This window comes from Myxocyprinus asiaticus, chromosome 27, assembly GCF_019703515.2.
Source record: "Myxocyprinus asiaticus isolate MX2 ecotype Aquarium Trade chromosome 27, UBuf_Myxa_2, whole genome shotgun sequence".
NCBI classification, from domain to species: Eukaryota; Metazoa; Chordata; class Actinopteri; order Cypriniformes; family Catostomidae; genus Myxocyprinus; species Myxocyprinus asiaticus.
This window is the reverse complement of record NC_059370.1, coordinates 4479791-4768148: the sequence shown is the minus strand read 5'-3', so window position 1 is coordinate 4768148 and position 288358 is coordinate 4479791. Positions and strand designations below refer to the sequence as shown.

Sequence of the window (288358 nt, the reverse complement as noted above, 5' to 3'; positions counted from 1 at the left end):
ATGTGGAGAAGTCTCATGGTAGATCCTACCCGATGGGGGAGGAGTTACTACAAACATGGAGACTGTGGCAGAGGGGGCTCTGCCCAAGGATGATGCAGTTTGCCAACAGGGAAATGAATTATCGGAAAATATACAACGCATGTGGTTACTTTACAGGGAACCACCACATGCAGAGCACCTACCCCAGAACAGGGCTCTTAGTTAGCATGTGTACTGGGCCGGCAGAGAGTTTCTCTGAAAACTCGACTGCCACAGGGCTTGGAGGAAGTCAACCAGGAAACATAGTTTGTGAACACTACTGGGAATTAATGGCACATCTTCAGCTCAGAAGAGGTGAAAGGCGTTATGTGCCAGCGATACACCCGGCCGGCTATCCCGGGCTTATCCGTTTGTAGTGCGTGCCACTACCCGGGACAAAACCGGTTCCACCCGGTGGTTGTAGAACCTCGGAAAGGTGTTGGGTGTTGCCCAGCCCGCTGCTCTGCAAATGTCTGTTAGAGAGGCACCCCTGGCCAGGGCCCAGGAGGCCGCTACACCCCTGGTAGAATGGGCTCATAGCCCTACCGAGGTGGCACGTCCTGGGCATGATACGCCATAGCTATGGCGTCAATGAGCCAGTGGGAGATCCTCTGCTTGGAGACAGCACTTCCTTACCGCTGTGCACCAAAGCAGACAAAAAGCTGCTCAGAGATCCTAAAGCTCTACGTGCGATCCAAATAGATGCGTAAAGCGCGCACCGGACACAGCAACGACAGGGCTGGGTCTGCCTCCTCCTGGTTCACCACCTAGTCCCTAAAAGGGGTCGTGGAAACCTTGGGCACATAGTCCGGTCGGAGTCTCAAGATCACGTGAGAGTAGCCCGGACCGAACTCCAGGCACGTTTCGCTGACAGAGAACGCTTGCAGGTCTCCTACTCTCTTGATGGAAGGGAGCGCAGTCAGGAGGGCAGTCTTCAAGGAGAGTGCCTTAAGCTCAGCTGACTGCAAAGGCTCAAAGGGGGCTCTCTGTAGACCCTGAAGATCTACAGAGATGTCCCATGCAGGAACGAGGATCGGTCTGGAGGGGTTCAGCCTCCTGGTGCCTCTCAGGAACCTGATGATCAGGTCGTGCTTCCCTAAGGACTTACCGTCCACTGTGTCGTGGTGTACTGCTATAGCAGCAACGTACACCTTCAAGGTGGAAGGGGACATCCGCCCTTCCAACCTCTCCTGCAGGAAGGAAAGCACCGATCCGACTGCGCATCTCTGGGGGTCTTCCCGTCGAAAGCGAACAGATGAAGCTTAAAGGCATACAGGCGCCTCGTAGAGGGGGCCCTAGCCTGAGTGATCATGTCTACCACCACGGGTGGTAGACCGCTTAGGTCTTCCACGTCCCGTCCAGGAGCCAGACATGGAGATTCCAGAGGTCTGGTCGCGGGTGCCAGATGGTGCCCCGTCCCTGAGAAAGAAGGTCCTTCCTCAGGTGAATTCGCTGGGGGGGGGGGCTGTCGCGAGGAGCGTGAGGTCCAAGAACCACGTCTGGGTGGGCCAGTAGAGTGCAACCAGGATGACCTACTCCTTGTCCTCCCTGACCTTGCACAGAGTCTGTGCAAGTACGCTCACTGGGGGAAACGCATATTTGCGCAGGCCAGGGGGCCAGCTGTGTGCCAGCATGTCTATGCTGAGAGGTGCCTCAGTCAGGGCATACCAGAGCGGGCAATGGGAGGATTCTTGGGAGGCGAACAGGTCTACCTGTGCCTGTCCGAATCGACTACAGATCAGCTGGACCACCTGAGGGGGGAGCCACTCTCCCCTGAGGGTAACCTGCCATGACAGCGCATCCGCTGCAGTATTGAGGTCACTTGGGATGTGAGTGGCTCCAGAGGAGGAGACGGTGGGCGAGTTGTGACATACAACGAGAGCACAACCGCCCTGGCGGTTGACATATGCTACCGTTGCCGTGTTGTCTGTCCGAACTAACACGTGCTTGCCCTGGATCAATGGCCAGAACCTCCGCAGGGCGAGCAGAATTGCCAGCAACTCAAGGCAGTTGATGTGCCCACGCAGCCGTGGGCCCGTCCATAAGCCGGCAACTGCGTGCCCATTGCAAACAGCACCCCAGCCCGTTTTGGAGGCGTCTGTCATGACCACGACGCACCTGGAGACCTGCTCTAGGGGAACTCCTGCCCGTAGAAATGAGAGGTCGGTCCAAGGGCTGAAGAGATGGTGACAGACCAGCGTGATGACCACGCAATGTGTCCCGCGGTGCCATGCCCATCTTGGTACTCGAGTCTGAAGCCAGTGCTGAAATGGTCTCATATGCATCAACCCGAGCGGGGTGGCCACCGCTGAGGATGCCATATGCCCCAGGAGACTCTGAAAGAGTTTCAGTGGAACTGCTGTTTTCTGTTTGAATGACTTCAAACAGGTCAGCACCAACTGTGCATGCTCGTTCATGAGGCGTGCTGTCAATGAGACTGAGTCCAACTCCAAACCGAGAAAAGAGATGCTCTGAACCGGGAGGAACTTGCTCTTTTCCCAGTTGACCCGAAGCCCTAATCGGTGAGGTGCGAGAGCACCAAGTCCCTGTGTGCACACAACATGTCCCGAGAGTGAGCTAGTATTAACCAATCGTCGAGATAGTTGAGAATGCAAATGCCCACCTCCCTTAATGGGGCAAGAGCTGCCTCTGCAACCTTCATGAGGACGCGAGGGGACAAGGACAGGCCGAAAGGGAGGACCTTGTACTGATACGCCTGACCCTCGAATGCAAACCGGAGGAAGGGTCTGTGTTGAGGTAGAATCGAGACGTGAAAGTACGCGTCCTTCAGGTCAACCGCCGTGAACCAATCTTGATGCCGGACGCTCGCCAGAATGCTTTTTTGCATCAGCATCTTGAATGGGACTCTGTGTAAAGTTCAGTACTCGCAGGTCCAAGATTGGCCGTAACCCACCGCCTTTTCTCGGTACGATGAAGTAGGGGCTGTAAAACCCCTTATTCATCTCGGCCGGAGGGACAGGTTCTATCGCACACTTCTGTAGGAAGGTGGCAATCTCCGCGGGCAAGGTAGCAGCATTTTTGTCCTTCACCAAGGTGAGTAGATACCGCTGAACCTGGGCGGATGCCTGGTGAACTGAATCGCGTAGCCGAGTCGGACGGTACGGACCAGCCATTGCGACGGATTGTAAAGCGCAAGCCATGCATCCAAGTTCCGTGCAAGGGGGACCAAAGGGACAACCTTGTCAGATGTACCGGCAGGTGGGGCCTCGCGGCGGGGCGGAGCTCGATGTGCCACACCATGTCATGGCCGTGCTGAGTCTAGGGATATTGAAGCACTTACCTGGCTCCTTGTGACCACCCCCAGAACAGCCTGGGATAGGGGAGGAAGACCCGTGGAGACCGTCACATCGGGGGTGGATGTGTGCCACAGCTGGGCACGCAGGGGCGGGGAGACCACCACTGGAGCGCCAATCCAGCAAGGGAAAAAAGGTGGACGGTGGTCATGATATTGACCATGCACACCGGGTATGTGACCAAGGGAAGGAGGAAACCGCTCTTTTGCTGAACTCTTGGGTACCGCAGCCACTTGGGCATGCAGTGAAATCAAATGAAAAGGCAACAAAATATTCTCCACCCGGTCCTCCACCGGGGGATGGAGTGGTCTTACTACCAGCTCCAGTGCAGTGGGTTTTGTCGACCCTGGGTCACCCATCTCAGGGGCGTTTTGACGACCTTCGTGGGTTCTTGGCAGCCGGCCGTGAGACGGGTCGGCCTCACCCATCTCGACCAGGTTGAGCCAAAGTTGGTGCTCCTGGACCACTAATGTGGACATCATCCACCCGAGAGACCGCGCCATGACCTTCGTCGCTCAGAGAGCGAGGTCGGTCGCCGAATGCAGTTCCTGCATCAGATCTGGGGCAGAACTACCCTCGTACAGTTCTTTTAGTGCCTTGGCTTGGTGGACCTGCAGGAGAGCCATGGCGTGCAGGGCAGAGGTGGCTTGTCCAGCAGCACTGCAGGCTTTGGCCGTCAGGGACGACGTGAACCCACAGGGCTTGGATGGGAGCTTTGGGCGTCCACGCCAGGTGGCGGTGCACCGCGAGCGCCTTATCCATCGGGGGAATTGCCGTATAGCCCCTGGCCGCCCCGCCATCGAGGGTAGTGAGGGCGGGGGAACTGAGAAATCGGGCAGTAAAAGGTGCCTCCCACAATTTTGTCAGCTCCTCGTGCACTTCCGGGTAGAAAGGCACTGGAGCGGGCGTGGCTTCTTTGTGCCGCGCTGCGAGCCCAGGAACCAATCATCGAGCCGAGTGGGTTCAGGGCAGAGCGGAGGGTTCCACTCTAGCCCGACGCTCGCGGCCGCCTGGGAAAGCATGTCCATCATCTCCGCATCAGCCTGTGACTGGGCAATCGTCCCCAAAGGGGGGAGCCCAGCTGAGGCTTCTGCGTCCGTCTGGACAAGTCCGCTCTCCTCGAGAGCTCATCAGCTTTGCGGGCTCCGAACAAGAGGTCGAACTCACCGTGAGATGAGCCGGCGGACTCATCCGGAAGTGTGCTGGGGAATGGGAGGTCTGCAGGGGGATACTCGGCGGAGGTGGTCTCATTGGGGTCCCCAAATCGCCCCCAGTGCTAGCCGCGCTGGCCTCAAACCCGTAGGTAGAAGGACCAAGGTGGGGAGCCGCTGGGGTGGCTTGCTTTCTTACAAAAGCAAGCCGTGACCGCAATGTTGCCACAGTCATGTTCTCACAGTGAGAACATGAACCATCCACGAACGCTGCCTCCATGTGGGTCGCGCCCAGACACGAAAGACAGTGATCGTGACCGTCTGAATTTAAGAGGTAACGACCGTAACCAGGAATAACACACAAATGGAAAGGCATCTTTAAAAAGACGCGTCTTTAAAAAGACGTTCCCTGTGTGCCGCTCTTTTAGAGAAATATATTCTTTCAGGAAAATATACTCTCTTTTTTCTGCCGAAGCACCCAGGGTCATTCTCTGCAGTGCACCAGTGCAGAGGAGGGAGAAGCCGCTGAAATGCACCGTCAGATCCAGCAGAGGTGAATGAACAGTCAGCTCAGTAGACATCGACCATTCGGCTCCGAAGAGAAAATCTGTGGTTGCACGCCAGCTCCTTTTATACCCGTATGTCCGGGGGAGTGGCATGCAAATACCACTCGCCAATTTTCATTGGCCTTTTATCAAAGACCAGAGGTGTCTCGGGCTCCCAAGAGTGACCCCTAGTGTCACTACATCGACACAACGTCAAGTGACAGATAGGGAACATGTTTTTTTCAACTTTTGAGGGAACACGGTCCTAATATCAACATATGTGGTCATCATGTTTATCAGCACGCTGAAACGCGAAAAATGAACGGATTTTGTAAAGCTTCATATCAAATGAAACTAGAGACACTGCTCTTTACAACCAAACAGGTTTCATTCAAAAAACTAAGAGGTTTCTTACCAGAGGCATTTTTGTTGGTTCTGTGCCAGTAGCAGCGCTTCCTGTATATAAACGTCATGCTGTTGTGCCACGTGAAGTGGTGCGCCAGAAGTATAACCCTTAAATAACAGTGTAGAGTCTTGAGAACAGTATTCAGCAGGATTTAATACATTTAAATTATGCGTTGCATATAGCAAAGCCAAAATACAACGTCCACACATGTGGATGCAGGGTCACACAAGGTTAAGATATTTACTGAAAATTTTGCCCACAGCAGCTATCAAATCATCTATCATTTGTGGTTGTGTACTGTATATGCAAACTTGCTGAGAAAAGATATCACAACGTGGGTTCATTTATGACTAATACGTCATTTACAGATGCATTATAAATCACTGATATGTGGTTATAACAATGCAAATAAAAATGGAAACTTTCATGCATTATAAGAAATTACCATGAAGTCACACCGCAGGCAACTGCACTTCTGGGTTATCTTGCCCAGCAGCTTCCAGTGGTGGATATGGACAGTGCTGTAGTTTGACTCTTTTAAGCATTTTACAGTACAATGTAATAATGTTTGATTAACATTATTATAATGGATATCTTTGGTTAACAATGACAAAATATATATAAGTTCTGAACTATCAAACAAAAGCTGTCATAACTTGATTCAGTATGCCTGTTGTCATAAGACTCTGGCAAAAAAGTGTTCATACCAGGTGCAGAATTTAATATATCATTAAAATATACTTCTACAAATAAACAGGCTATAGCTACACAGGAATTAATGAAGACACAAGACAGCTGGAGAACAATCACAAAGGTAAACATGAAAAGAGACAAAACAAGAACCAGGAGACCAGGGTGAATCCGGCGGCGACCAGGAGACCAAGGCGTATCCAGGGAGCGACCAGGAGACCAGGGCATATCCGGCGAGTGACCAGGAGACCAGGACGGATCCAGCGGGCGTTCAGGAGACCAGGGAAGATCTGGTGGGCAACCAGGAGACCAGGGAAGATCTGGCGGTGACCAGGAAACCAGAGTGAATCCGGTGGGTGATCGAGAGACCAGGGTGAATCTGGTGGCTGACCAGGAGAACATGAGGGATTCAAAAGACGTTTAGACCAAGGCAGCGAGGTCAAGGCAAAGGGGAATCTGGTGAGGGCAATAGCAAGCCAGGAGACCCGGGTGAGGACAATGGCAAGGCAGGAGACTCAGACAAGGTCAAGATAGGGGACTCGGGTGAGGTCAAGGCACTGGGGAACTCAGTAGCAGGGAGTGGAGGGGTCTCCGCCATGGGGAAATCTGAGACCACCGGTGCAGGGAATGAAGGGACATCCGCTGCTGGGACCTCCGGGACCACCGGTGCAGGTTACAAGCTGACCTCCGTCACAGAGACCTCCGGGTCCATAGGCAGCAGAGGGGCCTCCGTCATGAGGATTTCTGGGACCACCTGAGCAGGGAGTAGAAGGCCTCCATTATGAGGATTTCTGGGACCACTGGAGCAGAGAGCAGATGGCCTCCATCGTGAGGACTTCCAGGACTACCGGAGCAGGGAGTGCAGGGGTTTCCATCGCTGAGACCTCCGGGACCACTAGAGCAAAGAGAGGAGGGGTCTCAGCAAAATGGAGTGTAGGACCCAGGTGCAGAGTTTAATAAATAAAAAAAACATACAAATACAAAATAAGGTACATGAAACAAAGACAAAATCACCAAAAGAAATCAGTACAATAAACAATGCTATACAAAGACAGGGAGAACACAAGGGCTTTAAATACACAGGAACTAATGAAGGATCAAGACATAGCTGGAGAAAAATCAGGAAGGGAAACAGGAAAAAACCAAGAACTTCAAACTAAAGGCCCCTGTACGCTTCCTATGAAACTGAAGAACGAACAGCTGTGGCGTCAATTAGAACAAAATCTGGCCAAAACAAAGGTGTTTTTAGTTTGTTCATAACAGCTTGGCTGGCCGAACTTTCAAGAAAACTTCTTATCAGCTGTTAAACACCGTTCTGCCATTGGTCCACATCATCGGTATGTGTGATCTGAAGCTCCAGCTACTTTGAGGCTGACAGCTAATTCTCGTTACATTGTTCAGTCATTTAAGATAAGTAAACATGAGCACACCAGCATTCAGAGTTATAAGCGAGCTGGTGCAGATTTACCTACATCTGTACTATCATTTGTGTAGAGACATTTTCCAAGAACATGTCATGCAATTATATTTTTTATTTTTTTTATTTTTTATAGTCTACAAAAAGAATCAAATTTACTCAAGTACTCTTCAGTGCCCATTCACTCTTTTAATTTGTATGACCAATTGTTTTGAATTTTGGTCTTAGTCTATTAGGGGAAGTAGATAGGAGCTGTAATTTTTTGCCTTTTTTACATAGAAAAGAGCTGCCCAGCCTGCCCAGGTGCACTCCAAAGATGGCCACCAAGTTGACTGGCTTGCCCTGAAAGGGACTTTGTCAAAACTAGATCTATTTTGACCTTATTATACATTTTAGTGAGAACAGTGCCTTAGAGTAAATATAACCAAAAAAAAAAAAAAACCTTTTCATTAACAATTCATAACCATGCAAGCCAACTGAAACTGTACTGGAACCTGAACATACAGGTGCATCTCAATAAATTAGAATGTCGTGGAAAAGTTAATTTGTTTCAGTAATTCAACTCAAATTGTGAAACTCGTGTATTAAATAAATTCAATGCACACAGACTGAAGTAGTTTAAGTCTTTGGTTCTTTTAATTGTGATGATTTTGGCTCACATTTAACAAAAACCCACCAATTCACTAACTCAAAAAATTAGAATATGGTGACATGCCAATCAGCTAATCAACTCAAAACACCTGCAAAGGTTTCCTGAGCCTTCAAAATGGTCTCTCAGTTTGGTTCACTAGGCTACACAATCATGGGGAAGACTGCTGATTTGACAGTTGTCCAGAAGACAATCATTGACACCCTTCACAAGGAGGGTAACCACAAACATTAATTGCCAAAGAAGCTGGCTGTTCACAGAGTGCTGTATCCAAGCATGTAACAGAAAGTTGAGTGGAAGGAAAAAGTGTGGAAGAAAAAGATGCACAACCAACCGAGAGAACCGCAGCCTTATGATTGTCAAGCAAAATCGATTCAAGAATTTGGGTGAACTTCACAAGGAATGGACTGAGGCTGGGGTCAAGGCATCAAGAGCCACCACACACAGACGTGTCAAGGAATTTGGCTACAGTTGTCATATTCCTCTTGTTAAGCCACTCCTGAACCACAGACAACGTCAGAGGCGTCTTACCTGGGCTAAGGAGAAGAAGAACTGGACTGTTGCCCAGTGGTCCAAAGTCCTCTTTTCAGATGAGAGCAAGTTTTGTATTTCATTTGGAAACCAAGGTCCTAGAGTCTGGAGGAAGGGTGGAGAAGCTCATAGCCCAAGTTGCTTGAAGTCCAGTGTTAAGTTTCCACAGTCTGTGATGATTTGGGGTGCAATGTCATCTGCTGGTGTTGGTCCATTGTGTTTTTTGAAAACCAAAGTCACTGCACCCATTTACCAAGAAATTTTGGAGCACTTCATGCTTCCTTCTGCTGACCAGCTTTTTAAAGATGCTGATTTCATTATCCAGCAAGATTTGGCACCTGCCCACACTGCCAAAAGCACCAAAAGTTGGTTAAATGACCAAGGTGTAGGTGTGCTTGACTGGCCAGTAAACTCACCAGACCTGAACCCCATAGAGAATCTATGGGGTATTGTCAAGAGGAAAATGAGAAACAAGAGACCAAAAAATGCAGATGAGCTGAAGGCCACTGTCAAAGAAACCTGGGCTTCCATACCACCTCAGCAGTGCCACAAACTGATCACCTCCATGCCATGCCGAATTGAGGCAGTAATTAAAGTAAAAGGAGCCCCTACCAAGTATTGAGTACATATACAGTAAATGAACATGCTTTCCAGAAGGCCAACAATTCACTAAAAATGTTTTTTTTTTTGGTCTTATGATGTATTCTAATTTATAGTGAATTTATAGTGAATATAGAGATAGTGAATTGGTGGGTTTTTGTTAAATGTGAGCCAAAATCATCACAATTAAAAGAACCAAAGACTTGAACTACTTCAGTCTGTGTGCATTGAATTTATTTAATACACAAGTTTCACAATTTGAGTTGAATTACTGAAATAAATGAACTTTTCCACGACATTCTAATTTATTGAGATGCACCTGTACTTGTTTTCAGATTGGACTATTTTCAAACTCTTTCATGCAGTGCTATGAGAAAGTGAGGAGCAACACTCACAAATAACCACAAACTCCTCCTCACCACTCCATGGAACAAGCACAGCGGCAGCCCAGCGAATACCCTGCATGGACCCAGCGAGAGGCGAGCTAAACAGATTGTTGTCTGTGTGCATCAGCTGGTGCCTGCAAATGGGAGAGTCATTTCCACCAATATGATAGATGCTTGATGCTTAAGATGTCAGCAGCTAACAGATCCACCCATCTGAGTTTAAGCGCTGCTTGAATGTCTTTTCTAGTCGCTATCTGCTGTGCTGTGCCTTTTCTGGCAAATGTACTGTGCCTAAAATAAATGATTGTTTTAAAATAAAAATATATACATATATTTATTTATTTTATTTTTTTATTTTTTGGGGGAGGGGGTTCAAGATTGGCTTGATTTTTCATCAAATCTCATTGTAGATTGAGAAAATTTACACTGCAATGGTTTTTCTATTGCTTGTTTAAAAAAACACATTAAAGTCCCATTTAACCAGTCATTGTAGTTAAACTAACAGCTTGACTGATGATCGCCATGTCTACCCCACTGCCATTTTAATTTGTTGGAAATGGAAAGCTAAGTGAAATGGAAAGTCTGCTGTTTCCCCTGCTAGTCGCTGCTCTATCAAGCATGATAATGAAAATAAAGCAAATTAATGTGTGGCAGTTTATTTGGCTTTAACGACATGAGAATGAGAATATGATAAGAATTCCACAGGAACAATTAATTGAGCTTTTTCAGTGGTTTTGGCTAGGCTGATTAACTCAAGTATCTGTTTAATTGCCAAGGCAACCTGCAATCTATTTTTAGAGCTTGGGAGATCTGATCAAAGAAGGGGAAACACATTTCAACTAAGAGCAACATCTTTAGCAAGGATTTGAGATGTAAAGGTCAACGGTTCACGTCATTGTGTCTAGTTATAAATTATATGGCCGTATAGAAATTAGGTTTAATGTGCTATCTGATAATGAGGCAAATTAGCGTACCAGTTTAAATGAGGATTTATCTATGGCAGAATGTTCTGGTTACTTTGCTAGATGAAGGCTTTCTGTGGAAATGTGCTCAGCAGTTTTAAAACAAGAGTTCACCCACATGAAAATTCTGTCTTTATTCAATCACCATCATGTTGTACCAACCCGTTTTCTTTAGTTAAACACAAAGCAGAATTTCAGATAGTCTGTTTTCAATACCAAATGTTCAAGGGGGTTCAAGCTATAATATGGATTCAGAAGGCTAAGTATATAGCGCACAAGTTGTGTAGACTATTTTGATGGTGCTTCTTTGTCCATTTTCGAGTTTGGCAGTATAAAACTTAATCTACCTAATAGTGATGGGAAGTCCGAATTATTTAAGTAGTTCAGTGTGTTCAGTTCAGTGTGCTGTTGACTCGAGAACTGTCGCATCCGTATCGTTCAGTCCATTTTGCAAATTAGCCAGAGCTTGCCAAAAGCATTGCAAGCTTAAATTGATCGTAGAGACCATTTACATCCTGGTGATCAGGATCGACATGAATCGGAGGACTCTCGTTTCAGCCTGAAGGGGTTTATTTTGCAATAACAACAGGCTGACTGCACATATTTCGCTTATTACACAGCTACTAACTGTATAAATAAAAACATGGATATTTTATATTGATTTGCGTTAAAATTATTTAATTATGTGAGAAGAAAGTAATTGCTGAACAGCTGAAATCTGTTCTGTAGGTGTTTATTTTGTAATTAATGAACTGACTGCTTATTATGCATCTTATTACAAGACTACTTACCAAATAAATAAATAAATGCACATAAAACATTGATTTGAGTAGTAATTATTTTATTAGCTTACTTGTAGGGATCACACAGTGATACAAGAAGCAGGAACGATGGCTCTCAATACCCGGATGAGTGGTCTGATACGTGGATGTGCGGTTGTTACTGAGAGATATCACACTGATAGATGGTGCCACTGAGCAATCAGAATTGAGTATTCCAGAGAGCTGTGTAATAAGTATGTGTATCTATGGTTGAAACTACAAGAGGTTAAGTAAATGAGGATAAACTGTTCAATTTTGGGTAAACTATTCATATAAAAGGCCTGATTTTTAAATGCTTGTCAGCCACTCAAAACATAAATATTTATAGTAATTACGGAGTTACCATGTCTGTGCATCCAGCATCCTAGCTTCACAACTCATCAAATCAGGCATTATGAAAAACCTGTAAAATAAGTAAATTTGAGAAAACAGTCCACACCTCATTAACATGTACACACACACATACACAAACATCAATCTACGCAATGCTGTTTCACAGCTTCTCTTTATCATTCTTGTTTTAGCTCACATCATTTCTTTCTCCTTACCGACATTTTTAAAACAGACTTGCAAATGCAGAGATAAGTATTAAGTATCTAAAGAAAAATGATGCATCATTTGCATGCAAATTGTGATCGTGATTTCGGGTTGGGGCGTACGTCATGAGAAACAAAACTCATCCTGTTTCTTGTTTATTATTTGCTCAGCCATGAAAACTGGAGGAGAACAGAACAGCATCTTGGAAGCAGGAACACACTAACAAATCACACACATGCTGCTGCAGTTGCATTTTCACAGGGTGTGTTTGCATAGCTCCATTCAAACCGACAGCCGTTTGAAAGCTTTACATTTTGTGTTACATTTTTATCAGCATCGTTGAAGAAATGCGGTGAGATGGATGCAACTCCAGTATTGTTAAACTTTGCTTTTCATAGATGCATACGCTCGTATGAGGTGATATTTTAGCTCTGAAAGATTCTGATTTTGGTAAGCATTGCAGGTGCACATCCCTGTTGTGGGAATACACAATGATGGCATCTGTTGGGGCTGTTTGTTTTTGAATTTAACATTAACATTCACAAACACACAACACTGCTTTTTTAAAGAAAAGTTTGAAGTTTTGTGGCTTTTAGTCCGTGTATATAAGTTTTGAGGTAATCTATATGCTAGCATACTCCTAACCTTTAATAGATATACACAGTGATGTGTGTAATCTGATTACAAATAATTAGTTAATCTAATTACGTTAAAGTAAAAGTAGTGTAACACATTACATTTTAAATACTTCTAATCAAGTTACAGTTACTGACTTTTGACTAAGTGAACTACTTTAATGTTAACGTACTTAACATTACTTGAGTTACACATATTCCTAAAATTATATTAGTAGTCATATGGAGGGGGGGAGGGGGGTGCGTTATGTCCAAATGATTGATGAGGGGGCATGTCCAGAAGTCATTGACAGATGTTTATGTTTAATAATCATATCAAGACATGTCTGGCTGGATGTTTGTTTGATGGTTGAATGATGGTTGAATCCACAGCCTGCTACACACCGGGCAGAGATGTGCTGCTACCACCTCTTTAAGGGGGGCTAGTTGTGCATAGCCGTTTTCTTCCCCATGATCCACATTGGAGAGGATGTAATCGCTGAGCGGGCGAGCTGAATAGGGCATGCACCAGGATTTGACAGTTCGTTATGAACTTCAGGTAAGAACGGGACAGATCTATGAGACGAGGTCGCTTGACGGCGTCCGGACTGCAGGAACCATTCATCAAGGTGAGATTGCATAGGTTCCTCTGGTGGAGACCACTCGATATCAAACTCTTCAACCGCCTTGAAAAGACGCAAAGCATATCTTTGTCAGTGACATTTACATGCTCCTTGCCCACGCTGGGGGCTGCCCGTAACTCTCTCTCTGTTGCACTGCCGTCTCCGGTCGCATTTATCTCTCTCGGGCTTCGTCAGCCTAATTAGGGGCCTGGTGTGCGGAATAACAACCCGGCCTCACCCTCCGCCCTGCCACACACACACACACACACACACACACACACACACACACACATATATATATATATATATATATATATAAATACACACACATATATTTAAGCAATAGCACACGTGCAAGAGTGTGATATGGCCCTACATCAGCACTGCTGTGATTCCACCACAGGCACAAGGCCGCATGCCGAATGCCATAGGTAATCACAGCAGTGCTGATGAAGGGCCATATAGCATGATTGCAAGTGTGATATTGCTTATATACAACAGTTCAGTGAACAAGTACATTATAAAAAAATACTACGTGAGTACTGTCACAAAAAAACGCATTTGTGCATGGAACTACTTTCTTATGCCACGGATCAGAATCTGCCGTTGCTGGTTCAAACCAAATGATGCGTCCAAGCCTTCGTTAGTAATTAAAGAATTTCACTTTAGAACTAAAATCATGGCTTGGGCTGTTTCTAACAAGTTATTGGAGAAACAAGGATGTGTGTGTGTGAGAATGAGAGAGAGAGAGAGAGAGAGAGAGAGAGAGAGATGGAGTGTGTGTGATCACCTGTTGATGATGCTGTAGTCTGTTAGTCAGCTTTCTGAAGAAAATGTCATTTTTGTGAAATTCATCCTATTTTCTCAGTGGAAAAATAGCCGTTCTAGTGGGGAATTCCTCCTTAAATTTATGGTCACAAGAGTCTTTCACTATAGAAACCACAATCTCCTCCGCCATTTTCTCCTCTCCAAAGTGGAAAGTCCGGTAAGAGGTAAGCGCCTTGAGTTTATGTAATTAATCAGTCTGTTGTGTCTCTCAGCTGTGATGAGCCTTAATGCTGAAGTTGTTAGTTTAAAATAATTTAAAGCTATTTCCTAGATTTAGTAGTGTAGTAGTAACACAAGCGATTACGGAGCACTGTTGAATATAAACACTGAATGATGCGGACTCACTTCACGTCACCAACTGGCTCATATTACACACAAAAATGGTCTTTTGCCTCCACTTGCTGGCTAAAATATGTAATGTCACAACACTAAATGCTGATGGTATGAGACCATCAGTACTCATGGAACATCTCTCATCCAATCAGATTCGAGGACCGGAACTAACTGATATATATATATATATATATATATATATATATATACACATACACACAATAAACAATTGCTTTATAAGGATACACAACACCTGCCGAAGCGCTGCGGGGAATCAGGATGCTGAAGCGGCCCGTTCACCAGCGAAGCGTCAAGCAGCGAGGTGGAGTAATGTTCACCGGAACACTGCAGGGGAGCGGAGAGTCTTCTCGTTGCCGTGAAGATTCCACCCGCTGACTCGTGTAGTCGCCGGGTGAAGCAGTAGTGGGCTTCTAGACGTAGGGAGAAAATTCTGAGGAATGGTGTTTGTGCACCTGCTTTTATAGTGGGCAGCTTCGCGCCTAAAAGGGCGGGGCTCAAACACCATAGCCAATATTAGAATATTGGCATTATTGTAGAGAGGTTTCAACTAGGTCGTGTGGAAGGTCACTCCCTATATGTGTTAGCACACAATGTCAAGTGTACTGAGTCCTAAGGGAACTAAATTTTTGCTCCCTCAAAGGGCACTGCTGCGGGGGGGATGCCACTCAAAAACTCATTCCAAACGAAAGTGAGAAAATGAATGGGCCCTTCCACAAAACGAAGGGCATAGGGATGTGCCTGAAGCCGAATACCTTGTTCGGAAATAATGACTTCAAAATGAATAACGGATTCATCTGAAAAATATAAAAAATATTCATAGTCAAGTCATTTTTTTTTTGTATAGTGCCTTTCACAACACACATCGTTTCAAAGCGGCTTTACAGAAAATCAAGCATTAACAGAAAATTTACTGTAATATCTATAAAGTCTTGAAGTCATCATTGTGTAGTTTGATAAAATACGATTGTGAATTGTGTTTAAAAATAAGTAATTAAATAATAATTGTATTTAGAAACCCAGTGAGCAAGCCGAAGGCGACTGTGGCAAGGAACACAAAACTCCATATGATGTTGGTTAATGGAAAAAAATAACCTTGGGAGAAACCAGGCTCACTGTGGGGCCAGTTTCCCTCTGGCTAACATCATGAATATAATGCCAATATTACTTAATTATGTTTAGTGCAAGTCATGGTTTAAAATTATGAAACTAAGTAAGTGTTAAGGGTCAGTGTTTAAACAAAGATTTTGTAAGAACTGTAAGATTAATGACTAATGTCTTTGAAGTTCATCCTGGATTAACTGCAGAAGTTCACATAGATGCATTGTCCTTGTTAGTTGGCTGATGAAGTGTTTTGTTGGCAATTTATTGATAGTCATTGTATTCCATTTCAAGAGTGTAGTCGATCATTAGACCGAGGTGATGCAGGCAGAGATCAGTGAGGTGCATCGCAGTTCAATCGGCCGGTAATTTCGGTGAAGACATTGTCTTGGCAAAGAAACTGCTTAACATTACAGGAGAGATGAAGATTGCCAAAAAAGACTGTTGGTAGTGGTGTAAGGAAATGTTTTTTATATATATAAATTTAGTCTATCAAATTTTCTGAGTACAAAATGTTAAATTATGAGGATTTTTTAAACATGTTTTGAATGTAAAAAAAACAAATATTCAAGATGTCACAGCCATCTTCACAGCCATAAAAATGTATGGCTGCAACAGTAATATAGGCTGTGTAATGGAAAAAACACGGGCTCCAGTCGGACTCGGGCTGAGAATTCTGATAAGCTGTCAGACAAGGGCCGGGCTAGGGGCTGAGTGTCTCGGGCCAGGGCAGGGCTAGGTCCTAGATTTGAGGCCCGTACAGGGCTTTACGTAGGTTGTTGCATCAAGAGTGAGTGATTCCCACCAGAATCTGTTTTGAAGGAGACAGATGGTATCCTGCATACCTAGGTGACCAGAGCACAACGATGTGTGAACCCATTTGAGCACTTGTGGTCACATGTTAGCAGGAACATAGGTCTTATCGGTTGGACATTCAGCAGGCGGTGGAACTTGGATATTAGCCTGGATCAAGTATCCATAATTTCCCAATGCACAGGAGCTAATCACCAGGGAAGATGGTATTATAGTTTTGTTGTTGATGGTATCTTGCGATTTGTCATGTATTCAAGATAATGCATTGGCTTTAGTGTTCTTAGAGCCTGGTTAAAAGGTGATAGTGAAGTCGAATCGGGTAAAGAACAATTCCCACCTGGCCTGACAGGGATTTAAACGCTTGGCTGCTCGAATGTACAGGTGCATCTCAATAAATTAGAATGTCGTGGAAAAGTTCATTTATTTCAGTAATTCAACTCAAATTGTGAAACTCGTGTATTAAATAAATTCAATGCACACAGACTGAAGTAGTTTAAGTCTTTGGTTCTTTTAATTGTGATGATTTTGGCTCACATTTAACAAAAACCCACCAATTCACTATCTCAAAAAATTAGAATATGGTGACATGCCAATCAGCTAATCAACTCAAAAAACCTGCAAAGGTTTCCTGAGCCTTCAAAATGGTCTCTCAGTTTGGTTCACTAGGCTACACAATCATGGGGAAGACTGCTGATCTGACAGTTGTCCAGAAGACAATCATTGACACCCTTCACAAGGAGGGTAAGCCACAAACATTCATTGCCAAAGAAGCTGGCTGTTCACAGAGTGCTGTATCCAAGCATGTTAACAGAAAGTTGAGTGGAAGGAAAAAGTGTGGAAGAAAAAGATGCACAACCAACCGAGAGAACCGCAGACTTATGATTGTCAAGCAAAATCGATTCAAGAATTTGGGTGAACTTCACAAGGAATGGACTGAGACTGGGGTCAAGGCATCAAGAGCCACCACACACAGACATGTCAAGGAATTTGGCTACAGTTGTCATATTCCTCTTGTTAAGCCACTCCTGAACCACAGACAATGTCAGAGGCGTCTTACCTGGGCTAAGGAGAAGAAGAACTGGACTGTTGCCCAGTGGTCCAAAGTCCTCTTTTCAGATGAGAGCAAGTTTTGTATTTCATTTGGAAACCAAGGTCCTAGAGTCTGGAGGAAGGGTGGAGAAGCTCATAGCCCAAGTTGCTTGAAGTCCAGTGTTAAGTTTCCACAGTCTGTGATGATTTGGGGTGCAATGTCATCTGCTGGTGTTGGTCCACTGCACCCGTTTACCAAGAAATTTTGGAGCACTTCATGCTTCCTTCTGCTGACCAGCTTTTTAAAGATGCTGATTTCATTTTCCAGCAGGATTTGGCACCTGCCCACACTGCCAAAAGCACCAAAAGTTGGTTAAATGACCATGGTGTTGGTGTGCTTGACTGGCCAGCAAACTCACCAGACCTGAACCCCATAGAGAATCTATGGGGTATTGTCAAGAGGAAAATGAGAAACAAGAGACCAAAAAATGCAGATGAGCTGAAGGCCACTGTCAAAGAAACCTGGGCTTCCATACCACCTCAGCAGTGCCACAAACTGATCACCTCCATGCCACGCCGAATTGAGGCAGTAATTAAAGCAAAAGGAGCCCCTACCAAGTATTGAGTACATATACAGTAAATGAACATACTTTCCAGAAGGCCAACAATTCACTAAAAATGTTTTTTTTATTGGTCTTATGATGTATTCTAATTTTTTGAGATAGTGAATTGGTGGGTTTTTGTTAAATGTGAGCCAAAATCATCACAATTAAAAGAACCAAAGACTTAAACTACTTCAGTCTGTGTGCACTGAATTTATTTAATACACGAGTTTCACAATTTGAGTTGAGTTACTGAAATAAATGAACTTTTCCACGACATTCTAATTTATTGAGATGCACCTGTACTCAAGGTTATGATGATCCGTGATGACTTCAAATGCATGCCTATCTCCTTCCAACCAATGCCACCACTCCTCAAGTGCAGCCTTCATGGCTAATAGTTCCCAGTTGCCAGCATCATATTTCCGTTCTGCAGAGGAGAGTTTACGGGAAACAATGCACAGGGAAATAGTTTAGCTGGGTTACCATGTCATTGGGAGAGGACTGCACCAATACCGGTGTCGGATGCATCCACTTCTAGGAAGAAGGGTAACGTAGGGTCTGGGTGACAAAGTTTGGGAGCACTTGTGAAGCGTCTCTTGAGTTCCTCGAAGGCAGCAGAGGCAGCTGGGTGCCACTGTAGATGTTTAGTGGCTCCCCAGAAAAAGGAAATAAGTGGTGCAGCTACTGAACTGAAGCTTCTGATGAAGTGTCTATAAAAATTGGTGAATCCAAGAAATCGTTGGAATTCTTTCACAGTTCTTGGTTGGGGCCAATCCAGGACATCTTTTACCTTGGAAGTATCCATAGCTACTCCATCTGGTCCAATTATGTACCCAATGTGTCAGAGTTTTTTGCTTTAATGTTATATTTTGGCCACTAGAGGCCCTCATTGTGTTTCATTTCAGTTTCCCGCCATTTTATCATGTGTTATTGTTTTCACATGTGCCTCGTTCTGGGCTGTGTATTTAAGTTGATCACTTCCTTTTGTTTCTTTGCTTGGTTATTGATGTTCCTAGCCAGTTGCTGCCATAAGTCTGCTCTAGTTCTAAGTACTAAACTTTGAATGCCTTTTGGATTGTTTTTTCCCTGTGTTTATTTTCGCTGTTTTTTGGTGTCTTTTTCCTGAGTTCTTTGGAGATTATTTCTTCCCCTCCTTTTGGATCCTTTTTGGACGAAAGATTTTTCTGTTTTGTGGTTGTCAGTAAGAGATTGCTTTTTGTACCCTTTTTGCTATTTTTGTTAATAAACTCTTCTGAGTTCTTTTAAGAACACATCTGACTATTGGGTTCATCTCTTTTCTGTGGCTCAGTGGTGGAAATTAAGACTCTTGCGCCAGAGACCCAAGTTTGAACCCTGGCTCTGACACAATGAATGAGATGGCTTCTCTGTTGAACATTTCTTATCTTTGGCATTTAGTTAGTGCTGGATGAGACATTGAAGGACTTGGCATCCCTGTTGAATGTGTCCTTGAGGTGTGGAGGAGTATATCAGGATACCATCAATATATACAATAACCCCTTTGTTAAGCATATCACTGAATATTTCATTGACAAAAGGACTGGAACATAGAAGTACAGTTGGAAAGGCCAATGGGCATGATCAAGTATTCATAGTGCCCTGCACAGGTGGAAAAGGCCATCTTCCACTTGTCCCCCTCGCGGACACGGATCAAATTGTAAGAGTTGCATAAATCCAGCTTGGTAAAAATCTTGGCAGATCGGAATTGTTCCAGAGCAGCAGGCACAAGGTGTAATGGATAACAAAATTTCACAGTGATGTCATTGAGACCTCAGTAGTCTATGCATGGGCAAAGGCCTCCATCTTTCTTTTTGAAAAAAGCCAGTTGTAGTCAGCACTTCTTCCAACATATTCCTCCATCACTTTGGTTTCTGGCTCAGATAACGCATAGATGCGTCCTCGGGATGGAGATGTGCCAGGCAGCATATTCCACAGGTGAGACTGGTACTTTTTTGACCAGAGCAGAAGAAACGTTGGTTCTACAAAGTTTTAATGGAGCAACAGGAGTCAGACAGGAACCGAAACAACTAGGACACCAGCTTACAATTTGACCATCTGTCCAGGAGACAATGGGGTTATGCTTATCAAGCCAAGGCAAACCAAGGATAATGGGATTTTTGGGGGATTGGATGACTAAGAGCTGGATGTCCTCTCTACGTAACAGGCCAACTTGCAATTGTATAGTTTGAGAAACTTGACGTATGGAGCCCATGCCCAGCGGACGACCATTTAAGGCTGTGACATGTAGAGAAGTACAGTGAATAACAGGTAAATTATATTTCTCCACCAAATTTGGGTCAATTAAATTGCCAGCTGCCCCAGATTCATGTAATACTTGAAGTTCTGTTTCCACGTTATCATGCGATATCATAATGGGTAATAGCATCTGACTAGTAGTAAGGAGTTGAGAAGAGTTCAAACTCTCCAGAGGCTTGTTTGAGGTTGTTGGTCGAACTGGGTAAGTTGCTAGGCTGTGACCAGACCCTCCACAGTAGAGACATAATTGAAACTGGAAACGGGCTTTCTCCTCAGGGGAAATTTTGGTGCGACCAATTTGCATGGGCTCAGAGGTGTTGTCATGTACTGGAGGCAAAACTGCAGATACTTTTCTGGTAGGTCGGCAAGAATGTATCAAGTTGTCCAATCGAATGGTTAATTTAATGTACTGGTCAAGAGTGAGACCTTCATCATGGCAGGCTAGTTCTGGTTGAAGCACAACATTAAGCCTCTTATGAAACAGCAATTGTAATGTATCATCCAGCCATCCAATTTGTGCTGCTCAGGTATGAAAGTCCAGAGCATAATCTGCTGCAGCATGGTTACCTTGATTGAGCATCAATAAGGTTTCACCAGGTAACTGGCCGCCTGCCGGGTGTTCAAACACCTCCCTAATCGTGCTTGAAACTGTTCAAACGAATGTTAAATATTGTCCTCGCCTTCCCAGATCACGGTAGCCCAGTGAAGTGCACGCTCAGTGAGGAGGGAGGTGACAAAAGCGACTTTACCTTCTTCAGATGGATATAGATGCGGTTGTTGCACAATAAATAATCTGCATTGCATGAGAAATCCTCGGCATTTATCAGTGGAACCATCATACTTCTCAGGAAATGGTAACCAAGAACTCACCCCGAAAGTGATGGTTGACGCAGAACAAGGATGCTTCGGTGAGCGCAGATGGTGTAGTTGTTTGTGTGGGCCATAAAGATTGTACCAATTCCTCAGAGAGGTAAGTTTGCAAAGCTGTTCATGATGTCGGGTTAAGGTGGCAGCTTGTGATGTGAACATGGTTTGAAGGTGATAAAGTTCTGCTGGATCCATAGTAGGCGAAGTCATCTGTGACACAGAGGCTTGGAGGCTTTGTTTAGAATCCATGTGTGGTTTTATTGTAGTAAATTAAGTAAAAGCATAAAGCATGTATTGTTCAGGCATTGTCTTGATATAAATCTATGAACCAGAAACAGGCAAGGGACTTACACAGGCAAACAGTCCACAGGTATATCCACAAACAATGAGACAGGCAGAGGTCAAACACAATAAGGCAGTCCAGGCAATAATCCATAAACATTAAGACAGGCAGAGGTAAAACACAGTCAAGCAGTCCAGGCAATAATCCAGAAATGGGTAAGAGGCAAGAGTCAGGCACTGAGGAGGCAGTAATACAGATAACGCTCAGTAGTGTTTGCAGGGCGAAACAAGACTTCACACTGAGCATACTACACAGTGTTTATATAGCCCAATGCTTAATGAGCTAACAAGAAGCAGGTGAGTGAACAGTCTATACTCGGGTGAGGAGGACCTCTGGTGGCGCTCGAGGGAACCAGTTTGGCTGGCAGGTGTAACTAAAACATGTTTTATTAAATAATGGTGCATTTTCTTTTAACATTAATTTATACTTGGCATAATTAAAAGTATTTACTTCTAATTAAACATTTTGTTTAAACCTTACTATTGTAGAAGAGTGTTTGATATAGGATGTTGTGTTTAGTAGCCTATAGAGGTCTGCAACCCGACCCGGGCCCGACAGGCACCAAGAACTTGATGGGTTTTTAGCATCATTTTAAAAGTAATATATGATTACCATTTTGTTTAATTATCAGCAACATTGTGCATTTTATAAATCATTTAAAATTAAAAAGATAATAAATTTCTTTGAAATAGCTATCTGTATCTGAATTGTTAAATGTTTTAAATGGTGTACATGTTAGGATTTAGAATAAAAGAATAACTGTGAAATATTAAATTTCTTAACATACTAATAATTACAAATCATTAATCATAATGAGGAGTTTACACTTTAAACCGTTTGTAAATTCACAAGATTTAAACATGTTAGTTTGATATTGTTCAATGTAGGTTTGTTTTAACATTCATTTTGTTCTTAACACAATTAAAGTGTTTAAATCTTACTTTTGTAACACCCTTCTTGATTCTGTATGATAGAGGTAAAATGATAATAAAATGTGTGTTTAGCACATAACGTCAAGAAATAGTGTAATCTTAAATTATTTCACATTAGGTCAAAGATGTGTAGGCTGGTCAACCTTAAAGTTTTATGACTAGAAGGTTCTGCTGAGGTTATGTGTGAAGTGGGATGAGGATGTCATGTGAAGTGCTGACTCAAGTTAGAGTTATTAGACCTTTATTGCAAAAATCGTATTTAACGTCGGTACATCGGACCAGTAAAAAATAACATTTATTTCGAACACCTCACGCTACCTGACCAAAACAGGCTCACACAATGATACAGCCATGTCCGAAATGATTAGTGTCACTGTCTCTTGAGGAAGAGTCGTCATCAGAAGAATCTTCTGTACTAACCCCCGAAGTGCCTATGGAGACATAGCTGTCTGACTTCTTGTTCATAAAATCACCGACCACTCTGAATCAGACATTTGGGGTCATGCCATTTCATCCGATAATGTACAGAGGGGTGTCTCTGGCAGGCGTTGCAGTCTTGCAGACATGTTTGGAAAAGAAATACCAATCTCCTTCTGTGAAAAACAATGGCGGATTGTCGAACGAATCATCATCAACTTCTCTAGTGTGGATCTTGACGGTACGTGCTGTTTTATTAAACTCAAACCCGCCAACACTCTCATAGGCTATGGGAAACTCACGCTTCACCATGTTCGGCGTTAACTCTGGCACACTAGATCCATTCTTGCGCTTTGGGGCTAACGCCAACTTTTCAATTAATTCAATTCGCACACTCAATGGAGAAGCCATTTCAGCAACATTTGGAATATTTTCTGAATGTGGAGAGTTATTCAGATTCAGGAAGACACATGCCTTTTAAACCGCACGCTCGACAAAACTTTTATCACTTAAAACATATGTCAAACCAAAGGTCAAGCCACGGGCAGTTAAAACACACTTCCTGTAACCACAAAAAAGACTTCCTGTCAACACATCTAGACATCCTGGCAACCAAAGGGCAAACTACGGTCAGAGACATCTGGTTATTGTTATCAGACATAAACATCTGTCAGAACATTAGGTTTATCGTTATCTCTCAAACAGACTTCCTGTCAAAACATCCAGTCATTCAACCATCAAACACACATCCGGTCAGACACTTCTGGTTATTGTTATCAAACATAAACATTTGTCAACTACTTCCGGACACGCCCCCTCATAAATCATTTTGACATATGGTGTATTATATAGACTACTAATATTATTTATATAGAATACATTTAAACATTGAAATATATTCATATGTAAGTCTGTTTGTGTTTCTGTGACAGTGGAAGGGTGTGCAGCCCATAATGTGTCATTGTAAGGGAGAAACGCTTAATGTTTTAATAAAATATGTTTTAGAAAGTAACTTCAAAGTAACTTTTCAATGAAGTAATCATTGAAGTAATCTGACAACAATTTTAGAGAGGTATTTGTCATTTGTTGTGGTTTAGTGTTTTTGAGTAACTTGCCAAACACTGGATATACGCATATCAAATGTACATTCTTTCTCTTCTGGAAAAACAAACCAAAATTATTGATGGCTCATCTTGAACTACACAGATTTTTGTCCAATCAAATGCTCTCTAGAAGGAGAATGTCCCTCCTCCCAACACCAATTGCAACCGACTAGCATGTAGTAAATGGTTTATTTCTGTGACAGTTTTTTTTTTTTTTTATTTAATTTTAATTAAAAATATTTTACTCCTAAAGAAATGAATCATAATTTTGAAACATATGTATAAAATCATGAGCACACACATGAGATGAGGACTCTAGTCATATCAGTAACCTTATAAAAGCTGTTTTATTCTACATGGGGCAGGGGCCCCTAACAGGGGACTGCCATGTTGGGATCACATGACCAGCTGAATACTACTCGCTTAATCTCAGTAACCATCTTGTTATTGGACACTTTCACTCTTGGATTAAATTAATAATGACTGATTGTGAATAGTGAATTTCTACAATGGCATCTGTGACTGAAAACTATTGATTTTGAATGATGCTGCATCCACACCACTATGTGTCACTGTAAGTCCAAGATGACACAAACAAAAAGTTACTGAGTGCACCTTTAATATGTTAAAATCATTAATCATTTAGTTTCACTTGACCATTTCACTTCATTGCAAACTTCAGAAAAACTTTGTACGGCTGTAAAACAAAATTTCTTGGTCCACATCATCAGTGGGTGTGTCCCGGTGCTCCACCTGCTCCGCCTACAATTTTTTCATTGATTTCTTCACTTAGTCGAGCTCAACATGTACACTGGAGTTGCCACCTTTATACAACTATCTTTACAGAAGTATTGATGCTGTTCTAAAAACAAGTATAAAAATCAATTTTCATCCTCTTTCGTGGATTATTTTAACAAAATTCATCATAAAATAAAATGCGGAGTGACTATTTGCACCCCGGTGTAAATAGCATATGTCACACAGTGCAGCTATTTACACCCCAATAGTCTAGTGAAACCACAGAAATATACAACAAACCAGACAAAAGGTGTTGTTGCAGTGGTGTGGGGTGAAAAGATGATGTGTGAATGTGTGGTGTTGTCCTAGTGACCCTGGTTCAAGCCTGCCTTTTGTCCCACTCTTTTTCCCATTCGATTTCCTCTTTACAATCTATATATTTTCTTTAATTCTTCTTCAAATAATAGATAAAATTGAATATAGATGTGGATTTCATCGCAGTGATTTCGCAGAGAAGAGTTTGATCGATCTTTGGTCTGTCAATCGCATTTGTTCCCATGGCTCAGCTTCACTTGTGTGTAGATTGCATTACTGTATTACTATAGTAATATTGTAGTACATTTTTGGCATAAACCATAGTTTTCATGCAATTAACCATTGTGTTATACAACAGTAATATGGTGTTAATAAAGTAACCATGGTTAATTTTGTGGTTTCTGTAAATTTACAAAATGTTAAATGATTATTTTTTATTGTCAAGGTGATTAATGAGCATCATAATCTGAATTAAACATGCATTGTGACAACATTTATCATAGCATAATATGCTCTGTTACACATTTTTGTAAACAGTAGGCAGAGCACAATATAAAGTGCTGTGCAACACTCCATAAGTGGTGAGCGAGTATATCTTTCTGAAGGAAACCCTTGTCTACACAGCACACTTAATTATTTTATTTCAAGGGAGCAAGGAAAACCCTCTTTTCCATGATGTTTCCCTTTATGATATGTTTGTGGTCAAAGGTGCAAATTGAAGTTCAGTTCTTTTCCAGACTAATAAATAATGCAGTTCTTACAACTGTCCAGTAATCCTTTTAGACAATTGCTGAAACTTAAACCTCTCCAGTGTGTAGATGACCTCTCGGTGTTCATATGTCTAGTGTAACATAAAGAATTGTGACAGATGTGGAGAGGCTGAAAATTGGATTGAAGCTGTCAAGGACTGATGGATCTAAAAGTGTTGCCAAATTTAAATCAATATAATTTAGTCTGCTGTCCAGAAAGCATCCTTGACACACTGTTTACCTTCCAGGTGAGGTGATATAAGTCAGAACTGTTTCTGAGAGTTTCTTCAGAGAACACCTATCTGGGGAGGATGAAGATATGCTGTCCACAACAGGCTGGCTGAAGATTACATCTGCCAATGGTTTAGACATTAACCAAGGTTATCTTGAGTTGGAGGTTGAAACTATGGGTATTACCCTACCAGAATGTGGTTTTCTAGTTGTCAGAGTCTCACAAAACTCTTCTGCTGTACCAGCCCTCAATGGCATGAATATCATTAGCAGATGTAGACAACTGGTTCAAGCAGAGTTTGATACTACCCTAGGTTAGGGTGACCATACATCCTCTTTTTCCCAGACATGTCCTCTTTTTCAGACCTTAAAAAAGTGTCCGGCTGGGATTTCTAAATTTGCAAAAATGTCTGGGATTCGGCTTTAATTGCATTATGATGTGCATCTGGTCTAATACTTCACTGTGCATATTTGCATTGCTTTAACCCCTCTTTGTAAGTCCCAACTTCTCGCACACAATTGGTCGATTATAAGAGGCTTGCAGCAACTATTGGCCAAATTCCTGCCTGTCAATCTCTCTGCGAATGCGTGAAGCGCTGTTGTGTTCGGCATCAAACAGTTGCTTGATAGTAGCAGCAAATGACAGCTGAGTGGAAACAATGCCCAAATGAAAGTGCAAATTTACAGAAGATTTGCACAAAAAATTCCAGATGTAAATCTGGCACTTATGTGTCAGTTGCTAATAAAGGTGCAAGTGATTTAGAAGCACACATTAGCTCTGTGAAGCATAAAGTGTCAGCAAAAGGTGAAAGTTCATAAGGTAAATTAACAGACTACTTTTTGCGACCAGGTAAAATTGTTATCACATTGCTTCATTTTCCATGGCCATTCAAAATAATAGTAATAGTAAATGAAGGTACACTCATGGCATCAAATATTTTATTTTAGTACATGGACATTCAAAAGAATGTTTATGTTTTTATTTATTTATATATATTTATGTTATGCTAATAGAGTGTCTTTTTCACTGTATTAAAGTTTACATTCATAGTAACACTGTTTTGAACCCTGTTCAAAAATCTGAATTTGAATCTGTTTATGAGCAGGTTGAGGTTGTGCATTTTGTTCCTGATTTTGTTGTGTTAGAAGAGGTCACTTATCCTAGTCTGCAAGAGACAGAGAATGTGAACCCTGAAAACCCTGTGTCAGCCACTGAAGCCCTGATAGATAAAGCTGTACTGATTTCAGAGAACATTGAACAACAAGGTTCGGTACCAGAGAGAGTTGACTCTAGCAATGACACAGCTCCTAGAGTGTCTGGTCCAGAGAGGGTTGAGCCTGACATTGACACAGCTCCTAGAGTATCTGAGCCAGAGATGAAAAAGCCTGTGCCAGCACCAAGAAGAACTGAAAGAGCCAATGCTGGCAGACACTCAAACTCATTTAATGAGCCAAAATCAGCATGCAATGCTGTTTTACTCATTCCTGAAAACTTCTCACAGGTGTAAACAAGCATGGGTAGTGTGTTCTTTAGAGAAGCTGTTATTGAAGTGAAAAATATGTATTAAGTCATCAGAGACAATGACATTTAGCAGAGGAGAATATAGCCAGGTGGGGAGTTTTCATGTGATTTAGCTCTGGTCATGGATAGGACATGGACCCTTTGGGAACAAGAGTTCCCTATCTGTCACTCACTCGACATTTTTGTCGATGTAGTGACACTAGGGGTCACTCTTGGGAGCCCGAGACACCTCTGGTCTTTGATAAAAGGCCAATGAATATTGGCGAGTGGTATTTGCATGCCATTCCCCCGGACATACGGGTATAAAAGGAGCTGGTATGCAACCACTCATTCAGATTTTCTCTTCGGAGCCAAACGGTCATGCTCACTGAGCTGAATTCCCACGACTGTTCATTCATCTCTGCTGGACCTGAAGGCGCATTTCAGCGGCTTCTCCCTCCTCTGCACTGGTGCACTGCAGAGAATGCCCCTGGGCACTTCGGCAGAAATAAGAGTATATTTCTCTAAAAGAGTGTATTTCTCTAAAAGAGCGGCAAACACGGAACGTCTTTTTAAAGATGCCTTTCCTTTGTGTGTTATTCCTAGTTGCGCTCGTTATCTCTCACCTTCTGATGGTCACAATCACTGTCTTTCGTGTCTGGGCACTGCTCACATGGAGACAGCGTTCGTGGATGGTCATGTACTCATTGTGAGGACATGTCCATGGCAACTATTAGGTCGTGGCTCGCCTTCGTAAGAAAGCAAGCCACCCCAGAGGCTCCCTGCCTCTGTCCTTTTACCCATGGGTATGAGCCAGCGTGGCTAGCACTGGGGGCAATTTGGGGACCCCAATGGGACTGTCTCTGCTGAGTATCCCCCCACGGACCTCCCATTCCCCAGCATGCTCGTCTGCCCCGATCGGGCTTCCAGATGAGTCCACCGGCTCGTCTCATGGCGAGTTCGACCTCTTTTACAGACCCTACTTCATCGTACCGAAAAAGGCGGTGGGTTGCGGCCAATCTTGGACCTGCGAGTACTGAACCGGACTTTACACAGACTCCCGTTCAAGATGCTGACACAAAAATGCATTCTGGCGAGCGTACGGCATCAAGATTGGTTTGCGGCTGTAGACCTGAAGGACGCGTACTTCCACGTCTCGATTCTACCTCGACACAGACCCTTCCTGCGGTTTGCATTCGTGGGTCATGCATATCAGTACAAGGTCCTCCCTTTCGGCCTGTCCTTGTCTACTCACGTCTTCATGAAAGTCGCAGAGGCAGCCCTTGCCCCGTTAAAGGAAGTGGGCATTCGCGTTCTCAACTATCTCGATGATTGGCTAATCCTAGCTCACTCTCGGGACATGTTGTGTGCACGCAGGGATTTTGGTGCTCTCACACCTCAGCCGACTAGGGCTTCGGGTCAACTGGGAAAAGAGCAAGCTCCTCCCAGTTCAGAGCATCTCTTTCCTCGATTTGGAGTTGGACTTACTCTCTTTGACAGTGCGCCTCATGAACGAGCGCGCACAGTCGGTGCTGGCCTGTTTGAAGGCATTCAAACAGAAAACAGCGGTTCCACTGGAACTCTTTCAGAGGCTCCTGGGGCATATGGCATCCTCAGTGGTGGCCACCCCACTCGGGTTGATGCATATGAGACCGCTTTAGCACTGGCTTCAGACTCGAGTCCCAAGATGGGCATGGCACAGCGGGACACATCGCGTGGTCATCACGCCGGTCTGTCACCATCTTTTCAGCCCTCGGACCGATCTCTCTTTTCTACGGGCAGGTGTTCCCCTAGAACTGGTCTCCAGGCACGTCGTGGTCACAACGGATGCCTCCAAAATGGGCTGGGGCGCTGTTTGCAATGGGCACGCAGCCACCGGCTTGTGGATGGGACCGCGAGTTGTTGGCAATTCTGCTTGCCCTGCAGAGGTTTCGGCCATTGATCCAGGGCAAGCACGTGTTAGTTTGGACAGACAACATGGCAATGGTAGCATATGTCAACCGCCAAGGCGGTCTGCGCTCTCGTTGTATGTCACAACTCGCCCACCGTCTCAGCAGCACTTCAAGTCACTGTGAGTCACTCACATCCCGGGCAACCTCAACACTACAGCGGACGCGCTGTGACGGCAGGTTACCTTCAGGGGAGAGTGGAGACTCCACCCTCAGGTGGTCCAGCTGATTTGGAGTCGATTCGGACAGGCACAGGTGCACCTATTCGCCTCCCAAGAATCCTCCCACTGCCCGATCTGGTACGCCCTGACCGAGGCCCCCCTCAGCATAGACGCACTGGCACATAGCTGGCCCCCTGGCCTGCGCAAATATGCATTTCCCCCAATGAGCCTACTTGCACAGACCCTGTGCAAGGTCAGGGATGACGAGGAGCGGGTCGTCCTGGTAGCACCCTACTGGCCCACCCAGACGTGGTTCTCGGACCTCACGCTCATCATGATAGCCCACTACCACTAGTGATTGTGTCTACCACCCGCGGTGGTAGACACAATCACTCAGGCTAGGCGCCTGTATGCCTTTAAGTGGTGTCTGTTCGCTAAGTGGTGTTCTTCCCAACGGGAAGACCCCCAGAGATGCGCAGTCAGATCAGTGCTTTCCTTCCTGCAGGAGAGGTTGGAAGGGTGGCTGTCCCCTTCCACCTTGAAGGTGTACGTTGCTGCCATAGCAGCATAGTAAGTCCTTAGGGAAGCACAACCTGATCATCAGGGTCCTGAGAGGTGCCAGGAGGCTGAATCCCTCCAGACTGCGCCTCATTCCCTCATGGAACCTCTCTGTAGTTCTTCAGGGTCTACAGAGAGCCCCCTTTGAGCCTTTGAAGTCAGCCGAGTTTAAGGCACTCTCTTTGAAGACTGCGCTCACTTCCATCAAGAGGGTAGGAGACCTGCAAGCGTTCTCTGTCAGCGAAACGTGCCTGGTGTTCAGTCCAGGCTACTCTCACGTGATCCTGAGACCCCGACCGGGCTATGTGCCCAAGGTTCCCACGACCCCTTTTAGGGACCAGATGGTGAACCTGCGAGTGCTGCCCCAGAAGGAGGCAGACCCAGCCCTATCGTTGCTGTGTCCGGTGCGCGCTTTACGCATCTATTTGGATTGCACACAGAGCTTTAGAATCTCTGAGCAGCTCTTTTTCTGCTTTGGTGCACAGCAGAAAGGAAGCGCTGTCTCCAAGCAGAGGACTGCCCACTGGCTCATCGACACCATAGCTATGGCATATCACGCCTGGGACATGCCGCCCCCGGTAGGGCTATGAGCCCATTCTACCAGGGGTATAGCGGCCTCCTGGGCCCTGGCCAGGGGTGCCTCCCTAACAGACATTTGCAGAGCAGTAGGCTGGGCAACACCCAATACCTTTGCAAGGTTCTACAACCTCCGGGTGGAACCGGGTTCATCCCAGGTAGTGGCACGCAATACAAGCGGATAAGCCCGGGATAGCCGGCCGGGTGTATCACTTGTACATAGCACCTTCCACCTCTTTTTGAGCTGAAGACATGTGCCATTAATTCCCAGTAGTATTCACAAACTTTGTTCCCTGGTTGACTTCCTCCAACCCCTGTGGCAGTCGAGTTTTCAGAGAGACTCGCTGCCGGCCCAGTACACATGCTAACTAAGAGTCCTGTTCTGGGGTAGGTGCTCCGCATGTGGCGGTTCCCTGTAAGGCTAACCCCATGCGATGTATATCTTCCGCTAATGCGTTTCCCTGTTGGCAAACTGCGTCTTCCTTGGGCAGAGCCCCTCTGCCCCAGTCTCCATGTTTGTAGTAACTCCTCCCCCGTTGGGCAGGATCTACCTTGAAGACTCTCCACATGGTCAGCAAGACCATGTGACGTATTTTTCCACTTAAATATCCCCCCCCCTCTTTGGGCAAGATGTGGTCTCCGCAGTATCTTCCCCTTGGGAAGGACACCCCCCGACTAGACCTGGCCGCCCAGTCGGATAATCCCCCTTCTTTTTTAGGGAGTGGAAAAAAAGAAGGGGAAAAGAGGTCACAACTGGGTTAGCATGTCTCTATCTTTTGGGTAGTCGACTTGTCCCCAAAGGGCCGTTCGACACTCATAACTATGTTGGGGGAGGATACGTGTCGACCTGGTGTGCTGGCTACGAGGCACACAATGGTCTGCCCGCCACACACCGCCAGTTCACGTAACACAGTTCAGCCAGTTGTGGCGTTTCGTATAGGGACCCCTAGTGTCACTATATCGACACAACGTCGAGTGAGTGACAGATAGGGAATGTCATGGTTACTTGTGTAACCTCAATTCCCTGATGGAGGGAATGAGACTTTGTGTCCCTTCTGCCACAACGCTGAACTACCCGCTCAAATGGCCGGACCTTGTCTCGGCTCCTCAGCATAAAACCTGAATGAGTGGTTGCATACCAGCTCCTTTTATACCCGTATGTCTGGGGGAGTGGCATGCAAATACCACTCGCCAATTTTCATTGGCCTTTTATCAAAGACCAGAGGTGTCTCGGGCTCCCAAGAGTGACCCCTAGTGTCACTACATCGACACAACGTCTCGTTCCCTCCATCAGGGAACAGAGGTTACACTAGTAACCATGACGTTTTGCGGCGCCTGCTTTTACACACAAGAAAGTGCCGGAGACGTAGGAGGATGTGTGGTGCAGGAGAGCTCCTGGTTTAGTTCATCATTTGAGAATTCTTTGGGTAAATATCAAATTTTACACAGAATGCTTATAGATTGCATTAAATATGTGTTCACTAGAGTCATAAGTTAAAATTGAGTGTTTGTTATGGATAATATTTGAAGGATGCATATGGATTACATGTGTGGAGTTTGACCACGTTTTGGCATACATGTGAGAACTGGGTATGTACTTTAGTATTACTCATATATTATTTAATGATTTACAGCCCAGAGTGTTTTCCAGTTTAGTGAATAAGTGTAATACATGTCAATATGTGAAAACATGCGTAATGAGAATTCTAGTGTTTAAAACTGTCATACATGATTTAAATCCTGGTTAAAAATGCGTGAAATGCTTTGAATGATTTAAGCATGTGTTAAATGCATAAAATGCTTTGAGTGATTTAAGCATGTATTAATGTGATGTATGTTGAGGCATGTGGGTAGGCTGTTTGTGTTTTCATTTAACATTAGTCTCTACCGTATTTCATTGTACCTTATTCACATTTATGCATTTGGCAGACGCTTTTATCCAAAGCGACTTACAGTGCACTTATTACAAGGACAATCCCCCCGGAGCAACCTGGAGTTAAGTGCCTTGCTCAAGGACACAATGGTGGTGGCTGTGGGGATCGAACCAGCAACCTTCTGATTACCAGTTATGTGCTTTAGCCCACTAAGCCATATTTCATTTCCGTATGTTTTGTATTTCATTATCGTGTTTCCTTTTGTATTTAATTTTTTGTATTTTCTTTATTCCTTTTCTTTTTCTTTTTATATAATATGGCCCCATCGACCAGTTTATTATAATTTTTTTTTTTTCTTTTTAATAAACAGCCGTCAGAATAAAACCCCAAAAGATATTTCAACCCACCGGCTGCATACAAAAGTAATCAAAAATGTTGTCGATATTAAATATTGAAATTTGTGGAAGGTGCTCACAGTTATTTTTTCCTCATTAAAAGAAATGAATAGTACTTTTGAAAATTGTGTATACTCAGAAGAGATGAAGGGCCCTATTTTAACAGTGCTTGTGTTAAGCACAGCAATATGCTTTAATTCATGAGCGCAAAGTCAATGGGCATGGCCAGGAAGTTTTGGTATTTTCATTCAAGCATGCGGCTAGTCTAGGTGCAAGTGGGTTTGGTGAGATTTTGCACACAAAGTGCTATTGGGGTGGATCATGTGCAATTTAATTATGAGGCTCTTCGTCAGTTATTCCACCATCTGCGTCCTATTATGCAGTCCATTCCCTCAAGCACCAGCAATATAAACAAAGACAGCACATTCATAAGAAGTTGGTAATGTAAATGGACTGTTTGCAATGAATTAGATAAATATAAATATTTATATGACAAAGACACGCTCCTTTTATACGCATGGAAAATGTGGTTCTCATCAGGATTTGGATGAATGGTCCATTCAATTATAGAGAATTTAAGTATTATTAATCATTTTCAGCAACTAACACACAAATCATGGCTAGTATTAACAGTGATTGTATCGACATGCCCTTCACTTCTACCGGTAGATTTTGATTTTGAAAAAATAAATTAATTTATTGAAACATGAAAAAAATCTAAATTCAAATTACACTTCAAACGAAATGAAAATATAAGCAAAATAACAAAGTGGTTAAAAAATAATAATACCAAATACAAACATTTTATCCTCTCCAACTTCTCTCACCGGCACCTTTTGCAGTGACTTAAAAATCACTCTAAGACAGCAGGTGGAAAAATACCATTATAAATGATATCATAAATACAATTGCAAATTAAAACCTAATAATAATAATATGTCATAAATTGTTGTTTCATAAAACGGCTACAACAGTGATTGTCAGGGACATTATTTGATGTTCCACTATATTTTCAGAGTTTGGACATGACCTTTATTACCACCTGCTGGTGGAATCTCCAAACTGCAAATACAGGAACTGAATTTGAACTGCACTGAAAACAGACCTGCTTTTTTCTTAGCACAGTGACTTATTTCTCAGGAAAATAGCAAACTGCATTTTGCGGCACTACATTAACACACAATACACCCATGGTTTGCGTGCATACAGACACAGATAGCGCAAACAGTTCCACCCACGTCAACTTGCATTTTGTGCTGGCATGAAAATTGCGCTTAGAATTAGCACTCTCATGAAAATTGGATCATAAGACATAGCGCATGGTCATTGCACGCTGCACTGCACTTTGCACACTGATGAAAATAGAGCCCGAAGACTCCATATTAGTATTCCAATAAAAGCTGTTTTATTTTACATGGAGCTGCCAGTTATCGTATACTTTTGTTCACAAAAAACAAACAAACAAACAGCCAATGAAAAGCAAATAATAAGGTAACATTAATTAAACATTAATTTTGCTAAGCTTCTCAGATATGTTAGTCGCCATCAACTTGTTAATGACGTCAAATGAACATCATCAACAAGAAGTCGGGGTTGATCCACCCCAAATTTACAAGTCGAATGTCCAACTTCAAGCACCGTTCCAGTGGTTATTTATAAGTAGGAGGTGGAAGATTCTGAGTTTTGAGTTGTCTGGAACACACCATTTTGCCAAGCGCAAAATGTACATAGTTCAGCTTTAAAATTACCTTGAGTTGCAAAGACCCAACAGTATGAAAAATTATAAACATGACATAGGCTAGTTTTAACAATACACAGCATACACACACTTCTGGGATGGCATGAGGGGAGTAAATGATGAAAGAATTTTCATTTTTGGGTGAAATGTCCCTTTAAGCTCACATATTTTGTGCACATAATGAGGAGAGAAGAAACCATGGTTTCTTTAGAAAAGAAAAAAAAACACGCTTAGGATGATGGAAGGTAAACGGAGAAAAGGAAAGGCCAAGATCAAGGGGTTTGGATGCTGTTAAGAATGATATGAACAGGAATTTCCAATACCTAAAGAATGTGTCAATGACCAAGACAGTTGTAGGAACTTTGTCCATCAGTGTCGGGCACAACTGAATAGACAAAACAAGAACAAAGATTTCGCTGTTGACTGAAATGTGACTTTATCTGTAATCAACATTTCTTTTGCTTCATTAAATGCATCTTGGCTAATTTTTTTCACTGAGCTTGTTGCAGTACATTTTAGGATTATACATGTGTAGCCGGTGGGTTGTAAAGAAACAACACAGGACACAAAAATATATTTTTGGGGTTTTATTCTGACGGCTGTTGAAAAAAGAGAAAAAAGCAGTGGTCCATTAAAAAAAAAAAAAAAGGAAACGGAAATTAAATACAAAAATGAAATATGGTTAAACGAAATATGGTAGAGGCTAATGTCAAAAGAAAATACAAACAGGGGATTAGCCTACCCATATTCTTCAGCATACATCACCTTAATACATACTTATATCATTCACAGCATTCTATGCATTTAACGCATGCTTAAATCACTCAAAGCATTCCATGCATTCAGCACATGCTTAAAATGCTTAAACACTCACAGTATTTCACTTATCCTTAACCAGGCTTTAAGGACACGCACAACAGCCTAAAACAACAAAATTGTCCCCACACATGTTTTCACATATAACACGTATTACACTTATTCACTAAACTGGAAAACACTCTGGGCTATAAATCATTAAATATGATACGAGTTATACTAAATTTACATACCCAGTCCTTGCATGTGAACGTGGTCAAACTCCACACATGAAATCCATATGCATCCTATAGCCTAGGGGTACTCAATTGGCAGAAGAAAAATTAAATCCGGACTGAGCTCTGAAGCTTTGTGCTAGTTATCTGACACCTGGCTAAGTGATTATGTAAGCATACGTGTATTTGCCCGCGGAGTGGGAATAAATAGCGTTCAGCGCTAGAGAGAAATATTCCTCTCTAGAGCAGGAATAAAGCATGTTCAGCGCTACTCACTTTATTCCCACTCCGCGTGCGTTAACGTGCCGCCTTAAGACTATAAAGTTTTTTCCATCTAAATTTAGCTTCATTAATCAGCATGTTACGAGCCTTTCATAATAAACAGATTTTTGTTCTAATTTTGTGAAAATTAAGCTAAAAATTAAAATGTCATCATGGCAAGGAAAGCCTGTTTATCCTTAAATTAATCAAACAGATATTTAATGCTTCACTGTTATGTAAACTGTTTATTTGTTGTTAGTAGATTCTTACTTTAAGGAAAATATAAAAATGGTCCATTCAGGCTTTTACATTTCTATACATTTTCTCTCAGGGGACACCCCTGAACCCACAGTATGTCCCATACATACACTACCGGTCAAAAGTTTTGAAACACTTGCCTGAAATGTTTCTCATGATCTTAAAAATCTTTTGATCTGAAGGCATATGCTTAAATGTTTGTAATTAGTTTTGTAGACAAAAATATAATTGTGCCAACATATTAATTTATTTCATTATAAAACTACAATTTAATTTAAAAAAAAAAGTTTTTGAAATTGATGACTTGGACTAAATAACAAAGAAAAGCAGCCAATAAGTGCCCAACATAGATGGGAACTCCTTCTATACTGTTTAAAAAGTATCCCAGGGTGATACCTCAAGAAGTTGGTTGAGAAAATGTCAAGAGTACATGTCTGCAAATTCTAGACAAAGGGTGACTACTTTGAAGATGCTAAAATATAACACAGTTTTGATTTATTTTGGATTTTGTTTAGTCACAACATAATTCCCATAGTTCCATTTATGTTATTCCATAGTTTTGATGGCTTTACTATTATTCTAAATGTAAATATATATATATATATATATATATATATATATATATATATATATATATATATATATATATATATATATAGAAGTGTTTCAAGAAGTGTTTCAAAACTTTTGACCAGTTGTGTATGTATAGATACTAAATGTAAAAATATTTCAACAAAACTGGACTGCTGTCACTCAGCTTCAAAACAAACTGTTGATCTTATCTTTTAATATCCACATCCAAGTGCCCTCGACTGATGAAGTCTTGATGAAATATTTTAATCTTTTGGTAGAAAAGATCTCTCAGACCCCACTAGCTGTTTCTGGGCCCCCAAAGTCCTCATTAGAATTTTTTTTTTTCTTCTTCTTCTTTTTTTACAAAGTACTATTGCTGTCAACATGGCAAGTTATAAAAACTATTTAAAAAAGATACATAATTTCCTAGCCATATAACTACTGACACTATGTAAGCTACATACTATCCGGACCTTTGCTGGGAAGGAAATGTAGAGACCGGACCTCTTGGAAATTTAATTGAGTACCCCTGCTATAGCCCATAACAAACACTCAATTTTAACATATGGCTCTTCTGAACACATATTTAATGCAATTTATTAGTATTTTGTGTTGAATTTTATATTTACCCAAAGAACTATCAACTGATGAACAAAACCGGGAGCTGTCTTGCACAATGTATGTTCTCACATTTCTAACACGTGAGAGTGCCAGAAAGCAGGTGTCGCAAAATTCTGGTGTCACAAAACTCCGGTCTTAAAGGGGCCACGTCCAATTTATGACTAGAGTGAAATTACAAGAAATTTCTCCACTTGGTTACACATGCAATGCTTTTTGGAACAGCCTTCACATGGGGAGTGGATCTTTGATGCCTTAACCCTTCAATGCATACCTCAGGTGTTTAGTGACCGGGGTAGGGGACCTCTTTCCACACCCTTTACCGCATCCATTTTTGAAGTTATGTCCCGATCTTTGTAGTATCCTCAACAAAAATGCAAAAAAATAAATAAAATAAAATAAAATGTAAAATGCCAAAATATAAAAAACAATTACATAAAAATTACTAATAATAGTTTCTGTAATTGCTTAACTACATAAAGTGTATGGGATTGTGATCCAAGATATGCATTAGTGTCAAATGTCGATTTTCTGTGCAACAATGGTGAATAATCAATGTCTCATATGTGTGTACACATACATATTATATGTGCTTTTTCTTTCTCAAGGTGGCGCTGTTGTTTCAGTGATTGATTGATTGATTTATATTTGACATTTTCTATTTGACAAAGAAGAAACGTGAAACTATTACTGAAATTCTGTAAGTTGTGCATCTATTTAGACTCAATAAGTGCCTGAGAAAATATGAAATATGTGTAGCTTATGTGTTATGAGTAGCTCAGTATGTGTTTGACAGCCAGTCTCATAAAATTTCATAGTGGAACTAATCAGTCCGTTCTAACATTTGTCACATGATCTCTTTGATATATGAAAAATTAAACATCAAAATATAACGGAATATACTGGATTCTATTATTTTCTGATTCTTTTGAGAATACTTTGAAATTTTTACTCTATCTGGGAATTTTGTAGATCCATTTGCCATAGATATATGTGCCGGGTCACTAAAGGCCCAAGGTTGTTTGGCGCAACACCCAAACATTGGTACAATGTGCCTCTGTAGACAGCTCACTAGGTTTTGGAAGAGAGATTGTGTGTGCTTTGCTTTGATTGAAACTCATGCTTAAAGAAACACCCCACAACAGATTGAGGTTGGAATTGCTTGTAAGATTCTTTGGTTGTTATATTGTTTCTATTACCATAATAGCTGAAAAATAGCTTTTTGCCTGGTGTCTATGTAAAATTTCCTTTTAATGATCCCACCATTGCCAAACAGCATCAGAAACTACATTAGTATACAATATTTTCAGGCCTTCAGTCAGTGCTGGAGGATTAGTTGCCTCTTAGAGTGCTGATCCATTCATTCACAGCACAAAAAACAAGTAGAACCACCGAGACTGTGACAGTACCCCGAGGGGTTGCCATGACTTTGATGGAATTCTTCGATGAGGGCCGGCCCAGTATATCCTGTGCTGGAACACAACATCTCTCCTCTGGACTGTAACCCTCCCAGTCTACCAAATATTAGAATATCCTTACATCGAGAATACATTTGAACATAAACATGGGAACCCCCTCAATGAGGTGTGGAGGAGGCGGAGTGGGGGTCTTGGGTGGAGAATGAACGACCAGTTTAATTTTAGAAACATGGAACACAGGGTGAATCTTATAAAGCAAGGGGGTAACTTAAGGCGGACTGTCACCGGACTGAGCACTTTAGAGATGGAGAACGTGCTGATAAACTTGGGCCCCAGTTTACGTGAGGGTAATCTGAGTGGGATATCTTGGGAAGATAGATAGACCCTCTGACCGCATACATAAACTGGGGGCCTAGACCGGTGTTAATCTGCCAATTTCGTGACCCAAGTGTCAGTCCGGATGAGGGCTTCTCTGGCTGCATTCTAGGTGTGTCGGTTTTGAATGAAAACGTGGTCAGAGGGGACGGTCATATCCGGCACTTGGGAGGGGAACAGAGGGGGCTGGTAGCCCAGGCAACACTGGAAGGGTGACAAGCCTGTAGACGACGTGGGCAAAAAATTATGAGCGTACTCGACAAAGGCTAAATTAGAATTCCAATTGGACGAGTCTCGTGATGCAACACAGCGCAGAGCCCTCTCAAGATCTTGATAAGCTCGCTCAGCCCGTCCATTAGTCTGAGGACGGAAACCCACGGACAGGCTTACCATTGCCCCCAGCTGTTGACAGAACTCTGTCCAAAACTTTTACACGAATTGGGGCCCCCTGTTGGAGACCACATCCACCGGGAGGCCATGGATGTGGAAGATGTGGTCAACGACAACAACTGCTGTCCCTCGCTGACGGCAATTTGGGAGGCCCACTGGACAGGCCAAAATGAACCGACAGACATCCTGCGCTAGCGACGGCCACCAGAACCACTGTTTGATCATTGCTTGAGTATGATCCACTTCAGGGTGACAGACGAGTCTGGAGGAATGCCCCCACTAGAGGACGTGAGTAAGGCACCTTGTTGGGCGAGTGCAGAGTGATAACCTGCATCCTCTGCTAGGTCCATAGTTGGCCAGATTGTTATGTAACAGTCTGTTAGGAAGGATCCAGAAGCAGAAGGTGACTGTCCAGAGCGTCTTTATTAGAGTCCCAAAAACATAGTCAAAAACCAAAGATGACTCAAAGGAGTAAACTAGCTCCGGGAGACAGTAGTGAACAAAACAGGTTGGCAAGAGGCACCCAAGGTGGTGAGGGAGTAAGGGCCAGCAGCAGGGCAGATACAGAAAAAAAAATAGTTGTAGCATTGTAATCTAATAAAGATTTGCAAGGTATGGTTTTTTTGTTTTTTCATTGTATTTAATGTCTTACCAGACTGATCTCACAGTGAAATAGGAAACAGTAAGTTGACTTTTCTTTAGCTAAAATTGGTCTGTGTTTACCGTAATGCGAAACACTGCCCCCAGTGGCCTAAGTGGTAAGTGTTGTTTTGCCATATGGGCAAGTGTGAGCTCCATTTTCCGGATGTAATTTCCAAGGAGTGGCACCAAAAGCGAGTTGTGAAGCGAGTTGTTTTCAGCTGTACCCTAGGATTGGCCACATTATGCTGATTCACTGACAAGCGGCATCACCAATCAGATATTTTTGCATTGGCTCCAGCGTGTTTACCTTCCACTGTGATGCAACCAGAAACATGTTGCGTCAGCCACCTGGGAGACCTGGACTGGGGTATCATGTTGAAACCAGGAAGTAATCGCGTTTGCACAATTAGTGACGAGCGTTCAGATTTTGCATTTTTCCCTCTAACTTTACATTTTCACTCCACTGATGGTTAAATTTAGGTTTGGGGTTTGCGTTGGGTGGTTCAATTTATAAAATATGCATTGCTCCTCTCTATATGCATTGCTCCTCACTGTATTAAAGCCTGTACAGCTGAAAACAACTCGCTTCGCAACTCGCTTTTGGTGCCCTTCTGTGGACATTTCACCTGCAAAATGGATCTGACATGTGCCCATAAACCCAACAACACTTACCGCTTTGGCCATTGGGTGCAGTGATTCACATTTTGGTAAGCACAGACCGATTTTAGCTAAAGAAAAGTTAACCAACTGTTTCCGATTTCACTGTAAAATCAGTCTGGCTGTTCCAGGTATGCTGTAGCACTGCTTAAGCGAGCTGTGTGAAAAAGGTTTAAGTTTGGCTTAAGTTTAAAAGGCTTAAGTTTTATAGTCAGTGTTAAAGACAAGTTTAACTTCAGGTTCGGGTATGTAATTAAAGAAAAAGGACGCCTGAGAACAGGCGATTAGCGTCTGGTCACACCAAACGTATATTTACATGTATCTGCGCTGTTTTTCATTTGTTTTTCTATATAAACACACACCAGACGGAAGTCTGTGAACGTTGCACTGCGTCTCGTGCAAGACCGCTACATTTTTTAGACACTTTGTCAAGTTCAAAAGAACTTACATTTTAAAAAACGCATCTCAGTTTCATTTGTTGCAATGCATCTAGCTTTTTTAGCGCATGTGTCACAAAGATTCAAAGTTCTGAAGAACTTAAGGTTGCAAAGAGGACTTAATGTGACTGTTATACCACTACACTTGATTCCAGATAGTTTTTCACCCAGCAAATTTCAGTGCTTGATAAACAGTAAGCTAATGGTTTTTTATCTTCTGCTCTGGTGTGCTGGGGGGCTGCCATGCTTTGTTCAAACTGTGTATGTTTAATGTTACTCTATACTGTTACAAATGTTGCGTAGGATTCAAATTGACAGTATCAGCTGGGTCGGGTCACACAGTCTCAGGTATGGGCGCGGGCTCGGGCTTCAACTTAATGAATCTGTAGACCTCCAGTCAGAGTTCTTAGGCTGTACAGAACATGTCATCACCGAGATCTGATCCGAAGGACTCGTAAACACATCACCCAAAGATGTGACACGAGATCCGACACTCTCCACATCTCCATTCCCTCCATCGCTGACAGAAAATCTACTTCAGTGTCACACACACACACACACACACACACACACACACACACACCTATCTAACACTCTATCTTCTTCTCTCTCCCTCCCGTGTCTCTGTTCCTCTCATTTGGCAGATAAATGATTCTATCCATCTATCTTCCACAGCGCCGATGTGACATAATTCTGTGTCATGTCATGTACAGCTCTCACCACAATTATGTTTCTTTTGTATATGATTGTGTATGTTTGATGTATTTGAATGTGTGTTGGTGCTGTACTTGTCTTGAGAGCGCACTAATAAATACTTACTACAAATCTTTGTCCTGCAGAGGTGCCCATAGTCTCCCGTATCGCAACCCGTGACAAACCTCACAATCTGAAATAAAGTCTTGGTGTATCATCAGATACGGTTATTGTAATTACTCTTCAGGCAGAGCCTTGACTGTTTTGAGAAAACCATGTGTCTGTGATTTTTGTTAGGAGTGGTTCACCCAGTACTGAAATTACTTTTTCATTTAAAAACCTCATGCTGCTAATTATTTTATTTTTTCCATGGAACACAAAACTAGATTTTTTAATGAATTGTTACACAACTTCTGGCATACAATGTCAGTTCATAAGGCTGTCAACCTCCAAAAAGGACAAAAAAGCACCATGAAAGTATCATAAAAGTGGTCCATAAGACTTGTGCGCTTGTGTGCTTCATTCTATGTCTTCTGAAGCAATAGTTTTATGTGAGGAACAGACTGAAATGTAAGTTATCCACTGCCAAAGCTTTTGCCTAGCCTGTGTCCATCAGTGTTGAGGAAGCTACTTGAAACTGTAGCTTTCTAAGCTACAAGCTACAGTACTCATTACTTAATGTAGTTAAACGACAGTCAAGCTACTCTTTTAAAAGCTACACTACAAGTGCATTGAACTACGTTACTACCTACTACTAAGGCTATTTAAAGAAATGTATATATTTTTTAAATATTTAAGAATTAGATGATGTTATTTTAATAGGGTGACAATATTAAATTGAACATATAAACGTATACTAAATATGATCTAATAATATGAGAAAACACCCTATTTTATATACATAAAAGCTACTGGAAAAGCTACATTATTGTGAAAATAGCTGAGCAACTGTCACGCTACTGAAAAAAGGTAGTTAAGTTAGTAATGCTGCTACATTTATATACTTTAGTTACTTTTTAGTTTTAGTTACTCCCCAAGACTGGCGTACTGTCGATGTTCATATTCAAAAATGGTGTGTCATCGTCTCTGATGCAAAACTGGTATTGGTTCTCACATGTTTAGTAACTGAATAGGACGTAATCAGGGGTTCAATTGAGCCGGTACGGTCCAGAATGGCGTTCCGGCACCTTTGATTCCCAAAAAAAAAAAAAAAGCCTTGTTTGTCAATCCATTCAATTATTGTATTCTCCAACACGATTTTTGTTCGATCCATTTGACACATTCCATCTCTGTTAAGTGAATGTACGTTTTTAAAAAAATATTTTAAGTTCATTATGCTCTTTCTAGTGAGTTGCGGATGCTTGTATAGGTAGCATATTAAAGAGCAGCACGATACAATGTGCCCCTGCATATAGACATGCGTTCCACTTCTTTATCATGTTGTGGTCCAATCTCTGTTTCAAAGAAATTGCGTAGTATGAAAACAACTGCTCACCCGTTTCTTAGATCCGCTGATATGCAGTAGCGATTTTGCTTAGTTTTGTTAAGCTGTAAAAGGGGTTTTTAAACCAGAATCACTCGCATTAAAGCGACATAAACATAGATCAATATATCATAAACATGAGATCAAAAGACCATTCAACCAACACACTGTAAAAGGTTTCACTGTTATTTGTATATGTATGTGTGTACACCATTTTTGTTGATTCAGCATTTATTTTTATTTTGTGCATTTAAATATTTTTATTTTTTTTTTAAATTATAGCAAATATACAGTGGGATTCACTAGTGAAAATGCTTCTTCACGCCACAGTAAAGAATTTTAAACTCTTTTCTAATTTAATGCAAATGTTTTCATTACAAATTATTTTATCAGAATAATAATTGAAGTAAAAGGTAGTTTTTTCCCCCGTTAAGAACAATGTGCATTTACTTTAAAATTATAACAATTACATTTAAGTATAGTATGTTCTATAAGAAGACCCCCAACCTAGAGCAAGAAGAAGGTAACTTGTCCCAGCTGTCATTTGATTTAAAAAAAAAAAAAAATTATAAAATACATTTAATATCATTCTTAATCATGTTTTTTTATTTTTTTATTTATTTATTTATTTTTTTTGTCATCTAATGTCAAACTAAACCAAATTTTCCATGTAATTATGTATTTTCACAATTAAGTTGAATAACGACATACACAAATAATGACTGGCAAAACATTATCCCAGTAAAACAGAATGCCAGTAAAATTGATTCATCTGAAAGAAAAAAAAAAACTTTACACATAAAAAACATTACATAGCCTACCATACAGGCCTAATGATAAATCCATATTTAGACACCCATTTATTTTATTATATCCAAATTTAGGGTTTCCCCACTGAATTTAACCCCTGGATGTAATTTTTACATTCTGGATGCGAATGTGGGCTAAATACAGGCTTTGGGGATGGCAAAATTATACAATGACAGATTTCTTGTGGCTTCAGAACACTTGGAATCTAGTGCAAGAGATGTATGGACTACTTTCATGATATTCCTATGGTCCTTTTTGAACTTGACAGCTGTAGTCACTATGAATTATCATTGTACAACAAGATCATGATTCTACCAGCATATGAATTTGGAACAACATGACGGTGAGTAAATAATGACAGAATTTTCAGTTTTGGATAAACTATTCCTTTCAGTAGTGCCTTGAAGGACACAATGACATGTCACCCAAAGATGTGATATCAGATTGGATGTTATCATACCATTCCATAAAGTAATAGTTTTATAAAGTAATAATTTTATAAAGATTGCACAAAGAGCAATTTAGAGGCATTTAAATATTTTCGATCTGATAATAACTTGAATAGCACATATTGACTGTATAAAAATGTATGGTATTTAAAGATTTTGTTAATTTCCCAGGCCTGGAAATGAACATAAAATGTCTTTTATAATGTCGCACAATCAGTGAAGAGCAAGATTCGGAGGTTGAATTTTGCATTCCCCTCTAACATTAAATTTTTACGCCACTGATGGTTAAGTTTAGGTTTGGGGTTTGGGGTACAGTTTATTAAATATGCATTCCTCTTCACTGTATTACAGTTTGTATAGCTTAAATCTATTTGCTTCACAACTCGCTTTTGGCACCCCTCCATGGACATTTCACCCTGAAAATGGAGCTCACACATGCCCATATACCCAACAACACTTACCGCTTATACGACTGGGGGCAGTGTTGGCAATTTCGGGACCGATTTCAGCTAAAGAAAAGTCAACCTTCTGTTGCCGATTTCCAATTTGTGAGATCAGTCTGGACTGAATTTTTTCAATCAGTTCTTTCTAGATTTTATCTTTCTTTAAAATAAATATTGTTAGTGCACTGTAAATATCTTGCAATTTTATTTTTTCCCCTCATATTTTTGTCAACAGTATGTTTTCATTAAAGCCTTTTTATTTCCATCTTAATGTGTTGTTTTCACCTTGACTTCAAAATATTCAATCCATCAGTCAACAGGTTTTAAAATAAGTTCTCACAAACCTGAAATCACCCAAGACATCTCCATTGCAACACGTACAGTCTGAAATAAAATTTTCACCTTCAAACTTCCATAGCTGAGGGCTCTGTGGGACTAATATATTCTCAACAGAACCCTCAGCTCTGCATTTCCACAACACGCCTCAGGTGCACCTACAGCATAATCACGAAGAAATTTCACAATTATAAAAGCTTGATATGCATATATAAGACTGTTACCCTGCTATGATAAAGTATCTCATGAGGAGAACTCATGAGGAGAGAGGTCATTAATGTCACAAGAAGATTTATTGAGCGATTGCCATCGTTAGTCATTTTAGGTTAAGGAACTATTTTACACAGTTTTTTCAGGTTCTGACTAACTTTAGACGAGTCTTTTGATTCAAAGTCGGCTGATTCCCTATGGAGCGGTGGTGAACTTTTGTAAAGAGAAGAAGTGTTACTGACTGAAATCTTTATGGGGACTGTTAAGAATATCTAATGAGAAACAGAGGATGTTCTTCTTAAGATAAAATTGTAACATTTAATTTGTCATCTCCACATTTTATGATCGACATGCTTTTCTCTTGTGGTTTATGTACACCTCAGTCTATAATTTTAGTTGTACGTTTTAGACAAAATTAAAATGTGAACAAAAACTTTTAAGCTTTATTAGTAACAAGAATCCAGCATTTGTATTATTGTAGGGGTGATGTGTAGTGGTTAAGGCAGGAATTTATTTATTGAAACAGGAAGTTGAGGCAGGAGATTTTTTTAATGGCCTTTAGTTCATGTCACACCTGATTTGCTACTTGTTGTCAGAAGCAGGTGATATTAAGAAATAGTTTTTTTATGCGTACAGTATATGCTCCAAACAAGGTGAGTCATCATTACTGGCGCTTGATTTAGCAAGGTGTCAATATTATAGTTTCTCTGACCTTCATTTAGGAATTCTGTAAAATACTTAAACCAATTCTTCAAAGTTCGGCACCTAACTCATCCCGCACCCTTTGTCATGCACCCATAAATGAAGTGTCAAATCAACCAACTTGTTAAGGAGAATGTGTGAAAGATACAGTATGTGTGACGACGGGGTCAAAGCATCTCTGAAACGGCAAGGCTTGTGGGGTGCTCCCTGTCGGCAGTGGTGAGTACCTACCGACAGTAGTCTGAGGAGGGACAAACTGCAAACCAGCGAAGGGTGTTGGGTGCTCAAGGCTCATCTGTTCAGAACAGAAGGTCTACTGTGTCACAAGTCACAGAAAATTTTAATGATGGTTACTGCAGGAATGTGTCACAACATAGTGCATCGCACCCTGCTCTGTATGGGGCTGTGTAGCCACAGACTGGTCGAGTGCCCATGATAACCCCTGTCCACCGTCGAAAGTGCCTACAATGGGCACCCGAGCATCGGAACTGGACCTTGGAGCAGTGGAAGAAGGTCGCCTGGTCCGATAAGTCCCGTTTTCTTTTACATCATGTGGATGGCCATGTACGTGTTCTCCATTTACCTGGGGAAGTGATGGCGCCAGGATGCACTGTGGGAAGACGACAAGCCGGTGGCGGGAGTGTGATGCTCTAGGCAATGTTCTGCTGGGAAACCCTGGGTCTGGCCATTCATGTGGATGTTAATTTGACACATGCCACCTACCTAAACATTGTTGCAGATCAGGTACACCCCTTCATGGCAATGGTATTCCCTGATAGCAGTGGCCTCTTTAAGCAAGATAATGCTTCCTGCCACACTGCAAACATTGTTCTGGAATGGTTTGAGGAACATAATGAAGAGTTCAAGGTTTTGCCCTAGCCTCCAAATTCCCCAGATCTCAGTCCGATTGAGCATCTGTGGGATGTGCTGGACCAACAAGTCCACTTCACAACTTACAGGACTTTAAGGATCTGCTGCTAATGTCTTGGTGCCAGATACCACAGGACACCACCAGGGGTATTGTAGAGTCCATGCCACGGTGGCATATTACAGCAGCATATTAGGCAGGTGGTCATAATGTTTTGGATTCGCCTGGTGGGCATTCGTATGATTTTTGCCCAGCCGACAAAAAAACTGAGAATAAAATCACATAGACTTAACATGGACAGGAAATCAGAGGGATCATATCTCCCAATCAGAATGTCATAGAGACACGGGGGTGGGCTCTTTTGACTCAAGCTAGAAAGCCGTCTTTAACTATCAACTTGTAAACTGCCTAGCCACACCTTAGCAACCATCCAGAGCATCCTAGCAACTAAAGTCCATAGACTTCCATTGCAAATAGCTGTGAGGGATATGTTCGGATGAGAATGTCATAAAGACATGGGGGTTGGCTTGTGTTAATTGAGCAATCAAGTGGCCATTAAGAATTCCCCTGGAAACTGTCTAGCCACACCCTAGCAACCATTCATAATACCCTAGCAACCAAATAGAAACACCCATATATCTGCACCAGGAAATTGTGGAGACATGGGGGTCAGTTCTGTTGACACGGGCTGGCAAACAAACTCTAGGTATCACCCTGGATATAGCCTAACAACCAGCCAGATTACCTTAGTAACCACATAGCAACACCTATATCTCTGCATTAGAACATTCTAGAAAAATGGGGGTGGGCTCTTTTGATTTGGGGCAGTCTTTTGAGGCCTTTTGTGTCCCACAAAACTCACATCTTTTTTTTTTTTTTTTTTTTTAAGAAAATTTATTACATTTTCTAGTTGTTATATGTTATTTTGTGGATGTTTAGGAGTACACTAGCATTTAGATGGCTTCAAAGATAATAGACATGTTTTAAAAACTCAAACTTTTATTTCACTGGGTCTTTGTCCAGGAGGTCTCTACCTATTGTAAGTGCTCTTCTGTGGTATAAAAACACCTCATCACATCACCACTGGGGTCAAGGTTCAGTCTGCATGACTGTTTGTTTGTATGGTTCTCTGAGGTGTATCCTGAGTATTATACTTGGAATATGATTGTTTCCATAAAGATACTAAAATGTCTCTTAATGATCCAGATAATGTTTTTGTCTGTATGTGCTGCAACTGAGACAAAATTCACCCTCTGAGAAACACCCATAATTCTGTAGAACAATCTTTTTTGTTATTATCATCACGCTGATCTCGAGGACATGAACTGTGTCTAGTTTATTTGCTTCTTTTATGATAGTGACCAAGGATGATAGAAAATGCTGTTTTCAGAGACATTAGAACTAATAGTAGTTTAAGGTTTATCTATTCAAGACAAGCTCAGCAGGGGCGTGTCCAGATGGTTGGCCTGGGGTGTCCCTGGTGACCCCTAGAATTTGATTGACACCTATATCTCTGCATTAGATTACGCCTCAAATTCTAAACCATGATTGGTAACTTTTTTTAAGTTGGAGGCAGGCCTTCAGTAAAACTAGGTAGAACCTTGTTTTTTAAATAGGAATGGGAAGCATTGTCATGAAATGACAGTTAATCGGGTGGACTCAGGGAAAACACTGCATACAGTCATCTAAAATTAAATATGGCATGAACACACACCATTGATTGCTGCATGCCACATCCATGAGACGTCAACACACTGAAGGGACCATTTCACTATAAACAACCGTTTAACTGACTGTAAACACCGTAGAACATGACAACAAGCACATCGATCATGGACAACACTCTTTTTTATCCCTTTTCTGCCCTGTTAACCACACAGAAACTGTAATCTGAAATATTTCCTTAAAAAACAACACAAGCAAATTTTAAAAGCTGATATATCACGATGAATACAGCAACATTAGGTTGAAAGTTCTTCAGATGAAATCAGTCTGTGCTTACAGTAATTTGAATCACTGCCCCCAGTGGCCATAGCTGGAAGTGTTTTTGAATGTATGGGCATGGGCACGGATGAGCTCCAGTATCCAAATGAAATGTCCACAGGGTGGCTCCAAAAGTGAGTTGTTTTTGATTGTAAATTATGTAATATATGCAGCATAAACTGCTGTAATGTCTTTCATATATCATCATCTTCTGGCCAAGAACTGTTCATTCAGATATGAAATGACCAATCACACTTCACTTTCTTAAATTATGTTTTAAGGTGTGTGTAACATCAGTGTGCATCAAAAGTAGTTTAAATATGTATTTATTTATTTTAATTAAATAATCAAAGTATCTTTGGCAGTCCCAATACATTGCTATACTGAGTAAACAAAACTGAAATCCATGCACATTCTTTAGGTGTAAGCCTATGATAAGATTAAGAAATATCCTCAATTTGATCTTTTTTTGTTGTTGTTGTTGTTTCAAAATAAAGCAACTGCCTACTTGATAGTATAACATCATGTCACAGTAGCTTCATCTCTCCAAAAGTCCACAAAACTGCACAGAACTCGATGTTACATGATGTAAAGAGACAGTAACCATATTAGCAGTTACCATAACATTTATGCAATTTTAAGAGACACTACATACATAAAAATAAATAAAAAATAAAAAAACATTCTATTTGGAGTCTTCTGTGTTTTGCAGTGTTAACATTTAATAACAATGAATCAATTATTTAACTAAATAATATTTGACTATTGTAACAAATCAGGTTCTTAATGTGGAAAGGAGGAAGCGGGGACCGGGTGAACAATCCACGTAAATTAATCCAGACATTTAATGAACACTTTTCAGTGTGTAACAAAAGCTTATTTTTCAGCAGACATGTTTAACATAAAGACACACACACAGAGACAGCTTTGTGCATCTCTCTCTCTCTCTCTCTCTCTCTCTCTCTCTCTCTCTCTCTCTCTCTCTCTCTCTCTCTCTCTCTCTCTCTCTCTCTCTCTCTCTCTCTCTCTCTCTCTCTCTCTCTCTGGCGTCCCCGGCACCTCCTTATTTCTCTCTCCCGCTGACTGGGGCAACTCAGTGCCAGGTGTGCACCCTCAGGGCCCGGCCACGCCCTCCTCCTTTGTCACATACCCCCAACTTCCTGGAGGGGAGGAGTTGCCCCTTCAGCCGTTCTGCCACCGGCTGGTCTTCCCCGCCTCCTGGGAACCTGCGTAGGAGGAGGGGAGGGAGAGGGCAGAGAGAAAGAGAGGGGGAGAGCCCGAGAGAGAGAGAGAGAGAGAGAAAAGAAAAACACTCCGGTTCGCTGGTCCCTGAACATGCTGTCACATGGTCCTCAGCCAGCTGCACTGCCTCCTGGAGGATGGCAGCGGGCTCCTCCGTCTCCAGGAGGATGGCAGTTGCAGTGACAGTGCATCCTTCCTCCTTCCTGTGTTTCGGCACCAATGTAACAAATCAGATTCTTAATGTGGAAAGGAGGAAGCGGGACCAGGTGAACAATCCACATCAGACATTTAATGAACACTTTTCAGTGTATAACAAAAGCTTGCTTTTCAGCAGACACATTCAACATAATGACACACACACACAGAGAAAGCTTTGTGTCTCTCTCTCTCTCTCTCTCTCTCTCTCTCTCTCTCTCTCTCTCTCTCTCTCTCTCTCTCTCTGGCATCCCCGGCTCCTCCTTATTTCTCTCTCCCACTGATTGGGCCAACTCAGTGCCAGGCACGCACCCTCACGGCCTGGCCACACCCTCCTCCTCATCACAACTATTAAGATTCCTGAAAATGTACATATCTTATTCTTATCATTGGTATTATTATTATTTTTATTTATTATTATTATTATTATTATTATCAGGGACATTGAGTTATGCGTCACACATTATGTGCTTCCTTGAAAGAGTCACAACTCAACAGCTCAGGTATCATTATCAATTCTGATATGTCCAACTCCATTTGAAGGCTGCGCTATCATCTTTCATCAGCCCAGCTGCACTTGTCTGCTCTGCTGAGCCAAAACCATTTCCTCTTTTGTTTCCTGCTCTCTTATTATGTTCATCGTGCATCCTGTGAAAGGTGTGTTATCATGTACGTGAAACAGAGCAGTACCACAAACCTCACTCCACACTCATGTAGGGCTTTATCAGTGTTACTATCAGAAATAATTAATAATTATTTCTGTAGTTATTAATTCATATTTAAATTAATCAATTGAATCTAATTCATTAAAACCTCATATGGGGCTCCAGTAAATGTAGTGTGCTACGTTTAGGAGCAAGTTTGGTTATTAGCAATAATTAATAATTATCAAAGATAATTATTAATTATTAAAATTAACACTAGCTTATTGATCATTCAAATTCAACAATCATCAAAGATAATTATCAATTATCAAAAATCAATAGAATATTAATAAGGATTAACATTGACGGGGCACCACCCTGGAATCAGGGACTAATAACCAGACAGTATAACAGTCTCAATATTAGATTGTTTTCTTAGGAAAATCGACATCCGAAGAATATCGATTTTAGGGAAAAAAAACAAACAATGAATGAAGGTTTGAATCCGAGCACTGATCTCCCGTCAGCATGACACAGGCGTATGCAAAACAAACCAAAACACTTCTCTTTGTAATATAAACAAAGTTTATTTATGCAGTAATATCAATTAATAATTAATAGAATGCAGTCAATAAACTTCAGACTTACAACTACAAACTAAACAGTGATATGATTAGATATGGAAATAAAAATAATCCTATAACACATAAGGTGTGTGTGTGTGTGTGTGTGTGTGTGTGTGTGGTTAGTACGAGAGAGAGAGAGAGAATTAAGTGACAGCCCAAAAGCCGATTTCGCAATAGTGGGAGAGAAAGCAGCTGTTAGTTTATCACTCAGAGACGCAGTGGACGGCTCATAAAAGTCCCGCGTTATTTGACTCTTTAATGGATGAACTCAGTTGCTGTCTCACCCGTGATGGTGAAATTGCACAACAATCCAATTTGGTTGGACCACAATACAGCAAAACAAATTTGTGATAATTAATACCCTGAGTATTAATAATGAGCGGACATGGCGGTCCGTAAACTGTACAAGCAAAAAACTTGAAACACAAGAATAACACACTATAATATTCTATCTCTGCCCAGACGTAAACCTCTTACTTGAATCACATGAGGACACAGGTAGAATGTGTTTTCCTCCGTCCTTTAACTCTGACCCGGTTCCTTGTGCCACGAGGTTGCACATGAGAGCAGCGATGAACTGCGTCCACACACTGCAAGCAAAGTTTCTGGAAGCAAATCCTGGAAGCATTTCAGAGGTATTTCAACTCCTGATGATGTCATGTTTGAGGGATGTTCTGTTGTGTGCCTCATCCAATAGGAGTTGAGAGTTCGATCCTTTAGTGAGCAAGGCTTCATGGGATTTGTAGTCTGTTTTGGACTCCCTTTGTTTGATTTTGGCGTGATTTTTATCAGTATAATTTATGACTTGGAATGTGGGGGCTTGAGTTAGGTTTTTACGACTGTGTTAGGCATGCCTTTGTCTTCTATCTGAATACATGAGGCCCAACACTCATTGTGTGTCACCAGGTGAGGTAGGCGTTTAGCCCGGGAGGACAGTCATCACTGAGCGTGCTCTGCATCGGTTTGATGGTACAGTGTACAGATGTTGTTGAGATGTTGTTTGGAGGTTGATCAGTCAGTTGCAGCATTGGTCAGAGAGGCAGCTGTCAGGTGTGTCCTGAGGCCTGCAGGGGATTTCGAGATCCATGTGTCCTTTCTAGTTCCTGGTCCACAACACTGAGCTCACAGACATTTATAAGGGATTACCCTCAAAATTCACACACACACACACACACACACACACACACACACACACACGTTGGTATTTGTAGTTTATGAGGACTCTCCATAGACATAATGATTTTTATACTGTACAAACTATAGATTCTATCCCCTAACCCTAACCCTACCCCTAAACCTAACCCTCACAAAAAACTTTCTGCATTTTTACATTTTCAATAAAACATCATTTAGTATGATTTTTAAATGATTTGAATTATGGGGACACTAGAAATGTCCTCATAAACCAAAAATTTTAGCATAATACCCTTGTAATTACCAGTTTGTAACCTAAAAAAATGTCCTTGTAAACCACATAAACCTGCCCACACACACACACACACACACACACACACACACACACACACACACACACATGTTGGTGCAGCTATCATTATGGGGACTCTCCATAGACATTTATACTGTACAAACTATAGATTCTATCCCCTAACCCTACCCCTGTTTACCACATCATCCACAGTTTTAGCAATAAATGCGTTGAGTTATTAATAATAAAAATTGTAGATCATGTCTAATGCTAAAATGAGAACTTTCCTGACCCATGATTTAAAAAAATTATATTAAAAAAATATATATTTTATATAGGCAAAAATTAGGGTTGTCGATTTAACACGTTAATTCAGTGTGATTAATTTTATAAAAAATAACGCGTTAAAAATGTATGCAATTAATCATGTCCCCGGACCATAATATATATATATATATATATATATATATATATATATATATATATATATATATATATATTAATAGTAAACAGTAAAGTAAATATTTAGAGATAACTTTATAATTATTTCATCGATACATATTGAATTATTGTTATTTGAGGGGCTTTCTCTGCAGATATTTATATATGCGATTAATTGCGATTAATTTGATTAATTAATTGGGAAACCATGTAATTAATTCCATTTAAAAAAAAATAATCGATTGACAGCCCTATAAAAATATATTTTATTTGTATTATTTATTTATTTATTTTTGGATTATTTATCTTTTTTATCTTTATCATTAGAGTCATTTGTTTAAGAATCAGGCTTCTTGTGGTGAACTAAACCTTTAAATATATCCATGATTCAGTATTTCATCGTATGTATTTTTCAGCATATTCAGTTTTATTTTACGAGTAATAGGCACAGTACAAAGAAACCACAGAAATACCTCAGAGGGTCTGTTTCTGTTTCTCTCTGTCTGTCAGATGTCTCCTGACCCATTTTCTTTTATTTGAAAGCTGACCCAGATAGATCCTCATGCTCATAAATGTTCATGTAGTATTATAAAAGTACATTGTTGGTGAAATGATAAACTGACTCATTTAGAGATCATACCCCATTCCACAATAATCCTTTAAAGTGCAGCGGACCTTTTCAAAGCATGACAGAATTTTAAAAAAAACTGCTTTGCTAATACACATTCAGAACTTCAGTAATTACAATCAATGAAAAGGAACAGAATAAGACAGTGTCAGTTTGTCATAAGTCCTCACAGGCCTACGATCCCCAGACATGTCAGGCAGATAACGCATTGTGTTGGTAATAGTCTTATTATGCACTGAGTGGAAGTCGGAATGACGCTGTTAGTACTTTCTTTACTCTCGGAAACTGAGAACGAATGCTGTGGGGGAAAATAGTCTCTGTAAATAGTTTCCTTGGTAACGGTAGAAAAGAGGAATTTTCTAGTTTGAGCAGCTAAGCTTCCCATGACAGGAGCAAAGTGAAGAATGAAAACAACATGAGAGGGTCATCTCTTCTAAGACCACTATCTTCTGAATGCCACTTTTCTCCTTCACAGGTGATATCGTCATCAGAGGTGCCAAGGTTGATATTTTGGTGGCTAATATTAGTGGTAGTGTCTAGGCAATGGCTGGTATTTTAAAAGCAAATTAGCCGTGGACAAAATTGAAACTACTTTAATTGCTGTTGCTAGGAAACCTAGCATGCAAACTCTTATTCAAGTGGCACAGTCATGCCTTATTTTTGGTTGTGCACAGGCATCACTTTCAACATTTGGTTTGAACAGGAACGTGTGACGCTGGAGAGTCAGAGTGAAAATGCTGGCACACATCAGAGTGATTAGGACTGACTGTTTTTTTTTAACGCTTGAGCCCTCTTTAAAATAATCTGCTTTTAAGTGGCCCAAAAACTCATTCCTGTCATGCAGAACATTTTGAACAATGTAAATTAGGAAAGATTTCTGTAAAAGGGTATACACAGGGGTGGATCATTCAATGGGTTTTATGGGCGTGTGCCCAGGGGACCAGGCCACTAGAGGGTTAGAAGAACTTTCAACCTACTGTTGCTGAATTCATCATGATATATCAGGTTTTAAAATATGCTTGTGTTGTTTTTTAAGGAAATATTTTTATAAAAGTGTATACCAGACAGAAATATGATCTTGTTAGTTAAGGAACTTTATTAATTGTACTGTGACTATTTACAAAATATCAAGAAAATGAAGATCATGCCTGACAGGATGAAACCTAAAATAGAAATTAAGAGCTAAAGTTAGCCATTGCTCAGTGATGGATTAAGAGTTTGCATACACAACGGTGTCACACTGAAGTTAATCTAGATATTTTTTTTAACTATGTAATACAATTTGCATAATATAATATCAATTTCTGTCATTTTATCAAACAAGAATGTTGAGAATGTTGAATGCTGCCTCCACATGCTATCGTATTACCGTAAATATGAGTTTCCTACTTGGAAGTTACACATGAATGGTCCCTGAAGTCATAATTATGACTGTGAAACTTTTTGATATAACTAATTTTGATACCAGTGATGCCAAGTTGGGAAAAGACATAACATACAGTTGAAGTCAGAAGTTTACATACATTTGGTTTACATACAAACTCATTTTTTAACCACTCTACAGATTTCATATTAGCAAACTATAGTTTTGGCAAGTTGTTTAGGACACCTACTTTGGGCATGGCATGAGTAATTTTTCCAACAATTGTTTACAGACAGATTGTTTCACTTTTTGTTGACTATATAATAATTCCATTGGGTCAGAAGTTTACTGTACATACACTAAGTTCACTTCAAATATGCTAATTGGAGACAATTGAAGGTGTACCTGTGGATGTATTTTAAGGCCTACCTTCAAACTCAATGCCTCTTTGCTTGACATCATGGGAAAATCAAAAGAAATCAGCCAAGACCTCAGAAAACAATTGTGGACCTCCACAAGTCTGGTTCATCCTTGGGAGCAATTTCCAAATGCCTGAAGGTACCACGTTCATCTGTACAAACAATAGTACGCAAGTATAAACACCATGGGACCACGCAGCCATCATACCGCTCAGGAAGGAGACGCATTCTGTCTCCTAGAGATGAACGTAGTTTGGTGCAAAAAGTGTAACTCAATACTAGATCAACAGCAAAGGACATTGTGAAGATGCTGGAGGAAACAGGTAGATAAGTATCTATATCCACAGTAAAACAAGTCCTATATCGACATAACCTGAAAGGCTGCTCAGCAAGGAAGAAGCCACTGCTCCAAAACCACCATAAAAAAGCCAGACTACAGTTTTCAAGTGCACATGGGGACAGAGATCGTACTTTTTGGAGAAATTTCCTCTGGTCTGATGAAACAAAAATGTAACTGTTTAACTGGCCATAATGACCATCGTTATTTTTGAAGGAAAATGGGTGATGCTTGCAAGCCGAAAAATACCATCCCAACCGTGAAGCATGGGGGTGGCAGCATCATGTTGTAGGGGTGCTTTGCTGCAGGAGGGACTGGTGCACTTCACAAAATAGATGGCATCATGAGGAAGGAAATTTATGTGGATATATTGAAGCAACATCTCAAGACATCAGCCAGGAAGTTGAAGCTCGGTCGCAATTGTGTCTTCCAAATGGACAATGACCCCAAGCATACCTCCAAAGTCATGGCAAAATGGCTTAAGGACAACAAAGTCAAGGTATTGGAGTGGCCATCACAAAGCCTTGACCTCAGTCCGATAGAAAATTTGTGGGCAGAACTGAAAAAGCGTGTGCGAGCAAGGAGGCCTACAAATCTGATTCAGTTACACCAGATCTGTCTGGACGAATGGGCCAAAATTCCAGCAACTTATTGTGAGAAGCTTGTGGAAGGCTACCCAAAATGTTTGACCCAAGTTAAACAATTTAAAGGCAATGCTCCCAAATACTAACAAAGTGTATGTAAACTTCTGACCCACTGGGAATGTGATGAAAGTAATAAAAGCTGAAATAAATGTTTCTCTCTACAATTATCCTGACATTTCTCATTCTTAAAATAAAGTAGTGATCCTAACTGACCGAAGACAGGGAATGTGTTCTATGATGAAATGTCAGGAATTGTGAAAAACTGAGTTGAAATGTATTTGGCTAAGGTGTATGTAAACTTCTGACTTCAGCTGTAGTTTGTATATCAATAACCATTTTATCTGTATTGTAAAAAATTGTACACATAGGAAATAGCATGTATTTGACCAAAGTTATCATCAGCAAGCTAACATATGTTACGATTATGTTGTCAAAATAAGAGTTTCCCAAGAAATATGCAAGAATGTATCAGGCATCCTTCATTAATTTCCTATCCTTTATCCTACATCCAGTGATGCTTAGCAAGAAATGTGGGCGTTACTTCTGTTGTCAAATAAACACAGCTGTTGTTGCGGCATACATCCATTCTTTCTTTTGTTGCGGTGTTGGGATTTTGAGGAGAGGGTGTCTGATTGCGTGCGGACATACATCAATCACTATATCAGTATGTTACTGAACGATAATAAACTGCAAAAAAGTCATAAAGCAGGGCCGGCCCATGTCATAGGCGACATAGGCGGTTGCCTAGGGTGCAAAATGACAGACAGGCGCTGCACCAGAAGTTTTTTTTTTTTTTTTTTTTTCTGGAAGTGTTCCCTCTCTTGACGACTGTGCACCCCTTAAAATAAACTTAAGCTTCTATAATGTTGTTTTAATTTCAGTTATATTGCTGCTTGCTTTCACTTCACCAAAAAACTCCTAAGTGTCTTCTTTTAAAAGAGACCATGATTAGGACTGTAGTCTAAAGCATTCATGCTAAGCACCCTCAAACGAACCTTAGAGCACCCTCAACTGCAGACCAGGGCAAACTACTGCCAACGGGTTGATTTATCATGATAGATCTTTCATTTGTCTGGCTTTGGGTCCTATCCCGCATCCGCAAGCTTTTAATATGCTCAGATGCCAAACAAACCATTGAGGAGACTCACATCATGACCCATGAGTGTGTAAACAGATTGATAATGTTTTGAGAATAAAACTTTGTCCACTTTGCGGCAAACATTAAAATAAGCTTTTAGAATCTATAATTTCTGAATATTTCATTTTACTATTAAACCAGACTCCTGATGTAGTGTGTTAAATTGAATACTAAATACCACAGCATTGAAGTATGGTAAAATAAACAATTAATAATTTTATTCAGACTTTATTCAGTTTGACTAACACATGATAGAAAAGTAGCAGCAAAACTTCGAGCAATCGCAGAATGGTCCCATCAGTTTGTATACACCTGAGTGCACTACTACTTCTTGGCTTAAAAGATACAACAATGTAGAACTTTTTATCTTCTCTCTTCCAGGATCTACTTAATGGCTGATGTGGCCCCTGTACCAAAATAATTGCACACCCCTGAACTGCACCACCCTCAATTTAATATGTAAGACTAATACTGTAAATTGACAAGCAGATTTCCTTGAATCCCAGCAAACACACAAAAATCCCTGCATTTTGTGAACACACAAAATGCTGCATCATTGTACGTCCTAATCTGCAGGTGCAGCATTTTGCTGTCATTTTCAGTGACAGATCATGTGAAAAAAAAAAATGAAGCAATAAATGTTTGTACATGAAAAACTGTTCTTTAAATTGTTTTAGTAGCATTTAAACATGGTTTAATCTATTTTAAAATGTGTAATTACGATACATCTCCACTTTATATAGAGCACCCCCACTATTTTCAGAAGCACCCTTAGTGATTTTGATCTGGGGGTCGCCAATCAAAAATCTTGTCTAGTGTGCCAACAGTGCCTGGGCCAACCCTGTCATAAAGACAAAGAAAGCACAAACAAAACTGGCGCGCTGTTTCTCCCAGATGCAGTTGAGATTTAATCTAAGCACAAACACAACTTTTCGAGCAAAATTATCAAAGTTTTAGTGGAGTACCTCTGTTACTTCAGCTTCAGATGTGTGTGCTTGTCATCTTGTCATCCTGCGTGTTCAAATCAGACAGACACACTGAGTAAGTGCCGTGAAATCCTCACCCTTGGGTATGTAATCGCGTATTTAAGTTTTCCGATCTGACGTTTTTTTTTTTTTAAATCTGCGCGTAAGTTTAAACTTTTGTTCGGCAGTTTATTGTTCAGAGGTGGTGCATTGCTGCTGTCCGGGATGCATCAGGACAGTGTTTTAAACCTCAAATGCCATGTGGTTTTTGACTACCTCTGTATGTGTTTTTTGTGATCCAATTACAAGACATTTTGCACCCCGTTTACAACTATATTTAGCGCTGACCATTTGCGATCAGATCTTCCAAAACGTGTCATAATACCAGTTGTGAACAGGGTCTAAAATGACTACAGCCAGAGCTAGGGAATGCTATAGAATAACTTCCGGCGGAAGTCCCACCCACATTCGTTTCCCCAGTAAGACCCCCAGGGAAAAGGTGGATTCTCTCTGACAATAAAACACTTGAACGTGACATACTCGTAATTACTGCTGCATTCACATGCTGTTGGAATCATCGCAGATACGATTTTCCAGTTCGGAAGATGCAAATGAACAACCCATCCAATCATAATTATGACTGGGAAACTCTGAAGTAATTTTGATTCCAGAGTTTCACTCCGACAACAAAGCACTTGAACATCATACACTCGTCATTATGACTCGAGAAGTGGGGAGTAGGATAATCCCGATAGCATGTGAAGGCAGCATCATTTTAATACCCGAGTTTCCAAGTTGGGTGGAGACATAAACTGGAGAGTACAGTTATTGTAGTAAATTATTCAGAATCAGAACCAGAAAGAGCTTTATTGCCAGGTGTGCTTACACATACAAGGAATTTGTCTTGGTGACAGGAGCTTCCAGTGCACAACAATACAATACAGCAACAAGCCAGAGATAATAAAAAAAATATTTAAAAAAATGGAATAAAATAAAAATTTAATGAAAATAAAGTATATATAGAATACACAATAAGACAATATATATATATATATATATACACACACACACACACTCACATACACATATATATACAGGTGCATCTCAATAAATTAGAATGTCGTGGAAAAGTTCATTTATTTCAGTAATTCAACTCAAATTGTGAAACTCGTGTATTAAATAAATTCAATGCACACAGACTGAAGTAGTTTAAGTCTTTGGTTCTTTTAATTGTGATGATTTTGGCTCACATTTAACAAAAACCCACCAATTCACTATCTCAAAAAATTAGAATACATCATAAGACCAATAAAAAATACATTTTTAGTGAATTGTTGGCCTTCTGGAAAGTATGTTCATTTACTGTATATGTACTCAATACTTGGTAGGGGCTCCTTTTGCTTTAATTACTGCCTCAATTCGGCGTGGCATGGAGGTGATCAGTTTGTGGCACTGCTGAGGTGGTATGGAAGCCCAGGTTTCTTTGACAGCTCATCTGCATTTTTTGGTCTCTCGTTTCTCATTTTCCTCTTGACAATACCCCATAGCTTCTCTATGGGGTTCAGGTCTGGTGATTTCGCTGGCCAGTCAAGCACACCAACACCATGGTCATTTAACCAACTTTTGGTGCTTTTGGCAGTGTGGGCAGGTGCCAAATCCTGCTGGAAAATGAAATCAGCATCTTTAAAAAGCTGGTCAGCAGAAGGAAGCATGAAGTGCTCCAAAATTTCTTGGTAAACGGGTGCAGTGACTTTGGTTTTCAAAAAACACAATGGACCAACACCAGCAGATGACATTGCACCCCAAATCATCACAGACTGTGGAAACTTAACACTGGACTTCAAGCAACTTGGGCTATGAGCTTCTCCACCCTTCCTCCAGACTCTAGGACCTTGGTTTCCAAATGAAATACAAAACTTGCTCTCATCTGAAAAGAGGACTTTGGAACACTGGGCAACAGTCCAGTTCTTCTTCTCCTTAGCCCAGGTAAGACGCCTCTGACGTTGTCTGTGGTTCAGGAGTGGCTTAACAAGAGGAATACGACAACTGTAGCCAAATTCCTTGACACGTCTGTGTGTGGTGGCTCTTGATGCCTTGACCCCAGCCTCAGTCCATTCCTTGTGAAGTTCACCCAAATTCTTGAATCGATTTTGCTTGACAATCCTCATAAGGCTGCGGTTCTCTCGGTTGGTTGTGCATCATTTTCTTCCACACTTTTTCCTTCCACTCAACTTTCTGTTAACATGCTTGGATACAGCACTCTGTGAACATCCAGCTTCTTTGGCGATGAAAGTTTGTGGCTTACCCTCCTTGTGAAGGGTGTCAATGATTGTCTTCTGGACAACTGTCAGATCAGCAGTCTTCCCCATGATTGTGTAGCCTAGTGAACCAAACTGAGAGACCATTTTGAAGGCTCAGGAAACCTTTGCAGGTGTTTTGAGTTGATTAGCTGATTGGCATGTCACCATATTCTAATTTTTTGAGTTAGTGAATTGGTGGGTTTTTGTTAAATGTGAGCCAAAATCATCACAATTAAAAGAACCAAAGACTTAAACTACTTCAGTCTGTGTGCATTGAATTTATTTAATACACGAGTTTCACAATTTGAGTTGAATTACTGAAATAAATGAACTTTTCCACAACATTCTAATTTATTGAGATGCACCTGTACATACACACATACACATACATAGTGCAAATACAAATCTGTTATATACAGTGCAAGGGAATGTAATGGCAGAAGAGGTAGGATGTGCTGGATAAATATAAAAAGACTAAACTGTAAATTGCATATAATTATTGCTCAATGGGGCAGTTTTAACTGTTCGTGAGATGTATAGCCTGAGGGAAAAACTGTTCCTGTGCCTGACGGTTCTGGTGCTCAAAGCTCTGAAGTGTCAGCCAGAAGGCAACAGTTCAAAAAGTTAGTGGGCAGGGTAAGTGGGGTCCAGAGTGATTTTTCCAGCCCTTTTCCTCACTCTGGATGTGTACAGTTCTTAAAGGGAGGGCAGGGGGCAACCAATAATCCTCTCAGTAGTCCAAACTGTCCTTTGTAGTCTTCTGATATCCGATTTCATAGCTGAACCAAACCAGACAGTTATTGAAGTGCAGAGGACAGACTCAATGACTGCTGAGTAGAACTGTATCAGCAGCGCCTATGGCAGGTTGAACTTCCTCAACTGGCAAAGGAAGTACAACCTCTGCTGGGCCTTTTTCACAATGGAGTCAATGTGGGTCTCCCACTTCAGGTCCTGTGAGATGGTAGTGCCCAGGATCCTGAATGACTCCACTGCTGCCACAGTGCTGTTTAGAATGGTGAGGGGGTCAGTGTTGGGGTGTTTCTCCTAAAGTCCACAATCATCTCCACCATTTTGAACGTGTTCAGCTCCAGGTTGTTTTGACTGCACCAGACAGCCAGCTGTTCAAACTCCCTTCTGTATGCAGACTCATTGTCATCTTGGATGAGGCTGATGACAGTAGTGTTGTCTGCAAACTTCAGGAGCTTGACAGAGGGGTCCTTGGCGGTGAGGTCATTTGTGTACAGGGAGAAGACTAGTGGGGAGAGCACACATCCCTGGGGGGCACCCGTGCTGATTGTACAGGTGCTGGAAGTGAATTTTCCTTGTCTCACTTGCTGCAGCCTGTCTGTTAGAAAGCTGGTAATCCACTGACAGATAGACAACACTAGTCTCTCAAATGATTTCATGACCACAGACGTCAAGTTGATGGGTCTGTAGTCATTAAGTCCTGTGATTTTTGGTTTCTTTGGGACAGGAATGATGATTGAGCATTTGAAGCAGCATGGGACTTCACACTGCTCCAGTGATCTATTGAAGATCTGTGTGAAGATGGGGGCCAGCTGGTCAGCACAGGATCTGAGACAAGCGTGTGAAACACCATCTGGGTCCTGTGCTTTCCTTGTCTTTTGTTTTCGAAAGACATGGCACACCTCTTCTTCACAGATCTTAATGGTGCATTCCATTTACCTCGGAAGTCGGATGTCGGAGCTGGGAATGACGTCACACCCGAGTTGACCACGTTCCAGAACACAGTGTGGCTCAGTGGTTAAAGGCTCTGGGTTACTGACCAGCAGGTCAGGGGTTCAAGCCCCCAACATGCCACTGTTGGGCCCTTGAGCGAGGCCCTTGATCCTATCTGCTCCAGGGGTGCCGTATCATGGCTGACCCTGCACTCTGACCCCAGCTTAGCTGGGATATGTGAAAACAAAGAAATTTCACTGTATATATGAAAATGTATAATGTGTGACAGTAATAAATCCTTTCTTCTTCTACAAGTCGGAAAACCAAGATGGATGGCAAACCTTAGTTGTGCTTGCTCTTTCGGAATACAATCAACTACTGAACAAATATGAAGTCCACCTAAAAAACATAATGGAAGAAGAAAGGAGACGCAGAAAGTAGGTTGTATTTAGGTGTGTTTCATGGTATGTAAAACACCTTGACTGCATTTTAATCGGTCATTTTGTAACCAGTACACAAAGGGCGAGGGCTCATTCTAATATATATATATATACATATATATATATATATACATATATACATATATACATATATACATATATATATATATATACATATATATATACACACACATATATATATATATATATATATATATATAGTATTCCAATATCATTTTAGTCTACTACATGAGATATGTATAATGTATGTTGTATTAAATATGCTTAAGATTTCAAATAAGATAAGAAAACTTCACTCATCTTGAACGAACTTTGTGTAGCCAGAGCCCTTCAAATTAGAAGTAAAAACAATATAGTGATGAGACTGTAATATTTAAATGTCAGATATTCTTTACTTAAATACAGTTTTTCTCTGACTTAGGATACTGATATCCTCTGTGCTGCGGTCAACACAGCGACTCATCCTGAAGACTGGAACAGAGTGGGAGGTCATGCTGAATATGGATGACTACATTTTTGCAAGCCATTTCATGGTCACCAAGCCACAGTTTGAATATCTCCTGATGAAATTGCAGGAAAATGGTATATTAAAATAACATAGTCAAGGTCTACCACCAGTCCCTGTGACAAAGAAGGTGCTGATGTTTCTGTGGTGCATGGCCAACCAAAACATCTTTAGGGAGATATCAGACAAGTTTGATGTGTCACAGTCATCAGCACACAGGATCATTCTAGTAGTTCTCAACATCATTTGTACAATGGGAACAACTTTCATCTCCTGGCCAAATACCTGTGTGAAAGCAGCATCTGCTGCTGCTTTCCACCGTCTCTGTGGCCTCAGTGGTGTCATCAGTGCAATTGATGGGTGCCACATCAGGGTTCAGAGGCCACACATAAGAGGAGGAGACTACATGAATAGAAAATCATTCTACTCTATCCTCCTTCAGGGTATTGTAGATGAGACGGGGTGATTCATTGACATTTTTGCTGGACCACAAGGCAGGGTTCATGATGCCAGAATGCTGAGGGCCTCCAACCTTTACACAACATGGCAGGAGAAGATGGGTGAGTACAGCTTGCTGGAAGACAGTGCATACACTGGCCAGGCCTTCCCATTTGTCATCACTCCAATGCGTGACAATGGGGCTCTTACTGAAGCAGACCAGCAGCAGAACTCCAAGATCAGCTGAGAGAGGGTGGTTGTTGAGCAAGCCTTCTGAAAGATGAAGTGCACGTGGAGATGTCTTCGAGATCTGCAGAACACTCGAATTGATGCTATGGTGATGATAACAATGGCAGCCTGTTTTTTACACAATATGTGCACTAGTGCTTCAGAGATATGTCAAGAACACCCACATGGCTGCCCAAGGCAGGGAGATGAAATTGAGTAGGTTATCCTAATTGAGTAGTTAAATTCTTAGAGTTTTCACAGAATGCCATGCTATTAAATGCTTAAATGATCAGTGATGAAAGGATTGATTCACAATTGTTTTTAATCAAAATTATATATAGTGGATTTATTCAGGTTACGTTGTAAATATTAAATGTAGATTTCAAACTGTCTAGTATTTGAATGTTGTTTTTATATTGTTTTATATTTTCACTCTTTGAACAAAATTAGTTGCTGACATCTGCACTTTAAAATGCAAATAGCCTTCAGCAAAATTAATTAATTGCAGCCTTGCCTCCTGGTCTTATTTTCCGCAAACTGGTCTAATGGTCTTTATTGTACGAACATTACAGGGAAAATCCAAACAATCATTTGCTGTTTCGTATAGGGACCCCTAGTGTCACTACATTGACACAACGTTGCGTGAGTGACAGATAGGAAACGTCCAGATTTTTACAAAGAATCTGACACAAAGTAAAAATATGACTTTTTTATTTGTGTGCAAAATGTATAAAAACCTTTAAGTACTTTTTGCAAAAACAGTGCAAAACTGTTCTTTAAATCAAATCAAATCACTTTTATTGTCACACAACCATATACACAAGTGCAATAGTGTGTGAAATCATCCTGGTTACTTGCGTAACCTCCATTCCCTGATGGAGGGAACGAGACATTGTGTCGATGTTGTGACACTAGGGGTCACTCTTGGGAGCCTGAAACACCTCTGGTCTTTGAAAAAAGGCCAATGAAAATTGTCGAGTGGTATTTGCATACCACTCCCACGAACATACGGGTATAAAAGGAGCTGGTATGCAACCACTCATTCAGGTTTTGTGCTGAGGAGTCGAGACAAGGTCCCGGCCATTTCAGCAGGTAGTCCAGCGTTATGGCAGGAGAGACACAATGTCTCGTTCCCTCCATCAGGAAAGGAGGTTATGCAAGTAACCAGGACGTTCCCTATCTGTCACTCACTCAACGTTGTGTCAATATAGTGACACTAGGGGTTCCTATACGAAACGCCACAACTAGCTGAACTTTGTTACGTGAACTGGTAGTGTGTGACGGGCAGACCACTGTGTGCCTCATAGCCAGCGCACCAGGCCGACACGTAACCTCCCCCAACGCTGTTATGATTGTCGAACGGCCCTTCGGGAACAAGTCCACTGCCCAAAAGATAGAGACAGGCTAGCCCAGTTTTTTTCTCTCCCCAAAAAAAAAACAGTGAAATTTGTTAACCAACTGGGGCCACCAGGTCTACATCGGGGGGGTGTCAGTCCCAAGGGGAAGACACCGTGGAGACCACACCCCGCCCGGGGGGGGGGGGGTATTTTGAGTGGAAATATGTCACATGGCCTTGCCGAGCTTTGTCGGAAGTATGTCATGTGGAGAAGTCCCATGGTAGGTCCTACCCTAAGGGGGAGGAGTTTCTACAAACATGGTGACTAGGGGAGAGGGGCCTCTGCCCAAGGAAGATGCAGTTTACCAACAAGGAAATGAATTAGCAGAAGATATACATTGCATGGGGTTACCTATGGGGAACCAACACATGCAGAGCACCTACCCTAATACAGGGCTTAGTTAGCACATGTACTGAGCCGGCAGCGAGTTTCTCTGCAAACTCGTCTGCCACAGGGCTCGGAAGAAGTCATCCAGGGAACACAGTTTGTGAACACTACTGGGAGTCAACAGCGCACGTCTTCAGCTCAGGGGAGGTGAAAGGCGCTATGCGCAAGCAATACACCCGGCCAGCTGTCCTGGACTTACCTGCTTGTGCCTGCCGCTACACGGGATGAAACCAGTTCCATCCGGAGATTGTAGAACCAGCAAAGCTGTTGGGTGTTGCCCAGACTGCTGCTCTGCAAATGTCTGTTAGAGAGGCGCCACTGGTCAAGGTGCAGGACGCCGCCACACTCCTGGTAGAATGGGCTCGTAGCCCTGCCGGGGCCGGCATGTCCTGAGCGTGATATACCATTGCTATGGCATCAATGACCTAGTGGGTGATTCTCTGCTTGGAGACAACGCTTCCTTTCCGCTGTCAACCAAAGCAGACAAAGAGCTGCTCAGAGACTCTAAAGCGTGCTATCCAAATAGATGCGTAAAGTGCGCACCGGACACAGCAACATCAGGGCTGTGTCTGCCTCCTCCTGGGGCAGCGCTTGCAGGTTCACCACCTGATCCCTAAAAGGGGTCGTGGGAACCTTGGGCACATAGCCAGGTCAGGGACCGAACTCCAGGCACATTTCGCTGACAGAGAACGCTTGCAGGTCTCCTGCCCTCTTGATGGAAGTGAGCACAGTCAGAAGGGCAGTCTTTAAAGAGAATGCCTTAAGCTCAGCTGACTGCAGGGGCTCAAAGGGGGCTCCCCGTAGACCCTGAAGAACTACAGAGAAGTCCCATGAGGGAATGAGGCATGGTCTGAAGGGATTCAACCTCCTGACGCCTCTCAGGAACCTGATGATCAGGTCATGCTTCCCTAAGGACTTATCGTCCACTGTGTCTTGGTGTGCCACTATAGTGGCTACATACACCTTCAAGGTGGAGGGGGACAGCCACCCTTCCAACCTCTCCTGCAGGAAGGAAAGCACCGATCTGACTGCACATCTCTGGGGGTCTTCATGTCAGGAAGAACACCACTTAGTGAACAGATGCCACATCAAGGCATACAGGCACCTCGTAAAGGGGGCCCTAGCCTGAGTGATCATGTCTACCACCGCAGGTGGTAAGCCACTTAAGTCTTCCACATCCCGTCCAGGGGCCAGACATGGAGATTCCAGAGGTCTGGTCATGGGTGCCAGATGGTGTCCCATCCCTGAGAAAGAAGGTCATTCCTCAGGGGAATTCACCAGGGGGAGGGCTGTCGCGAGGAGCGTGAGGTCCGAGAACCATGTCTGGGTGGGCCAGTAGGTTCCTTCCAGGACGACCTGCTCCTCATCCTCCCTGACCTTGCACAGGGTCTGTGCAAGTAGGCTCATTGGGGGAAATGCATATTTGCGTTGTCCAGGGGGCCAGCTGTGTGCCAGCACATCTATACTGAGAGGTGCCTCAGTCAGGGCATACCAGAGCGAGCAGTGTGAGGATTCTCGGGAAGCTAACAGGTCTACCTGTGCCTGCCCGAATCGACTCCAAATCAGCTGGAGTCTCCACTCTCTCCAGAGGGTAACCTGTCATGACAGCGCGTCCGCTGCAGTGTTGAGGTCGCCCGGGATGTGAGTGGCTTGCAGCGACTTGAGGTGCTGCTGACTCCAAAGGAGGAGACAGCAGGTGAGTTGTGACATACAATGGGAGCGTAAACCGCCTTGACGGTTGATTTATGCCACCATTGCCGTGTTGTCTGTCTGAACTAACACATGCTTGCCCTGGATCAACGGCTGAAATCTCCACAGGGCGAGCAGAATTTCCAACAACTCGAGGCAGTTGATGTGCCAACGGACCCATCCAGGATACAGTACCCCACTCCATTTTGGAGGTATCTGTCGTAACCACGATGCGCCTGGAGACCTGCTCTAGGGGAACGCCTGCCCAAAGAAATATGAGGTTGGTCCAAGGGCTGAAGAGGCGGTGACAGACCGGCGCGATGGCCACGCGATGTGTCCCGTGGCGCCATGCCCATCTCGGGACTCGAGTCTGGAGCCAGTGCTGAAGCGGTCTCATATGCATCAACCCGAGCGGAGTGGCCACCGCTGAGGATGCCATATGCCCCAGGAGCCTCTGAAACAGTTTCAGTGGAACCGCTGTCTTCTGTCTGAACGCCTTCAAACAGGTCAGCACCGTCTGTGCGCGCTCGTTTGTGAGGTGTGCCATCATCGAGACTGAGTCTAACTCCAAGCTGAGAAAAGAGATGCTCTGAACCGGGAGGAGCTTGCTCTTTCCCCAGTTGACCTGAAGCCCTAGTTGGCTGAGGTGCGAGAGCACCAGGTCCCTGTGCACACACAACACATCCCGAGAGTGAGCTAGGATTAGCCAGTCATCGAGATAGTTGAGGATGCGAATGCCCACTTCCCTTAACAGGGCAAGGGCTGCCTCTGCGACCTTTGTGAAGATGCAAGGGGACAAGGACAGGCCGAAAGGGAGGACCTTGTACTGATACGCCCGACCCTCGAATGCAAACCACAGGAAGGGTCTGTGTCGAGGTAGATTCGAGACATGGAAGTACGCATCCTTCAGGTCTACCGCCGTGAACAAATCTTGATGCCGGATGCTCGCTAGAATGCGTTTTTGCATTAGCATCTTGAACGGCAATCTGTGTAAAGCCTGGTTCAGTACTCGCAGGTCCAAGATTGGCCGCAACCCACCGCCTTTCTTCGGTACAATGAGAAGGGGCTGTAAAACCCCTTCTTCATCTCGGCCGGAGGGACAGGCTCTATCGAACCCTTCCATAGGAGGGTAGCGATTTCCACGTGCAAGGTAGGCGTTCTCGCCCTTCACCGAGGTGAAGTGGACGCCGCTGAACCTGGGCGGACGCCTGGCGAACTGAATCACGTAGCCGAGTCGGACGGTCCGGACCAGCCATCGCGACGGGTTGGAAAGCGCAAGCCACGCGTCCAAGCTCTGGGAGAGGGGGACCAAGGGGACAATCTCATCAGACATACCGGCGGGTGGGGCCTCGCGGCGGAGCCTGAGGTGCCACGTCGTGCCGTGGCCGTGCTGAGTTCAGGGACATTGAAGCACTTACCTGGCTCCTTGTGACCACCCCTGGAACAGCCTGGGACGGGGGAGGAAGAGACTTGGATTTGTGCCACAGCTGGGCACGCAGAGGTGGGGAGACTGCCGCTGGAGCGCCAAACCTGCCGAAATGGAATGGTGGATGGTGGTCGTGATGACGGCCGTGCGCACCGGGTATGTGACCCAGGGAACAAGGAAACTGCTCTTTTGCTGAACTCTTGGGTACTGCAGCCACTTGGGCATGAAAAGGTAACAAAAGATTCTCCTCCCGGCCCTCCACCGGGGGATGGAGTGGTCTGCTTACCAGCTCCAGAGCAGCGGGTTTCCTCGTCCCTGGGTCGCCCATCTCAGGGGTGCTTCAATGCCTTTCTCGGATTCTTGGCGGCCGGCCGTGGGACGGGTGGCGTCTGCTTCCTGCGGTGGGCTCCACGCCGGGGAAGGATGTGCCGGATAGCTTCCGTCTGCTGCTTTACCGCCGAGAACTGCTGGGCAAAGTCCTCAACGGTGTCGCCGAACAGGCCAACCTGGGAAATGGGGGCCCCAAGGAACCGTGCCTTGTCGGCCTCTCCCATCTCGACCAGGTTGAGCCAGAGGTGGTGCTCCTGGACCACCAAGGTGGACATCGCCCACCCGAGAGACTGCGCCGTGACCTTTGTCACTCGGAGGGTGAGGTCGGTCGCCAAGCGCAGCTCCTGCATCAATCCCAGGGTGGAACTACCCTCGTGCAGTTCCTTTAGCGCCTTGGTTTGGTGGACTTGCAGGAGAGCCATGGCATGCAGGGCAGAGGCGGCTTGTCCAGCGGCACCATAGGCCTTGGCCATCAGGGACAACATAAACCTACAGGCCTTGGACGGGAGCTTTGGTGGTGGCACTGCGGGCATAGGTGCACTGCGAGCGCCTTATCCACCGGGGGGATCGCCGAATAGCCCATGGCCGCCCACCATCGAGGTTAGTGAGGGCGGGGGAGCTGAAAGTTCGGGACTGGACAGTAAAAGGTTCCTCCCACACCCTTGTCAGCTCCTCATGCACTTCCGGGAAGAAAGGAACTGGGGCGGGGTGTGGCTGTGAGCGGTGCCGCAAGCCCAGGAACCAATCATCGAGCCGTGAAGGATCAGGGGAAAGCGGAGGGTTCCACTCTAGCCTGACACTCGCGGCTGCCTGGGAAAGCATATCCATCATCTCCGCATCAGCCTGTGACTGGCGACCGTACCGGGGGGGAGCCCAGCTGAGGCTTCCGCGTCCGACTGGATGAGCCCGCTCTCCAATGCTGCGCTCGAGAGCTCATCACCTTTGCGGGTTCCGAACAAGAGGTCGAACTCACCGTGAGACGAGCCGGCGGACTCATCCGGAAGCCAGATCGGGACAGACGAACGTGCTGGGGAATGGGAGGTCCGTGGGGGGATACCCGGCGGAGGTGGTCCTATTGGGGTCCCCAAATCGCCTCATACCCGTAGGCAGAAGGACCGGGGCGGGGAGCCACTGGGGTGGCTTGCTTTCTTACGAAGGCAAGCTGCGACCGCAGCGTTGCTATGGACATGTTCTCGCAATGAGTACATGACCCATCCACAAATGCTGTCTCCGTGTGGGCAGCACCCAGACATGAAAGACAGCGATCGTGACCGTCAGAAGGCGAGAGATAACAACCACAACCAGGAATAACACACAAACGGAAGGGCATCTTTAAAAAGACATTCCGTGTGTGCCGCACTTTTAGAGAAATATACTCTTTTTTAGAATATACACTTTTATTTCTGCCGAAGCGCCCAGGGGAGTTCTCTGCAGTGCACCAGTGCAGAGGGGGGAGAAGCCGCTGAAATGCACCATCAGATCCAGCAGAGGTGAATGAACAGCCGTGAGAATTCAGCTCAGTGAGCATCGACCGTTCGGCTTCGAAGAGAAAATCTGAATGAGTGGTTGCATACCAGCTCCTTTTATACCTGTATGTTCAGGGGAGTGGTATGCAAATACCACTCGGCAATTTTCATTGGCCTTTTTCAAAGACCAGAGGTGTTTCGGACTCCCAAGAGTGATCCCTAGTGTCACTACATCGACACAACATCGAGTGAGTGACAGATAGGGAATATTGGGTGCAGTTTCGAGCAACATAGCAGTCATGACAGTGATGAGACATATACCAATCTACAATAAACATCAAATTTACACAACACAATTTAAAATCTAATATACATATAATTACACACAACACAATATACAAATAATAACATACAATGTACATTATACAATACACACAATATAGAATACACATTATACAATAAAAAAATAGTATATATAGTATATATAAAATGTACAGTCGGTTGTATTGTACTGTATTGACATTCAGGCTGTCGGTTGATAGTCAGTTGCCAGTGTGTTGTTAAAAGAATATAATTTATGACAGTCTAGTGTGAGATAATAAGATTAATAAAGTGCAGTGCTGATGTATATTGATCGTGAGAGATCAAGAGTTCAAAAGTCTGATTGCTTGAGGGAAGAAGCTGTCATGAATTTGGCTGGTGCGGGTCCTGATGCTGCAATACCGCCTGCCTGATGGTAGCAGTGAGAGCAGCCCATGGCTCAGGTGGCTGGAGCCTCTGATGAACCTCCGAGCTTTTTTCACACACCGCCTGGTGTATATGTCCTGGAGGGAGGGAAGCTCACCTCCGATAATGGGTCTGGCATTTCGCACCACCCTTTGCTTTGTGGTTGTGAGCAGTGTTATTGCCGTACCAGTCAGAGTTGCAGCCAGTCAGGATGCTCTCTACAGTGCTGGTGTAGAACCGTGTAAGGATGTGGCGGTTCATTCCAAACTTCCTCAGCCATCTCAGGAAGAAGAGGCGCTGATGAGCCTTCTTCACAAAGGCCTCAGTGTGGATGGACCTTGTGAGTTCCTCAGTGATGTGGACACTCAGGAACTTGAAGCTGCTGACTCTCTCCACTGGTGCTCCATTGATAGTGATGGGGCTGTGTTCTCTTTCTCTTCTCCTGAAGTCCACCACAAGCTCCTTTGTCTTACTGGCATTGAGGGAGAGGTTGTGCTCCTGACACCAGTGTGTCAGAGTGTACACCTCCTCTCTGTAGGCTGTTTCATCACTGTCAGTGATCAGACCTACCACCGTCGTATCATCAGCAAACTTAATGATGGCATTGGAGCTATGTGTTGCCACACAGTCATGTGTGTACAGGGAATACAGGAGTGGGCTAAGAACACAGCCCTGTGGGGCTCCAGTGTTGAGGGTCAGTGATGAGGAGATGTTACTGCCCATTCTAACCACCTGGCATCTGCTTGACGGGAAGTCCATGATCCAGCTGCACAGCGAGCTGTTTAAGCCCAGAGCCCGGAGTTTCTCATCAAGCTTGGAGGGCACTATGGTGTTGAATGCTGAGCTGTAGTCTACAAATAGCATTCTCACATAAGTGTTCCTTTTTTCCAGGTGGGAAAGAGCAGTGTGTATTGTAGATGCAATGGCATCATCAGTGGAGCGGTTGTTGCAGTATGAAAACTGCAAAGGGTCCAGTGATGGAGGCAGCACAGAGCAGATGTAATCTCTGATTAGTCTCTCAAAGCATTTGCTGATGATGGGGGTCAGAGCAACAGGGCGCCAGTCATTTAAGCAAGTGATTTTGGATTGCTTTGGTACAGGCACAATGGTGGACATTCTAAAGCATGTGGAGACTACAGACAAAGAGAGGGAAAGGTTGAAAATGTCCATAAAAACACCAGCCAGTTTGCGCACGCTCTGATGACACAGCCCGGAATGCCGTCTGGACCAGCGGCTTTATGGATATTCACCCGTCAGAAGGATCGGGTTACATCTGCTACAGAGACGGAGAGTGAACTAACCTCTGTAGGTTCGGCCGCGAGAGCTCTCTCTGCGAGGGCAGTGTTATTTCCCTCAAACTGTGCATAAAAAGTATTTAGCTTATCTGGGAGAGAGGCAGCGGTGTTCACGGCGGAGTTTTTATTCCCTTTAAAGTCCGTGATGATATTAATTCCCTGCCACATGCTTCTAGAGTTGGTGGTGTTAAACTGTCCTTCAATCTTGTTCCTGTACTGGCGTTTTGCTGCTCTGATAGTTTTTTGGAGGGCATAACTGGCTTGTTTATGCTCCTCCACATTCCCGGAATTAAAAGCGGAGGTCCACGCATTAAGTGCCGCGCGAACATCGCTATTAATCCAAGGTTTCTGGTTCGGGTAGATCCGTATTGTTTTGGATGGAACAACATCCTCTAAGCACTTTCTGATTAAACACGTTATGCTATCAGCGTACACCTTGATGTCGTCATCAGTGGCGGACCGGTACATCTCCCAGTCCACGTGATCAAAACAGTGTTGTAGTATAGAGTCTGATTGGTCCGACCAACACTGGATCGTTCTGAGGGTGGGTGCTTCCTGTTTCAGTTTCTGCCCGTAAGCAAAATGGTGTGCGGGGGAGGGATTTGCCAAATGGTGTGCGGGGGAGGGATTTGTAGCCATCCCGGAAGGGAGAGTAGCAATGGTCCAAAACCCGGTCCCCTCGTGTGTTAAAACTGATGTGATGGTGGTATTTTGGTGCAATTTATTTAAAATTGACTTTGTTAAAGTCCCCGGTCACAATGAACACGGCCTCAGGGTGCGCGGTTTCCTGCTTGCTTATAATCCCATACAGTTCCTTGAGTGCCCGGTCTGTGTTGGCTTGTGGAGGGATGTACACAGCTGTGATAATGACCGCTGTGAACACGGGTTCAATGGCTGAGTCTGGATTCTCCGCAGACATCCGAGTTTCTGTAAGGCAGATAATGCAGCAGTCCCTCATCTCTCATTGGAAAGAGATTCGCGCTTTCAGCTCGCAGAGCTTGTTGTCCAGAGACTGAACATTTTCCAGTAGAATTCTGGGTAGCGGGGGTCAGTTTGCACGACGTCTTACTCTGATGAGAACGCCGGCTCTGTTTCCCCTTTTCCTTCTGCGTTTTTGCGGCCGGGCAGCCCAGACAAAGGGCTCCGCTGGTGTGTTTGAAAACAGCGGGTCGGCATCGAGGAATTTGAAGTCCGGTTTACGGTGTGTAATTGCAGAACCAATGTCCAAAAGTGTTTGTCTGTCATAGACAATAAGACAGACAAAATCCAAGACAAAAAACATAAGAATTGTAAACAAAACAAACAAAAAACTACAATGTTGTTTCAGAGCTCGCAACGCAGCAGCCATACTCGGCGCCATCTTGAGTCCAATATGACACATAAACAAAAACTATCTTCCAAATGGCACAGTTCAACTTGTGCAACAACATCAAAATATAGTGATACAAATAACACACATTACAGTTTGTCTTAAGATCTTCAAATAAGTTAGATACACAAAACATTTTTAACTTTCCTATTGCACATTACCAACTTCAAATAACAAACGATTACAGTTTGTCCAGCAACTTTGTCATCAGAGCCTCAAAACCCTGCTGAGCAGACTTTAGTTGTGCTAGAATCTCCTCATGACACTGTTGACTGGCTTCTTCCGAGTCCTGCAAAAATTGCATCAATTCACAGTCCACACTTTGACACTTATGAGGAGGTGTTGGTGTGGAAGTTGGTGGTATTGTTTGGCACAATGCAGTGACACTACTGCAATGCCCTAATGCTTCAGGTCTGCGCACCTCTAGACCCACTAATGTGCCAACAACAGGGAAGACCACATCATGCTGCCCTCCCAGAAGGTCATCCATTTCTGAATAAAACTGGAAGCGGATGGTCCCCTTCCATGTAGTTTTATTGTTATCTTTTATTTTTTTGTAGGCATCTACAAGTGTATTCCACTTCCTGGCCACCTTGTCAGGGCAGAAAGACTGCATGAAATGGCTGGCCAACTTATCTGCAGCATCTCTCCATAGATGTTTTTATTGCACTTTGACTTATGCCTTGCATTCAGCTCTTTCAGAGTTTTGGGGAGTCTTTCACATGCACTCTCGATGTTCTGCCGCATAAGGTTGATCAAACAAAGTTTGGTCTTTGCTGAAGGTCTCATTTGCTGGCATTGGTACAGGTGAGGGTGATGTGCTGGATGCAGCATCACTGTTCTCCTGGCAGCTTTCTAAAACACACATAAAAGCAACAGGTTAGCATGCAAAACACTATTAACATTATTACTATTTTTTATTATTATTTGTATTATTGTTATCTAACCTGTTATGGTGTGCAAGTCTTCAGCTTCAACCACGTTTATCATGATGTCAGGTCCTCATTCAAGTAGTATATGGTGGCGTCTGCTGCCTCCTGGTACAAGGGACCAGGGAATGGAGTGCTCCTCTGGGAATCCATGAACATGTTCATGTTGCTGTCCAAATATACTAGAAAAAAGCGTACATTGTTAACATCACAGCCGTAGTGCTTTGGGTTAGCTAATTCACTAGTTCATTTACAACATATATTTGTTCTTTTAAATGAATAAACATGAACAAACACCTCTCCATGTTCAAAAAGTCAATCACAGATAAATTGCGCACAATTTCAAAACCTTTTCCGAGTGGTGGAAGTATTTAGATCCTTTACTTAAGTGAAAGTCACAATACCACACTGTAACAATGTTCTGTTACAAGAAAAAGTCCTAGTACACACAAATATTAGCATCAGAATTTACATAAAGTACCTAAAGTAAATGTATTAATTATGCAAAATGCTTGGTAGCTAATAGCACAGTTTATTTGTTGATCTTTATTTTATATTAATAATCCAAATCTGTAAAATAACTAGTAACTAAATAAATATAATGTAGTACAAATTACAATATTTGCCTCTGAAATAGAGTGGAGTAGAAGCAGAACTTCTTAGAACTACTTACATTCCACTACTGTATTTTTCACATGAGACTTTTAAGTAATGATCAAACCACAACCACAAAGGGTTTGGTAATCATTACCAATGCTTTATGGCAAATCTAACCAAAAAAATTTTCCGCTTTAGCTGATCTAATGAGTTAAAAAAAAAGTTTACTTTCCAAAAACGGGGTGGGGGAAGTAGTCATTGTTAGCAATACCAGTCAATAAAAACACATAAAAAAGTGGTATTTTACACAGATAATGCCAAAGTATCATGTCCACAGATAGAGGTTGGCTAGTAGTGTGTGCACCACTTAGTTTATTGAGACACAGACAAACAGAAGTGCTAATAAACAATATATTACTACTGTTTCACTTACTGTTGATGCACTGAGCAGCCATTTTGGAATCTGAAGTCGGGGTTTTTGCTGTTCCTCCGAGTTTCCAAGTCAGAACTCTGACTTGAGGGGGCGTTCCAGTTAAAAGTTCCTACTGAGAACTCGGAATTTCCGATATAGATCACATTCAAGTCATCAGCCAGTTGTTGGTTCTCTACAGTGCTGGGGGAAGGACTCTTGAAGTTAGTAATATCTTTCAGGCCGCTCCACACTGATGCAGGGTCATTACCTGAAAACTTGTTTTTCAGCTTCTCAGAGTATCTTCTATTAGCCATTCTGATTCCATTATTAAGTGTGTTCCTGTCCTGATTGGGACTACCCATGAGGCATTAGGGATCACCCATAAGAAAAATAAAAAATAGACTTCGGGGATAATAGTGACAAATAAAATTTTATTTACGCAGTTAGAATACGGTACATTTTGTGAATTAATTATTTACAATAATTGTCTTTGAAATGTATTTTCAGGCTATTTGTCATGTCTCTTTAAAAATGTAAATGCCCCTACACCAAAAGACTGTTAAGCGCACGTCATCATCACAGCGTGCTCGGCTAACCTGATCAATTTAGTACAGTTCACACTAACAGGGTATCCGCAGGTCATTAAAAATTATTAAAAGGAATTAAATCAATTTGGTGAAAATTCAGGACACTAAAAAGTATAAAAAAGTTTTAAATTACATTTCCCGAGGTATAATAATTTTTTTGTTGGTTTGAACATTTCAACTCTTGGGTCGTAAGGTTGAATGAAAACCTTCCACGCCTCGCAGATTGCAGAGAATAGAGTGGACGCGTGATTTTTACTTGGTGTGTGTATGTTCAGTGTACATACATATGCGCTGATCCTGTGAGTGCTCCGGGCTCGAGATATTCCCCATTCATTTTCTCCATTGTCATTTCAACGTAAACAGACTGGGCAATTACACGAGAGAAGATGCATTTCAGTAAGTTCTACCATATCTTCCAACATACCCTCAGATGTTCATTCATCCTTTTTTTCCCCATGCTATAAATTGGAGAAAGAGAGAGCGTTGTGCCTTGCTCTGTTTGAATGGCCCAGCTACTGCAATCTGTCATATGCACCATTAAAGAGTATAAATACAACATTTATTGTATGAATTTTGAGATAAAAGTGGCATCATTTGAAAGCTGAGACTAAAAACAAACTACATCTGACTGAAATGATGGAACATGTCACAATTTGTGCATATGTAGCTGTAACTGGTGCTGTCCTGTGCTTTCAAAATAAAAGTCTCACATTGAACGAACTAATTTTAAAGGGGCATTCAGTAGTTCCCTAGCTAGTGTTAGCATTGCTCTTCTTTGTGTAATTTAAGTAAATAATTAAGTATGTTCCATTGTGTTCTGTCTCCATGACAAATTCCTTGTGTGAGTGTGTTTAGGCATACTTGGCAATAAAGCTCATTCTGATTCATTTTGCTCTTCGCATCACCAAACAACAATGTTCTAAGCATAGCCAAGCATATCTATCTACACAGGTGGCAGCCAATTAGCGCTATAAGGATTTTCTTCTTCGATGTTTAGTGAAACACCGCTGGTCATGTGATTTCAACATGGCGAAACACATTGAAGGGGGTGACCCACACCATGTAGAATAAAACACTTTTTATAGGAAACTATTATGAGTACAGTTTTCATCTCATGTGAGTGTACACCATTCGGATCAAACTTCACAAAAACACAATTAATTTGTTAATGTTTAAAACTTTTTAAATTGGCTCCAAACTACTGAATCCACCTTTAAAATGAATATGAACATGAATTACAACAACACAGATTATTTTAGGATATCCTACAATATAGTGACATTAACTTTTATATTCATTTGCTTTACAAAAAAATACAAATAATTTAAGATGAATTTTAATATCTGCTACATAGCTAATTGTAAAACTGTACATATCAAACACAGTCTATATGCAATTGGGAACAAAAGACAACTATGTTTGTGATATCTGGATAATATATATTTGATATCTGTTGGAAGTGCTTTCCACCACTGAGGAACAGAGTATGTGAATGATTGAAAAGTTTTTGAAAAGGGTATTAAAAAGTGTTACATTTGAAATGCTGATTTCTGCAGATACCCTGACTTAAAGAAATAGTTCATCTAAAAATTTAAATTCTCTCATCATTTACTTACCCTTATGCCATCCCAGATGTGTATGACTTTCTTTCATTTGCTGAACTCAAATTAAAATTTTTAGATGAATTTCTCAGCTGTTTTAGTCCATACAATGCAAGTGAATGGGTGCCAAAATTTTGCAGCTCCAAAAATCACTTAAATCGACATAAAAGTAATCCATAAGACTCCAGATATTAAATCCATGTCTTCAGAAGCGATATGACAGGTGTGGGTGTGAAACAGTTCAATATTGAAAGGTGCACTCTGTAATTTTTTTCCCCATTAAAAAAGTTTTACTCCTAAAGAAATTAAATGTAATTTTGAAACATGTTTATAAAATCATGAGCCCTTACATGAGATGAGGACTCTAGTCATATCAGTAACCTTATAAAAGCTGTTTTATTCTACATGGGGCAGAGGCGCCCTCACGGGGGCTGCCATTTAGAATCACATGACCAGCTGATACTACTCGCTTAATCTCAGTAACCGTTTTGTTATTGAACACTTTCACTCTTGGATTAAATTAATCATGGTTGATTGTGAATAGTGAATTTCTACAATGGTATCTGTTACTAAAAACTACTGATTTTGAATGATGCTGCATCCACACCACTAGGTGTCAGTGTAAGTCCAAGATGACATGAGCAAAATGTTACTGCTACTGGGCAGGGAGAAAAATTTCTAGCAAAAAAAAAAAAGGACTTAAATATTGATCTGTTTCTCACCCACACCTATCATATCACTTCTGAAGACAGGAATAAAATCACTGGGAGGTATGTATTACTTTTATTATGCTTTTATGTGCTTTATTGAGTGAAAAAATTTGGCACCCATTCGCTTGTATTGTATGGACCTACAGAGCTGAAATATTCTTCTAAAAATCATAATTTGTGTTCTGCAGAAGAAAGAAAGTCATACACATCTGGGATGGCATAGGGGTGAGTAAATGATGAGAGAATTTAAATTTTTGGGTGAATCATTCCTTTAACATATATAGTGTACAGATCAATCCACAGAGCTCAGCTTCTCAGTTAGACAGTTTAGTCTCAGTCCTTGTTAGTTTTTCATTAGTTCTAGCTGTCGCCATCTCTCTTGGCTGCACCAGGCTGTCTCAGACAAGGGCATTAGAGAGCGCTACGTCTGCCATGCCTTTGTTCTTGGCATCTGGCGCAGTGGCATATGGACTTGTATCAGGGGGCTTTGGCAGGACAGATGCCCCCAGCTCCTGAGCACGCACAAGATACTCTATGCCCAAAGGATCTGGCTCTGAAATATAAAAGCTGGGCAATGGTTATATTTTGTGCGCTTTAATGAGGTCTTCAAGCTGGAAATGTTTAAACAATTCACAGATCAAGATATAGGCCACGTTTACCCTAATTAATTTAGGTTTGAAAACTCGTTTTCAGATTCCTAACATCTCTGTTTTCCAAAGTATGCAGTTATATAGAGTCTTTTCAAAGCACTTCACTTTCAGTGGAGGAAAATGCCTTTCTAGTGTGGATAAGAGGTGCACACAGAAAAATTATGCAATTTTCAAATAAAAAAAGCATATTAGTGTGGATGTGGTCATAGAAGCATTTCAGTGTCTTAATGTCATGTCCTTATGTCACATTTAAAAATAGTCCGTATTTAACTTTTATATACACTCAAGAAACCTAGTGCACAAAACTCACCACAATGATGTGGTGTGTGTTGTGGTTGTTGCCAGGGTGTTACTATGCAGTTACTAAGGTTTTCTGTGTGGTTTTTAGTGTGATGCTATGAGGTTGCTAGGGGGAACTGAATGGTTGCTAGGACATTGCAAAGTGAACTGAGTTGTTCGTTTTCTGGTTTCAAGTGGGTTCTGTGTAGTTTCTTGTTTGCTGTCAAAAAAAGAGTCAGATTAGCCACGTTTTCTCAAAAATCGTAGTACAAACAGTATAGGACGAGTAATATGTTAAAGTTAAAACTTAAAGTTTAAGAATCTCAAAACAGTGACATGTACCATTAACAATTTATTTTTAGGTATACATTGTTTTTAGCCTTGTGTTATGCTACAATGACTTAACTAAACAAATTAATGGCACTTTTATCAGTGAGGTTGTTAGGCCTGTTAATGTATCCAGATATGGACCTTATTCATAATGGAGCCATTTAATGACAACGAGGCTGTGAGGGATAGACTTACACTTTCATCAATGGACTGTACTGTTGTTGGATTGTTCCACTTATGAAACATTTCAGAAGAACAAAAACATCTTTCCAAAGCATTTCAGTAGACATAACACTGAAGAAATCATGAGTTGTGGACAATTAGATGTGATCTATGAGCTTTATACAGCTTTATATGGTGCATGCCACTGGAGAGACTCTAAGTGTATCCCTCACAGGCCCGTTTTAATTCACGTCAAAAATCAAATATGGGCACCCATTCACTTGCATTATAAGGACCTACAGAGCTTCAACATTTTTCTAAAAATCTTAATTTGTGTTCTGCTGAAGAAAGACAGTCATACACATCTGGGATGGCATCGGGGTAACTGAATAGTGAGAGAATTTTCATTTTTGGGTGAACTATTCCTTCAGAATAGATTACGGGTGGTTAGTGAACAAACTCAAACTAGCAAAACATTAATAATAGCAATGTTAAGATGAAATATGCAAGTGCATGTTATGGCTTCTTAAGTAGGCATCATAAATGGGTATCACCATATATAAACTTAATGTAAAGTGCATGTAAACCAGGTCAAGTGGTCTAAGATGTTAAAAAAAGAAAGAATAAAAAACAAGGGCACACTGCCCCAAAGATCTATGCACATTGTACAGTCACAGCAGGGGCATTTGTAGGCTATAGGCATTTGCAGCACTAAAGCATTAACTGTAATGATGGTACAATACGGTAAAACCTTAGTATTTTCATAATATATCATGGTATTTATATTTTAGGCATCTCAAAGGAACATGTCCAATAAACATGGTATTGGCTTGGTAATGTTTGGTACTATTAAGTGCTTTCATGTAATGTTAGTATTTTGATACACTTTTAGTTTGAAAATGTCTTTACCTGCAGAAGACAATTGTTCAAAGGCTGCACACACACTCGCACATGACCTTCTTCATCAATGGCAAATGACTGAATGTAGCTTCAGGTTGTGTTTCAGTAAATTGTAAGTAAATATCCACTTCATTTAGCGTTGTTTTTGTTCTCTGTCTTCTAAAGCATCCCTTTACTATTTTACTGCGTGACAAAGTGCTTCAAACAATTCAGCCTGCATGTTAGACAAATTCACTGAGAGGAACCGACTCAAAAGAATGATTTCACTCATTGAGCATCGTTTCGATTCAAAAGCCCCACACTTGTGAGACTATGGCCATGTTAACAATGGCATACTTTCCATACTTCTCTCACTGTTTTTGCCAAATACAGATATGACAGAAACAGTAAGAATAGTATGGGAGAAAGGCATTTAGTACACGGTCTATATGTTCCATGGAGGATGCCACAATACGAAGCGATGCCGCCCTAGGCGGTCGCCTATGTTGCCTAATGGTTTGACAGGCCCTGGTTATTACTTTAATATTATTTGCTCAAATGGACTCACAGAGTTATGGATCATGACACAGATAACCAAACTCTGAAGCATGTACTTTCTTAATATTAAGTGCACGCTTGTTTCCTCAGTCTTGCGTGCTTCGTGTAACCTGAGATGGCCTGTATAACACACTGGGTGTAATTAAAAATCCTGTAATCGAGGCATTTAATTTTCATTAGAAGCTCAATGCATTTTTACACCCTTACCTGCCATTATTACGCATAAAAAAAGTAATTTCTTTGGCTGTGCAAGCTTATGTTTTGGGTGACAATTGCACACGATTTCAAATAATCCTAACCTTGGTGTGCGCTAATATCAAAATGAAATGGTAGATATTTAAAAGTTCAGCTTGGCATTTCAGTTGTTGTTTGGTATTTCTTAAGCTCTTAAAATCTGTGTGCTTCTATACACCTGAAAAACACTCAATGCTCAATATCCGCTTGAATTGTTTTCTCCATGTGTAAGTATTCTTGTTCAATGGTCTGGAGAAATAAAAGAGCACTAGTTTGTTAAGTTGTGGTTATAAAAAGCTTATCATCCTGACAAGCCTGGATGTTTCCATGCCAACAACAGAGCTAAAGTGCTAGCATCTCAATTCAGGAAGACATCAGATTTGAGAGGAACGTGACTGGTTCACTCTATATCACCTTAAAGGTGTAGTTTACACAAAAATAGAAATTCTGTCATTTTATACTTGCTCTTCTCCTGTCGTTCCAAACCTGCATTACTTTCTTTCAGCTTCAGAACACAAAAGGAGATGTTAGGCAGAAGCCTACTGCTTTCTTTTACTGTTCCAAATTAAAATAGTTAAGATCCAAAACCTCTAAAACCAAACAATTGCATTGTTTAATGAGACAGATGGCTGTAAACCCAGAAAGATTTGTAGATTCCTTACAGGCTCCACAGCAGATTTGAGTGCAACCTGTGCAGGGTGCCTCTGAATCCCGAACAGCTGTTAAAATCATGGATGAGGGAATCCTGCCAGTCTCTCTTTACAACTGTCATGTAGAGCCAGACAAGATGGCGGAAGGAATCCCATCAGCAAAAACACAAAATGAAAAGAGACAGGGACACACACACACTCAATAAGTCAAGCTTTCACAGGTCTGACAGCTATTGGGGAATTCTAATAAACAAAACAGATTAACACACACACACACACACACACACACACACACCAGGAATAAACTATTGGAAGTCATCACCACATTTTTAAAGCAGAGAAATATGAAGCTGGAGGTGTGAGTATGAAAGCTTATTAGTCAAAATAAACATAGATACTAACTGCTGTTTGAAGCACTCAAGCCGAGGCTGATTAACTTCCGATACACAGACATGCAGAAAGCTCATAAACTATATAAATATTCCCCCGTGTGAGTGTGTGTTCACAGAAAAAAAAGGGGGGGGGGGGGGGGATCACAAACGAGATCTCCTTAACATCTCATTTGTTTCTCCTTCACAGCAATGAGATTCAGTAAAAAAAAAATAATGATCTATTTCAAACAGGTTTCTCAAACACAAAAGTCAGAGATTTGAACTCAAACACTTCTCATCAAATTCTTCTAAAACCAAATTATCTGAGCTGTCCATCAATTTTATAGCTCTATACTCTTACTGTTTGTCAACAATTTACACATACAACAATTTATTTGTCTATTTTGTATTTCTGTTAATGAGTTTTAACATCTACTGGGCTATGAAAGAGCAGTCTCATCTGGATATGTGTAAATAAGAAAAAGATATACTGTGTAAGTGTATTTTCTCTTCGTGCATTTTGCATTTGGGTTCAACAAACATAGACCCAACACAACCCGAGGCATATTCATGCATGCAAGCATTCATATGTTCACACAAAACACCCAAATACACACTCACAAACATGCACACACAATTTACTAACGGATGAGATTGCGTTAGCCCTTCCTGCACCTGCCAAGATGGGTTAGATTAGTTCATGGTCCGGTTGGCAGGAATCAAATTGAAGCCACATGCACCTTCGAAAGAGCAGAGCAGGTGATCAGGACATTTAGTCTGCCTGTGGCCTTTTAGAACACCAGATAATGTGAAGCTGTTGTGGTCATTACACATTACCAGAGAACAACCTATAACCGTGTATAATAAATCCAGATTTGACTCACAAAAACCCTGACCTTATGGGTTATTTCATGGTTAATAAAATGCAATACTGCAAAATGTGAGTCATACATCAGATGGGGGGTAAAATTATTAGTTTAGACAGATGGATAGAATGGATGGATGGATGAATAATTGGATGGATGGATGGATGGATGGATGGATGAATGAATAATTGGATGGATGGATGGATGGATGGATGATGGCTAGATGGATGGATGATTTTCACTGTAAATCATATTGTATAAATTCTACTTTCAGTAACATCCACTACTGTCCAAATTTCTGACTTTATTTCTTGCAACTGGTACTATTTCTTTAAATTACAATATAAACTCAAAATTCTGAGTTTATATCTTACAATTGCATCTTTATATTATGCAGAGTGACTTTCTGTCACGCAGTTGCACCTTTATACCAGGTAATTGCAACTTTGAATTACACAATTGTGACTTTAAGTCATGCAATTGCAAATTATCACACACACTACTGGTCAAAAGTTTTGAAACACTTACACATTCTTTATTATAATTTTTTTCATTTTTTAGAATAATAGTATTGTCATCAAAACTATGGAATAACATAAATGGAACTATGGGAATTATGTTGTGACTGAACAAAATCCAAAATAAATCAAAACTGTGTTATATTTTATCATCTTCAAAGTAGACACCCTTTGTCTAGAATTTGCAGACATGTACTCTTGACATTTTCTCAACCAACTTCTTGAGGTATCACCCTGGGCGCTTATTGGCTGCTTTTTATTATTATTTGGTCCAAGTCATCCATTTCAAAAACTTTTTTTATTTTTTTTTATTAAATTTTAGATTTATAATGAAATAAATTAATATGTTGGCACAATTATATTTTTGTCTACAAAACTAATTTCAAACATTTAAGCATACGCCTTCAGATCAAAAGATTTTTAAGATCATGAGAAACATTTCAGTCAAGTGTTTCAAAACTTTTGACCGGTAGTGTAATTGTGGCTTAATATCAAGCAATTGCACCTTTTTATCTCACAATTGCAAGTTATTTACTCGTTATTAAGTCATGATTGTGACTTATTTCTCACATTACTCTCATATTGAATTATTCTCTATTATTATTCTCTATTATTCTATTTCCTTTAATTATGATAAACTCACAATTGTTAGTTTATATATCACACAGTTGTGACTTCATATAACGTAATTGCTACTGTTTCTTGTAATTGCAATATAAAATCACTATTGTGAATTTATATCTCACAAATGCGACTTCAAACAGTTGTGACTTTCTGTCATGCAGCTGTGACTTATCACATAATTGTGACCTTATATAAAGCAGTTGCGACTTTATGTCTCACAATTGCAAGTAATAAACTCACAATTATGAGAAATAACTCACAATTGTGATTATTTCCCACAGTTGTGACTATTTCTCGTAATAGTTACATGAACTCGCAATTGTGTCACATAATAGCGACTTTATATCACACAACTGTGACTTAAATGCAATTGTGACTCAAAATTATGTTATTGTGACTTTATTTTTCACAACTCTGACTTTATATATAGCAATTGCAAGTTATAAACTCACAATTACCAGAAGCAATGTCACAATTTTGAAATATATACTCACCATTGCGACTTTATTTCTTGCAATTGTGACTATGTCTTTTAATTATGATATAATCTCACAATTGTTAGTTTATATCTCACAATTTAGACTATATCACACAATTGAAATTTTTTATCACGCAGTTGGGACTTTATATCACATAATTGTGACTAAATATCACACAATTGCAACTTTATTTCTTGCAATTGTGGCTATTTGTTGTAATTATGGTGTAAACTCGCAATTGTGAATTTGTATCTCACAATTGTGACTATCTATCATGCAATTGCAACTTCATATCAAGCAATTTCAAATATTTCTTGTAATTACGAAATAAACTCACAATTGTGAGTATATATCTTAAAATTGCAACTTTATATTATGCAACTGCAAATTTATATCACACAAGTTATAAACTCACAATTACGAGAAATAAAATCACAATTCTGGCAAAAGGTCCATTTTTAATCTAATATGAGGTTTCCTGGAATATGGTAAGATAACTTACAGTTAACCAAATGAGCTTTTTACATACATTTTTCCATTAAAATTACTAAAATTCTGTGACACAACAGGAAATCCACGTGTGCTAGTAGTCCAGAAATGCTGCCCGAGGCTGTGGAGTGTTGTAATGATGTCAGTGTACCGGTATTTAATCAGGGAGCTAAAACAAAATGTACTAAAGTAATCAAAGAGCACAGGCAATGTTTGTGCAACATCAGCTGATTATATCAAGATATGAAAATTCCCTTTAAAGGAGCAAGAGAGAGAGAGAGAGTGCAAGTGTCTATGCAAGTTATGTTATGAGTGTATGAAGCACAGCATGTGCAACGTTTATTCTTTATGCATCCATGTGTATGTGTTCTTTCATGCATGCATGCTTTTATGTTTGTATTTGTGTGTATGCATGACAGTGTAAGTGCTTTCCAAAGAAGTGGCCAAGGCGAACTACCACTTTGCATCCCATTACTCACGCTTTGAAATGCCGCTCAGGTAATTGGGAGTAAAAGCGCAGAAAAAGAAAAAGAAAAGGCTTTTTAAGACAACAAGCACCTTTTTAATTTGACTGATTTGATTGCAAATTCAGTATGACAAATCCCCTCTCTGCCTGCTTGTTTTGTAATTGCCCCTGGGAACTACACCAGACCAGAGGGAGGAGAGGCAACAAAAATGAACCAACCTTTAGCTTTACTTTCTCAAATCAATGAAGCAAAGATGGATATTGGCAGGAAACACTGTGCTGTATCATGCTGGGACATAAGTAGATCCCATCTATTCAAGTTAAGTCGAAAAAGAAAACTTGACTAACGGTTTTAGATAATTAGTTGGTTGGCAAAGGTTGTCCAAGAGAGCTGCTTGTTTAGCATTGCAAGTGAATTTACGGTAACAATTACACTCTTGGCAGATCCATTTATTCACCAAAGCAATTTACAAGATGTACATCTACTAGCCATGTTAAAATCTTGTTAATAAAAGATAACAAAACTACAAAATGGTACTAATATGTTAAAGAATAATATGAATGAATGGGTTAATAAAAGTGCATAGGATGGAAAGATGCAAGTAGTTAATTAACAAGGTGAAAAGCTTATTTCTATTTAAACAAATAACAAATATTACTTGTTAGACATTTGATACACAGGTTATGCATTCTACGGAACATTAGATATTCATAAACTGATAGTGTACACTAATGCCAAGGTCTCTGGAGAGAAGTTTGGATAGTGATATATTTACGATCTGCTTGACCGATGTATAAGTTCGATCATGGCGACGTCATCCACTGGTGGTTCAGGGTCACGTTACAGTGGGAAGGAGCTGGATTCCGTTTCAACAGCCTTGGACGTGAAGGAGCTGAGGAATGCTGATCTTCGAGAGGGTTTTTGCAATCTGGAAAATGCAGATATACAGCCCTTATGTCGGTGCAAGTTTCTTTATCTGGAATATGCAGATGCACGAAACTTGAAGAGAAGTTTGCTCGCCAGAACTAAACCTTGTCGCTGTAGTTATCTCTCTGGTATAACAATTCCGAACTTGCCGTTGCTTTTGTCTCTTGTAGTGAGACTTGGAACTTGGTCAATCTTCTACTATCTCTCTTTGAAGGAGACAAAGAACGATGGATGATCTGTTATTCTCTTTCTCTCTCTGTGAAGCGGAGACTCTGCACATTGGATGGTCATTCTGGCCGGAAACCCAGAATTTTGGTGTTACTGTTATTGCCTCCTGGAGTGGAGACATAACGAAGGTGGTTTGTTTTCTGTTACATCTCCTACCATGCAGGCAGCAGATTCAGAACATTGAAGTGGTCTGTTACAGTCTCCTTTAGAGACACAGGGTGTGGCTGTTTTAATTATACTTTTATACCTTTTTCATGAGGAGGAGATTCCAATTTGGTGCTTACTGTTTTATGATTGGCTGCTGACATCAGAGGGGGGCACACAGTGTGGCCCACCCTCCCTTCTCTGATCCTTCTCTGTGCATAATTTAAAGTACACAGTTTGACCAGTGCCCTTAATGTCTATGCATTATTTCTTTTACAAACCACTTTCAAAATATTATTGCCATTGTTCTGAATGCAAAGTGTCTAAATATGGTACTGAAAGATTAAATATTACCTATGTATTCATTCATACCTTAATAGTTCAAATTGTGTGATCTATTGTGTTAATCAAACAACTGCATTTTACATAAACAGTACTGTGAATTCACATGGAGTGGATGTGTTGCAGTTGATGTCCGCTTTAGGGAATATATATGCATGAATTTGTCTTCCCTTGTGGCTTCTTTGTTTCAGCTTTTGCCACATGGTAAGTTCTAATGGTGCAGACAAGTTTGTCCACTGGAATGTTCTAAGCCTCACCTGCTTATTAAAACACCAAAAAACGACACAATACTTTTAACAATGACGTTCATTTCCAGTACATCCTGGTCTGTTGTGTGGATCATCATTATCTGAGTACTGATTCTGAATCCAAAGTCATTTTAGGGGGTCTCATCAAACATTTCAAAAGTCTCTTCTGCTGTATAAATGCCAGCATATTAACCATCATGAGTCAAAACCGTGATTCATCATTATTTTATTTATTAATTTCATAAATCAGTTACTCTAACATATCTAATAGTAACCAGAGCATGTGAGCGGAGCATTGAGTGGAGTGGTGATAATTCCATCTGAGCAAAGAGCAACTTTTTGAGGATTCCACTCCGCTCACTCAGGCCGTTCAGCGTCGCTTGCTCAATCCAGAAAGCGTTTCGTGATATGCTGGTTTGGGAACCTGCGAAATAAGCAATAGGCCTGAGGGAGTTCAAACATTGTATTAGTGAAGTTGCAAACCTTATAGCCTACATAAATGCAAATTATAAATCAAAGTTAAAAACTAGGAAATCGAAAGGGAGTGTGGAGAGACTGTGAGAGTTAGCAAATATTCCTTTTGGAATGCGTCACATTGCCAGAAAGCAAGAGGATGTGCTACGCGAACATGGTAGTGCAGCAAAAGGTGAGCTTGTAGGCTATACTACTATTCGATAATAAATTAATAGATAAGTAGATAGTAAGGTACCTCATTGTTTTGCAATCGTGTCAGTGCAGCTGCCAGCTAGATGCAAGCCCAGTTCTGCGTAGAGAATTTCATAGCAGAATTATCTCACTTAATCGACCACACGTTGCTTTCAATTCTGCTCCAGGATAAAGTGCGCATAACTGCTGGTCAGTTTCATAAAGACAAATCCACACCTTAACGATAAGTGAAATGTAAAAAATTGACTCTAGATTAGTGGTTGCAGATAACATCTTCTGACATCACTTGCTTTAAATTATTGTACATTAGAAAAAAAAGGTTATTAAACGAAGGTAGTGTAATTCGTGAATTAAATATTTTTTTTGTTTGTTTGTTTGTTTTGGGATCATTAAACATGATTCCATCGAATATATATATTGGACAAAATCTCACTTTATGCAGGATGAATATTTTTTATTTGTTAAATCCATGGTTAAACTTTGCTGTAAAGAGCGCATGCACAAGACATGATCGTTTGATGCATATAAAGTCCAGATTCACTTTATAATACTTAAAAAATATCAAGGAAAAACAAAGGGGGCACATGGTATCTACTAATATAATAATTATTATATAAATAACCACAGTCCTTTAGATTGCATATGATTCGTACATATAAAATTGTAAGGAATAATAATAAAGCAACACTGAAAAAGAGAAAAACATTCACTGCTTTTTTCTAACTTAATACGCCCTTTAAAACTGAACACAAAATTAGGATAATAAATTGCTCATTTTAATTTACAGACCTAAAGTCTGATAGCATTATATCAGAAACCTATTGATGTATTAAATCTACAGTATAATCATTCCGTGGAGACAACTGAAGAACAATTATGAATTTCACTTTTAACTGTAATTTTTTCCTGGTACCAGTTTTCATTATTGCCATAAATGACTCGAACAAACTTTAAAGTTGAAAAGATTGTGTTTTTCTGGGTCGGTTGTAGCACTCGGGTCCAGTTTAAACTGAAAAGCTCAAATTTGCACGTAAGAGTTTCCGCGCCAACACACATATGTTTTATCACCTGTAGAGGCATGTTTGATGACTTGTTTAAAGTAAAAAAGGTAATTAGAACTGAAAACAAATGTTATGGCATTATTTGAAGATGTTGATGACATATGTGCTAACAGAGAAATATTTGACTGATTACAAATGATGAGGAAGTTCTGGTTGACCCGATTATCTAACAGCCGTTGTAAACCAGTCCAAAATAAACAGCGTGATTTTATATACAAAAACAAAACAATATAATCACATCATTTCAGATGTGTACATTACTAATCAATTGATAATTTAATAAATGTCAGCCTATAGTCTATATTTCACCCAGAGGGGCACCTCAGCCCATGTGGGCAAAGGGGCAAAGTACCCCCCTGTGTACATGCCTGGGAACAAGTATACTACAGAGACATTTTATGTCGGAGTGGGATTTGAGCAAAAAAATTTTACCGGTGAGCGTGAGCGGTACTTGAGCGGAGCATTCGCTTGGGCCGTGAGCAGTTGAGCGGAGCGCATGTGCATGGAACGGGTTATTGAGCGGAGTGTCACACCGCTCTGCTTCGCTCACATGCTCTGATAGTAACACAGTAGAACAACACTCAGAAAGCTAGCTCACCTGCTAAAATGTGCTAGCTACCTAAGTAATAGTAAAGCAAAGCCCACACTGCACAGCATGCATTTGGCACCCTGCGACTCATATTCTTGTTTTCTGTCGTGCTGGTGTTCACACAACACTACTGATGATAGACTGAGTGTATCAACTACAGGACCATTTGTCCCCGACTGAGGCCCTGGGTCCACCTGGTATTAAGATGCATTTTGGGTGAACTGATCACAAGTGTACAAGCGAGATACTGCAAAAAATTAAAAGAAGAGAAAGAAAGTTTTTTTAAAAAACAGCACACAGTTTCTCTTAATCGTTAGCAAACATGATATTTAAAGCTGAAGTTTTTTAGTGCAGTAACTGTAACTGCTTCTGATGAGTGTGCTTCTCATGTCTGTGTCCCTTAAAGGGGCTGGCTTACCCCTGTCTCTATGGCCTGTTGATGAGTTGTATACATTCACTAACATTTTGATTATTATTATTATTTAAAAGGTAATTGTTGTCTTCTTAACCATGTGCATTTATTCAGGTTATGTTACAATCATGAATGTTGCAGGTCATTTGTGTATTTGACATCTGAGGGGTGACTGAGGATCTTATTTATGTAAGGAATGCAGTAACAGTGCTTGCTCATTTAGCCCGGCTCCCAGAGGTTTAATATTCAAGTGAGTTGTAATTAATTCATTGGTCATTGGTCAAAGTAAGTTTAGTTTTATTGTGTTTAAATTTTAGGTCAAGAATGAACCTTCTACCTAGAAATATTCTGAGCCTGCAGGCCCTAAAACTGTGCATGTGCGAGCTGTGGTTTATATCTATGTTTTGTTCTAGCAGAGAAGGAAAACATTCAGCCTGGGTCTTGATGACACTCAGCATTATGAAGATATCGTCTCTCCTTTAAGATGCAGTCTTTTCTTTCTCTTAAGATGCAGTTTTTTCTTTCTCTTTATATCTCTCCATCTCTTTATAGTCTTTATCTAATTGATTACAGGAATTGTTGGAGTGACTGGTGCCAGGTGATTGGATCTTGGTCCATCACTCTCTGGCATCAATGGAGTCCTGTTGGATTTACGATTACCTTTGACCCTTATCTGCTGACCCACTGAGACTTAGTGGTTCAGAATAATCAATATTATGTCATAGAAATAACATATTTTGCATAGATTAACAGTTCACCATGTCCAGATAGTTTCCTAGAGTTATCTGTACCGTTCCCCTATCAGAACCCTGTACTTGTAAGAGATGGTGGCAATTCATTTGCATATGCCTATAATTACTGTTGTTTCAGTAATGTAAGTTAGTTCAAGATTAGATCAACTTATTTTCTGTTTCTGTCTCTGCCAATAGAAATGTGGAGAACTTTATCTTCAGGAAACGCTCTCTCAACCGACTGAAACTCAGCTTTGACTCCTAGTCATCATTGTTCATACTGGTCTCTCTACTGGGTCTAGCTGTATTCCCCTACACCCTGTTGATATCATACACATGAAAGTTCTCTGACATTTATTTCCCTTTTAATCTGCATGTAACTGGCAAAGTTTTTTTTTTTTTTTTTTTGGCTGCGTTTCGGTGCTGTGGCACTTTGAGCCCAGTGTCTGAGTGTGTTTGAATTGGAAAAATCTCAACATTTTGGACCCAGTTTTCTTTAGCATCCTCCCATTTCAAACGGATCAGCCAAAACACATATTTTACAATAAAGAAATGAATTCACAAATGCACAGTTTATTCGTGATAACATGTCAACAAACATGAAAGGGTGGTTTGCACCTGTTTGTGTGCTTATTGGCAAATTAAATAAAGAAAACAGCTGAAAATAAGAAAAAAGAGTGGGTAGGCAGATGTGGGTGATGTTTTATTTTATTTTCTAATTATTTTTGTCTCCTGCTACCTAATGCCTTGCCCTCATTTTTCAACAAAAATAAAAGAATGGCTTGCACCTGTTTTTATGCTTATTTGCATTCATTTGCAAAGGAAAAAAAATATATAAAAAAGAGATGAAAGACAGCAGGTAGGGAGATATGGGTGATGTTTTATTTTATTTTCTAATTATTTTATGTCTCCTGCTTCCCAATACCTTGCTCTCCTCTTGCACTCTATCTCTATTTCATTAGCTGTGGCTAACTGTCGGTCTCTCGTTTGTCAGGACAGTGCACACATTTGATGACAAGATATCTAGATATCTAGCTGGTTTGAAATCTGTGGTAGCATCTGCAACTATTCTAGGCGTGGACAGCACACAATACACAAACATTCGTCGTGAGATCTGAGACTTCTCAATGCAGAACAGTCGCCGACTCAAAACATCAAAGGAGACCAGCTTGAGTCGTGTAGTGTACAGTAGGCTTTAGGGATAATCCACAACTATGTGTGCATTAAACGTTTTAAATGCACGACTTGGAGGCGAAGAATCACCTGACGTGAAGCATGTGGATTATCTCAATTATACCATGGTCACTTGCCAGCATTGATTAGTTAAAGCTGTTATTGATTTTTGAAATCGCAAATGGCCTTGCATGGTAATTAAACAAAAAAGACAGTCAGCATTCAGTGCTTCAGCCTACAGATGCGTGTTCAAGCGGCACCCTCTGATGGGTTTCTGAGCAGCACAGCAATATTAGATGATGTTTATCATATTACAAGTCAAATCATCTTGCCTTGAAAGACACCTTTGATAGGTCCCGGTTTCCTTCTCTCCCCATCCGTGCAAAACGTAGCTGAATGTTAAGACATACTTTCCTTACAAGCCTGATGGGTGTAAGAGGAAAGTGAAGGTGCATTCCTAATTATCTCTAAGTCTGACTTAGTGGTACAGGGCTGATGAACACTGGTGTCTTTTTCCATTTTAATTTTTTTTTTAATTTTGTTTTTTACTGTAACATTTCGCTTCCGGATGTAGTTTAAACAGAGGCATAAAACATGCAATGTCTCATTAGGGATGACAGCAGAGTAGGCGCATTAATAAAAAACAGTGATTAACAGTGACTGGAACTACCATTAAACAGATTTAATGCACACATTCCAGCCAATCTGATTTGAGTATTCAGATTGGCTGGTATAAGAAATGGTATAAGCTCTAATATTCATAATCTGTCATATACTGTAGTTTTAAAAGTAAAACAAACAAAAAAATTGTATTTTGAGACAAAACTTACCAACTTGCTAAAATGTGCTAGCTACTGTACCTAAGTATTAGCACTAGTAGTTGCTAGCTAGTGTAATGTATTGGCGTCTTTGTGTGGACTTTTATTTTGAAGTTAGTTTTGGGTTCTGGTTTTCTCTGTTCTCTGTGTTCCCCATGATTGCTCCCAGGTGTGTCTTGTTTACCTAGTTAGGACTATGTGTATTATGCCCCCATGTTCTCCTTGTTGGTTCTTGTCCATTCTTGGTTGTAATGTTTGTTTTCCTGTCTTCTGTTGGTTCCTGTGTTTCTAGTGTTTGTTTTGAGTTCTTTTTGTTAAAAGCCTGCATTTGGATCTGCTCATTCTCATCTGCTCATTTCTCAAATGATTACAGAAGAACCGACTCCTAATATGGATCTGGCAGCTTTTGAACTTCTGTCTCTTTGGCAGGGCATGGACTCAATTGAAGGATATACTGAAATTGTTTGTGCATTGGCGAGCTGTGTTAACTGGGGTGACGTTGAGCTGAAAGACATATACAGGTTTGGGCTCAATGAACCTGTAATGTCCTGTTTGCCTGGAAAATGTGTGCTCTCTTTGGTGGACTATATTGATTATGCATTGAGGCTCATATTTTCCTCTTACAAAGAGGGGCATGGCATTCCCCCCCACTGCTACACCCAGCACTCTCTCACCAGAGGAGGATAAGGATGAAGAAGCCCCCTTCTCCGGTGGTCCCAAAGATCTCCACGACAGACACCCCTCCGGTCCCTTCTTCTGTGGTCATGGAGATCTTGACAATGGAGGACCCTCTGTTCCCTTCTTTGGTGGTCCCATCTTCATTGGTTCTGGTGGTCTCAGCCTCAGTGGGTCCAGCTTCGGTGGTTCTGGTGATCCCAGCCTTGGCGAATCCAGCTTCAGCGGTCTCAACCTTGGTGGTCCCCGCTTCGGTGGTCCAGGTGACCTCGCCCTCTAAGTCTCCGCCCTCTGAGTTTCCGCCTCCTGTGGCCTCGGCCTCTGGGTCTCTGCCTTCAGCAACCTCGCCCTCTGAGTCCCCAGCTGCTTTGACCACTAAGCCCTCTGCATCCCCAGCTGCCTTGGACACTGAGCCCTCTGTGTCCTCAACAGCTTGAGAACCTCTGAGTCCCCGAGCGCCCTGACCTCTGTGTCCCCGAGCGCCCTGACCTCTGAGACAGTTCACAGAACTATTGCTATGACAACTAAAAACTATTTCAAGACAAACAAATATTAAATTGACAGTCTCAAATCAGATTTTTGAGTAAACCATTGAATATCAAGGAATAAAATATTCTTGTCAACAAAATTGATTTTGAGTCATAGGACTCAAATAGGAAATGCCTAGGATCATTTTGATCTCCTTTACGAAGAGTTGGGGTAGTGATAAAACATTAAAAAATTCTGAACCAATGATCAATAAATATAAATATGAAATTGTTGAGGCTTACATGGAATATCAAGGAATTTAATGTTTTTATTGATAAAATATTTAAAAAATAAACTATCGGGTCAATTCGACCCCTTTTATACAGATAGATTTTTTGCAAAATAATGAGATACAGTATTTGCAAAAATCTCAATTGTTTGGGAGTGTAGTGAGAGTGACTAGAATGTGTCATTCACAGTGCATCATGGGAGTGGGCGGTCACTGTAGAGCTCTTTTGGTGTGCCTTTTTGGCCGCGATTCTCTGATTTGTGGATCTTTCTCTTTAGGATCACGCATAGTGTAGTTCTTCACCTAAAATTGTTCTATTGAACACGATTTTAAAAGAAAACATGAAATTATCTGGATTGATGGCTTCAACAGCAGCATACAGTATATTGTACCATCGATTAACAATTTTGGAGCTCACTGTAGGTCTGTCTTTACAGGTTTATAAGTTAAAAAAAATCAGCATCCCTATGGAGAAATGAATGTGAGTTTTACTTCCAGAACCAGAATTTTGCACTCTAAAGCAACATGACATTTACAGTTTAGGTGAATGGGTCCAGAACTGAGTACCTATTAGCTGTGTACAACATGCAGGCCACATACTTCTGTGCGCCAGCTGAGCAACTGCCATTGATATAAATGGAGATACTAACAGATAGCTCTTTACAGGCATTATACTGTAGAACACCTTGCAAATTTAGAGTCAGAACTATCCGTATTATAACAAACTATTTTTAAGCATATCAAAAAGGTTTAAAGATCACTGATGCATGTAATATATACTCCACTGATTAAATTCAACAATTGGACACAGGGGTAAAGCTTTCACACCTTTGCCTCTGGAGATGCCAACTTTTTCTTTTTCACATCCACCCACCCTTTCCTTTTAGTCATACCCCAGGCTCGGAGCTAAGGCAGTGGAAAGTATTGTCAGGATCTTTTGCTTCGCAATTATTTTCCACCGCCACAACCCAACTTTTCCCCTTTGCACCTTTATGCGGCACGGTCAGAAAGCACCGAATAGAAATGTGAAGCTGGTCTGTATTTGAGGTCTTCAAAAATTAAGTGAAACTGAAACAAGGAGCTGATTTCAAATGACGCTACTTGGAATCCAGCGAAAAAACAATACCAGCAAAAGGACTTGAAATAATGCAGCATTTGAACTACATGTAATTTGAGCATAGATGCTTTGAACCTCTGTGTAAGCCAAATTGCTCTCCCCTGTGAAATTGACTTTGGACAAGGCTTTCTTTTGTGGTTTATATGTTTCATTGACATTATGATCCAGAACCAGACATAAAAAATTATAAAATATCCATTTCACATGGGCTATCCTCCACATCTGATTATGTGTATTTCCCCAACTAGCATGCAAAATGCTATACATAATATGAGTAAGATGTTTGAATAATAATGAATACTCAATAGTTATTCATGATACAGTTGATGGGCAATACTGCATCTGCTGAGATTCTGTAGTGTGCAATCAGTGCATACTTTGCTATTCCTTAAGGCCACGTAGGCTGAGCAGACATCAGATTCAAAATGTTGAATTAAAAAAAAAAAAAAAAAAAAATCACCTTGTGGTTAAGAGTTAATTATTTTCATGGTTGTTGTATGTCATAGATCAAAGAACAAGCATCAAAGGAAAGCGGCAACATGGTGGATGTAGTATGTCCGGATGGGAATGTATATCGTATACTACACACCTGCATAACTAAATAGCATCCTTTACCAACACTTAAGATGTAGATTCTTTAACAGATTTAGTATGTGCTCTGAAAGTACAGGAATTCAGATGCTTTTTTCCTTTTTCTAACTATAGTAGTTATATATTTCTACATGTTTATCATGTGCAGCTCTGATTTGCACACTGATCATTATGCCATCTCTGATTTGTTCCCTGAGCTCCAATAATCAGATAACTAGAGCAGGGAATGTCCATAATCCCCAGCCTAACAATTTACATTAGTTTTCCCTTTGTTAAGGGTTTATAAAAGGGTTAATTAATGACTATTATTTTTTTTTATTACAAATCATTGATATGCCATTATAACAACATGAAAAAAGGGGGCGACTTTCATGCAATACTTTCCAAATAGTGAGAATTTTAACTCACATGTTATAAATACTTAATAAATACACTTATTCATACTTTATTACTATGTATTAACATTAATGTAACATTACTGTAAAATGTTTCCATATATTTTCTTCCTAGTATGCAAAATTAGGATTAGTGTGTTGCAAATTATACTAAGAATTTAACTCACATGTTATAAATACTTAATAAATACACTTATTCATACTTTATTACTATGTATTAACATTAATGTAACATTACTGTAAAATGTTTCCGTATATTTTCTTCCTAGTACACAAAAGTGTGTCGCAAATCATACTAAGAAAACAATATGCCAATGTTGCCCGCATGGTGTGCCATTTCTGGTGGGTTTTCTAAGTATAAATCCATTCAGTCTTTTCTACCTAAAATTGCTCACATCCACTTATGCTATGAAAGAGGTTGTGTTCGTGATCTGTCTTTATCAACTGTTTTAGTTGTAGAAACAGAGCGAAGAAAGTGAACCCAAACCCATCCCAGTTGTTTTTAAAAGTATGAAGTTGAGTGATGATGAATTATAAGGTAGTAAATTTAAAATTTAACTAAAAACTACTATAAAGATGCGACAAAGGGGCTTGTGGCAGTATCAAGACACAATTTTAAGATGTACAGTAGTTGTGTGTGGCAAAACTAGCATATTTTCCATATTACATGCAAAAAATATGTCTTTCCCCATCACCAGTGAGCTAGATATTTTACCATGTGTTAAAGTAATCCTGGGTCGTTGTTTTTTTTTTTACATTGTTCATACTTTAACCCATAGTGTGGTAAGGTTTCAAGATTTCACACTGTCAATTTGTAAACCCTGGGTTATTGTTCTTATTTACGTACAATATATAAAAGGTTAATATGATTGATTGATTGGACAAGTACAGCACACAGTGAGCATGCAAACTGTTTTTAACAATTGCTTGCCCATTTGGGTCAATGTCACCACGAAAATTCGTTCTTAGTGTGTAGTAGAAGTATGCTAATTGGAATGCAACCAAAGACAACACCAAATAAAGCGTTTTCTGTGACTGTACAAAAATGTCCAAGGTGGGATTTTAGCCCAGTTACATGCCAAAGCAATTTAATGTTTTGTTATTATTCTGTAAAACCAATGACACACATCAAAATCTTGCTGAAAGTCTATTCTAAAGCAAGGTATTCTAAAGGATTTTTCTGCATTAATTCACTTATTTGAAAAGTGGAATAATTCACACAAGACATCAAACCCATATGACTTTCTTTCTTCTGTGGAACACAAAAAGAGAAATTACGAAGACTGAGCTGGTCGCTTCTGTCCATGCAATTGATTCTGTTATACAATTGATCTGTAATTGCACATAAACTTTAAGTAGATTTGGCAACCAAGTACGCACAGATATCAACACTCAGCAAACAAAACTCAACAATGGTGACAATTAATAAACACTGCAGATTAAAAATTTGATAATTGTGATTCTACAACACATCACTGCTACATTTCTGTAATTTCCTGGACCTGTTCAATATGAAGTCACTGTATTCAGTATGGATGTGCAGGAAAGCCATTATCTGTATCTGTCTCTATATTCAGATAGAACTGTGTGTGGGCGGGGCTTAAAACGGAAGTGTGTCAAAACCTAAATGAAACACCAATTTTTAAATATTACTCTTACATTTATAGTTTCTGACCTATAAAATATGCCTTGTATATGCCTTTTCATAATAATAGCCTAATAATAATAATACTAATAATGCTCCAATACCACTCCATCAAGAGCATAGGCTAACATGTAAAAAGAAAGATAGATTTAGTCAAATAGGCCTATATTAAGACTCACAAATACAAAAGAATTACAGATGTTGAGAATGAACACCAGTGGGGGAGGTAGCTTACAGTAATTATGAGCTACCACAAGCAAATATTCATTGTGGAAATAAAAAGACTTGTGGCCCGAAAAATGACAAACTTCTCCATTCACATAGGGGAAAACAAAAAAAGGTGTGTTATAGTACATCTTTCACCTCTTTATCAGCCACTCAAATTTAGAAAATTCATATAGGCTGATAAAATATTACGCTTTATTCGCTATGGATAATGCACAAACACGACATAGATTTCTATCATTGTATCCAACTGTATCTGCTGATTGGGATTAAAATGCCCCATAAATACTTGCCAAAATAAATTGTTCAAACTTTTTTTTATATATAAAATTGGAGTGGTGTGAATCTTAACTAAAGAAGTTTACAGACATTTAAAGTACATTTATTAAAAGTAAAATAGTAATTAAAATAACGTTGTAAAGATAATGCATGATAAATGTAAAGAAAAAAAAAACAAGAAAATGCAATCATTTATTTAATTTCATTTTGTAGCCTAAGCTCTGTATTTATTTAATTCAGAGAATAATGCTTTCATATTGCTGACGTGTTACACTTTTCTCCAAGTATTTTCTGCTTATTTATTTATTAAAACTTTTTATATATAATGAAAAGAAGAAAAACACTAAAAGAGCTTGAGTAGAGTGATAACTAGGCCCACATGTTGCTATGGTGATGCAGACGTGGAGCAGGTTTCTTTCCAAGTGAACTGGGGTGCGAGAGAGGAGCGGACTATCTCATCTGGCTGTCCTAATAGCAGTCACACTATACAGCTGCGATGCTACATTTTTGACACTGCCAGAACTTCGTCGGAAGCTAAAGATCATCGCAAAGGCTATTAATTGGCCGTCGGTGAACATGTCACACTGAACGTTGCAAGATGGCCAATTTTGCCCTGCGACGACAGAAAACCTTTAGGATTCCCGAAATTTGTCTCAGATGGCAGAATCATGGCAGAAATCGTACAGTGTGCACCGCGCTTCAGTCAACCTCTAAATAAGGAGTGGTGGTGGTGTAGTGGACTAAAGCACTGAACTGGTAAGCAGAAGGTTGCTGGTTCAATCCCCACAGCCACCACCATTGTGTCCTTGAGCAAGGCACTTAACTCCAGGGGGATTGTCCCTGTAATAAGGGCACTGTAATTTGCTTTGGATAAAAGCGTCAGCCAAATGTAAATTGAACTCATTTTCTCCCTGCAGCACATTTTAAAGAATAATGTTCTTAAAACACAATTGCATCAGCTGGGAGAAAATTGGTTAACTTTACATAAGTCAAAGTTCACATTCAAAGGGAACACTAAACACCATAATGGTGACTTCAAATGAAACACAATTATCACACAATGCAGTGCGATATTGTAATTTCTTTTTCACAGTAATTTGTTGTGTTATAACAGAAAAGGGCATAGCCTGCATTGATTTTACAGTCAAATTCTGAAAGCAGTGTTTTATTGTAAGAAACTACTGTTAAATCTTGTAAAATCCTGGCAATTTATTACAGTGAAAATGGAACCTTATTGTAAACTGTTACTAATGTTTTTTGTGTTTCCACTCATCGAATTAAAATTATGTCTATTTCCTCCTTGTTCATTTTTGTTGTCCCTCCACGTGTCAAAGAAACAGACAAACACATGAGCATAATTCATACTGTGTATATTCTATATGAATATTATTTTAGAAATATGTCTAACCCATGTAACTTAATTTAAAATCAGTAACAGTAATCTGATTACAATAATTTAAATTGTAATATGGTACACTTCTGTTTTGATTTAAAAAGTAAATACAGTAGATTACTGTAACTAATAACAGTACTTTGTAATCATATTACACCCAACACCATTAACATTTCACTACAGGTGAAGATGATCAATGCACAACTTAAATTTGTATGGCCACATGACACTTTAATGACGCTTTTGCATCCTTTTTGAAGCTTGAAAGATCAAGTCCCCATTCTCTGTAATTGCATGGAAAAGAGCATTCAGTTCAGTCTTCATAATTTCTCCTTTTGTGTTTCACAGGAGAAACAACGTTTGGAAAGACTTTTTTATTTTCTATTTTGGGGTGAACTATTCTTTTTACCCCAAGGTTGACTTGGCTGATATTCTGGAAACCTCCTTTCTCACTGTACATAAATATTATAACCTAATGGTGTACTTTGATGTCGTAGTATATTATTGTATCTAAATTGTGTGAGGTGCCTGTCATTTAACATGTAGATGAGAGACCCTGTTGTTTGATGTTCGGATCAAATGTTATGTGATATTGAAATGATTGTGCTCTCCGTGGACCAGCCTCAGCAGAACAAACTGATTTCTCTGGGAAATGAGCGAGCGCTGGGCTTAACGTGGGTGGTGTGATCACACTGAGGAGATTGCGTGGGTCCAGGTCTTATTCCCGGATCTGATCAAAACGGCAGTGGAACATGATTTTAATGAGTGATACTTTACACAAAACAACTCTCATTACATTCCTGTGCGTGCCGACTGCCATTATAGAGGGGCAGATTATCACATGGTATCAACGTGGTGTGCGACATGATTATACTCCCTTAATATAGGGCTGGAACCTACAGCAAACACCCATCAGGCAGTGTGAGAGTTAAATGGGGAAGAGGAAACATCTCTGTTTAGAAAAAGAACTTGCGGTAATGATGGTGACCAAACCTGTCCTGTTGTTCCGTCCAGTGTGTAAATTATACAGTGACTTTAGGTCAGACACGGGGCAAGCTGTCACACATGGAAGTTGTCACAATATCTCAGTAACTGTAAGGTTTTTTATATCAACAGTTTAATTACACAAATGTGTGTTTACTCTAGCAATGGATGTTGATTTCAAGCATCTGTTTCTAAATCGTCTTAAATTGGAATGTTTTTAGTGAACAAGTCATTTACAAATGCATTATAAATCATTGATATGTGGTTATAACAACATGAATAAAAAGGGTGACTTTCTTGCAATACCTGGCAAAGAGTGAGACATTTTACCTCACATGTTATAAATGCTTAATAACACTAATTCAACATTAGTAACCTATGAAAATGTACCTTAATGTAAAGTGGACACTTGTGAAGCATTTATTAAGGAGTTTCCAGCATTAGAAACCTACAGTGTGTACATAAAGTTCAGTATGGTTTAACGGTCATCAGGCTTTATTTTATGAGATATGCTGTGAATGAGCATGAAGATCTGAAAAGTGTTTTTGCAGATGACTTTAGGTAATGAGGACTAGGTATGTTGGGACAGCACTTGGAGTAGCACCATTCTTTTGACATCAACGTGACAAAGAAAGTGTCTACACAAGTGAGTCAAGACATTACAGGAATACATTTAAACACAAAGCAGAGTGTAGGAAAGTCACATGATCCCTCCTTTTAATCTCACTATAATAGTCTATTTTTGCTGCATTTTGAAATATGTTATGAATTAGGGTGTTTATGGTTTTTATGAATATAAGTATAATTAAGTGCATTTATTAAGCATTTATAAAATTGTACGGCCCATTTTACGGCCCACTATTTGGCAGGTAATGCACAAAGGTCACCCTTTCTGTACATGTGGTTATAACTGCATATAAATTATGTATAATACATTTGTAAATTACTTATTAGTCATTACTAAACCCCTTTATAAACCCTTAACAACATGAATGTAAAGTGTTTGCAAGACATTACAGTAATTAATAAACACAAAGCACACTGTAGCTAAATGACAGAATCCCTCCTTTTAACCTCAACATAATAGTCTTGTTTGTGACGTAAATTATGAATTAGGACATTTATGGTTTGATTAATATACGTATTAATAAGTGTATTTATTAGGCATTTATAACATATAAGGTAAAATGGCTCACTATTTGGCAGACATTGCATGAATGTTGCCCTTTCTATTCATTTTGTTATAACTGTGTATCAGTGATGATGTGTTTGTCATTAATGAACCCCATTATAAACAATTAACAAAGGGATCATTCATGTAAAGTGTTACCAGCTACAGTGCACTAGCATTCATTAAGGCAAGGGTCAACTATATACTGTGCAAAAGTCTTAGGCACATAAGATGTTTCACAAAAGCATTTGTCTTAAGATGGTTATTTATATCTTCAGCTTTAGTGTGTCAATAGGAAATATAAATGTTAGACTCCCAAACATTACTTTTGCAAATAGAAAAGATTAGAATAGAAGAACAGGGAGCCCTGCAACAGATGTCATGGCCCTCACAGAGACCCCCCCCCCCCCCCCCCCGCCCCACACACATACTGAACATCGTGTCAGTCTGAGATTACATAAAGAGACAGAAGCAATTGAGACAGTCTAAACAGACAGAATAACTGTGGTGAGTTCTCCAAGAAGCTTGGAACATCCTATCTGCCAACAACCAAGAAAAACTGTGTCCAGGTGTACCTAGGAGAATTGGTGCTGTTTTAAAGGCAAAGGTGGTCACACCAAATATTAATTTAGCTTTTTTATGTTTACTGGACTTTGTATGACATTAACTGATCAATGAAAACTATTTATGGCATTATTTTTGAAGACATCCTCACTATGCAACATTTTTCACAAGTGCCTAAAACTTTTGCACAGTACTGTAGATTTTAACTGTTTAAGTGGTCAAGGCCAGGAAAAGAGTATTTTTTCTTAAATGTGAAGTCAGGGCAAGTTGGCATATCAGTTTTAAATGATGTAAAATTTATTTATTACAAAATTTGTTGGGCTAAAAAAATATATATATTTTTTTTTTTATATTTTTTGTTACCTTTTACATGTTTCATGTTTTTTTAATTGTTTTGTTTCCCAATTGTTTTAGTGTTTAAAGCCTGCACTAGGTTGTATAAAGGCAGGTTCAGTTGTGACAACTTACCCCAGAGTGTGACCACATACCTTCCTTTTGGAGCATGTTGCCTCTGCAATAACAGTGGAAATCCGATTTTATGTAGCCTAGACTTTATGTGTCCATAAAGAAAATTAATTTAAAAAATGAACCTACCAAGCATCCATGATCTGCTTGTGAGTGTTTATTTGACACCAGGTAAAACTACTCATCCTAAGTAATCTACTGTTATGCTGTGGTTATTGAAACATTGTTTGAAAATGCTGTTGAAATGTAATATGTGGAATTAAAAATGAACTATTAAACCCAAACTTTTCTTTTGCATTTTTCAAATGAATTAGCAGGGCCAGACCTCATAATTCACACCCTGGTTCCCTTTATTGAGTTTGCTTCCTGCTTTGCCTGTTCCCCTCTGTTCCTTTGCATCTGAATATGAAGGCACTAAAGGTCATACTTGATTAATAAATTGCTCAGATATCATGGAAATAAAAAGCATCTAATGCATGTTTTGTTTTACTGTATAGTTTCCAGCAGTTTGATGAATCTGCTGAAGTTCAGTGCTGAAAGGTTTTATGCCTCATTTTATGAACGGTTCACCCAAAAATGTAAATTTGTTTTCTTTCACACCCCTCATGCTGTTCCAAACCTGTATAAAGTTCTTGCTTCTTTATGATTTACGATTTACAGAAATGTAAGTTGTTATTCACTTATAATCTTCCCCTATGCCAAAATAGACCACAAAAACGGTGTGTTGACTCCATTTGTCATCACTGGTTCTTGCGAGTCTTCTGACCAAACATCACTGATGTCAATGGTGCCATATGAAATTTGAAAGCTACAGAAGAGGGGAAGATTTTCAGTAAATAATGACTTAATTAATTTGTTCCTCACACAAAGCTATCATATTGCTTCAGAAGACTTATGGGCATATAGTGGACAAATCATATGGACTATTTTTATAGTGCTTTTATGTTATGTAAAGACCCAGTCCCAATTCAATTTCATAATGAAAGAGCAGCCAATGTTTTTAGAGTATACGTATCTCCAGTGTAGATCAATTGATTGCATCTCAAACTTTCGCTCACACACAAACACAGCCATCCACAATGTATTCACAATTAACAGCCAAACACGCTTAATGAATCATTATAAATTCAGATATACATAGCCTACTTAAAACACTCCATAATTAATGCATTCACACATCATGCGCACATCCATAAACACTCCAAACTGCAATTTTATATAACTGTGCTGCTCACAGCTGCAAACACTTTTCATTGCTAATATTAGTGCTCTTCTATAAATATCTTTATAAAGACATTTGATGTACCAGAAGCACTGAGCTACGTGTTGTATCCTCAGCACAAACACAAAGCCGCAGCGAGGCTTGACAAGGATAAATATCAACCAGTGGCCATCAGATATCAAAACCAGCAAGGCATTTCTCAATAGATTTCTTATTGAAGCAATATTCAGAGGGACCTGCTCACTATGAGTGGGCTGTTATGTTGCCATGGTAATGATTTTCTTCCCACTTATTGACTGCTTAGTCAATTGTGTTTAGGGTGACACCATGTGGGACACAAGAGACACTACACATAATTAACAGCGGTAGAATAGAATAGAATAGAATAGAATAGAATAGAATATTCCATTCTACTGTGGCCAAAAATCATTTGTTGCTTTTTCTTCCTCTGGATGTTTTTGAATTGTGTTAAGGCATAGTAAAGGTGTATACAAAATGTACCAAAAATAAATATTAACTAATGCTCTGTAAAATGTAGAAAAAGAACTTAGAACGTGATTGAACGCCACCCTTTTAAATATAACAAATAATACATTTCCCATTATTTTCCATTACACCAAGCTGTCACTGAGCTTTAGCCGCTACACTGTGTATAAAAAAAAAAAAAAAACATTTTGCTTCTACTCATATTTAGAGCCTTTTTTGTCATGGCCTCTTTTGAGTTTAACTAGCAAATCTGATTGAATGTAGTTGTGAAAACTTCAGTTTAATTAGCTGAGCATAATACGTTTGGTTAGCTGAACTATAATTGGATGTAGATGTAATACTTCCACTTTAGTTTACAGAACTTTAAGGCCTTGCACTGTAAAGTTAGTGTACAGTGAACCTACTGGTAATTTTTAATAAGCAAACCTTGCAAATTTTGTACAGTAGTATTGGTCTCTTCTAGAGAGACACAGGCGTCACACATATTAGTTGGTTTAGGAGGAACACACAAACCTCACTAATAGTGATACTCAACAAACATCATAAAGTAAAATAACTACTAATCAACAGTGATGACAAAAACAACCACAGCAACACAAATAAAGTCTGCAAATTGCAAAGAAAAAATAAGCTTACAACACTAACCTCAAGATTTATTCATGTTGCAATGCATTCTGGGAGCTACAGCAAGTCTTTGTTTGTTCAGACAACTTTGTTAAGCGAGTTGAGATGACAAATGCACTTGCTGATTCAACTTACAGTGAGCACAAGTTGATAGAATCACAACTTTATATGTTAAGTTCACTGGACAATTTAGTTGTGTCAACTCAAAAAAGCATCTTGATACAACTAGATGTAAAAAAAAAAAAAAGAAAGTAAAATAAAATAGACTTTACCATTTTGGCATCAGGCAAATGCTGAATCTAGGCTGGCCAAGGAAACAAAACAAAAAAACACCAAACCTTGTACATACGCACATAAAAAAAAAAAAAAACATATCATAGATGTTAATAGAGGTCAGAGGATGACATTTCAGTTGGTCATCTGTGAGAATTGTAAACTGTACAATATAAAATGTTCATTCATTAAGTTTATGAACACAGTTTTATTTTTAAAAACATTAGTAATGTTTATCAAGAAGAGTAAAAGTGAAAAATGATTGGAGAGAAAACACCCACAGATATGAGCTCTTCTTTAAAAGATATTTCAACATTATTACTAACATTGAAAGATTTTTAGTAACTTTTTTTTTATTTTGATATCAGTTCACATATTAATTCATCAACTGCTGAATGTTGTATTTCTGCACAGTGGCCTTTTAATCCACACAATGTATACTGTAAGTTGTCTAATATTAATTGCAAAAATTGCAAAAATATTTTGAGAAAAGGTCTAACATCATTTGTTTGATATTTTATTTAAAGCACAAAAACAGTAATGAAATACTTTCATTCAGTGACTAGGTAGTGAAATTGTCTGTTAAAAAATAAAAAATAAAAAATAAAAAAATAACTGTAAGTAAACTAAGAGACATTTTACAAGTTGCATAAAACATGCATAAACAATATTATTTGGATGTAACTAATGAGAATTTGCGTTTATGACTATAATAATTTACCATTGATTTTATCAAACTTAACTTCTATGAGTGGAACATTGTGAGACAAATAACAAATTACATTGCATAATATTAATCGTAGAATATATTTTAAGTAAGATTTTAAGGTGTACTTCTCTGACTTTACTGGGGAAGAAGCCATGCCTTTTTCTAATTAACATTTTCTTTTAACGTATTCTAAAAGCCTGCTCTATTAACTACATTACCCACAACCCCAAGTGTGACGCGTGATGATGACGTTTCAGCAGACATGGCAGCCCAGTGTGGCTGTCACACTGGAGTACACAATGCTGCTACATAGTTAGAAATGTGCTTAAATTAGTCTTATGATCTTAAGGTCTTTATTTTAAGGAAAATATACTCGGCATGCAATCAAAAGTGATACAATTGATTGTTTTTGCGGAATAACATGTAAGTAAACTGCTAGAGATGATGCATTTGTCTCTATGTAGAAGCAAAGGGCTCTTCCTGCCCTTTATCAAACACTGTCCTGATATGAAAGTATTCCGCATTAAACGGGTATCCGAAGGAAACATGATCACCTGCACTATGATCAGACACAGGTGGATGAAAAACGCCTGTTTAAGCGTCAGTCCTGTCAGAGAGTTCAGCTCAAATGCAACTGAGAAGGTAACAAACAAACAAACAAAGATGTGATTTTACAGTGCGTGTGACTAACGGAATGTGTTGGCTTGAATTGCTTGTTGTGCTCTCAGTAGACTTGCTATAAATGAAATCACGTGTATCGTTACTACTATATCTGAAAAAGGTGGTTGGAGTGTACTGGTTGAGGTTGTTCTATATCTTCTGTAATATTTTTTAGGAGAGTATAGACATGTCAAAGTTTCCAGTGGAGAGAATTCGGAACTTCAGCATTATTGCTCATGTCGATCACGGCAAGAGCACTTTAGCAGACAGACTACTGGAGATCACAGGTGAGAAAACTCCCATTTCTGTTGATGCTCATATCATTTCCTATGAACTAAATGAGTCTGGATGATCTATTAGCTATTCATTATGTTAATAAAACATCTGTATTTCTACTGTATATTTGGGTAGCTGATGCTAAAGACTGTAGCCTGTAGCCTCCTCGTTAGCATGCCCGCCTTTCATGCCGGCGACCCCGGTTCAAAACTCTGGTCTCCAGTGGTGCCGTGACCCAGATGGGAGTGTGGTTTAGGGGGTGAGTGTTACGATAGCCAGCTGTGCAATGTGTAAACCTCACTCCCCTGTCTGTCCTCAAGAGGCACACTAGCGACTGATGCTAGAGGATGCGCCCGCCTCCCATGCCGGAGACGCCAGTTCGAATCCCGCTTGGAGCGGGTCGAGCAGGACCGGTTACAGACGCATAACATGTGCTACTGTTTAAATGTTTTGAAACACTATGAAATGTTTATGCTTGTGAAAGAAAATTATACTTCTATTAGAGCTGTCAAATTTTAGTACATTTCTATCTTTACACTGTGGAATACTTTGTTTGGAAAATGCCAACAAAAAAAAAAACATTGTTACGTATTGTTTAATTTTGTTTTGTAAGATGGAAGTATTTGCATTTTTACTAGAAAATAAGTTTATAGAGAGTCAAATGTAAACACTTTCAAAATCTGCGATTAAAGGGATAGTTCACCCAAAAATGAAACTTCTCTCATCATTTACTTACCCTCATGCCATCCCAGATGTGTTTGACTTTCTTTGTTCTGCAGAACACAAATTAAGATATTTAGAAGAATATTTCAGCTCTGTTGGTCAATACAATGCAAGTGAATGGTGACCAAAACTTTGAAGCTCCAAAAAGCACATAAACGCAGCATAAAATGAATCCATAATTCTCCAGTGGTTAAATCAGTATCTTCAGAAGCGATATGATGGGTGTGGGTGAGAACCAGATCAATATTTAAGTCCTTTTTTAAGCCAACAAACAAAAGAAAAAGAACTGGAACCTCTCGTGAACACACATAGAAAGGCTGGTCAAAGTGGACCTGTGATTTATAGTAAAAAAAAAAAAAAAGACTTAAATATTGATCTGTTTCTCACCCACATCTATCATATCACTTCTGAAGACATTGATTTAACCACTGATGTCATATAAATTACTTTTATGCTGCCTTTATATGCTTTTAGGAGCTTTTACGTTTTGGTCACAATTCACTTGCATTGTATGGACCTACAAAACTGGAATATTCTTCTAAAAATATTCATTTGTGTTCAGCAGATCTGGGATGGCATGAGGGTGAGTAAATGAGAGAATTTTCATTTTTGTGTGAACTCACTTTAACTATGAAAAGTCACACGATTAATCATGATTAAATATTTTAATTGACTGACAACACAACATTTTATTAATGGATGATGTTTGTTTTTTCAGATTAAAATTTTTTATTGGTTGATTCTCAAACACAATACAGAATAAATCAAAATATACATGCACAGTCAGTCAATATCCCCCTTTAATTCCCATTAATTCCCTGTCCCCCTCCCAGTCCCCAAACCCACCCCAACCCCCAACAAACATTCCCGTGGTCCAAGCTTGAGTATACACATATAAACACAAAGAAAAAGTTTCTCTCCACATGGTCCTTACCGAGAGCCTTCCAGAGGGTCAAGTATTTGTCCCATTTCTTACCATATGCATCTAATCTGCCAAGCTGTTTGTATGACATCTTTTCAAATGCCGCCACCCTGCCCAATTCAGTGAACCATTCTTGAAATGAGGGAGCACCAATTGACTTCCATCCTCTAAGAATTATCTGTCTGCCAATCATTACACTAGTTTGGACCCAGCTTTTTGTATGTTTGTCACCTACTTTAATAACCGCCCCATTACCCAATATACATGGTCTGGGGCAGAATGAAATTTGAGTATCTAAAACCTAATAGCTAAAATTCTGGATTTAACTAGAATTCTTGAATCTTAGCGCAGATCCACAGAGCACGGGCTATGTCTCCATCCTCCAACTGACATCGCCAGCAGGTAGATGTGTCTTTTAAACAAGCCTAAACAATCTAGAGGGAGTCCAATAGAAACTGTGCAAAATCTTAAATGGAATAAGGCATACCCTTGCATCCCTAGGCATATTTTTAACATTTTAAAAAATTCTTCCCACTCCCCATCCTCCAATACCAAGTACAAATCTTGGTGAAGGACCCATCACCAAGACTCTGAATCAATAAGGAATAATACACTGATGCCTTATGCCCCATTCTAATGCAGCTTTAGGGGGTTGTGTACTACCACCAGAAACAGTACAAAGTAAATGGCACAACTGTAAATACCTGAAAAATTGAGACCTTGAAATCCCAAATTGCTGTGTTATATTTTCAAATGATCTCAAAGCTCCGTTTTCATAAACGTCACCAAGTGTAGCAACACCCCTCTCCATCCATTCTTTCCAGCAAAGGGGGACTTGTTTATACATAATTTGGGGTTCAGCCATATGCTTGAGGAAACTTTTAGGTAAGTATCAGGATTGAACATATAGGAAACCTTTGTCCATACTGAATGTAAATGTGAAATAATGGGATGCATTTTTACTTCTCTAGGCAATTTAATAGAAAGACTTTGCAATGGTGAAATTGGGGCAAGGACCGCTTGTTCAATATTGTACCAGGGAGGGGCTCTTTCAGGTGGATGAGTCCAATGGGCCATGTGTCTAAGATTAAAAGCATAGTAATAAAACAAAATTTTGGGGAGGCCTAAACCTCCTATGTCAATTCGTCTATGTAATGTACTGAAATGTAACTGAGGTCATTTACCATTCCAAATAAAAGACTTAAATACTCTATCAAATTGTTTAAAATAAGAAAGAGGGACTTCTAGAAGGAGAGACTGTAGTAGATAATTGTATTTGGGGAACCAATTCATTTTTATAACACTGACTTTCCCTGCCATAGACAAATGTAGTGAAGCCCACCTATCAACATCACATGAGATCTTTTCATTAATGGGTCAAAATTAACTAACTAAATCTCTCAAATTTGCTGGAAATAAAATGCGTGAGTACCCAATGCCTTGCTTGGGCTATCGAAAAGCGCCAGGTTGGAAAGCAATATACTGTCAGAACAAGAGCTTCCGATTTAGACCAATTCACCCTGTATCCTGAAAATTTGGAGAGAATTAATAATTCTATGGAGGCTAAGCATAGATATTTTAGGGCCGGAGACAAATAATAACATATCATCTGCAAAGAGTAAAAGTTTATGCACCACACCTCCTGCTACAAAACAAGGAAGATCATCCTCTTTTCTTATTGCGTCTGCTAATGGTCCAGGCAAGACAGAACAGCAAAAGGGAGAGAGGACAGCCTTGCTGGGTTCCCCTACCAAGACAAAAATAATCTGAAATGAATCCACTAGTTCGCACTGCCACTGATGGATGTTTATAGAGTAACTTAATCCACCCAATAAAAGTGTACCCAAACTCGTACATTTCCAAAATCTTAAAAAGATAGTCCCATTCCACCCTATCAAACGCCTTCTTGGCGACAAGTGAGATGGCAGTAATCTGGGTCTTATCATTCGCTACTGACCACATAATATTTATAAAACGTCTAATATTATCAGAAGAACTACGACCACAAATAAACCCCAATTGATCTATATGTATGAGATGTAATTACTCTGCTTAATCGATTAGCCAGAATTTTAGACAATATTTTTACGTCTAACTGGATCAGGGAAATTGGAAGATAACTTCTACATTCATTTGGGTCTATCTTTTTTTAGAATGAGACTGATCATGGCCTTCGTCATGGTTGCCGGTAGTTCACCTTTCTTTTATGACTCTGTGTAAATTTCTAACATAAGTGGAGCCAGTTCTGTGACTTAAGATAAAAAAAATTCTGCGGCAAAACCATCTGGCTCCGTTGCCTTACCTGTTGGCAAGGCTTTAATTACCTCAACAAACTCCTCCAAAGTAATATCTGTGTCAAGAAAGTCTTTTTAATCATTCGTCAATTTAAGAAGTTCTAATGGCTCTATGAAGTTGCTAAAATCCTTATCGGTAGACGTGGACGTGGAGCTATAAATATCGAAATAGAATTCTTTAAATGCTTTATTAATATCTGTGGCAGAGGAAAATATATCGACTCCAGAAGACTTCACTGAAGAAATGGTGTAAAAAAAACTCTCTCTGTTTTATGTATCTGGTAAGAGGTTTCCCTGCCTTGTCTCCCAACTCAAAGTATGTCTGTCTTGCCCTGAATAAGCAAAACTCTACCTTCTGTGACAAAATAGAATTGTGCCTATATTTTAGCTGAGTCAACTCTCTAAGACCATTGGATGACATTCGGTGCTTCAGCTCTGTTTCAGCACTTTTAATACTCTTTTCCAATTCCATGAATTCCTGTGCTTTGATCTTTTTAATGAATGAGGCATATTGTATGATCCGCCCCCTAAGTGCCTTAAGTGACTCCCATGCCATGCCCACAGAGGACCAATTGATTTCTACATAAACTTTAACTTCTGTCTTTAACATTTGTTGAAATGCTGGGTCCTGTTGAAGGGATGTATTAAAGTACCATCTACAGTACTGTGCAAAAGTTTTAGGCACTTGTGAAAAACTTTCAAAGTGAGGATTTCTTAAAAAAAAAATAATGACATAAATAGTTTTCATTAATCAGTTAACATCATACAAAGTCCAGTAAACAGAAAAAGAGCTAAATCAATATTTGGTGTGAACACTTTTTCCTTCAAAACAGCACCAATTCTCCTACTTACACCTGGACACAGTTTTTCTTGGTTGTTGGCAGATAGGATGTTCCAAGCTTCTTGGAGTATTCGCCACAGTTCTTTTATTTATTTAGGCTGTCTCAATTACTTCTGTTTCTTCATGTAATCCCAGACTGACTCGATGTTCAGTGGGGGGCTCTGTGAGGGCCATGCCATCTGTTGCAGGGTTCCCTGTTCTTCTGTTCTATTCTATTTGCAATAGAAATGTTTGGGAGTATAAAATGTATATTTCCTATTGACACTAAAGTAGCAGATATAAATAACCATCTTAAGACAAAGGTTTTTGTGAAACATCTTTTGTGCCTAAGACTTTTTCACAGTACTGTATATGATTTTCTTTTCTCTATATGCTGCAACATCTCTAAACACACCAAAGCATGATCTGAAACTAAAATTGAGCAATCAGTATCAAATGGAATAAGTGACTTAAATATTTAAAAAAAACTATTCTAGAGTAAATCTTATGAACTGATGAAAAAAAGTGTAGTCCCTCCCAGATGGTTTCAGGAGTCTCCAAATGTCTGTAAGACCAAGAATTTTACACATCCTCTGTAGTGTCTACGTTGCCCTAAAGGGTCTACACACTTTTGCATCACTATGATCAAGGACCGGATCCATTAAAAGATTGAAGTCTCCATCCAAAACCATATCATGGAGGATCCCAGCTGCTCGTAGCTTTCCCTCAAGATCTATAAAAAAGTTCTGATCATCAGCGTTGGGTGCATAAACATTAGCCAAAATAAGATTTTGCCCTTGTATTTTAGCCAAATTAATAACGACTCTTCCTAAATTATCTTTGATCTGTTTAAAACAATGAAATTGTGAATGCTTACTTATCAATGTGATGACTCCCCTTCTCTTAATTGAACCACAACTACAAAACACACATCCACCCCTGCCAAGTTTCTCAGCTTCCTGTGCATTTCTTGAAGGAACATTATATCACATTTATTTACACTTAATAAAAGATACAACCTTCCTTCTTTTTATAGGGTGCCCCAGCCCATTAACATTCTACATGGAGAGAAAAATTGTACCTCTATTAAAGTGTGACATATTGACATGCAAAAAAAAAAAAAACTGTGTGCCCAAGGCTAAATTATATAGACCACTATTCAACACTGATGTGACCATAAAATTCGTAATAACCCACAGAACAGAAAAAACCCCACACACAACAGTCCCAACTGGCGTGCATCCCCCGGAAATCCGATGGTCCATGCACACTCACGAGATTTTCCGTAACACTATTGCTACCAGATTGCTCAAGTCCGTGTTTGTTTTTTTTTTTTTTCATGTAAACCGTGCCATTAAATTGCACAGAAATGTATTCAATAAAATAGGCCCCAGTAAATAATAACATCGAACCCACAAAATGAACAAATTAACTCAACATTAAGTCAATAAAGGGAGAAAGAGAGAGGAAAAAAAAGAGCGAGAGTCAGTGGGCAGCCAACAGAATGACAAACCCTCTCAGACTGCATCAGCAAAATGTACGATGTGTAGACTATATTATTGATGAAGTGCAGGCAAAGTTACCCACTAACGCCATTGATTTAATGAAAGCCATAGCTTCTCGTGGGCATGTAAAAGTGATGCGTCCATCCTTGGCATCAATTCTCAGCTTAGCAGGGCAAAGCAATGCGAAGCTCACCTTCTGTTCATGCAGAAATTTCTTACACTCTTTTAATCTATCCCGCTTCACTTGCGCAACTTTGGCAAAGTCCATAAAAACCATAATGTTGCAGTCCTCCCAGCACAACTTGTCTTTATTCCTCGCCGCTCATAGAACAAGTCTCTGTCTGCTGATCGCAAGAATCAGGGTCTGTCACCCGTTTTGGGAAGCTGACCGAGAGCTCTGTCTCGAGCTGGCGGCCCGCTGTGTCAATCAAATTCAGAATAAGCCCATCCAAATATTTAACCATATTTTGACCTTCCCTCTGGGATTCCAATGAAACAAACATTATTACGTCTGCTCTGAGTTTCCTTATCTATTTTTTCCCCATACCTGGTCCATATCAGCCTTGGTGGCAGGCGGGTTAGCCTGTAGCTCTTTCCCAGCCGACTCCAGAAACTCGACTCGCTTTTCAACATCGTCTAATCTTGTAATCAGGGTGGGAAGTTTCGCTTCCATAGATGTAGTCGCTCGACATTTGTGCGAGGCCCTCCATGTTGGTCGAGATTTTCCTTAGTGCTGCATAAATGTTCGCAATATCTTGACCTGCGTCATGAGGCTCACTGTCATTATCAGCTGGATCTCTGCCACCTTGGTCCTGTGAGGCATCAGACGTGTGTGAACGTATGTGCTTTTTAATGTCCCTACAGGCCGTCGATTTCAAATTTGTCTACATCCTACACTCCCAGCACAGTTTAACATTTAAACTATTTCAGTTCTCACCTGTTAATATTAATTAAAAGGATAATTATAGCAAAGTGAAGCGGAGCTCGCCTCTAAGCAGCCAACACTCACATAGAATTAGTGAAGACATTTATACTGTTACATATGACTATTTCTGTTTAAATAAATAATGTATTCTTCAGACTTTCAGCCATGACACCTCAGGCATTGTGAGATATTTAAGTGAATTTTCATCCTGTATTTTGTGTAGCACGTTCCCAAAGTTGTCATTGGCTTGTAAGGCGCTTTTCCATCAACAGTCCAACACCTCAAACTTTGACTCATCCATCCATAATGCTCATTTCTAATCATTTACCACTTAATCCTTTAAGTTCTTTTTATTTACCAGTGTCAGATGTGTGGTAATGCAAGAGTACCTATTACTTCAAGTTAAAAAAGACACTGTATTGCGATGTTCACACTTCATTAAGTAGCAGAAATATTTTCAACTGTTTTAACAAAAATAAATGTTTCTTGAGTACCAAATTAGCACATGAGAATGATTTCTTAAGGATTACATGACACATTATTTTCTTAGTAAACTGGAGGAATGACTGCTAAAATTGGGAAAAATTCAACTTTAAAATACTGTAAATACAAATATTAAACAGTTATTTCAAACAGTAATAATACATTGTAGCATTACTAATGTTTAAGGTAATGTTTCTGATCAATTTAATTCATCCAAGGTGAAGAGAAGCAGCAATTTCTTTCAAGAACAAAAATGTCTTGGTGTTTTCAAACTTCTTAACGGTAGAACAAGGTTCTTTTTAAGGACACATCCACACTGTTCCATTTTTGTTTAAAAACACATTGATTTGGGGGCCTGGGTAGCTCAGTGAGTAAAGTCGCTGACTACCACCCCTGGAGTCACGAGTTCAAATCCCAGGGCTTGCTGAGTGACTCCAGCCAGGTCTCCTAAGCAACCAAATTGGCCCGGTTGCTCGTGGTCAACCTCCTCGTGGTCGCTATAATGTGGTTCACTCTCGGTGGGGCGCGTGGTGAGTTGTGCGTGGATGCCGCGGTGGATGGCATGAAGCCTCCACACGCACTATGTCTCCACGGTAACGTGCTCAACAAGCCACATGATAAGATGCGCGGATTGACATCTCAGATGCGGAGGCAACTGAAATTCGTCCTCCGCCACCCAGATTGAGGTGAGTCACTACGCCACCACGAGGATTTAGAGTGCATTGGGGATTGGGCATTGCAAATTGGGGAGGAAAAAATTAATTTAAAACATTGCTTTTGTTATCTACACTGGGATGTTATTTTCCTCCACCGAAAACAAAGACTTTAGAAAACGCTCTCCATAAACACATACTTTGGAAAACGACGACGTTAGGAAAAGTAAAAAATGGAGGTTTCAACCTTAGATTAGTGTGCATTTGTGTGGACGTGGCGTAAACCGAGAATATATACAGTATGTATTTTAGGTGCTGTGTTTCATTTTAAATGGTCTTGTGGTGTGACAAATACATTTTATGAAGTTAAAATTTTCCATAGAGCCTCTCAGTTAATATTATCATATAAACGGCATGAATAATTACAAAATCATTAACAAAATGCTGTTTGAAATCATTTTTGATTGCATGTCACAATGCAGGACATGTCAACTTCCCATGTGTTTATTTGTTGTTTAGGTGCCATTGCGAAGTCAGTGAATAACAAGCAGGTGTTGGATAAACTGCAGGTGGAGAGAGAGAGAGGAATCACTGTGAAAGCACAGACTGCCTCGCTCTTCTATCAGTATGAGGGCCAGACGTACCTGCTCAATCTCATCGACACACCTGTCAGTACAATGAGTTAAACATCCTGAGAGAGAACTGAACTCAGAGGAATTAATCAGGTCTATTGTTTTCACTGATGTATCATTACAAATTACATAATGAAAATATTTTATTTTAGGGTCACGTTGACTTCAGCTATGAGGTATCACGGTCCATTTCTGCTTGCCAAGGAGTTCTGCTGATTGTCGATGCAAATCAGGTGAAACCCCCTTTTTTTTTTAAAGATTGGCAAAAGATTAGATTGACTGATGTACTTTGACAAACCCTCTTGTAAAGGTTCTTCACGCTTCAGTATTTGAATTTGCTTCAGTTTCTGTACATTAATAGACATAATCATCAATTACCTACTGTAAAAATATACTGCCAATATTGAAAGCAGTCTTTCTTAAATAACTTTTTAAACTGATCGTATTATATATTTTATTTTATATATTATTTTTATATATATATATATATATATATATATATGTATATGTATTGTTTTGTATTTCTCTATTTTAAAGGGGATTCAAGCGCAAACAGTCGCCAATTTCTATCTGGCATTTGAGGCTCAACTAACAATCATCCCTGTTATAAACAAGGTAGACAATTTCTAATCTTTCCTCTAAACTCTGAAATGTAGGTGGTGCTCTAACGCATCTCAGCCCTCACAGATATTCAGTCTAAATTTCAGTCTAATTTTCAGTTTATGCACCACCTCCATTGTTTCATCGAATATCTTGGCCTCTGAGTGGACTAGAAGCTCATTCTAGATGTCATTAGAAAGCTGAGATCCTTCCCTTTGCGATATATAACACTTTATCATCAATAGTTGATAACATATTTTTCTGATGATTTGTTCAGCATGCTTTTCCTGCTGGACTGCATATTTTGTTCTGGACATCTAAGATATAATATTGAATTATTCTCACAAGCAAGCTCACAGACAAGTGAAAATGGCACATTTTGTAGAAAACTGCCTAAGGAATGGGCAGACATATTGTGTGTAGCTATTTGGGGCTTACAGCAGCAGTGATCAGTGCATAAAAGAGCCGTTTGTATTTGATGACTCACAGAAATCATATTGCACTTTGTGATTCTTGTAAAAATCTTTCGAACTGTTGTATTAGGGCAACAAAATAAACTATAGTCGCATTCCTGAGAATGAGCGCTTTCATTTGATATATGATTTGTCTATTTAAGTGCTATGCAACTTTTATAGGACTTTTATATTCATATTAATATTTAATATTTTAATATTTTAAATATTTAACACATTACCTCTAGGTGGCACTTAAGTGTTATTTTACATAAGTGCAGAAGTGATTTCAAATGATACTACATACAGTATGCCTGACTTGTGTATCTGGGGACATTAACATTTTAAGTGTAAGCTTATTTCGCAACATAGCTCCCCCCTCTGGACCGTCCGGTGGGTCCATAGAGTTTAAGAGGTTTACTTTTTATATTTACATATGCTTTAAACACCCTCATGTTTCATCCTAATGCTTTGGGAATATTAGTATATATATATATATATATATATAATCATAACCAATACAACCTTATTTTGAAATGTTACCATATTGGAATGAATAGTATTAATAATGTATAATTGTATTAAGAATATTATATCAGTGATGTCAGAAGTGTTATCGTGCACTTTGAGTGTTGTGTATATTTTCACATTGACTTAAATTGAAGCTGCACCCATACCCCATCAAACCCTATTTTTCTATCCTTTGGCATTTTACAGTGGGGTCTTTTTTTATTGTTAGATTGATTTGAAAAATGCTGACCCAGAGAGAGTGGAGAAACAGATTGAAAAAGTCTTCGATATCCCAAAGGAGGAGTGTATCAGGGTGAGCTCTGTTAGAAGATTTTAATATAATCAGTTCATGATAACTCTCTGTTCATCTTTTGATATTGTGGCCTGTGATTGTGGCAATCATTCTTTGTAGATCTCTGCAAAACTGGGCACTAATGTGGAGCAAGTTCTGCAGGAGGTGGTGAATCGGATTCCACAGTGAGTGTCAACTGTTTCACATTTCACCACAAGAGAGCACTCTACACGCAGTATTCAAGATCAGCATATCGATTATATTTGACCATCTTTGCATTGCTAACATCATAACAGACAAAAGAAACACACCGACACCCAACACCCAGATTTCAGGATTGTGAGCAGGGAGTAGTTGTAGAAATGTAGAAAGTATTTCAAATCTGTTGTGTGATGTGAAAAAGAACAGGTTTCGTGACATTCTAGCGAGTGTACCGATGTTATCAGACCAACAGAGTCAATTACAGATGGTGTATTTGGGTGAATCTCACAAAACTTGTCAAGAACATGCCCAGGTCATATTTCACCCTAAAATAAAAAGAGAACTCAGAAATTATATTTTGCATGAACAAAATGAAGCTTATTTAGTACATAATTTGAAGCCTATTTTGTATTAAGAATTTTACCATTGTTACATTATTTTCATGAAAATTAAATAAAATTATGTTTCTAAGTACTGTAATGCAAAAAATGATTTTTTTCAATCCATTGTATTACAGAAGTTTTTTATTATACTACAGTAAAATTACTGTATCACGGTAAAGATATCTAATGAGAATCACAATTGAAGCTTATTTTGTACGTATTTTGAAGCCTTTTTTGTATTAAGAACTTTTACGTTTACTTTTTTTAAAATAAAATTTAATCAATTTTTCCCCATATTTCTAATTTCTGTCATTCTAAAAAGTATTCTTTAAAACATTAAATTAGACTAATTTAGACTATTTCAATGGTAAATTATTTAATAGTATTAATTCAAGTCAAGTATAATGTGGTATTTAATTAATCAAGTTTTTAATACATTTATACTGTTTTTTTAAACCATTGTATTACAGTAGTAGTTTTTTATTTTTATTTTGCTACAGTTTAATTACTGTATTATGGTTAAGATAATCTAATGAGAATCACAACTGAAGTTTATTTTGTACGTATTTTGAATTAAGAACTTTTCATAAAAATTAGTACAATAATTAAATGTAAAATTACTGTGATGCAAAAAAAAAAGGATTCTTTAATCTATTTAAACTATTAAAAAAAGGATTAAACTATTAAATTAGACAAATTTAGACTTTTTGAATGATCAATTATGTAATAGTTTTTAATAGTCAACTATAGCGTAGCATTTAATCCAGTATTTAATACATTTGTTGTACTGCCTTTATATTGATTTATTTTAAATCATTGTATTACAGTATTCATTTTTTATTATACTACAGTAAAATAACTATTACAGTAAAGATAATCTAATGAGAATCACAACTGAAACTTATTTTGTACACATTTTCAAGCCTATGTTGTATTAAGAACTTTTACATTGTGATGAAAATTACTGTAATGTGAAAAAAGGATTCTTTAAACTTATAAATTATACTGTAAGACTATTTAAATGATCAAATATTTAAATAGTATTTAGTGTTAAATAGTATTTCAAAAAATCATTGCATAAAAGTAATGAGAATCAAATGAGAATCTCAACTGATAATAATCAGAATAAAAGATAATTAAAAAAATGTTCAGATGCATTATAGTAATGGTTATTTGAAGATTTATTTTATTATTTATATATTTTTTTACTTAATTGTCATGAAAAAAAATGCCACAGTTTTGTCTATGATTTGATTTTGAGTGAAATATGGATATGTTTTCATTAGATTCAACTATTAGCAGCATAAAGTTATAACACAGACTTAAAGCAGTCCCTTCAGCATTAGCTGCAAAAATACATGGATTGTCTTTTAAGTTATATATATTTAGCTCGCACTGTATTTATGAAAGTTAAGCCAATTTGCTTAAGTTTCCTGAATATTTAGAGTTGAACTAATAAGAAATGCTACAGTGTTAAAATGATTTCTCTGTTAATATATTCACATTTGCACTTATTTCATGCGAGTGTTTGGGAAGTTCTTGTGATAAGGAGAGAAAGGAAGTTTCAATGATTTCGGTAAATCATATGTCATCTGTGTTTTCAAAGTGCTTTCTAAAAACTAATACTAGCTCGGCTACATTCCCATCACATGCTCTCACATTCTCTGTTAGTTTTATAAGTAGGTTATATTGTTGACATTACACATGTGGGACATAATTGCTTTCAACTAACAGCTGGATCATTCTTTATGCATCAAATCCACCTAGAAAATATGAATTTGACATTGTGGAATTCTCATATATTGCTTTGATGACATGAAATTGTTTTCCTGTCTGATTCAGTCCAGTGGCGCGAGTGGCCGATCCATTTAAGGCTCTGGTCTTTGACTCTACCTTCGACCATTATAGAGGAGTGGTGGCCAATATCGCTCTGTTTGGTGGACGTGTGTCCAGAGGAGACAAGATCGTCTCCTCCCACCTGGGAAAGATGTATGAGGTCAACGAGCTGGGCGTTCTGAGACCAGATGAACACCCAACAGAGACGCTGTGAGAACACACACTCATCTACACTGACTTTGTAAAGAAATCAGACCCTTTTTTATTAAGGTACCTCCTAAGGAAACTGGTTTCAGACAGACTTCCAAAGCGCCATAACGTCACATCTAAAGAACAAATTCAAGTGATCTTATGAAAGGGATTTTTTTTTAACCTGACCCAAGGACCCCCAGTATAAAAAACACTTTATAATAACTTTCATCAAGAACATTACCTAACATTACTACATCATATTATATTTGAAAAATAACTATCTAAACCCAATAGTTATTTACAGATAGAAATATCATGGTTTAAATATAGTTAGGTCTAAAATATTACATTCAAAATATGGCAATCAAAATTGAATTTAAAATTGTAAAAAATAAACAGCGAGTTTGTGGAATTTGAAAAAACTAAAAGAAATATAATGATTTCAAATGAACATTGTCAGTTTCAATTAAAGCAATTGGTTACTGTTAACAAATTACTTCAGTCATAAAGTAGTGTAATTCATTACAATTTAAATTCTTGCAATCAGATTGCAGTTACTGACTTTCGATTAAGTTAATTACTTTTAAGTAACTTAATTGGTTGTAGCTCAGCGAGTATGGACGCTGAATACCACCCCTGGAGTCGCGAGTTCGAATCCAGGGTGTGCTGAGTGACTCCAGCCAGGTCTCCTAAGTAACCAAATTGGCCCGGTTGCTAGGGAGGGTAGAGTCACATGGGGTAACCTCCTCGTGGTCACGATTAGTGGTTCTCGCTCTCAGTGTGGCGCGTGGTAAGTTGTGTGTGGATGGTAGAGAGTAGCATGAGCCCGCAGTGTCATGCATGATGAGCCATGTGATAAGATGCGCGGATTGACTGTTTCAGAAGCGGAGGAAACTGAGACTTGTCCTCCACCACCCAGATTGAAGTGAGTAACCGTACCACCACGTGGACTTACTAAGTAGTGGGAATTGGGCATTCCATATTGGGGGAAAAATGGGATTAGAAAAAAAAAAGTACGTTACTTGGTTAACATATTTCTAGTGTTGGGTAAATTGCTCTAAAAAGTAATCCACCACTAATTACTTCTTTAAAAATTGTAATAAGATTACAGATTACTTCACATAAAAAGTTATCACATTACTTTACTTTTAAGTTACTTTCACAGAAAAGGTTTTGTTTTTCCGCTTAACGATTTCAAAATAATGCTTCCTCCCTGTTCATTGACTCCTTCAGCTGTTACAGAAACACAAACAGATATATTACATATTATGTATGTATTAAATAGCATATTGTAACAATGTGTAACTCAAGTAATGTACTTTAAAAAATGTACGTAATTGAAAGTCAGTAACTGCAATCTGGCAACAATTTTAAATGTAATGTGTTACACTACTTTTGACTAAAATGTAATTACATTACAGTAAATAATTACTTTGTAAACAGATTACACCCATCATTGCATAACTTTCAAAATAACATTTACATAGAATACATTTAAAACATCTGTTTGGGTTTCTTTGACATCTGAAGGGACAACGACAACAAACAAGGAGGAAATAAAGACATTTTGAAGCTTTTCTGTGAAAATTATTTTAGAAAGTAACTTAAAAGTAATTTGTTATGTGATTACTTTTTCATGAAGTAACAAAGTCTTTCTAGCAAGTCGGTCCACTGTCGGCCATCTTTGGAACGCTCTCAGGAGGCTATTTCCAGTCATGACAGCGCAGCTCCTATCTACTTGAACGGGGGAACACCGAAATCTCAAAAACTGCTTGCCAAGCTTACGTTTAAATGACATATTTCAAATCAGCAGTAAAATCTGACAACACTGGTATCATAAAATATGCTTCTTTACCTCAGATTACGCTAAAAAGTGCAATTTTCCCAGCCTGTATAGCTAATGCGCATGCGCGTTCTCAAGTTGATTGACAGGCAATGTCTGTATCTAAAAGGTGATTGGCTCTTTTACCTGTAAGGCGGGATTTCCTTCCTACATCCATTGACCATTGGGCACTAGAGCTCCTTGGTTGGGCATTTCAATTTCTCCCATTCATTTAAATAGAAGTGGCCCATCGCTCATAAATAAATAGTCTCTGGGAGTAATCAGTAAAGTAATCTAAATATAATTTTAGATAAGTAATTTGCAATTTAGAGTGGATTGTATTTTGAGAAACTTAACCAACACTGAAAATGAATAAGAAATTAATCAATTGAACTTTTCACTCAAATTGTTTTTTTTATAATATAACATGGATTGTAAAAGTTTGTATTAAATAAAAAAATTAAAAATAAAAAGCAACAAATATAGGGATTTTTTTTCTGCTGGTCCAACCGGGGAAGTAGTTTAGATTTTTACATACCCTGCCAACATTTGACTGGCCCCATTTCAGTTTATATTTTAAAATGTGCCTTAAAAATTATGTATATTTTACAATAAATGTTTATTTTGTATTTTTATTTTTTATTATTCATAAAGAATAGGTTTGTACTATAATTTGCATTAATAGTTGGAAATTATTCCACTATGATGTAACTCATGTCACACTGAAGGCATTTCTGAGAAAACATGCATAATTAAAAAAAAAAAAAAAAAAAAAAAAACAGAAGCAATATTTATTATAAACAAATAAATAAAAATACATTCTTTTACCACAGTCCTTCACCTTCCTCTCATATTATTGCCCCCTTAGGATACTGTAAATCGCTTTTGCTGTATTCCTAATTTGTATGTTGCTTTGGATTACAAAAAAATAAAATTAAAAAAAAAACAGTCTGTTAAATTAATAAATGTAAATATAAACTCCATGACAGCTGTACATTCATAAATAATCTCTGCTGGAAAATGATGGCAAACGATGCAAATCACTGATTGATTTATAATTTAATTTGTAAACCATTCTTACTGATCCTTCTGAGACTATCACAGTTCATTATCACAACTTTCACAAAACCTTACCTTACAAGTTTAGTAAGTTTTTGCAGAATTTGCAACAGAAAACAAAATCTTCAAATTTTTTGAGGCATTAAAACACATGTACTGTACATGATAGGTCATCCTTATTGTTGAACACGGTAAAGTATTTTCACTAGTGGCCTCAGACCTTAAAAAGCTAGCCTTAATATATAATCAAGCCAATATCTCATGTCTACAGTGATTATTTCTCGATAGAAATAGAATTACAAGTTAAAAAAGTGAATAAAATGCACTAAATGAATTAAAATAAAAGGTCTTCTTTCAACCGCTCCATCAAAAGACATATGTATTCTTTCCACATCAACCGCTGAACCGCAGGAAGATCTTGATGCCTCCTACCTCTGTATACTGCCTAAGAAGCCTTTCAGGTGCAGCCCCTGTCAGCTGCTCTCACTTCATCTTTGACCTTGTACATATGCCCTCAGGTATGCCGGACAGGTGGGTTTTGTGGTTGCTGGGATGAAGGAAGTGAAGGAGGCACAGATTGGAGACACTCTTTACCTCCACAAACAGCCTGTGGAGGTGCTGCCGGGGTTTAAACCGGCTAAAGCCATGGTCTTCGCAGGTATGTGTGCCAAACACTTCAGCTAAGTAAGGGATAATGTACAGTCAGCTGGTCATTTTTGCTAAATCAACCCTAATAGGGTGATTTTGGAAAAACACTTCTCTGTTTTGTGTGCAGTATGCGTCAGACGGTTAGTGAAATAACCTGTGGTCATGCCATGCGAGTCTGAGACTATGCAGAAGGTTAACAGTTAGGTAGAGATGAAATTGGGTTACATTTCCAGGCATGTATCCTATGGACCAATCAGAATACTCAGCCCTGCGCAGCGCTGTGGAGAAACTAGTGCTGAATGACTCCAGTGTGACAGTACAGAGGGACAGCAGCCTGGCTCTGGGGGCTGGATGGAGGTACACACACAGAGTTAGTGTGAGATAAAACTGTTAAGTTCATTGCTCAGTCGAGCAGGTACCATTTTACTTTTCAATATTTAAAGCAGTGTGTGTCTCTCTTTCTGTCTCTAAGGCTGGGGTTTCTAGGTTTGCTGCATATGGAGGTGTTTAACCAGCGGTTAGAGCAGGAGTACAATGCGTCTGTTATCGTAACAGCTCCAACTGTGCCATACAAGGCTGTGCTGGCATCTGCTAAACTCATAAAGGTGAGACTCCACAACTTGCTTCAATATCATCTTTAACCATCACTCAGAATTGCCATGATTATAAGATGAAGCTAAATGTATTTGAGTTATCAATAAGTTCTCAAAGACTCTGTACACAGAATGAAAGCCGAATGTTCAGGATTCAGGACAAATAGCTCAGTTGCATATAATAGTGAACAGTGTTGTGTAGGAGCACGGTGAGGAGGTGATCACCATCATCAACCCTGCGCAGTTCCCAGATAGATCACAGGTGCTGGAGTATCTGGAACCCATGGTGCTGGGAACAATCATCGCTCCACATGACTTCACTGGGAAGATCATGAGCCTTTGTCAGGTGAGATCAAATCCATTATAATGATGTTTCTAGAAGGTTCTTGGATGAAACTAGCTCTGTCAGCTTGTGTATGTGAAGTTTTAAAGTCGACAATTAATGTTATCCAATCACCTAATAGCTTGAGGGTGCTTGAAATTGACCTTCAACCTCCATGTCCCAGTCACAATTTTGGTTTCCAGCTGGTAGGGGTTCAGGTGAATATGGACTGGGACAATTTTTTCATCCTCTCCACAGTCCACCACAAACTGACATTGAGGTCTGGCTCCATTCTTGTATGCAAAGCCCACTTTTCACAATTCCAACAATTACCAATGGTTGTCTTATTGAATATCCCGTTTCACTCGGAAATACGTCACATTATGGAAGCAAATGGTGTTTCAAATATTCTTTCATGTTGACTTTAAAGACATAACAACTATCACGTTGCTTAAGTTTGAGCTTTTCATAAAATTCAGAGCTTCCATCGTGTTACTAGATAGGTAGAGTTTGTCAAGACAAACTTTTTATGTTGGCTTGACAAAGCATTGTCTGAAAGTTTAAACTTCAAAAGCTTGAAGTTTGAAGGTTACAGGCCCTAGTCAGAGAGACGGATAGAAAGATAGATGGGTGGATGCATAGATGATGGATGGATGATGGATAAATTGAGTGAATGGATGATTGATGGATGGATGCATTGGTGGATGGATGGATGGATGATTGATGGATGGATGCATGGATGGATGCATTGATGGACGGATGGATGGATGGATGGATGATAGATGACAGATGAATGGATGGATGAATGGATGTGTAAATAGATGGATGGATAAATTGGGTGAATGGATGATTGATGGATGGATGCATTGATGGATGGACGGACAGATGATGAATTAGTGGATGGACGGATGGATAGAGTATGGATGGATGTGTAGATAGATAGATGATGGATGGATGATAGATGATGGGTTGATGGGTGGATGGATGGATGGATGGATGATGGATTAGTGGATGGATGGATAAGATGGGTGAATGGATGCATTGATGGAGGGATGGATGGATGATGGCTGGATAATTGATGGATGCATGGATGGATGCATTGATGGATGGACAGATGGATGGATGAACGGATGTGTATATAGATGGATGGATAGATTATGGATGATTATGGATGGATGTGTAGATATATAGATGGATGGATGATGAATGGATAGATGATGGACAATGGATGGATGGGTGGATGCATAAATGGTGGATGGATGATTGATTAGTGGATGGATGATGGTTTAATGGATGGATGGATAAATTGGGTGAATGGATGATGGATGGATGGATGGATAGATGATGGGTGGATGCATAGATGATGGATGGATGGATGGATGATGGGTGGATGCTTAGATGACATATGTATGGGTGGATGGATGTTTGGATGGGTGGCTGGATGGGGAAATGAAAGGATAGATCATCGATCGGTTGGTCGGTCGGTAGGTAGCTGGTCAGTTGGTTGGATTTTGGAAAAACCCTAAACCAAGTCTGTAGAATAACAGTATGCTGGCTTTGTCAAGCCAACATAATTTCAAACTTGAAAACTACTAATTAACTTGTAATTATGGTAATTCCAACGTAACACACCATGAACCCTGGGTTGCTCCAGAGGGACTGTCCCTGTCTCTCTTAATCTGAAGAACAAGGTCAAAAAACTAAATGTCATCTCAATGTTTTCCAGTATCTGCCTATTTTGAGCCCTGGGTTGTGACTCATAATGCAATTCTTTGCTCTTTTGAAGAGCCGCAGAGCCATTCAGAAGAGCATGTTCTACATCGATGATAATCGAGTCATGATGAAGTACGTCTTTCCTCTAAATGAGATTGTGGTGGACTTTTACGACCAGCTAAAATCAATGTCATCAGGATACGCCAGGTAATCTTGATATGACAAAATGGACCTCCATTAGTATTATGTTCCAGTATCTCTGGGTAAGTCAGATGATTATAGTCAAGGTAGTCATTTTTAATTTTTAGTTTTGATTACGAGGACGCTGGTTATGAGGCAGCTGAGCTCATAAGAATCGACTTCCTGCTCAATGGACGACCCGTAGAGGAACTTGCCACTATCGTTCACAAGTAAGCCTGACAAGACAAACTTTTTTTAATCAAATCATGATCTAATTACGGTTTTGCTTTTTTTTTTTTAAGGGATTCTATAGTTAGTTGATCAGTTACAGGTGCAAAAAATGATATGAAATACCAAGAACTAAATTTTTACTGGATAGTGTGTAACTCAACATCAGCTCCTATTTGGCTGTATATTTTCTTGAAAGTAGTTACACAACATCTGAATTGTCCGTGTCATTTAGAGAGCGAGCGTACAGTCTGGGCAAATCCATATGTGAGAGACTGAAGGATTCCATCCCGAGACAGATGTTTGAGATCGCTGTGCAGGCCGCCATCGGAAGCAAAGTCATCGCTAGAGAAACGTGAGTGTGAACTGATTGAATTTCTCTGTTACCAAGGAAACTATTCATCTTAATGTTCTTCGATAATATTTCTCTCTTTTAGGATCAAAGCATACCGAAAGAATGTTCTGGCAAAATGTGTAAGTATCTTTCCATGTTCTGAAGAGTTTTTGGACATTGTTGAATACATTTATTTTTTTAAGCTTTATTTATTGGCTTTTTATTGATTGGCTGCTGTCCTTCCTAGTATGGTGGCGACATTACAAGAAAAATGAAACTGCTAAAGAAGCAGGCAGAAGGAAAGAAGAAAATGCGGCGCATTGGAAACATTGACGTCCCGAAAGATGCCTTCATCAATGTTCTTAAACGGAAGTAGTTTCCTCTGGAACTTCACCATAAGAATCATAAAAATCTAGGGTTTCTTTGGGGTGATTTGTAAATACGAGACTTGGAAGTGTATGGTGATTGACTTAGATATGATATTAAAGATGATAGAACTGAGTGATATTATTCAGGGTACTTAAAGCAGGTTGGATTAATTAGTCTTCATTATGCTGAAACGATTCTGCAGTTCTCCCAGGAGTGGAGTCAGACTGCTTGCTAAGTGTTTTCATTGGAAACATTCATTCTGAGTGGATGCAGAAGTATTTGGCTGCACTGTTTTACTTTGAAGACATTGTTATTCCACTTTCAGCTAGTCAGAGAGTGAGATATAGTGGTTGTGAATATCAGGTTCGATACAGTGCAGGTTGAGTTTGCTGAAGGATTTCTAAATGTCTGAGCTTTTCAAACTGAGCAGAAATCACACTAGTCAGGTGTCGGGCAAGTAAATTAAAATACAAAAATGCACGTGAGTGAACAATAATTAATTTCATTTATACACTTAGTGACCACTTTATTAGGAACACCTGTAACCTACGTATTCATGTGATTATCTAATCGGCCAATCATGTTGCAGCAGTCCAATGCATAAAACCATGCAGATACGGGTCAGGAGCTTGTTAATGTTCACATCAATCATCAGATTATGGAAATATGGCATGATTGTTGGTGCCAGATGGGCTGGTTTGAGTATTTCTGTAACTGCTGATATCCTGGGATTAGGCATGTGACGGTATAAAATTTTCACGGCACGATAACCGCTGAAGTATTTATCACGGTATATGGTATTATCATGGTACTGAATTACATTACAAAACGGGTTGAAAGATAAACTTTAATTTTGTTCTCTTAATAACAAATGTAATTACTTTTTCAATACCAAACTGGCCTTTAAATGAACAGATAATGAAGAACTTTGGAAAAAAAAAACCTGAACGTTAAAACAAAACTACCATCTGCACCATAGATACATAACCAAATATAACATTTAAGTGCATTCCAATCGACCGTTTGGGTCCTCAGAAGTGGACTTCACATGGTATTCAGCCATTTTAAGGGATATTCCAATCCGAAGGGAGGATATATGTTCAGTTGGAAGGACACTTCAGACGACATAGGGAATAAGTGTACATCGATACATCACTTCACAGGAAGTGGAGAGGGAAATTTACCCTCCAGTCATTGTGAACCAGCAGAGTACTGATGTAGTGTGGCTAAAATAAACAGAGTCTGAGACACTGGCATTTTAATTAAGCTTAAATTACCTCAGGTGTGCTTTCTATGTGACTTGTTACATCCGTTGTGACAACTGGTCATATAACAGTTAAGAAGACACACATATAAAATAACCACATTTTTTATTTAATTTTTTATTAATCAGTAACAGTTAGGTTGGGAAACCGAGAACCGGTTCTTGTTCAGAACCGTAATTACTCAAAGGAGCAGGTTCTTTTGAATCAACAGCGCAAAACATATTGTTATAATGATGTGCAAGTTATAAATGTCCAACTCTAAATGGAATAAGAACTGTTGAAGTCTCACAAGCCTGAAGTACAACATTAGACAACATAACACAGTCTAAACTGTCTCTGGAACTGTTACTGTTTATTTAATGATGACCTGTGTCTCTATTACATAAGGAACCGGAATCGTAAAATTCCTTATGATTCCCAACCCTAGTAACAGTTATTTAACTTACGGGTTACATGTCGAGAAATATATATATATTTAAAGCTGCACTATGTAAGATTTTTTGGTTAAAAATGAACAAACTGCCATTGTTGATTGAGTACATAAACAGCAGTGTCAAAACAATGTTCTTACCTTACCCCGATTCACTACGGTAAGCCTATACAAATTATTTGTATTTTAAGCTGTCAGGTTCGATTTGGCGCAGATTCGGTTTAATTCCTTGCTTCATTACATCATGTCCGCACACACAGGAAAGAAGTGATGGCTTCTGTGTATAATATTATAACATAATATCTATATAGAAAACTGCACGTTATGACTCCGGCTCTGTATATCTCCAGTCATGATCACACACAGGCAAAGCTCAAATCATGAGATTCATCCGCCAGAAGAGCAGTGCCAGAACACGACTGATGTAAAGTGTTCTTCCGCAAATTGCTTGCAATTTTAAGTTTCAACCACAGATGACGCTAGAGAGCACAAAGTTAGTAGTGCGGCTTTAAATATATAACAGTACATTTTTATAAGTATACACATGGATGTATTACATTAATTCATATATATGGAAGTAAGGTTATTTATTGTACATTTATATATATTTACTCAAGTATTTTGTGTCATCTTGAACCCCGTGATCAGCGCAACTCAAGCGTCCTCTGTGTTTGATGACTTTGTAGAGTATTCCAAATGAACGAATTTTGTCAAGTGAAGTGGACTTCAACAAATATCCCATGCTCAGTGAGTAGGGAGCAGTGAACACTGCGTAGGGACCCTGCAGATTGGAACACACCTAATGTTGACGTCTTAATATTTAAATGGTCATTATTCCACAGGCCACTGATCAGTAGATCAGTACATAACTTGTTTTGTTGAGGCTAATGTTAAAGCAAGGCTAGACTAATTTTTGTCAAGTCAGCAACTAGGCTACAACAATAGTATGCATGTTTTGTTTTAGTTTTTTTCTGGATAGCAAGTCAATTGCTAATAACTAGGTCCTTTAATTTAATAACCACAAGTTCACACATACTGTATGGCAACGTACGTTTGCGTGGCGTTCTAACTTGAAATAAATGCTGAAATCATCATTGTGCCACATTGACATTATTGATAACATTATTATCTGATTCCAACTTTATTTTAGCTGTTACTACAAACGTTACTGTGTAGCTAGTGGAGTTTATGTGAACTACTCATCGGCCACTTAGCTAATTGAATCTTAGAGTGATGTCTCTCAGTTTCCAAAAACAGTTTGGAAAAACGAGCATAACTGTCACAATTTATCTTGCTGAATTAAACAGAATGATTGTCATGCAAATGAGCGAAAATGTTGGTGTTCCCGTGTTTCGCTGCCACTTTTCTGCCGTATGTTTTACATAAATGGAAACCATCACTCCCTCTGCATTTTTATGGAGCCCAAAATACTTCCTCACTTCCGACTTTATCCTATTAAAATGTGAATAAAGGGTCAGCTGCATTTCTCCTGCAGCCGTGCTACTATTAGTTCACGCTGGTTTGCTTACATCAGTGTGCGTATGTGTCATTTGTGATGCATACATGCAGTGTTGTAAATCTCAATTCGATGATGAAATAAAAACTACTGTACGATCAGAAAAATCAAATAAAAATGGATAAAAGTTATCCAATTTGGTTATCTAGATTCTATAATTATTTACGGTATTTTGAAGTGCCCACGATAACAATGTGCATGTTAATTACCGTGATATACCGTATAACCGAATACCGTCACATGCCTACCTGGGATTTTAACGTGTAACAGTCTCTAGAGTGTATAGAGAATGGTGCTAAAAACAAAAAATATCCAGCGAGCGGCAGTTCTGTGGACGGAAACACCTTGTTGATGACAGAGGTCAAAGGAGAATGGCCAGACTGTTTCGAGCTGACAGAAAGACTACAGTAACTCAGATAACCACTCTGTGCAATTATAGTGAACAGAACATTATCTTAGAATGCACAACATGTTGAACTTTGAGGCGGATGGACTAAAACAGCAGAAGACCATGTTGGTTCCACTTCTGTCAGCCAAGAAAAGAAAACTAAGGCTGCAATGGGCCTACCATATGTGTACCTCAGCAGACATCCAGACTCATCAGACCAGGCGATGTTTTACCAATCATCTTCTGTCCAGTTTTGGTAAGCCTGTGCCCACTGCAGCCTCAAAATATAAAAATCCAGATTCATTAAATGAATGACAATTTTGGAGGGAAATATGTAAAAAAAAAAAATAATAATAATAAAAAAAAATATCTTTTGATTTTATGGTGAAATGTGTTCGATTCACCGTCAGTACGTTTATAGTACACTCAAGTAAATATTCAAGCCACAAAATGAAATTGTTTTATTTATTGGCATGGTTTTTTTTTTCTGTACTTGCTAAAGAAAAAAAACAAGATGATTTGGCTTTCGGAGTACAAATCTTTTAACAGTCAGGTCACAATGTTTAAGAGTTTTATGAAAATAAACTTAAAATGTGTAACAACCATCTTCCCATGGACATTCAGTACAGTAAAAAATGCTGAATAAGAAATCCACCTTAACAGCTACTGTAAAACTAATGTGTTTATTGTTTTAAATATGAGTAAAATGAAAATCTCTTCCCTGTTATGTTTAGAAATGAAACAGCCTGTATGATAAAGTAAAGGAATACAGCATGTGTACTGCAACGTGTAAGTCTTATAAACTTCATAAACATTCACACACTTTTCTGCTCACCTGTCAGTACAGCACACAAGGGCCTTTTAAACTTTAAAACATGTTGAATTAAATGTAAAACTTGTTGCACATAAGATTATAAAACTGATACACCTGACTATTTTCCCGCATTTTGAAAACAAGCAAACCTTGAGGTTTTGTATTTAAAGGGCAAGGTCTTAAATTTGAACATTGTACATAGTTTAAAATGCTTTAAAAACCCGTTTTTGTGAAAAACTTAATTGGTTGCCACTGAAGTACAGGACAGTCATTATATATCCAATTTAATGGTCGTGGACATACAATGAAAACAGATATCACGTTTAATCAATCAACTCGTTTAATAGAAACCAATGCAAAAGAGGGAATATTCAACAGAAATAAACATTCTACTGCATAAACCGTAAACACAGACAAAGCACACAAGTAACAGCTTTTTCCTTTTTTAAGCCATATTACAGTGAGATACAAGATGGTCAGTCCTAAAAATGGATCTCAGCATCATCCATAAAAAAAGTTTAGGAGTGTTAACAATGCATAAACACAATATATTCCCAATTAAGACTTCCAAGAGGTCACCTTGCAGTAAAATTCAACATTTAAGTAGTGTGCTTATAAAATGAACCAATGACCATCAATGGAAACATTGTTTGACTTGAAATGAGTAATGTTTCCTGATTAAACTATAATTCAGAATCAAAAGGAATGGATTTTTACAGATGATCTTTTTGATTAGTCATGGAGTGAAATAGTGCTATCTATACGGGAAAACAGAATTTTAATGTAAATTTGGCTTAATCCAAACACTATCTTGCATTTTCTTGCTAATACTGGCCGTATAGTACTCTAAAATACAGTACAAAGACAAGTATGCATTTCTTTCAATTGGAGTGCATGAATATGGCACCTTGGAAAATGTCCATCATGAATAAAGCGGATATTGGTGGTTTTTATACATGTGCAACATCTACACAGATCCTGTTACACTGGCACAGACCTAAATAACCATCAAAACTGTTGTGGTCCCCGAGGCCAATCTCCACTGATTCAAACAGATGCACATTTCTGACATTTCTTTAGAAATTCTGAGTGCCTGTTTAGTCCATGTAATCCTTCATGCTGAGCGTCGGCTCGACCAGCTGATTGTGGACGTGCATAAGGCCTGCAGGACAAAAGATCCGTCAATATGTATAGGAAATCCATCATAGCCATGAAAAGGCAAATATATTAAACCCCCAGGAGAGTCTAAAGCTCTTAAGACCTGACAGATCCGGTTTCTGAGAAAAGCACTTGTGAAAGACATTCCAGACAAGTTTAATGCTGATGTTGAACCTGTTTTAGACAGATATTGACCCCGAGACCAAAATAAGATCAGCAAAGAAAAACAACAGATGAAAGGTAAACAGGTCTTCAATTGGTTTTGCTCAGAGAGAAAACAACAGCTACAATATATACTACGTACACTCACTATTGTCAGTTTTACTCAATCCTCCCATGTTCATATTACTCGAAAATTCATGTAACCAAGGGAACTTAAATTGACTGAATTGATTCAACTAAACAATCGTCTTGTCAGCTTTAATAAATCCATGTGCATTGAGGACAACATTATAATTTTTTTGTTTGGTTAACTGAAACTGTGCAGAGGATTTCTAGTTCCCAACATGCTTTGCATGGGAGTAAATGTTTAAATTGAGGGGGTTTTTTTATGTGTCTTTGTGCAAGATGAATAAAAAGGGGAAGACTTGTTAATGTTTAATATTTTGTTTAAAATAATTTCTGTTATTTTATAGTTTTGGGGGTTACCATCATGGTAAAGTGAAGGTTGAACCTAGATTGAGGACCAATTTTAAGTATTCTAAACATTGCTTTATCCAATGAGCATTTGATGTGCTAACCATAGCATATTGACTAAGTTGCAGTAATGATGGCAAGTCCGATTCTTTTCCACAAACCGGTTCTTTTGGATGGTTAATTTCAATGAAAAACGATTCACCAGTTCATTTATGTTGTCGCGTAATGACATCACTTTACATAATGCTAATACGCTGGCATCAAATAATACATGCTCAAACATATTCAATAAAGCCACATGTAAGCGCATATTGCCTTTTTACAGAAACCATGATCCAGCTCATAACAGTTTCAAATATAATGTGCATGCACTATACTCGATAGTAAAATTCATTTAACTCTCGACTGAAATGTTTTGCCCCTCATTCAAATCCTCAGTTCACGCATGCTCATCAGCAGCTCACTGATCAGCAGTTCTCAGTATTATGTCCGAAAGAGGTGATTCTCAGTTCAGTATACTGGTGACCCACGAACTGCTGTGATCGACTCGATGTACTGTGATAAGTGTACTATTGACTCGAGAGCTGCTGTCCCTGGATCAGTGTACTGGTGATTCGAGAGCTGCTGTCCTGGGATTAGTGTACTGCTGACTCTAGAACTGCTGCGAACAACTCGATGTACTGTTGACTTGAGAGCAGCTGTCCCGGGATCAGTGTACTATTGATTCGAGAGCTGCTGTCCCTGGATCAGTGTACTGGTGATTCGAGAGCTTCTGTCCTGGGATCAATGTACTGTGAAAACTACTGCAAGCGACTCTATGTAGACTCAGAGCAGACTCTATCGAGAACTGCTGCGAACAACTCGATGTACTGTCGACTCGAGAGCTGCTGTCCCGGATCAGTGTACTGTTGACTCGAGAACTGCTGCGACTGTTGACTCGAGAGCTGCTGTCCCGGGATCAGTGTACTGTTGACTCGAGAACTTCTGCGAACGACTATGTACTGTTGACACGAGAGCTGCTGCCCCGGGATTAGTGTACTGTTGACTTGAGAACTGCTGCGACCGACTTCATGTACTGTTGACTCGAGAGCTGCTGTCCCAGGATCAGTGTACCATTGACTCGAGAACTTCTGCGAGCAACTCCATATACTGTTGACTCTAAAGCTGCTGTCCAATGATCAGTGTACCGTTGACTTGAGAACTGCTGTGAACGACTATGTACTGTTGACTCGAGAGCTGCTGTTCCGGGATCAGTGTACTGTTGACTCGAGAGCTGCTTTTCCGGGATCAGTGTACTGTTGACTCGAGAATGGCTGTCCTGGGATCAGTGTACTGCTGACTCTAGAACTGCTGTGAACGACTCGATGTACTGTTGGCTCGAGAGCTGCTGTCCCGGGATCAGTGTTCTGCTGACTCGAGAACTGCTGCAAACAGCTCGATGTACTGTCGACTCGAGAGCTGCGGTCCCGGATCAGTGTACTGTTGACCCAAGAACTGCTGCGAGCGATTCCATGTACTGTTGACTCGAGGGCTGCTGTCCCGGGATCAGTGTACTGCTGACTCTAGAACTGCTGCGAACGACTCCATGTACTGTTGACTCGAGGGCTGCTGTCCCGGGATCAGTGTTCCGTTGACTTTAGAACTGCTGCGAACGACTATGTACTGTTGACTTGAGAGCTGCTGTCCCGGGATCATTGTACTGCTGACTCAAGAACTGCTGCGAATGACTCAGTGTACTGTTTACTCGAGAGCTGCTGTCCCGGGATCAGTGTACTGTTGACTCGAGAGCTGCTTTTCCGGGATCAGTGTACTGCTGACTCTAGAACTGCTGTGAATGACTAGATGTATTGTTGACTCGAGAGCTGCTGTCCCAGGATCAGTGTACTGTTGACTCTAGAACTGCTGCGAACGACTCGATTTACTATTGACTCGAGAGCTGCTGTCCTCGACTAGATGTATTGTTGACTCGAGAGCTGCTGTCCCGGGATCAGTGTACTGTTGACTCTAAAACTGCTGCGAACGACTCGATGTACTGCTGACTCTAGAACTGCTGCGAACGACTAGATGTATTGTTGACTCGAGAGCTGCTGTCCCGGGATCAGTGTACTGTTGACTCGAGAACTGCTGCGAACGACTTGATGTACTGTTGACTCGAGAGCTGCTGTCCTGGGATCAGTGTACTGTTGACTCGAGAACTGTTGCGACCAGATCATCATCATATGTTGATAAAACGGTAATACAATCAAGTCATAAACATATTTCCAGTATGTTTTATTTGTTATACTTTCTGCTGTTAAGAAAAATACACCAGAAACAGACATTTCGCCTCTTAATCACATGCATGCTCAATGTCAGCAGCTCATCGGTTCTCAGTATCAGTGTTGATTCAAGACACGAACTGTTTCAAACGATTCAGTCCGATTTGGTGAACTGGTTCAACTCGTTCACTAAAAAGAACCGGTTCAAAAGAACGATTCGTTCATGAACTGGCCATCACTAAGCTGCACTCAGTAATGCTTACCACCAGCATGTTTAGCATTCTAACATTTCCTGTCCAAGCTAGCATATCACAAAGAGTTCTATTTGAGTTATTTTGACATGTTTAAGCTTTGTTATGTTTACATGATTCAGTTAAGTTCCCTCTACTTGAGGTATTTAAGTTGAAATTACATGGACATTTTAATTTAAGAAAATTAATTTCAAACATGTAGAACCACTGCCCATGATTGAATCAAGTTCAGCCAAAGAGTTTTTTTTTTTTTTTTTTTTTTTGAGTGTAACATGAAGTGTGTAATATTTTCAATGTTAAAATAATATGCAACTTAATGAGAACATTTGCTCAACCAATGCTTTCCATTGCTCTTTTGAAATATATATATATATATATAATATAACACTGACAACAGAAATTTGCCTCTCCAGTTCACCCATACCATTTATGGCAACTAAGCTGCAAAAATGTTGCATTAAAGGGACAGTTCACCCAAAAATGAAAATTATCTCATGATGTGTATGACTTTCTTCAACAGAACACAAATGAAGATTTTTAGAAGAATATCTCTGCTCTGTAGGTCCTCATAATCCATATGACTCCAGTGGTTAAATCCATGTGTTCAGACACGATATGATGGGTGTGGGTGAGAAACAGATCAATATTTAATTAATTTTTTATCATAAATTCTCCTCCCTGCCCAGTAGGGGGCGATATGCACAAATAATGTGAATCGCCAAAAACAGAAGAAGGAGAAAAAAAGAGAAAAGGACTGAAATATTGATCTGTTTCTCACTCACAACTATCATATCGCTTCAGAAGACAAGGATTTAACCACCAGAGTTGTCTGGAGTACTTTTATGTTGCCCTTATGTGGGTTTTGGCACCCATTTACTTGCATTGTATGGACCTACAGAGCTGAAATATTCTTCTAAAAATCTTTGTTTGTGTTCAACAGAAGAAAGAAAGTCATACACATTTGGGATGGCATGAGGGTGAATAAATGATGAGAGAATTTTCATTTTTGGAAGAACTAACCCTTTAAGAAATTAGTATTGACATTACAACCATGAGCTCATTTACATATGACCACCCACATTTTACACTTATTCAGTATTCAGCGCAACAGTTTTTCTGATTTGTGAAAGAAAAGTCCCATTTATTTTCTCTACAAGCAAATTGATTTTAAACGCTAACTTATAAACCTTTAAAAAGAAACCTACCGTAAGCTGCAAAATTGTTAATCAATGGTATATGCTTCTGTTGATACCATCAGTCTGTGCTATTTCAACTCAGGCACGTACCTTTAAAATACTTGACAGTTTTGACTCTGAGCTCCAGCGTCGCATCTTCATCACAAATGAAAATGGTTCGTGGATGCTGCTGGAAAGCAGATACTGTCCACATGTGGTTCACGCCCTCCTCGATGGCTTTATACAGAGCAAATGCCTTATGAGCACCCGTGATCAGAATCATAACCTAGGAATGAAGAAAACCTGCTTTCAATTTTGTCTGAACTGTATCATGTTCAGGACTGTGGCACTCACTGCTGTTTTGGAGTTTATTTAATCTTAAGACTTCAAAAATTGCGTCTTAACTTTAGAGTGAGCTGTAAGCAGTCATTAAGTCTAATTGGTGTCTAATATTCATTAAGCCTAATATTCTTTATTTTTGTTGCTGTAGCTGTCCCAGAAATGACTGGCATTCCATCATAATGATGAAGATCAGGTGATGTCTGGCATCCAAGTTCAACAAAGTCATGTGATACAAATGACATTTTTCCCAATATACTGTCTGTAGAAGTATTCAGGTATGTTAATGAACCTGTTTGTATTTCCTCATGGAGACAAAGAGGCATTCAGTTCAGTGCCAGAACAGTGCTGGTTAAAGCAGATTATAACAATAGGAAGTTTGTTACTAAATAAACCATAACTATATTTATTAATTGTAGATGACAAAATGCTCCAAACAAAAGAGGAAGACACTGATATCACAAAGGACACTATAGAAACTTAAGTGCAGGACGAAAGACTGTTGTGTTCAAGTCCATCTTCCTGTGACAATTACAACTACAGATTGTTCACCATGTTAAGAATGGCTTCTCTGGTTACTTTCAGTGCGATGGAATATATTTGGGGATATTTAGTCTTGAAAAGTCTGATTTTTGACTGGTCTGGTCTAGGGTTGCTCCGATACCAAAATGGTTCGATACCAGTACTTCGGTATCGACACTTAGGATTTTCGATTATATATATATATATATGTGTGTGTGTGTGTGTGTGAAGATGACAGGGCAGAGACGCACTTCTTATACTATGACGTGCAGCGCATGTGACTGTATATTATTTCATTAAATGACATCCTTCTGCTGTTTAAAGATCACACTTGGCCATATAGAGGCTTTTTTATTATTATTTTCAAATGGTCTTTGATTTCATCTTAAAACTCACATTACATTACATTTAGCTAATGGCAGCCTAATTTAATATGGTACCGAAATTAACAACATGATGTTTTCATTTTTTTTGGTATCGCGATATTCTGTTAGTACCGGTATACCGCACAACCCTAGTCTGGTCCACATTGCAGCTTATTCTGGCCAAAAACCACCCACTTAGGAACAGACTGTCTGATTGATGTGTTGAACAACCAACCACTGTTTGTTTTGTTTTTACATGCCGTTTAGGTGTAAATCTGATGCAGATGACACTACATTATTAACTGATGCAGAAACAAATAAAATAATTATAATTATTCCAATTACAGGGCAGCAGTCTCTTCGGACAGTTCTTGAGTCAACACTGGAGAAATTGTAGAAACAGTACACTGTAGATTCAAAAAAGAAATGGCACACGGGTCATTTGTTCAGGAATCAGACTGCACTGTTCCAGCTGTAGATTCAAAAGAACCGACTCGTATGAGTCATTTGTTCGGGAATTGAACTGAAGTGGTCGTGCTGCATGTTTCACAATATACATCAAAAGAAAGACTCATTGGAGTCATTTGTTCGGGAATCAGACCACACTGGTCGAGCTGTAGATTCAAAAGAACCGACTCATACGAGTCATTTATTCGGGAATCAGACCACACTGGTTGAGCTGTAGTTTCAAAAGAACCGACTCATACGAGTCATTTATTCAGGAATCAGACCACACTGGTTGAGCTGTAGTTTCAAAAGAACTGACTCGTATGAGTCATTTGTTCGGGAATCTGACTGCACTGGTCGTGCTACATATTTTGTTCATAAAAGCTTTCAAAGTATCAATCCCTTTAAAACACGTTTTTTTTTTTTTTGTTTCCCAGCCAACAGAAGCACAGAATATCCTCTGGTCTTTATTTACCTCTCTTGCGTCCATCACGGTTCCCACACCAACCGTTAGAGTCATGGTGGGCACTTTTGAAAGGTCATTCCCAAAGAAACGGGCATTGGCCACAATGGTGTCTTTGGCCAGGGTCTTCACTCTGGTTCTAGACACGAGGCTAGAGCCCGGCTCATTAAAGGCGATGTGCCCATCTGGACCAATGCCTGAATACACAAAGCAGAGGAGAGAAAGGATAAAGAGAGAAAAATAAATGAGGACTGGAACACAAGTGGGGTCTTTAAATATATATACTGTATATGTGTGTGTGTGTGTATATTTATATATATATATACATATATATATATATATATATATAAAATTGCAGTATTTGCATGTGTGCTGATGTTTTTTTAGTGCTCTTCAGACTTGATGTTGCTGTTTTTCTGCTTAATTTCCCCACAGGGTTCAATAATGTATTCTGCAGATCTATCTGAGAGGGCAAAACTATTCTTGTACAAATATATTATCTCACAAAGAATGTACTGACAACAGGTACATTTTCAGAATACAACAATGACAACTGAGCTACATATTGGACTAGATGAACTGAAACAGATCAAATCTATAGTTGCTAAAGCTACAAACAGATCTTTGAGTTTGTTATCACCATAGCAGCAATGATTCTCTGTTATTGACTAAATGTGTTTGTTATTGCAGTAAAACTCATTTCCTAACAGTTGCAGCAGCTAAACTGTTAATAGGGACAGTTATGTGTGCACAGATCAAGTCATTCATTACATTCACGTTACTGGTGTGTCTTTATTAATCTGTGTCTGACAAACCAAAGTATTGGTCTGATTTATTGAACGCACCTCCGACAAACAGCTCAATCCCTCCAGCCTCAGTGATCTTCTGCTCAAAGGAATCACACTCAGCCTGCAGGTCGCTGGCATTGCCGTCCAGTATGTGTGTATTCTGAGGTTCAATGTCAATGTGTTTGAAGAAGTTGTTCCACATGTAGGAGTGATAGCTCTCTGGGTGATCTCTGGGCAGACCTAAGCACACAGAGATCCATAAACTTTCGAAAGAAGGTGAAGCAGGTTTTGGACAAAACTTTGTAGTTAATGCCATAACAGCACCAAATGCTGTTCAACCATATGATTTTCACAAGTTTCGGTTCAGGAACATGCATTCTTTTTATGTGAACGCAACACTGTGCTAAAATATTCTGACAGTGTTTCCTGCTCTACCATTCAGTGGCACTGCAACACAGTGCCCGTCCACTTTTTCAGCCTTCTTGGTTGCGGAAGTTTTTTCCCATTCATTTTTTTCCACAGGGATTTCATTAAATCCTTTAGAAAAGAGTTCTAAGCCATGAACCAAACCAACCAGCTCTGATGTGAATCACAACATTTCTAACTTTAATTTGAAGCAAAATGTGTTTACAAATCAGACAAAAAGACAAAAGTACAAGACTGTTTACTTAACGTATTTTGTGAGGTAATGAACTACAATCCCATAAAGCATTGCGAATGATGTAACTGAATTAAAAATGACAGAAAAATATAAAACTATTGATTTAAATTTGTTGCTTATTAGTATTTTTTAAGTTTAGTGCAAAATATTCAGACAAAAATTGTTTGAGAGTGTAGGGAGAGCGACTCGATTGCATCATTCACAATGCATCATGGGTGTGGGTGGTCGCTGCAGAGATCTTTTGGCGGACTTTGTTGGCCGCGATTCTCTGATTGGTGGATCTCTCTTCAGGATCATGGGTAGTGTAGTTCTTCACCAGAATTTTGGCTTTTAAACAGGATTTTTAAACAGTTAAGTTAAAATAACGCAGACTGATGGCTTCAACAGAAGCATATACCATCAACTAACAACCTCGAAGCTCACAGTAGATAAAATAGTTTTGACCATTGGAAAAAATGAATGTAATTTTTACTTTCAGGAACCAGACTGCGCTGCTCTATTGAATCTACTGCACAAAATCTTTTGAATCATATGATACTTTGTACCGAGCTAATGAAATGTAATCAGATTCTTCTATTTTGTGAGTCAAAAACTTACTGAACCACAAGTCATTTAGTTCATCATGTACAACTTTAAATGAAATCCAATAAGAATTTCTTCCTCAAAAATATTAAAAGTCACTAATGGAACCAAAAATCAAATCAAAATCATGATATGATTTAGTGAGATTATCAAACCTCTATGGGCAGTGACTCAAAGCACGCGTGAGTCGAATGAGCTGAATGTGTTATACAGTATTTACAGCGCTCTAGATTCACTAACTGCACATTTGCATAGTTCCTGATATGCTTGACCGCTAAAAGTTACTATCCAAATCTAAAGTAACCTCATTACGCCAGGCTTTTGTGAACAGAAGAGTAGATGAGAGCTTTTCTCTGCATTAAAAGGCATTGTCAACTCTACTACAAAAAGAAACGTCTCAAGTGTTCCGCCAAAATAAAAGCTTCTGCTAAAATAAAGATTTAAAGGGATAGTTCACCCAAAAATGAAAATTCTCTCATCATTTACTCACCCTCACGCCATCCCAGATGTGTTTGACTTTCTTTCTTCTGCAGAACAAAAATGAAGATTTTTAGAAGAATATTTCAGCTCCGTAGGTCCATACAATGCAAGTGAATGGGTGCCAAATTTTTGAAGCTCCAAAAAGCACATAAAGGCAGCATAAAAGTAATCCATATGACTCCAGTGGATTAATTGATGTCTTCTGAAGCGAAACACTAGGTGTGTGTAAGAAATAGACCAATATTTACAACTTTTTTTACTAAAAATTCACGAGGGTCAAATGCATGCTTCCTCTCGTGTGACATAAGCACGTTGGCAAGTTCACATGCGAAATACGAGGAAAAAAAACTGGAAGCGCAGTGTTGTTTACAACAGAGGAGCATAGATAATTATACATAGATGCCTCATTCGGCTGGTTTGGATACGTCAACTGCGGCGCCACCTTGGAACTGTGAACAAGAAGAGCTGTTTGAATCAGTTTGAATGCAAGTGAGTGAATGGAGGAGATGCCTCAGACCGAGCTCCTTGCATAAACTCCTTTTGTGTGGAAACAGTACCGTGATCCATAGAAACAGCTGCTAATAAGGAATCTACAGATGAATGTCTATGCAGAGGAAGCTTATGCGCTTACGTCACGCGAGAGGCAGTTTGAACACCCTCGTCACCAAAAAAAGTTTTAAATATTGATCTATTCCTTACACACACCTGGTGTTTCGCTTCAGAAGACATTAATTAATCCACTGGAGTCGTATGGATTACTTATATGATGGCTATATGAGCTTTTTGGAGCTTCAAAAATTTGGCACCCATTCACTTGCATTGTATGGACCTACAGAGCTGAGATATTCTTGTTATGCAGAAGAAAGTCATTCACATCTGGGATGGCGTGAAGGTGAGTAAATGATGAAAGAATTTTCATTTTTGGGTGAAGAGATTAAATGTGAAGTTGATGTGAATCTGTTTTTTTTTTCCCTCTATGTTTCACTGCATTTTTTATTTATTTAGTCTGGTTCTTCTTAAGAGGACTCAATGAAATGTGACCAGCATTGACAGAAGAACATGTTTGCCAATGACTTCATTTTGGTCAAAAGGAAACACTTACTAGGAGCTTTTGCCTCATGGATAAAGGAAATGTACATTTTTCACTGTTGCAATACTTTATCGTATCCCAGCTTAACAAGGCTGAGTATGGAATGGCATACTACCGTACTAATCGTACTTTTTATTTTTTCTGTATAAAGATGTGACAAAAATGGTAAGAGAAGCATGTAGAATAGTAAGAAAAAAAACATTTCTCCAGCCAAGTAATAGAGTTTATTAGCCTGTACGGTGTGAACAGTTAATGTAGAAATGGGTTGATGTGCAGTCACAGATGAATCTATCAGCTAGAGGAAGCAGAGGGCAAAAGACCAGCATGTAAACACTCTTGAACATTGTCTAATGCATTGCGCCATACTTCTGCTGCATTGGCAGCTCTTGTTCTGCAGTTTTTTGAGAGAGTTTGTGGAGATTCTGCACACTCAGCAGCACTCCACATGAGCAGCGATCTGTGCTGTTTACACTCACCCACATACTCATCCATGTTAAAGGTCTTCACATATTTGAAGGACAGGTCGCCGCTCTTGTGATACTCGATCAGCTTCTTGTAGCAGCCGAGGGGTGTGCTGCCTGCAATCAATGAGACTATACTTCAAAATCTTTCTAATGAACATTCTGGAATCTTTTACTCACCCTCCTATCGTTCTAAACCGGTATGCTGTTATTTTTTTCCATAGAACAAAGCTCCAAAGAGGACACAAGAGCACTATACTATAAATGTCAAAAATTGCACCATAGACACCATGATTTGATTTGAAAGCTGCATAATGTTTTGCATGAATGACTTGATTTGAGAGAGAATTTGACTTAAATTTCAGTCTTATTTCATAAGACTGTCCTCTGTAAACCCTAATGTTGTCATTACTGGAAACATGTATTAAACATTACTTGAAATATCAAGTTTTTGTCTCATAACTCAAATATCTATGTTCCTTGAATTCATTTTAATCTTAAAAATCCACAGACTTCAGATTTTGAGTGTTTTAAAGGAAAATTCCAGGTCCAATTCAAGTAAAGCTCAATCAACAGCATTTGTGGCATAATACTGATTACCACAAAAATGTATTTTTTTGCCCCTCGTTTTCTTAAAAAAAAAAAAAAAAAAATCTGGGTTAGAGTGAGACACTTACAATGGAAGTGAATGGGGGCCCATTTTAGTGTGATAAAATCTATTACTAACCATTTAAGTGTAAAGTTATTTCCAAATAAACAACCTCATTGCCATGACGATGTAATGTCAACAAACCCTAAAACGACAATAAAAATGACAATTTAAACAACTTTACAGCTCAAATAATCCACAAGTTTTAACAGCAGAATTAATGTAAGTGCTTTTATAAAATTATAAGCTTCACATTTCTACCTTTAAACCCTCCAAAAATTGGCCCCATTCACTTCCTAAATGTACTTGCATCGAGTTACCTTAACTGGTTAAGTGAATTTAATTACACAAGTTTTGAAGACACAATTACTTAATTCAATTGAGGAGAGTGGTTTACTTAATCAGTTGAGTAAAGGCAACTTATTAGGGTTTTTAGTGTAGTACAAAAGTTGTATACAGTAGGACCAATCTGTTAGTGAAAGGAAAAATCTCACCCTTATTTTGTCAACTTTGTACTATTAGTTTACCTGTTGGAAGTCCTACAGTGAAGTACCGGTCAGCACTGGGCTTGAACTGGATGATCCGGTTGCGGATGTACTTGGCTGCCCACTCGCTGGCCAGATCATAGTCATCCAGAATCACAAGTCTCATGACTGCTCACAGATGACAGGGTCAATGACACCCTCAAGGAGTCTAAATATAAAGACACAGATCAATACTTTACTGACCACCACTGACCAATCTACATGATCAAGCAAAACCCTGTGTTGCAACCAGCCAATGAGAATCAACACAACCAAAATGCACATTAGCTTTAAGAAATGTGTTCAAATAACATGCAAAGTATTTGATCACTACTGTATCTCACCATATCATTGCACTTGTCTGATTTATTGCTTTTGAACTTGGCTGTAGTTATATATGCTTTTATAGTCGAATAAGGATTGTGGATATATAATTATGATATAATAAACGATTAAATCATTAACTTACAGCTATAAGAAGCGCAGAATCTCGGGCACCTCCGGGTGAATGGACAAGTTTTCTTTGAAAACACCGATCATATGACCAAGTTCCGATCATGTGCGCTGACGTCAAACTTCCGGGTATGGGGGCCGACAAGGATCAAACTTCTGAATTATGAAACGAGCAAGGTGCATTTAAAAGGAACGTTATGTAGAATGTCATTTAAAACGGATGTTTTTTTGTTTGTTTGTTTGTTTTTTATTTATTTATTTATTTATTTTTGCTTTTACAATAGTCTTAATAGCGTTCTCACACAGAAATAATCAATATATCGACAAACGAAATAAACAATTAGCATTCAAATTCAAATAAAACTGTACAATAAAACAATAGCAGAAAACTATTTTTAATTATGCAATGCAGTGACTATCAAATTATTTTATGAAATCTGGAGACGATTAAAGCACATGAACGACAGTCTATTATATCGTTGTTACAAAACGTGGATGTATCACCGTATGCTCTGCACTCCATTGTATTAGTTTTGACCAATTTTCTCTCCAGTCGTTTCATTTCCGTCTTTTTCACCATGACTGACCTTGCTGGAGGACCCTCAGGGGGGCAGACGGATATGAGAGAGAGAGAGAGAGAGAGAGAGAGAGAGAGAGAGATGCGACGGATGGAGGGATGATAGCGTTAAGAAGTCAGATTCATTTTTTTTTTTTTTTTCGAATCGGTTCGTTCGGACAGTTCTCTTCAATGAACTGCTACACGTACAGACTGTGCTGTGTTTGGTGGATATAGCTTAGAATCAGAAATTGTGGTATCATGTTACAGTTTTTGGAAGAAAAAAAAAAATACGTACCCTATGTTCAATAACAATGTTACCTTAACATAACCAAACATTTACTTGACTACATAAAAAGACGATTTATATGAACACATTATGCAGCTGATTCGTCAATTCGTTTGAGTCATCCCGCATACAGTGTTCACATAAACCGTCATTTAATGTAGTTTAGTAAATGTTTGGTTACAGTTAAGAAGTTAGAATTTCTGATTCTGATTCGTTTTCAAGCTATATCCACCAAACTCAGCACAATCTGTATGTCTACCTAGCAACCACCTAACCACCTAGAACATTCTAGCAACCCTTAAGAACACGTGTACAACCTATTAGCAACAACATCACTACCTAGCTAGACTTAAGGCCAAAGTATACTTCGGTTGTCCGCTTTGCTGATCGCTCCGCGCATAGTATGCGTGACGCAAATTTCGTCATCAGCAGAGTCTGCGCAGACTGTCCATGTGCGGCCCAGATTTTCTCAAAACGCAAACAGTCTGCGCATCGCCGGTGCATGCGCCTGTCATAGACTGTAATAAAAGAGTATGAGTATCGTTGTGCGCATACGTCTAACGCGTTCGTATTCGCTCACGGTCAAAATAGTATAATTTGAAAGGTGTGACCCGATACGGAAAGCAGAAAAACTTAAGTATAAACAGGCCTTTAAGGCCCGGGTATACGTCGTTTTTGTGTGTTCGGATCCGTTGCCTTTCAGAGTATACTCTTTTGACCTGAGCGAATACCAACGTGTTCGACGCATGCCCACTACAGCTGCTTTGTGTGATAACTCTTTCGCTGTGACTCATTTGGAAGGCTGCGTCCTCCGGAGGTCGCATTTGTCGGCCGCATATGTCACTGTTTAATTTTCTTTCTTATTTTTTTATCTATTGTCAATACCTTTTATGTATATGCACTTACATTTATAAAATTGTTAACCTTTTTTGCATTCCCAAAAAATATTATTATTCTTTTTTTTTAATGAAACGAGACAAAATGCGACCTCTACTGTCCCTTTACTGAGCATGCAAAAAATAGATGTTCCATGTACGGTCTGAAACACAATTGTCCTCGTGTTCCACCATCGGACAGCTTCCTGTCACCTGTGAAGTTTGTACAAATGCGACCTCCGGAGGACGCAGCCTTCCAGACGAGACACAGCCTTTTAGTACAGTTGCCACTGACTGCATGCACAGACAATGTGCACAGACGAGGAACAGGTCTGCCTGTCAAGAAAATCTGGGCCGCACACGGTCAGTCAGCACGGACTTTGCTGATGACGAAAATTGCATCACGCATACTGTGCGCGGAGTGATCTGCAACGCGGACACACAAATACTTTTGCCTTAAAGGTGCACTCAGTAACTTTTTGTTCATGATATCTTGGACTTACAGTGACACCTAGTGGTGTGGATGCAGCATCATTCAAAATCAATAGTTTTCAGTTCCAGACGCCATTGAAAAAATTCACTATTCACAATCAGCCATGCAAGAGTGAAAGTGTCCAATAACAAGACTCTTACTGAGATTAACTGAGTAGTTTATTCAATGGGTCATGTAATTTAAAAATGGCAGCCCCCATGAGGGCACCCCTGCCCCATGTAGAATAAAACAGATTTTATTAGGTTACTCATCTCATGAGAGTGCTCATGATTTCTTACTATGTTTCCACATTTTTATTCATTTTTTTAGGAGTAAAACTGTTTCAATGAGGAAAAAATTACTGAGTGCACCTATAAGTTTTTGGTTGAAAACGCATTGATTTCGGTATGTTTACACCTCTCATCATCACTGGAACAGCGTTTTCCTCCATCGAAAATGCGCTCCATTGCCTTATAGTGTAAAAATCTTTCTTTAAGAACCTTAGAATACCTTTACTGTCATTGCACAACTGTACAACGAAATTTAGTGCTTCTCCTCAGTGGTACACACATACATGAAAACACACATACAACAAATAAAGACAAAAGGGCATAAAAATATACAAAAATATAAATAGTCAATCAATAAAAAGCAGTAGTATTATTGCACAACCCTGTAACTTATAATGTGTCGTCTCCTTTAAACTGCCAAGTGTTCAAATTCAAAGCATTCAAAGTTTGTCTTGACGAGCTTTCCTTTTCTAATACTGCTGTACATTAGGCCACTGTATTTTATATTAAATCACATCTATTGTGTCCAATATATTCCTCCTAACGGTCGAGTGATTTGCAGACGCTTTGCGAATCGGCTCATCAGAATCATTCCAAAGAACCGCTTCAAAAGAACGATCCGTTCACGAATCGGACATCACTAAAGGGAGGGGTGGAGCGACCGAGGAGAGACTGCTGGCTGCCTTCAGTGGAAGGATTAAGCGCTTGAGCTGGTCCTTATCCTGACAGCATCCAGCCAGACACGCACATCCGACATCACCCCGCATCTATCCATCCATATCGTCGAAATCAACCGGATCCACCAGCGCGTTTCATCCCGTGCCAGCTCGCCGTCAGTGGACCGCACCGGTCCACACCCCCCGGACCGGACCGGTGTGTTTTCGAACCACGAGGTGGGTGCAGCCGACTGTCACCGTTGTTCTTCTGCATGTTCAGTGGACGTGTGAGTGGCGATAAGGAGCCGATTCACATCTAGTCAGAGAATCAGTGTGTTATTTTTAAGGGTTTGATTTTAGACGCATTTTTGGTACGCGACTCATTCATCCCCGCGCGTCTCTGCTGTCGGGACGGGAAGAGAGAGATTCAAATCGGATTAAGATTAAACTGGGGAAACCAACAAAAGACTGAGCATTTTTTGTCTTTGTTTACAAGCCAAAGAAACATGACTTGCTCTGTTTGATGTCATCTGACACATATGGATTAGGAAAAATTTGATCAACACACAAATATTGGAACGAGCAAATTTTGGAGCGTGTCATTTTGGATATCGGAATAGATGTATCGATTTTACTGGTATGGCCATTTATAACATATAAATAGATATATATTTGCTTTTAAGTCCGATTGTCATAACTCTCTGAGCATGACTGTTTTGAGACTGCGGATCATGGTTGTGTGTACGGAGTGTGTTTTTGATGTCCGATTCGCAAACGAATTCAGTTCCTTTAAATGAATCGATCGAAGGGAATCGTGAATCTCCTGAATTATGTGTTGATCGTGCGTTGATAATTAGCTGAATTGTGGCTACTTTAAATGGAAATGCCAAGTTGCTAAATACACAAAGGTCACATTTGTTTGTTATGGTGTATTAAAGTCGTATTTCCTCGTTTGTTTGGGATATTTTAGGTTAAAACTGTTGGTAAAACGGGAGAAGCCCAAATAAAGCGCTTTGTCAACATTTGTTGTCAACAACCAGACGCCAGTTTGAACAAACAGGGCGTTATTTATGTGACAAAAATAGAGGCAAAAAATAAATAAATAAATAAATACAAGCAGACACTTAAAAACAGTATTTTACGGTATTTTTGGAAACTTGGCACTTAATCTTTTTAAGTGATTCATTGAAATGAACCGTTCAAAGGAACCGACTCGCTACAACGAGTCGCCACACTACAGTGCTGTGTTTACTATTGTTCAGTGCGCGCTGGTGATTTTGGACACGCGCTCGCACGCACTCTGGCTTTTGTGTTGTGTTTGGTCTGTATATGGCTCAGACTGCATATATGTTGTGGAAATGAACGAAAGATTGACTGTGGAGTTGTAAATCTCGCAGACCATGTGATAATATCGTACAACAGTTGGCGAGCTGGGGCCAATTGGGAACACTGCTGTGCTTTTGAAAGAGTGAGGTGTGGCATACTCTCTCTCTCTCTCTCTCTCTCTCTCTCTCTCTCTCTCTCTCTCTCTCTGTTTTTGGACCCTTGAGCACAACATGTACACTGAACTGGATTAGAGTTATTTTTAGCTTTATTTGAGATGTTTACACAAGCACTTGATTGCAGTTATGTGCACATGCACAAATGCCAGAAAGACAGATGATCTAAATATGTCAGGAAGCGTAAAGCATCAGCAAAAATATATGAAATGTAATAATGTAACGTAATCATTTTGATAATATAAAGTGAGAATCAGATGAAATGGTACATAACATTCTAGTGAAGTGGGAATGTTGCTAATTTGTATGTCTCAAGCATCAGTGTACAGTAGATGTGTGTGTATGTGTGTGTTCTCAGCTTGTGATGACTCAGTAGTGAATGGAGAGCATGTGATGTATTTCCAGCTTGCTGTACTCACACATCAGGAAATACAGGTAACTGCTGTAACTTAAATTCACTTTCTCTTAATGACACACACACACAAACAAACATGCAGGTATTTTCTACCCACAATTAACCTCTGTCATGACCTCTGTCCTTCTGCCGTCTACTTAATCAGATCATTAGTCACTAAATTAACCACTTAGCTTGATTGAATGGATAATCTGAATCACTCTTTGTGAGGTGACGAACATAATGTTTTCCAACGTTTAAGTGCTAAATATTCCGAAAAGTGTAAACACTGTGACTCTGTGGTGCTTTCAAAACATTGCTCTGTTTGTTTGAGTGTCCCGACCAGCCCGACACAGCAACATTCAGTATGTTTTCCCTCACTTTAAAAGTCAAGCCCCGTTCACACTGCGGGCAGCATTGTCGCTTTGTGTCAAAGCGCATGTGGAGGCTTCACGCTATTCTCCGCGACATCCACGCACAACTCACCACACGCCCCACTGAGAGCGAAACACATTATAGTGACAATGAGGAGGTTAACCCAACTTGACTCTACCCACCATAGCAACCGGGCCAATTGGTTGCTTAGGAAGCCTGACTCGAGTCACTCAGCACACCCTGGATTCAAACTTGTGACTCCAGGTGTGGTAGTCAGCTTCTTTACTTGCTGAGCTACCCAGGCCCCCCTCACACTGCCATTTTCAAACATTTTCAGAAAGTTGCTCATCCACACTGAAACGTTTGAAAGCGCTTTACTGTCCCTTTACTGAGCATGCAAAAAATAGATGTCCCATGTACAGTCTGAAACACAATTGTCCTCGTTTTCCACCATCGGACAACTTCCTGTCGCCTGTTAAGGTTGTACAAAGTAACATTTATCTTTAACATCACTCTCAAAAGTAAATAGCGGCAACAATGAGGGCCGCCATATTTATTTGAATCACATGACAACAAATACGTCATAGTTTTTCAATAGCTGTGTTCAGATGCGTTCGACTTGAACTGCATCTCGATTTACCGATCGGCGAGTTTTGCTGGTTGCAGTCGGGGGAGGAGCTGAAAAGAGAGCCGTCCAGCCGGACACTTTTGTGCGTCCCATTGTGTGCTGAACCTACATTACAGTAGTCACTGCAGATCATGCAATGTTTGTTGTCTTTATTGCAGACAAAGTGGAATTCAGATGCTTGAATTTTACATAAAATAACCAGAAACATTATTCATTTGAAAAGGTTATGTGCTGCTTAATGCAGTGCCTGCTGTGTGTACAAGAAGAAAATCAAATAAAAGCCTGTATTATTTTAATACCAATAAAGGAGTCAGTAATTTAAATAATTTTGAATGTTTTTTTTATTTTTATTTTTATGAATAAACATTGTATTACTATGACAATCGCAATATAACATGATATAAACATAATGTACTGTTTTAAAACACTGAGTTGTAAGAGTTTTCGCCGAATTGGAGGTGTCAGAATAAACACCATGGTAATGGCATACTAATATACTACTCTTATGTCTGCCATAGATGTGAAGAATGCAATTGCAAACGCAGCCCATGAAACGTGTAACTGTTGTCACATTGTGAGTCTGGCCAATCGTGAATGAGGTGTGTCGTCATCAGTGCTTGTGCAGCTCCTCTGGAGCAACTGCAGCGACTGCGCCAGCCGGATGCTCTCAAATTGCTCTCGTGGTACTTTGACAGCATATGTCTCGGTGACGCGGCGGTAGCGCCGTCTCAAGTCGGACAAAATTTCTAACTGACATGCACTGCTTTAAGTTTCAAGAACATGCAGCACATGAAAGTGGCATAGAAGCAACACAAGATGACATGGTTGCTTCAGTTAATGTGTGTTTTCTTTCTTTCTTTTTATTTTTATTTTTTTATTTTTTTTTATTTGCATTTTTAAACACTATCGGTTAGGTGTTGGTTAATTGTAAGGATGTCTGTTTTGTTAAACTGTCATTTATCTTTCCGGACACTATTGGTTAGGTTTAGGATAAAGTTTTATGTTAGGGAGGTATGTTTCACTTATTAAAACTTATTAAAATTCCCCTTAAAAACCTCATCTGATTACAACCTCATTTTGCTCGGTTTTGGCGCCCCCCGCTGGATATTTCACTTTAAAACTGCAGCCAAACGTGTAACGAAGCACGTCATTTCAGTTTTGCTAAAGCATTGCAATGTTCACGTAAATTTCATGAGACCAGGCTGGCATGTCAGGTAGAAATTTTGTCCGACTTGAGACAGCATCACCATGACGTAAATCGAGATGCAGTTCAAGTCGAACTCACCTAAAGTCTCTGTTTTTCCAATCCACACTACAATGCGAAAACGGCATTTTCAAATGGATCCACTTGGGAGAGCGTTTTCGAAAAGCTCCGTCTTCGCTGGACAACAATGCCTTCTCAGATTGTCAGATTACACAATAATTTGTCTTGTTAAAATGTCTTGTAGGTGCTTTAGTCCAACTAAAATTGTAACAGTATGATTTTTGCAAAGTTGGACTAACAGACCGAAAAGCATACAATTTCTTAAAAGTAAAGTCCTGTTAAAACATTATTCGCTATATATATATATATATATATATATATATTGCGCGGGACTGTTTTTTCAACCTGGCTCCCGCAAGTTTCTATCCCGAACACTTCCGATGAATTTGATGTTCACCCGCTCTCTGTCCGCATTTGTTTTTCACTTAGGGTAAAAATCATACAAATAGACAACGTGTACACACATAAAGTTTGATTTTTCTGTTATTGCTATTATCGGATGATGTGTGACATGATTTCCATCTTACTTGCCTGAGGTTGGTTTATTAACACTAAACTGACAATTTTCCAGTCCTCGTTTCACATCCTTTGATCGCAGCTTGTCCACGCTTTGCTCTGCCATTCTTGTAAAGCGCCATTGACTATAGCCTGCTCTAAATATTAGATAATTTGATGCACGTGTTGTTTGCACATTTTAATGTTGGATTTTCTGTTTATTGTTATCAAAAATAAATTAATTGTAAAATAAAATCACGTTTGGTGTGGTGGAAATGATGCCTCAATGCGGGACAGTCGTAATCGTTTAAATATTGATAGACATCATTTTCACACAGTAAATATTGAAATGGTTTGTTAATTTCACTCTTTGTTTGGATCATTGTTTAAAACATGTAAAAATGTGTATTTTTGTAATGTATATTCATAGTTAAATATTGAAAGTCTGGGACAAGGCTCAAACTGTAAAATCTAAAGGTATTTGAAAAGGAGCAAAAATAAACGATGAAGACCTGGTTCAAAGTTTTCAGTTCTGTTTTAATGTGACTTTCATATAACAAATAAATAAATAAATAAATAAATTAAATAAAAGTTGAATCTGTTTGTTTTAATAAAAATCAACCCCTGGCTGGGGGACTGTGTAGCTCAGTGAGTAAAGACACTGACTTCCACACCTGGAGTTGCGAGTTCAAATCCCAGGGCGTGCTGAGTGACTCCAGCCAGGTCTCCTAAGCAACCAAATTGGCCTGGTTGCTAGGGAGGGTAGAGTCACATGGAGTAACCTCCTCATGGTCACTATAATGTGGTTCTTGCTCTCAGTGGGGTGTGTGGTGAGTTGTGCGTGGATGCTGCAGAGAATAGCACGAGGTCTCCGTGGTAATGCGCTCAACAAGCCATGTGATAAGATGCGCAGGTTGATGGTCTCAGACACGGAGGCAACTGAAATTTGTCCTCCGCCACCTGGATTGAGGCAAGTCACTACGCCACCACGAGGACTTACAGTGCATTGGGTATTGGGTATCAATCAACCCCTGGCCAATGTTGAAGAAACACCCAGGGATGGCCTCAAAGCTAACAGCCATATTTTCATTTCATGGGGTTTTAAAATAAAAAGGGATTTCAGTCCACTTCTCATATCCCAAGACACTGACCATCACAGCATATCCACTTATTTCCAGATGCGAGTCATAATTAAGTGCAAATACAGAGTATTAATCTCCAAATGGTGGCTAGATTTAACAGCATGCTGAGAACTGAAAGTCCTCGGTTGTTGTCGCCGATGGAATTGAATTGAGAGGTTGCACAAAAGGTTCTTTCTTTTATTATGCTAATGGACGGCTTTGACATGCGGAACGGAGCAGAGAAGGGCGATTTAATTAGTGCTAAAGAGGAAACGTGAAATCATTTTCAACACGCACAATAAACTGCTCACTGGCACAGACTAAGCAAAGGAAACTGCATTATATTGGGGATAAACCATTTATTTGCCTGTTAGTTAATGGGTGTATAGGTTGAAACAAATCTGACCTAGTTTCATACAGAAGCTGTGAACCGCAGCGTGTCTCTGCCTGGTGCTTTTGTGAGTACCCAAGTGATGAAAAAGTCATACTTATCAGGACTGAGCCATGGTTCAAGAACATATGCCACATGTTATAGCTTAATTCCAGAATTTGGTGGTGTACCAGAAAACGGCCAATAGATTGAGAAATGACATTTTTGAATGTGCATTTGCACACTTTCCCCGTGACGTGAAATGTAAGAAATCTCAGTGGAATTTCTAAAATTCAGTGGCATTTAGACCTGGAGGGCTTAAGGTTAATAGGTTCTTTCTTGTCTGGGTTTTTTACAACTGCTCGTGCACAAAACCATTAAACAGAGTCAAGTATTGTATCAATATTTCCGTCTAAAAAGGCTTTCTTTGGCCAGGCTTACTTGGAAATAAACACTTGTTCTTGATACAGCATTGATATAGATTTCCCGATTCGATTCTGATTCACAAACTCTCTGTTCGATTTGATTCAAATGGGTTTATTTCAGTTATAATGTCACTTTTGCTTACATAGGAAAGAAATTCACTCCCAGCTAATGCTGTGAATTATACAGGGGACCTTCTAACTAGGTACATTCTGAAAATTTTAATTTCAATAATTATATTTGATTAGATTTTATCATTTTGGTCACATTTAAATGAACAAATCCATGTATTCAATCAATAAATATATTTTATTTCATATACTGTGTTATTTATATACATTGATTTGTTGAACATATGCTAAAACTGGTACTGTCTCTAACAGGACCGGCATTCTGCTAGTATACCTCACTGCAGACAGCAGCACAAGTTTCTGTAGATGAGCGCATGTTAACGAGAGACTCGAGCGGCTGTGCTATGCATGATTAGAATTAAGTGTTTTTTTTTTTTTTAACAACTGACTGTAAATGAAGGGAATTATAAGAGACAGTATTCAATGACAAATGGGTTACGTGGATCTCGTCTTTTGACACACATTACACAGAACATCTTTTACTCTCAACATGCAGTGAAAGGATCTCACTGCTGAATATTTCACCACTATACCACACAATCACTGGTGAGTGAAATATGAACGTTTACAAGCCAGTTGCCAAATATACACATTTTAGTCGCATAGCGCGAAATTTGGTTACAAATGTGAGTGATTTCATCTCATTGAAGTGGAGGTTTAACAGTGGGTTCTAGTGGGTTCATAACAGCTCACATTTTGTTCTGTTATTTACACAGTGATTGAATGGCTTCAGAAGACTTGGAATATACATTGTAAACCCTAATGTTGTCATTACTTAAGTTTTTCCAACAGAAAGTTGGCTTAAATAAACATTACTTGAAATGTCAAGTTTTAGGCTCATAACTCTAAAAAATTATGTTCATTGAATTTATTTATCTTAAAAATCAATAGACTTTTTTAAGATTTTAAGTGTTAACTCAAACGATTGAGTACAAAATTGTGAATATGGGTAATACCCACAATCCCTTGCATTTGAATTAATTAATAATGTTTCCTTGGTTAAAGTGAATTCATGGGGTCATTTAAAGGAATATTCCAAGTTAAGCTCAATTGACAGCATTTGTGACTTAATGTTGATTACCACAAACATTCATTTAGACTAGTCTCTCCTTTTCTTTAAAAAAAAAAAAAAAATAATAAAAATAAAAAATTGAGGTTCCAGTGAGGCACTTACAATGGAAGTGAATGGGGCCAATTTTTGGAGGGTTTAAACACAGAAACGTGAAGCTTATAATTTTATAAAAGCACTTACATTAATTCTTCTGTCAAAACTCATGTATTTGAGCTGTAAAGTTGTTCAATTCGTCATTTTTACAGTCAGTTTAGGGTTTGTTAACTACATCGTCATGGCAACAAAGTTGTAAAATTGGCTATAACTTTACACAGATGTGTCAGTGAGTATGTTAATGTTTACAGATTGACCTCCAGTCGCTTCCATTGTGTCTCACTGGAACCTTGATTTTTGCTTCTTTTTTTTTAAAGAAAAGGAGAGACGAGTCGAAATAAATGTTTGTGGTAATCAGCATTATGCCACAAATCCTGTCGATTGAGCTTAACTTTTATTGAACCCAGAATATTCCTTTAAATAGTTGTTATTACGAATTCATAGAGGGTTTTAGCTCTTTCGTAGTTTTATTTATATTGTTTTGTTGCAAATAGTTGTTTTGCGTGATGTCAGCATTAGGGTGATCTGTCTCTCCTTTGGTCAGTTTGGACCCTGTTAACTCTGTCTCAGTTCACCTTGTGCATGTGCAACTGAAGTACAAGTTTATATGCATTTCTGTGAAAAAATTACGTTTATTTAATGACTGACCTACAATCGGTTATAATCTACTTTTTTTATGCTGTGTTATTGTATGATCTAAATTTGAGTCAGTTCAACTCAAATTATTTTGTAGAAACAGCTATATTTAAATGGAAAATCTGAGTTAAGTCTACTTGCATTTAGTTACCTTAAATTAAATAGTTATAGTGAAGTTACACAAGTTTTGAAGATGCCATTATACTCAATTCAATTGAGGGGAGGAGTTTACTTAATCAATTGAGTAAAGTCAACTTAGTATGGTTCAGTGTAGTGCATGAGTAATATCGACTGCTTTTACCATTTGTGTGTGTGTGTGTGTGTGTGGAGTTTGGCAGACCAGAGTCACTATTAATTTTTAAAATATGACAAAAAGCTGTGTTTAGATTTTACAAAGACATTAGGGTAAGTAAATAATGACTTTGAATTTCAGTTTTGGGTGAACTATCCATTTAACACCACTAATGGAAATGGAGAGACAATGTGTTCCTTTACACACTGAAAAAAGTGGGAACCTGCAATTGTTACCGGATTTTTTCATACTCTAACCCATTAAAATTACTGTTGGTGGTGTAATTGTAATTTGACAGATATATTTATTCAGATTAAATAGCATTTTTGAATTGAATTAAACCAGTGAATTTAGATGTATATAAAATGAGATTATGCACACACACAAAATGTTACAGTAAGACAGTTTGTACATGTACATTTGTGGAACTGCAGCCCTCTTCTGCTGACTGCTGTAGGAACAGTTTAATGAGAAGTGTAAATGTCACTGCCGCAAGCAAACATCTGTGAGGAGACAAACCCTCCAATTCACCAACACAGATCACTATTGATCCCTGAAGACTGTTGTGTCTGAGCAATCCAATGATCACGCAGATACAGATACGATTGCCACACCAGCAGTTCCCCACCAGTTCACTTTCTAAGTGCACAGAGATGCTGTTTTTGGGACCAGGACTGAAAATGGTTGTTTTAAAGAGATAGTTTAGCCAAAAAATAAAATTCTGTCATCATTTACTCACCCTCGTGTTGTTCTAAACCGATATGACTAACTTTCTATAGTTGAACACAAAAGGAAAATGAAAGAGAGAAAACAAAGAGTGAGTAAACAATGACAGAATTTCTGTTTTTAGCTGAACTATCCCTTTAAGCTCTCAGATAAGCAGAAATAATTGTGTAAGTATTTTTGGAAATCCAGGCTGATGATGTAACTTCTGTGACGCAGGTCTGACTCGAGCTCAGCCTGTTTATTTGCTCATCGACTGCTTGTTGATGAATTTGTTGCTAAATAGGAGCTCTGCTGTATTGCGGCTCGGCTCTGCGCCGCTCAGCTCTTTCTCACAGTTATTCTTTTATTTTTCACACCTTTCACAACCATTTCCCTTCCTTTTATATCATTCTCTCTGCCATCTGACCTGCATGCTCTGTCGTTGTTTATCTCCTTTACAAAAAGCCTGTTTTTCAGTCTCATTTTTCTGCATGCACTAATTCAAGTCATGCTTTTTTCTGTTTTGCACACTATCTACAATAATAAAATTGTATTGCTCAGAGGATGCTCATAGGAGATGTGATGAGATCTCACTTACAATCGCCCAAAATGTACTTGGAGGCTTTTGAACACTTAAGTCGCACTTAAAACTGTACGAATGTCATTAGCATTATATAACAATATATAAAACCAAGCTTTTCTCTGAACTAACTTCACTTTTTTAAGCAATTTAAGGTGATTTTAGTGGATATTTGAAGTCGGTTCCCTTCAAGTAACCACAGATGTAGTTCAGCACATCAACTATAAACATGTTCCACTAACGCTTGACAACCAGAAAGTGTCCAAATATTGTTTTGCCTTCAATATATTGTTTTTAGGGCTGCACAGTTATCAGAATTGCTGATTAATTCCTTTGATATTGTAATTGCGATTTTAATTTTGATTTCACATTTTTGTTTGTTTGTTTGAAGCATAAATCGAATGAACATGGAGTGGTGGTGGCATAGTGGACTAAAGCACTGAACTGGTAAGCAAAAGATTGTTGGTTCAATCCCCGCAACCACCACCATTGTGTCCTTGAGCAAGGCACTTAACTCCAAGTTGCTCCAGGAGGATTGTCCCTGTAATAAGGGCACTGTAAGTTGCTTTGGATAAAAGCATCTGCCAAATGCATAAATGTAAATGAAATTTAGAGAGGTTTATGCTTAAAACAAGAAAATAAACTTAATTCAAGATATATTCTCTGAAAACAAGTCTTAATTGAAAAGATGTAAATTCTGGCATAATTTACTAATTTACACTCTGTCTGTACAGTGAGTAATTTACACTCACCTTCATGTGGTTCCAAAAAATAAAAAAAAACTGGTCGCTATTTTTCATGCATTTACAATGAATCTGATTTGAGCTTTCAAGCTTAAAACATTGATGCAAAAGCAGCATGAAAAGTGTAATAAAATGTATCCATATAACTCATGCATATTCAAAGTCATATGATCACTTTGAGTGAGAAACAGACTGAGCAGACTGATATTGTGTTTATCCACTGATAATATTCCCCTCCAGCAGTGGCATTGCCAACAACAAGGCTCTGGGTGTACCACAGGAAAATCAGTTGTGCAAGAAACTAAAGCACGGTAAAGTGTGATGTACCGTTTACCACCGTTGCATAAATGTGTTTTTAGCTCCAAATAATTTTTAATTATTACTACATTATTTTGAATAATAACTCAACGTAGGCCTATTTTAAAATGTATTCTACTTTTGTCAAGTTTTTGTGGGTGTGTGGGTGTGTGTGTGTGTGTGCGCTGACACCTAGCAGCAAAGATGCAGCATCACGCAAGAGCAAAAGTTACCAATGCCTATGTTGAAATGTGCTCGCTATTCAGAGTTATAAATAATGACGAGGAAAGCTGAACTCGATATAGCATGAACAAGAGCGCTTGTTTCCTCAGTCATGCGCTCTGCGTCTGAGACGGCCTCTGTAACACATCAAGTATTATTATATGAATGAATGAATTTGACACTTATAAAGCACTTTTCTGAAACTACACTCAAAGTGTTATACGAAGGGAACAGGGGAATCTCCTTAACCACAACCAATCAATATAATCGATTATTAATTTCCATAATCGATGTTGAATTTTCATCATCACTTGGATACATTTTTATTGCAATGCTATTATTAAACATTAAAAATATAGACTAATTTCATTTGGGTATGCAAGCTGATGTTTTGGGCGGCATTTGGCACACCCGTGGCTACACCAATGTCCTCCAGGGAGCTGTTAACTGCTGCAACCGGATCAGTTAGAATCAGTCTTTATCGGTTTGTACTTGGGATAAACCGGTGTATAACTGCTGATATTTATTAGCCAATTACTGACCAAATATCAGTTCTAAGCATTAAGATGCAATATGAAAAATTCATGGTTTATTTATAAATAATTAGTAACGCACTTTGTAAAAAATCCAGAAATAATAATAGCTACAATATGTTTAAGGGTTGGCACTCCTAAGAACATGTAATATTTCATTTTTATTCTTTCTCATTCTTATGTTGATGTGGAAAAACTGCCATAAGCGGACATGACCATTGTAAAAGCGGCACTTACCTTTAGGCTACATGATTAGGGAAACCATCCAAAACACTTTGAAACCAGCAGACTTTGATTTCTGAGACATCGGTACAGTATAATGCTGCATGATTGATTGAATTAAGATTGAAATGGCAATATGGCCTTGCGCAATTACTAAACCTTAAAAGGCTGCGATCAAATATGACATCAAAGGACATCAAATATGCCAGGTTAAGGAAACGTTGTGAGTGGGTTACCAAGTTTCTTCCTGCCAAATAATGGAAATTGTATATTGCATTTCACTGACTTAATTAACAGGACATTCTAAAACGCCTAACATGAAAAATGCTTAACGTGACTTCACTGTGATTTGTGATCTGTAGACATAACGTTATTTGTTTTCCATTCTTATTTGTAATTTTATAACTTTGACAAATTAATGTGAAAATTATTCAAATAAACATTCTGTATTAAATGGAACGGTTGGCAATAGCAACCCTTATCGTACGACTCCTGTCTTTTTTGAGTCCAGTTGTAGTTTGATTCAGGTGTATACATGGTGGACGAAGCCGAGCTACAATGGCATTATCTAGGTCTGTTAGTTCGACTTTACAGAAAACAGACTAGTGTGATTTCAGTCGGACAAAATCTTTTACATGACATTTTAAAAAGACTTAAGGAGAGCTGGGGTGGATATCTAGATATTCAGTGAATAAGGACTGCAATTTTGGTGTGTTGTTTGCATGTTGTCATGGCTTCAAAAGACTTGGACTATAACAATGACAGAACTTTCATATTTTGGGTAAACTATCCCTATACCTACAATACTGTATATAATAACTTTATAATAAGAGATCTCCTGCACGGGGACATTTGGAAATGAAGCCACAGTCCAGACCTAGAGATATACAGTTTGTTTGCTAACATCACAAGGCCTACTGTTCGCTCAAGAAAGACAGCCGGACAAAAGTGATGCACACACAGAGATACAGAGCCTGAGGAGCGAGCAGCTTTTGTGACTGTTCGAGCATGACTGCAGCGATCGCATGATTAAATGTGCACTGGAGTGAAAGTCACCAAGCTACACGCTCTGAAATGTTAATAAAGCATGCTCGATGGACAAGCATTGTGGAGGACTATGCTGAAAATAGATGAATCTATGAGGATTAGTGGGGAAATGCAGATTTACTTGCTGATTCAGAGGGAGGACAGGTGGGCATTTACACAGAATGGCAAAGATAAAGTCCAATTCTGTCAGAAATAAAGACTTTATTTTACACTATATAGGAGCTAGGAGCTTATGAGGGCTGGGCATCTTTTCATCAAGATATATCAATATCTTGATATTTTTCATTCTTTAGACAAAGTTTGATATACATTTTACAGTCAAAGTTTTGCTAGCAAGTCAGTCCACTATCGGCCATCTTTGGAACACTCACAGGAAGCTATTTCCAGTCATGCCAGGCAGCACCTATCTATTTGAATGGGGTAACACCGAAATTTCAAAAACGGTTGGTCGAGATTACAATCAAAGAACATATTACAAATCAGCAATCAAATTTGATAATATTGGAATCATAAATTGTGCTTTTTTTTACCTCATATTATGCAAAAACACGCATGCACGTTAGCGAGTTGATTGACAGGTGATGTCTGTATCTAAAAGGTGATTGGCTCTTTTACCTTTCTACATCCGTTGACCGTTGGGCGTACCAATTTCTCCCATTCATTTAAATAGAAGTGACCCGTCTCTGCTAAATAGGCTCTGTTACAGTATATATCAGTGTATGTATTTGCTCTGAACTGTCCATCATTCCAACCAAACAACAAGTGTTGTAAATTAGATTCAAAATGTTTTGCTACATTAATATTTGAATACTTTAAATATTAAAATGTTATTTATAAATTGAATATATATGTATATATCAACATCAAACAGTCGTTGAATCCGAGTTTTCAATCGAATTAATAAAACGGTCAGTTTGAACTCATATCATAGAGTCTTAGAAAACTTAATGGCTTAATTTAAAGCACATTAAATCATAGTGATATTCACAGTTTCATAATTTTTTATTGCAAGTTAACTGCAACTATATTTGTGTGCGTTTGTGTAATGTACATATTGTAATGCAAAAAGGTGCAATATAGTAATTTTCTACATATTATAGACTCTAATTATAATTAAGATTTCATCTTCAGCAGATCAGTTCTCATTGGTCCTGATGGTTGTGAGGGCCCGCCTTCACCACCTCTCAACCAATCCGCACAAGCGAGATGTGACATCCAATCACACACTGCGATTTCTGCATTCTGGAGCTTTTAGGACACAAGCCACACCCAGGTGAGTGACACACCCAGCAACAAGCTACTCAGGTGATGAGATTTATAGTGAATACAGAAGTGACATTAAAAAACCACTGCATCTGGATATGACAGAGAGTATGTTTTGAATTACAAACATCCAAACCTTTATTTTTCTGAAGATCTGCTTTCATTCCCTCAGGGATTTTGGCTGCTGTGTCTTTGATTCTGAAAATGCTGTACCTGTAAGATTTTCCCCTGTGCTGCATTTGAGAACAGGTAGTTAGTGTTAAAAGGTTAGTTCAGCCCAAAATGAAAATTCTCTTATCGTTTACTTACCCTCCTGTTGTTCCAAATCCCATATGACCTTCTTCATTTGGTGGAACACAAAAGTACAGTAAATGTTTTGAGGAATGTTGATGCTGCCAACAAATTCATACAAGATGGTGAAATCATAAGATACCGTACAACTTGGCTCGTAGAAAAAGTTAAGACCTTTTTATTCCCATAGAGACCTATCAACAAACTTCAAAACGAATATATATATATATATATATATATATATATATACACACACAGTTCAGCCACAACATTAAAACCACCTGCCTAATATTGTGTAGGTCCCCCTCGTGCTGCCAAAACAGCGCCAACCCGAATCTCAGAATAGCATTCTGAGATTATATTCTTCTCACCACAATTGTACAGAGCAGTTAGCTGAGTTACCATAGACTTTGTCAGTTCAAACCATTCTGGACATTCTCTGTTGACCTCTCTCATCAACAAGGCATTTCTGGTCCACAGATCTGCTCCTCACTGGATGTTTTTTTGTTTTTGGCACCATTTGGAGTAAATTCTAGAGACTGTTGTGTGTGAAAATCCCAGGAGATCAGCAGTTACAGAAATACTCAAACCAGCCCATCCAGCACCAACAATCATGCCACGGTCCAAATCACTGAGATCAAATTTTTCCCCATTCTGATGGTTGATGTGAACATTAACTGAAGCTCCTAACCCATATCGGCATGATTATATGCACTGCACTGCTGCCACACGATGTGCTGATTAGATAATCGCATGGATGATTGTTGGTGCCAGACGGGCTGGTTTGAGTATTTCTGTTCAGTAGCCTTGTTGTCATTCCTGTCAAAAATCAAAGATGGTGCTGCTGTGAATAAGATCCATAGTGCAGAAGTGAGTAGTATGGGATGCACCTTGAAAGTCAGACAACATGAGGGTAAGTAACTGAGAATTAAAATTTTTTGCGTGAGCTATAACTTTAGTGGTGGAAACTTGGTTGCTGTGGAGTCGATGTACATTTAGGTCAGCTTCAGAGTGCAGTGGGTCAACATCGCATTGCATGACTTTTCATGGCCAGTGCAGTCAATGTGTTGCAGTCAAGCAAGACTAATAAATCCTCATGCAGAGTGGCCTTGAACAGATTAACATCTAGTGTCAGTACTGTATGAGGGAGCCTTTCAGAAGAGTCTCGCAAACGTTTCACCCAGTGACCAAGCTCAAGGGAAGCTTACAGTTACATTAATGGTTCCTACATTGAATGTAAAACTTGATTTAGAGATAGTATAACCTAGACATCAAGCAGTCTTCCTTAGCAGCATGCATGGTGCTTATTATAGGCGTCTGCTTTTGTGCCGGAACTGTTCTGCTGCTCAAGGCAGTGGGGGTTGGGTCAGACAGGGAAGGGAAGGGGGAGGGTGTAGAGTTACTGTAGGCAGCATTAATAGATGGTTTAAGGTGGTACACAGCAGAGAGCAGGTTTCCGGTGTGGTTCCACCTGATCTGGACCAGACGGTCATATACAGGGGTGGTGATCATACAGCTGGATGCTTAGAAACGGTGAGAATCACTTAAAGCTAAGAGCCCTGATTATGGAATAACATTAGGATACTTTTTATAAGGAGTGTTATAAAGTGCTATACTTTGAGTGACAGCACTAATTCGCTTCAGTTAGTGGACCAGCTGTTAAAGCTACAACATAGAGTGCTAACACCAGGATTAAAGGAACATTCTAAGTTTAAATACTTGAGCTTTATCGACCAGTCTAATCAGCGAAAATCGCAATGTTGCGGAATTTTCCAGTACCCTGACATTGTATCGAAAGCTCTTTCAACATTTAATCGTATGTATATATACAGTATATACAGCTATAATTCAGTGTTCACTAGTTAAAATGCTAATTCTTGACATCAGCAATGAATTACTACTAGTGAAAATGATATTTGTTAATATCAGTAATTAGATTTGAAACTCAGGATTTTGTGAGACTGGTGGGTGGACCTCAGACCCTTTAGGGGGGCATGCTCCCTCGTAAGGACATTTTGTAAATTTTAAAGTTAAATGCATCAGTCTGGTGCACTTTGAGAGCAAAATTAAGAGGCTAGATCTATGAAGAACTTTGTGCTCTTGTGAACAATTTTGTGCTCTAATAGTAATTTAATCATAAACACATTGCTTGTATAGATATGAATGGTGATGACATGGCAAAAAAGTCACACCCACAAAGCATAAACGAGATGGAGTTTAACACAGTTCAAAAACTGAACTGAAACTACTCTGACCTACTGCCCCTTTCTCTGCTGTCAAAATCACCTGCTGTCCCTCCCTCAGGAGAGGCTGTCTCCCCTTCTGCCCCTCTCTGAATGTCTGTCCCTCTGTGAGTGTCAGCTGAGGCTGTGTCTCCTGCTGCCCCTGCTGTCTCTTCTGCTACAAAGAAACAAGTAACGTTAAAATTCCACTGTTACTCCAGTTTATTTCTTGCCAAAAGCCTATGAATAATCTGTTTGGCTATTGACTTGCCATCTAACTATGCTAGCTATCCTAGCTAGCTACCTCTGCAGCTGTTTCTTCCTCATCTGGTGGTGGATTTCACTCTCTCTTGAAATATTTAAAAATGCTCAAGATCTGAAAATCAAGGGTACAAACATTAAGCTCAAAACAGTAGCGTTACTTCAACTTGATTCGTTAACATTACAAATAGCCTAACGTTACATGATGAGCCAACTTGCTCCTCGGGTGCTGAAAATAGTTACGTTGTCAGAGCCGCTGGTAATAACGTTAACATTAGATAATTAGCTAACATTAGCTAGCTAGATATAATGTTACATACGTTATACATTGTTTTTCACAAACAGCCAGATATGTCAGTCGACATAAGCGAGGAGACTGACAGCTAACGTCGTAGCTAACGTTAGCATTACTTTACGTTAACGTTACCTAACTTAGATAAGGTTAGATTAATGTTAAATATCAATGATAACTTATGCAGTAACGTTATATGTTTGCTGTCGTACATTGCAGGGCTCGGCATTGCCATGTGCTTGTCCTCTGGTAAAATAAATTGGTCATTTACTTGTCCGAGTACAAAAGTTACTTGTCCGGAGAGGACAAAACACATTTAAGTTACATGCTCAAATAACAGAGTTTCTGTTGTATGTTTCCTAAAATACGACGATGCCCAACCTAATAGTGTACCTATGCAATCATCTCAACTCTCTGCGACAGAAATGCAAACTGCACTGGGTAGGGGAGGAGGCTGTTGTCATATGATTATTATTTTATGTTACGTATAGTAGTCAAATTAAAGAAAGCCTCCATCACCATCATTTACAGCAGGGATGCTCACACTTTTTCATCCTGTTATTGCAGCAAGATCAACCTTGTACAATAAAGGCTATACATTATCACAATACCAAAATGTCAGTAGTCAGTTGAGAAATTTGACTATTCTCAATACCGGCTTCAAAGCCACAACAAATAATAACACTAACTAATATGTTAATTACGGAAGAATGGTTTCAAGTCCTCAAGTAATTATTCAAGACTAGTAAACAGTCAGTAATAAAATAACAATAAAAAACAGCAATGAATAGAAATAGATTAAAAATAAAAGAACAAAATAAGAAAATCCAGTGCTTTTTTTTTTTACAGCTTGTTTGGACATGAACTATTACCACCTGCTGGTGGAATCTCCAAACTGCAAATGCAGGAACTGAATTTGAACTGCACTGAAAACAGACCTGCTTTTGAAACGTCTTAGCACAATGACCTATTTCTCAGGAAAATAGCAAATTTCGATTTGCGCCACTTCATTAACACACAATACACCCACAGTTTGCGCTCATACACACACAGGTAGTGCAAACACTCCCAGCTACGGCCATTTGCACTTTTTGCTGGCACGAAAATTGCACTTAGAATTAGCACTCTCACGAAAATTGGATAAGATGTTGCGCACAGTCGTTGCGCGCTGCACCTAGCCAGCTCATGAAATTAGAGCCCTAGATGTCAATAGTGACAACATTACTCACGGAAATACAGATTCTTGATATCAAAAATGTAATTTCAACTAGTAAAAGCTGTAATTTTTAATATCTGTAGCTGCATTTTAATAAGTAGAATTTCATGGGGGCCTGGGTAGCTCAGGTGCGTGGATGCCGCGGGGAATAGCGTGAAGCCTCCCCACGCGCTACGTCTCCGCGGTAACGCGCTCATCAAGATATGTGATAAGATGCGCGGATTGACGGTCTCAGACGTGCAGGGCCCCCCCTAACCCCCCAATATTTATACCATGATCAAATGGAAACATGTACAGTAAATGCTTCATGTTGCAACACCCCCCCCCACCACCACCCCAAAGTTCAAGCCAAATCTACGCCCATGTTTAGTTTGTACTTGCGAGATTTGTATGAGATTTGCAGTTGCTCTTCTAATTAATTTCCCTCTCGCTCTGCCCCCACCCCCCATCCTGTGCACGTGCAAGAACCACCCCTGTTGCTGATTGCCTTTAGTAGTGTTGTGTGGATCGGTCTGATCCACTTTGTTTTTGTCCTATTTACAGAGACAGGGCTGTGTACAAATACTAGATTTTTTTTCAGCCCACCCAGAGAATGGACAGCTAGCAGAATGTGAGAAGAAATTTGCAGAATTTGACAAAAAGTGTATTGGATTCGAATTACTGAGTGCACCTTTAAAACCAACTTGCCATTAAGACAACCTAGACAACTACTTCTTTTTTTAAATATGTAGTTTTGCATATACATTAGTGATGCATATGATTAGTTGAGCGTGAAGACTGCATAAGACATTATTAGCTGAACATGAGTTTGACAGAACGATTGCAATAAGGCAGGATCAGTTGAGCATGAATTTGGCTGAATGATTACATAAGGCAATATTAGTGGAGTGAGAATGTCAGAGAAAGACAGGATTTGGCAGAAATACAGAAGTCTCTTAGAGTAACAGCAGTGCTGAGTGATCATGAAGAGGAACAGCTGAGTGTAAATCACAGCGGCTTTACTTTAGTGTACCGCGGTAAACTGATGACTGTAGTGTCATTACAGCAGAGCTGAGCATAAAGTGAATGAAATACTGATGCTGAATACTCTGGCCTGACTGTAGTCTCACAAAGCCAGACTTCTGATTATCAGCATAAATTCTGGTCCACATTGCAGTTTATTCTAGCCAAGAACCGCCCACTTTGACAGGAAGAGACCACCTGACCAACAGAATATCGAATAGTGACCAGCCACAGTTTGCTTTTTTTATGTGACCTTTAGGGATGGGTAAATCTGAAATCAGACATAACTCTCAACAAACCTACCTCTTGCAATATGACAGCATTAGAAAGTAATACAGAAGTGTGTAAGACACAGGATTGAGCTGTGCTATACTGCCTGAGGTGTGAGTGGCGATGAACCTCACAGAAGAGGCAGCAATGCAGGTGGAAAGAGAAGAGAACTTGTGCATTTATGGATGCATCGCTGCAGTTGTGGACTGTCACCACCGACATCTTAATGACTCCACAAGGGCAGCGGCTCTCACCTGAATCAGCGCACACACACACACACACAGGTGCACAGAATCAAAGTACAGCATGCAGTGCGACATATACCGTGCATAAATTGTCCAACACAGATAAAGGTTATGCTCCTAAAAGCATAGTTCCATACTACTAGTATTATTATTTGTGCAGTATGTAGTATGTATACTAGCTGTGCAAAGTATGCAAATTGTCTGTATTCATGAAATAATTTACTATGTTTTGCAAAATGAGTAGTATATAGATATACTGGATCCAACGATGCAGTTCCGGGTTGACCTTCCATTTTCAGTGTCATGAATGAACTGGAAGTAAAACCAGCCTTTTTGACTCTTATTTTGATCTGACTGCTGAATGTTAAGACATTTTTACACAAACCTGGACTTAAAATGCAAAACAATGCTTTTTGTGTCTAAAATGATAACTGGCTGGCACTCAGTAAATATGACAATTTGATAATTCATACAACTGATTGAAAAGGTTATTTCTGCATAATCAGAATGAGCTTTATTGCCAAGTATGCTTACACATACAAGGAATTTGTCATGGTGACAGGAGCTTCCAGTACACAACAATACAAAAACAGCAACAAGACTTTTAAAAAAGAATTAAAATTGAATAAAAAATAAATATTGAAAATAAAAAAGTATATATAGAATACACAATAGACAATATATATATATATATATATATATATATATATATATATATATATACATATACGTGTCATATATATGTACATACACTACTGGTCAAACAGTTTTGAAACACATTCTTTATTATAATTTTTTTCATTTTTTAGAATAATAGTAAAGTCATCAAAACTATGGAATAACATAAATGGAACTATGGGAATTATGTTGTGACTAAACAAAATCCAAAATAAATCAAAACTGTGTTATATTTTAGCATCTTCAAAGTAGTCACCTTTTGCCTAGAATTTGCAGACATGTACTCTTGACATTTTCAACTTCTTGAGGTATCACCCTGGGATGCTTTTTAAACAGTATTGAAGGAGTTCCCATCTATATGCTGGGCACTTATTGGCTGCTTTTCTTTATTATTTGGTCCAAGTCATCAATTTCAAGAACTTTTTTTTTTTAATTAAATTGTAGTTTTATAATGAAATAAATTAATATCATGGCACAATTATATTTTTGTCTACAAAACTAATTTCAAACATTTAAGCATACGCCTTCAGATCAAAAGATTTTTAAGATCATGAGAAACATTTCAGTCAAGTGTTTCAAAACTTTTGACCGGTAGTGTGTGTGTGTGTGTGTATATATATATATATATCCCCTGTCTCACAAGCTGTCAGAAAGCTGGTAATCCACTGAGAGGTAGACGTGGGAACAGAGAGTTGGTGTAATTTAGTCTGGAGAATAGCTGGGATGATGGTGTTGAAAGCCGAACTGAAGTCCACAAAAAGGATCCTTGCATATGTCCCTGGTCTGTCCAGATGTTGCAGGATATGATGCAATCCCAAGTTGACTGCATCATCCACAGACCTGTTTGCTCGATAAGCAAATTGAAGGGGATCTAGAAAGGGTCCATTGATGTCCTTCAGGTGGGCCAACACCAGTCTCTCAAATGACTTCATGACCACAGACGTCAGGGCGACAGGTCTGTAGTCATTAAGTCCTGTGATTTTGGGTTTCTTTGGGACAGGAATGGGAATTTCACACACTATTGCACTTGTGTATATGGTTGTGTGACAATAAAAGTGATTTGATTTTATTTGAATTCACACTGCTCCAGTGATCTATTGAAAATCAGTGTGAAGATGGGGGCCAGCTGGTTAGCACAGGATCTAAGACATGCAGGTGAAACGCCATCATCTTTCCTTATCTTTTGTTTCCGAAAGACACAGCACACATCATCTTCACAGATCTTAAGTGCAGGTTGAGTAGCAGGAAGGGGGAGGAGGGGGGTTGCAGGAGGTGTTGGTGTTTGTGTGAAATGAAGGTCAGAGCGGGTGTGGGGTGTGAGATTGGGCCTTTCAAATCTACAGTAGAACACATTCAGGTCGTCAGCCAGTTGTTGGTCCACCACAGGATTGGGGGTAGGAGTCTTGTAATTTGTAAGTTGTTTCATGCCACTCCACACTGATTTAGGGTCGTTAGCTGAAAACTTGTTTTTCAGCTTATCAGAATAGCTTCTTTTAGCCACTCTGATTTCCCTGTTCAATGTGTTCCTGGCCTGATTGTACAAGACTTTATCCCCACCCCAGTATGCATCCTCTTTGGTCTGACGAAGCTGCCTGAGCTCTGCTGTAAACCATGGTTTGTCGTTGTTAAATGTTAAATAAGTCCTAGTAGGGATACACATATCCTCACAGAAACTGATATATGATGTTACAGTATCCGTGAGCTCATCCAGATTGGTGTCAGCAGCCTCAAAAACACTCCAATCAGTGCAGTCAAAGCAGGCTTGTAGTTCCAGCTCTGCTTCATTGGTCCATCTCTTTACAGTCCATAATGCAGTGGTTCACTTTTTTTATCATCATTTGAATCAAGAAAATAATTTGCACCCCACCCCATATTACAGGGTTCCCACACATCCTGGAAAACCTGGAAAATTGTAGTGCATTTTTCCAGTTATGGAAAAGTCATGGAAAATGAGAAAAATACCTTCAGTAAATGTCCTGGAAAATAATTTAATACAATAGAACTGTTTGACTGTGTTGCTAACAAGGTTTTTGTTCCATGTATGAAAGCATTGTAACGATAGGAGTCAAATACACAAAATTTGTATCATGTTGTCATTGCCGCCGGCTGCGCATTGTGTAACAATGACAACTGTCAAGAAAAAATCCTTGTCACATACTTTCTCTGCCAATTTGCTGTCATTTCTGCTTTGCTTCAACTAAAATAGTTTAAGTATTGATGTCGTACAAGATACATTTTTTTCCGTTCCTATACTGCTGTTGTGTTAACCACAAAAACAGACAGTCGAATCTCTGATTTTATTTTCTTTCTTTTTTCGAATTCACACCCTGAGTTGGTAGCATGGTGATTCGGCCATTACACCTCGGGATGTGAACTTATTTTCAATAATTCAACGATCGTAGTCAGCTTATACCGCAGTTACCACATGTAGTATGTGGAAATCACAGACGGAATCACGGAATCTAGTCATAAAAATGGCATTAGCTATAAAACACAGAATGGCATGAAATCTGACATATTTGTCCGATTGTGATAATTAAATTGCAAGAGTCTGTGAATTAAATGAATAAATATATAATCTGCAAGGGATGCACGCTTCAAAATGAATGTGTGATGCCGGCCACTCACACACTGAAAACAGCTCATCATGATCATCATGCACATTCCTGTGAGTGTGAGATGACAAAGAGCAGAGCACTCAGAAGTGTGCTGCACATACAGACTATGTATTTATTTAATTAAATCACAGCTTTAGGGGATTCATAATCACACTGGGCCATGTTGCGGACTGCTTATCTGGAGTTGAGGAACTACTGTCAAAAACACATAGAAACGGCAAAATAAAAGCTCGATACAAATGGATGCATATGTTTTTGCACTGGTCTCGCACATAAAAAAATCTCATAATTAAATCAATATTTTTTTCTCCAAAACACGTTTGCCACAATTATTGGCACCCCTAGAAATTCTTATGAGTAAAATATATCTGAAGTATATCCTCATTCATATTTTACATTTTTAATACACCTGGGTGACAAGGAACATGAAATTGTTCAGCCATGACTTCCTGTTTCACATGGGTATAAATATGAAGTTACACACAAGCCAAATTCCTTTAGTCATCTATCACAATGGGTAAGACCTGATGTGTAGCAAAATGTTGTTTAGTTTCACAAAATGGGAAGTGGCTATAAGAAAATATCTAAAGCATTGAAAATATCAATTTCCATCATCAGGGCAATAATTAAGAAGTGCCAATCAACTGGAGATGTTACGAATCGGCCTGAAAGAGGATGTGTGTTTATATTGTCTGCATGCACGGTGAGGAGGATGGTTCGAGTGGCCAAAAATTCTCCAAGGATCACAGCTGGAGAATTGCAGGAATTAGTTGGGTCTTGGGGTCAGAAAGTCTCCAAAACTACAATCAGACATCACCTGCATCACCACAAGTTGTTTGAGAGGGTTTCAAGAAAAAAAAGCCTCTGCTCTCATTCAACAACAAATTCAAGCATCTTCAGTTTGCCAGACACTACTGGAACTTCAAATGGGACCGGGTTCTATGGTCAGATGTAACAAAAATAGAGCTTTTTGGCAGCAAACACCAGAGATGGGTTTGGCGCTCACAGAGAGGTAGTCATATAGAAAAGTACCTCATGCCCAGAGTTAAATATGGTGGTGGATATTTAATGTTGTGGGGCTGTTTTTATGCCAGAGGTCCTGGACATCTTATTTGGATACATGGCATCATGAACTCTATCAAATACCAACAGATAGAAAACCAAAACCTGACTGCCTCTGCCATAAAGCTTAAAATGGTCTTTGGTTGGATATTCCAGCAGGACAATGATCCAAAACCAACACAAAAATAGTTCACGGACCACAAAATCAATGTTCTTCCATGGCCATCCGAGTCCTCTGACCTGAACCCCATAGGAAGTATGTGGGGTGAACTGAAGAGGAGTGTGCACCAGTGTGGACCTAGGAATTTGAAGGATCTGGAGAGATTCTGTATGGAGGAATACAGTGTGTTATGTTCCCCAACCTCATCAGTCATTATAAGAGAAGACTCAGAACTGTTATCTTGGCAAAGGGAGGTTGCACAAAGTATTGAATACAAGGGTGCCAATAAATGTGTCACACATATATTTGACAAAAATATTTTTTGATAAAACTTTGTTGTGTTTGGAATTGTTTGATATTTATTTTAGAATAGATTTTTTAAAGCAATAACTGCGACTGGTATCAGCTTCGTGTTACAAAAAAAAATACAATGAAAAGTTATACTCTTAATTGAAAAAACAATTTGTGTGAACTTTGTGTCACAAGGTCTACATTGTTCTGTTATTTTCTGTATTGTTCTGTGTTGCATAAATACATAAAACAATTCAGTTAGGCTTATGTACTTATAAAACATCCAAACATAGAATAAATAAAGAGTGATACTGCTCGTAGGAGCAATGTTAATTTATAATAGCTCATGCAAAAATATACATTTTTGTCATAATTTACTCACCCTCATCATTTCAAACCAGTATGACTTTTTTCATGGGATGAAAAGATCATGATTGTGACTGCCAAAAACACATAAAAATATATCTGCTAGAGTTGCCATGGTGTTACCAGTTTTACTTGGCACAAGGGACAACACCGGTGTGAAATTTTATACCGGGTAAAAGGGGGAAACATTATGAATGGAACTTCCTATATCAATACAATAGCCTAACAAATAGAATAGCCTTAAATAAAGAGTTTGCTACACATGATAGATGAACCTAAATAATGCACTGAAAGCCAGATGTTCTTTACCAACATATCAAATTACACAGGTAGCAAAGTACATGCACTGAGAGAAGACGTTTAATTGCAGGTAGCGAATATAATGTGCATGGTGGGTAACTGTAAGACTACTCTGATTCGGAATGACACAAGAAATGCTTTTAGACACACAGACACGTGCTTTAAGAAGCACACTTTATTATATTTTTAAGAACAGATGACAGAAAAGCCATCTATAAGCATATGAATTTAATTTTCAATGCAAAATCACTAAAGCAAGTATATTCACCGATCCCTCAGCCTGGGGTTGACGATGTAATTGGATATTGTGATATATATATATATATATATATATATTTTTTTTTTTATTTTTTTTTTATATCGTGAACATATTTCTTGCATATTGCCCAGCCCTAAGAGGGAACAAAATGAATTTAATCACACATATTCAAAGTCATTACCCTTCTGATGCAGCTAAACTGGGTCCTGGGATGAAAGGTAATAAAAACAACATTAAACCCGCAATAACACACAATAAGTGATGTATTTGCCCGTACACGAAATACCCGACAGGTAGCCCATGATGGAGAGAATGCATGGGGCCAAGCACCTAAATGGCAGAACAGTAAGCACAACACGTAGCATGCTTATGATGTATAAAGCAATCCAACACCTCTTCACAAGACACCCCAGGATGGTATCGAACCGATGCCTTTCCATTCCACAGTTCAGTGCATGGTCCACTGCACCACACTGCCCTAAGGTAACCAGCCACCAAATGGACATACCAAGCTGTGAATCAGCACACCTAAACACAGTGGTCGCCACATTCAGCTTCGTATTGTCATTCAAAAATAAGAGTACACAATTTTTGCTGAGAAAATGTTTTTGTTACCTCAAAGTGGTTTGAATTGAAGCAGAAATTACACAGTGAAGGAAGGCCTACATTAAAGTAAGAAAAACGAAGACTCAATGGCCAACAGAAGTAAAATTTTTAAAACCATCCTTTGCTGGACTCGAACTCACAGAGCAGTGAAGTCATGTCTGAGGATTATTTTGAGCCATTGCTTGGGCAAATTGGACAAAGTTTAAAGGATCTGAAAAGCTTCAACTGTAAATCTCTAAATCCAAGATGGCTACCATTGTAATGGGCATAGTTTTAATGTAAGAGGTCAGTTTGAATCATCAGGAGGAGAGTAATCAGACAAAAAATAATGTTGTTTCTAGGACAAATGATTCAACAGATATGTGGAAAAGAAAACTGAAACTTTGAACTGGTGGTGGCGCTATAGAGTTTGATCTAGAGGTCCCAAATTTGTTATGGGTGCTCTTCATGCTTGCCCCTGTCAGTGTACCAAATTTCACCATTTTCCTATGTACAGTTCATAGGGCTGCCATAGACTGCCATTGCGGGATAATAATGATAAGAAAAGCTACAAAACCCCTTTGGGGCTTATCCCTTAATCACCAAGAAAGTCATCAAAATCACTCGCGCACCATATCTCAAGTCCTCTGAAGCTATATGATAGCGCTACATGAAGAACAGACCGAAATTGTGAGAGTGTGTTCTCTGAAAAGGTACTCTTCACCCATTCGAATCCAGCATGCACGCGCAAACTTCTTTTGTTTACGTAATCCCAGAGCAGAAAGTGCAACTGACATCACATAAAGAGAAAACTGCAGAGGAAAAAAAATGCACACAATCTTCATTGGTACTTGCATGTACTGTCACTGCAGAAAATTTGAATGAGTGAAATTGAAAGTTTTGAGAACAAGGCTGGCATAATATATTCTATTTCACTTTCTATTTTCTAAAAACAGTCATCAGTAAACAATATGTTCTTCATACTGCACAGTAAGTAGTTAGCTTATATTCCATTCTGAACAGAGCCAAACAAAGCTGATTCTCACTCCACAGTCACTCTACATTCATCCAATTAACTTTTGCTATCTAGTTTGAAATATCAGTCTAGTTTTAAAATATCGATAGCATCTCCTGCGCGCGCACACACACACACACACACACCTCTTACTGCTAGTAATGAGTGCTGGCATCTGACCGTCTCAGATCTGTAGATCTGGATCAGCATGAGTGACAAAGTGACACCCTTACTATGTGGGTGTACTAATCCCCTAATACCGCTCTCTCACACACACATGTTGAGTACAGTGATTGCACAGTTGATTAATCATGTTTGTCAAAGTCTCCCGATGAGAGCTGTGAATGTAGCTGTGCTTAAGAATTCTTGGAGGTCAAGAGGTCATTTCAAGCTGGGTTTACACTTGTATTCTGTTTCTTTTGAGCCTAGTGCACACTACATGATGGAAGCTTGTTGGCAGGGAGAAGAATGATCTTGTAGTTGAAGATTTCCCACCTGTGTGTGGCCTTGGTGACATCAGCGGAAAAGAGAAGTCGTTTCAGAGGTGGAGGAAGTTATTACATTTCCTTTCGACTATTGAATCGTGCACAAGACCAGAGAGTACAGTTTTGATTTCATGTTGCCACTGTAATAAAATAATAATAATAAAAAAATCAGGCAGCTTCAGGGAGCCGACGTCACTCTAAACAAAGCCTTCATACAGACCAAAAATGCTGATTTATGATCATTGTTCTGTAACAGAGCAAACATAAAACAGGTTTGATCTGTGCTGCTGTCAAGGATTTGAATGGAGTCTTTGTTTCCCTGCTTGAGCAGTTTTCAAGGAGGTCACCCTTTCTACTCTGTATCTCTCTATCTTTCATTTTTTCTTACATAAAGGCTTGCAACTTTATGCCCATGGTTCTAAACCATGAGGCCCACCCCCACAAGAGCCCTCAGCAAACTTCCAATGGTCTTAAAATAAGTTACATTATATGGCCAAAAGTTTGTGGACACGCCCTTCTAATTAACAAATTTGGTTACTCCATTAAATCCAGTAAAGAAAAGTCTTAATGTTTCTTTATGTTATGGCTTGGGCTTTGTGTGCTTCCAAATTTGTGGCAACTGTTTGGGGATAGCCCTTTTCTGTTCCAGCATGACAGTGCCCCTGTGAACAAAGTGAGGTCCATAAAGAAATGGTTTACTGTGTCTGGCGTGGAAGAAATTGACTGGCCTGCACAAATCCCAGACCTGAACCCCACTGATCGCTTTTGGGGTGAACTGGAACAGTAAGTCAGGCCCCATCGACCAACATCAGTTCCTGACCTCACTGATAGCCTTGTGTCTGAATGAGAGCAAATCCCTGCAGCCATGTTACTACATATAGTATAGTGGAAAGCCTTCCCAAAAGAGTGGAAGCTGTTATTACAGCAAAGGGGGAAATTGATGCCTAAGGTTTTGAAATCAAATGTTCATCAAGCACATATGGTGTCCACAAACTTTTGGCCATATAGTGTATATTAAAACATCTATCTAACAAAAAACAACAACAAAAAAAGCATGAAAAGTACAGCATTTATTTCTGTGGCAACGCTGATAATGCCAAAAAGTATCCATGTGTTGCTTTGTTTTTGATGACAGCAAAATATTTAATTCTAACATTAATTCATTCATTAACCTCTGTATGTTCTTGCACAATATTTAAGAACTCAAAGTGCTCCAGGTAACAGTGGATACAATAAAATGTAAAATCAAACACAAATACATGTATTGGTTCTTTTTACATGACGTCATGACTGTCAAGTTGAAGCTTTCATAGAATTCAGAGTTAAAACTTGTAATTATGGTTTCAACAAAGACCTGGACGTTTTTCACAAGTTGGAATCACTTAATGTAGTTTTCTGGGATCAATACAAGTTAAGCTCAATCGACAGCACTTGTAGCATAATGTTGATTACCACAAACATTCATTTCGACTCGTCCCTCCTTTAAAAAAAAGCAAAAATCTGTTACAGTGAGGCACTTACAATGGAAGTGAATGGGGCCAATTTTTGGAGGGTTTAAAGGCAGAAATGTGAAGCTTATAATTTTATAAAAGCACTTACATTAAATCTTCTGTTAAATTAATGTTTTATATGAGCTATAAAGTTGTTCAAATTGTAATTTTTACAGTCGTTTTTGGGTTTGTTGAGATTACATCATCATGGCAACGAAGTTGTAAAATTGGCCATAACTTTACACAGAAACGGTTAGTAAGTGATTTTATCACACTAAAATCATGTTTACATGCACATTGTTTTATGTCTTGTGGCGATACTTTTGAAACAGTGAGTATTTTAACGTTCAAAAATTGGCCCCCATTCACTTGTCTTAATGCAACCCACTGTAACCCAGATTTTTTTTAAAGAAAAGGAGGGACGAGTCGAAATACATTTTTGTGGTAATCAATATTATGCCACAAATGCTGTTGATTGAGCTTAACCTGTATTGAACCCAGAATATTCTTTTAATTACTGTAATTTTGACATGACATGAACATACAATTAACCTTCCTTTTGTTTTAAAGGGATAGTTCACCCAAAAATGAAAATAATTTACTTACCCTCATGTAATTTCAGATGTGTATGACTTTCTTTCTTCTACTGAACACAAATTAAGATTTTTAGTAGATTATTTCAGCTCTGTACAGTAGGTGCATTTGCAAGTGAATGGTGACCAGACTGAGAGGGTCCAAAAATCACATAAAGGCAGCATAAAAGTAATCCAAACATCTCTGCTGGTTAAATCAATGTCTTCAGAAGTGATATAAGTGTGAGTAAGAAACAGATCGATATCTAAACTTTTAAACAGCCCTCCTAAGCGCTCTTCTTTCCTAGAGTATGTCTTCTTTTGTTTTCACATTCTTCGCTCATATCACCACCTACTGGTCGAGGAGGAGATTTTATAGTAAAAAGAAAAATGACTTAAATATTTATCTGTTTCTCACTCACACCTATCAAATCATATCAAGACATTGGATTATTTTTATGCTGCCTTTTATGTGCTTTTTGGACATTCTGAGTTCTGATCACCATTCACTTGCATTGTATGGACCTACAGAGCTGAGATAGCCTTCATTTGTCAAAATCTTCATTTGTGTTCTGCAAAAGAAAGAAAGTCATACACATCTGGGATGGTATGAGGGTGAGAAAATTATGAGAGGTTTTGGGTGAACTGTCCCTTTAAAATACTATATTGCTAGCATTCTCATACATGATATTTTGGTATATTGACCACACCTCAACACCACAATAAAAAAATCAGGGTCTAGACTGGATCTGTACACAAGCAGTGACTCATAGAGCAAAGGTGAAAGGCCATGTGACCCTCTCCCTGCAATGCTCCCTGCAAATCAGCACACTATCATGCAGATTATTCTGATGTAACACAGAGGAATACAAATGGCCGTATTGATCAGTCATTCAGAATGTGTCCCTAAACACACACGCACACACACATATGAGTGTGGTTTAGAGCAGTTGTGGTTTGAGAGAGTGTGGTGATTGAGTGTGTTAGAGCTCCCGTGCATCCGACTGCAGAGTATGCATGTGTGTTTGTACCAGCAAACATTTAGAGAAGCGACAGAAGGCATTAAGGTAAATAGATATTTACATTTATTCATTTAGAAGACACTTATTCAAAGCTTGAGCCCCTCTGTTATGGGCAGCATGCCAAATCTGTTTACCTTATTGTGCTCCAGGACAATATAAACCAAGACATGATGTGAACTTGTGAAATAAGTATGACAGTTAACATGAAACAGGATTCACAGCTCATTTTTACCTCCGTGATGTGATGTATTTTTGATTATAAAATGGATAGTTCTGACCCTAGATTCTGATTGGTCAATTATACAGCGAACAAGCCGTGCTAAAATCCACAATATGCTAATAGATATGCCGCAAAAAAACCTGTACACTCCTGTGTATAATCAGTGCAGCACCTATAGAGAACAGGTTCTGTTACTGTTTACAGGGTCTGTAAGTGTGTTTATATGCACGATTCTGCTTAATAATCCGATAGCGTGTTCTGTCATGTAAACGCCTTTAACGGTTTTCCTTTATGATGTCATAAATGGTTAAAAGTAAAAACCGATGGACACAGTTAGATTTTTGTCTTGATTTTTTTGTATTGCATGTAAACACCTTTACCAGCATTCTTACCGGAGAAAGGTGTGGTCACACTAGACTTGCACTCCATTCACTCTCATTCAAACGCATCCGAATGTGGGGACCGGAAACGCAAGCTCATGCAAAGAAATTTCGTGTAATTTCGCTGCGGACGAACGTTCAAATTTAATGAACTCTGACCTGGGAATCCGCATGACGAGAAGACGTTCGACCAATAGAAGATCGAAACATCACACGCTGAGCTCTTGGCTTAATTGAAGGCTGATTTATACTTCTGCATCGAACCTATGGTGTAGGTTCCACGTAGTGGCCAACGTGTTGGTTTGCATTTAAGGCCAAAACATACTTCACGCAAGTACGCAAACACAGACACAACCGCTTGGCCAACACATGGCCAACTCGTGGTCCCGTGCGCTCTTGCGTTGCTCTGGCGGTTACAAACCTCAGACCACAAGGGGGGCAATAGATTTTTTAGGCGTGACCACGAAACGGGACATGGCAGATGAGTCGATAGTTGAGGAGTGGAGACATGGAGAAAAACAAGTTCTTTAAAATGGACTGGGGACAAAAATCGTATGTATCTTTCTAAAAGATTCAACTCAAATTGCTGCCTGATTCCACCATGACAATTCCACCCTAGCACCCCTAGAGGCAATGCTGAGAATGCAGCGCGTACTTACGTTGGGTTATGAATTGAGCGCTGACACATTTCACAATGCAATGACGCGTAAAATCGAGCTTGCCTACCAAGGTGTGTCTGTATTCAAGTACTTGCGTAGAGTATGTTTGGTCCTTTATAGTCTGCGTTGTTCTCTAAACTACTCGCCTGAATAATGTAAAATGGGTGTTGTTTTAAAGACTTTACAGTGTATAGAGGCAATATAACCAACTCTTACCAGGTGTTTTTTAATTTGCTGACAAATTAGAAGTGTTCCGTTTCCATAACTTATGAAATATGCTTATTTACTGAACACATACTGTCAAACATACGGTCAAATTATCGTGCCGATCATAATGTCCACGAGTAGAATACAAAACATATTATTTCACTAACATATCAAATTAATATCAAGTAGTGGCTTGGAGAAAAAGGCTTTTAGAGTTTATAAGCTGTAAACAGATACTGTATCTTTTGTTGTGTTTCGCTTGTAACTTCATGAAACACAAACAGAATAATAAAAAAAACAGCAGATGCTTCTGAATGAGACAATGTCTTTAAAGGTCACGGGTCCAAATACAATGTGATATGATGCACAGATATTAAAATAATCTTGGATAAAATGTGACGCTACCTCAGACATCCTTGAAATCATCCTGGAAGGCGGTCTCTGATAACAAAGTAGATCAATCACAGCTGGTGTGGTCTGCGTCGATGCAACGTGTAGTTATATTTTAGAAGAGGTGCACGACAGGATACGGCGTAAGCATAACTGCCGTAGCTATGCGTAGCCTACGCCGTAGGTATAAATCAGCCTTAAAAGAATACATACGTATTTCAAAGCTGCATGTTTTATTGTTGCAGGAAAATGAGTAGATGGTATATTTTAATTTTTTTTAGATAGTATTATTTGTGATTCAATGGCTGATTATGACTTTATAAACACTTATTTTTTGCTCTATTACTCACACTGCTGTTATGATATCGAAACACTTTTACTATAATGCATCATTTGAAAATCTTTTTAATGCTTGTATTACAGACCCACCTACATTTACACACTTAGTCCAATGTGATTAACTTCCATATTACCTCATCTGACAAGAAGTGACGTGATTGCTTTGGAAAATTTGTTTTTCATGTCGCATTTGCTTTTAAGACACTATCGGCTAGGTTTAGGTGCTGGATAAGGGTAAGGATGTCTGTTTTGTTTACTTCACATTTACAGTATCATTTAGATCACTATTGGTTAGGTTTAGGTAAAAGTTTTAAGTTAGGGAGGTATGTTTTACTCATTAAAACCTCCATCTAATATTCAACTTAAAAATCTAGTCTGATGACGACACCATTTCACTCACTTTTGGCACCCCCCACTGGACATTTCACTGGGAAACTGCAGCAGAACATGTAATGAAACACGAAACTTGACCCAAAACCTGACATTTAATCATAGAAAATATTCCCTGTCTTAGGTCAGTTAGGATCACTACTTTATTTTAAGAATGTGAAATGTCAGAATAATAGTAGAGAGAATGATTTATTTCAGCTTTTATTTCTTTCATCACATTCCCAGTGGGTCAGAAGTTTACATACACTTTGTTAGTATTTGTGTAACACTTAAGAAGGTAAGGAGGAAGCTGGGACCGGCTTGACAAACACATAGACATTTAATGACACTTTTCAGCGTACAAAGAAAAAAAACATGCACTGCTTTTCAGCCAGCTGCGTCAAATCACAAAAACACTCAAACACGCGGACAAGCTTCGTACATCTCTCTCCCATCTGCCGCTGTCTCCTTTCCTTATACTTCCGCCTCCCCTCGCTGGAATGCGAGGCAGGTGTGACGCGCAGGTGGAAGTCATGCGGGACTTATCTTCCCGGCCTCGCTCTGCCCAGATGCCGCTCGGCTCCGCCATGCTCACCACAATTTGGTAGCATTGCCTTTAAATTGTTCAACTTGGGTCAAACGTTTTGGGTAGACTTCCACAAGCTTCTCACAATTTTTGCCCATTCCTCCAGACAGAACTGGTGTAACTGAGTCAGGTTTGTAGGCCTCGCACACGCTTTTTCAGTTCTGCCCACAAATTTTCTATCAGATTTAGGTCAGGGCTTTATGATGGCCACTCCAATACCTTGACTTTGTTGTCTTTAAGCCATTTTGCCACTATTTTGGAGGTACGCTTGGTGTCATTGTCCATTTGGAAGACCCATTTGCGACCGAACTTTAACTTCCTGGCTGATGTCTTGAGATGTTGCTTCAATATATCCACATAACTTTCCTTCCTCATGATGCCATCTATTTTGTGAAGTGCATCAGTCCCTCCTGCAGCAAAGCACCCCCACAACATGATGCTGCCACCGCCATGCTTCACAGTTGGGATGGTGTTCTTCGGCTTGCAAGCCTCACCCTTTTTCCTGCAAATGTAATGATGGTCATTATGGCCATATATATATACACACACAGAAATCAAGCAACGGACATGTCTGTGATTGGTTGAAGCTCCACTGTTGCCAAAAGTTTGTGCAATAGGAATAAACGTTAATGTAATCCTATATTGTGAATTGTTGCAGTTGTTACTGTAATCTCGATTTATTTGACTAATCGTACAGCCCTAGTAAAAAGGGTCAATTTTGATATCATGCTGACTTTAAATGTAGTGTTTTACTTTTTGATAAGAGACACATTTCATGCTCATTCACTGTTAACTTGTGACTCTCTCTCTCTGTATCTCTCACTCTCAGTTAGATGGAGGAGAGAGAGCGGAGCAGGAGTCGATCTCCGCGGAGGGTGGGTCGGGTGGAGCAAGTGGTAGGGAAATGGCTGCGCCGCTCCCGGGACTCGCTCAGCAGGTAGAGTATATCACACACACACACACACACACACACACACACACACACACACACACACACACACTGTAACACAAGGAGTCCAAGGAGAGAGCAGGTTGAGGTCCTTCCCTCTGGTTTTATGGTTCTCATACACAGTATCACATGATTGTGCATTGGCCTTCATTTCTTAATGGACCCTTCTATAAATTCCAGCTTTGTGAAGATCATGACATTCAGTTGTTGTTGAGGCTGGCTCACAGGGGTGTTGCTGAAATCTTGTGGTCAATGTTTTCATAAAAAACAATTCTGAAGTATTATACTCATCCTGCACGTTTGGCTACAGAGATCAATGAAACCTCAAATCATGCAGCTTGTTGATGAGAGGTGTGCTGTTACCTTTTCTTACAATTTTCATGTGGCAGACGATAAAACTGGCAAAACATCCCGATAGACATATACTGACATTCACACTTGCATAAACATTTGGCTGGTAAATACTTGTTTTTGTTTTTTTTCCCTCTGAAACACACACTGTGCTGAAATTATTCCTTCATCAGAACTGAGATTGGAGCTTTTCTCTTTTTAATTTCATGTGCCGGAGGTTTGCAGTTCATTTTTCTTCCACCCGCTGTTACAAACACAGTAATTTCCTGCAATGTACCCACACACTCATCAAGACAATTATCGTTGCCTAGATTTTTATGAGTATGTTGGTATACAGTGACATCATTTGCTGAGGTTTATGATGTTGTTTTTGAAGGAAAGTCTCTGTAGATACTTATGCTGTAGTTATTCATCAATGGTTATGAATAAAATTCACTCAATCCCTAAAACATATTAACAGACCCACCGTATACAGTGTACAGTAAATACTAAGCAGTATGAAGTGAGAAGCATGCTAGCATTTAATGGCGTGCAACAGTCTGGTTCTGGAAAAAAAATCCCATTCATTTTCTCTATAGAGGAAAGTTGGTGCATATTAAAGTTTTTATGCACCAAATAATGCAATAATTTAGTAATATGTGATCGTTTTCCATGCTGTCTTTGGCCCTCTGTCTGAAATGCTTGTTTTTGGCTTCAGCATCTCCTTGAAACTTCAATATAAATGCCCACTGTTATGATTGGCTAACATCATGCAGCCCCTCTAATATAACCATATGTATTTTAAACTCAATCGAAAAACAATGAACCAGCTCCACAACAATATTACATTTCAGGGTTTACACATAACGCATACCCAACACATTACATCCAAATGTATCAAACTGTTCAGTCAAGCACAGCAGCACCATAAACTATAAAGGTCAAACAGTCATAACATATGAAAGATTTTTGAATGGAATTGGCTGCTTATGGATTTGCAGACAGGTCCAGTAGTGTTTTTAACTGCACCATCTTTCATTGAATGTGGTGCAGTTCCCGAACTTCATTTGCAAATGCTTGAAACATATTGTGACAGGTTTACAAGCAATCCACATTGATTTGAGCCGAAAACAAATATAATACACATTTAAATGTGCTAAATACACACAATACAGTTCACAGTGAAATGTTCAACCTGTCTCATAGAATGAATGTTACTGTAACTACATTTTTGCAAACTGACTTTTACGTGCCTCGTTCTACGTTTTGCCGCAGTTTTCTGGTGAAATGAACACAACTCATGACTACAACGGCTGATTATGACTTTATAAACACTTATTTTTGACACTATTACTCGCACACTGCGATCATCATGTTATGATATCAAAACACTTACACTAACGCATTTGAAAAACAATACATTTTAACGCTTGTATTACAGACTCTCTTACATTTGTACACTTATTTCTAAGTGATTAGCTTCCATGGTAGCTCACCTCATAGAGTGTTGGACTTTGAACTCAGAAGACCTAACATTTAAGCTGACACGTGAGACGAGAGTATCATAGAGGCGACACAAAATTATGAGGTTGCTTCAGAATATGTGCTTTTCATTTCTCATTTTGTTTTTGCCATTGTTTTAGGGTAAGGATGTCCGTTTTGTTTACCTCTTTGTTCTTACCGCTTGGTTTACTGTAAATACTCTTTTTGTATTGAGGAGGAAGTTTTGAGTTCTGAAATTTACTGTAGGTTTTTATAGTACAATGAAATCTTGCATGCCAAAAAATCAAGGACAATTTTAAAGACAATATGTAGAAGCCATCCACCTGTGTTATTTCAACTTCTGGTGAAGAACTTAACCCATGGTCCTGAAGCGAAGTGATCCACCGATCAAAAGAGCTCTGCAGCGACCGCCCACTACCATGATGCAATTGAGTCGGTCTCCCTACACTCTCAGACTACTTCTATATAATGTGTGTGTGTGTTTGTGTGTGTGTGTGTGTGTGTGTGTGATATATATATATATATATATATATATATATATATATATATATATATATATATATATACACACACACACACACACACACACACACACACACACACACACACACACACACTGGCAGACAAGATTGTTTGGAATAATGTACAGATTTTGCTGTTTCAGAAGGAAATTGGTACTTTAATTCACCAAAGTGGCATTCAACTGATCACAAAGTATAGTCAGGACATTACTGATGTAAAAAACAGCACCATCACTATTTGAAAAAAGTCATTTTTGATCAAATCTAGACAGACCCCATTTCCAGCAGCCATCACTCCAACACCTTATCCTTGAGTAATCATGCTAAATTGATCATTTGGTGCTAGAAAATCACTTGCCATTATATCAAACACAGTTGAAATCTATTTGGTTCTTTAAATGAAGCTTTACATTGTCTTTGTGTTTGTTTTTGAGTTGCCATAGTATACAATAGACTGGCATGTCTTAAGGTCAATATTAGGTCAAAAATCGCACACAACAGCTTTCTCTAGAAACTCATCAGTCAGTTGTTGTTTTGAGGAATGAAGGCTATACAATGCTTGAAATTGCCAAAAAACTGAAGATTTCATACAAAGGTGTACACTACAGTCTTCAAAGACAAAGGACAACTGGCTCTAACAAGGACAGAAAGAGATGTGGAAGGACAGATGTACAACTAAACAAGAGGATAAGTACATCAGAGTCTCTAGTTTGAGAAATAGATGCCTCACATGTCCTCAGCTGACAGCTTCATTGAATTCTACACGCTCAACACCAGTTTCATGTACAGTAAAGAGAAGACTCAGGGGTGCAGGCCTTATGGGAAGAATTGCAAAGAAAAAGCCACTTTTGAAACAGAAAAACAAAAAGAAAAGGATAGAGTGGGCAAAGAAACACAGACATTGGACAACAGATAATTGGAAAAGAGTGTTATGGATCTTAACCCCATTGAGCTTTTGTGGGATCAGCTAGACTGTAAGGTGCGTGAGAAGTGCCCGACAAGACAGCCACATCTATGGCAAGTGCTATAGGAAGTGTGGGGTGAAATGTCACCTGAGTATCTGGACAAACTGACAGCTGGAATCCCAAGAATCTGCAAAGCTGTCATTGCTGCACATGGAGGATTTTTTGATGAGAACTTTTTGAAGTAGTTGAAGAAGTTCTGAATATTTTTTCACATTATTAATGTCCTGACTATACATTGTGATCAGTTAAATGCCACTTTGGTGAATAAAAGTACCAATTTCTTTCCATAAGAGCAAAATCTGTACATTATTCCAAACTTTTGGCTGCCAGTGTGTATATATACAGTACTGTGCAAAAGTTTTAGGCTCTTGTGAAAAATGTTGTATAGTGAGGATGTCTTCAAAAATAATGCCATAAATAGTTTTCATTGATCAGTTAATGTCATACAAAGTCCAGTAAACATAAAAAAGCTAAATTAATATTTGGTGTGACCACCTTTTCCTTTAAAACAGCACCAATTCTCCTAGGTACACCTAGACACAGTTTTTCTTGGTTGTTGGCAGATAGGATGTTCCAAGCTTCTTGGAGAATTCACCACAGTTCTTCTATCTATTTTGTCTGTCTCAATTGCTTCTGTCTCTTCATGTAATCTCAGACTGACTCTATGTTCAGTGGGGGGCTCTGTGGGGGCAATGCCATCTCTTGCAGGGCTCCCTGTTCTTCTATTCTAATATTTTATATTTGCAAAAGTAATGTTTTGGAGTCTAAAATGTATATTTCCTATTGACACACTAAAGCTGAAGATATAAATAACCATCTTAAGACAAATGCTTTTGTGAAACATCTTAACTGCCTAAAACTTTTGCACAGCACTGTATGTATGTATGTATGTATATATATATATATATATATATATATATATATATATACATACATACAGTATATATAGATATATTGGTAAATACTTAGAATCATCATCTTTAAATCAATAGTTTTCCATTGTTTTAAATGTGATTACATCATTGTCTGCACTTCATGGGATTGTAGTTCATTCCCTCACGAAAGACGTTAAGTACACAGTCTTGTACTTTTGTTGTTTTTTTGTTTTTTTTATGAAATCCCTATGGAAAAAATACTTCCGGAAAAAAAGATGGCTGAAAACTTGGATGGGCACTGTTACGCTCTATTGAATATTTTTACATTTACATTAATTTATTTTATTTTTTCTTTTACACCAAATCATACTAAAAATAAAAAATAACTGTAACAATTTCTAAAATGATAACTGGACGCCACTCCTTGAATTAAACACAAGTCACGTGACACTCATGATACTACTGTTGAAATGCTTGTTCGCTTCATACTGCAAACTGTTTCACATACTATTTAAAAAAATCATAGTCAGTATACAGTATATACTATGCAATATGCGATCCTTTTGTGTTTTTGTCTCTGAGAATTGTATGTCTGATCTGTGCTGTCTCTCTGTGGTAGAGAGCGTATTCTGGGGGGCAGGAGGGCACGCTCCAGAGAAGCTGGACAGCAGAACTTCCCAGTGAAGGTGACAGTGGAGGTGATCAGAGATGATGTACTGGACTCCCATGGTTTTACTCTCTCTGCACAGCACCCCCTGCTGGTCAGGGATGTCACTCCAGGTACATACACTCTTCATGTGGATTTTGGCTTACAGGACTCACTGGGGCAATGAGCTGCTCACCTGTTTTCAAAGTAACACAGATTAGGATCTAAGCATGGCACATTTGAAAAAATCACAAATGAGATCTCTTGAAAATGTCAACTGTTGCTCCTAGACAGCAATGAGATTAAATGAAGAGCAATTGGAGACTTCTGCTTCTCAACAATGTCACGAAATGTGCTCTGAATTTGTTTTAATCTCCAATCAAAAGTCAGAAATTTCAATATGGACTCAAACATTTGTTATGACATTTTTCCAAGACTTGTCAGGCCATTTCATGGGGTCTTTAAAGGAAACATAATAGATCATCTTATCTACTGAGCTTTAAAAGAGCACTAAAAATGTCTTCTGTATGTCTGTGCGAGTGTCTCTAGGAGTCTCTATAAATGTCCCACCTCTGCTGCAATAGTTTGTATTTACCCCCGTTCTGCTGCTGTGACAGATATATTGTGAAACTGTGATAAAGGACTTGACACGTGTGTGTGTGTGTGTGTTTGTGTGATGTGGCCACCTGCTTCTCTTTCATTTATTTATTTAATTATGATGCAGGTGTGCGAGTTCTATCAAACATAATCTCTCTCTCTCACACACAAACACACATTGACACAAGCTGATTACATTTATTCTCGCTTTGAACTGACAGTTACTGACAGACAATCTCTCTCACACACACATTAACAAGCTTTAAACCAGCACTATTCACCAGCAAACAAATAGCACTGTTCCAAAACCTAGTGAGCTGCCTACATAGACAGCATTTAAAGGCATCATTTGTGCACTCCTGACATAAAAGCCGTTCCAAAAGGTAGGCAACATAATTACGCTGCCTGCTACTTTATTTTGGCCAAAATGTACTGCAGCATCGCAGGTATCATTTGCATTGCGACAAGCTCAGTGAAAAAAAAAATCATACAAGATGGCAGATAAGTCAAGAGAAATACTGACCATGAATAAACTTTTATTCAATAGAGCTGTTCAACAGTGATGTCAATTTATAGGCGAACTCAGAAGGCTAATTAGCCAGGGGTTCCCTCAGGAATTTCCTATGTTTTTTTAGAATAGAGATTTTCAAATTACAAGTTAAAATTTGTTTTATGGCTTTCATGTTTTGTTTTAGAATATAAATTACACACGGTCATAACTCAGTTGTGGATTTTGAAGCTGTTGTGTCTTTTAAAAATGTATGTTGCTAACCCGTCGCTAAATAAGAACTACAACAGTCGTCCATTTCATAAAGCACATAGGTCACATGCTGATGGTAGTTGCAGTCCTTAATTAGCATTGTGATAGCAACATGCATTTTTTTTTTTTAACACAGTAGCTTCAAAATTAATATTTGAGGTATGACTTTGTAATTTATCTTCTACAACAAAATGTGAAATTCTCCTCAAGTAATTTTAACCACAGACCTTGTTTTACTCATAAATCTAAAAACCTATAGGAAATTCTCTAAGAAACCCATGATTTGAAAATGCTATTTGTCTTCCGGTTTTTTGGACTACAACCTGAACAGCTCTATACCGAAAAGTATCAATAAAAATATTTAAATCTAATTACAAATGGAATATTTTACCCTATATACTTTGTGTTATTTATTTATTTTACACTCATTATGCTGCGATCACGTCTTGTTATAATTTGCGTAATTACGAGATGACAACTCAGAAACAGAAACATAATTATTCATTTTTTATGGCAATATTCAATGACAAATCAGTTCATGTTTAGCTTTGTTGGTAATGCCAGGAAAATACTTCATCACTACATAAATACACTATATTCTCTGGCAAAATTCTGAAGAGCAAATAAAGCGCACCAGGTGGCAGTGCCTATAATAAAACAACATATCAAACAGAAATATGTAGAAGAAAAGTTAGAGATTTCATAAAATTCTGAGTTTCTAATTTGTACGTACAAGTTCTTGTTCATACAGTACTTATTGTAAATCGTAAATACAGTAATCCTTATATTAAAAATCAAAATATTAGCTTAGCAACATGCTAACGTCAAACTCTGTAGAGTGCAACAGTCTGGTTCCAGAGGTACAAATCCCAAAAAGGTTTTCCACAGGGAACAATCTAAGTTTATAATGTTGTGATTCACCTCGGAGCTGGTTGGTTTTGTTCATGGCTTAGAACTCTTTTATGAAAGATTTAATGAAATCCCTATGGAAAACATTTATGGGAAAAATCCCTCCAGGATCATGACTCTTGTGCGCGTTGTGTGAAGAGCAGAGTTTCTGCCTACGTAGAGTGTTCCAAATCGGTCACTTATGAGGTTCAACTAGGATGTTGTCTTAGAAGGCAGCTGCCTATGTAGCTCAAAATGTTTTGAAAGAGAGCTAATGTGTACAGCTACAGTGTTCTCACAGAAACACACACTCTCTCTCTTGCTTCTGTGCTGACTTCTCTCTTTTTGTGGCAGAAACACTGATAAAAGCCCAGAGGGAGAAACCTTACAGCTCTACAACCCATAATTATGAGAGAGAGAGAGACAGAGACACAGACACACACACACACAGAGAGAGAGAGAGAGAGAAAGAGAAACTGTTGGCGGTTTGTTCTGGCATGCAGAGAGTCAACAGGGACTGAGGGGATGTAATCAGGCCAGAAGGGCAGATTGTGTGTGTGTGTGTGTGTGTGTGTGTTCTAGCTTGAGGACAAATAAGTGTAAATGGCAGAACAGAGAAATGAAGAGACAAACAGACTTACAGTCACACACTCTCATCAACAGTAACATCAGATGTGACATGAATAATGAATTAACAGGCCAAACACTTTCACTGTTACACTGTTATACATTCATTTGTGGTGGTTGCTAATGCAGGTATCACTATTACTATTGCCCATATTTAAAGGATTTGAACAAACCCCTAACACTACATATTAAACTGGGGTGCAGCTCATCCCACAATGTTGTGCTAAGGACATGAATGATTCCTCAAATTATACAGTAATATAATATACATTCAGTATGTACAAAACTAGAGAATCAGTGGAAACAGTTGTGATTGTAACGGATGTGTATCTTTACACCTATGTATGTGTAGGAGGTCCAGCAGATGGTCAGCTCTTACCTGGAGATCAGATCCTGAAAGTGAACAATAACACCATGGAGGATCTTTCCCCAGAAAATGCAGAACAAATGATTAGGTATCTCTCTCTCTTCCTCTTCCTTTCTTTAATTCGATGATCTAGAAGACTAACCTGATTCTTGTGCTTTACTGGGTAGATAAGCATGTGTCTTACACATATTTGGGGAATCAAATGGCCATTTATTTGTATTTGCACCAGTGACAGAGAAAGCAAATACATAATATATCAGTCTACTCTAGAGAATACGAAAAAATAAGATAAAATGGAAAGACATTTTTTTAAATAATAAACTAATAAAAAAAATATAGTAAAAAATTAAAATACATAAAGGGTGATTACATGAATTTTAAAAGCTTTAGAGGTTTTGTCATGTGTATTTTGTTGATTCATGTCTTTTATTTTGAAATGTTTAGTTCCTGTTTCCCTTGTCATGTGATTCCTGTTATCCCTCCATTGTTCTTGTGTCATGTTTTCATTGGTTTATTGTTTAATTAGCTTATCAGTTCTGTTTGTTCATTGGTTTATGTTCTCCCATGTCTTGTATTTAAGCCCTCATGTTTGCCATTGTCGATTGTCAAGTATTGAATGTGAGTATAGATGTTTATGTCAGGCCACGTTTATGTCAAGCCATGTTTTTGTCAAGTCAAGTTTTTATTCAAGTCATGTTCATGTTTATATTTAGTTAGGGTTTTTGGATTTCACGTTCTGTAAATAAAACTGCACTTGAGTTCTCATCATCTTTACGTCATCGTCATTGCCAGTGCCAGCATCGTTACAGGTTTCACAGTTTCAGTCTAGGATTCTGTGTTTTCTTAATTGAAATTATAAGATCTTAAGATGATCAATCAAACAAACATCAATCAGTATTACAAAATATAATACACAGAGGCTTTTTCAGATCCTTTTTGAAAATAATTAAACTGGAAATGCACATAGGACGATGATAAATTCATAACATCCAGACTGGATAATTGTTATAGAGGGATGTGATAATTGTAACATTGTAATACATGGAAAAAAAGCTCAATAATGTTGATATGCATATATATTTAATGTGTATTTACTTATGTTAGTCAATGAACACATCATAAGATTATGAAGCAGTAATTAAACTCCTGTTAGGGTATCTGAAAGGAGGACCCAAGGGCAGAGGTTAGATATGACAATTAGTTTTATTTTTGTTGGTGAGAAGGGTAAGGAACCGAACTGGAGCAATGGCCAGCTTAGGCCTGGGGGAAAGCAACCTCAGAGGACCGAGCAGGGGACTGGAAGGACAAGTACCCGATTAGCAAATGGAGCCTGGTGAATAGACCAGACCAGGCTGATGGATGGAACAGACTTGGATGGAGTGCTGACCAGGAGAGCACCCACGCCAGAACCAGACAGGAAGCCAAACCAGCGACCCACCACAGGAGAACCGACAGACAGGAGAGAGCCACAAGCAAGCCCAGAGAAAACTAGAGGTCTGACAGCGGTCAATCCAGAACCAGACAACAGGGGTGAGGAGTGAGCGCTTCTCCTTACAAGGGTCTGGACTCGCTCCCTCAGAGGACAAGATGAACCCCAGGAACAGAACTGACTGCGCATGGAATTGACACTTCTCCACCTTTATGAAGAGTTGGTTCTCTAGCAGCCAGCATAAGACCCAGCGGACGTGCTGGGTGTGTTCCTGGAGAGATTGGGAGAAGATCAGAATGTCATCCAGTTAAATGAACACAAAATGATTTACCATGTCCCTCAGCACGTCGGTCACCAGGGCCTGGAAGACCGCCAGAGCATTTGTTAAACCAAAGGGCATGACCAGGTATTCAAAGTGCCCTGTTGGAGTATTGAAGGCAGTCTTCCACTCATTCCCCTCCCAGATCCGCTCAAGGTGGTAAGCATTGCAGAGGTCCAACTTTGTAAAGATGGTCGCCCCCTGCAGAGACTCGAAAGCTGAAGACATTAGTTGTAACAATACCTGTTTTTAACCGTATGTCATCCAGCCCCCAGTAGTCAATGCAGGGCCAGACTGACCCATCTTTCTTCTCCAAGAATAAGAACCCCGTTCCAGTGGGTGAGGAGGATGGACGGATGTGACCAGCTGCCAGAGACTCTTTGATATAACTGTCCATGACCTCCCTCTCCAGAGCCGACAAGAAGAAAAGCCGACTTTGAGGCAGAGAAGTGTATGGAAACAGGTCAATAGCACAGTTGTAGGGACAATGAGGAGGAAGAGATGCAACCCGAGACCTATTGAAAACCCCTCGCAGGTCATGATAAATGGTCAGGACTCCAGACAGATTCACCGGCTCGACCTGAAACACAGAAGGAGAGGACATGTGAGACAGAGCCGATCCCAGACAATGCTGCATATAAAAGGGGCTCCAGGACTAAATAGACTGATTAGCCCATTTTATATGAGGATTGTGTTTTACTAACCAAGGATGCCCCAACACAATAAGGGCACATGGAGAACTGATCAAGGAAAACACAATGATTCCCGGAAAAAATAAGACTTACCGGACCAGTGGTAGCGGTCACCTCCTTCAGAGGTTTTCCACAGAGGGCACTGGTGGCGATGGGCTTGGGCATCTTGCTTATGGGTACTCCCAATTTTATGGCCGTGACAGTGTCCATAAAGTTGCCTTCAGCCCCGGAGTCCAGGAAAGCAGAACATTGACAAGAAGTGTTGCCCCACTGCAGTGAAACTGGAAGGAGGAGACGGCAAGAGGAGGCTCCTGTTAGCTGAGAGGCGCTCACCAGTAGGCCTCCATTTACTGGTGAGCGGCAGCTTTTAATGGGCAGACGTTGGAATGGTGCCCTGGTTTGCCGCAGCACAGGCCATTGGTGAGGCGACATCATTTCTCCTCCAACGACAGCTTGGTCCGACCCGCCTGCATGGGCTCGGGTTCGGTGGCACAATCCGAGGTGAAGGAATGGTGGGTGGAGGCTGGCTCCCCTAGAGCGAGGGTAGAGTGAGGGGCTCTGAGATGTTGTCGCAGTGCTAGGCGATCATTGAACCGGATGGCGCGATCAACAATGTCGTCCAACTTGGGCAGAAGGTCTAAGGTGAAGATCTCATCCACCACCTGATCAGAGAGCCCATGCAAGAACCTGTCCCACAGCGTGCCCTCGTTCCAATCACCGAAGTGGCAAGAGTCCTGAACTTGAAAGCATAATCTGAAACAGACCTTCTCCACTGCCGAACCGTGGAAAGCAGATGAGTGGCTTCTTTGCCTCGAGAAGTGCGATCAAAGACCTTGCTCATCTCCATCGAGAAACTCTCAAAAGAGGCACAGCAAGGAAGTTTGGCATCCCATCCTGTGGTTCCCCACTCACGGGCCCGACCAGTCAAGAGAATGATAACATTAGCTACTTTAGCTTTGGTGGAGAGTTGAAGGGCAAAAATTAGCAAGACTTGGGATTGGAAAGGCTTACAAGACTTGGGATTCCTATCGTAGGCGGCCGGAGGATTTAGGTGAGGTTCAGAGTGTGGCTGTGCAGGCTGGTCAGCAGGGGGTACAGGAGGAGTGGCTGTGGGAGCAGGACTAGGGATAGAACTCCGTAGCTGCTGGAGTTGGGACATGAGCTCAGCGAGCTGAGCAGCCATGGCTTCCAGCATGTGGTTAGACTTGGAAAGTTGCTCTTTATGATGCTTCAGTATGGCAGCCAGGCGGGATTCCTCAGCTAGGTCCATGCTGGCCAGTTTGTACTGTTACGGTATCTGGAAGGTAGAACTAAGAGCAGAGGTGAGAATAGATAATTCATTTTATTTCTGTTGGTGAGGAGGGTAGGGAACTGAACTGGAACAATGGCTGGCTTAGGCCTGGGGGAAAGCAGCCTCAGAGAACCAAGCAGGGGGCTGGAAGGACAAGGACTGGATTAGCAGATGGAGCCTGGTGAATAGACCAAACCAGGATGATGGATGAACCAGACTTGTTTGGAGAGCTGACCAGGAGAGCACCCATGCCAGGAACCAGACAGGAAACCAAACCAGCGACCCACCACAGGAGAACCGACAGACAGGAGAAAGCCATAAGGAAGCCCAGAGAAAACTGGAGGGCTGGCAGCTGACAAACCAGGACCAGAGAACAGGGGTGAAGTATGAGTGCTTAATCCGGAGTCTGTCTGAGAAACACTGAGGAGAAATTGTCAGGGATCGGTGGAGAAAACTCTGAACACAGACACAAGAGCAGAGCACTAGAGATTTAACCAGCAGAGACCAAGTTACTAGCTCAGAGAACCAAAACTAACTGGCACAAGACAACAAACACAGGGAGTTAAAGTAAAAGGAGAGAGGTGATTAACAGAATGGAAACCAGCTGCTGTAAATCACTGTTAATGAGTGCCACGAGCTGAGGAAGGTAATTAACACAATGACAGACATGTGAAGCATGACACACACACATTTACTATGATGGGCACTGACATGGGCACTGACATAGATGCTGAAAAATCTCAATAAGAAGAAATCAGATTTCGTGCATAATGTAGAACGTTTAACTATAGGGAGGCCCTAAATACACTGGGCCACTATGTTTGATTGCTCATATCTTTAAAAAGCATAAAGGCGTTTGCACGATTTATGCCGCACTTCTGTGACTTTTTATAAGCAGCAAAATGACGTCACTGTGACATCATCGTGAACAACAACTTATCTACAAATAAATAAACAAGTAAATCTTTTAGCTACATTTTTAAAGGCAGCAGACTTAGGTGCTTCTCTTTCACCATGTGGCCCCTTTGTTTTTTGGGGGGGCCAAATGATTTATTTATTTATTTGTATAAGTTGTTGCTCACGATGACGACACAGTGACAATTTTGTTGCTTACAAAAAGTCATAGAAGTACGCCAAAAAATGTGCAAACGCCTTTATGCATTTTTAAGATATGAGCAATCAAACATAGTGGCCACCCTGTATAAACAAGCCCAAAACACACTGGGGACTCTTATTTTGAAATGACGGTTTTATTTTTTTTTTTTTCATAAGATAGGAAGTTGAAGACCCATTGTATGTGCTGATGGGTCATGTTTCTATGTAGTGGCATTATAATAATAATATAATCATAATAATTTTATTTATATAGCACCTTTTAGTGACTAAGCACAAAGTGTTTCACAAAGCATAAAATCCAAAACACACATAGTAAAACCCAACATATTCACATAGTAATAAAAGCAAGTCTATACAAATGAGTTTTTAAACTCAGGGCCTTCACTACACTTCATTGTCCTTTGCATCCCCTCGCTTTAATTTAGAACACTTCATTATCTAATCGAAATATGCATAAAAGTGAGGATAAAAATGAGGATGAATACTGTCAATGATGACAGATTTAGATATAGCAAATCCCTAGGAGGTGTCAGTAATTGTTTTTTATTTCACCTCTAGAGGCCACTGTTATACAGTAGAGTCAAGCCGTTCTAACTGTAGAATCATTCAGCGCTGGCCACAGAGGAATAATAATATAAAAAAAGTATTGGCATAGATTTTTGCAGATAACCAATAGTTCCAAAAAACAACTATCAGCACCGATAAATCAATAATATCAATATATCAGTCTACCTCTAGTTACCGTTAAGAAATAAACTGCCTCTAAAAAAAATTGTTTTTTTTTTATTTATTTTTTTTACAAAATGCATACCTAAAACTAGTATGAGTAGCATGCTAGTATGCTATTCTGAATGTAGCCCTGTCCATTTGTCTTTAGCTCTGTTGCCGGTCAAAGGTCAGAGGTCACTGAGAAATATGGTGGTTTCTGTACTCATGTTTTTTTTACTTTATGATCCACCCTCAGGGAGTGCCAGGACTCTGTAACCATGACAATCCTCAGGAACATGTCGGTACGTACTGAACACTGTTCCCATCAGTACTTCCTGCTATTGAGTCAGTTAATTGGTCTTTGGATTAAATCTTGTATCTTTAAAGTACTGTAGTTCTTGGATTAAGGTATCAGAATCAGGAAAATGTAATTTTGCTTGCAGAATCCTAAGTCTTCATTCATCACAGCAGAGAAGAGAGCTCGCCTGAGAAGAAACCCCGTTAAAGTGCGCTTCGCAGAAGAGGTGGTTGTCAACGGACACACTCAGGTGAGGACAAAATACACACACTCAACTCTCAAGCATGCCATGGTCAGGCTTACACTGTGTCCTAACCATTTTTAGGCCTATTCAGGAGCAAATATTCACTGTGATCAACAAATCGAAATTCAATTGAAACAATGCATTGCTATGGATCTATTCACACCGGGGAAGAAAATGTGTTCAATGACAAAACAAGGCTTGTTTTTATCCCATAGTCTAGATTAATTAGTTTTTCTTCACATGGATGGTGGATGACTAAAAACTCACTAACCAATAAGATAGAAGTTTAACTGTTAAAGTCTAGTGTACACTGCACGACTCAAGTTCATCTCCTTTGATGTTTTGTGTCAGCGACTGTTTTGTGACAAGAAGTCTCAGATCTCACGACGAATGGTCGTGTATTGTGCACACTCCTGTGACATGCTGAGACTAGTCACAGACGCAACGACAGTTTTCAAGCCAGCTAGATATCTAGACGTCTTTTTGTCAGGTGTGTGCACTGTCCCGACGAGCGAGAGACCGACAATGAGCAACAACCAATGAAATAGAGAGAGAGAGTGCAAGAGGAGAGCAAGGTATTGGGAAGCAGGAGATAAAAAAATAAAACATCACCCACATCTCCCTACCTGCTGTCTTTAATATTTTCAGCTGTTTTTCTTTTCTTTTTTTCTTTGCAAATGGTGCAAATAAGCCCCAAAACGGCTGTTTGTTGACATTATCACAGAAAACAGCGGGAGTTTATGAATGAATTTCATTATTGTAAAAGAAGCGTTTTGGCCGATTCATTTGAAACGGGAAGAATCTAAAGAAAGCTTTAACTGGATCCAAACTGTTTTGAGAACACATTCAGACATTGGGCTCGTAGTTTCACAGCAGCAGAGCGCCGCATAATAAAATAAGAGTTTAAACTTTGCCGCTTACGTGCAGATTTAAAGGGAAATAACCGCAAAATCTAAACATTTTAAAAAGTGAATGTATTTACATGCACAAGAACTTTATGAAATTCTTCAATGTGTCTGATATCAACATGCAGGGACACAGATATGGGAAACATGCACATTAGAAGCTCAGTTAAAGGTACTGCACAGTTTTTAGCACTTTCTTTCTCGTCTTTTACTTTTTTGTGGTTTATTATCATTTAGTAATACACAGATGTTATGATTGATGTGTGTCCTCATGAAATCAGAGACTTTCCCCTCAAAATATGAATACAAGTGGTCAAAAGAGACGACCAGGTGTAACAGTGATGTGTCTCACTTGTACACTTGATCAGATCACCCAAAACACATCTTATTACCAGGTGTACACAGGGCCTCAGTCTGGGATGAATGGTCGTGTGGTTGATAGACACGGTCTGCGAACAGTAGTGTAGTGTGCACACCAGCACGATGGAAAACAAAACTGTGAGTCAACCAGCTCCAAGGTGAATCACATAATTACAAACTTTTATTTGGAGCAAAAACATTGTAAAAAAATTTGACAAAAAGACAAAAGTACAAGACTGTGCACTTAACATCTTTCACAAGGGAATGAAGTACAATCCCATGAAGCATTGCGAATGATATAATCGAATTAACAACAATGGAAAAATATACAACTATTGATTTAAAGTTGTTGATAATAAGCAATAAGAAACAATATATTTTCATTTTATTGCAAAATATTTAGATATTTGCAAATATTGTATATACAATTCTCTGATTGGTGGATCTTTCTCTTCAGGATCATGGGTAGTGTGGTTCTTCACCAGACATTCTGCTATTAAACACGATTTCTAAAAAATGAAAAAAAGTATGCAAACACCATTGATTAACAACCTTGGATCTCATGAGGTCTGTCTTTAAAAGTTTATAAGTTATCGTTAAAATGAAATTTGCCTATGGAAAAAATACATCGGATTTTTACTTGCGGAACCAGACTGTTGTGCTCTATTCCCGGTAGACCGATAGAGAAAATATATATATTTACATGTGAGTTATGATTGAGAATGATGATTCTCCTAAGCAGTGTTTCTTTCATTGTTTCCAGGGAAACTCTCTTCTTTTTCTGGCCAACGTTCTGAAGGTTTACCTGGAGAACGGCCAGACCAAAGCCTTCAAATTTCACAAGACCACTACTGTCAAGGTCTCACATGGTTTATTTTACTGACCCCAAAATCCAGTATAACTTCCTCATCTATAACCACCATACACTGAGGTAAAGTTGTGTGGATGTTGTATTAATTTCATCTCTATATCTAGGATATTGTGTTGACTCTGAAAGAGAAGCTGTCCATTCGCTCAATTGAGCATTTCTCACTGGTGCTGGAACAGCAATATAACAACACCAAACTACTGTTACTGCATGAGGAAGAGCTCATACAGAAGGTAAAACACAATGTATTGCACACGAGTGAGCAATAATCGAACATGTCTCTCCCACTTAAGTATCATTGCGAAGTCTGATTCATTAGCGAATCAGTTCATTTGGACAATTCATGATTCTGGAGTAAATGGTCCCAAGTAAATGATTCACCAATACTTTTCACTAAATATTTCGAAAACAGAAGACAGAACGGCACACATGGACTTCCAAGGATGGACTCTATCATTACATGAACCGTCCAAACTAGCCAATTCACTAAAGTGAATCAGACTACCCAACATTATGTAGTACAAGAGAGAGAAGAGTTTAGAAAAGGACATTTGATTATTATATCAGTTTGCTTGGCTGTAAAGATGTATGCGCAGTAGAAAATGACAAAAGCAGCAATGTAGAGTTTTGTTTATATGTTGGGAAAAAAATTTATTGGAAAAGTGACACTATTTTGAAGTCAGCTGAACTACTGTCACGCTATTGGAAAATGTAGTTAAATGTGCACTTTTTAATGTTGCGCTGGCCAATATGGCAGTCATCTTGGAATTATTGAATACTGACACCTAGTGGCGTGGAAGCAGCATCATGCAAAAGCAATAGTTTTCAGTTATTGATGCCATTGCAGAAATGCACTATTGGCAGTCAGCCATGATTCATTTATTCTGTGACAGTAATATGTCCAATAATATGGGGGTTACAGAGGTAAAATGAATAGTATTCGGCTGGTCATGCGATCTCAACATGGCGGCTCCCATGAGGCAGCTCCATGTATTCTGTTTTTTTTTATTATTAGTGCTCGTCCATAAGCATTCAGTCTATTTTGTGATCCCACACACCTTCCCCACTGTTTCGTTAAATATCTCAGTGTGGACTAGAAGCTTAGAATCTAGGTAGTGTTGGAAAGACTTTGCTATGATATATAATATTTCATCATTGGTGGTCGAGAACATATTTTGCTAATGATTTGTTTATTTTGCTGTTTCTGCTGGACTGCAAATTTTGTTCTGGACATCTGAGAAAAAAACATTGGATTATTTACCCAAGCAAAAGACATGTAGAAAAAGGCTCATTTCAAAGAAAACAGCCTACGGTAAGAGATGATATAGGGTTTGTGGCTACATGGGGATTACAGAAGCAGTGATCAGAGCAGGCATGAGACGTTTGTCTTTGTTGTCATTCAGAACTCATATTTCACTTTTAGATTTTTTTTTGTAGTTAACATTTTTTATTGATTCCTACAGTAAATAAAGAAAATAAAAACATATATACATAGAATCAACATTTAAATCCCACAACCACCCCTCCCCCTCCCAATCCCCACCCTGACCCCCAACAAATATCACACATGAGTAGATACACACACAAAAAAAGCAAACAAACACAAAAAATAATATATATATATAATTACACACATTTATACCTCAAACTCTCTCTCCAACCCCCCCCATAAAAAAAACTCCAAATAGTTGTCCCATTTCCCAACAAAAAAATCCAAGTTACTCCGTCTTCCAAATGACACAAAAGCCGCCACCCTACCCATCTCGGTGCACCACTCCTGAAATGGGGGCGCCCCAGCTGACCTCCAACCCCTCAAAATATTCTGCCTGGCGATCATCACACTGGTCAGAACCCAGTTCTCTATGTGTCTGTTTCCCCACATCGAGTCTGGGACAAAATGAAACCCAAGTGCCCAACACGTCACACAAAACTCTGAACCTTCAACCAAAATTACTGGATTTCAACACCACCAAAAAACATGAGCCATGTCTCCATCCTCCGATTGGCATCACCAACAGGTGTGCCTTTAAGACCAAGTGATACAATCTAGAGGGGGTCCAATAAAATCTATGTAAAACCTTGAATTGCATAAGGCACACCTTTGCATCTCTAGATGCAGACTTGACATTTTTTAGAATCCTAGCCCACACTCCCTCCTCCAATACCAAGTTTAAATCTTTCTCCTATAATCTCTTGATAGAAGTTAAAACTCCATCCCCCAGACTCTGAATTAGCAGGGAGTAACACACTGATGCCTCATAACCTTTTCCAAAAGCAGTAATCACCATTCCCAGAGTATTTACCACTTTAGGGGGGTGTATGATACTCCCAAAAATAGTACAGCGCAGGTGGCGTAGCTGTAAATACCTATACAACTGAGATCTGGGAATCCCAAAATGTTGAACCAAATTTTCAAAAGATCTCAACACTCTCATATAGGTCACCGAGTGTATTAACTAGCCTCACAATCAACACTGACCAGCAGAAAGGGGACTTATTAATACATAATTTTGGGTTCTGCCATATACCCGAGGCAACATTTAAATAAATGTCCAAATTAAACACTCTGGACACTTTTGTCCATACCGAGTGCAAATGCGAGATAATGGGGTGTAAATTAACTTCTCCGATTAGTTTGATAGAAAGGCTTTGCAATGGCTAAATAGGGGCAAGGACTTGCTGTTCAATACAAAACCAGGGAGGGGCTCTCTCAGGTGGAAGCGACCAATGAGCCAAATGTCTGAGACCGAATGCATAATAATAAAACTAAATCTTGGGTAGACCTAGCCCACCTTTGTCAATTGGCCTATGTAACTTATTGAAATGTAATCTGGGACGCTTACCATTCCAAATGAAGGACTTCGCTATGCAATCAAATTGCTTGAAATAAGAGAGGAGGACATCTACTGGGAGAGATTGTAGCAGGTAGTTACATTCTGGAATACAATTCATTTTAATAACATTAACCGTCCCACTCATAGGTAAATGTAATGAAGCCCACCTGCCCACATCACTCGAAAACCTTTTTATTATAGGGTCAAAATTAACTTAACTAAATCAGACAAATTTGCTGGGAATGAAATGCCCAAATACTTAATGCCCTGTTTGGGCCACTGGAATGAGTCCGGCTGAAAAGCCATTACTGGGCAGTATGCTGTCAGAGACAAAGCATTGGATTTAGACCAATTGACTCTGTATCCTGAGAATTAGAAAAGGAATTAATAATTCTGTGGAGGCAAGGCATAGATCTAACGGTGTCGGAGACGAATAATAAAATATAATCAGCGTAAAGCAAAAGCTTATGCACCATACCTCCCGCCACCACCCCTGGAAAATCATCTTCCTTATTTATCACAGCTGCTAATGGTTCCAGGGCAAGACAGAACAATAATGGGGAAAGAGGGCAACCCTGCCAGATGCCCCTATCCAGAGTAAAATAATCTGAAATTAATCCATTTGTTTGTACCACCGCTACCGGGTTTCTATAAAGTAATCCAATCCATCCAATAAAAGTATTCCCGAACCCGTATATTTCCAAAATCATAAAAAGATAATCCCATTCTACCATATTAAATGCCTTTTCGGCGTCAAGTGAGATGGCAGCGACCGGAGTCTGATCATTCGCCACTGACCACATAATATTGATGAAACGCCTAATGTTATCAGAAGAGCTGCAGCCCTGAATAAACCCCACCTGCTCTATATGTATAAGAGATGTCATAACTTAATCGGTTAGCCAAAATTTTTTACAATATTTTAACATCTAGCTGGATCAGGGAAACTGGACGGTAACTCTTACACTCGCTATGATATTTGTCCTTTTTAAGAATCAGACTGATCTGGGCTTGTGTCACCACCAGCAGATTTCACTGAAGGAATGGTAGAAAAAGACTCACTCTGCTTTATATGTCTAGCCAAAAGCTTCCCTGCTTTGTCCCCCGACTCAAAGTATGACTGTCTTGCCCTGGATAGCCAAAATATACCTTCCGCGACAAAATAGTATTATATCAATTGGGTCAATTTTCCGAGGCCATTAGATGGCATTAGGCGCTTCAGCTCTGCCTCTGCACTTTTAATATTCCCTTCCAACTCCACGAGTTCTTGAGCTTTGGATTTTTTGATGAATTAGGCATAGTGTATGATCTGACCCCTAAGAACCACCTTAAGTGCCTCCCAAGCCATGCCCACAGAGGATACTGAGGTCCAGTTGATCTCCATATAAATATTGATTTCAGCCTTTAACATTTGTTGGAATTCAGGATTTTGCAAAAGGGATAAATTAAAGTGCCAAATATATGATTTATTTTTCTACGAATGTGGCAACACCTCAACTCACCAGGGCTAGATCTGAGACTAAGATGTTTCCAATTGAGCAGTCCACAACAGATTAAATGGGATTTATGTATATATATATATAAATCTAGAATAAATCTTATGGACTGATGGAAAAAATTTATAGTCCCTAACAGGTGGGTTCAAAAGTCTCCAAATATCTGTAAGACCAAGATTTTTACACATCCTGTTAAGAGTCAATGTTGCTTTAGGGGGCTAACACACTGTTGCTTCACTATGATCAAGGACTGAGTCCATCAAAAGATTAAAGTCTCCTCCCAATATTATATCATGTGGGGTGCCAGCAGCTTGCAACATCCCTACAAGATCTATAAAAAAGCCCTGATCATCAGCGTTATGTGCGTAAATATTAGCCAAAATCAACCTTTGCACCTGAATTTCTGCTAAAACAATAATGACTTTTCCTAATTTATCTTTAATCTGTTTGAGACATTTGAATTGTAGATGTTTACTTATCAATGTAATGACTCCCCCTGCTCTTACTTGAGCCAGCACTAAAGAAAACATGTCCACCCCATATCTTCCCAAATTTTTCAGCCTCCTGCGGGGAAAGATGCGTTTCTTGAAGAAACACTATATCATATTTCTTATGTTTAAGAAAAGAAATAACCTTTTTTCTTTTTATGGGTTGCCCCAACCCATTCACATTCCACATGGAGAGAGGCAATCCGTTCATATTAACATTTGACATTTTGACATATGAGAAAAAATAGATTGTGTGTCAAAAATAAAATTATAAAGACCACATTCCAACATTGGTGCAACAATCAGCCCCCGAACATCCCCCAGAACAATAAAAACAGAAAAAAGAAAAACATGCTCATTAACCCTGCGCACGATGGCGCCAACCGGCGTCCATCCCTCTAAACTCAAACAGTCCATGTACGCCTACGAGAGTCCCCGTGACAACTTTGCCATTGGATTGCTGAAGTCCGGTGTTTCTATACAAATTTTGTGAAACAGAATTACACAACAGAAAATAATCTATAAAACAAACTCCAGCCAATAGGCAGAATAAGCACAAAGAACGTGTAGATTCATCCACATAACTGTCCTGAAGGTGTGTTCCTCCACAAAACAAGCTCCAGCCGCTAGCGGAACCAGCAAAAAAAAACAAAAAAAAAAACGTACAGTTTCTTCGGGCAGTCAAATGAATGTTCAGTGAGCCAGCCCATTCGGCTGTTACATGAGTGTAACAAGTGCCCTAATCACTCTAATTGTTTGCAAGAAATATTCCACAAAACAAACTCCATCCAATATGGGGCATAAGCACAAAGAACATGCAGATTCATCCACAAACTGTCCCGAAGTCTCCGAATACTCCAGATAATCGATCCGTTTCTTAACATCCGCCATTCTTGTAACCAACTCAGTGAATTTTGTCTCCATGGCAGTGATCGATCGACGTATTACAGCAAGATCCTCCAAGTCAGCAACGACCTTCGTCAGCATTGCCGAAATGTTCAACAGTTGACGCTGAATCTCTTTCACCTCACTGGCCAAATTGAGTCCCGGGCTTTAGGCCTGCTGCTCAGGGACTTCAGCTTGAGCATGAAAGTGTCTTTTAATGTCTTCAGAGCCTGAGGATTTTGAATTCTTTGACATATTGTCTTCACAGAACAGTTATGGAACAGGGTGTATCAAATCTCACCTGTCTATGACACAAAAAGCGTTAAAACCAGCAAAGTGCGCAGAGCTCGCCGTTCACTCGTCCGAACCTCGCATGGCGCCACATGACTCACTTTTGGATTCTTTTGATAATCATTGAAACTCTGGTGTTAAGGCAACAAAATAAATATCATTTCTAAGAACGAGAGCTTTCATTTAATACACAACTTGTCTATTTTAGTACTATTTGAAAAACATTTATAGTCATATTAATATTTCTACAGCATTACCACAAGTTGGGACTCATTTGTGATGCTGAGGATTTCAGGTCTTGTTATATTATGTAACAAATGCAAAAGTGATGGAGTCAAGTTCAGATTCTAAGCTTTCAAATGGTACCACATATGACTATTTATGTATCCAAGGACTTTTACATTTTAGGCGTAAACCTCTTACACACTACTGGTCCCGTCCACTGGACCCAAAGAATTAAAGGGGTTAATCTCATTTGATTTTATACATATTTTTCAAAAGTTCTATTCATTTATATAAGGGTTAAAGTGCATCTTTAAGTTATAGTAACATCACTACTTTTTAGTTTGTTACTCCCAACACTGACAACTTCTTAACATCTATGCAATTTTTATACCTGCTGTTACAGGTGGTGCAGAAGAAGGATTCCCATGACTACAGGTGTCTGTTTAGAGTCTGTTTCATTCCCAGAGACCCAGTGGACCTCATGCAGGATGACCCAGCGGCCTTTGAGTACCTCTTCCAACAGGTAATATACATTTACCTCAATAGAAATAAAGCAATGCTTAACTATTCCTTTAAGACCACTGTATATATCTGTGTGTGTGTTTGTAGAGTGTGGGAGATGTGTTACAGGAACGTTACGCCGTTGAGATGAAGTGCAACACGGCGCTGAGACTAGCCGCTCTGCACATGCATGAGAAACTGGCGAGCTGCGGACAGACCACAAGAGCATCTGTGAAGGCTGTTGTGTAAGAGCACACACATACACATGAGAGCACTTATAGTGTGTCCTGAAATAATATCCACAGTGTAATGTGTTTGTGCATGTGTGTGTCAGTAAAGAGTTTGGTTTAGAGAGTTTCATCTCTCCCACACTACTGAGGAACATGAGAGAGAAAGACCTGCGCAAAGCTCTGAACCACCACATGAAGAAGATCCAGTCACTGCTGGAACCACGACAGAAGGTGTGTATAAGAGTCATATTTGTTATTTATCTAACATGCATTTTACTCGCTTTCCTTAAAATCGTGCGCTAGCATACTGTCAAAATTAAAGCCAAAACCACAGTCAAAAGAGCTGATTTGACATCAGTGCCATGGAAAGGATGTTAACAAAAGAGTTGGCAAATTCACAAATGAAACATTTATAATATGTTTTTACAGTCAGCTTAAAACTGTCAGTAACAATCACAACTTTACAGACTTCACAACAATAATAACAGCTGTGACAGGCTGCATTTCCAGGTGAAGCCTCATAGGTTTACACTAATTAGTGTGTAAAGGTGATTATAATGAAAAATGGCACACTAGATTTAAATAGGTCAGCATTTGGAATTATCCATCAAACTTTTATAATTCAGTAAATGACAGTAAATCTTTAACATTCTAACCCAGTGGGGAATTCACTTACATAAAATTTGTCAGCTTTGTGTTAATATTTGCACTCAACATTGCATCCGACATCCGAATTGCAGACATTGAGCTTCTTTAACATTCAAAAACCTTCAGAAACCCTGAGCTTTACAGAAACCCTGTTTTAGTTATGTTAAGTCATTTTGTGCATTAATTTGTCTTACATTTGGCAATTTTGACAAGTTCAGCATGTTGTGTTTTGACCCGGCGCTGACAAACTGATTGATGTATGTCATAATGAAATCAGAGACACTCCCTTCTAAATTCAAACAGAAATGGTCACAAGAGAATAATTTAATCGACCAGGTGCAAGCAGCAATGTGTCTTGCTTGACCACATGTGATCTGATCACCCGAGATGCATCTTAATACTAGGTGCAAACGAGGTCTCTTTGTGTTACATTTAAATTGCTCAATTTTGCAGACAAGCTGGTTTCACTGCAGTGTGCTGCGAGAGTTATTTCCCTGAAAATGTTATTTGCTCAGGTGGTTTGCTGGGGCTGTTCTTCTATTTGCTTGCACAGTAAGGTCTGCTTTTGGCCATGACACATAGAAGCACGTCTTTAGCAAGGTAAGCCTTAGCAAAATTTGACTGACACACATCGCTATCTTAGATCATTTGATTAAATAAATCCACACATAGCTAGTCTAAGTCACTAGGTAAATAGGCTCTTGGCTCTCCTGGTTCAGGTACACATTATGAGTTATAGCTAGCATACACTCAGTGCGCATGGCTCTTCAGAGCAGCAGCAGTACAAACATCTTGGTGATAGATCTGCTTGGTTGAGGGAGTTGTGTTTTGTGTTGACTTTTATGCAGCTTCCCTGCTTTGTTGGGGGATTGTTTGTTATGTCTATTTGTGTGGCAGCAAGTTCATACATGCTCGTTGCAGCATGTCTTGCATTTGTCTATATGTGCAGCAGCATGTCCATATGCACAACTCAGTATGTCTATGTATGTTCTGGCAGTAGCAAGTTTCCGTACTTGCTCTGCAGCAGCAGCAACAGCATTAGCAGATTTCTTCCGCCAAGACCAGTATCCTCTTAATATGTTATACCTACATTAACATGCTAAGAGTTGTCATGACTGAACTTGCTTTTTAACAGAGTCAGTGTATTTATCCATTAAAACAAAAAGTTTATTTTTAAGGAATGGCAAATATAAGTACATTTTCATCAATTTTTTACAGTGATGACATGAGGGGAAAAGCAGGGATTATGAGTGGCACAGGTGCACAGCTGTGTGCCACTTATTTTGTTTGACACAGAGCATGAGGGAAGGAAAAGTCCATTTTTAAAGGGTGAAGGGGAGAATTTGTTGAAAGATTAAACTTACTTTAATTACATTATTATCACTGTGCCAAAATACATTAAAATAATTACACTCTTTTATATTATCAATCCTACTGTAATTATTGTTTGACCATCAGGAACTGTGGGCCCCTAGAATCATTGTCATATTTCAAACCACTAGTGATGGCCCTGGCGTTCATATTATCAGTGTGTTTTCAGGGTACAATAAGAAATGGTGCAAATTTAGCCATGTAAAGTAAAATGAGAGTAGTGCAAAAATAAAGTTGTAAAGTTGTTTAAATTGTAATTTTTACAGTCGTTTTAGGGTTTGTTGACGTTACATCGTCATGGCAACAGAGTTGTAAAATTAGCTATAACTTTACACAGAAAAGGTTATTAAGTGATTTTATCACACTAAAATCAGGTTAACATGCACATTGTTTATGTCTTGTGACGATACTTTTGAAACAGTGAGTATTTTCACCTTTACAGATTGGCCCCACTCACTTCCACTGTGTCTCACTGTAACACAGATTTTTGCATTTCTTTTTAAAGAAAATGAGGAACGAGTTGAAATAAATTTTTGTGGTAATCAACATTATGCCACAAATGCCGTCGACTGAGCTTAACTTGTATTGGACCCAGAATATTCCTTTAAATACTTTCTCCTATCCCAACTTAATGGCTATAATTAAGACATTTGTAGATTGATTCCCTTGAAAAGTGTAAAAACTGTGACTCATTGGCACTTTCAAAATATTGCTGTTTGTTTGAGCATTCATTGGCAACATTGGCTCAGCCAATTGCGAGTGTTTGTGGTGGAATTAGTTTGTGTAAAGGTGATTTGTCATACTTTATTTAGGCTTGTCATCTCCAGTCACCATTCTTTGCCATTGCATGAAAAATAAATAAATAAAAAAACAGTACATTCTCCAGAAGAAAGAAAGTCCTACAGGTTTGGAATGACATGGTGATGAGTTTAAGAAAGCTAAGAGATTATTCCACACTCTCTCTCTCTCTCTCTCTCTCTCTCTCTCTCTCTCTCTCTCTCTCTCTCTCTCTCTCTCTCTCTCAGGTTATCTCTGTGTCTCAGGCCCGGTTGGCTTATCTGACCCAGATGGCAGAACTGATGTCATACAGCGGGAGGAGCTACAATGCCACCATGCTGGTGAGAGAGTTCTGTCCATCTGCCACTTTCAGCTCAAATAACAAACTAAATCTACACAGCACAGATATGTTTCCAAAAAATCCCCAAAATAACATATTGTAATTATATACTTAACAAAATAAAAAATTCTAGTATTTTAGGTAAAATATTTAAATAAAGTACCATTTCCTTCAATAAAATTATTACATAAACACATTCAGAACAAATTACTTAATGTGTATATTGTGCATATGAACCACCAGTCAGTAATTACACTGAGTTAAGTCTCATGAGCCTTTAGTACAACTTGATCCAATGACTTATTAGTTTGAGACTGATTTGTGAGTCTTTTTGACCAATTCATTAAAAAGAACCAGTGAATAATTCCATGAATCAGACTACACTGATCGTGCTGTTTATTTTTGGTTGTGTGTAATCAATTAGGGCAATGCAATAGAATGTTTTTGGTATATTTATTGCCTATAGCTCTCTTTGATTGCCTATTGCTTATAGCTATTGTATTATTATTATTATTATTATTATTATTATTATTATTATTATTTTAAATGTACAAAAACAGTGAGAGATATTTGATTCACTGAAAATAATGATTGAGGGCCATTTTTATTATGCTCCGTTATGGAAATGTGTGTGTTACAGCTGCAGGACAGAGAGTCGTTGGTGAGTTTGCTGGTGGGAGCAAGATACGGGATCAGCCAGATCCTAAACCACCAGCTCAACATGATTTCCACCATTATAGACTTCCACTACATCACCAGAATAGAGGTGCTGGCAGAGTCTGACAGAGTCAGCATGGTCAAGATTTACCTACAGGACATCCAGGTGTGTACAGTACACGTCAACTGACAGATTCAGATAACTCTACCAGTGAGACGCCCAGGTGTGATAAAACACCCGGCAATATAAACAGAGAAAGAAAGGGAACAGTTTTTCACCACTGCCATATTTAGGATTAAAGATCAACCTATGTTGTTTTTGTTTTTTTTAAACCGATACTAATTATTTTTATGTTTAAGTGTCTTATAACCAAACAAATTTTAAATAGTTTTATATTTTATTTTAATTTTTGACACAATGGTAAATCAAAAAATAATTAGACTACAGCAATAAAAACATAATATAAATTTATTATCATTAATAATAATATTGTGATTTTATACAGTATTTATACAGTATTGTTTTACACTTAAAATGCTTTGCATTTCTCACTTAAGAATGAGTAGCTGTTACTTAAAAAGTTGAGTAATTTATACAAATGTGAATAATTCACTTTACCTGTGAATATCCTTGTCTGACGCACTTCTTTGAGACCCACCAGATGGCATTTATTGGTAGACCTGATACTGATAAACTACTGCATTCCCGGTCAAAATGTTTTGAGCTCCCATGTAAGAGTTTGCGTTCCCTCACAATAACTTTATCCATCCCTTACCCATACCTTCACCAAAATTAACCATGGTTTTACTACAGTAACCATAGTTGAATTATGGTATTTGTTGCAAAATCATAGTGACCGCAAAATTGACCATGGTTTTACTACAGTAACTATATTTTAACAATGATATTCATAGTAAAAACCATAATACAGGTAAACTTAAACTATCGTAAAAAAAAATCAATACAAAAAATCAATCATTATGCTTAAAAAAAAGGTCACTACAGTTTTGCTATTGTAACAACATGGTTAAAACCATGGTTTCCACAAAAACAAAAACAAAAACAAAAAAACATGCCCTTACAAAAATTAGCAAAATTAACCAATATAGTAAACCTCCAGTAACCATGAAACCATTGTTTTGTGGTAAGAACCATGGTTTCAAAAAGCATGGTACATGTACCACAAATTAACCATGGTGTTACTATAGTAAAACTAACCATGTATTTTGGCAGAATGATTATGGTTTTTATTTTCTGTATTATTACTTTAGTTTTTACCATGAATATCATGGTTAAAATATTGTTACTGTAGTAGAAACTTGGTAAATTTTGTGGTTACTATGGTTTTACTACAAATACCATAGTTGAACTATAGTTACAGTGGTACAATCATGGTAATTTGTTGTTACTTTGATTTTACTACAATTACCATATTTTAACTATAGTAACTGTAGTTAAACCATGGTAAATATTGTGATTACTAGGGTTACAAAAAAATAGAGAGGGAAAGCAAAACTTATTACAAGGGAATGCAAAACATTTTGTAAGACTATTGTGAGGGAATGTAAAACAATTAAAAATAAATACATTTCCTCGCTGTCCTCTAAGGGGCTCCATCAAAACCCAAAACCAAAAAAGCTGAACAGTATGAATATCTGTGAAAACATGTCAAAGATCTGTTAAGGATACTAACATAAAGGATCAAACTAATCCAGACCATATCTCTTTCTTTCTCTCTCTCTCTCTCTCTCTTCTCTCTCTCTCTCTCTCTCTCTCTCTCTCTCTCTTATAATGTCTAGCCTATGGCTTTATTAATGGAATCCGTAGCAGCTAAAGATTTGGCCTGTCTGCTGGCTGGATACTGCAAATTGCTGGTGGATCCCAACATCAACGTGTTCCGCTGGAGACCGAGACCTAAAATGCGACGCATTCTGGTGGAGGAAGGTACGTCTGTTCTCATAACCCCATCCATATTGCAAGCGATTGATGTTGCATCAGGTTCTATTAAGGGGAGAAACTGCGCAGAACGAAAAAAGAGGAACTAACCGTCAACTGAAAACGTGTGGCATTGAGTTACTGTATGTCATGCCACATCGCTCGCTTGTTGTATTGACAGCTTCGTTCATTTAAATACTACGTTCAAGGGTGCAAATACCTATTTAAAGGGGGTTATGCAGTGTCTACGTTGGTGCCCACCTTTGTGTCGCACCCCTATGCGTTGCATACATTGCATATATTGTAGTTGCGCCATAGGAAAATGGATGGATGGACGGACGTTCACACTGAAAGCGAAAGTGATATACAGTTATGTGGTTCAACGATTGTGGACCAATGAGATTTCACTGTGGCTGCCCAGCATGATGCCAAAAAATAGAAACCAAGCGACCAGTAATATGAGGTGAGGTGGCTTGAGTGCTCAAATTAACACTTGTCATATTATGCATTTTTATTGATTGGATAGATATCCGATCATGAAAAGACCAAGTGTTAATATCTCCTGCATCAAATTAAGATTTTATCACTTTTATCACTTAATCATGCCGCCTCAGGTTAGGACACAGTGTTACATTGTGGACTTGATTAAGATTTAAAAATGTTATAGTATTTTTGTTTGATTGTTTTATCATATCTGGTGTAACTGCAGGTGTATTTTTAAAAACATAAAATCTTATATTATTATATAAAAACTTATGTTTAATGTGTTTGTTATTTCTAGGGTATATTTCTCGATGTGGCAGTGATTCAGAAGACAGTTCAGAAGATGACTACGCCATGGAGAGTCTGCTGGATACTCAGCTGTCAGAGGACACCATGTCTAATCAAACCAACGATGGCACAGAAGAAGGAGAGGAAGCAGAGGGGAAAACTGAAGCCGAGGCAGAGAGGGTGAAAGTGATTGTAACGCATCCCTTTTTAGAGGATGAAGGAAGCGAGGCTGGCAAGAGCGAGTCTGTCAGGGATGAGGGTTTCACAGCGACAATGGATGCCCTTTTGGAGACGGGCTGGTACACCGACCCAAGAGTCAACAGCAGTTTCTCTAGCTTGTCTAGTAACTCGTTGAATGCGCTGGAGGAGAGTATCAAAGCGGCCATTGGTGATCTTGGCCAAATGGATGACCCTCAGGAAGGTAAGCCCAGTTCTGGGACCTCAAGTCTGGATGTCCATCACCCATACCTGCTGGAGGTGCCTGAGCGTTTAGATCAAAAGTACAGTTTAAACAAATCTGTGCGACTTTCTGACCTGTCCTATGATAATCACTCAGGTCTACGCTACACTGACCTCTCCCAAATGTCTGACAGCTTGCCAAGTTTGCCTGCGGCCAGTGATGATGCGTTGAGTGACGAGGAAGAGGATGACAAAAAAGGAGAGAGTGGGAAAGATGGTCGCATTTCCAGCATGTCCGCAGAATTTGAGGCTGTGTTAGCCTCTTGTAGCACCAACAGCATAAATGCTAAACTAGCAGGTGTGAATTTTCAGGCACTCTTCGCCAGGATTCACAACTATCCAGCATGTCGACAAGAGGGAAACACCTTTCCACATAACCAGACAGATGCAAATGAAGTGAAACAACAGGGACCATCTTCAAAGATTAGAGCACAGGCTGGGCTGAGGAAAACAGTGCCCTCAAATGTCCTTGAAAAAGCTAAAGACACTAGAGATAGTGGTTCAGAATCTGAGGAGGAATTTTTTGATGCTCAAGATCGATTTACCCCTCCCACCACAGAGCAACACCCCACAGGTCAGTGAACATTCTATTAATACAACTACATATTTGTACATTCCTATAAGGGAAATTCCAGGTTTTATACCAGTTGCTCTATCAACATCATTTGTGGCATAATCGTCACTACAGAAAATCATTTACACTTGTTCCTCAGTTTTAAAAAAAGTACAAATATTGCTTAAAGTAATTCAGGTACAATGGAAACAAACATCGCCATAGGCTTCGAGGGTTTAAAAGCAACCATGTTAAACTTGTATTTTTGTTAAAGCACTTGCCAAAGCACTTACCAAGTATATTGTTTAAATCTTATGACTATACTTTTGAGACATATACAGTTGTGCTCAAAAGTTTGCATACCCTGGCAGAAATTGTGAAATTTTGGCTTTGATTTTGAAAATATGACTGATCATGCAAAAAAACTGTCTTTTATTTAAGGATAGTGATCATATGAAGCCATTTATTATCACATAGTTTTTTGGCTCCTTTTTAAGTCATAATGATAACAGAAATCACCCAAATGCCCCTGATCAAAAGTTTACATACCCTTGAATGTTTGGCCTTGTTACAGACACACAAGGTGACACATACAGGTTTAAATGGCAATTAAAGGTTAATTTCCCACACCTGTGGCTTTTTAAATTGCAATCAGTGTCTGTGTATAAATAGTCAATGAGTTTGTTAGCTCTCACGTGGATGCAATGAGCATACTAGATACTGAGCCATAGGGAGCAGAAAAGAACTGTCAAAAGACCTGTGTAACAAGGTAATGGAACTTTATAAAGATGGAAAAGGATATAAAAAGATATCCAAAGCCTTGAAAATGCCCATCAGTACTGTTCAATCACTTATTAAGAAGTGGAAAATTCGGGGATCTCTTGATACCAAGCCAAGGTCAGGTAGACCAAGAAAGATTTCAGCCACAGCTGCAAGAAGAATTGTTTGGGATACAAAGAAAAACCCACAGGTAACCTCAGGAGAAATACAGGTTGCTCTGGAAAAAGACGGTGTGGTTGTTTCAAGGAGCACAATACGACGATACTTGAACAAAAATGAGCTGCATGGTCGAGTTGCCAGAAAGAAGCCTTTACTGCGCCAATGCCACAAAAAAACCCGGTTACAATATGCCTGACAACACCTTGACACGCCTCACAGCTTCTGGCACACTGTCATTTGGATTGACGAAACCAAAATAGAGCTTTATGGTCACAACCATAAGCGCTATGTTTGGAGAGGGGTCAACAAGGCCTATAGTGAAAGAATACTATCCCCACTGTGAATCATGGAGGTGGCTCACTGATGCTTTGGTGGAGCTCTAAAGGCACGGGGAATCTTGTGAAAATTGATCACAAGATGAATGCAGCATGCTCTCAGAAAATACGGACAGACAATTTGCATTCTTCTGCACGAAAGCTGCGCATGGGATGCACTTGGACTTTCCAGCACGACAATGACCCTAAGCAAAAGGCCAAGTTGACCCTCCAGTGGTTACAGCAGAGAAAGGTGAAGGTTCTGGAGTGGCCATCACAGTCTCCTGACCTTAATATCATCAAGCCACTCTGGGGAGATCTCAAACATGTGGTTCATGCAAGACAACCAAAGACTTTGAATGACCTGGAGGCATTTTGCCAAGACGAATGGGCAGCTATACCACCTGCAAGAATTTGGGGCCTCATAGACAACTATTACAAAAGACTGCACGCTGTCATTGATGCTAAAGGGGGCAATACACAGTATTAAGAACTAAGGGTATGCAGACTTTTGAACAGGGGTCATTTCATTTTTTTCTTTGTTGCCATGTTTTGTTTTATGATTGTGCCATTCTGTTATAACCTACAGTTGAATATGAATCCCATAAGAAATAAAAGAAATGTGTTTTTCCTGCTCAGTCATGTTTTCTTTAAAAATTGTACATATATTACCAATTCTCCAAGGGTATGCAAACTTTTGAGCACAACTGTACTTCCCTGTTTACTTCTATTGCAAGTATTTTACAGTAACCACGCTTTTTTACAAATTTTAAACAGGTACAAAATAAGTTTTTGTGGTAATCAACATTATGCCACAAATGTTATGGATAATGCTGAACTTGTATTAAACCCAGAACATTCCTTTGTTAATTTAATTCAATATGTATTAAAGGTGTTATTGTTGTCCTGATCTGTACAAGTCACACACACCTCTTTCTCATACTCTTGCAGAGAATGGTTCCGATTTGAAGAACATCCAAACTCCTCTTAGTGATATTGAGATTAGTGTGGAGGATCATACAAAGGATCATGAATATAAAGACAGCAGAAGAAAGGAAAAGATAGTGGAGAGTACCTCACTTGATAAAGATACCCCCAATGAGAAACCTTCACTTGCTAACCATATCACCCATAGTGGGTCTAAAAACACTGAATTGGAGGTTCATCAGCCTTCAGTTATTTTGCCTCCCACACCTACACCTGTGGAGCCTAAGCTTTTCTCTGCTAACCACACCTCGGTTCAGCAAGCCCAGCACTGCAATGGGGACATCCCTGGCCGAAATGCTCATCTTTCATCACAGCTTCTGGAGATGGAGCCAGACACTATGGAGTTCAAACCAGTCACTGGGCCTGAACCATCACTGTCTTCGTCACTAATAACAGCAGTACGCCAAGCAACACTTTCACAGACCTTAGTAGACCCAGAGACTCAAAATGGACCCAGACAACAAAATGGAATATCTGACCATACCCCAGTCTGTGTGGAAAAAAAGACTCCTCCAAATCATGTGCATCCAGAAGGACTTGATACTCAAGACATTAAGCCAACTCAGAAAGAGCCAACAAATTCCAAAGGAAAGACTGAACCTGAGAAAATAAAAGCAGACAGCAATGGTTCTCTACAATCTCTTGAAAGTAGAAAACCAGAAAATAAACCACCCAAGCTACAAACAAAGCCCCCAATACCCCCCAAGCCTGCAACCATTATTTTTCAACCATCCTCAATTACAGTTGATGCCCCGGTACAAAAACCTGAGGCCAAGAAAAATGTTCCCCCCAATGGACTTTCCCTACACCCCTGGTCTCAGAGAAATGGTACAACCCCACCCACTACACTAAGTAAGGGTGTCTCTCTTAGTCATGAAAACCTAAGGACCGAACTGAAGGCTGAAAGCTCTACAGTCAAAGTATCGAGTGCATCAAACACGCCTACCCCTTCGCCCTTACCTTCTCCATCTGTTCAGTCCATAAGCACTCTTCCTGAAGATCTAGCTCAAACTGGGACAAGTTTCCTCAACAGAAAAGGTTCGTCTGGACGTCTGTCTGCCACAGTCTTGCGTGGAAAAATTCAGGATATGCCATGGTACCTCACCCGTTCCCAAGAGATCTTGGGGACAGTAGCACTTAGCAACACTATGTCATCAACAGGCAACAAAGCAACCAATGGAACAGATGGAAATCATGAATCCAAGAAAGTATCCCCCAAGGCCACTTCAGTGCCATCTTTGATTGACCGCAAAGAAAAATATGCTGAAGTTGTCATTGTGAAGCTCAAAGATGGACCAGAAGAAGCGACTCAAATTCCTGTGAAGGACACCAATGGGAAACCACCAGCATCATCAAGCCATCCTGACCTGAGGCAAAAATTTTCTACAGAAGCCACTGATTTGCACAGGCATTTTGGAACCTGCAAGTCTGAACAGCCTCAGTCACAGAAAGGCAACCTAACAGAGATTAGACTTGAAAATACATCCTCTCTATCCTCTACAAGTCCTTCTCATCGTGATGCATGCGGTTGCCATACAGTCTACGCCACCTGTTTCAGTGCAGATACAGAGGATAATTGTGGCTTTGATGATAATCTCACTGTGTACGAGTTCTCCCGTCGAAACCAGATCAGTAAACCACCTCAACCCACCCTGGTTCCCTCCCATTCTATCATATCTGCTCCATCATCAAATGTCCTATCGCTACTTAGAGATTCACCTCGTCCCCTGTCAACGTCCTCAGAGCTCAGTCCACTCCTGATCCCACCCAGGCCTCTCAAATCTCTGCCTCTGGACTACGGCCCCATAGATAATCCTCTCCGCACCCTGCAGGGCCGCCATTATGTTACCGGTCAAAAAGGTGCTGGGCTCAAAGACGGCTATGCCTCTTTGCAGCAAGACATTGATGAACTTCTTTTGTTGTTGAAGAAAGGACCCTCCAATATATACCCTTCTTGTCACAAGGGGCAGTGTGAAAATGGCAATGGCTTGAATGGGCACTCACTTTCAGAGACAGAACGATGCCTGGTTCAAGCCGAGGCACGGAGGCTGGCGTCGGGATGCCAGAGGGCTACACGGGTAGGCTGGGCGCCTGATGATGCTCTTCTGTCGCTCGGTAACAGCTTTGGAGCGCTGGTGCAGCTGGCCTCCACTTGTATGCGAGTTCCCTGTTCGGACTGCGGAGGTTGTCATGGTGATATTGATGCGGATGAGGCCCTGGGGAAGCTTGAAGAGATTGTGGACCTGTATAAGGAGTTTGTGGCCGCTGTAGAAATGGCGAGAGAGGGCGAGGGTGTCAGGCTGTTGGCCAAGCAGTGCACGGTTCTTATTTCTACAGTCTTCTCACTCACTCAGCTATTTAGGACACGGACGCCAGACATAGACAATGGAAATGTACCTCTGAACTTTTAAACTTTACCTTCCGGCTCTAAAATTGAAACTGGACCATATAGTGAGAGCATTGAATTGTACTTCAAAAGTATCAATGCTTTTTGGGCATCTAAAAACTGATCGTGTGCTGGCACACAAGAATAATAGCAAGTGCCATGAGCATACACAATGTTAACAAACTGACTAGAGAGAACTATTACACATTAATCTGTTTGTCTTGCCAAGTCTCCCTATAAACGTACTTGAATTATGCATTCAAACGTAGCTGTTTTCTAACTGTTCTTTAATTCCTGATGTATGTACAGTCTGTAGTATGTATGTATTTATTTTTTAAATACAGTATATGTGCACCGTGGTTTCTAACCTACTATACCTGCATTTTGTTTTGTGTTTTTATTTTGTGTATGTGAATCCCTACCTCTTGCTCTAATAACCATGGAAACCAGAGATAAACAGTGTTGATAAACAATGTTATGTACCTTCAATGATTTAGTTGCTCTTTACAGATTGAATGGACAAATCTTACAGACTTTTCTAAGGGCGCTTACACACAAGAGAAAGCATCTGACAAATAGGAATGCATAAGATTCATTTTGAAACGGTTAAAAGACCTGGGTCAGTTTGACATCAATCGGGAATACAGTAAATTAAATTTCCGAAAGCACAACTAGACCCACTTCTCTGAAATACTCATTGTTCAATGGATGCCAATATCAGCAAAAGGTAGAACTTTTGGTTGCATGACTAAATGTCACTGTCGTAAAACTTTGCTTTTTTCCATTATGTTTTTGCGATGCACAATCCCCACTGAAATCAATAGATTGGTAGCATTCTCTATGGTGCTGCATTAATTCTAGTGTGTAGGTGCCCTAACACAACAATTTGTACAACCAAATAGATGCTGGGAACAACTTGGAGAACACTAAATAACCCAAGTACTTATGCAGTAACTTTTCACCAGACTTTACAAAGGACTTTCATTTTGTCTGCGATATGTGTCTGTAGAATGAGAGAAGATGGTAATAGAAGTGTGGACATTTGGAATTTTTTGTACCTGTACGTCACTGTGTCAAGTCTGGCATTTGATGTAAGTTTTTATATTGGCTGACTGTTAACCACAGAGATCGGTGTGGTCCAAAGACGTAATAGCACAATTGGGGTGTGTTTACACAACAACATTGTCACGATGTAACTGTAGCACCCTGTAACTGACCCCAATTATAGCCAAACCACACAATTTCTCACTTGTCCTTCATTTTTGACTATGCAAGTGTCACAATTTGTATTGGAAATTATCCACATATACTTACGTTTTCTACATATGATCACTTTTTTTTTTTTGGTGGATCACTTATAATAGAGGACTTCCCTGACAAGCTTAGGCTTTATCTTTTATCATTTATCTTGGAGGACCTTCATGAAAGTTTGTTAAATTGCACCATAATGCAAATGCAGCATATTGTTTATCATAATTTGCCTACTGTTTATTTTAGAAAAAAAAAAAAAAGAAAAAAATGTTTGGTTGAAAAGGTTTTTCCTTTCAATTCTGTAAATGGTGTTTAGCACCAATTTTCTAATACTCGGTGCTCTATTCATTATTGTAAATCACATTTGAATAGGACCCTAAATATACTCTACATGAGTACTTGAATAGAAGTGCTTCATTTGAATTCTGAAACGTGTCAACACAACGCTAACGCAAAGCAAGTGCTCATTGCATTCTTAGCGCTGCCACAAGGGGCACTGTAGAGGGCATTATTATAAACTGTCTTCTTCTACTATCAGTTTTCTCTATCAGGTCAACTACTGTCATAGTAGATAAACAGTTTGAAGCAAATCTTGCTGAGCAAGTTAAACTGTCAACATGTTTATTTTTGTAACCTGAATTTGAAGGTAACTCTATCGCCCCCTTGAGTACAGAGGTTTGTTACCATCAGACCAAAGCAAGAATGCACGTGAAGTATATATAGTACAACAGAACTGCATGCTTGCAATGCATTGGTCAAGCATTCATGGCATACTTGCATTGGGCATGTTTCTGGCCTTAGATTGCTATTTTAGGACTTGGCTATCATGCAAAAAATATATATTTTTATGGATTGGAGGAGATAATCAAACATCTGTACACTCAGTTTGGAACACTTGAGTTCTGGTGTTTGAGACCAGTGTTTTGCATTTTCAGCAATTGTCTGAAAAATCGGACTCCTAGATCAGGTTTCAAAAGGCAGACTCCGCTCAGAGCATATCATTTATTAAATCGCCCAGATCACCTGACCAACTAGAGGTCAATAGATAGATGATGACATTATCCTGTTTGGTTCTGAGTTATTTGAAATTAGAGAAGTGCTTCCATATGGCAGTAATATCACACATATAAGACACTTCCCCCACCAACACATACACACACACACACACACACACATACTGCCAGATTGTGGTTATCTAGTCAGCCAGATGGCTAGTTTGACTCAAGAGAAAATAAATAAAGATACATTTATATACAAACATAACCTGGGAATTTGTGTATGTAATCTGTTATTATTCATTTATTTAGTAGCACACCAGAAATTCTTACATACAGACTCTTCGGAGGAGCGATTGTCATATCAAACTACCAGAGAACAAACATATTTCTATATATAAAACTTCCTGTAAAATGAAGGTTCTGAGAATGAGATCAAATGAACTGCCATGTCGACTGTAGCAAATACGAAGCAAAAAATAAACTGCTTGAATGGATCATATGTATTAAGGCATAATGGATGCAGACATTTGCAATTTAAGTTGCACACAATAAAAGCTTACTTGTTGTTGTATGTGAATATGAAGGCAAAATGGATTAAATGAGAAGGGACAATGGAGAACGTTTTGCATTCCCTCAACTGTGTTCATGAAAATAAAAGTTTGATTTTGAAGACAAATGCTGTGGAACTGATGCATTTTATAGCATTTGTCTGCATTCAGAAGCTTTGAAGGATGAATGCCATAAATACATGTACAGGTGAAAATTTAAACATATGTTTTTTTGCATTAGAGTAATAGGAATTTTTTTTAATGAGAATTTAGGAGGGCAATGTGTAACTATCATGGAAATAATGTCACAATGCAAGAAATGTAATAGTCCAAAAATATGTTTATTAAAAATGTTATTTTCTTTAAGCAAAATATGATTTCTTATTTCTTTCTTTTGATTTTGGGGTGAAATATTGACAAGTTCTTGACATGTTTTGTACAACTGACCCTAACAGATCACATCTTTGTTTTTGGGGTCTATATACTGCTCTAATCTCATAGTGTTTTCACATAATTATCTCACAAATCACCACATATTTGCATTTTCTAACAGACTGATTTCCTCTTAAACAGCACCTACTAAACACTGAGTCGTCATTGGTCAGCATTTGTCTTTGAATTTGCAGGAGGAGATTACAGATTAGGTCCTGGGTTAAACTCTGTCGAAGTCTTTCACAGTTCAAGCAGAGGGAATGATGGGATTGTGGTGGAGTTGTTTACTGGCACACATACTCGCTCTAATCAGAGGTTTTTGAACAGAGGGAGTGAGAACGTTTTAATCTGTAGTAAGGCCAAAGATTGTTAATTTATTGATTTAACACCCGGTAATTTAGTACACACAGAGATTACTTAAGAACTGAACTGTTATTTCAACTGCACGAGTGAATTGGTTCATTATTATTTTTGTTGAAAAGATGTTATATTTTTGACCAAAAGAAAAGCAATGCTTTTGTTACAAAAAGATTAGATATAAACTAGATTGTTAGTGTCTTTTTTAGTGTCTAGAGTGGTCCTTGCCCATTAGGGAAAAGAGCTGTCCCTTATTAGCCGGGACGTCCTGTATTATGGCCAAAATGAACACATATTGTACTGTATTTTAGTAACAAAATTCAAAAACATTTATTAGTTTTACAATGAAATCATTCTCTCTAAATGTTATTTTTTAATTCAAATAAAATGATGAGGCATTTGATGTCAAATGTCCCATATAGTGCCTCGACCAAACATTAATCTTCTAAGGCCAACTCTCCTGGTCTCATGAAATTTACTTGAACATGACAACATTTTTGCAATTCAAAATGTACGTGCTGTATAACATGTTTGGCTGCAGGGTTCCAGTGAAATGTCCAGCTGGGGGCGCCAAAAGCAAGTAAAATGGTGTCGTATTAAGATGAGGTTTTAAGGTGAACTTTAGATCATTTGTTTTTTAAAATATACCTCCCTATCCTAAAACTTTTGCCTGAACCATAGTATTTTAAAATAAAAATGAGACATTTAAAAAAGACATCCTTACCAAATCAATGCCTAAATCTAACCCCATTAGTGTTTTAATGAGCAAAAGCAAAATGAAATAGCACATTTTCTGAACCAAACGCATTATTTTTGACGCATCTATGACTGTAATGTCACGTTTCAGCTTGATTGTTGAAGTTGGACACCCTGTCAGGTGAGCTACCACGCAAGATAATTATGTTGGAATAAGTGTATATATGTAGGTGTGTCTGTAATACAAGCATTAAAATGTATTGTTTTTCAAAAGATTCTTTAGAGTAAAAGTGTGTCGATATCATAAAATAGCAGGGTCTGAGTAAGAGAAAAATAAGTATTTATAAAATTATAATCAGCCATTAAAATCATGATTTGAGTGAAAGGGAATAAAACACACAGTGTTTGCAGCACCTTTAGTGTTTATTTCACCAGGAAACTACAGGAAATTGTACCTGGTGACAAGTATAACAAGTTTTGCAAAAATGTGTATAGAGTCACATTTTCACTATGAGATCAGGTTGCAAAACAGAAGGACTATCCAACTCAGTGCCCTAAAACTGTAATAGCACACTGCAATGAACTGATCTTCACTGTTTGGCTGTGTGATATTGCCATACTCCATCAGCATCTGTCACTCTGTGTCTCTTCCTGTGTCCCCTGGAGGTTGAAATTGTTGGAGCAGAACTGTGGAAAGCACACAACTTCCACTCAAGCTCAATAATTGTGCCCATTATGTCAGCAGTGGTTATGGAAAGGGTTTCAAAAGTCAATCAAAGTTTTGAGGAAGAGACAGAGAAATGGATACACACATATCAAATACATAAAATATAAACAAAGGTCTTAAATTAATTTCTATCTGACCAAAGTAAATTTGTCGCATTTTCTGATTGTCCAGACAGAAAACAGTTCTTTAAAATGACACTGTAACATCTGCCTGGGCAACTTTTATGCACCCCAAGTAAAGAGGCTCTCGTTTCACTCTGCGATGTCAACAAATACGCTAATAAAATGTTAACTCAACGTAATATTTCATGTCCATTTATTTACTTATTTGGCAAGTAGTCTTGTAATAGATATAGGTCAATAAGCAGTCATCTTCGCAATATAAACACCTTACAGAAAACTCTGCAAACTGGAGGTTAAATTCAACTGTTGCTGGAAACTGTTATATAAGAGATTCTCACATAAAAACATAATTTCAACTTAAAATATTATTTATTAATGTAATATAACAGTATAATGTACAGTCAGCTGGACATTATCACAAAATAAATGGGTCCTTCCCATTGGGTACCACTATGTCAGAGCTTTTTTTTTTGGCTTCCGTCCGAGTTGTCAACAGGGCTGAGAAACTACATTCAAATTTTGCACTTAAATATTACAAAACTTTTTTCTCTACTCAAATTTTAAAGATATTATTTTAAATGGGGGAAAAAGCTACATGACATCAGCGATCACCAGATATTTTACATCAACCTTGTCTCTGAAGTCCACAAGATGGGGCAACGAATAAATATAAACAATCTAATTCAGTCATTTTTTCCTCATTCAAAAAGTTTTACGCCTAATTAAATTAATCCTAATTTTGAAACATATGTTTTAAATTGTCTACACATACGAGATGAAGACTCCAATCACATCAGAAACCTTATAAAAGCTGTTTAACCTATGTGGAGAGGGTCTCCTCATGGGGGCTGCCATGTTATGATCACATGACCAGCTGCATACTACTCGCTTAATCGCAGTAACTGCCGTTATTAGACACTTTCACTCACAAATTAAATTAGAAAATGCTTACTGTGAAAAGTGAATATCTACAGTGGCATTTGTACCTGAAACTATTGTGACTGAATAATGCTACATCCAGGCCACTAGGGGTCAGTGTAAGTCCAAGAGGATGTAAATAAAAAATACTGAGTGCACCTTTAACCACTGGTTCCACAGTATACTGCGATACTCAAGTCTTTTTTATTTGTATAGCACTTTTCACAACACACATAGTCTCAAAACACAAAATGTAGCTGTAATATCAGTAATGTTTTAAAGTCTTCAATGTGCAGTTTGATGAAAAACGTGATAGTAGTTTATGCCTTAAAAATATTATTTGTCTTAGACCCCCAGGGAGCAAGCAAAGCATCAAAATACCAGCAGTACCATGATGTTTATTTATTAATTACAGTTGCATGTATGGTAGTAATATTCCCAGATAGTAGTGGCATTCACTTAAGCGGAATTTGGCTCAGATTTTGCTGAAAAGCAGTAGACAGAGCGCAACAGAATAGAACTGAATATTTCCAAACTGAACTCCTTTCAACTTGACATCTTTTTTAAAATGCAGAGCAAACACGGTTGTTATTTAGCCAAAATTAAGCTATCACTCAGTAGGGGGCTAATAATGAGCATTTGTCGGTAAAACTTGCTGTTATTTATTCTTTGTTCATTTTATGTTAATGCTTTGTTATCTAACATATGTAATAATTCCAACTTCAAACAACATAGGTTATATGCATTTATTGCTTTTGAAAATCAAACCCACATTAGCACACCAATTTGTAACCTTATCATGGAATGTACCATAACACACCAATACATTTTTAAGCATTATAAACTTTTTAATAATGAGACCAAGTATGCAAGTAGGGGAATTACTTGTTTACTTTTCACCCACAAAGATGTGAAATTGTCACTCGGCACAAGACACTTTTTACATAAAAAATATAATTTCATGAAAATGTTCACACATCTGTGAAACGAATACATCTGGATATTTTTGATTGGCAAAAAATATATAATAACAACATCATGGGCTTGTAAAGACTACTCTCTCTTCGTGTGGTCCACAAATGCCATGAATACGTTCAGTTATGCCCGCTTATGAATGTTCAGCTAAACTGCACTTAACACTTTAGAAATGCAGACGCATGGCTTTTTCCAGTCCAAAGTTTGTGCATCTCATCGTTAAACAATGGACATCACAAACAGGACTGAAACTCTTTACACTTATCCAATAAAGTACAAACTTTTTAACCTTTCAGTAGTGCAACACTGTGCTTTTCCATCTGTGTACCACAGACTCCCAAACTCCTCCTAGAAAGTGAGTCAAAATTTATACTAGAGCCACTAGATGTGGCATTACATTTCACAACACTTATAGTGGCCAAGAAATGTGGACTTTATATTTAGGCATCGCTGCAGAATGGATTCCATCCACGATTTATACAGATCATTACTCTGAAGTGCACTAGGGGAACTGGCAGTGTCTGTCTCTTTTAAAGAGTGCTGAATAGTCCAAAATGAACACTTAATTTGGCTTGGTTTGGAAAAAGTCTACTCCAGGTCACCTTTTAGCCACTATTGCCCCTCCTCTCCTTCAGAAAACGGTCAGAAAGAGCTCATACGTTGCATTGATGATGCCCCATGACAGCAGAGATCGATGGTAGTTGAGCGTAGCTCCGCGGAACAACAGCACAATGCTGCCCCCTCTTTCCCGCCACACGGTCATTAGCACCTGACCGCAGGGCACGAACTCGCCCCCTACCTGGGCCTGGGCTCGAGATTTGACCACATTAAGTGGGTAGAACATGATGCCCAGCGCCGCCCCCAGTAGCCCGCCGCAAACAAAGTCATTGGCCATGTGACCCATCCGGGTTCGAGCCTCAGGCAGTCGTTGCTTGATTGGCCCACGAAGCCCAAAAAACAGAACATTACTGGGCCCGTTACGCAACAAAATCGGGACCAGCCCACGGTAGCACTCCTTCACGCCATAGTCTCGCAGAAGGGTCCGGAAGGTGTGTACGGTGTTGTTGAAACGGCCATTATGGCGGTGGTCCTGAAGCAGTGTTTGCACTCGTTCAAATGGTGTGAGGGTGGCTTCTGCCATACCGGCTAGGGCAGCCGCGATGCTTCGCGTGACAAGCTCGGGCGAGCCGCTACTGCGAGTGTGTCGCAATAGCAACCGGGAAAAATCCTCGTAAAGGCCGAACATGATGGCCACGGTGGTGGTTTTCTGCAGTAGGGGAGGCAGAAGCCCACGGTAGAGGTTTCGTAACCCTTCCCTTTGGAGCTGATGGACGGCTTCGGTAGCGCGAACTCCGTGCAGCTGCTGGCGAAAGAGAACTTTCTGAATGGGGAAAGTTACGATGATGTTGGTGAAAGCAGCTAAAGAGCCGCACACATAGTGCTTTCCTCGAGGCCCAGGCCCCACCCCCAGTCCGGCCCCCACTAGGGCGTGCCCACTTTTGCTGAACTTGCCCTGCTGTAGGGATGGGGCCTGCTGTTGCTGGGCCGAATCTGGGTCCATGGTAGTAACCACCCCCATAAGAAACTAAGCATCAGACTGGTCAGCAGAAGTGCAAATGATATCCACCAAAAGCATTTCAGCCTGTAAAAAAGAGAATACAGTTGTCAATAAACCAGAGTTATCATACATGTAAAGTAAAAATTGAACAAGGTTTTTAAAAAATAAACAATTTAGAATGCAAAACAATAATAATCTTGTAACAAACATAAGGATCTTAATTTAGAAGAGTTTGAAGATCTTGCAGCATCCTTTAAGAAGACCATCCAACCGTTTTATTTCGGGTAAGAGTCTAATCTTTCCAAACCATTTTGAGCCACTAAACTGCTGAGATAAGTGAGTTACCTAACCAAAGATCAAGTGTCCCAGACAGAACAAGGGCATGAGGCCATTTTTCTAAATCAACATTTCAGGCTGAACCACATTAGCCTAATGTTACCTTTACATTGTTCTATATATGGAAGTTTTAAATGGGGAAATTTAGAGCTGCAGCAGCTTGTCTGTTCTTCACAGAAGGCATATGGACTACTCTTTGGGTACCTTTACAGTTCTTTTTAGAGCTTGAAAGCCACCGGACACTGCATGCTTTCATTGCATTAACATCCCACTAAACGTCTGTTTTTGATTTCCACAGAAGAACAACCTGAAGAACAGGTTTGGAAAGACATGAGGATGAGTGTATGGTGAATTTACATTAATGGGCTAACTCGAGTTTTCCAATTAAAGATTCCATTCTATACACGGGTCAAAGATGTGGCACTCATTTTTTATTTTTTTTGGCCAGATTTATTAAAAAAAAAATGCAATTCACACAAAACAACTACTTGAATACACCTCTTCTATGTTGAACATATTTTTAATTCCAATTCAAAGTCATTTTGATATTTTTGTGTGGCTTAAAGTCAAAAAAATGTCATGTGGTTTAACTTGACCGGAGAGAAGAAAAAAAATCCTCATTAAAAGCTGAACTTCTTGAAGAAATAATTTACAGAGTGAGTAGTGCAGAATAAGATTTTACTATCATTTCTTTTTATTTTATTTGAAAATATGATTACTATTTGGAAATTGTCCACCAAATCAAGGTCAGGTGGTGTAACCAACAAGCAATTTTGTTTTGTTTTCCAGAAAATCCCCCAGAGAGGACCCCTTTTCACCATCAAGACTGTTTAGTAAAAAAACTACATTTTGTCATCATTAAAATATAATTATTTTGATATTTTTATGAAAAGTTATGTTTTGTTTGGTCAATTGGAGTTGCACTTTTTCACCTGTTTGAAATGTATATGCTGCATACGCTTTCAAATAAAGTAACGGTTTTGCTTGACGGATCCACCGCATGACATTTTATAAGTAATTAAATCATTTTTTAATCAATCAAAATTATTTAAAAAAAAATTCTCTAGATGAAAATGCAAGAAATATTTTTCATACATTTGTGAAACCAACATGGACACAATGATTGCATTTCTGCAAACTTCAAGTCTTAAAGTAGATTTCACATTTTTATCACCTTGGACAACCTCATTTGTCAGTGACCCACCCACCAAAGAAAGATCTAGTGGTAGTGTAAAAGCAACTACAACCCATGTGCAAGACTTCTCCAAAAATAAAACAGCACATGTGGTGTTCGGGAAACACACTATAGGAACTTCTAAAGGTCATAGAGAGGGCTGGATAACAAGTCTGTCATAAAATAATCGCCTCCATGTTAACAATATGCATAAAATCACAATCAAACTCTTGACAATGTAAGGCCAAAATATTCATTCAACACTGATCGTCAGTGTAACCAAGCTAGTCACCCTGTTCCAAGTCCACAGCTCATGAAACACATGTTTTACTATTAAGAATGGCACAGCACTTATCAATAACTCTAATCATACATGTTACATTTGAACACATATGAACACATTCATATGATCTGACTTCATTAACCATTTGACTCCAGAGTTAACAGCAGATCTTCTGAGATCATACGACAAATGACATCTACATGTGTACTACATGCATACTGTTCACAATCTGGTGTCCTATGAAGATGACAGTTTGATTTGCATTACGTAATATATTTTATTACATGTGCTGCACAAGCTACTGCTAACAATTCAGAGTCAATAACAGCGCTTAGACAAACACATACATCAAATCCAACAATAAACGAGTTTAAAAACTCCATTACAACCAATAGAGGCAAGAGTATATACAACATTATTCATTTGATCTCTAAATAAACTACATTAGAAGGATATGTGGCTAATTGTGGCTAGACCATGTTCTCATAACCCGTGTTTTTTCTGACCACACAGTTTATACATCACTTAAATACACATATATTAACTGTAAATTACCTGTCGTGCTTTAAAAGCTTAAATGGGTTTTCATGTCACTTATTTCAGATCCCAGAACCCACAATTTGAGCTAATGCTAATGCTACTCCTGTGACACCTTAAGTTCACGTGTTTACTCGCGAAATAACTCCACTAAAACGCTTTATATTGGTAAGTGTTTTAGTTCAAGCAGTCAGTATCGATGAGTTTATATGATTCGTTTACCTTCTGGTAGTTCAGAGAGAATAACAGCACAGACTATTTAGCAGAAACAGGCCACTTCTATTAAAATGATGGGAGATATTAGAACGCCCAACGGATGTAGATAGGAAGTCCCGCCCTAAAGGTAAATGAGCCAATCACCTTTTAGAAGCAGACATCGCCTGTCAATCAACTCGAGAACGCGCATGCGTATTAGCTGGACTAGCCGGGAAAACTGCGTTTTCTGGCGTAATCTGAGGTGAAGAAGCACCATTTATGATACCAGTGGTGTCACACTTTACTGCTGATTTGAAATATGTTCTTTGATCGTAGGAGCCGTACTTGTGTGCCACCTGTTTACATAGAAAAATAGCTGCCCGAGAGCGTTCCAAAGATGGCCGCCGAGTGGACTAACTTTCTAAAAAGACTTTGGTGACGGTCTGTCGGGGTGATCTGGGTCAGTGAGGCGGTACCGACTCACAGCCAAAGCGGCTTGAGTTTCTAGTGTTTCCACTGCGGGAAGAGTGACCGGCCTGAAGTGGTCAGGAAAGAATCTAGAAGAATCTAGAAGAATCAGTCTGTCTCTACATTGAGACTGCTGGAAAATGAAGAGTTATTACAGTAAATTGACACTGGAGGGCGACAGAGAGGGTCGATATTCTTGGCTCTAATGTAATATCATTTATCTCGAAAAGTGGAGGATATCAGAAAAAAACAAAAAAAAAATTTGTACTACATTCACAAAATGGGAAAATGTCTATAATATGGCTTATATGGAGACATAAAGGACAATGCTGTATTTGATAATAAAAAATAAAAAGTATGTTGTAAACAAAACCCAAGAATTGAGATATATATATATTTTTTTTTTCTGCAACTGACTTTGGGCATTAATTATTTTACAAAACTTATCTTTCTTTGATTTTTACTTTGTAGAAACAATTTTGTTTGCGATGCTTTTAATGTTTTTTGCAATACTTTATTTTATTTATTTATTTATTTTTGCAAATATATGTGTCTTCATTTTCAGCAGCGCCATCTTTGATTTTTAATGGGAATGACAACGAGGCTGTGAGGGATAGACTTGCAGTTAGAAGTTAAATTTATGTAACTCTATACCGCGCGTGCCATTGAAGAGATATAGGGCCCTGTTTTAAGAGCAGTAGCGTTAACCGCAGAGCTATGCTTTAAGTCATAAGTGCAAAGTCAGTGGGCAAGGCCAGGAAGTTTTGATATTTTTGTGCAAGCATGCACAAAGTCTACAGTAGGTGCAAGCGGGTTTGGGGAAATTGAATTCTGAGCTTCAGGTTCTTCTCCGGTTATTCCACCATCTGCGTCCAATTATATACCGGTAATCCATTCCCTCAAGCACCAGCGATATAAACAAAGACAGCGCATTCATACAAAGTTGGTAGTGTAAGCAGACTGTATGCAATGAATTAGAAGAATTGAAAATTACATTATTTTGTGCATTAACTGCATCCTTGATGAATGCCGAGTATATTTCTATGACAGTGACACGGTCCTTTTATATGCATAGAAAATGTGATTCTCGTCAGAATTTGGATGTACGCTCCGTTAAATTATAGAGAATGTAAGTATTATAAATCATTATCATCTACTGACACACAAATCATGGCTAGTATTAACAGTGATTGTATTAGCATGCACTTCACTTCTACCGGTCGATTTTGATTTTGAAAATGTAAATTAATGTATTGAAACACAAAAAAATTAAAACAAAAATATTTCTAGATTCAAATTACTCTTCAAACGAAAAGAAAATATAACCAAAATAACGAAAAGGTTAATAAAATCATACCAAATCCATACATTTTACCCTCTTCCTCTTCTCCATTTCTCGTAGGATGGATTAAATGCTCTAAACTTCAACACTATAAACAGTTTTTATATCCAAAGAATAATAGTGAGCTGGCAAGACATCTCCTCTTTTGTAAAAAAAAAAAAAAAAAAAAAAAAAAAAAATATATATATATATATATATATATATATATATATATATATATATATATATATATATATATATATATACTTTGTATTGAAGAGTGGTGATGTTTATTTGTCTGAATTTGACGGTTAAATGATGAAGACTTGTAAAATCTGTGGTATAAGACCGTTTGTGTGTAGATGCATTAGGATGATCTATTTCCCTGTACTTTTTTAATGAAATAATAATAAAAAATAAAAATAATGAAGAAAAGCAAACTTCGATATCTGTAAATGGGAGACCACAACAAATATGTGTTTTGCTTATCCATTATCATATATATATATATATATATATATATATATATATATATATATATCTGAATGAACTGAATGAATTTCCCCCTTTTGTAATTCACTGTGTCAGATTTACAAACCCTTTCCAGTTTTGATTATACTGTAAACAGACCGGGTATTAACAGCAAACAGCTGTGTTTTTATAACCATAGTGGAGCCATATCATGCATAAATGGAAAAAACACACATATATGCACTTAAAATAATAATTAATAATAATAAAATGTTTTTTAGTAAACAAATGCAAGCAATACATCAATTTTAATGCACAAACAAGCAATGAGCACAGACCAAGGAGCTCTAAAATACCGGCACAGACAAACGCCGGAACAGCAGAGGGCAGTGATGAACTGACAATGAGTCGTTGCACCGCTTGAGCTGCGCACTTCCTACGAAACAGAGAAGGAATCTTCCATTTGTGACTGGGGTAGGATTACAAAACTAATTTTAAAGTTTATATCCTTAAGTCTATAAAAATTTATAATTTAATTTTTAATGTAACTATTTTTAGCAGTTTTAAAATTCAATTAATCCTTGAAATTTCCTTTCTTTATGTGTATAAGGAAATTGTCTGCAGCCGAGTTGCTTAATCTCCCCCGTTTCTGAGATGGTACAGAGAAACATTCAAATATTCGCGGTAAAAGATGTCATGACGCGCACTGATTAATACAGTCCGATTCTTTTTCTTTATCCGTTTATCGTGTTCATAAGTAATTAAATGAATGCAAAGATGAGTCGAATGAGGAAAACGTTGAAAGCTGTTCAGCAGGAGCTGAAAGTGAGTGTGTTTAGTTTCTATCAGCAGTAGTTACATGTTTTCTTATTTGAATGTTGTCTTTTCTATTTAGCCTGTCAGAAAAATAGAACTCAGATTACATTATATTTTTTAATATGTATTTCCTGACACATATAATATGTATGTTATATCACGTATGCAATATGCGATAGATAATGTAATATTACTCTTCAAATAATGTTACCGGTGTAATAACTTCATATGTCATTTGTAGCATTTAATAATATCACATATTGTGTGTAATGTTATACATGTAATGCATAATCTCATTTGTAAATTTTCATGCACAGTATCATTTATAATATTACGCATGAAACAAAATATGATCATTGCTGTTTGTGAAGTAAAAAAACAAAAAAACAACACCTTTATTTAGTCATAGAATTATATATGAATATTTTGACATTTTTATGAAAAGGCGGGTTTGTTCAGGTCGTATGGTGTAACCATGAGTAAACTTTTTGATATTCTTAAATCAAACGTTGTGTGCACTCTAGTTTATTCAAGGTGTAAGGAAAGTATACGTATTAATACATTTTACTTGATTGTATTGCCATACTGTATGACATTTAAAGTCATTATTATTATTATTATAATTATTATAATTTTTGTGTGTGTGGAAATTGCTATATATATATATATATATATATATAATTTCAAAAATATTTGAATCCACCAACATGGACACAAAGATTAAATTTCTGTGAACTTGACACATCTGTTTTAAACTAGTGTTTTTTAAAGATTTCTCATGTGTATGTCTCAAACAATCTTATTTGTCAATCACCTGTTATGCTTGCAATTATTATTATTAGCAGAATTGACGCAATAACATCTGATAATTTGTAATATTGCACTTAATAATAATAATAATAATTGGTATTTATATATGTAATCACTGATAATAATGCACATGTGGTAATATTTTATATAATACAGTTGAAGTTAGAAGTTTACATACACTTAGGTTAAAGTCAATAAAACAAAATTTTTAACCACTCCACAGATTTCATATTAGCAAACTATAGTTTTGGCAAATCTTTTAGGACATCTATTTTGTGCATGACACGAGTAATTTTCCATCAGTTGTTTACAGACAGATTGTTTCACTTTTAGTTGACTATATCACAATTCCAGTGGGTCAGGAGTTTACATACACTAAGTTAACTGTGCCTTTAAGCAGCTTGGAAAATTCCAGATGTCAAGCCTTTAGACAATTAGCCAATTAGCTCCTGATAGGAGGTGTACTGAATTGGAGGTGTACCTGTGGATGTATTTTAAGGCCTACCTTTAAACTCAGTGCCTCTTTGATTGACATCATGGGAAAAATCAAAAGAAATCAGCCAAGACCTCAGAAAAAAATTGTGGACCTCCACAAGTCTGGTTCATCCTTGGGAGCAATTTCTAAATACCTGAAGGTACCACGTTCATCTGTACAAACAATAGTACGCAAGTATAAACACCATGTTATCATGCAGCCATCATACCGCTCAGGAAGGAGACGCATTCTGTCTCCTAGAGATGAATGTAGTTTGATGCGAAAAGTGCAAATCAATCCCAGAATAACAGCAAAGGACCTTGTGAAGATGCGGCAGGAAACAGGTAGATAAGTATCTATATCCACAGTAAAACGAGTCCTATATCGATATAACCGACACTGCCCCAAAACCGCCATAAAAAAGCCAGACTACAGTTTGCAAATGCACATGGGGATCTTACTTTTTGAAGAAATTTCCTTTTTGGCCATAATGACCATCGTTATGTTTGGAGGAAAAAGGGTGATTCTTGCAAGCCGAAGAACACTATCCCAACCGTGAAGCATGGGGGTGGCAGCATCATGTTGTGGGGTATTTGCTGCAGGAGGGACTGGTACACTTCACAAAATAGATGGCATCATGAAGAAGGAAAATTATGTGGATACATTGAAGCAAAATCTCAAGACATCAGCCAGGAAGTTAAAGCTCGGTCACAAATGGGTCTTTCAAATTGACAATGACCAAGCATACCTCAAGTTCTAGCAAAATGGCTTAAGGACGACAAAGTCAAGGTATTGGAGTGGCCATCACAAAGCCTTGACCTCAATCTGATAGAAAATTTGTGGGCAGAACTGAAAAAGCATGTGCGAGCAAGGAGGCCTACAAACCTGACTCAGTTACACCAGATCTGTCTGGAGGAATGGGCCAAAATTCCAGCAACTTATTGTGAGAAGTTTGTGGAAGGCTACCCAAAATGTTTGACCCAAGTTAAACAATTTAAAGGCAATGAAACCAAATACTAACAAATTGTATGTAAACTTCTGACCCACTGGGAATGTGATGAAAGAAATAAAAGCTGAAATAAATCATTCTCTTTATTATTATTCTGACATTTCACATTCTTAAAATAAAGTAGTGATTCTAACTGACCTAAGACAGGGAATGTTTTCTACGATTAAATGTCAGGAATTGTGGAAAAACTGAGTTTAAATGTATTTGGCTAAGTTGTTTGTGAACTTCTGACTTTTTTTTTTTTTTTTAGAGTGCAAAAGAGACCAATGGTGTTGTGGAGTCTCCGCAGGCCCTGGACATCTCATCCATTGAGAGAGCCAGTTTCTTTCAGGGAGATCAGTATTCTGCTCACGGTATGATGACAAACTCAGGAGAGGTGTGGTGTAACGGTTAAAGAATCTGGGCTGGAAACTGAAAGTTTGTATCACCGTTGTGTCCTTAATCAAGACACTCGGATGACTTCAGCAGGACTGAACCTGTAATAAGTTTAAGTTAGACATTTACACTTAAAAAAAAAAAATAATAATAATGTTTTATGCTACAGACCCAAATATGATAATTCCACTTCAAGGGACCCTCTTTCTTAACTTTTAAAACTGCCTTTTTTAACATGTAAAAGGCAGCTTATTTCCATGTATTAACGCCCATCTATAGTGTGTAAGAAAATTAAAGGGGTCATGAAATTTCTTTTTATTGTATTATCTTCCCTGATGTCCACTGATAATGTCAGTAAAGTTTTTTTTGCACCAAAACTGTCAGAGTCTAGTAAAAAATTATCATTTTCCACCCTGTTTCTGGCCCTCTGTCTGAAATGCTCGGTTTTGGCCACAGCATCTCCTTTAAACTTCAATGTAAACACCCACTGTTCTGATTGGCTAACATCGTGCAGCCCCTCAAATTCAGCCAAATTTGAAACTTAATCGGAAGAGAATAAACAAGCTCTCCACAACATTATTAAACTTAATTTCAGGGTTTACACACAACACACATCCAACACATTGCACCCGAATATATTAAACCGTTTACTCAAGCACATCCGCACCATAACTATCATGTCATGACATTTGAAATATTCATGAATGAAACGGTTTACTCACGGTTTTGTTGTCAAGTCTAAATGTTTTTAACTGCCCAATTATTCAATAACAGTTCCTTTGCAACACTTCAATCGTATTATGACTGGTTCACAAGCAGCGCATGCTGATATAAGCCACACAAACCCAGACCATAGCCCGATGAACAAGACGCACACACATTGGTGCACTGAGACACAGATCGCCAACAATTAGAAATAGGGCAGATGGGCACAAGAAGAGCAGCTGAATGAAGCCGAACGGAGTCTCCATTTCTGAGTTGAATTTGACACCGCATCTTTTAAAAGTGGTGCAATAAACATGACAAGGGTCAAATACAAATCGGTTATATACAGTGCAAGGGAATGTAATGGCAGAAGATGTTGGATGTGTTGGATAAGTATAAGAAAGACTAAACTGTGTATTGCACATTAATTATTGCTCAATGGGGCAGTTTTAACTGTTCATGAGGTGGATGGCCTGAGGGAAAAACTGTTCCTGTGCCTGATGGTTCTGGTGCTCAGTGCTCTGTAGCGCCTTCCAGAAGGCAACAATTCATAAAGGTAGTGGGCAGGGTGAGTGGGGTCCAGAGTGATTTTTCCAGCCCTTTTCCTCACTCTAGAAGTGTACAGTTCTTGAAGGGAGGGCAGGGGGCAACCAATAATCCTCTCAGCAGTCCGAACTGTCCTTTGTAGTCTTCTGATATCCGATTTCGTAGCTGCACCAAACCAGACAGTTATAGAAGTGCTGAGGACAGACTCAATGACTGTTGAGTAGAACTGTATCAGCAGCTTCTGTGTTTTTTTTTATTTATTTTTTTATTTATTTATTTTTTTATTTATTTATTTTTTTTGTGACTTTTTTTTGTTGAATTTTTAAAGGCAACATGTAGTTTGCTAAATGAATTTTAATGATATGACATCACTTTTTCAATGTTGGAAGGAAAGAGTTAATGAAATGAGTTGATGTGTGTTCTCTATGGTCTTTTGCAGGCAACCCTCTGCACAGCACAGCACTGGAGGAAGATCTCAGTCCTGGAGCAGAACAGAGACAGAGGTCCGTCCCAGCAAAGACTGGCCGACAGCGTGTAGTGGAGACTCCGAAGACAGTAGGTCATTCTGGAGTTACACACAATAAGGAAAAAGCCAGAAACATTCCTAAAGCTTTGAAGAAAACCGCTGCAATCAAGGAGAACCACAAACCATCTCAGCCGACAAATCAAGGAGCAAAATCCACAGTAAGGTGAAGTGTGTTCCTTTGACATTACAATGAGTTTGGTTTTGCTAGGACAAGTTTGTCTTTATGAATCGCTTTAATTACACATAAACATTCCCTGTAACTACAGAAATGTTAAAGGCAGGCCTCTGCCAACCATATCAGAGGACAGAGAGGATGCAAACAAGAAAAAAACATCAGTCTCTGCGATAGTCGTGTCCAAGGTGAGGATTTCATTTGAATTCTTGTGTATATTTGTTTATAGGTCTGGGTCTTCATTTGAATGATCCCAGTATTGATTCTCAAAATCCAAGATCGAGATGGCTAGCTGTTGTGGTTCGTTATGGCAGCAATGTAAAGTTGTTTGTATGCATGGTTTTTTTTAAATCGCAGAAAGCAGGTAAAGGGCAGAGGTCAGCAGAAGACACCCCAGAAGAGACCCACAGACAGCAGAGTTCATCATCCTCAGAGGAGCTGACAGACGAGGATGAGAGCTTTGTAAGTCTCGCAGTCCATTTATTGGTAGCTACAACTCTTCCTCTACTGGACGGCTGCACTGGCACTCAGGACAGTCCAAAAGCAGCACATGTGAATGGCTTATACTGTCTCATGTAGCCAGACTTCTGACACTTATTAAGACTGGTCAACTTTGCAGCTTATTCAGGCCAAGAACCACCCATTTAGACATGTTTCACTGACATTTAAAGCCATTTTGCATGTGTGTAGGTATTTATAATGTAAATTCAGTATGTTCTTTTTCAGCGTCCAAGCAAGGAGAAATCTAAAGGTGTGAAGCGGAAACTGCAGTCAACATCCAGTCAACAGCAGAGTGGACACAAACAGAAAAGGAAGTCTTTATCTGAATCATCAGGTATAAGTAAGACAGGTGTAGAAGTTACTTGGTATTAATAGATCTTTTTAATCATAAATTAAAGGCAACTTTGCATGCATTAAAACTGATCCTGTATACTTTCTTACTAGATGTTCCTGGTCTGATTAAGAACGATTCGTCACAAAATTCCAAAGGAAAACTAGTTTAATCTTTCATCAAAATGTAGTAACATACTCCACCTCTGAAATGACTTTCTTTTTCAGCTGACATCACTATTGTTTCATGTTTAATGTTGTTCAATCACAAATCTGGCTACATTCTGGTATTCAATGCCCACTTTCATTATCCAACCAATTCTCGATGGATGAAATCAAGTCCTTACATTTGTTTTCTTGAATATCCTCAGAAGTCATTTACGGAAGTAAAATGGACTGCAAATGCTATTTCATGTTGACTTTAAGCGCATCAATAAGTAATCTGGTGTGGCTGTTACATGTGTCGAACACAAGTGATTTGTTTTTTCTGTAGAGAGAGCTGGACCCTCTAAAATCCCCAGAGATTTGAGAAATCCAACTGATCTTGATGTGGTGCTTGATGCATTCCAAGACTTTGTTACCCAGTACAAGTAAGTTTTTGACATGATTTCAACAGTGTTTTTATGATATCTGGTGCATTTCAAAGGTAAAGTGTGCAATTTCTGTGCCGCTAGCATCACCAAACAGAATTGCAAAAATAACTGTTTTTTTTTTTTTTAAACGCTTATCTGTCATTGGTTGAACAAGCAGATAGTCCTGTATAAACCCATACCATTGCTTAAGCCAATGGCCACTCAGACAAACAGTGCAATGTTTAGAGAGAGCCACAGTGTTTACGCTTTTTGAGGAATCAACCTAGGAATGGCCTTCTTATAGTTGTTTCTGCACAATAAACCGGGACAGGAGGTATTTTTACATTACACTTTCTCTTTAAATGTTGTGCACTTGTATAATTATAGTGTAATGCTGAAATATCATATCGTTTGATGTCATTTTTCTGCAGGCAGTCTGTAAACTCTGACGCAGTCAAACGCACCATCGATGCTTTCAGTCGCTCATTTGAGGAACAGCTCTCAGAGATGGTGAGATTTATTTTTGTAAACTCTTCATTGAAAGGTATAGAAACACTGGTCATGATGGCATAATCATGTATTATAATAATGTATAGAAATGTATTATTTATTCACAGATCACTGCAACAAAGGAACTCAAGAATCTGAAAAGAGAGAATGCCAAGGTAACTGTCCCTTACATGACTACTTTATTTTGAATAGCACTATTATTTTTAATGGCATTGAAAGTGTTGTTCTCTCTCAGCTCAACAGTGCTATTAATCGGAAGAGGACCAGACTTGTGGAAGCCAATAATGAAGTTATTAAGTAAGAACTGACAATGTCAACATGGTTTATGCAGTTATGGTTAGGGTCTGTCATGCTCAGTGTTTGGTAAGTTACTCAAAATGTAATTCACTATAAATTACTTATTACTCCTCCCAAATTGTAGTCAGATTACTGTTTTTTACAAGTTCCGACATCGAAGAAATTATCGCATTACTATTACTAGTATTAATAGTAATAATAAACAATTTTCACAGAAAAGTTAGTTTTTCTGCTCAGCTAATTCAAAATAATGTCTATTTCCTCCTTGTTCTTTGTCACAATGTAATATGTAGTGTACAGTAGTCAGTTACTAATCTGATTACAAGAATTTAAAATGTAATGCCATACACTAGTTTAATGTATTTATTTTTTAAAACCAAAAAGTAATTAAATGACAGTAATTAATTACTTTTGTGTTTACAACTCCAATTCTGAAAAAGTTGGGACAGTATGGAAAATGCTAAAAAAAAACAAAAGGAGTGATTTGTAAATTATATTCACCCAGTGCCATTTTTTTCATATACAGTTTATACATACGTATGTTTATATACAGTATATTAGGGGTGTAAATCGCAAGTTTCATCATGATACGCTCTTGTATCAGTTCTCTTAGCCAGCGATCCGATGATTGCCGACACAAAATCAGCCACGATTCGATTCGGGGGGCCTGCGATCGATATTATGTGCCTATTTTACACAATCAACTAGATTTATTATCTCACAAATGCAACCAAAATATAATTTGAATATTTTTAGCTCTATGAATATTTACTCTGAGTATTTACCCCTAATATATATATAAAAAAATATACACTCATTTCAAATCAGATGATTGCAACACGCTCCAAAAAGATTTAAGACAGTCGAGTGTTTACCACTGTGTAACATCACCATTTCTTCTTATAACACTTATTAAGCATTTGGGCACAGAAGACACAGAATTTCCGCCATTCATCCATTATGCAGGTTTTCAGCTGCACAATTGTACAGGGCCTTCGTTGTCATATGGTATGCTTCATAATGTGCCACACATTCTCAATTAAAGACAGATCAGGACTGCAGGTAGGCCAATATAGCACCCACACTCTCTGCTTACACAGCCATGCACTTGTAATCCGGGCAGTATGTGGTTTGGTATTGTCCTGATGGAAAACCACTTCTGATTGCACATGATCTCCGATCCCTCAGACGACACTGTCTTGAAAACAGTCATTCATCTGCAATGGATATCATGACGTGGGCTCGGGAATACTTTGGTAAACTTTCATCTGTCAACACCATTCGTTGCTTAAGTTAAGCTGGAGCCACACTAGCAGACTCCAAAAAAATAGATTTTGCTCAAAGGTGTCACATGCAGACAGTTTTGCTGAGATCTCGCTCTCTTCAGTCTGAGGTATGACACTTGTAGATTAAGAATGATGAAGGGGTGACAAACATACCAATGCACCGCAACTCTCTCTCTGATTCCCTGTCACAGGTAGCTGCCCATTTAACAACATGAGAACCACATGAGCATAAATATTGAATATATATATATATATATATATATATATATATATTCAGACCCCTTCATTTTTTTCACATTTTATGTTGCAGCCTTATGCTAAAATGCTTTAAATTTATTTATTTCACATCAATCTACACTCCATACCCCATAATGACAAAGGAAAAACCAGATTTTTGATAACTTTGCAAATTTATTAAAAATAAAAAACTGAAATATCACATTGACATAAGTATTCAGACCCTTTGCTATGACACTTGAAATGTAGCTCAGATGCATCCCAAGGGCCTTGGTAAGAGAAGTGACCAAGAACCTGATGGTCACTGTGGTTGAGCTCCAGAGATCATGTGTGGAGATGGGAGAAACTTGCAGAAGGACAACCATCACTGCAACACTCCACCGATCTGGGCTTTATGGCAGATTGGCCAGACAGAAGCCTCTCCTCAGTGCAAAACACATGAAAGCCTGGTTGGAATTTGCAAAAAAGCACCTAAAGGACTCGCATACTGTGAGAAACAAGATTCTATGGTCTGAGGAAGCTAAAATTTAACTGTTTGGCCTCAATTCTAAGTGTCGTGTCCGGAGGCAATCAGGTACCGCTCATTACTTGCGCAATACCATCCCAACGGTGACGCATGGTGGTGATAGCATCATGCTGTGAGGGTGTTTTTCAGCGGCAGGGACTTGGGGACTGGTCAGGGTTGAAGGAAAGCTGAACACAGCAAAATACAGAGATATCCTTAATGAAAACCTGGTCCAGACCACTCAGGACCTCAGACTGGGCCAAAGGTTCACCATCCAACAGGACAATGACCCTAAGCACACAGCCAAGACTATGCAAGAGTGGTTTAGGGACAACTCTGTGAATGTCCTTGAGTGGCCCAGCCAGAGCCTGGATTTGAACCCAATCAAACATCTCTGGAGAGACCTGAAAATGGCTGTCCACTGATGGTCCCCATCCAACTTGACAGAGCTTGAGAGGATCTGCAGAGAAGAATGGCAGAAAATCCCCAAATCCAGGTGTGCAAAGCATGTCGCGTCATATTCAAAGAGACTTGAAGCTGTAATCACTGCCAAAGGTGCTTCAACTAAGTACTGAGTTAAAGGGTCCAAATACTTATGTCAATGTGATATTTCAGTTTTTCCTTTTTTTAATAAATTTGCAAAGTTTGCAAAAAACTTTTTTGCTTGGACATTATGGGGTATGGAGTGTAGATTGATGTGAAAAAATAATAATGTGAAAAACAATGAAGGGGTCTGAAAACTTTCTGAATGCACTGTACTGTATGTATACTCGCTTTTTTATGAGTCTTTTTATTCTCTCTCAGGGGAAAGATGCAGCTGAGGACTCTTCAGAAGGATCATGATGAGCTGGAACAGAGACTCAAAGCTTTCAGAGAAGGGACCTCCTTCCTCACCAACCTGCAGGAACTCAACAGGAAGTACCTGAAGCACCGCACGGCTCATCCAAATGAGGTGGAAACGGTGAGGAAGTCTCATTCTGAAGGGATTAAGACAGATTTCAGGTCTGATTCAAGACTGCAAGTTTTAGGGAGTGGTGGTCTAGAAAAGCTGTTTCTCAACATTATTTATTATTTTGGTGTTTCTGTGAGTTTATTTTTTCCAAGCAAGCCAACCTGTCATTTTTGTAGGTTTGGGGGAATTTGGGGATTTTTGCTGCTCTTTTTTTTTTTTTTTTTTTTTTCATGTCTTTTCTTTTTTGTCTGACAGTATGGCCCATCCTGCATGGCTGCCATGTTGCTGGAATCCCGGTGCATCATGGGAACAGAGCACCAGCTAAAGACTATCAATGACCAACTACAGCAGGTCTTAGATATAGCACAAAATTAATCGTCATCTACACATTCAGCTCATCAAACAGATTTAAATAAATGTTACAGCTTGTCACACTGTGACAGGTGGATTTATTCTATATTAACTATTGTACATTAAAATTCTTTATTACTGTGGGGATGTTTTGAAGAGTTCTTATTATCATGGCTTGTTTAAATGTGAAAATGCATTTGAACTGCTGAGTCATGTCAGCTTGATCACACTGGAAGTCGGCATGTTGTTTCCAACACTTCCGTTACCCTAGGATTGGCCACATTATGCCGACTCGCCGTCAAGCGTCACCTCCTATCAGACATGTTTTCATCGGCTCCAGCATGTTTACCTTCCCCTGTGGCGTGACCAGAAACACATTATGTCAGCAGCGTGGGAGTCACGGGTTCAGATCCTACGCTGAAACCAGGAAGTAATCGTGTTCGCATAATCGGAGATGTGCGCGATTTTGATGTTGCATTTTTTTCCCTGTAATGTTACATTTTTCCTCCACTGATGGTTAGGTTTGGGTTGGGGAATTCACTTTATAAAATATGTATTCCTCTTCACTGTAATACAGCCTGTACAGCTTTGCACACATTGCAGAACAATGAACAAAGCAAAATGAGGTTCCTTCTGGAAACAACAGCGAAACATTCAACATAGAGTATATCCAAGCAGACATGACACAAAGTGAATATCTGCATGGCAGTAAATTGCAACCATTCCAACAGTAAATTACACATAATAAATTGGACTAAATAAAAGAGTAATTTCACAATAAGCCAGTATGACATGACACAAGTGGATAAATTAACTTTTCGGATACCCGATTCTAATTGGCTGGAATGTGTGCATTAAAACCATTTAATGTACAGGTAGTTCCAGTCAGTTTTAATCACCGTTCTATATTAATGCACCTACTCTCCAACAGTTTATGCCTCTGTTTAAACTATCTCCGGACGTGAAAATAGTGTAGCAAGTCTGATGAGTCTCAGAGCCGAGATTAACTGTCACATCACAAAACACAACACCAAGTCATGCAATGCTGTCTTTAGTCAACTGTAAAGTGCTACAGGAAAAACAAAAACAGAAGAGACTCCAGTGTTCATCAGCCCCAACCTGGAGATAATTAGGTATGCACCATCACTTTCCTCTTACACACCCATCAGGCTTGTAAGAAATGTATGGCTTGACATTCAGCTATGTTTTGCAATGAGGGGTAGAGAAGGAAAAAATGACCTATCAAATGCATCTTTCGCTGCCCAGCAAGACGATTTGAATTGTAATATGACAAACATCATCTAATATTAGTGTGCTGCTCAGCACCGGGCCCGCCCACAAGGGGGGAAAAAGGGAAGGCATTGCATGCGACAAATACCGGTGCTCCAACATATGCTTCATGTCCACTTTACCAATTATTTGTACATCTTTTTATTTAATTCCATTAATTAAATGTAATATTATCACACTACTTTATCTCGGTGTCTGATTTAGAATGGGCAGAACTCTAGATCTAACAACCTGTAGATAAAGTTATCCGTTACTGTTATTCCAATCAAAATCATAGACATCTGCAACTAATCAATGCTGGCAAGTGAAGTGACCATGGTATAAGTGGGATAATCCACAGCTAGGTGTACTAAACGCTTTTGAATGCTTCGCGTTGGGTGGTTCTTCCTCTCCACGTCATGCGTTAAAATAGTTTTAACGCACACCTAGCTGTGAATTATACCTTACATAGAATATGAAATGCCTTATTGTAACATTACACCTAATTAATATTCATAAGCCAAGCTGATAAAATTGTCAGATTAGTTTTTCAAAATTATAATTTTTCAAGTGATACAAGATAAGTGTGGCTGCTGTGTGCATTTTTCATTTTCCTTTATTTCTAACTAGGTTTTTTTTTTTTTTTTGAGCAAATAGTTTTCCTAAAAATGTACAGTATGTCCTCATGGGGACAGCATCATCCAATCACTGTCAACCATGTTAAAATAAAATTATACATAAATTCTGGATCTATGTACTGATTATCATTGTCCCAGGACTGCCAAACATGTTGAGTGGTGCAAACATCATCTGCAGCCTCAAACTGAACTTATGGTCAGATGTTAAGAGTGAATGCACTTAGCTGCATAGAGAGTTATAGGATGCACCCTTGCTCCCTATTTAGTGAATGACTTAACCTCCAGTGTGCTATCTGTCTGCATTGGTGTCAGAGGAGTTCGAAATGTACCTTATTTTCATCCTAACTCTTTATAAATCCTCTGAAAACAGCTTTTGGATGAACCCACTTTTTCTCAATGTGAAAATGCACAGTGAATATAGGATTTCTAAGGGGAAAATAGCTGTTTATTACATGTCATTGGTCATTGTGTTTGACAGCTAATTGTTTCATGATAAATCACTCAAATTTTATATCGGATAAAACTAGAGACTCTAGTCTTTTGACTCAAACAGGTTTCCATGTTGCCCAAAGACAAACTCCACTGTGTTCGGCGGCATGTTTTTTTTGTCACATGAGCATCTGTCAAAAGTTTAACCATTTACTGACAGCCCAGAGAGTTTTGTACTGAAATCAGCTGGTTTAAATGTGTATAGCATATAGCAAAGCACAAAACACAATGTCTGCACAGGAGGACACGGGGTCCCACAAGGTTAAACCAGATTTGTGTCATTTCTGCTCCACTTCAGCCATGATCAGATAGTCCCGCACCAAACTCACGCCATTGATTGTTGGGTCAGGTTGGCTGGGACGCTCAAACAAACAGCAATTTTAACAGATCCTCAGAGTGTTTCAGTATTTGTGGAAATCAGCCCACAAATGGTTCACTTGCAGTTGTTTTGTCATTTGGACCCTTTCACAGAATGCCCCGCCTGAGGCCCCCCCCACCCATGGAATGACGAGATAAGAGACTCCGGTGTATTTTGTGTTTGTTTATAGTTAAAAGCCCTGCGTTATGCACCAAATCTTCATGTGGGATTTTATTCCTTTTGGATTCTTGTAGATAGCTTCTGTTTTTACCCGTCACAGTAAGGAAACACTATGATATAACATTCAATAAATTGATTTTAAAAACTATTTACTGTTATCCTATAGGCAAAATCAAATATTGGTCGACTACTGACGTACCTTACGATCAAAACTTCTCAACAGCTCAACACCGAAAACTTAGGTTCATCTGTTCATAAGTCTTTTTAATGATTTGCCATCCAGTCTAAGTTTTTAACCCTATTGCTCATTGCCCAGTTTGCTTTCTTCAGTTAAGACAGTAGTGCACACACATGCATGGAATGGCTTTCTCTTAAAAGACCAAATACTGATGCATTTGTAGAGAATAAAAAAAAAAAAAAAAAAAAGCAAAATACGCTTTACTCCAAGTAAAAAAATAAAAAATTGGATTGCAATCATTGCATTTTCAGACTTCATTAAGTACCATTTTAAACTGTGCTATGTCCATATCTTTTTTTCCATTACTACCGAAGTATTTACAAAACAGTACAAAAGTATGTGACAGCGTGTTTTCTTAATAGACTGGTTTAAATGAGTCCTTGCCTTCATAGTTAAATGCTGTAATATAAAGTGCTGTGAAAATTGTTTTAGATCTTCAAACAAGATATAACATCAAACAAGGATAACCTGAGAAAAAAACGAAATACAGTTTTCAAATATATATTTTTTACTGAAGCATAAAAGATATCCAACACCTACACTACCGGTCAAAAGTTTTGAAACACTTGACTGAAATGTTTCTCATGATCTTAAAAATCTTTTGATCTGAAGGCGTATGCTTAAATGTTTGTAATTAGTTTTGGAGACAAAAATATAATTGTGTGTAAAAATATTAATTTATTTCATTATAAAACTAAAATTTTATTAAAAAAAAAAAATAAAAACAAAACGTTTTTGAAATTGATGACTTGGATCAAATAATAAAGAAAAGCAGCCAATAAGTGCCCAACATATAGATGGGAACTCCTTCAATACTGTTTAAAAAGTATCCCAGGGTGATACCTCAAGAAGTTGGTTGAGAAAATGTCAAGAGTACATGTCTAGAAATTCTAGACAAAGGGTGACTACTTTGAAGATGCTAAAATATAACACAGTTTTGATTTATTTTGGATTTTGTTTAGTCACAACATAATTCCCATAGTTCCATTTATGTTATTCCATAATTTTGATGACTTTACTATTATTCTAAAATGTGAAGAAAAAATATATATATATATATAATAAAGAATGAGTAAGTGTTTCAAAACTTTTGACAGGTAGTGTATATCACCCATGTGAAAAACTAACTGCCCCCTTAAACTTAATAGCTGGTTGTGCCTCCTTTAGCAGCAACAACTGCAACCAAACACTTCCGATAACTGGAGATCAGTCTTTCACAACACTCTGGTGGAATTTTGGCCCACTCTTCTTTGCAGAACTGCTTTAATTCAGCCACATTGGAGGGTTTTCGAGCATGAACTGCCCATTTAAGGTCCTGAGACAGCATCTCAATCGGGTTCAAGTCAGGACTTTGACTAGGCCACTCCAAAACTTAAATTTTGCCTCTTTTGAGCCATTCAGAAATTTTCTGGTAGAGAGCAGAATTCATGTTTCCCTCAATTATTGCGAGTCATCCTGGCCCCGAAGCAGCAAAGCATCCCCACACCATCACACTACCAACACCATGCTTGACCGTAGGTATGATGTTCTTTTTGGGGAGTTCTGTGTTTGATTTACGCCATATATAACAGGACCCCTTTCTTCCAAACAGTTCCACTTTCCACTCATCAGTCCACAGAACATTCTCCCGAAAGGTTTGAGGATCATCAAGGTATGTTTTGGCAAAATTCAGACAAGTCTTAATGCTCTCCTGTGTTAGCAGTGGTTTTCTCCTTGCCACTCTTCCATGGATGGCATTTTTGGCCAGTGTCTTTCTGATAGTGGAATCATGAACCTTTATTGATGTGAGAGAGGCCTGCAGTTCCTTGGACGTTGTCCTTAGCTTTTTGATGACTGGATGAGTCATCGCTGTGCTCAAGGAGGAATTTTAGAAGGACGGCCACTTCTGGGAAGGTTCACTACTGTGCTAAATGTTCTCCATTTGGGGATAATGGCTCTCACTGTGGTTCTTTGTAGTCCCAGAGCCTTTGAAATAGCTTTGTAACCCTTCCCAGATTGATGTACAGTAGTGTGCAAAAGTTTTAGGCACTTGTGAAAAACTTTCAAAGTGAGGATTTCTTAAAAAAAATTATGACATAAATCATTTTCATTAATCATTTAACATCATAAAAGTCCAGTAAACATAAAAAAGTTAAATCAATATTTGGTGTGAACACTTTTGCCATCAAAACAGCACCAATTCTCCTACTTACACCTGGACACAGTTTTTCTTGGGTGTTGGCAGATAGGATGTTCCAAGAATTCACCACAGATCCCAAACTGACTCAATGTTCAGTGGGGGGCTCTGTGAGGTCCATGCCATCTGTTGCAGGGCTCCCTGTTCTTCTATTCTAATCTTTTCTATTTGCAAAAGGAATGTTTGGGAGTATAAAATGTATATTTCCTACTGATACACTAAAGCTGAAGATATAAATAACCATCTTAAAATGTTTTTGTGAAACATCTTATGTGCCTAAGAATTTTGCACAGTTCTGTATTTCAATCACCTTTTTCCTCATCATTTCTGGAATTTATTTTGACCTTGGCATAGTGGGTGTGACCTTTTAGCCAAATTCATGCTGCTGAAATAGTTCTATTTAGGTGTTGATTTGATTGAACAGGGCTGGCAGTAATCAGGCCTGGTGTGTCTAGTCCCGCTGAACCCCATTATGAATGCAGTTTCAAAGATTTGGGGATTTAGTGACTAGGGGGCAAATACTTTTTCCACACAGGCCCAGTTGGTATTGGATAACTTTTTTTTCTTCAATAAATAACATTATCATTTAAAAACTGTATTTTGTGTTTACTCAGATTGCCTTTGTTTTATGTTAGATTTTGTTTGAATTTTTTAAACAATTTAGTATGAGATATACACAAAAACAGAAGAAATCACACTTTTTCACAGCACTGTAAAATCAGTATATTAAACAGATTCCAATTTCAGTCATTTTTAACTGTTTTTAACATTTTTATCAATTAACTGTGACCTGGGTGAACAGAATCAATGACTTCCAGAAAACATGTAAAAACATGTAAAAACATGTATCGTGTCTACTGAAAAAAAAAAAAAAAAAAAAATCACAGTCATGGTGAAACAGCCAAAGGAATATGACTCACTCCAATAAGAAACATTAACACTATGTACAGTAGTGAGGTGGAGGTGCAAAACCACCTGTGAAAACATTTGTCATTATGCACAGCTTGCACAATACTTTATAACTGGCACCTTTGCTCATAAATAATGTAATCAGTATATCTAATATACATAATAAACAGTCAACAACAGTTTGAGTTGTTCTTTTCAGTAAGAAATGTCACATGATTGATATACTGTATGATATTTTAGTGCCTATGACAATAGATTTTGTCATGACCAGAGAACAGAATTGTAAAAACATGAAAGAGGGTTGTGCCACATCAAAGAGGAAACATTGCACGTCCTTCTTTCAAACCATTCACCTCCAACCCAGGAAATATTTTTCGCCTTGGTTGAAATAGATGCAGTATATGCGTTATTGTAACATTACGTCACCAACTTCGTGCAACACCGATTCAGAATTTATGAAGCAAAATTTTATTTTAACATGGTTGGCAGTGAATGGATGATGCTGACCGTTACTTTGAATCAGAATTAATTATGCTCATTTCTGATTGGTAAAATGCTTCAGCACGGTGCGAGAGAGAACACTGAGATTTTGTTGCCAAAGTAGAAAAAAACAAAACAAAACATTGTAACAAAAAAGTCAAATAATTTGTATTTGTTTAGTTTTGTGCTTTTCTCAATACACATTGTTCCAAAGCAGCTTTACAGAAAATCAGCTGTAATTTATTATTATTTTTTTTTTTGCATGCTTATTACATGCTACTAGTTACAAATCAAAGAAGGAAATGGAAAATGTGCACAGCAGTCACGCTCGGGTCTCAGGAGGTTAAAGCAATATTAAGCTCAATCAGCATTCGTGGCATAATGTTGTTTACCACAAAACAATTATTTGGACTCGTCCCTCTTTTAAAATAAATAAATAAACAAATAAATAAAATAATCTGTATTCCAGTGAGGAATTTACGTACAATGGAAGTGAATGGGGGCCAATCGGTAAACATTACATTTCTCACTGTTTCAAAAGTATAGCCACAAGACATACACTGAAAAAAATGGAAAGCAGCTCTATTGAATATACTAAAACAGTACACTTAAAATCAACCTAATACATTTATGTTTGAAATGAGAACATAATTATATTGTGTAAAGTCCGAGTAAAATTCAACACAGTCATAAAAATGTGATATGATTACATTGATATGAAATGATCAAACTGATTCGGACTTCTAACAGATAGTGTTCAATCCATTTTTTTCCCTCCAATTTTTACTGCTTTCTCAATTTACTTAATTAAATTGAGTTAATCCAACACAATTCTTTAGCATTTGGTCTCAACTTAATTTCATTGTGTACAATCCAACTATGTTTCCTTTTTCCAATTGTGTTGGTACTATGTGAAAAAGATTTGTTGCATCAAAGTATTTCTGGACAGAGGATTTACATTTCCCAGCATGCTTTACATGAGACTGGATTGGGAGAGTATATTTTGAAATGAAGTGTTATTTTAATGTATTTCTACACAAAATGAAAGTATGAGACTTTTTAGTGTTTAATGTTCTGTTATATTGAGATTTAGAGAAGTTTCTGTGTTGGTGGATATTTTTCGTATCAAGGATGGGTGAATTACAACATTGTACTTTGCTGAACAGTGTGTGTATATTGTTTTTGTTATGAAGCAAAGACTGAAGAATTATCAGCATACAGATTGACTGAGGATTAGTAGATTTACAACAGCACCATCCTTATACTGAAAAAAAAAAAAAAAGATCTATAATATGTTTATGTGTATTGTTGCTAGCAAGCAGTAAACTGTTAAATTGAGTGGAGTAATTTGGACAGATCTTGTTTAAATGAGATTAACTTAATTCCTTTGGGTTTATGCAACACAGAACATTTAAGTAGAGCCTACATTTTCATTTAATATTAAAGAAATGCATTTTCATTACGTGGAACCAATGTCTATAATTTAATTACTTAAAACCAACAAAACAAAATGTTCAGTGTACACAAAATGCGAGTTAATACACTGAAAACTATTTTGTGTTGGTTGCATAATGAAAATGCATTTCCTTAATATGTAGAAAATGTAGGCTCTACTTAAATGTTCTGTGTTGCATAAACCCAAAGGAATTAAGTTAAGTGAGATTAAATTAGATGTGTTCAAATTACTCCACTCAATTTAACAGCTTGCTGCTAGCTAGCTACAATACGCATTAATACATCAAAGATATCTTTTTGTTCAGTATGACAAGGATGGTGCTGTTGAAAGTCAACTAATTTTCAATCAGTCAGAATGCTGATAATTCTTCAGTCTTTGCTTCATGATAAAGCAATATACACATATTGTTCAACAAAGTACAATGTTGTAATTCACCCAACCTAGACCTAACCATTAGCTTCACTCATATCCACCATAATAGAAACTTCTCTAAATCCCAGTATAACAGAACATTAAACACTAAAAAGTCTCCTATTTCTTTTATTTTGTGTAGAAATACATTAAAATAACACTTAATTTCAAAATGTACTCTGGAAAATGTAAATCCCCTGTCAGAAATACTCTGATGCAACAAATCTTTTTCACATTGTACCAGCACAATTGGATTAAGTAAACATGATTGGATTGTACACAATGAAATTAAGTTGAGACCTAATGCTAAAGAATTGTGTTGGATTAACTCAATTTAATTAAGTAAATTGAGAAAGCAGAAAAAATGGATTGAACACTATCTGTTAGAAGTCCAATCAATTTGATCATTTCATATCAATGTAATCATATCACATTTTTATGACTGTGTTGAATTTTACTTGGACTTTACACAATATAATTATGTTCTCATTTCAAACATAAATGTATTAGGTTGATTTTAAGCATACTGTTTTAGTATATTCAATAGAGCTGCTTTCCATTTTTTCAGTGTATGATTTTTGTGTGATAAAATCACTTACTAACCTTTTCTGTGTAAAGTTATATCCAATTTGACAACTTTGTTGCCATGATGATGTAACTCATCAAACCCTTAAATAACCTTCAAAACAATGATTTAAACAATTTAACAGCTCAAATAACAAGTTTTAACAGGAGAATGAATTTCTTTTATTTTTTTTTATAATTTTATATATATATATATATATAAAATGTAATCTATTATATAAATATATTTAATCTTTTGGTCCCATTCACTGGCATTGTAAGTAAATTGCCCACTGTAACCTTTATTTTTGCTTTTTTTAAAGAAAAGGAGCGACAAGTCAAAATATTATTATTATTTTTTTTGTAGTGGTCAACGATATGGCACAAATGCTGTCTGTTGAGCTTAACTTGTATTGAACTCAAAATATTCCTTTATTATTCATGAGCCTGTTTTATTAGGTTTATAAGTTATATACTGTAGGCAGTTTAGTGGTGCAGTTTAATTTACTGTTTTATCTATTTATTTTTAATAAACCAAGTCAAATTGCAGTTTTACTGTGATCACCATGCATTTTTGTTGAATGGAAACAACACTGATGTTTTGTTTCATGGGAAAAAAGTTTGGAGCGACATGGTGGCTGGAAGGACAAAGATTTTTGATTGAAGACTCGATTGAACTGACCAAATTCAGATATGTGAATGCAATATTTAATATCTTTTTTACCTTCAATAATTATGCAACTTAATATTAAAAATAAAGATTTTTGGAAGTTGCTGTAAAATTGATTCTCAAAAATCGGACTCAAAAATAAGAATGGGCATGACACTTCAGACTTGACAAATAGCAAGTTTATACATTTACAAATGAATTTATTTTTCATCACAGTATAAAGAATATTCAGTTTAGGTACCGTTATAAAAAATAGGTTTGCAAAGACTACAGTATATTTTTACAGCATAGTGTGTAAAACAGAGTGTATGTATTCAAGCCATGCCACATAATTTCTCGCTAACGTCCCACAGTTTTTTGGCGATTCCATCATCTCTAGCCTCGGGTTTGACTTGCACTAGTTGACAGTCTGAAAAGTATCGTCCACTCAGGTGTTCAATGCCTTCCTGCAGGGAGCAGTACAGCGTTGTCTGAGCTCCGGACACTGGATCTGTTGCCCAGAACTTGCTAACGATAGCCTTGATAATACGTGTGTGCCATTCATTGATGTCACGACCGAGTTCTGACCTTACAGACCCTGAAACACATCAGGCACAAAAAACAACCAATTAGAGGGTGGAAAATAGGTGCAAGACTTTCATACACTATTCCAGCCTTTTTCCAAAAGGCTTCTGTTTTTGTTTGTTTGTGGCAACATAACAGCACAATAGCTGAATCATAGCAACAGCAAACCTCTTAAAACAATTTATCTGGACTATTTTAGGTCCAGAGACTTTAAAAGAGGAATGGTGCTGTAAGTTATACAAAATACACAAAAAACAAGAATATATGTGGCACATAAAAATACAAATCTACCATCAGACATGCAATAGGTGTCTTTACTGCTTTAATTATTGCTCCATTAACAGTAAATAATAATATTTGACTTATTCAATATTTAAGCTTAATAACAGTTAATATAGAAGTTACTTACTGCGTTCAAAATAAATACAAAGAAATATTTCATAATTTTAATTTTTTTATTCCCATATCCATTCACAAACAGCCAGTATTCACTGCAGTGGTGAAGATGGGGTCTCATTAGACCCATTTGAGTTTGTGCGATTCCTCCATGAAAAGCTCAAATTTACCAACAGCAGCTGCAGGGCAACTGGTTCTTATTAGAGCAAATCAAGATGGAAATTTAATAAGCCAAAATCTGCAATTAACTTTCGGAAACTGGGTTTTTCAACCCCACAAACAGCACTTTTGGGGCATTTTCAGCTCAATTTGAATGAAGCGGCCACTGAACGCAGTTCTTTTCTGGGGTGCCAAAAGAATCAAAAGTGCTGCAGCAAAGAACGTTTATTTTTAAGAATGTACTGATCTGTTAAACATTATAAGATGTTTGTTAATGACTTATGAAGAAAAGTTATTAGAAATTGCAAATTCACATTGCCCACTGACCTGGATGGAGACTGTAGCATGTCACGTTGGTTCCTTCGAGTCTCTTGGCCAGTTCATGAGTAAAGAGCACATTACAGAGTTTGCTGTGGGTGTAGGCCTTGAATAAATCCCCATCAGAGGAGCCCAGCGCGAGCCTTTTGTGTGAGTTGATGCAGTCGAAATCAATAGTGCCCAGATCATGTCCGCAGGATGACACATTGACCACTCGGCTCGGCGCACACTTCTTGAGGCGATCCAACAGAAGATTGGTCAACAGGAATGGACCAATATGATTGACAGCAAGAATCATACCAATTCCATCTTCAGTGCGTCCTGGAGCAGCCAATGCTGAACAAGACGAAAGAACACAATCAAGCTTAATTTCAGCATCATTTAAAAAGAGAAAAGGACTAGGGTTGATGGGGTGTTCTAGGTTAGTGGTTCTCAGCTGGTGGGTTGTGATCGGAAAATGGCCCGAATGTCTGTTCTGATAGGGGCAAGGACAGCTGGGAAAAAATCAATGCTAAATGCAAATAATAAAATGCAACTACAGGGCTCAACAATAAGGATGGCCCGCAGGCCTGGGGCCACTGTGAGAAAGCTTTGGGCCAGTTGACAAAATGGCACCTTGCCCCATCGGACACTATATTTTATATTCATTGGTCATGTAAATGTGTTTATATGCCTTGCAAACTTAAGCAATTGGATTTCTGTTATGTATTGGACATTATTGTTGCAAATTCTGTTGATTTAAACTTGCCACCAAGGTAACGTGATCTAACTGGATGGCATACTGTACAGTAGGTGAGGTTCTGTTAAAATTACGAGAATGACTTTTGATAGTCTTGGAAGCATCAGTAAGAATGGGTTGAAATAAATCAATGTTTTGCTTTCCAGAAAAGCTAGTTTACTTCGTTTTTTTTTCTATTATATACACTTTTACATTAAATACGATAGGACTTTTCAACTACTTTATTTCAAGGGTCAAATGAAAACATAACAATTCAATATATAATAATAAAATTACTATAAATACAATATACTATATATATATATATATATATATATAAGGGCTGTCAAACAATTAAAATATTTAATCGTGATTAATCGTATAATTTTTGTAGTTAATCGCGATTAATCACAATATCTTTATAAACATGAGTGGACAAAATATGCTTCATCCAGATGTATTTTTCAGTCATCCACACAAAACCTACTCCACCAACAGAGTTGAACAACAGAAAATGAACACAACTCAATTCAAATTATGTACAAAATATGGTAGTTGTAAGTGTATTATGACAGTTTTGACAGACATGATCTTTCCAGGAGCACAGTGGAATTAAATAGCTCTGGTCATGTGACTATCTGCACCACTCATGCAAAAAAATACTGCACTTTCATTTACAGCTGACAACTCTGTGCAAAATACATCCAAAACTCCTTTTAGACCCCAGTCACAACTGTAACCGGTGAGATTATATGGGATAATGACAGTGTATATTACCTGCAGGGTTCCAGCAATGTCTCCAACTTCTACATTGGCTAGAGCACTATCAAACAGAGACGCTTTGACAGAACATTGAAGACAGCAGCAGGGTTTCTGTTAGCCGGTAATCAGTACCATCGCTCACTATACGCATATTACGCAATCTGCCTAGGGCACCAACTCCCTAGGGGGGCACCAGAAACTCCATTGGCTGCCTTTACTGGCACATTATATGTTATACAAGGACATGGTAGCAGTCGCAGAACACAGATGATCGCCTTGCGCTCGCACTGCGCCTCACAACTTTCATACCGCACCTCACAGTGCAAGGCTGGTGTTCAAATGGCAGTCATGTTACAAAGTTCTGAGCTCTATCTGTGTTTTGCGGGTATGTTCTATTGCTGTGCTACATTGATAAAATACTTGGCGCAGGTATCAGCATAATGTCTCCCACCATCTGTTTTCCCAACGGTCAATACATGTGACATTTGCGCCATTTGCGCAAATTGACTCGCTTCTCATGAAGTATGATTTATTAAAAGGGTCATATTATGCATTAACGGCACTAAAAAAAAAATTAGTGGTGTTAAACGAATTTTGCGTTAATGTGTTAATTTCGACAACACTAATATATATATATATATATATATATATATAGTTCAAATAATTCAAAGGCATTATATTGTTGCCTGTACAGCTGGAGTTGTGCTGACTGCCCCATGCTGACTAAAACTTGCAAAAACATATGAAAACTCCTTAGACGGTATTAAATCGACAACCTTACTAAACACTCTCAATACTGTACTACTGGGGCTGAATGTGCCAGCTGAACAACTACTAAAGACAAATAATTTATTAAGGTGTTATCTACAATCGTGTTATTCAATTAAACTACATGACAGCTTAATTTTCTGTTACAGCATGATTTTCAGTAAAGCTGCTTTGAAAAAATGTGCATTGTGAAAAGAATATTTTATTATACAAATAAAAATGACTTGACATGAGTGGGAACGCTAATGGATAGCACTCTCCAGGTTAACATCGCAAGCACGTCTAATGCGAGACGGTGAACTCTCGAGATCTAGTCAAGTGATAGGGCCAGTGGTTTGTTGGTCTAGAAAGTTTTTTGGCAAACAATTTTTACCTGCATTATTAATGAGTAGGTCCAATCTGGGCTCTGTCTTCAGGAAGGTTTCGGCAAAAGAGCGGATCGATTTCTGGCTTGCAAGATCCAGTTGCATGAAGATCACTCCCTCATTCCCAGTTTCCTATGAGACAATTTTGCAGTGTTCTACCAGTTACAATGTTTGTTCAATGGATAGAAAGCGATCCAGGTAATTGTAGCTTAATGGTTAATAAACTGGGCTGATAACCCAAAGGTTACAGGTTCAGTCTGAGGTGGGTTTTATCCAAAAACTAAAGAGACTACTGAGTTAACAATTCTGGTTTGCCTCTTGTGTTCTTAATCAAAACACTTTACCCAGGTGGGGACATTTAACACTTAACTGCATACCTTAGGTCTTTAGTGACCCGGACCTAATTCCAACCTGTTTTTCCTCATTCCCCATTTTATGCCCCACCTCTTATTACCTCTTACTATTCCTTAACCTTTCTCTTATGACTAGTGTAAAAAAAAAAATCAAATTGCTTAATAACCAAAACTGTATAGGTCGTTAGTGACCAGAGATATGTAAAAGTGTCACAATGTACATTTGCACTTCCATAAATCATATTTTTATGATTATTTCATATCTATATAAGCTTACTTTTAGAGGATATCTATTATTTCTTTATTTCAAGACAAATACTACTACTATAGTACTATACTTATACTGATGACTACTATATCATGTCAATGCACTATTGTTGCACAGAAAATGATCAGTCTCACATATGCGTGTTCACATGCATTTTATACATGCTATTTGTTACTCAAGGTGGCACTGATGTTTCAGTGATTGACTTGATTTACATTTGACATTGCTTTTTGAAAAAGCAACATGGAAGTAAACTATACCAAGTACAACACATGAACAGTATTATATGACTATTACCATTAATACTACTACAATTCTGTATGTTGCATGTCTATTCAGACTCAATAAGTGCCTAAGAAAATACAGATGTGTAGCTTATATGTTCTGTGTTTGACAGCCAGTGGAAGTAATGAATCCCATTCTATCATTGGTTGCATCATCTCTTGATATATAACAATAAAACATAAAGAAATAACAGAATATATTCAATATATAAATTGAAAATGCTTTGAAAATTTAACACTATCTGGGCATTTTGTAGATCCATTTGTGATAGATAAATGAGGTGTGTAATAATGTTTGGTGAAACATCCATGCATTTAAGAGTTCAGTTCCAATTCAATTCCTAAATTAGAACTGATATAGCAAACAGGATGCAGAATTGTGTGAATTAAATTCTAGAAGTGTGCTTGAGTGTAGTTTTTATTAATACATTTCATTCTTTTCATTATGAATAACCCATAAACATGTTATAATATATGTATATAAACATGTAGATTATTTTAATAATCCATATTTGAAATAACACCTAGCATATACTACTAATTCAGAGTGAACCGACAGCTTTCACTCACCATCTTGATTTCCTGTGCTGCTTCCTCTCCTCTCTGTTTGCTACGGCAGGCCAGAATCACTCGAGCTCCTCTCATGGCCATAGCGGCAGCCGTCGCCTTCCCAATGCCAGTGTTGCCACCTGTCAGGAAAAAAAAAAACAGACACAGGTGTTGTCTGATGATGTGTGAAATGTGAAATAAGCAATAAATGTGATTTATAACTTTTTTCAAAGCTTGCACAGTATAAATTCTGTCAACTACCTGTTACAATGACTGTTTTCCCATAGAGATTGGCTGTGCCGGTGAAGGTCTTCCTCTGAACAAAAATCCTATGACCAATATAATATGCTACCAATAACGGCACAATAAATAGCAAGAAAATCATGTTTGTGGTCCAGAGCTCAGCAATCAAAAGTGCTCGGCCCTTTTCTGAAAGCAAACTTCAGTTTCAGCCATTTATATCCAAACAAAGAGGCTGAACAAACAGTGAAGTTCAAGTCACGCCTCTGTGTAGTCACGCAACTTGGCAGTCTGGAATGTGTGTGTTATGTAATGACCCTTCCTCCAGATGATTAACTACATTTACTCAGGGCTTTTACAACACAGTACTTTGGTGAAGTTAAAGAAGTAGTGCACTGATAGATTGATAAATTAGTTTTTAATTGTTCTTGTGCTTCAGTACACAGTGAAGTTCCTGAACTTTCCTCCAGTCCGTAGCTCACACTACTTACAATGCATTTTAATGCAAGAACATTTGTGACTGACTACTATGAAAGATTTTCGTTCTTTGTATATTGTAATTGTAATGCATCTAGGCAAGCTATTAGAACTGTCATAACTAGAATTGCTCATACTCATTTGCAGTGTTGGGTAAGGTACTCCGAAAAGCAATCCACTGCAGATTACTAATTACCTCTCTATAATTGTAATTAAATGAATTTACTGATTAATGCACCAAAAAGTAATCACATTACTAACAACTTTACTTTCGAGTTATTTTCTAAAACCTTTCACACAAAAGTTTTTGATTTTCTGCAACAAATTCCAAATAATCTATTTTTCCTCCTTGTTTACTGTCGCACACCCTTCAGCAGAAACATAATTAATATAAAAGTAATTACATTACATAAACTTTTGTGGCTTATTGAGGTGTGCTATTTTCTAAGTGATCAGACTTCTTTACCAGGGGGATGATAAAACAGGCCAGAAATTCCCATTCACACTGAAATATGAGCCATATACTGGGGGTGGGCCATAAACCCTAAACACCCATAGCAATACCCTTGACCAATTCAATGCCCTAGCAACTACCCTAGCAATGCGGCAGTAAGTTTTGCATGGGAAAGCACATTTTGTTCAAGAAAAAAGTAGTGATATACATGTATATACAGTATGCAGTCAAAGTCTGGTTTATCTTACCAAAACCTTTTTACTTTTAAAAATCTGGGTAAACTGAAAAGTGAAAAAATACATTTTTCAAAAAAGACACACAGTACAATTGCTGTATACTGCTTGTGGAAAGGTATTTATCTTTAGTTTCATATCAAATCCTGCAAAGAGTTTAACGTCAAACCTTCACATTTTTAAACTAATGCTCACTGATATTATAGAAAGAACAAGCTTACTTTGTTTTATGACATTTTGCATGTGAATTCTAGGAATTTTTTTTTCTTATCTTTATATATACAAGTAGAAAGCATATTATGTCATAAATCAAAGCATAAGCATACAACATTTTGTTTAGATAAAGTTCTCCTATAGAATTCAGTATTTTCTTCATTCTAATAGTGACTTTGCACTTTTATGTGTCAGAGGTTTCAGGCCCAAGATGCCTAGTTGTCACTCAGCAAGCTGTTTATAAAGGAATAACATAAATAATGAATTTAAGTGGGCTTCTCTATTCAACATGCACTTGTATGACAGCATATAATGAAATATCATCTATTTCAAAGTCTTAAGCAATAGTTCAGGAATATGTGCGGTAATGGACAGTGTAGCTGAATGTGACACACATCACCATTTAAATCTTGGTACATTTTGGTTATGCTTTGTTGTGCACCATCAACTGTAATCCGTTTTGGATATTTTAATCTTGATGTCTGTGAATGGCTTGTTGGTGTTTGCCTGGTAAAAAATGATAACCAATGTGCTTGAACTGATTCCCCATAAATTCTCACCTCATGTCAGAGAATAATGTACACATGGACATTTTTTTCCTACAAAGGTGTTTCTTTCTTCTTCTTCTTCATTAAAATAGGATATGAAACAGTCTTGCCCACTTAGAAATCTGCACCACTTTATTCGTTTTTTTTTCTTGATAGATACTTTCATCATTTGATGTTTCCTAAAACCACTTAACTATAATTTAGAAAACAATGTCCAAAAGTCTTCCAATTAAATTACATTATATAAAAAGGGATTTGTTTGAATGGATTTGATCTAGTCTTGTTAAATATACTTATATTTATTTAATCATATCCACTTGTTAAAAATTTTGTCAAAGGTAATCATTCTAATTATGCTGTGACAAAGTAACATTAAAGTAACCATTTTAGCTTTGACCAATCATTTGTTATTGTAAGTACACAGAGCTGTGAGCTCATAATCTCACATGTAGGTGACAACATCTTGCACAAGAGTTTTGAACCAAGCATTTTTACAGGCATACAGGGTCCTTAACATCCAACCCACAAACTACAATGACGGTAACCACGGTGTGTAGACTGTGAACAAATGAAGATTAGAAACGAGGCTTATAGATTATATATTTAGAAATAAAGCTTCCATAATAAAACATGATACAGAAAAGCTGCAGCCCTGTGAGAGAAAACAGAAAGTCCCCACTCGAAGCATTCATAACGTGTCTGATGAACTTGAGCACAAACAGCAGGAAAAAGTCAAATTGTGAACTGTCAATCAATGCAGGGGGCTTACTGATTGGAATTCATTTACATTTGAAGCCAGAATTGCAGCCAGCCTTGTTGCTTTTGTACCCTTATGTAATTAACATTAAGCCTTACTTTTTTCTCTCTTTTTTCCCCTCACAAAAACACATTCGGGGCTATTAACAAAAGATCTGGGGCTTCAGCCCTATCAGTCAGGGTCTAGCTACACCACTGAGAATTACCATCCATAATCAAATTAGCAGCAAGTTCACTGAATGGCAAACCAACCAGACTTTATTTAGCATTAGTCGATAAGAATGAAGAGGGTATGTCAGTAACAATACCTTCAGTACAATAAAACTTTAACAAGGATAAGATTTGTATGATGTATAATTGTTATGCCAGTAGCCAGGAGGCCACGTTAACGAGCTAACTGTTGCTAACTTGTTAAATTACCAAATATCTGGATTAATCATTATCCGTTGATAATTACAGTTACCTTTTTTACCATTCGATTAATCACAAGGTTTTTGTGGGGAGTCGGTATGTGGGAATAAAGAATGTTTATTGCAATGGAATTTCCTTAGACGCAACTCAGAATATCAGCACAGTGAGCAATGAGACTAAATTGCACAATACATAGGTCTTAAAATGATAAAATCTCACATTAAAGTCAAACAAAAATGATCCAAAAACTGGTTCACATTTCTATGTCATGTGCGTAGAGTTACACTGCTGCGTTTAAATAGCCTCTTTGGAGTGCCTTGATTTTTCAATAGTTTAAAATCAGATAGCATTGAACTTGTCTAAGTGTTGTTACCTAAGACTGCACACCAGAGAAAAAGGGAAAAAGTCTTACTGTTAAGTTGAAACTTTGCTTTGTTAAAAACAACCTGGAATCACGTTTAATGGTGTAACAGTCATGAAACCCAACGAGATGTTCATAAAAATGTAAATTATTTGTAACTTTACTCTGTGATCCCACGATGGCATTTTATTGCCATGTTAAATTAAATAAAAAATAACCCTTTGTGATTAAAGTCGTAATATTTTGTGAATCAAGTAAAAATTACAAGAATAAAGTTGTAGCATTATGAATCTTAACTAAAGAAGTTTACAGACATTTAAAGTAGCCTAGTTTAAAAGTAAAATAGTAATTAAAATAAAGTTGTAAAGCAAATGCATGATAAATGTAAAGAAAAAATGTGTTAAGAAAGTGCAATCATTCATTTATTTTCGTTTTATAAGCTCTGTATTTATTTAATTCATGGAATAGTGCTTTCATATTGCTGAAGTGTTACACTTTTCTCCAAGTATTTTCTGCTTATTTATTTATTAAAACTTTTTTTATAAAATGAAAAGAAGAAAAAGCACAGAAAGAGCTCGAGTAGAGTGATAATTGGGCACAAATGTTGCTATGGTGCTATGTTTCTTTCCAAGGGGTGCAAGAGAGGAGCGGACTATCTCATCTGACCGTTGTAATAGCAGTCATACTATACGGCTGTGATGCTAAATTTCGGAGAAAATATACAACCAGAAAGTAGTATATTGTGTAAAAAAAGAAGAAATATTTAAAGAAAAAAAAAACCTTAATATAAGCCAAACAGAGCGTCATTATCGCATTGATAGAACGGATGCCGAGCCAGCAGCTTCATTAACGCAAGAGATGGAGGATGTAATCATATTTATAGTAGGATTTAGCAATAAAGAAATTCTTGGTCTTTTGGCGCATCAGCACAGTTATCATTTGTTTCTGGACACTGCAGCGTTTATGTAGGAAAATACATTTATTCAGTAGAAAGAACCAGATAGACTTTCACGCGCAGTCCTGCTCGGCATTGGTGATGCTTGTTCCGCTTTTTTGTTGGGTTTTCCTCTCTAAACTGTAACTGTGGGGATGTTACCACATAAAATATCTTGATATGGCCTTATATAATTCACAGCAGTTCCAATTATTTTTCGCTTCACTTGACTGTGAGCCTATACTGTATCTCGTGCCTCCTTTTACAGGTGTCCACATGTTGAAAACTCCTGTACAAATGCATACCTCATTTATGAACAGAGAGCTCACAAAAACTTCCCACAACTTCAGCTCGGTTGCATAGCCAAGTTATCTCCCTGGTTAGTGGTGTTGTATGTAAATACCCAGAAGCTCCACTTTGCTTTTGTCCACCACATAACTTTGATGTTACTTTTCTTTCGAATTATTCTCAAAATATTACAACTTTAATTTCATAATTCTTTGACATTATTCTCATCATTTTTACTTTATTCTCAAAATATTTCAGTAGTTCGCAAGTTAATGTAATCCTGCTTAGAGGATAGTGTAAAACGTTTGTGGTTCGCTGTCCTGGGCGAAGGGCTCAAGGCTTGACATAAGCACGAATACCCCCCGGACTTAGATTAGTTATTAATAAATAGATAGGAGGAGAAAGGGGAGGTGGAGGGATGCCGTAAGACTCGATGGCATGTAGAGGTAAGTGGCTGTTTATATACGCTTACTCTAGCGATGTGATTGGTCAGATTAAATTACCTTGCTCCTCCCAAACCTTGTTTCTAAAACTAAATTTCAGTAGTTCGCAAGTTAATGAAATCCTGCTTAGAGGATAGTGTAAAACGTTTGTGGCTCACTGTCCTGGGCGAAGGGCTCGAGGCTTGACTTGAGCACGAATACCCCCCAAAAGATTCCAGAAAACGGGACAGCGAGCTGTTGTCTACAGAGCCTTGTATTTGAGATGATACGAAGTATTTAACGGTGCCTCTTGTACCCCCCAAAAAAGAGTGTGAAACAATGAAATGAATTTGAGGGAGGGGGAGGTGCTTGCTGAGCCCTGTAAGAGGTGGGAAGTGGTGCCAAAGTATGATAGAATGAGCAGGGGCCCCTAGTGGAGGCAGCCTCGCACTAGGATCCACTCGGGGGATAGTATAGGTAGAGATGGAGAATGAAAATAGGTGGAAGCACTGAAAAGACAGTCACGGTTGCGGCTGCATGGAAATGAGCTCTGTGAGATGTGAAAAGCACTAGAGGGATCATTACGCTGAATGCGGGGGCCGCCCCTGCATTAGGTTAGGGAAGTCAAGTGTCTGTGTAATCAGGAAAGCACACCGTTTTTGACCATGTAAACATGTCATGGTGCAGGGAAATGTAAATGTAAATGGAATGATTTAAAGATTTGTGAGAAATGTGCAAGGAAAACATGTATTGGATTATAGAATTCAGGAAATTGAACAGTGATGGCAAGTTTTATTCTCTTTGAATATAATAAAGAAAGACATAATTGTCAGAAAGACAATTATTTTAAATTTACTCTCTGAATTCTCTCTACACATGTTAAGTAATTGCTCACGTATGATCTCAGATCACCTCTGGCTTTAATGGAAAGTCAGTAAAGTGTGGGTAATTTACTGAAAAATACCAGGAAGTTCAACAAGTGATGAAAAATCACGTCCGTGGCAAGTTACTATAGTAGAATGTATATTCTAAAGTTGAATTTGCTTGACAAGTAGTCAGTATTCAGAGCATAGGTAACAATCCAATGAATCAGTAGCAGTCAGAAAATAAATATTTCATTAACTGACTTGGAGGCAATACTCCACAGCGTACTGGAGAGGATTGCAAAGCAAGAATCTCATTGAATGCTGTAACCTCTACTCCATGCATATGACAATAAAGTCTCTTTATAATAAATATTAATTTCTACTATGTAGTAGTGTTGGGTTTGAGTCCACCTTAGTTGAGTCCGAGTCAAGTCCGAGTCTTTAAACAATCGAGTCCGAGTCGAGTCCGAGTCTTTAAACAATCGAGTCCGAGTCGAGTCCGAGTCCAAAAGGGGCAGAGTCTAACTCAAGACCGAGTCCATAACAGGCCGAGGCCGAGTCAAGTCCGAATGAATCTGTTCATGAATCTGAATTAAAATTGTAATCGTAAACTCAACATGAATATTTTACATTTATTTTAAACTTCAGAACTAAGAAAAACAGTTTGTCAATATAAATATAACAAAAACACTTCTGTTGCATTTCATAAATATATTTTATGATTAGTATCCTGCTGAACAAATTTCAAAGTGGTTTCAGAATGAAAGCATCTGCTTTAGGTGTATAAAGACAAAACTGTCCTTCAACACTATTCTTATTGTGTTCTGTTGACATTTCAATTATTTGTTGCCTTTCCCCTCCACTCAAACATACACCAAAGAAAGTGAAAGCTGCGTTAGTCATTACAACCAGAGTTATTATTATTAAGAATTTCTACTTCATTTTCAATTTGTCAATTCAATTGAATTTAGTTTTATTTAAAATGATCCCTATCTAAAGAATTAATAGTCTATATTGAGATTTCTTTCGGAATCTTTTTTCTTTATCTGCCGACTGATTTGGGAAAATACAGTACATACAAATGAGTCAACACAGTAGTAATTAGCACTCGCTGAGAAATTACAACTCACGATTTGACTGCAAATGCTACATCCAAAAACACTGGAAAAGCCCACTGATAATATTAGGGCCATGTCATCATGGACATGATTTTCTGGTTAATTTCTAGTCAATGCAGGGCAGTTCTGCATGCTGCTCGTGTACATAAATCCCTGATGCCTCCATGTGCATCTCGCAGCAGCTGCCGCAGAAGGTAAAAAAAATTATAATTGATATTTGCTTGAGCGGCAGCTGTGTTGGTCTGCAATCAGTCTGAAATCTTTAAATACCAACCAAAGAAAATTTCATTGAGCTCTTCTTTAACTGCAAAAACATGGAGAATAATAATTTTGATTCATGAATTTAACAAAATTGTCCTTCAAAAGAGAGTTACCCGGTTTACAATAAAATAAAATAAAATAAACATTTAAAATAAAAACATCATAACCAGCTATATTCATCTAGTAACATGAAGTTTAGCTTCATACACAAACTCTGTCATCGAATAATACAGTTATTTTATAGTCTATAATTAAATTATAAATAAAAAATGTCACTGCCCAAAATATCCTAATATTTGATTGTGTATGGTTTAATGTTGTGAATGGTGGACAAATGCTGTAAAAGAATGTATTTTAAGCAGCTCGTCAATGCTTTGAAAATAGTCAATAAATAATAAATAGGTGATGTTTATCTGTTTACAGTGCTGTCTGCTTTAGCAATAACGTTTTCCCCCCGACTAAATAAAAAGTTGTACAGTTAATTCATCAAGCTATTTTGGACCAGTTCAAGCAGATAAGCCTACATGTGGATACATTATGCCTAATAAGACTTAATATCCAATATTAATACTATTTTTATGTATTTTTATTTCGGTATGCTGTTTTTAGTAAACTGTGAGAGACATGATGTGGATGACTTGACTCAATGAAGTTCTTGATTTTTTTTTCTCCCCTTTTTGTCTTACTTTATGTCTACTGTACATTTTATATATACTATATATACTGTTTTTATTGTATAATGTGTATTCTATATTGTGTGTATTGTATACTGTACATTGTATATTATTATTTGTATATTGTGTTGTGTGTAATTATGTGTATATTAGATTTTAAATTGTGTTGTGTAAATCTGATGTTTATTGTAAATTGGTACATGTCTCATCACTGTCAAGACTGCTATGTTGCTCAGAACTGCACCCAAGACTTTCACCTTTTGCTTGTGTGACAATAAAAGTGATTTTATTTTGATTTTATTTGAACTGCCCTGGCGTCTTCACTACAGAGACAATATTATGTTAGAAAAATATAGCTTTAATTTAAAATATTTTAAATGTATTTAATCAGTGACAGTGTGTAAGCAGCATATATATCTAACATTATTCCATATTTTCAGCAAAGCTAATTATTAGCTAATATTTTCATTTGGTGTCACCATTACCCTGTTCTAGGCTGCTTTTTAATCCCAGTAAATCTCTGATGGATCAAATAGCACTTTTAATAACAGTGCTAATTTATTTTATTTTTTTGCATATGTCTTTAAAGTAATAGTAGTAACAAAAATAGTAATAATAATAATAATATTTTTTATTATTATTTTAAGACTTTCAATCCTAACTTTTCTTGATTTAGGCTTAGTTTAAATAATTGTAAACGTAATCGGACCGTGTGCTCAGTATCATGAACCGAATTGTGAGACGAGTGCACCGTTACACCCCTAAAAACAAATGTGACAACTAGCCCTTTTATCCCCTTTTTATTATGTGTTTTTATTCTGGGCCAACTTGTGTAATTAACTAATAAATAGAAGAAGAAAAAATTGAAGAATTTATTGCATCACACTCTTTATACACTGCCCAGTTTCATCAATGCTACATTAACACCACAAAAATTATTCATGTAGTCCCAACTCAAATTGATTAAGTAAACTTTTATTTTAAAAATGTTAATCGATAGAACAAAATAAAATAAAATTCAGTCAGGACCACTTCTGTAAAATGAATCCTAACTTAAATGAATACTTAATTGATTTGTAGGCAATTTAAGGATCTGTTGGTGATGGTGGTATGGTTCTGTTCTGGGCAAATTCCCAGTCCATCCATGCAGCCATGTATAATAGATTAAATGATTAAACAGATTAAATGGACACATAATAGAACTTCAAATACTGTATAACAAGTTGGTAAATCAAGAACAAGGTGCAATACACATTGAAAAAAGCAAATCCAAACTGGCAATCAATTGTAGTTTTTTTATTCATTGTCTTTTGATACTATTTAATGTACTGTTTGCTGATCAGTTTTTTTTCTTGTTTTTTTTTTTAATGTAAAAGTTGCATTTTTATTATATAATGTTTGGTTGTTTTTATATGTTTTATTTGTAAATTGTACAGCACTTTGGATCAACTAGGGGTGTAACAATCCATAGATCTGAATCGATGCATCAAACCAATGACCAACGATCCAATGTTATCGATACAACGCGTAAATCAGAATCAGAAGAATCAGAATCAGCTTTATTGCCAAGTATGCTTACACATACAAGGAATTTGTCATGGTGACATGAGCTTCCAGTGCACAAATAATACAGCAACAAAACAGAGATAATAATAATAATAATAATAATAATAATAAAATAGAATTAAAATATAATGTGAATAGAAAATAAAGTATATATAGAAATACACAATAGAACAACATATAGATATATATACATATTTACAATATACAAATACAAATCTTTTATGTACAGAAGCAAGGTAATATATTGGCAGAAGAGGTACGGTATGTTGGATAAATATAAAACTAAGCTGTGTATTGCACATTAATTATTGCTCAATGGGGCGGATAGCCATGAGATGGATAGCCTGAGGGAAAAAAAAACTGTTCCTGTGTCTGACGGTTCTGGTGCTCAGTGCTCTGTAGCGCCGTCCAGAAGGCAACACTTCAAAAAGGTAGTGGGCAAGGTGAGTGGGGTCCAGAGTGATTTTTACAGTCTTTTTCCTCACTCTGGAAGTGTACAGTTCTTGAAGGGAGGGCAGGGGGCATCCAATAATCCTCTCAGCAGTCCGAACTTTCCTCTGTAGTCTTCTGATATCCGATTTCGTAGCTGCAGCAAACCGAGTCAGTGTGGGTCTCCCACTTTAGGTCCTGTGAGATGGTAGTGCCCAGAAACCTGAATGACTCCACTGCTGCAACAGTGCTGTTTAGAATGGTGAGGGGGGTTAATGTTGGGGTGTTCCTCCTAAAGTCCACAATCATCTCCACCGTTTTGAGCTTGTTCAGCTCCAGGTTGTTTTGACTACACCAGTGAGCCAGCCGTTCAACCTCCCTTCTGAATACAGACTCATCATCATCTTGGATGAGCCTGATGACAGTAGTGTTGTCTGCAAACTTCAGGAGCTTGACAGAGGGGTCCTTGGCAGTGCAGTCATTTGTATATAGGGAGAAGAGTAGAGGGGAGATCTCACATCCCTGGGGGGCACCAGTGCTGATTGTACATGTGCTGGAAATGAATTTCCCCGTCTCAGTAGCTGCTGCCTGTCCGTCAGAAAGCTGGTGATCCACTGACAGATAGACGTGTGAACAGAGAGTTGGTGTAATTTAGTCTGGAGAATAGCTGGGATGATGGTGTTGAAATCCGAACTGAAGTCCACAAAAAGGATCCTTGCATATGTCCCTGGTCCGTCCAGATGTTGCAGGATATGATGCAATCCCATGTTGACTGCATCATCCACAGAACTGTTTGCTCGATAAGCAAATTGAAGGGGATCTAGAAAGGGTCCAGTGATGTCATAAGTAAGACATAAATATGAACTGTATGATACATTTTTGTTTTCATTGTGTTCAATTTTGTAACAAGCAAATAATGGATAAAAGCATTAATGGGAACACACACTGTTCTAGAAAAACCTTTTTTGATGTCATACTGTACTGTATCCTATACTGTAATTTCACTGTTGCTTGAATTGCATTGAAAAAAGCAATGCAATACTGCCACTTTGTGGGCTATTAGCATCAATGACATCTTGTATGATAGCCTGTCTCAGTAATTATGATTGCTGGCCTCATTCAAACTGGTAAATAGAAAACTTGTTCCCTTCAATTCCAAATGCTTCATAGTCTCCTTATTTTAGGGTACAACTGGGCTAAATTGTCCATGGGCTAAAAGGCTCCATTGATTTTATTTTCTCCCAAAACACTAAATAGCAACAAAATCCACCAAAGGACTTTCCCAAAACACCTGTTTGTCACTATACACTGCAAAATTTTCCTGCTCCATGAGATCTTTGTGTGTGGTGTCTAAAGGTTGATTTTGAGGCAATTTGATCTAATATTTATTAATTTGTAAAATGTTGCAAATTTATGTAGTTAATGAAAATCCCTGCAATTTATATTTCTTTTGAGACAAAATACTTATTTACCATTTTCAATTTTGTTTAAGGTCATTAAATCAAACATTTTTCAATAACTGTCCAATAAGTGAAATGATTTGGGGTAAAAAGCCCCCCTGCTGCAGGGACTAAAGGCTCCCATTAAACACATTTTTTTAAAGGGGGGCGAATAAGTTTGTAATGAAAAATGTTCAAAGTGGGCTCACATTGACTCATGTGTTTAAAATTAACAGGAAATGGTTAACCCTTTTCTGAAGTAGTTATTTTAAGTAAGCATCATCTTAATTTGTTACTCAAAAAAGCACCTTGGTGTCTCAAAATTATTTGCATTAGTTGACAAATTGTGCACTATAACCATTGCCCCAGTATCTACACATTCCCTATCTGTCACACACTTGAAGTTGTGTCGATGTAGTGACACTAGGGGTCACTCTTGGGAGCCCGAGACACCTCTGGTCTTTGATAAAAGGCCAGTGACAATTGGCCAGTGGTATTTGCATACCACTGCCCAAGACATACGGGTATAAAAGGAGCTGGTATGCAACCACTCATTCAGATTTTCTCTTCGGAGCTGAACGGTCAATGTTTACTTAGCTGACTGTTCAGTCACCTCTGCTGGATCTGACAGCGCATTTCAGCAGCTTCTCTCTCCTCTGCACTGGTGCACTGCAGAGAACGCCCCTGGGCGCTTCGGCAGAAATAAGAGAGTATATTTCTCTAAAAGAGTATATTTCTCTAAAAGAGCGGCACACATGGAAAGTCTTTTTAAAGACGCGTCTTTTGAAAGATGCCTTTCCGTTTGTGTGTTATTCCTGGTTGTGGTCATTATCTCTCAACTTCTGATGGTCACAATCGCTGTCTTTCGTGTCTGGTCGCGACCCATGCAGAGACAGCGTTCGTGGATGGATCATGTACTCATTGCGAGAACATGACCATGGCAACGTTAAGAAACGCAAGCCACCCCAGCGGCTCCCCGCCTTGGTCCTTCTACCTACGGGTATGAGGCTAGCGTGGCTGGCACTGGGGACAGTTTGGGGACCCCAATGGGACCACCTCCGCCGGGTATCCCCCCACGGACCTCCCATTCCCCAGCACACTCTGTCACGAGTCTGCCGGCTCGTCTTACGGCGAGTTCGACCTCTTGTTTGGAGCCCGTGAAGCTGATGAGCTCTCGAGCGCATCATCGGAGAGCGGGCTCGTCCAGTCGGATGTGGAAGCCTCAACTGGGCTCCCCCCCTCTGTACGGTCACCCAGTCACAGGCTGATGTGGAAATGATGGACATGCTTTCCCGGGCAGCCGCGAGCGTCAGGCTAGAGTGGAACCCTCCACTCTCCCCTGAACCCTCGTGGCTCGATGATTGGTTCCTGGGCTCGCGGTGCCGCTCACAGCCATGCCCCACTTCAGTTCTTTTCTTCCCAGAAGTGCACGAGGAGCTGACAAGCTCGTGGGAGGCACCTTTTATTGCCCGGTCCCGATATTTCAGCTCCCCCGCCCTCACTACCCTCGATGGTGGGGTGGCATGGTGCTATTCGGCGATTTCTCCCAGTGGATAAGGCACTCGTGATGCACAGGCGCCCAAAGCTCCCATCCAAGGCCTGTATGTTTACGTCGTCCCTGACGGCCAAAGCCTACAGTGCCGCTGGACAAGCCATCTCCGCCCTGCATGCCATGGCTCTCCTGCAAGTCCACCAAGCCAAGGTGCTTAAGGAACTGCACGAGGGTATTTCCGCCCCGGGATTGATGCAGGAGCTGCGCTCGGTGTCCGACCTCGCTCTCCGGCGACGAAGGTCACGGCGCGGTCTCTCGGTGGTCCAGGAGCGCCACCTTTGGCTCAACCTGGTCGAGATGGGAGAGGCTGACAAGGCTCCGCCCCGCCTCAAGGCCCCACCCGCCAGTACGTCCGACGAGATTGTCCCCTTGGTCCCCCTCGCCCGGAGCTTGGACGCGTGGCTTGCGCTTTCCAATCCTTTGTGATGGCTGATCCGGACCGTCCGACTCGGCTACGTGATTCAGTTCGCCAGGCGTCCGCCCAGGTTCAGTGGTATCCACTTCACCTCGGTGAAAGGCGAGATCACTGCTACCATGTGCGCGAAGGCCTGTCCCTCCGGCCGAGATGAAGAAGGGGTTTTACAGCCCCTACTTCATTGTACCGAAAAAAGGCGGTGGGTTGCGGCCAATCTTGGACCTGCGAGTACTGAAACAGGCTTTACACAGACTCCCGTTCAAGATGCTGATACAAAAACTCATTCTAGCGAGCTTCCGGCATCAAGATTGGTTTGCAGCGGTAGACCTGAAGGACGTGAACTTCCACGTCTCGATTCTACCTCGACACTTCCTGTGGTTTGCATTCGAGGGTCGGGCGTATCAGTACAAGGTCCTCCCTTTCGGCCTGTCCTTGTCCCCTCGAGTCTTCACAAAGGTCGCAGAGGCAGCCCTTACCATGCTAAGGGAAGTGGGCATTCACATCCTCAACTATCTTGACGATTGACTAATCCTAGCTCACTCTCGGGTTGTGTTGTGTGCACACAGGGACCTGGTGCTCTCGTACCTCAGCTGACTAGGGCTTCGGGTCAACTGGGAAAAGAACAAGCTCCTCCCGGTTCAGAGCATCTCTTTTCTCGGCTTGGAGTTGGACTCGTTGATGGCGCGCCTCACGAACGAGCGTGCACAGTCGGTGCTGACCTGTTTGAAGGCATTCAGACAGAAGACAGCAGTTCCACTGAAACTGTTTCAGAGGCTCCTGGGGCATATGGCATCCTCAGCGGTGGCCACTCCGCTTGGGTTGATGCATATGAGACCGCTTCAGCCTCGAGTTCCGAGATGGGCATGGCGCCGCGGGACACATTGCGTGGCCATCACGCCGATCTGTCACCGCCTCTTCAGCCCTTGGACCGACCTCACATTTCTATGGGCAGACATTCCCCTAGAGCAGGTCTCCAGGTGCATTGTGTTTATGACAGACGCCTCCAAAACGGGCTTGGGCACTGTATGCAACGGGCACGCAGCCACCGGCTCATGGACGGGCCCGCGGCTGCGTTGGCACATCAACTGCAATTCTGCTCACCCTGCGGAGGTTTCGGCCATTGATCCAGGGCAAGCATGTGTTAGTTCGGACAGACATCACGGCAATGGTAGCATATGTCAACCATCAAGGCGGTCTGCGCTCCGTTGTATGTCACAACTCACCCGCCATCTTCTCCTCTGGAGTCAGCAGCACCTCAAGTCGCTGCGAGCCACTCACATCCCAGGCGACCTCAACACTGCAGCGGATGCGCTGTGACGGCAGGTTACCCTCAGGGGAGAGTGGAGAGTCCACCCTCAGGTGGTCCAGCTGATTTGGAGTCGATTTGGGCAGGCACAGGTAGACCTGTTTGCCTCCCAAGAATCCTCCCACTGCCCACTCTAGTACGCCCTGACCGAGGTACCTCTCGGTATAGACGCACTGGCACACAGCTGGCCCCCTGGACTTCGCAAATATGCTTTTACCCCAGTGAGCCTACTTGCACAGATCCTGTGCAAGGTCAGGGAGGATGAGGAGCAGGTCATCCTGGTAGCACCCTACTGGCCCACCCAGACGTGGTTCTCGGACCTCACACTCCTCGCGACAGCCCCCCCCCCCCGTAATTCCCATCTGGCACCCGCAACCAGACCTCTGGAATCTCCATGTCTGGCCCCTGGACGGGACGCGAGAGTCTTAAGTGGCCTACCACACGCGGTGGTAGACACGGTCACTCAGGCTAGGGCCCCCTCTATGAGGCGCCTGTATGCCTTTAAGTGGCATCTGTTCGCTAAGTGGTGTTCTTCCCGATGCGAAGACCCCCAGAGATGCGCAGTCGGATCGGTGCTTTCCTTCCTGCAGGACAGGTTGGAAGGGCGGCAGTCCCCCTCCACCTTGAAGGTGTATGTAGCTGCCAGCTCACTGCCAGCTCAGTACATATGCTAATTAAGCTCTGTACTGGGGTAGGTGCTCCGCATGTGGTGGTTCCCCATAGGTAACCCCATGCGATGTGTATCTTCCGATAATTCGTTTCCCTGTTGGGAAACGGCATCTTCCTTGGGCAGAGGCCCCTCTGCCCCAGTCACCATGCTTTTAGACACTCCTCCCCCATAGGGTAGGACCTACCATGGGACTTATCCACATGACATTCTTCCACTTAAATACCCCACCCCTCCCCTGGGTGAGGTGTGGTCTCCGCGGTGTCTTCCCCTTGGGAGGGACACCCCCCTGATGTAGACCTGGTGGCCTCAGTCAGTTAATTCCTTTTTTTTGGGGAAGAGGAAAAAAAAGGAGGATAAGAGGCCACGACTGGGCTAGCCTGTCTCTATCTTTTGGGCAGTTGACTTGTCCCCAAAGGGCCGTTCGATACTCATAACAGCGTTGGGGGAGGTTACGTGTCAGCCTGGTGCACTGGCTACGAGGTACACTGTGGTCTGCCCGTCACACACCGCCAGTTCACGTAACACAGTTCAGCCAGTTGCGGCGTTTCATATAGGGACCACTAGTGTCACTACATCGACACAACGTCGAGTGAGTGACAGATAGGGAACGTCCTGGTTACTTGCGTAACCTCCGTTCCCTGATGGAGGGAACAAGACGTTGTGTCCCTCCTGCCACAATGCTGAAATGGCCGGGACCTTGTCTCGGCTCCTTAGCACAAAACCTGAATGAGTGGTTGCATACCAGCTCCTTTTATACCCGTATGTCCGGGAGAGTTTTATGCAAATACCACTCGCCAATTTTCATTGGCCTTTTATCAAAGAGCAGAGGTGTCTCGGGCTCCCAAGAGTGACCCCTAGTGTCACTACATTGACACAATGTCTCATTCCCTCCATCAGGGAACAGAGGTTATGCAAGTAACCAGGATGATATCACTTTAAACCCCCTAGGGGCCTTTTGCCCCAAGTGAGGAAGCCTTTTACCCCAGGTGTGGGATACCCCAGGTGTGAGGTTTACTCTCTGCCCGTATCAGAGAGTGAAAATTACACTATGGTTAAAGACACTGTTCTAGGGGGAATGGGTAGCTCAGCAAGTATTGATGCTGACTACCACCCCTGGAGCATTAAGTTAACACCACTGCAGAAGCTGCTGTGCTCGCTGATGAGTATGTTTTGACTCATAAGCTTAGTTTTGGTGAGTCTTGTAAAAAATAAGGATTTGTCTGGTCTTAAAACAGATCGTATGACACCTAAGAATGCTAATTTGGTTTGTAACTACTGCCGTGGCAAAGCACATTCTGTGGCAAATGACTGTCCTGTGCTCTAAAGTCTAAAGGTAAATATTCAAATACTTCTATGCGTGTTAAGTCTGCTGTGCTCGTGGCACCCGTAACTATTAGTTCTGTTAAGTCTGCCTGTGAAGAACAGTCTAATGCAGAGGTGCCCAAACTTTTTCCTATGAAGGGCCAAAAATCTAACTTGATTGAGGGCAGTGGGCCAAAACGAAATGTTGCATATATCAAACTGTATTATTTTATTATTAAATAATAATGCTGCAAAACACACAGAACTCTAAAATTAAACTAATCAAGTGTCCTATACTTAATTGATTTCAATATATTTTTTATGTATGTTGCATCTCCTTCTCATTTGTGTGTCACTTTGATTAAAATGTCTGCTAATCGACTAAATGTAAGCGTCTCTTAAAACATGGTTACTGTCTCTTTAAGAACAGTGCATCTCCTCACATTGAACACATGGTAGTTCTGTGCAGTTTTGCTGAGTTTTGGAGAGATGAAGATACAACAGCATGACGTAATACTATCAAGTAAGATATTGTTTTGCTTTGTGACAAAGAAGATATTAAAGATATTTCTTATCATAGACCTAGGCTGCACACTGTCCTGCAGGTGGCGCCTTAGGTGACCGCCTAGTTTGCCTGTGCCTAGAAACGGCCCTGACTGGGACTGCCAAATGTAATAGGATTATTGAATTAAACAATGCTGTAAAATGTTTTTGTGTAGTTAATGCATTTAGCCTACTTTTATTTGACATTAAAACTGTTTTCCTGTTGTGATATCAAAAACTTTGATGGATAAAAGCTGAATGCATTACATTATGAAAGGAAATAAAAGCTACGAAGCACATTTCTGCAAATTGAGAGGCCTAAATATGATTATGATTAAGAACCTGCTGTAATATGGCATTGTATCTTATGGTTACTCAAAAACTTGCAGCTATCTGTTTTTAGGCAGATAGTTGCAAGTAAATGAGATATCCTCACGTTTGACAAACAAATTACAGTATGATGCACACAGATGTTATACACAACCCAAAACATGTTTTAGTCAGAATAAGAAGATGAAATATGAAAAATGAGTTTACTGCATTACCGTTTTTGTCTAGTGTTCTGGGCAGAGAAGGGATTTTTGAGAGTACTAGTCTGTTCACTTATAGTGCTTGTCGTAATGTTGTGCGGTGTTTGGAGTGAACGGAACCATTGTTTATATTGAAATGCTCCCTCACCTGACTTTATCAAACCCACTTCACAGGTGCACTTCAGTAGTCACGTTCACGTGGATATGAAATGCTGCACAACGTATAGTGCGTGTTCAAGCCATATTTCATTTTGGATGACTGTACGCACTGTACCACGAGTCCACCTAATTACCTGTCATTTCTTGACACTGCTTCAGTTCCTGCTTCATTTTAAAACAACTAGGTTCTGTCTGGTGGTATTGAATGTCCATCTCCGACTTTGGAGCTGGCCAATCATAGTGAAGATTTTGGGGTGGCACATGGGATAGCCAATGGAGCGAACTTTCAGACAGCACTTATTTAAAGGTCATTGAAGTACGCATATACATTTAAATAATTTAATCACTTATACTCTCTACTTTTCAAATAAGGTATAGTTTTTGTAATGCAAAAATAAAACAAAAAATGTTAAAACAAAAAGATGAATTAAAAACGAAGAGCTGCATCAATGCCATATTATTATTTTTTCCTCTTGTCATCTATGAAAAGGCAGGCCAAATCAAAGGTCATCGCAGGCCCTAGTTTGGGCACCTCTGGTCTAATGCCATGAATGCTGTAGAGACTTGGAGTACACTCCATTTATTACAAATGGTTGTGTGTCTTTGACTGGAAGTGACAAAAAGATTCCAGTCAAAATTTTGAGAGATATGGGGGCTTCAGAGTTTTTTGTCTTACAGTCTGTACTGCCATTTTCCCATGTAACTGATGCTGGGACCAGTGTCCTTATTCAGGGAATTGGGTTAACCACTTTGTCTGTTCCTTTACACAAAGTAGTGGTATCTTCTGATCTGGTAAATGGGAAACCCCAGTTGAAGGGGTTGCATAATCCTGGGAAACAACTTCCCAGTTGAACGGGTTTGGCCTGATGTTCCTCCACCTCTTGTGATTTCTTCTGTTCCACTGTCACCGGAGGAGTCTGATGAGAGTGCACAGGAGTATCCCAAAAGTATTTACAGCTTGTGCTGTAACTCGAGCTATGAGTGCTAACCAACCTTCTCCGTGTGTACCTAGGACAGACAACAGTGAAGTATGTGTGAAGCCAAATTCTCTGAGTCTCTTTCTGTGTCCTGCCCTGACATGATAGCTGAACAGTGAGTTGAATCTACTCTCACAGAACTGTTTGATTATGTTTTACCTTTTCATCAAATCATGTTGCTCATGGCTATTTTTTGCAGAATGGAATGGGTTTTTTTTTATTAACATTTTTATTGATTCATAAATAAAAAAAAATAAAATAAAAAAAAATGACAACAACACATATATATATATATATATATATATAGAATCAATCACTTTAAACATTAAACCCCCACTATATCCCCTCCCCCAACCAAATTCCCACCCCACCCTGACCCCTCCACCAACAACCCTGTGGTCAATAGTATATAGACACACACACACACACACACACACACACACACACACACAAAATAAAAATAAAAACATTAAAAAAAAATACAATAATCAAGTATAACGATAAAAAATAAAAAAAACTCTAAATTATTCCCTCTGCCACCCCTCAAGATTCCCCCCAAAATGCTAAGTAATTGCCCCATTTCTTATTGTAAGAATCCCTAACTCCCATCCTTATGCTTGACCCCTTCTCGAAGGCAGCCACCCTCCCCATCTCCGCGCACCACTCCGGGAACGAGGGTGCTCCATCTGACTTGCAACTCCTCAAAATAACCTGCCTACCAATCATCACACTGGTCAAAACCCAGTTCTTCATGTACTTATTCTCCAAATCCATGACCTCCCCATCTCCCAAAATACAGAGTCTGGGGCAGAACGAGATCTGAGTGCCCAACACATCACACACAAAACTTTGCACCTTCGGCCAAAATTCTTGGATCTTACGACACCCCCAAAAAACATGGGTGGTGTCTCCAACTTTAGAATGCATCGCCAGCAGATAGGTGTGTCCTTAAGACCAAGCCTATACAATCTAGAGGGGGTCCAATAAAATGTATGTAAAATCTTAAATTGCATAAGGTGAACCCTTGCATCTCTAGATGCAGACTTGACATTTTTTAGAATCCTAGACCACATTCCCTCCTTCAATAACAAATTTAAATCTTCCTTCCATAATCTTTTGAGAGAATTTAAAGCTCCGTCCCCCACACTCTGAATTAGCAGGGAGTAATACACTGATGCCTCATGACCCTTCCCAAAAGCAGCAATCACCACTCCCAGAGTATCTGCCGCTCTAGGGGGGTGCATGCTACTCCCAAAAACAGTGCAGAGCAGGTGGCGCAGCTGGAAATACTTATAAAATTGAGATCTGGGAATCCCAAAATCTTGAATCAAATTTTCAAAAGATCTCAATACTCCACTCTCATATGGTCACCAAGTGTATTAAACCCCTCACAATCCAATCTGACCAGCAGAAAGTGGACTTATTAATACATAGTTTAGGGTTCAGCCATATGCTCGAGGCTATGTTTAAATAGATATCGGAGTTAAACACTCTGGACACCTTTGTCCATATCGAGTGTAAATGTGAGATAACGGGGTGTGACTTAACTTCTCCAATTAGTTTGAAAGAAGGGCTTTGCAGTGGCGAGATAGGGTCATGAAATTTCTTTTCAATACAAAACCAGGGAGGGGCTCTCTCAGGTGGAAGCGACCAATGAGCTAAATGTCTGAGACCGAATGCTTAATAATAAAACAAAATCTTAGGTAGGCCTAGCCCAGCTTTGTCAATCAGCCTATGTAACTTGTTGAAATGTAACCTGGGACACTATCAATTACAAATGAAGGACTTTGCTATGCTATCAGATTGCTTGAAATAAATGAGGGGGACATCTACAGGGAGAGATTGTAGTAGGTAGCTGAATTTTGGAATACAATTCATTTTACTAACATTAACCTTCCCAATCATCCATAAATGTAATGAAGCCCAACTACCCACATCACTCGAAAACGTTTTTATTGAAGGATCAAAATTAATTCTAACTAAATCACTTAAATTTGCTGGGAATAAAATACCCAAATACTTAATGCCCTGTTTGGGCCATTGAAAGGCACCCCATTGAAAAGCCATTACTGGGCAGTACGCAGTCAGAGCTAAAGCTTCAGATTTAGACCAATTATCTCTGTATCCCGAAAATTTTGAAAAGGAATTGATAATTCTGTGGAAGCTAGGCATAAATCTAGTGGGGTCGGAAATGAATAACAAAACATCATCTGTGTAAAGCAGAAGCTTATGCGCCACACCTTCCGCCGTCACAATAATGGGGAAAGAGGGCAACCCTGCCGAGTGCCCCTATTCAGAGTAAAATAATTTGAAATTAATCCATTTGTTTGTACCCTGCCGCTACAGGGTGTCTGTAAAGTAATTTAATCCATCCAATAAAAGTATTTCCGAACCCATATATTTCCAAAATCTTAAAAAGATAATCCCATTCTACCATATCAAATGCCTTTTCGGTGTCAAGTGAGATGGCAGCGACCGGAGTCTGATCATTCACCACTGACCACATGATATTAATGAAACGCCTAATGTTGTCAGAAGAGCTGCGGCCCCTAATAAACCCCACCTGATCTATATGTATATGAGATGTCATAACTTTACTTAATCGGTTAGCCAGAATTTTTACCAACTTTTTTACATCTAGCTGGATCAGGGAAATTGGACGGTAACTTTTACACTCGCTTGGGTCATTGTCCTTTTTAAGAATCAGACTGATCCGGGCTTGTGTCATGGTTGGGGGAAGCTTTCCATTCTTTAATAATTCCGTCTAAACTTCTAACAAAAGTGGAGCCAGTTCTGTAGTATAACATCTAAACAATTCAGCGGCAAAGCCATCTGGCCCCGGAGCCTTGCCTGTAGGCAGGGCCTTAATTACTTCATCAATCTCCTCCAAGGTTATCTCAGAATCAAGAGAATTTTTTTGCTCAGTTGTCAGTTTAGGGAGTTCTAATGGTTCCACAACATTTCTAATATCTTCATCAGTAGACAAAGATGTGGAACTATAAAGATCAAGATAGAAGCATTATTAATATCAATGGCCGAGGTAAATATTTCACCACCAGCAGATTTTACTGAAGGAACGGTAGAAAAAGACTCTCTCTGCTTTATATATCCAGAAAAATCTTCCCTGCTTTGTCAACCGACTCAAAGTATGACTGTCTAGCCCTGAATAACCAAAACTCCACTTTCCGTGACAAAATAATATTATATCTTTATTTCAAACCGGTCAATTCTCTGAGGCCATCAGATGACATTTGGCACTTCAGCTCTGCCTCTGTACTTTTAATATTCCCTTCCAACTCCACGAGTGCTTTGGATTTTTTGGTGAATGAGGCATACTGTATGATCCGACCCCTAAGAACCGCCTTAAGTGCCTCCCAAGCCACGCCCACAGAGGATACTGAGGACCAGTTGGTCTCCATATAAACATTGATTTCAGTCTTTAACATTTATTGGAAATCAGAATTTTGCAAAAGGGATACATTAAGGCGCCAACTATATGATTTCTTTTTCTCCGTATGTGGCAACACCTCTAAACTCACCAGGGCATGATCTGAGACCAAGATATTTCCAATTGAGCAGTCAACAACAAATGAAATGAGGGACTTAGATATATAAAAAAATTCTAGAATAAATCTTATGGAGTGATGAAAAAAATGTATAGTCCCTACCAGATGTGTTCAAAAGTCTCCAAATATCTGCAAGACCAAGATTGTTACACATCCTGTGAAGCATCAGTGTTGCTCTAGGGGGCTTACATACTTTTGCTTCACTATGATCAAGGACTGAATCCATCAACATATTAAAGTTCCCCCCAGTATTATATCATGAGGGGTGCCAGCGGCTTGCAACATCCGTTCAAGATCTATAAAAAAAAAGCCCTGATCATGAGCGTTAGGTGCGTAAATGTTAGCCAATATCAACCTTTGCCCCTGAATTTCTCCTAAAACAATAATGATTCTTCCTAATTTATCTTTAATCTGTTTGAATTGTAGATCTTATTTATCAGTGTAATGACTCCTCTGCTCTTACTTGAGCCAGCACTAAAGAAAACATGTCCACCCCATATCTTCCCGAATTGTTCCGCTTCCTGAGGGGAAAGATGTGTTTCTTGAAGAAACACGATATCATATTTTTTACGCTTAAGAAAAGAAATAACCTTCCTTCTTTTTATGGGGTGCCCCAACCCATTCACATTCCATGTGGAGAGAGATAATCCACTCATATTAATAACTGACATATTGATATAATAGAAAAAATAAATTGTGTGTCAAAAACAAGATTATAAAGACCACATTCCCCATTAGAGCAACAATAAACCCCCAAACTTCCCCCCCAACAAAACAAACAGAAAAAAAGAAAAACATGTGCATTAACCCCTGCTCACGACAGCGCCAACCAGCATCAATCCCTCTAAACTCAAAAGGTCCATGTATGCATGCGAGAACCCCCACGACAACTTTGCCATCGGATTGCTCAAGTCCGGTGCTTCTGCACAAATTTTGTGAGGCAAAATTACATAACAGAAAATACTTTGTAAAACAGACCCCAGCCAACAGGCAGAATAAACACAAAGAACGTGTAGATTCATTCACAGAACTGTCTTGAAGGTGTGTTCCTCCACAAAACAACTTCCAGCTGATATAAAGCCTTTAAGTTTCCTCAGACAGACAAACAAATATTCAGTGAGCCGGCTGTTATGAGTGCAGTAGATGACACAATCATTCTAATGTCCCTTAAAAATACTCCACAAAAACAAACTCCAGCCGCTAGGTGGAACCAGCACGAAAAGAAACAGAACAGGCATCCCAGTTCCTCGGATGATCAAGAGCCAAACTCACTTGGAGGCCGCATAAAAAAAAATACATCATGACTTACTCAGCCTGTCAACTTTATAAAAGATGTCCATTATGTGAGCATGTAGATATTTTGTGGTTATCCATAGTGTTCATTCTCAATCTGGCCGGGAACTTCAGTGTAAAAGCGATCCTCCATCAATGCAAAAGTTTCTTGAAGGAGCCATGCCACAAAACAAACTCCAGCCGCTAGACGGAGCCAATGCAAAAAAAAAAAAAAAAAAAAAAAAAAAAGGCGCCCAGCTTCCCCAGACAATCGAGTCACTGAACAGCGAGTCAGTCCACTAATATAAGAAACATCAAATGGCTAACTCACTCCAATGTATTTATAAAAGAGAGTGCCTGTTTGGGACATGTAAATACTTTGCTGCTGTCCCTGGTGTCTATTCTCAATTTGGCCGGAAATATCAGTGCAAAAGCGAAATTTCGCTGATGTATGAGTTTCTTACATTCCTTGAACCAATTGTGTTTTACTCTTGTCGAACTCGCAAAGTCCGGGAACAAGAAAATATTATGACTCTTCCAAGTACGCTTTCCTTTGCTCCTCGCCTGGCACAACACGAGATCTTTATCGGATGATTTGGCAAGGATTGATCAGGGCCTGTCTCCCTCAGCAGATCTGTGAGCCGGGACTCTGTGAGCTCGCTCGATTTCCAGTTTATAGCCTGTTATGTCGAGCAGACTCAGGAAGAGCTCATCCAGGAATTTCACCATATCTCTGCCGTCTTCATGCTCAGGAATTCCAACAATTCATATGTTATTCCTTTGGCTTATATTTTCAAAATATTCAAGTTTTTCCAAAATGTGTTCCAAGTCTGTTTTGGATGCGGGCGGATTAGTAGATAATTCCCTTTCCAGGAAGACTCCAGATAATCGATTTGTTTCTCAACATCTGCGACTCTTGTGACCAACACAGAGAATTTGGTTTCCATTGCCGTAATCGATCGACGCATTACAGCGAGTTCCTCCAAGTCAGCAACAACCTTCGTCAGCATAACCGAGATGTTGGACAGTTGATGCTGAATATCTTCTCCCAACGTGCCATCCAAATAGAGTTCCCGGCTCGCAGGCCCGTCAGAGGCCTCGACTTGAACACATAAGTGTCTTTTAATGTCTCCAGAGTTTGAGGATTCTGACTTCATTACAATGTTTACCTCAAAGAGCAAATATGTAACTGGGTGAAAATGAAAATAATAAAAAACTAGCAAAATGCACAGAGCTAGTCACTCACATGTCTGCTTCTCGCATTGCGTCACGTGACCACCGCAGAATGGAATGTTGATGAGAAAATAGATTCCTCATGGCAGCAGTTTTGCAGGTGACACTATTATGCAAGTGGTGGTTCCAACCAAGTTCCGTTCTTTAGTACTGCAGATTTCCCATGAGGCTATTGCTGGACATATGACTGCATTCTACAACATTTCTTTACCCAAAATTGAAAAAAGATGTTTCTCGGTACTGTTGGGCCTCATATATTCAGATAGAAGACAAAGGCAGGCCTAACACAGTCGTGAAACCTAACTCAGCCCCCACATACCAACTCATAAATCTTACTGATAAAAACCGCACCAAAAATCAAACAAAGGGAGTCCAAAACAGACTACAAATCCCATGAAGCCTTGCTCACTAAAGGATCGAACTCTCAACTCCTATTGGATGAGGCACACAACAGAACGTCCCTCAAACCATGACATCATCAGGTGTAGAAATACCTCTGAAATGCTTCCGGGATTTGCTTCCAGCAAATTTGCTTTCCGGGTGTAGACACAGCTCATTGCTGCTCTCAGGTACAGCTTCATGGCACAAAGAAGTAACGTCCGACTTGAAACTGTGGCCATACAATCTCCATCTCGCTGGACGAGTTGAGATTACTCTGTGTTCAACCGAACACTCTAACGGATCCGAAGGAGACCGCTGAGCAATCCGCATCTTCATCTATTTGCCTGCAGAAGTGAAGAGATTAAAGATTTCTCTTCCATCTTCAATCAAGTCGACATTTCTGAGTTCTCCGCCAGCCCGCCGAGAATCAGCAGCCGTGCCCGCCGACAGAGCGAGGAAACGGCCTCCCGTCATCACCCGAGCCTCAAGGAACCGGGTCGGATTTAAAGGACAGATGAACACACATTCTACGTCCTCATACGATTCAAGTAAGAGGTATACGTCTGGGCAGAGATAGAATATTATAGTGTGTTATTCTTGTGTTTCAAGGTTTTTGCTTGTACAGTTTACGGACCGCCATGTCCGCTCATTATTAATACTCAGGGTATTAATTATCACGAATGAGATTTGTTGTATTGTGGTCCAACCACAGTGGGCTGTTGTGCATTTCCGCCATCGCGGGTGAGACCGGCAAACTGAGTTTATCCATTAAAGAATCAAAGAACGCGGGACTGTTTACGTGCTGTCCACGTGTCTCTGAGTGATAAACTAACAGCTGCTTTCTCTCCCACAATTGCAAAATTGGCTTTGGGGCCGTCACTTAATTCTCTCTCTCTCTCTCGTACTAACCACACACACACACACACACACACACATGCACGACCCCTCACAAACATTCTGGCACACATTTTTGGCTCGTAGATAGCTTCGTGCTAAAGCTCAGCTTTGTCCCTAAGCTATCGTACAAGCGGATACATGTGGTATCTGGTAGACGCCATTGACTGGTTTCTCTCCGCCCACATTCGCGGTCATATCCCCTGGCCAGAAGTCTCGAGTGACATACTCTCCACGAGAGTCACTTCCGCCATTTTGTGCGCGTCCCTCCTTACAGACACACACACACACTCACTCTCACACACACACACACACATACCCTCATGTGTTATAGGATTATTTTGATTTCCATATCTAATCATATCACTGTTAATTTGTAGTTGTAAGTCGGAAGTTTATTGACTGCATTGTATTAATTATTAATTGATATTACTGCATAAATAAACTTGTTTATATTACAAAGAGAAATGTTTTGGTTTGTTTTGCATACACCTGTGTCATGCTGACAGGATGTCAGTGCTCGGATTCAAGCCTTCATTCATTGTTTTTTTCCCGAAAATCGATATTCATCGGATGTCGATTTTCCTAAGAAAACAATCTAATATTGAGACTGTTATACTATCTGGTTATTAGTCCCTGATTCCAGGGTGGTGCCCCGTCAATGTTAATCCTTATTAATAT

General features: G+C 39.2%; 6 protein-coding genes across 9 annotated transcripts; 3 read left to right on the top strand and 3 right to left on the bottom strand.

The window, feature by feature from the left end:
* Window positions 1-108683: 108683 nt before the first annotated feature.
* guf1 (GTP binding elongation factor GUF1) lies at window positions 108684-133948 on the top strand. Its single transcript, XM_051658564.1, has 17 exons — window positions 108684-109062; window positions 109256-109367; window positions 118201-118349; window positions 118466-118546; window positions 118851-118928; window positions 120105-120188; window positions 120288-120352; window positions 122594-122797; window positions 126179-126318; window positions 126542-126665; window positions 126781-126913; window positions 127104-127247; window positions 129010-129143; window positions 129245-129346; window positions 129580-129699; window positions 129782-129818; window positions 129926-133948. The coding sequence occupies exons 1-17, from the start codon at window positions 108862-108864 to the stop codon at window positions 130052-130054; spliced, it is 2037 nt and encodes a 678-aa protein (XP_051514524.1). The 5' UTR covers window positions 108684-108861; the 3' UTR covers window positions 130055-133948.
* A 144-nt stretch (window positions 133949-134092) lies between these two features.
* On the bottom strand, window positions 134093-148366 carry gnpda2 (glucosamine-6-phosphate deaminase 2). Its single transcript, XM_051658621.1, has 8 exons — window positions 148267-148366; window positions 147779-147918; window positions 147313-147478; window positions 146152-146253; window positions 142920-143102; window positions 142087-142271; window positions 140050-140224; window positions 134093-135622 (listed from the first exon to the last, which is right to left on the bottom strand). Exons 3-8 carry the CDS (start codon window positions 147434-147436, stop codon window positions 135558-135560), a joined length of 834 nt encoding a protein of 277 aa, XP_051514581.1. The 5' UTR covers window positions 147437-147478; window positions 147779-147918; window positions 148267-148366; the 3' UTR covers window positions 134093-135557.
* A 2558-nt stretch (window positions 148367-150924) lies between these two features.
* Window positions 150925-224428, top strand: frmpd1b (FERM and PDZ domain containing 1b). 3 transcript variants are annotated; one of them, XM_051658532.1, is made up of 18 exons: window positions 150925-151137; window positions 152758-152834; window positions 165174-165315; window positions 185987-186094; window positions 190920-191080; window positions 194171-194273; window positions 199997-200042; window positions 200184-200288; window positions 202311-202406; window positions 202523-202648; window positions 209038-209157; window positions 209244-209380; window positions 209470-209596; window positions 212410-212502; window positions 213142-213324; window positions 214959-215103; window positions 215876-216898; window positions 219082-224428. In XM_051658532.1, exons 4-18 carry the CDS (start codon window positions 185991-185993, stop codon window positions 221526-221528), a joined length of 5016 nt encoding a protein of 1671 aa, XP_051514492.1. In that variant the 5' UTR covers window positions 150925-151137; window positions 152758-152834; window positions 165174-165315; window positions 185987-185990; the 3' UTR covers window positions 221529-224428. The 3 variants fall into 3 exon arrangements, with proteins under 3 accessions (XP_051514492.1, XP_051514493.1, XP_051514494.1); XM_051658533.1 differs by lacking the exon at window positions 152758-152834 and having other exon boundaries at window positions 165177-165315; XM_051658534.1 differs by lacking the exon at window positions 152758-152834.
* A 3856-nt stretch (window positions 224429-228284) lies between these two features.
* On the bottom strand, window positions 228285-232723 carry slc25a51b (solute carrier family 25 member 51b). Of its 2 annotated transcripts, none has more exons than XM_051658615.1 (2): window positions 232638-232723; window positions 228285-230169 (listed from the first exon to the last, which is right to left on the bottom strand). In XM_051658615.1, the coding sequence occupies exon 2, from the start codon at window positions 230104-230106 to the stop codon at window positions 229159-229161; it is 948 nt and encodes a 315-aa protein (XP_051514575.1). In that variant the 5' UTR covers window positions 230107-230169; window positions 232638-232723; the 3' UTR covers window positions 228285-229158. The 2 variants fall into 2 exon arrangements, with proteins under 2 accessions (XP_051514575.1, XP_051514576.1); XM_051658616.1 differs by lacking the exon at window positions 232638-232723 and adding an exon at window positions 232434-232621.
* A 2827-nt stretch (window positions 232724-235550) lies between these two features.
* On the top strand, window positions 235551-247861 carry cenpu (centromere protein U). Its single transcript, XM_051658572.1, has 12 exons — window positions 235551-235695; window positions 238231-238333; window positions 240046-240295; window positions 240399-240492; window positions 240662-240766; window positions 241031-241139; window positions 241629-241725; window positions 242139-242217; window positions 242325-242372; window positions 242453-242514; window positions 245347-245503; window positions 245750-247861. The coding sequence occupies exons 1-12, from the start codon at window positions 235636-235638 to the stop codon at window positions 245867-245869; spliced, it is 1284 nt and encodes a 427-aa protein (XP_051514532.1). The 5' UTR covers window positions 235551-235635; the 3' UTR covers window positions 245870-247861.
* Window positions 247862-255862: 8001 nt separating this feature from the next.
* On the bottom strand, window positions 255863-261663 carry dhrs13l1 (dehydrogenase/reductase (SDR family) member 13 like 1). The gene is made up of 5 exons (XM_051658610.1): window positions 261449-261663; window positions 261209-261327; window positions 259742-259865; window positions 257130-257456; window positions 255863-256260 (listed from the first exon to the last, which is right to left on the bottom strand). The coding sequence occupies exons 1-5, from the start codon at window positions 261570-261572 to the stop codon at window positions 255998-256000; spliced, it is 957 nt and encodes a 318-aa protein (XP_051514570.1). The 5' UTR covers window positions 261573-261663; the 3' UTR covers window positions 255863-255997.
* Window positions 261664-288358: the final 26695 nt, after the last annotated feature.

Coding starts and splice junctions, on each gene's coding strand:
- gnpda2 (XM_051658621.1), bottom strand. CDS start 147,436: ATGAGACTTGTGATTCTGGATGACTATGATCTGGCCAGCGAGTGGGCA. Junction 143,103..146,151: donor TAACATGGATGAGTATGTGG/GTGAGTGTAAAC, acceptor CTGTGTGCTTAG/GTCTGCCCAGAGATCACCCA. Junction 135,623..140,049: donor AACTGTCAAGTATTTTAAAG/GTACGTGCCTGA, acceptor TTTGTCCTGCAG/GCCTTATGCACGTCCACAAT.
- slc25a51b (XM_051658615.1), bottom strand. CDS start 230,106: ATGGGGGTGGTTACTACCATGGACCCAGATTCGGCCCAGCAACAGCAG.
- frmpd1b (XM_051658533.1), top strand. CDS start 185,991: ATGGAGGAGAGAGAGCGGAGCAGGAGTCGATCTCCGCGGAGGGTGGGT. Junction 191,081..194,170: donor GGTCAGGGATGTCACTCCAG/GTACATACACTC, acceptor ATGTATGTGTAG/GAGGTCCAGCAGATGGTCAG. Junction 213,325..214,958: donor TTTACCTACAGGACATCCAG/GTGTGTACAGTA, acceptor TATAATGTCTAG/CCTATGGCTTTATTAATGGA.
- cenpu (XM_051658572.1), top strand. CDS start 235,636: ATGAATGCAAAGATGAGTCGAATGAGGAAAACGTTGAAAGCTGTTCAG. Junction 240,296..240,398: donor GGAGCAAAATCCACAGTAAG/GTGAAGTGTGTT, acceptor CTGTAACTACAG/AAATGTTAAAGGCAGGCCTC. Junction 242,515..245,346: donor GCCAATAATGAAGTTATTAA/GTAAGAACTGAC, acceptor ATTCTCTCTCAG/GGGAAAGATGCAGCTGAGGA.
- dhrs13l1 (XM_051658610.1), bottom strand. CDS start 261,572: ATGATTTTCTTGCTATTTATTGTGCCGTTATTGGTAGCATATTATATT. Junction 261,328..261,448: donor GAAAACAGTCATTGTAACAG/GTAGTTGACAGA, acceptor TTTTCCTGACAG/GTGGCAACACTGGCATTGGG. Junction 257,457..259,741: donor CCTACTCATTAATAATGCAG/GTAAAAATTGTT, acceptor CGTCTTGTTCAG/CATTGGCTGCTCCAGGACGC.
- guf1 (XM_051658564.1), top strand. CDS start 108,862: ATGATGCATTTGTCTCTATGTAGAAGCAAAGGGCTCTTCCTGCCCTTT. Junction 120,189..120,287: donor CAAAGGAGGAGTGTATCAGG/GTGAGCTCTGTT, acceptor CATTCTTTGTAG/ATCTCTGCAAAACTGGGCAC. Junction 129,144..129,244: donor ATGTCATCAGGATACGCCAG/GTAATCTTGATA, acceptor TTTAATTTTTAG/TTTTGATTACGAGGACGCTG.